The sequence below is a fragment of the Barbatula barbatula genome, assembly GCF_947034865.1.
Source record: "Barbatula barbatula genome assembly, chromosome: 12".
Lineage (NCBI taxonomy): Eukaryota > Metazoa > Chordata > Actinopteri > Cypriniformes > Nemacheilidae > Barbatula > Barbatula barbatula.
Genome location: NC_136775.1, coordinates 8,282,989 through 8,550,225, shown reverse-complemented (window position 1 = coordinate 8,550,225; position 267,237 = coordinate 8,282,989). Strand labels below are relative to the sequence as shown.

The following is a 267,237-nucleotide window of genomic DNA, read 5'->3' as shown; positions in this document are numbered from 1 at the left end:
AATGCTCGCACGCACCTGGCTGAAAGTCAATGCTTCAAATGCCGAATAACTACAAGAGTGACACTTCACAGTTTCAGAGTCGATAAAATGTAAAAGTGCAGCATTTGCTTCTTTATAGTCTTGTATCAGCTCTAAGTCTGAAGATTGATTCTTGTTATAAGTTTGTGTTATGACGAGAAGCAGTGTAAACACTCGCTTTTATGAATCGGATGTGCTGTGACAAACACTGAAATTAAATCTCGGGTATAATATAACAACTAGTCTAGTGTAACAACAGGTAAGGGGGTGCTACAGGAACATCAGCTGAGATCTGTAAACATAAAAACAGATCCAGAAATGTATTTTGCAATAGGATTTAATACACGGCTCAATGGAATGCTTGATTCTGATTGGCCAATCGCGGCATTTGCAGGTTCATTTTTGACAATTTAAGTATATCTTTTAATAACATATGACATCATGTTTACAAATGATTCAACCGAATTGTCTGTTCGTGACATTTGAATGTCGATTCTGACCGTAAAATGTTGAAAGTAAACTGCTTTTCCACGCGGAAGGTCTGCATTCGGTAATAATGAGCTAATAAAATATTTCAAATTCACATTTCATGTCTATTTCTTTTCATATGGCAAGTAGACCCCGCGTCGGGTCCTGATCACACTGTCTGGGCTTATTTCTGCGATGACATCCGGCTGCCTGTACATCATTATCCCTTACTTGATCAGTTCTCATTAGTTGAACTTGATATAAGACAAAGAAAGGGGAATTAGATTTTCTGCATTTGCTCAAATGTTATACTGACTTCAATCTTCAAATGCGCAAGTCTGATGCGAGTCTGTTAACATGGTGAGAAACCACAGCAGGCTGACACGCCATCAGATTAACGACAGGGCCGTGCTGATGTGCATCAGTTCTTCTGACAGCACGTGAAATAATGCACTTAAAAATAACATACCGCTTGTTTTCAGGGTAAAACTCCAGCAAATTGAGTTTCAATTCAATCAATTCAATGAGATTGTTTTCACCATCTACAAAAACCAACAACAATTGAATTTGAATTGAGCAGAATTCAATTGATTTGAAGCTATTTCAAGTGTTTCTTCAGTCTGAATATGTGCTGGGTTTAGGTTTTTAGTTGTAACTTTTGATATTCCCTTGGCTTTCTTATTGCCCTTCTATGAATGTTTTTGTAAGAATCTTACAAGTCTTACGGGTACAATATCATTACATCTACATCGATTAACTTTTTAGCTCAGTTGTGACCTTTTTCAACAGTGGACAGTTCATTACAGAGAATCTGGTCCAGGATTAGCACGTCATACTGTAACTTTAATTTAATTGCTTCATCTTCATGTTAAAACACCATAAATATTTACAAATATAGCGAAGTTTTAAAGACGTTTTCGAAATCAACACGTAGAAACATTAATATTCAATGAATATATGCTCACATTAATTAATTTAGTCAGACATCTTATGGCCTAAGACATTTTTCTTCTTCATGGGACATTAGGTCAAAGGAGCTTATAGATGAGTCAGAAGGTCAATTGTTTATCCTGATCATTTATTGTCCCCAAGTGGACAATATAGTATAAATTCTTGAATGTCATATGAATGCAGCCTTATTTCTTTGTCCTTAACGTGTGGCACTGCAGCTTTTCATGTGGAGAGGTCGCTTTAAATGTCCCTTATTTTTCTTCCGTCTTTATATGGTTCTGTCCACTTGCCTTGTTCTTTTTAACATCACCGCGCACATCTCTTCTGTTCAGCACCAGAAATGCATCAGTGCTTCAGGTGCGTACCCCCAAACACATTCACACGTACACTATGCACACCCTTCTGCTTAAAGTAGATCAGTCACCATGGTGATGGGGGGTTGGGGGAATATAGCTCACCAATCCTGACAGGGGGTGTTGCACTGCAGCTTCCACCGCAAAATTCACTCCCACCTACATCCCATGATATTCTCATGAAGATCAAAAGAATGTTGACTCTGCAGACCTAGTTTAAGGCATCATGCGTGCCTGCGTGTGCTAGTAAAAGGCAAAGATTGTTTCAGGTGATAAACCATCCAACCAGCACACACAAACCTCACCTTATCCTTATCCAATTAGCATAAGGACATCCAGTGGTGAGGATGGACGGGACAAGTAAACTACAGCACTCACAAACAAAAAGTCACATAAATAAGCACACAAACAATGATAGACTGAATATGTGTAAGGGTGGTGGGTGATTTGGTTGGAGGGCTGTCGATGCGATCCCATAATATCCCCTCAGTGTCCGTAAGTAGTTCAGCATTCCAGAATGAGGTCAACAAGCCATCCAATAATAATCAGTGTGTGCCATCTTGTTGTGCTCATGCATGTTTTACCAGTGTGCTTTCTGAGATGCACAGATTTTGACATCGGAAAGTATACATATGATAATAGATAAATATTTGGTTTCATTACACATTTATAGTATTTGTACACACATTTGACCCCATTAGAAAAATCTTCCTGTATTTTCCTGTATTTATATATTTTTGCCTCCTTGATAGGAAGAAAAAACAATATTACATCTATTAGTTTAAAAACTACAGTTCATTTGACATTTTTGTCTTTTCTTTCTATTTTTACAAATTATATTATTAGATTGACAATCAGTAATGAATTTAAATACATCTTGTGTACCTTTAAGGACAGCATGTGCCTGTACTGGCATAATATCCACATAATCCCATGATTTAATAATGTCCTAATTAACATCTTGTGTTTAGTGGTCTAGAAGTAGTTTTGAATGACATAATCTTTTCTGTTTTTATTAGTTTTTCCTGCATCCTATAATGTATTTTGAGGGTCACAGACACAATCTAGCACAGGTGTCCATCTAAACGCCCCTGTTGAATCACATAAAATGACCACAATTGGCCACTGTGACATCTCAGATGAGAGCGTAAAACAGATTCTGACAGACGGGACACTGGATGTACAAAGAAGAGATTTTATTTACGGGTGCGGGGTGAGCAGATCGAGGTGAGGAGAAGAGAGGCGCCGGACGTGACATGGGGTGCGGGTCGCCATGGTGTTGCCGGGGGAGATGGCGCAAGTCGTCACTGTGAACGACGGCGGACACAAAGAGAGAATACGATGAGAAGTGAAAAAGTGCAAGAGGGAGATATGGGGCACTGCGAAAGGCCTTGAATCTGTAAGGGGCCACAATTATTTATATGCCTGCTGAGGTCCAGAAAGGTTCAGTTGTGAAGGGGTCAATGACAAATAGGGATGATAGAAAGGACAAATTTGTTAAAATCTAATGTAGTGCGAAATACATTTGTCAAGTTCTTCTAAATTTAGTTTTGGACTACCCGCCTGCGTGTTGGTTACATCTTGTTGACTATGATCTGGCAGACAAACATTTTGTTCTTGAGAAAAATACATTTAGGTATATTCATGTAGTTTTGGCAAAAAAAATTTAGTCGTATTTTGAGTCTTTTCGGGTATAACGGATACCTGCTTGTTATAAAAATACTACTACTAATACAGTTGTTTCCACAAAATGTATTTCTTGCCTTAAACGCTTATTAAAATAAAAAAGGTTATATTATAAAGTCACAAATCCTGTATATAGATCGGTGAACTCAGTGATCTTGTCCCTCTCTCTGGTGATTTATCTGCCTCAGTTCTAATATTTGTCAGCACTGTGTTTTCTCCTCCTTGTCTAAATGTCATCCCTTCTTCGAAGACAATATAGAGAGAGAGAAAGAGAGAGCAGAGCAGAGGGAGTAAAAAGGGGGGAGGATACTCGTAAAAAAAGCAACAAAAGTTTGGGAAAATTAAACATTAGGTAAGACACGTTCACACAGGGCCTGTGTCAGGACAGGTTCGTGCACCCTTCCACTGCTGTGTTCTATCTATCAGGTTATTTATTGTTAAGGCACATATTTCTTTTTCAATTTCCGATGGCTTTAAAGCGAAATGCTTTTGTGAGGGTCTCAAGATTTAAAGGCAACATTTTCTAATGCACCCTTCACTGATACTAGGTAACAGATGCTAAAGTCCCATACATTCAGAAAAGGAATTCCTTCCCTCTAACTCTCTCTTTCTCTCTCTCTCTCTCTCACTCACGTACACACTTATTTGCAGATCTACAGATGTAATTTGGCACTTGTCTTTTGGTTGCTTGTCCTCTTGCACACACAAATACAACAGAGTCAAGGGTGTTAGAATTTGCATAGTCCCACGAGTTGAAGCACTTGTCATTAACCAGAGGTCACATATTACGTACTGAGTAAATTGAACAATGAGTCCAAGCTCATCCCTCAATTCTAATGTACTATGGTAAAAACCTTTCTCCCTCCCCTCTAGGATGTCTCCAACCCTCCCACCCTTTATTCATCCTTCCTTTATAACCCCACAACCATCACTTCATCTACACTTTTTTAACCTTGGAGTGCATTCATTTGGAGGACAAATTGGATTACAGAATTCTGAAACTTTTTCCACACAAACTGATGCTGCCCTAAGCAGAGGAAAGGGCTTTGTCAGATTTATTCATTTAATTGTTTTGTTTTTAACAGAACCAGAGAAGATCATATATTTTAATGCAAATTTTAATTTATTAGCTTTATAACTACTTTCTGGGTCACTTTACTCAAACCAATCTTCAAACAAAACCAGACTCTTTTTTTATGAAAAAAAATCTCTCTCTCTGTAACAATAAGATTCCAGCTTAGAGGAAGTTTATCTTTAAAACAAAAGTGGAAATAGTTAGAGAAGATAAATTTGAATGATAAATTTGGAATAGGATATACTGTAAATATACGAATGGTTCTTCTCCTGGAATATTTTGGATCGGTGTGGACTTCAGAGTGGTAAACATTTATACTTTTCTGACATTTGTAATGACTAATAATAATTTATTAGATAAGAAATATTAGCTTTAAAACTTGCGTGATTTATTTATGCTTATACAAATATTTAAATAAATGTTTAGTTTAATTTGCTGTGATTTACTGTGCATACACATAAAATTGGGCTTGACTGATTAGTTTTATTTGATGTGTAGGAATAAAATATTTATTGTATCATATCAATAATTCAGTAAAAGAAAGAGCATTTCCTATCTGTTGATTGTGACAGATATGAGGGGAACAACCCCAACATCACAGGTACAGTAAAGGAAACAGACAGATAAACAGTAAATCAGACACAGACAGCAAGACAGACAGACAGACAATCTGATGCCCACTGACTCCTCTGTGACTCTTACGGGACGACTCCTGCTGTTGCTATGGGCAACCCACCTCACCATGGCAACCAACTGGCTGTAAGTTGGCCTGTGTGAACGCACTTATTTGTTATGCCATAACTTGTAAAAGATGCCATCTTTATTTATTTTCAACTTATCCTTTTAATTGGCTTTCTTATATACTGCGATTTATTGTAGATCTCAACGTCTATTACAACATTATCTTTTAATACACGTTATTTTTCTGAGCTATTGTCCTATTTTCTATAGTATTTCTTTTTAATTTGTCTTTCTATCCCTTCTTTCATTATCATCTTCTCTCTGCAGCTCTCTGGCACGTCTGCCACGCTCACGTCCTGTATCTGGTACAGAACCATGTGGCCGTCTGAGGGGTTTAACACCAGGCCAAGTTGGGGTATGCCGGGCACGGGGGGAGGTCATGGAGTCTGTTCGAAGGGCTGCAGAGATGGTCATTGAGGAGGTAAAAAGCCAATATATAATAATAAAAAATGTGGAGCGCATTCTGGTATTTATTTGTGGATTTCTGATTTTTATGCACAAATAAATGCACCATTTCAGCATAAAAGTTATTTCAAGTTTTCGGGTAGTTTCATTTAGTTAAATTACATATTTCCTGTTAAAACAGGAAGTTTGGGCTGGGCAGTACAAGACGATTTCTCTTCATTTTAGAATAGCTAAAAAGATTTAAATCACAATCACTATTGATGTGAAACTCAAGAAATATAAAATAAAAGCCCCCAAACTTCACTTTCCATCTAATTATATCATTAACATTTTTTAGGTCTAAAGTATTAAAATTCCCCTTTTCTTGTGTTTCCATCACCACAGTGCCAACATCAGTATCGAAACCGGCGCTGGAATTGTTCCACCACGCAACGCGGGATTAATGTGTTTGGACGAGTCATGAATCAAGGTTACAATAACATTACAACTGGACACATACTTCATACTGCTGTAATCCTTCAATTCTGATTGATCTCAATTCTTATCCATCAGTGTATGTGCTCTCTTTAGGCACCCGTGAGGCGGCTTTTGTCCACGCTCTTGCATCGGCCGCAGTAGCCGTGGCCGTGACTCGAGGCTGTAGCAGGGGAGAGCTGGAAAGGTGTGGCTGTGACCGTAAGGTCAGAGGGGTCAGCCCAGAGGGTTAGTACAAAAACTATGTAATAACAAATCCACATAAGGAAAAGAAACGTGTATGCCAAACACATACCTGTCTCTGCTCCCATCCAGGCTTCCAGTGGTCAGGCTGTTCCGATAACCTGTCTTACGGCGTTGCATTCTCCCAGAACTTCGTGGACGAGCCAGAGAGAGCAAAAGGCATGTCATCGGGACGGCCACTAATGAACATCCACAATAATGAAGCGGGACGGAAGGCAAGATGTTTTTCACTGGCTGAAATCAAACAATCAGTGTTGATTTGGTTTTCACGGTTTTCTTGTTCCTCGTTCAGGCGATTCTTCATAACATGCAGGTGGAGTGCAAGTGTCACGGTGTTTCTGGATCATGTGAGCTCAAAACCTGTTGGAAGGTCATGCCTCCATTTCGCCGGGTTGGTGCTGTGTTGAAAGAACGCTTTGATGGAGCCACAGAGGTAGGGAGTGTCCCAATCGAGGTGGGACCTCATAATTGTGAGGGACAGTAACTTATTGATGATGTGATTTCCACTCAGGTACGACTCACGCGCGTGGGCTCTCGCACAGCTCTTCTTCCACGGGACCCCCAGGTGAAGCCACCAGCCACACGGGATCTGGTTTACTTGGCTCCCTCACCAGATTTTTGCCGTCTAGATCCAGATAATGGCATCCCTGGTACTGCAGGGCGACGCTGTAATGGTAAAAATATACAACAGAATCACACAAATAAACATATCACTTTGATATGATATTTCACACTTTGTACTTTTCCTTACCTTTCTTTCAAAATTCTTATCGTTTCACATCTCTTGCTGTCTGAAGGAACCTCAAGGTTGGCACCAGATGGATGTGAGCTGTTATGCTGTGGCCCAGGGTTCCGTGCAGGCCGAGCAGAGGTGGTACAGCGTTGCTCGTGTAAGTTCTCCTGGTGCTGTTCGGTTCGCTGTCAGCAGTGTAAAAACACAGTGCTAATACACACATGCCGAGAATGAAGCACTCCTGACAACCAAATACCTATTCCACAAACCCCATGTGAAGATAACAAACCAACTCAATCATTATCTCCTGTTTGTTGATGAAAGGGAACCGAGCCAGCTAGCAAAAAAGATTTCTCCCCTTTCTTTGAAAATAATAGAATGTGTGGGTCAAAGACGAAAAACAGTTTAGGCATAAAAACAATAAGTGTAATACTGCTTTAAATTGTTGTTGTTAAAAAAAATAAAAAGGTTTTCTGTTTAATTTAATTGCATTTTTGTTTTTATTTTTATGAGCAAAAAATAAATATCATAAATGTTTCCCTGATTTACAGAATACGCCCACTAATATGTCATTCAGTGTAACAATCTTGTCAGGTATATTTACGACAAAAATCTATTTACAATTGAATGATATATTAAAAGACTAATTTCACCCCAAATGCTATTTAGTTGTAATTTTACATTTTGTAAAATTTGCTACTATCCTATAGATTTTGCCCATTTATGTTTTTAACTACTTTTACTTTGACCCGGCTGTATACTAAATGGTGATTATTGAGAGTATGTTCCTGATATAGACGGTTTCAGACAACAACAAACAAACGTTATGAGGCTCAAACTTAATTTCCGGCAAACTTCCGCAATGAATCAATAGGCTAACTGTTTAGCAGTTATAATATAACATAATAAATTAATATACAATAATACATAAATATGAATCAATATGGATATAAATTAAATATAAAATAAATAGGGCAGTTGCGATTAATTGTACACAGAATAAGTTTTGTGTTTACATCTGTGTATTGTCTGTGCATATTCATTTGTATCTATATACACATATACATATATTTATTTATATTTACCAATCATCAAAATTATATATAAATGGTTATTAATGTTTATATATTTTTTCCCTAAATATATGCATGTGTGCAAAGTACACAGACATATATTATGTAAACACAAACAAAAACGTATTCTAAATATGATTAATCATGATTAATTGTTTGACAGCCCTAAAAATAAATTGTTATATTATAACCAAACACAAGACTGGAAGTTAACTTCGGACCAGGCGTGTGATGAAACCATCTATATGATCAGTGTCATTATTCTCCATGTGCAAAATTGTTTTGATGGGTGCGAACAACAGCCAAATGTTTATGCCAGATGATTGTTAAGTTTTGTTGTTAAAAATGTATGTTCCTTCTTTTAGTCCAGCAAAGCCTTTTTTTGTTTCTTTAAATTCTCAAAACACATGAAAAGCAAACCATTAACTTGCTCAGACTTGCTCTTAAAGCTGACACTAACTCCAGAATAACAGCAGGAAAATAATGTTAGTATTGTTTATATAGCCTTCAGATGATACCACTTAATCCTAGTCTAGAGTTCCATTTACTGCATGATTTCTTTACGGTTTGACTGTTTGTGTTTATTTATTTGAGTTTATCTTGCCTGGATGTAAACATCCACCTGCGTATCTGTAGCCATCCATCAGGTGTGTTTGTTTTTGCTTGCCGGTTGCATAGAAGTCCTACTGTTTTCTATAGTCTACTGTCTTGTAGAATAAAAGTTTGTTAATTATTATTTGTAGCCTACTACTTCCATGTTTGTCTGTTGTTACAGGTTACACATATGCAAATACAAAAATGGCTTAATAAGCAGGGTACGAAAACCAGTTGCGTGTCAGTCAAACCACTTTTATTACAAATATAGTGAGATTCCAAACACCGCAGAACTTGACTAAGAAAAGGCCTCATTTTCAACCATTATCATCCTCCTTTTATTCGCATGACTGTTAAGATCGGTTATTCAAAATATTACATTTTAAACTGTTATTTTATTAATAAATCACAATCAAATGGTACTCTAGCGGAAAAAAATAAAAAGTCATTAAAAACTCAAGTTTCAAAATGCATCACCACTAAATTCATTCACCCAAGAGAAAAACAGTAATACATTTAATACATCATACTCCAGGTTGAAAGAAAAAATAAATTCAGTTTTCTAAACGGCCAGCAGAAGGCACTGCATAGCTCGAGAGTAAATGCACTTAAGAGAGATTCTAGGAGTATGAACCACAGAAGAAAACAGCCTGGCTCATATAGGAAGAAACAAATGCTTTAAACTAAGACTCCATTGGCTCCCACATAAGGTCCCAAACTCTCTTAACCATTTCTTAAAAATCTAATACAGGACACTCGGGAAGGGATTTGGCTACAGAGAGTTTGGTTTATATGGGTATAACACTCTGATCCATCAAAAACTGTATAACAAGCTTGTTTTCAAACAATTGTTAAAATATTTAAAATCGTTATTGGTTATGTTGATCTCAATGCCATTGTCAGTAATAAGAGCTAATCGAATGCCCAAACCAATCACATACGCTTGCTTTTGTGCCAGATCCAGCTCAGTAATTACTAAAACTTGAGGTCTAAACAGTATGACCACATACTAGACAGAACCTAGTATGTGGTGTTGGTGCAACATTTCTAGAATGCCAAAACTTGACAATGAAATCCCCATAAAGTAGCTTTGTGCCAGTTTTATGCTCAACTGAACAGATCCAAGAAAGCTGAGATACAGCTTACTGCACAAAGACACTATCCACTGGTTAAAGAACAAATAGCCTGCAGAAGCACAAATGAAAGCAGTCAGCACGTTTTGCTTTACTCATTTTAAAATGTGCTGTTTGCAGACGTTGTGTGTTAACCACTCGTATGCAGCTCTGAGCAAAGCTTGTCTGTCCAATGTTCCTAAATGTTAAGCCTATCAAATCATTCATCTTTGACAGCGTTCAGAATTTGGAAGGATTTAAAAATCAAATTGTATGTGCCGTCACACTTTTTTCAGACAGATCACATAAAACTGCAGTGTAAATAACATTTAAAGCATTTAAGTGGATTTATATACGTTGTTCTCGAAGACATGTGCATAAAGCTTGCCTGTATATTTTCATCGTTCTATTCTTTGTTTTTAGGGGCGCTATTGATTTCAAATTGCAGTCATTTCCTCTGTTGTTCTAGAAAGATTTAGAAAGGCACGGTGCGCATTTGTTTGTTTGTTTACAATACCATTTCGTTGCCCAATATCTCCAGTTCATTTTCCCCATAATTTTTTTCAATTAAACTCTATTCCAAAACCAACCCCCCCCCCCCCCAAAACCCCACCAGAACATTTAGTTTTCTCCACCCCCTCATGTTGAAGTGAGTATCACTCGCTACTGATCTTCCTTACAAGAGAATGCAGCGTTTCTTCGGTTTCGTCTCGGGAGGTTCAAGCGCGGCAAGAATCGCCTCGTCGAATACATTCTTCAAACCTCTCTGCAGGGAACAAAGAAAACGTAAAGTGAAATAGCATTCGCTGTACGTCACATGTCTGACAATAAGTTATGACAGCTGTTGTGTCATCAAAGGCGTGTGTGGATTGTCTTTTAACCTGTGTGAGGGCGGAGCACTCTACATATTTCACAGCTCTGAGGTCTCTGGCCAGCTTCTCCCCACTTTCGGGCGATATGGGGCGCTGCTTGTTTTTGGCAAGTTTTTCCACAGTGTTACTGTCGTCCCTCAGGTCGACTTGAGTGCCCACCAGAAGGAATGGAGTGCGTGGACAGTGGTGAGAGATCTCTGGTACCCACTGAGGAAGAGAAAGATATGCTATGTAGGAAGTCTGTTTTCAAGGTCAAAAGTCTTTTTTACAGTTTAGCAATCATTATACAATTCTTTAGTATATTTAAATCATGACATAAAAGCAAACAAAAAATTATGACTTTATTACACTGGGATTTTAATTGGTCATCAATAAACGTTTAATGCCAAATCATATAAGTTTGATAAAAACTATTGTCATTAACAAAGGTGGGCTCTTCTATGCTTTGATCCCACAGAAAAGCAGGAAAACAGGTAGCAGAGAGTGCTGGGAAAAGACCCACCTTCTCTTTCACGTTCTCAAAGGAGGAAGGAGAAACGACAGAGAAGCAAACCAGGAAGACGTCTGTCTGCGGATAGCTGAGAGGCCGAAGTCTGTCGTAGTCTTCCTGACCTGAGAGAACAGAAACAGTTCGAGTTCATTTAAACCTTTCTTCTGCTCTGAGAGTTATTGTAGATAGGGTTTTCAAACAAAGGAGCAAACATCTTGTTGGACATGATGCGTCCACATGTGCGCAAGGGTAAGCACACAAACAAATTGAATAAAGATCATATAAATGTAAGTAATTGTATGCAAGTAACTGTCTGTTACATATTGGTACACTGTTTGATTATTCCACTTGTATTGTTTAAATGTTTTTTTCAATGTAAATCTCTGGTTTATGTATTACCATGTAAAAGATAGAAATGTAAGTTCATAAAATTGTTGTCAAAAATGTATGTCATTGCTCTGACTAAGCTTTAAATATTAAGATTTGAACTGGTTATAGATAAATGTAACATTTACTAAATAATAATTCAGTAATGCTTTGGATTACGGCCCGCAATGTACCTCATAATTAAACAGGATTTGCAACGTAACTAATTGTGACAATAATGTACCTCTACAGAACATATCTGTAGATATAGGGGAACAATATTTGCTAAGCTTTGAGAGTAAGGGGTAAGAGTAACGAAAATGTGAAAAAATATTTTTGCCATATAAGCATCCAAATCAGACCTCTCTTGAACTACTTGATGTCTCAAAAGACAGATTTTACACCTTAAAACTTATCAAAATAACTCATAATTGAAAGAAATTATTTGTGACCAACAATCCTAAAATCTATCAAATAAAAATGTATCCTAGGGTCAAATTTACTGTTGACAGTCTGCATGCTTCATTGGTTCTGTTTTGCTTGGGAAAAAACTGAACGCATAATTTCAGTTTTAAAATACTTATAATTTCCTGACATCTTCATTCCCCAAACTTTAAATATTGTTCCTCTTTACCTACAGATATGTGCTGTAGAGGCACATTATTGATACTATTAGTTATGCTGTACATTCTGTTTAATAATGCGGTACATTGCAGGCCGTAATCTAAAGCGTTACCAAATTATTTTCGCTGTATTTTTTACTGTGGTTTTCTTTTCTGTAAACAATTACATTTATGCATTTGGCAGATGGTTTTATCTAAAGCGACTAACATTGCATTATCCTATACATTTGTTTCTAAGTATGTGCAATCCCCTGGGATCCAACCCACAACCTTGGCGTTGTTAATGCCATGCTCTTACCACTGAGCTACAGGGATCCATCTTAATCCATTTTAAATAGTTTACTCTGAAAAACTCAATTTAAAGAGACTGAGGAGCTAAAGTTGACTAAGTTGAACTGAAACCTAGTCTAAAGTCAACGGCGCAATATTTTTTTGTTATTTAAAGAGCGTGTTAGTAATACGTGGCAATAAGCTGGTGCATAGCGCACAAACATTATGCTTATTAAACACAAAGGGATGCCCAGCAGCACACAATAATAGCAATTACTACAAATAAAAAATCCGACTTGTCCTGTAGATAGTTTCACGTGTATTCACCCCGCGCACGAGCAGACACATTTCTCTGGAGAAGCGCGCAGTTGCTCTTGCAAATTCCACCATGTAAACTGCGAATCCGCCATGAAACGAGCGCGACTGGCTCAAAGGGAATGGGAAATGATACTCTGATTGGTTTACAGCACATAATGCCAAAAATACACCCATGACTCATTAAGAGAATAGAGACAATCCTTCTAGATCCTGTGCCGGGCATGCTGACCATTTCTTTCGTCGTTTAACTAGCAAAAATGGAGATAACATCTCATTATCTAATTTATTACTATAACAAGCATCAAAGATTAATTTCAAGCATTGATTTCCCTAAGATTTTGGTATCATTCACTCAACATTGAAGATATTGTTATATTTTTACAGAATATTCTGTAGGATGATTTTATAAAGGACTTTTGCTGGGTTTTCACAAGCAGGTTCGCATTGTAATAAAGTTTTAATTGGAAAATAATATAGAGATAGTAGTTCTGGAATGAAAGTGAAAAGGTGACAATGGCATGGAAAGGCTGATTTAGATAGTCGTTTTCTGTTTTTTATTTTAATTGTTATATAGCATTTGAATTCCCCTTGAACCACAGAGCCTACACATAGACTACATATATAGAAATATTAAATAAATGGATCACATCTTTTATACAGAATATAAAACTGGGCTAAATGTATTAAATATTTATTTATTTTCAAAAAACATTGTCCGTAACTCCTTTTAGAAGAAAATATAAAGACCGGACCTCTTGGAACTTTAATTGAATAGCCCTGATGTAGGGCAAACAGATGGAAAAATAAAAATCATAATTTTCACTTTTCATTACTTCTTTCATCTATGTTGCCAGAACTTTTCTACTTTTATATAATTTAATATATTGCCTAATATTATTTGAGACAACATTTACATTATTTCGTTAGGCCTAATCCTGCAATAGACAGGTTTGTTACAGTTGACTTTGATATTTTGAAGAATAAGGATTTGTATATGCTGTTCGGGAACAGCTCAATATAGTGGTATTAAATTCTAAAATGAAGTTTGTTTCGTGTGGTTATTTCATTATGTTTGTGTCTGTATATTAACTCCATTATTTGGAGAAAAATGTCAGATTTGCAGACTGTGGAGAAGGTTACTCGAGGATTTGGTCTTGGTTTTTTAGCCATTCATTGTATTTCGTTTTCAAACCTCCAATGTTGTCTGTTCCATATGAGGAGTTCAGATGCAAAACCCTCTAAATGCGTCAGAAGACTTTTCGTCAAGCATTTTTTATCAGGCTTTTCTGTTTCTGTTAGTTTCTGTTAGTGTGTTCGAGCGTGTGTCTGCACGGCCAGGTTCTTGCAATGGATCTTGTTGTGAAATTAACCGATAAATAAAATAAAAACTAGATACAGACCGCTTGCGCGTGCGTGAGCAGACATTTATTAATTTGCACTCTGAGCACATCTTATGAATGTGCATTTAGTGCAGCTGTACACATCTGTAACCCTTGTGGTTAATTTGTCCGTTACCACCGTGGTGGTAAAATTCTGCCTCCGTCACAGCCGTAGGTTTTGAAGCAAAATTATTTATGTAACATACTGTATGGGTGGAGAGCACTCACTTAACATCATAATCTCATTTTTGACGGAGGTTACTTTTAGAGGGTTTTGCATCTGAACTCTTCATATGTAGCCACATGCGAAGACTTACGGCAAGCAAAGCTATAGCAGAATATATAAAGGGAGTGGCAAAAGCAATAAGAACTTTTGTCACATACTAATTTCAAGCAGTTTCAAGCCCTTTCTCCCAAATCCAAGCATTTTTATAAACCTTGAAAAAAATTGGGATTTCATTTGCCTGTACAAACCCTATCTTTAGAAAGCAATCTAGACTGCATTACCTGCTGTGTCAAAAAGCCCCAATGTATATGGTTCGCCTCCGATCATCACTGTTACAGCATAGTTATCAAACACCTGCAAATAAAACAAACAACAGATCTTGTTATGAAAGTGAACATAAGAGTTTCTTTATACACATTTCTCACACAAACAACGTAAATTGGCTGACAACAGCATAATACACTACCAGAAACCAACCAACAATACATAACATTTAAACAAAATCAGATGATAACACCATAATCCATTCAAATAACCTAACACATACCTCAAAGATCCTTACTTTACACAATGCATGCAAGACAACAGTAATAACTGGCATTTCTATTGATATATATATTATATATTGATTCCATCACTGCCCCCCGAATCTGGAAGCCTGAGCCCTGCACCCTTACCGTGGGAACATATTCAGAGGGGAATTTGTTGGTCGTGTAGGAGATGAGGAGGCAGGTCTTTCCAACAGCTCCATCTCCAACCACCACACACTTTATGGTCTGCATCTATATGGTGAGAGAGAGAGATAATCGCGTTAACATTGATATCTCACGAGATTCCAGATACCTTAACGTGAATCATTTCCTTCTTTCGCGTGTTCACAAGCATGTCGTGCAGGCTTAATGCATTTACTAAAATTGACAATAAGGTGTTGTGATTTGATTTTAGACAAAGGGAGACACAGAGAAAGACATCTGCAAGAATCTGTCCTTGCTTCCGCATATTATGCTGCTGAGAGGAAGACGTCGCTGCTTTCGCATTCTCGCGCTATTCATCGCCCGTTCCCTACTTTCACTCACTTTATCGCAATCTTCTATCATTTATTTGTCATAAGACCTTTTTTAATCCGTTTATTCTTAGTAATGACTAACGTTACATTAGGCCTACTATACATAAACTTGAGACAACAACACACAATAAAAAGTAGGTGTCAAGTCAAACGCCGATTGACTGGGATTTTCATCGATTCGAGGTTAAACGAATCCTTTTCATTTGTATTAATCATAAAAGTTAGCTTTAAACACCACAAAATGTAACTTTTCCTAAACACTTCGCCCCTAACGTTACCAATGAAGTTGAACATTGAACAGACGTTAACGTAAATAAATCTAGCCGATAACTAACGTTACATTAAATGACGACTACCAAAAACAAAATGTTGTCAAACAAAGTTTGTGGTCAAGAAAATTTGTTATTAATATTATACATTTGTCAGAAGTAAAGTAAATCAGAGTTGCGAGTAATGAAGGCGACAGGATGCTGTGAAGCTAAGCTAACGCGCTAACACTCAGAGCGTCACACATCATGCTAAATCGAAATTACTCAACGGGAAACACGCCAACAAACACATAAATAATTAAACTATAATCTATTCGGTAAAATACCACAGGATTGTTGCTATAAATTGCAAACTGCTTACCGTTTCTCTCCGGCGACTAGGCGTTGGTTACGTCCGGGTTTGAGAGTATCAATCTGACGTGAATGAAAGCGAAAAACGTCTAGTCGTAGATGCAGCGTTCACTCAGCCTGCCCACTCTGAACACACCCAAACAAACTGCAGTTCGTGAACGGCCCCGCTCGAGGCGCAATGTTTTTCATATGAATGACATGGTAGTTTAGTCAAGAGTGGGCATTTCTTGTGAGGAACATGCGAATGAAAAAGTAAGATTCTTTAAAATCATCATAAAATAGTCAATGCGACTGTTGGAACAAAATGAGTAAATAATGGCAGATGTTTGGCAAAAGTTAGGCTTTACCGTTTTCCTGCAACTGCACATGATTCAGGGATAGCTTGTTTTATTTAAAGTTGTATGCGCTCTGTAAATAACAACATGGCATAATTAAATCTATTCATATTGTAATCCAAAACAAGTGCTACGTTTCAAAGCACAGCAAAAGGCCGCTTTTGGCTATTCCTTGGACTACCAATTGACTCCCTCTGGAATTGAGTAAGATGGGTCTGAGTGGAAGAGTGGAAAGGTGGCGTTCCTGTCCGCGAGAGAAGTTCTCTGCACCCTGTGCAGTCTGCACAGCCATCTAGCGATTCTACAAAAAAAATGTATAATAATTTTAGATGCTCTGCATGAGAATGCACAGCTCTAGAAATCATCCGTGTTTAATGTTAAATAAGGTTAATTTTGTACGTTCAAATTCTCATTCTTATACATTTTCTTCGTTTGATGAAATATCTGAACACTATGAACAATTGGTGCCTGGGCAAAAGCGAGGAGAAAAAAAGCCTTTTTCTTTATTTAAGTTCTTTCTTTGCGTGGACCAAACAGTCATATAAATGAAAAATGTACATACTTATGAAAAATAACATTTAAAGTAAAAATCAACAGCATCATTTCAAATGACCTACCCAAATATAGATATATATTTTCAAACAAACGTCAGTATTATATACATACCACAGTATATTATTAACGTGTTTGTATTTATTGTTTTCCAATATTATTGCTCTCCAATATGAATGTTCACGATCGCCGCTTAAACTTTTATATTTATTCACCGGAATGTGCGCAGTGCTGTTCCCCTCCTCTTCCTCCTCCTCCCATCTCGTTTTTCTGTTGACGTTTGGCTTTTGTGCCTGTTTTACTAAGTGTGCGTAATCTTCCCATCAAAGCCATCTCTTCATAACGGGACTTTATTTTTCGTGCAAGCGTGCGACCCGGTATCGACTTTGACCTAAAGCTTTCCGAAAAAGCGCGTGTGTCTATCAGAAACACACGATATTCGCCCAGGATCTTCAAGGTTTTGTTTCCTTTGTCATACTGTCTTCCTGTGCTCATCTGCGGAGGTTACAGCCGTCGGTCCGTCTGCTCTGCATGCTGCTATTTTTGGGCCACCCTGACAAAATTCAGCTTAAGCAAAGCTGACGTTTATATTCAAGGCTTGATAGGGATTTAACATTCGTCGTGTATGTTATTATGCTAGGCTAATCATCTGTAATAGCTCGTAGGCTGCTTTAGATCAGCACCTGCCTGGAATGTTCGAACGTGTTCGCATAGGTATAAATGTTCTGCAGAACTGATTCAGTACAGTTGTTTTGTCCGTCTAGCTGGCTAAATTGATGGTTTGTATTGTTGTTAGGTAATACAGCCCGAAAGCCCCACTAGATACTGTTTTCCATATCTGGCAGGGGGAGCTTGATGATTGGTTGACCAATCATTGGTTGGCCTGAGGCGCTGCTGGGTTTCGATTTTAGAGAATTGAAAAGTTCGGGTTCTGACAACCAATTAGCAACGAAAATGTTTCGCTACCTAAATGATGTGGATGACAACCCATATATGATGTAAGTATACGTTTACTTAAATAATACGTTCCTGTAGCCCCGCTATTAGAGCATTGCGTTAGCTGCATGCGCAAAGGTCATAGGTTTGAATACTAGAAACACGTTGAGGTATAAGGTATACCTTAAATGTAGTGGAAGACTGTTTTCATTAAAGAATCTACCAATTCTGTACATGTAAATAATAAGTATAATATCATTTTGACCTCTTATTATTAGAGGATACTATGAGTGATTGTAAATTGTATGCACCTGGTGCTGTGATAGGGATCCATTTGCGGCACACAGGCATCAGATGAGGAGTCTCTTCGGGTCATTTGGCATGGACCCGTTTCCTATGACCCCTCAGATCCAGCATCCACGTACACGCATACAGGTACCCATCAGAACCTTTAAAACCATAGAAAAGTATGATTGAGATGTCTTTCCATTCAATATTGAACTTGGCACACTTTCCACTGCAAGTTGTATTAACACTTATGTTATGTGGAAATGATTGATGTTGTCTATTGAAGATTCAATTGTTGTGTCATCCTTTTGTAGCCACAGGCTGGTGCCCTGACTCCATTCGGCATGATGGGAATGGTATGGCCTTGTCATCTTTCTCATTTTATACATTATAGATTTGTAAATATTTGTCTGCTTTATTCCCTTTCTAGCACGTATTTAAAACCAGTTATGAAGTAATTTATGAGATAGATTTTAAATATTATGTTTTGTCTCAGGGTGGAGGGTTCATGGACATGTTCAGCATGATGAGTGGAATGATGGAGAACATGGTGAGTCTCACGGTGGCCTGCCAGAAACATTTAAAAATGACTGAACTCACACCATGGTTTACAGCACAGGTGTAATAACAAGGCTTCAGTTTGTATATGTTGGTGGATCAAGTCATGACGTGATAAAGTGTGTATTTTTTAGAAGGTGTAGATTTGATGTTCTTGTAATGAATTAGGTTTTGATGCAAATTTAATCTCCTGGCACCTCTGATCACCTGTCCACTGGTTCTGTCACCTAATCAAAAGTGTCCCGTGTCCTTTTATAACAGTTCTTTTTTTCTCTGTAGGAACGTATGTCTGGTGCTCCAAGCTGCCAGACCTATTCCTCCTCAACAGTCATCTCGTACTCCTCCACAGACGCAGGAGCACCTCAAGTTTATCAGCAGACCAGTGAACTACGCACCGCTCCTGGGGGTGTAAGACATGCATGCACACGTAAACACACACAACACATGTTAAATACATACTCAAATCATGCAGTGGTGTAAATTCCATAGATATTAAGGAGTTTTATTTTTGCACATCCTGCATTGTTTTATAACCTGACTCAATGGAATGATGTAAATCAGGTAATGGTGCAAACATGGCCAAACAATCAGTACTGAACACAATATATTTGTGTTCTTAAGTGGATTTATGCTTAGTTATAAAGGTAATTCTTTGTCACTTAAAGGAAGAGTTCAGCCAAAAAGAGAATTCTGTCTTAATCTACTCACCCTTAAATTGTTCCAAATCTGTATAAATCTATTTTGTATTTTGTATTTGTATTTGTATTTATTAAACACCAATAAACACAACAGAAGTTGACCATAGTGCTGTACAAATTAAAATTAAAAACAAGGAATAAAAAAAGAATACTAATAAAATTAAACTATAATTTCACATGCAAGATTTAGAAGGCCAAAGAAAGAAAATATGTTTAAACTGGGAAAAGCTTGACCTCACTACTGTATTAATGTTGATCAAATTTAGGGAGGAATCTAAGAGGACTCTATTTCTCACAGTTGGTTTGATGAAGAAGTTCAGATACCCAAGACTAAGGTTTACATTAGCCTTACTTACCTGAGGTCCAAACACAACAACTTCGGTTCTATTACAATTTAGACCTTAAATATTTTGAGACTGCCAAGTTATAATGTCCTCTAGACATGCAAACAGATTTCCTAACCCTTTTGTGTCATTTTGCTTCAGAGGCAGATATATTTGTGCATCATCTGAATAAAAGTGAAACGATACTCCATGCTTCCTAAGGATATTTCCTTATAAGAGCATATACAGAGAAAAAAAGGGTTGGGGCAAAGATGGACCCTTGGGGAACGCCACAAGGGGACGACTGATGAAACAAAATTTCCAATGCCCACAGAGAAGGTTCTATCACACAAACAATATTTTAACCAGCTTAGGCCAAGGCCTTCAATGCCCACACACTGTTCAAGATGTAAAATGAAAAGAGTCCAGGGATGTGATTTTTTTCCTTATAAATAAGGATTTGACCGCTGGGATCACCCGTGTAAATCGCAAAAATTTGATTTATTTTAATTTGTGATGGGATTGGGGTTTTGGGGACGTGTGCATAGTCATCATACAACCGGCCAACAGGATCCTTTCTATGCTCTCTACATCATGCACACACTTGTTATAAATGCAGAGTGAAAGCTTCATTCAGAACATAATTTTGCAAGTTATTTTTATGTATCCAGAGTTCTTGGACGATAGACCTCAAACACAGCCTTTTTTAGTACTCAAATCCAGAGTCTGGAAGTTGAGACGTCTGTATGATATGCTTTAGCATTATAACATTATCTATAAACAGGTCTGAGCTAGCTAACTGTAAATGGCATCGCTGTTAAAGGCGTTTGATCTGACAGCAAGATAGCAGTTAGGAGTAAGTTAGTAGATGTTTTTCCGGACTGCGTACCACAGGGGAGAGGGAGAAGACACGCGCTTTGTAGAGTTGTTTGTCCTTTTAGGGGTACTATACATAACATGGCTGCTAATTCAGTGTATGTAGGTCTGCTCTGTATGGTAAGGTATTACAAACAACGGTTCATTACGTTGCATTTCTGACAATAAATCCACATTGCTCCTTTAATTAGTAAAGTTAAAGCAGATTTTTTTGGGGGGTGGTTGGATGAGGGTTTGTGCCGTCATCTTTCTTTTTTGTCCTTGGCCTGATAGTGTGATCAACTGATCAAATGCAGAAGTCATGTCTAGTAAAACTATAATTAAATTGAATTAACCGTTAACAGGATATCGTTTAAAGAGTAAAAAATTCCTTGATTTTTAAGGTCCAATTTTGGTTAATGTCGTGTCCAACAACAAGTTTATGTACATACAAGGTGTAAAAACACTACTATTTTGTTATAATAGGCAGTTATTCTTAAATTACTTCTTAACTGGCTCACAAATGATTCGTTCGGCGAATCATCCGTCTAATCCCCTACTCTGATCTGATTGGTCAGATGGTCTAGTCTGCTGTGATGGGTCTACCGCAAACGAGGCTCACGAGCTACAGTGTTTGGGGGAGAAAAGTGGCGTTGTCGCGGGCAGTGCTAGCAAAATGTAGGAGGGGACCAAATGTAGTGTTCTAGGGCACGACTGTTTCAGAGTCGACTCCCTTTTTTCCAAGCCGATAACATTTTTATTTATTCACCTTCGGCTTTACAATTTTGCAAACAGCATAGATTCACACACGGCAACATTACACACTGATTGAAATGAAAATTTACATGATTGTAATATGCACTCTTTAGAACTCTCAGAAGGGCTGACTACGTACTGCGATTTCTCCTTAAACTAGACTGAAACGTCTCAAAAACACTGTTTGTGTCAAGAAATCTTTGTAGTTCCACCAATACTGATTTCTCTAAGATATTTGCTATAAAAGGTCAATTAGAAATGTGTCTCAATTTTGATCAAACTGTAGTGTCCAAATTGGACTCATACAAGACCTGCCTAACGAAAGCATGTTTACAGTAAGTTGGAAAGACCATGTAAGAAAACTCTTAATTTACAATTTCCCAAAACAGTAAAACATTTTTTTTTCAAATGTGTAGGAACAATATCTAATGAGGAAGTTGTTGCCTTCAATTTAGTGACTATATCAATTAAACAGATAGATTTTAAGATGGATGTTATTTGTAGGATTAGTCATAAAGTTCACTATATTGAATAGTGCCATTGAACTACTTGAGTTTTTAATCATTTGCTCCGAGAAATACTTGCACCTGGTAGTTTCACAGCTTTTTGATATATATATATATATATATATATATATATATATATATATATATATCGCGCATTATTTCATAAGTCGCCTGCAGCTTGTCCTTTTTACATTGTCTCTCTGCTCTTCTGCAGAGTTGTCTGGTTCTGTTAAACACAGAGAAAGATGTTTGCGGTTACACAGATCTTGGCCTACATTGACTACTAAAGTAGGAAAAATGTCTTTGTAAATATCTTTGTTCTGTTAAGTAAAAAAATGTGATATTTTGAAGAATGCAGGAAAGCAAACAGTTCTAGAGCACTTTTGACTAGCATTCTAATTGTTCTACTTTGGAGGTCAACGGTGGTCAAGCACTATTTGGTTACATGCATTCTTCCAAATATCATTCTCTGTGTTCATCAGAACAAATAAATTTATATAGATTTGAAATGAAAAATTAGTAAATGATGACAGAAATTTTATTTTTGAGTGAACTATCCGTTTAAGTAATTGTTAGAAAATGAACATGATTACTAGCTAGACACAAGTGGCACAAATGTTAAGTGTCATCATCCCTAAGTGTTTGCTTAACTGTGTTTGTATAGATCAGGGAGACACGTCAAACAATGCGTGACAGTGAAAGTGGGCTGGAGCGCATGGCTATAGGGCATCACATTGGTGAAAGGGGTCATGTGATGGAACGTTCAAGAAACCGACTCACGGGTGATCGTGAAGAGAGACAGGACTACTTTAACCTGGAGGAGAGTGAGTCAAAAACCTCTTTCTCAGTTTTTTTAACTGTGATCATCTGCCTAAAACTCTTTAATTCACTATAAAAACGTTCTCTTCTAGATGAGGCAGCTGCCTTTGATGAAGAGTGGAGGAGAGAGCTGGGGCGGTACCGCCCACCAACTGCCCGTAGTTTAGATTATGGGCGGGACCGGAATGTGGGACAGCAGCTGGCCCTAACAGCGCCGCCAAGCTCGTCCTCTCCCTCGCCCCGCCACGAGTCTCCACGACATCATCCTCCCCAATCGCGTCCGCGTTACGACTGGTGAGAGGTAAGGCCGATACTTAGTTGGATACTTAAAGTACACATATGTTATACTGCTAGGCTTCCATGTTTACTAGCTCTGGCTGCATTGCTTTACAGGTGGAGTGGATTAGTCTGTGTGGAGTGATCTACCTGATGCTGTGAAAAAAAAGAGAACGAGAAGGGATAGTGAAGAATATTATAACCGATGAGTCAAATGTTTGATAGTTCTGAACTGTTTCAATATGTGTAGTCAGCTCCTTACAGGGCAGTGTTCTGGCATGGGGTATCATAACACAGGCTGAAATTCTTACATGGCATCTCTGTTGTGTTGAATTTCGCCTGCCTGGGTACTTCATACCAAGTTACTACTCCCAAAGCATACACACCAGCATTCATCATCCAACAGCAACCTTGTGATTATACAATACACACACACACACACACACAAAATCTTTGTATTTAAATTCATTGTCATGTTTCCAATATCCAAATATTTAAGTACACACACGCACATACACATTCACTGTAAAGTCCATATATGTTTGTGTTGACACTAGGGTATCTGTGGGTTTAACTGTACAATGCTGACTAATTAAACTTATTAACAAATAAAAAGATCTTGTTACATCATTTGCTGTTCTGTCTATAAATAAGTTTTTTTATCTTTGTGTAAAGCTATAGTGTTGTTGATATTGTTAGTGACATTTTCTTATATTGCTTAGTATGGTATCCTTCTATGCATTGTGTGCTATCCTTTTATGCAAGTTTCCATTTTGTTGACTTAACAAGGTAATGACAGGACCTGAAAGACTGAACACGGCTTTACACAGATTGGTAAGACTTTACATTTGTCTCATAATTTTTTGTCTTGTTGGTCTGCTTAAGTGTTTAATTGTTTATTCCATTGAAATGCTTTGCCCCCTACTAAGCAATGGGCAAGTGGAAAGTTGTTTTGAGGGTAATAGAAAAGAGCTTGCATTGAATCCTGGGATAGTCCTGACATAATTTAGTTGTTTTATTATAGAGTCAGAAGTGAGGATGAGATTCATCATATCTTTTTTTGCCAAAGGGGTCAATGAATGCATGTAGTTAATGTAACCTCATTTCTGAGTGATATTTATGGGATGCCTTGAAGAGCTCTGTTTGGAATCAGCTTTTAACATGCAGTGCAAAAAGTGATTATGATCGCTCTCTCTGTACCTTTTTTTCTCAACGGTAGCATCTCCTCTGCTATTTCTTCTAAAAATGTAATGTTTATTTGCTGCCTTTTATCAGACAGACACTAGATTCATAACACACTTTTCTACAACACAAATGTATGTTTTTATTTTATATTTGTATCTTCTTTAATGTTATGTTGTTCTGAATCTTTTAATGATTTTTTTATTTTCAGAAGGATTATTATTATTTGCTATAAACACTTAATTAGGATTAAAAACAAGCACATTCATTTCAGCGGCTATGAAAATCGTTAATATGTTTTGTAGCTTTTCTAATCTTTTTCTTTCCCTCCCTCCTCTCTCAACTACTGTGGTGATCATTTCTTTCCCTGCCTCCTCCATCATAGTTTTTAGCTGTCTTACATTTGTCTCTGTCACCTATCTTTTTTTTTGTTCCTGCTCATCTCATATCAATGTGAGTTTTGTCATACTTCCTAATTATTGCTATTATATCACCTTTTCCACATCCTCTCTCTCGGTTGACTTGCGTCTCTATTTTCATGTTCATACTTAATAAGTGGTATTGTGGTAAGAGAACTTGACCATGTATTTCTTTCACTTCTTCACACTTATCCATCCTTTGACCTGCAACTGTTTTAATGCAACTGCTAATTGCCCAGGTAATTGTACCTGCAAGGGATATGCGCTATTTAAGGATACAAGCAGAAAATAAAAAATAGACATGAAATGTGAATTTTATTAGATCATTTTTACCGAATGCAGACCTTCTGTGAGGAAAAGTCGTTTACTTTAGGTTTTAAGGTAAGAAACGACGTTCAAATGTCATGAACAGGCAATTTGGTTTAATCATTTGTAAATATAATAGCATTTGTTATTAAAAGACATTTATATTTAAATTGTCAAAACAACCTGTCAATATGGTTTGCTGCATCCGGGTTACCACGTGGCCTATTTGTTTTGAGAGGTTGTTATCTGGGAATAACGAATCTGCAAATGTCACGACTGGCCAATCAGAATCAAGCATTCCAACGAGCCGTGTAATAAGTTGCAGCCTACATAACATATTTTTATGTCAATGTAGAGGGTCAGATAAATCTGAGTATATATAACAGAGACCACCTTTACCTATTTATTAAGCTTGAGGAATCATACATTTTAAAATGTTTCTTGGGCCACAGTCGCAGGTTCATCTGTTCGCTATGCCCTTATGATAAACATAATTTAAAAAAATCCAATTGGCTCCAAAAATTGAGGGGATGTGTGCATATGCATTAATATAAAAGGAAAGAACCAAATGGACAGACCAGTTTTCGTAAGTTTGAAATGCGGGTTGAGGGTGAAAATTATAGGCTACATATTTTTATTTGGAGAAAAGGTTTAGATATAAAGTGGCAAAAGGTGTTAAGAAATATTACAACAATATAATTTACTATAATTTACTGCGTTGATGTATTATATTTACATCAAACATTAGACAGAGCGTTACTTAAATAAATGAAAAAGGGAGATTTTACCAATTTGGATATTTTTATTTCAAAATTGTTTTGTTGCGGTTCCTGCATTACACCACTTACGAACAAGTAAAAGTGTAGTTAACCATGTTTTGGAGAAGTGATTGCAGCTGGCAAACTGTGTTTTTTATATTGTACACCAGCAGTTACAAATCACCCTCTGCAGCCGCTCCGACAACCGTTTCACGGTTCAGTCGGTAGATGGCGCGCTTACATTTCGAGGGAAGACGTGATAACGCACGCGCACTGCTGTGGGGTTGGTTACTATGGTTACAACACAATGGGAGTCGGGACAGAGGTCCATTCGAAAGCAAAGAAAAATGCAGGAGAGAGTGAGAGAGACTGAAGGAGATAGATCGAGAGAGTGTGTATGTGTGTGAGAGACCGCTTGACTGGTCACTCCAGTGCAGCCTCAAATTGCAAATATAGTGTCTAGGCAAAGGGAGTATTTACTATTGGACTGAATGGGCCTCTTGGAACGCATGGGTAATATTGCCTATTTAAAAATAATAATTGGGACATTATAGCTCATTAAGGTAGCACAATTAAGCCTAATTACAACCCCTTAACTAATCAAGGAGTTCTAGGTTAATTTCCTTAATCAAGTGCCTGTAATCGACAATAAAATAAGTGGTAATTTTCATAATGAAGTAAACCCTTATCTGCACATTTTAATTCTTTTTCTTTGCGTCTTCCATTTGCTTTGCGTTCCTCACCTTTCTCTCCCCCCTTAAAGAATAAGCGAAATCACGCCCCTTCGCACCCTCGACTTGCACGAGTGGTCGTGCGTCTCTTACTCGCCCCTCCGTTTGGAGATTTGTGCCCTTACTGACTGCAAAAAAAGAGTGCAAGTCGTCTTGACGGAGGAACGGGAGAGGGGCAGAAAGAAAAGGGGGTGGGGAAGAATCAAACGTACGCATCAATTTGTACAGTCTTGAGCTGCACCCCGTTTTCTGCGCCGATTTCAGGGGGAGCGGCTGGGAAGCGAGAAAACGCTACGATATTTGCGGAGCCGCAACAATGTAAATCCGCGCGTCGCGTAACGTTACCCTGTATGTTTGAACGCGCGTAGGTCAATGTACAGTACAAACGGCAGAAGAGAGAGAGAAAGAACGGGAGATACGCATCGCTGGATATTATAGGTAAGAAGGGGAGAAAATGGATGCGTGTATGTTAGTCATTCTTCTTGGCCACGGTCAGATTGTTGACTTCGCATTCCCGTCTTTGTGCTTAAATGTGCGTTCGTTGGGTTTAAACCCGATTGTAAATCGGGGTGCATAACAGCGCAGGTCTCGAGTGCACGCATTCCACGGAGCAACGCGATCCGGCGAGCTCGACAAGAATGCCATTCGCCATTCTGGTCCCAAATCTTCCTCATATGTGAAGAAAACACTGAAAGGGGGGTAGACAGCGGAGTACATGCGACCCTGTGCGCTCGTCTCGTCAGGATTGAATGTACAGTGCATTGTCTCAGAATTGTAATCCAGAGGTCGCTCATTTAGTACAGTACAGCACAGCCTCTGCATGCGTATCAATAACAAGCAGCAGAAGAATGGAAGAAAGGAACGTTGCAGTGCGTGGCCGTCGGGACTGACGGAGGAGAGGCACGGAGTTAACGGCGTGATGCACGTTCGCTTGTCTAAACTCACCCCACTTTTGGGCATTATTCATTTGCATGCTTAGAGGATTCGTGTTTCTCATGTGTGCTCATGCATACTTGTCCATGCCAGGGCATAGTGAATGATTTGGCATATGCCTGTATGCTGTGTGAGTCAAAGTATTGCTGAATGCTTATATGCAAGTGTTTGCAGTAGGAGAGTGGAAGGTTTTTTGGTATGCATGGAGCCGGGCCAAGATTTTGGTAATGGACTCCTGATGAATGAAGGTTCACCTGTAGACAGACTGTTGGCAGCCTGTATTGTTGGTCGTTTAGATATATTACCTTGTTTACGCTGTAATTGGATCGCAAATATGCTGATTTTACATTTATGAGAAATGCACAATGTGATGCTTGTGTTTATGTGGGACTAGCATTAATTCTTGTTTTATTCATTGTGGTCAGGATTGAGTAGTCTCTGTGTGCTGGCTGTCTGCAGTCTGTAAATCTGTTAGCATGTCATATTTTTTTTAGCGCCATGGTTTTTCTCTTGATCTGTGGTTGGGGTGTAAATGTACATTTTGTAGCTTTGAAAGGCGCGCTAAATACACTCACTCATTTTACCCAGTCTGTTAGTGTGCTATATATAGCCTCATTCACAATAAATGAAGTGTGTGCGGGAGTGTGTCTGTGTCAGAGAGAGAGAGAGAGAGAGAGAGAGAGAGAGAGAGAGAGAGAGAGAGAGAGAGAGAGAGAGAGAGAGAGAACAGGAGAGACAGCAGGGACTGGTTTGGAATCCAGGAATGACTTTTAACCTTTTAGCCACACTATTGATGGCATAGCAGGAGTTGTGTTTCTTTAAATCTTTTTTCTCTCCTATCTCTATACAATTGTTTGCCTTTTTTCTGTTATGCAGGTTGGAGTAAAAGGTCCAGCCTCTCATGTTTAAGATAAAAATTTGAAGATTGTGTGTAAAAAGGGTATCAATGAGGTTGTGGGTCACGTTTATTAGCAAGGTTAATTTGTGCACTTGTGGTCTGTTACATTGACTACACATGGCTGATTGTGTTTACATTAGCCCATTATTGTCATTTTTATATTTAGCTTCATTGACGAACAATAGGTCTGTCTTCAAAATGAAATATGCATTGTTTTCAGCAAGCCTTGAAACAAGAGACGGGTTTCAACATGAGATATTGCAAAAAAAACACTAAAATGGTCTTTACATTTTGTGTCTGAGTATGCTTAGATATTGTGAAGCATGTATTTTTGTATATGCAGAGATGCATGTGCATGTAGATCTTTTGGTGTAAGCAGTGCCTCTCTCGCTGAGTTGGCTGCAGTGGATGATTTTTGCAGAGCTCCATTCAACATTGATGACTGAAGCTCAGCTTCAGAGTACCACAAACCCTCTGAAGTACCATGCAGTCCATACAAATATATTTCTGATACTGTACAATAATACTGTTGTCCACTGAAAATATTGTAAACTATATATATAAATTATTATTTCATCACTAATCATTTAATAACAGCATTATATACATTATGATAAAACACTGGATTTATCAAATAAAAACATTTGATGGCTTTGTGAATTTAGATTTTTTTAATTTTCAATTGACTCCTTTTAGTAAGCTTAGCTTACCAGATTTGTAAGGCTCTGAAAGCAAATAGAAATAAGTTTGGGTAGTAGACAAATAAACTGCACCATTACAAACTGTTGATAATGTATTATTTTATATTAATAACATTTATGCTTTTAACATAAAAGAGAGATTTATCTTCATTGTTTTTTTTCAACATTTTAGCTGTCACACATGTGCAGTTTATTTGTCAACTACCCATGGTAGTTTATTATACTACTATAGCGATATTTTCCTACACTGTGATTTTAATTCAACTTTAGTGGTGTTTACTCTATTCCCCTCAGGATTCAAAGTTTCAGTGCAATGGTAGACAGCCTGTAGGCCAACCATCCCAATTGTGGTCACTTTCCAGCTTTATGTAATGGCTGACAGAAAGGAATGGACCACATAGAGAGCTAGTTATGAAGACCCGAACCCACAAAGAATCGGTGAGAGCAACACTGCATATTAATACTAGTGTCGAATGTGGCCCGCGTTCAGACAGTGGCTTGTTTTGACATTCATTTATAAGGGCACTGATATGTGACAAATAAATAACTGGATATCAAACTTATAAAAGATAAAAATCTATATATATTTTGATTTTATTTTTTGTTTTGTTTTGGCCTCAGAAGTACTGATTTGTCTTGCTTCATTCATAATTTTTTCCCTTCTTTGGTCATGCTGGGCATGGTCACAGATGCCCGCACGAAGTGGACGCAGGAGGGGGGGCAGCGAGGAAAGGAGGGGTAGACGTCCGCACCCCAGTCCCTCACAAGCAGAGCGCAATGAAAGGCCAACAGTAAGATTTGCTTGTTTTTTCCTCCTCTTTATTTTCTTTCACTTGTGTATCTCATCACTGGTTTAGCTCATCTTTACTGTATATTATAATCTCTTTATCTATATGGATATCTATGATTGTTTTTATAGTCATTTGTGATTCCGAAAATAAACTGCCTCACAGTATGATTGATATTGTACAATTAAGCAAAGAACTGCTGGTGAGGAATTGGCCGCTGGCCGTTTCAGTCGTCGATCTCAAGGCCATGATTCATCAGAAAGTGAAGGAGAAGAGATTGTACCCCCACCAAAAAGACAGAAAGTCCAGGTACAGATTAATATTAGAAATTGTCAAAATAATATCGTAAATAAAAAAGATGTAGATTACCTTTATCTGCATATTTGATTCTCCCATCAGGACTCCTCTTCCAATCCCCCAGCTCCACCCCTTTCAACTAACACTCAAACTTCAGCTCCACCCCCAACGTCAAGTAATAGTCAGTCTAGAGAGAGTGACAATGAAGATGGCCAATCACAAGGCAGCAGGAGCTCGGTTGGAGGCAGCTTAGCCAATAGTAGCAGCAGCATAAGCAGTGGTCGGGACATTGACCAGGACAATCGATCCTCTTCTCCGAGTCTCTCTGCTTCCCCATTGGCCAGTTTGGATTCTGAATCAGACTCTCCAGATTCCCCAAAGCAGAATGATAAAAACAAAGATGGAGGCACATCTAAATGTGTGCGGGAGGATCGGAGAGGATCAGGGAGAGTTGAGGAGGGCAGTGCTGCGGACCAGAGAGACAGTGAAGCAGCAATGGAGGGAGATTTGTCTCCGCTAAAATCCCCATCATCTCTCTATCCATCCCATCGTGGAATGGTGGACACTACCAGCGATACAAGTAGCAACAGGAAGTCATACTTCCCCCTAGATTCCAAACTTGCAAGTAAATTAGAGTTCACAGGGCCTGGTGGTACTGAGACACTGCAAACCTGCAGCCGCATCACTTCCAAAGCAGGCACTCAGTGTGGGAAACCTGGTGTGGGAGGGGTTGAGTATTCCCATGGGAATTCAAATGTGAGCCATGCTTCAACTCTCCCACCTCCACCTGCTCTGAAACCTCTAGAGGTGGGGCAGAACCCTCCAGGTGTGGAAAGTAAAACAGACAAACCAGAGAAAGGTGATAAATCTGCTCCACCCTCCTTGCTTCCACAAGCTAGTAGTATTCCCCAACAACCTCCCCCTCCGAGCACTCACCACTACACCCCCACCAGCTGGTCAGGGGGACCTCCTGGCAACTGTCCTGGCAACTGGGGATACGTACGTTACCCAGGTAACCACCACACACATCCAAACCAGCAGCCCCCGGTGCAGCAACAGCTTCCCTCTGTGTACAATTCTCCTTCATCCACGCGGCACTCCTCTCACCCACCTTACCTGACTCACCCTCATCCCCACCCACATAAAGACTACCTGCCTAGGTATGGCACTGCAGCTGATCGGGAAAGGGCCGGGAGGGAATTTGTTAACAGAGACTTCCCGGCTAATAATAGCAGTAGCGGTGCAAACAGCAGCGGTGGTAGCACTTCTAGTGGCGGAGGACCCAACTCTAATGCTGGCCGGGATTTTGGGAACCCTTTAGCTGCACAGGGCAGAGAATTTAGTTCAAATCGAGATGGGTCTGCAGGTCCACCAAGTGGTCGGGAATATGGACCTGGATTTAGAGAGCGTGAACGGGGGAGGGAGTTTCCTTTGCAGAACCAGCAGCTTCAAGCTCAGGGTAGAGAGTTTGGACCTGAAAGCACAGGAGGTGGAGGACCTCTTTCAAGAGACAAGGATGGCAGGTGGGGAGAGTTAACAGGTCAGGTTAGAGAGGCAGGAAGTAACAGTTACCCTGGTAATGCCAACCAGACACCTGTAGGTGCCCCATCTTCTGGTGTACTTTCAACAGTGAACCGTGACCCATCCAGTTCACCACAAAACGCCTCCGGTCATCCTCCATTTTCTTCTTCAAATTCAAATCCTCCCAGTAGAGATTATCCACCTCCTATGGATGCAAATGTACAGCAGACACTGCAAGGACAGACTCCCCAAGCACCTTCCAACTCTGCAGACCTCCCTCCCCCTCCACACTATTTGAGAGAGTACCCCCCTCCAGGGGCAAAGGACTACCCAACCTCTGGAGCATCCTCTGTCCCACATTCTGGTGTGCCCAGGGATTACCCAAGCCCACCTGGATTGGCCCCAAATCTTGCAAGGGAATATCCTGGTGGACCTCCACTTCCGCATCACTCCCACTACCCTGGCCAGACTGCCTTACCTATGCAGCACAGAGACAGAGAAAAAGAAAGCACTGCATCCGCTCATCTTTCAAATCGCAGTCACCCACCATCTCTTTCTCCTTCAACAGGTGGCTCAGGACACGGACATCCAACTTCTACTTCTTACCCTCCTCCACCACCACCCCCTCCCCCTACTAGTTCACATGGTCCGCCACCACCCATCACATCCCTTCCAGGCAGTCATGTTCGACAGGGATCATATCCTTCATCCAATCAAACTCCACCAACACCACTGTCTCCTCTTTCCAGCCCCTCAACCAATCAGATGGGAGGCTTTGCTCCTTTTTCATCCACCTCTGCTCCCGCTGTACAACTGCCTGCATCAGGTGTGCCCAGCTCCTGTCCATCGAGTTGCAGACCCACTTCCTACCACAGCACTTTAAGCAGTCATACCCCTTTCAGTAGCTCTTACCATGGCAACAGTAACCATGGAAATGCTATGGCAAATAGCAATGCTCCCAACAACAGCAATAGCACCAACACTCAATTGCACTCCCCTCAAAACTCTAAAGTACCACCACATCTCAATAACCAAGGCCATAACAACACTGGTCCAACCCCTGGCACATCTGTTGGAGGAAATGGTCACTCCGATTCAACCTCTGCTCTTGTGCCAACACCTGTCATCAAGGAGGAACCAGTAGAGGAGAGAGAGGAGATAGAGAGCCCTCCTCCAGTTATCCGAAGCCCATCTCCAGAACCAAAACCAGTTGATATTCCAATCCATGCTAGTCAATCAGCCCGGTAAGTCCCCCTTAAATAAAAAGAGGCGCACAATATAATTAACAAAAGAGCTCTTACTTATTATGATTCTTATTTTTCTATGGTAAATATTTTTCAATGGCATCACTGTGATATCAAACTACACAGTAAAAATGCTGGATTTAAAATGTAATTTGTTCCACATTGTAACTTTGGTAGGTGGTTTTAGACATACCTTATTAAAATGTACTCAGTAAATTGAAATTTAACATATAATAGTTGTGTTATAGTAATGTAGGTGGGTTTTTTGTGCGTGTAGATGGTCTTGAAATACTGTGTGATGCATAAATGTGTAACCTGAGAGATGATCACTGCCATACCTATTCCATACAACATGGCTCATCCAGGGTACCTGAAATTTAATCACTGCTGCACATTGTCAAATTACTGACAATCAGGCCAGCCAATAATCAATTGTCAAAGAAACACAAGGGATCTGGAGATCATCTGATGTCCTACCTGATATAAAGATTCATTTCAGCTTAGTATTGTCTGCAGGATTGTTTCTATGAAATGAGGAATGCTTATCTTTTGAGATCCCTGCGTGAGGAAAGCCCTTTCTGGCCCTGGTCTTCCTATGACAAAAGTAAACTGAGAAGAAAGAAAAGAGGAAATAATGTCTAAATAATGTAGATCCATCATAATGCTGTTTTTTTAAATAATACTCTGCATTTAGGTTTCACAGAGTTCTTGACCGGGGGAGTGGGAACTCATGCGCCCGCAGTGACGTGTTATTTGTTCCACTTGATGGTTCTAAGCTTTGGAAGAAGAGAAATGAGGCCATAGAACGTGCCCGTAGAGAGGTAGAACAGCGTGCAAGAGATCTGCGAGAGAAAGAGAGGGAACGAGAGAGAGAAAAGGAGAGAGAAAGAGATCTGGACAGACATCTACAGGTAAGGAATAATAGTTTTACATTTTCTGAAGAAAATAAGTGTTGCTTGTTTGTGTAAAACCTGCCGTCACACTACTAGAGGGTTGTGGGTGGTTGCCAGAGGCTTTCTATGCGGTTTCTCAATTGAGTGTGATTTAAGTCTCATGACGTTCAAAACCAGTATGACTCTGTGGAACGCAAAAGAAGCTATTTTTAGAAATGTCTTTGTGATTTTGTTCATTCAGTGAAAGTCAATGAGGTACTGTGTAGTTTAGTTAATCAAAATATCTTATTTTGTGCGTCACATAAGAAAGTCCAACAGTTATGGAATGACAAGAAGGGGAGTAAATGATAAGATAATACAATTTTTGGTTTGAACTACGCCTTTAAGTTGATATCACAATCATGGTAATTATTTTAAATATAAAAAATTTCTTTCTGTTTTCAGCAGAAGGAGAGTGGTACCAGTACAGGGTTGGGAGCTGCAGGCGCACGCCAGGGCTCTTCACTTTTCTTTCCTTCTTCGTCCTCCATCCTTCTAGACTCTTCATCATCATCTTGCTCCCACCCCGGAGCCCATCCACAGCACCACCCCTCCCATCATCCCTCCCACCACCACCCCCACCCCCACTCCCTTCACCACTCACATCCTCTGCATCCATCTCTCTCTCACTCCATACCTCATTCCCTGCTCCTCCCCTCCATGGCAGGGGGATCTGGAGTCGTTGGAGGCCCTCAAGGTGCTCTTGGAATCGGGCTTGGGGGTCCTTATTTGGGCCCCGATACCCCAGCCTTGAGAACCCTGAGTGAATATGCTCGTCCCCATGCCATGTCTCCATTAGGCGCTGCCAGCAGAGCGCAGGCACATCACCCCCACCTCCACCACCACCACCCTCATCCACATGCACATCCCCATATGCACCCCTCATTTTTCCTTTCCCAGTTCCAAAACCCAGCCCTTGCACACCCTCATCACCTTCCAGCCGATGCTGCCACAGCGGCTGCCATCCTGGGCTTTTTGTATGGGGGTGGGCTGGAGGGAGGCCCCACCCACCCAGGGCATGGACCGGGGCATGGTGGGCTGACTGGGGCAGGACTTGGAGGAGTGGGATTTCCTCATGCTGTAGTGGCTCATCGAGACAGAGTGAAGCCCGGATTTGAGTTTAAGAGTGAGGAGCGTGTCTACACAGCTGGAGGCTTAGCCGACCCGGCGCTAGCTTTGTCACACGCGCACGCACACTCACACTCCCTGCTGCTGGGGGGTGGAGCTGGAGGCGGAGCATCAAGTAGCGAGGTGACGCTTTATGGTACAACTCCACCTCCTGCTCCACCCTCTCAAGCTTTAGCCACAGCAACTCGGAATCCCAACCCAGCCCCTCAGCCTCTGTCAGTCCCACCCACCCCCTCTATTCTCCCAGCCACACTCCCCAGCCACCAGGTTCCTGCTGGAGCCCCAGTGACACTGGCAGCCCCTGCAGCTCCTTCTCAACCTCCTCCCCCACCTCCTACATCATCCTCTATTCATCACCCATCTCCACACTCCAACTTTCCAAGTACACACACTTCTTGTCAACCCCCGTCCCTGCCAACTCAGGCCCCACCCTCTGAACGATATCCCACCCCTGTGCGCACTCCTCCCAGCACAGAGCGTGCAAGGAGCGTGGAGAGGGAGAGAGAGAGAGTGATACCAGCCACAGAGCGGGAGAGAGAAAGGGCAGGGACAGGTGGAGGAGGAACAGTAGGCGGCACAGCCGCTGCGGGAGGTACAGGAGGAGGAGATTCTCTTGGACGACTACAGATGCTGAACGTGACTCCTCATCATCACCAGCATTCACATATTCACTCTCACCTTCATCTGCACCAGCAAGAGACAGGTATCCACCATACACACACGATATTCTGCATTATAAGATTAAAATTCAGACTTCATTCAGACAATCACACTAAACCCCAACATGTGCTACCCTTATTAAATTTCCCACTTTTGTTTTGTTACGTATTTGGGTGGCAGCCGCGGGAGGGGTACACCCCCTAATGGATCCGCTGGCATCAGGGTCTCCCCTGGCCCGTCTGCCGTACCCCGGGGCTGCTCTTGGGCCACCTATCCTGGCTCACTCCCTAACTGACAGTGAGGTGCTTCGGCAGCAGCTCTTTGGTAAGAGTTATATTTTTTTGGTTATATTGCATTTAATTGTTTTTATGTTAAACAGTTGCTGCATTTACTTGAATGTCGCCTATAGGTGGTCCTTTTCGTGATATGCCCCAGTCCTCGTCTCTGGGTGGGTCCATGTCTGCAGCTCACCAGCTCCAGGCGATGCAGCAAGCTCAGAGCGCTGAGATTCAGTTCCAGAGACTCGCCCTGGAACAGCAGTGGATCCACCACCACCACCATCACTCCCTAACACAGGACGAGTACTATAGGTGAGCATATATGCCATATAAGTCAGCCTTATGTTTAGTATCAAAAAATTTAATAATTTAAAGGGATAGTTCACTAATTAAAATAGTGTCATCATTTATTCACCCCTGACTGTGGAATACAGAAGAAGATATTTTAAGAAATGTCTCAGTGGTTTTGAGTCCTTACAATCGAAGTCATTGGGGGCCAGTGTTGTGTGGTTACCAAAATTCTTCAAAATTATATTTAATTATTTTGTGTTCTGGAGTAGAAAGAAAGTCAAGAAGGTTTACAATGACATGAGAGTGCGTAAATGAAGTGAAGGTGAACTATCCCTTTAAAATTAATCTTCACATAGACACAAAATTGCAGACTTTCAGTCCAAAGTGCTAGTATTTATATGTTCCTTCTATTGCAGCCACCTGAAAAAAGAGAGTGACAAAACTCTGTGAGAAAGACAAAGGAGAGGAAGAAAATGAAGATAGGATGAAGTGCAAATAAAAAACAATCATTCAAAACGCAGCGCTGATTGACTGAACGGAACCAGATGGATGGAGACACCGGAATACATATCATTCAATGTGAATTAAACTAAACAGAGGTGCAACAAAAAAGGTGTATATTGCAAAAAGGTGAAATGTATAACTCTCGCACAGCCTACATAGTGTGGCACTAAATGAATATTCCCAAACGCCCCAGGGAATTGATTCTTCATTGTTTTTAGTACCAGACAGAGAAGCTTAGGCTATGGTTCAGTCTATGTACATTAAGTCATGCCAGAAAGAATGTTTAAAAATGAAGTCTCCTTTTATGTATTTGCATGTAGCTAGATACAAAAGCCCAGTGGGCTAAAACTCTTGTTCTGTTTTTGTTTTTGAACTCGAACACTCTAAAAGAGTGTGTTTATGAGAGGGTGCATGAGATGACCGGCTTTCCTTCATAAATTGTTTCTTTTTCGTGTTATTAAAATGATTGATGTCGTTTGTTAATAATTATATGATTATATAAACATTATTTTTTATTATTTTTTTACATTTTCATGGTACCACTGTTTATTTTTTATGTTGAATTGACCTTGTGGGAAAAATGCAAGATAAAAAGAAAAACCTGGAAATAAAATACCATCTTTTTCTAGATGTCTGCATATTGTGTGTTTAATTTAGTCTTCTGTCTTTCCAGTTCAATGATGAGTGCATTGTTCTTAGTCACTAGGCAGATCTTTAGTGTAAGATCATTTATTTTATCATATTTATTAACAATGACAATATTTATTTTCCTCCTACAGACACCTTAGTTATGACCTGACACTTAAGTTTACAAGTAAAGCTTTTGTTAATGTTTTTTATGTATACTTAGTACTGCTTATGGACATTGATATAGTTTCTTCCTTCTGTTTAGTACATATGTATGGAGTTAAACTACAGAGGGCCACCAGATTCTCACCAGGTCCTTTTCGGAGCACCCACGTGCAGAATATACTGTAGAACAAATATTGCAAATCCCTTTTTTCTCTCTATTCTCCTTTTTCTCTCTCTGTATACACATGAAGAATTGCACAAATGCAGCTAATAAGAGACATATGCAGAGAGAATTGTAGCACTGCAGTGAGCAGCAGTCAGTGTGGGAGGTGAAGAGTAGAAAAGAAAAATAGATCAATGAAGAAAGACAGAGAAGGAATGTGATTTTAAATTATGTGGCTCTGGGCTTTACTCGCCCCCCTTCCAACCTAACTAGGAATGACCTACAGTATTCCAGGAAAAGCATGCATAAACAGACATGTAAAGTATACTTTGTGAACCCTTTCTGGTATTTTGTTCTGTATAGCCTGAATTCACAGAGAAAGATTTTCAGCTGTTCAAACTGTGTGTGTGTGTGTGTGTGTGTGTGTGTGTGTGTGTGTGCGTGTGTATGTGTGTGTGGTTATATGTGGTTTAGTGCAGCTACTCTGTTTCTACCCTGGAAGGTCACCACAATGGAGAGGAGTGCGAGAATTATCTACCTGGTGTGCTCTATTTCAGTCAACTTATTAACCACGTTGTTTTAAAACTGCAAACTATACTAAGGCAAAACAAGTCATTTACATGAAATAAACAGCTGTTTATTTAACTTTTATACTATACTGAGGATACCATAAGATGAGTACCACAAAATAATAATGAACTAAATTTGCATCCAGGACTTAACCAGTTTGCAGTGGCTGAGACTAAAACGTACGTGGAGTATCTGATCCTTCAATTCATGAAAAAGCCAGTTATGCATGAGCCTCTTTTAAGACAAAGGGGGGGTGTTTAGATTCCAGTAAAAATCAATAGTATTGTATTTTTAAAACTGCATAGATGGGAAGAAAGTCATTTGAGCATCAGTGAGAAAATAGTGGAACAATGGTCACAGTCTATAGGCATATGAACACAATGATGACATTTATTTATCTCAGGATTTTTTCTGTCCTCTACTGAAAAGTGGGCCAATCAGTGCACAGTCACCTTGAATAAATGTGTCAGAAAGTCCTACATATAAATCATCTGCTGTCGACACCTTGTAAGAGACTGAGCCTTTGGTTCAGTTTTAGTGCTCATTAGTTAAGAATTTACTCTAAATTTACAATTTTAACAAATCCTAGCAATCTTAAGTCTAGGAAAATTACGCAACCAGAAAACAACCTGCACTTTTATAAACACAGACGCGCACACAGAAAAACACTATGGATGTATGATCTGTGACTGTGTGTATGTACGGTAAAACTCATGCACCGGTGAACAGTAATATGGTAAGGTCAAGTATCCGCATTCTCTATTTACCCACAAGATGGCACCAATGTCTCGTTATTTAGATGCAGTGACTGCCAATGATTTTCCTTTTCGATGAACAACTGCATTTTTGCGTCAGTATTAACGTTGATGTCGTGTTGAACATGAACTACTTCACGAGGTGACCAAATTGTATCAATGGGTTAGCAAATGAAGTGTTTGGTTCCAAAATGGAGATAACAAAAACATCTATCAAACTGCCGTTGGTTGGTTTTGATTCAAGCCAAAATAACTAACAAAACACAACAAAACAAAAACATGAAAACATAATAAAAAACATGATTTTAATGCATTCTTGAAAATTATTAATTGTCATGAACTTTTCCTTGTCACATCACCGACCTGCTTAACTGCAAAAGTGTTGAAACCCAAAACAGCTGTCAGGTTGCAAAGTGCCAGTTAGACCATTTTATTTGACAAGATACTCACAGAAGCTGGTAAAAGTATGTCCCAAAAGCGTTCTTCAGCTGTCTTGTGTCCTCATGTTTTTAACTGGTTTTATAGATGAATGTTTAATCAATTTTCTTGGTAATTTATATATAGTTTTTTTCCTAGAGATTAAGCATTGTGCAACGTAAAGGGCATATATTCATGTCTATCTGAGTAGGCCTACGCTTTGGCTCAAAACATAACAGGCACAAAGAGCTTAACTGGTATGAACCTGAATGTCGAATGAATGTCCAACGTCAAACTAACTTTACCGCGGTCCATTGCCATTGACTGTAGTAAGACCATGGTTTATTTTCGTGAGGGTATGTGCGAGTGTTTCATAGGTGTGAATGTACGCAGTTTATATGCATGTGCGAGGGTATGTTTGCACGCATCGAGTTTTTATGTATGCGCGAAAAAGTGTACATGCATGCATTACTAACATAAGATGTGTTGGTATGGATTTCACATAAGCGCGCACATGTTTTTCATATGTGTTTGCTTGAACATCCAATACTATACATGTATATGTGAGCAATGTATATGCACGCTTTTATATATGTAGCCTATTCATAAGCGCAGTTTGATTTAAACCCTAAACGGCGCCTTGTAGTGACTCATAGTTTCAGTCACGTCTGAAACACTTAATGCAAGTTTATGTCACATGTAACTTAATAGCAAAAGAGGGGAAATGTCTTCAATTTATTAAGTAATTAAAATCTAAATATTGTATAGGTATATATATAATACAAAACATGCATAGAAAAAGATTGCATTGGTGTAAAAACAAGTGAAAATGACAAAGGTTTGTAATCCTCCTTCCATCTTCTCCATTAACACAAAATAAAACATCAATGCAAACTAAAAGATCAAACTATGGCTACCAAAAAATATAAGATCCTTACTAGATCTGAAACTGATTCTACAGGTGCACTGTACATTAACCAATTCACAACATTTCCAGTACAAACCTTAGAACATTCCCTTAGCTTAAAAACATTAAACAACAATAATAGAACTACTGTAGAATTGTAAATTTGTGAAATAAATGAACATATAAAAAAAGATATAAATGAGTAAATACACAAGCATAAGGAAATACAACACATATGTAAAATCTCAGACAATAGACACACATGTTAAGTATTATCAATTTTTGTGATATATTAAATACAAAACAATAGTGATGAATTAGGGTAATATTATTCTATAATATTATAATATTTTTTCTATACAATAACAATAATAATATTCATTATTATTACTATTATTATACTATGATAATTTATTAGGGCAATATAGTTTATATAATTTATAATTATAGTATAACACATAATTATAGTTTGTTTTTATATAACAATTATTATATTATTATTATTGTGCATAATATATAATGATTTAATAAACTAATTATCAATAATATAACAAAATGTTAGCACTATATTATATAATATTAAGAGAACTTCCACAGCCCTCACTATATTCAGCGCCAAACACAAGTTTGGGAGAAGCCTGATCATTGATCATAACGTCACTTGTTGTTCTTCTTTCAAGCACTGATTTAAGCAAAGTTAATATCTTCTGTTACACCAGATGGGTACTAATCTAAGCATTGGCATAGTGACTGTATTTACTGCATGTACTGCTTGAGTTTGAGGTGAAGTTCTTCACAATACCCTGAAAACATTCAAGATAACAGAATTAAATGCATTATATGTAGTATTTCATCACACAGTACACAACAGACTCTGGGTGTAACGCTACGTGTATTCGTACTGAACCGTCACAGGGCACATTTTTAAAAGTTCTATATATAGTATTTATATATTATATAGCATTTTTTATATTTAATGTATGTTTATTTGCAACAGTAACGCTTTATGTGTAAGTCATTGCATTAAAACAGCAGCATCTGCTGACGGACACCATGCTGCTATGTCACAGGAACATGCCAGCTCCCCTTGCTAAGTGCATTCCAAGTGTCTACATAATACCAAGCACATGCCCTTCTCACTCCGAAGTAGTGTTGGGTCTGCTAAAGTCAAAGTCTTTTTTAGGTGAGTCCAAAGGGGGGCTGAGTTGGACTTAAGTCCAAATCCTCAACCTCCAAGTCTGAGTCGAGTCCAGAAGGTTTAGGCGAGTTTGCGCCTAACCGAAGGTGGACCGAGTGGGAGTGAGAAGTGGGGAGTGTAGCCCAGTACCTCTGCTGAAACGTGAAATCGTGGAATCCAATAATTCTTCCATCGTATAAGTAATAATTGTATTTACTTTGTAATCACCAGTATCCAAACTGCAAGAAAGAGCTTATTTAAGTTAGTAAAACATCCCATAAAATATTATTTAGCTTATCTTACTTTAAAATTATTTAACTTGTTTTCTGCAAAATGCACTAAATTTATATCCCCCCCTTGAAAAAATTGCATCTTGATTTAAAAATGTATATACATTTTGAAAAATACAGAATTACTAAGTAAGATAAGCTCTTATTTTGCCGTGCATGAACCAACATTTTATGTACAATATACTGTATATATATATATATATATATATATACACTGTATATATATATATATATATATATATATATATATAAAACTCGTTATAGGTGAATCGGTTGCCCCAAGCAAATAGATGTTGTCAATTGAAAGGGAAGTTATCCTGGGACCATGCTCCGAGGCATTTTTTGAGGGTCTGGCAGCATTGTTTGAAAACCTGGCTTATCAGAAGGAAGCTGCATGCACACTTGAATTTATTCAGAGATAAGTCAGAGCATAAACTCCAGAATTTATTGTATACTTTTCCAGAATGCTTTAACAGGATTAGATATAGGGCTGGAGCAACACATTACGCGCTGTTTATCCATATTTTCCTGTCATGTTTTACACCAAACTCTAGAGTAAATGCTGATAACTAATAAAGTGTCAGTGCTGCTACAAGCCTGTAAATTCCAGGCTATACAGCTGCATTTTTTATAAACCCAGGCTGAATAAAAGTAGGCAGAACTAGCCCTTAAAAATGAAACCTCTTTATCAAGCTAATTTTGTATTTTATTGACTTAGTATATGCTGCTCTTTGGTAACTACATGTTCTGGTTGTTTTTACAGAGGAATTGTGGGCATCAATCCGGAAACCGGATCAAAAGATGCTGCTGGAAAGCGAGACAAAAAAATGGATGGAATGAACCCAAATTTATGCACACTGCTACGAAAACTGATGGACTTTGAATGGCTCGCCATTAAAAAACGTTATTTCCAATGGAATTGAAATAGAGACTGACCAGATTTTCTAGTTTGTAGTTTATGTAGAAGTTGGTGTATATGCAACGTCTGCCCTTTTCGTATAGTCAAGCAATTGAAAGGGAACAGTTCAAACCATTTCTTATGTGTTTGTTTAAACTAAGTTTATGACTGAAGTTCAGTCACAATGTCGTAATGTGTTTTTTTTTACTTTGTTGTTAACTAAATGCTGCTGTTCTTAGTGGTACTTGTTGAATTTCCAAGGCTTAAGCTTTATTTTGCAATCTGCATTGTTGCAGGTTTTTTTATATTTCTGAGGCTAAAGCCTTTCCATTTATCGTGTAGTATCCACTGTTGTGGAAGGAAGTATTTTGAAGGCTAAAGCCTTATACTTGTGCAATCTCTCTTTCTTCTCTTTTTCACCAAGTTTTGGAAGCTAGTGTTTAACGTTTGCTAATTGTACAATAAATACATTTGGTTATATCTATGAAATCCTGTTATTTTGCATACAGTTGTATGAAGTTGGAAGGAGGCGAAGTTTGACGATTTGAATTAAATTAAATTGACTTGTGATATTTTATTTTTACGCAGTTGGCATTCAGCCATATTATGTAACAATATTATGTTAAATAAAATTAAATATTATTAAATATGGAATAAACAATGGTGGATGCCAATTACTTTAGACAGTTTCAAGTTATTTCAGAAAAAACTTCTTCAAGGAACATTCTTCGTTTTTTTGTGGCGAGGTACCAACAAATTTGAGCATGTCTGTAAATGTCAGTGATTTCCTATGCTCAATGCTGCGACAATACAATGTAACTAAGTTTAGTTATTTCGGTTTTACTCATTCAGTGTCTGGACTTGAGTGTACTCAGAAAAATTTCAGAGTCCAAAATGTCCAAGTGTCCAAGTTCGTGACCTGTTCAAATACACGTACCGTTACACCCCTACAACAGACCACAGTGCACAATAAAAATGTACATGCTCCACATAAGTAACTGTATGTTTTCAATCATTTACCTGGAACTAATGCAGACTGATGGAGAGGAGTGATTTCTTTTACAACAGATAATGGTGCCAATGATAATGATGATGATGATGCCTATGATGCCCGTAGGTATGATGATGATGGATATTATTTGTGAACTGTGTGTGGCTAGAGAGACAACATTTTTTAATTAAGTTTAAAAGGTCATGTTCTCTGCATGTCATTATAGTCTTTCAATAAACCAAAATAAGTGTTTTACATAAATATTGTTATCATAAAAACAATACTGCATTGATCAGCACTGGTATCTCACCTTCAGTAGGAACATCTACAGCAGCACAGGTATCTGTGGGTATGAGATATTGAGCTTGTTTTTATATGTATTGATCACTCAGATATCCAACCAAATCCTTTCAATTGTTAAGAATATATTTTTTAGATCTGATAATCTTTTTATCTGTTATGAAATGCTTTTTACAGTAAATCTACTATATGCAGGTGTTGTCAGGAATAACCACAGAGCATCTTACCATTACATGTCCCTTTATAGGAATGCTGTTGAATCAGAGGAGAGAAACAGAGATTCAGATTCTTAAGACTAGATTCCTGATATACAGAATTTGCATCTATGTTTAGCATCATAACTGTGTGTTCACACCGAGCGCGAATGAGGCGTCAAGCGCGAGTGATTTACATGTTAAGTCAATGTAAAGACGCGATAGACGCGCTTGCGGCGCGAATAGCGCGAATGAGGCGGCGCGAATGACGCGAATTGCGCGAATGACGCGAATGACGCGAATGAAGCGAATGACGCGAATGAAGCGAATGACGCGAATGACGCGAATGAAGCGAATGACGCGAATTGCGCGAGTTGAAAAATCTGAACTTTGGCGGAAATTCGCGCCGCGTTAACCAATCAGGAGCCTGCTTGAGTAGTGACGTAGACGACGTAGCGAACAGAGGCAGAAAAAAAAAATGGAGGACACGCTCATCTCAGTGTGTGGACACCCGGAGCTATATGATACGTGTTCATAAAAATAGGAATAAAAAGGATCTTGCTTGGAAGAAAGTGAGTGAGGAGGTCGGAGAATCCGGTAAATTGTAAAAACATTTTCGTGAAGCGAATTTCACTCGCGAATGACGCGAATAGCGCGAATGAAGCGAGTAAACACAAAATGTTCAAGCGTCAAACTACTCGCGAATAGCGCGTTTTTGACGCCTCATTCGCGCTCTATGTGAACACACAGTAAGTCTGGGACCCCTGTAAAAATATTTACCCCAGAGGATAGACAGTCCTGGCGGTACATGGCATGCCCACCCATGTTTCCCTTCAGGATTAATTTCTGGAGTTCGTGATATGCAACAGTTTTCTGGTCCACATCTCCATTTTCATCCACCACAACCACACCCTACAAACAAAACCACCATTTCATTTTATTGTCTGTGTTTTCTCTTGTATTGCAGAATCACTGCTGATAATATCAGATACTGTGCAACCACACTAATAGTATTTATGTTAAACATGCACTTTATCTAAGGTCTGAAGACATGCTGCTTTCTGATTTGACTCATTTTACAGTTTTTTTCAATTGCTAACATCCCTTTGACCAATCTGTAGTCACTTTTTCAAAACTCTAAACACAATTAGCACAACATCTGTCGTTTGTGACTATACGCCAATGTAGTTTTCACACAATTCTCAGTTGATAAACACATCTTTTAAATAAAACCCCATGCACCCTTGCAGGGAGGCGTATGTCATGCCTGGAAACCTTTCCGAGCAGAACCCCCGCTCGGAGAAAGGTCAAATCTGACCAGGGCTTCAAAGTGTGAAGGCACTGAGGTGTTACTGTAATCAGAGAGGAATTACCCCTGTCGAGGATGCCATGTGTCCCAGGAGTGTCCGAAAGTTTTTTCAGCGGAGTCGAGGGATTCTGCCTGATCAACCTCAGACAGTTCAGCACTGACTGTGCACGCTCGTTGGTGAGACTTGCTGACAAACGGACAGAGTCTAGTTCCACACCGAGATGCGTGGGGGAGAGCATGCTCTTTTCTCAGTTGACGCGAAGGCCCAGATGATCCAGGTGCGGGAGCACAAGGTGCCTGTGCGTACACAACACATCGCGCGAATGTGCTAAAAGAGCTGGTGCTCTGCCAAGCACCCAAGAACCACGACAGCGGACCAGAGGGACGATCTGTTTCACCATGCCTGGGGAGGCTGGTTCGGTGGCTGACAGTGCGGACACCTCGCACAGGGGGGACCCCAGGGAGGTTGATGGCTCTGTTGACTTACCTGCTTTTGGCTGCCCGACGTAACGTCCGGCGGAGATTGCGGTCGGCAGCTCGGTCCATCCAAGACACCCTCGGGACGAGAGTGCTGTGGAGGAAAACCCAGGGGAAACTTGTCTCTTTGTGAGAATGTGGGCGGCGGGCCCTGAAAAGGTTCGTATGAATACTTCTTATATAGATTGTTAATAAACCATTGAAAACCACTTTGAGTATATATGTGGTTAATAACAGTGTGTAAAAGTACTGAAAGTACTGAAAATGTCCCGCTGCGGGGGGTCAGGGCTGCTGGGAAGCAGACTGCGCTCAGGACCATGACAACCTATGGGCAGCCACGTCACGGCGCTGCAGGCTATCCGATAGCCTTACTGCCGTCCTCCGCAATTCCACCAAACAGCCCAGCTTGCGAGACGGGCGCATTCAGAAGGTGGGCCTCCCGGGTGTCACCCATCTGCGCAAGGTTGACCCACAGAGGCCCTCTTGGACCACCGTAGTGGACACCGACTGACCCAAGGCACGTGCAGTGGCCTTCATCCCCGGAGTGCAAGGTCAGTGGCAGTGTGTAACACGCTCATTCAAGTTGGGTCAGACCTCTTGTTAGCAATTGAAAAAAACTGTAAACTGAGACAGATAATCTGATCATCAAAGTGCACTAAAGACAGTGTCAGCCTTTTGGCAGGCAAAGGCTTCATTTTTGTGACATTATTTTGAGGATACTTACATTTATTGACCATGATGTGCTGCAGGAAGCTCCAGGTGGCTCACTGAACTGATAGGAAACTGAATCGTTTTTCAAAACTTGAAAGCAACACTTAAGGGGAAAACCATGTCCCTTCAAATTCAAGATCCAGAAAACAAAGCCTGTTTATGAAGAAGAGGTAAACAGTCATCACATCTTTAAAATGATAAAATATGTCCCCAACTTAAGTCCAGGAAATAAGTTGTACGCTATTATTTTCACAAAAGCACATGTGTCGCCCGATCCACAAATGTACATTTTCTATTAGACATGCACAAATTATGATATTTTTATACAAAAGAGAAAATTTACATCGGCAAATATATATCCGCTTGTACCAAGTGATCAACGTTAATTTAGTTCCGAATTTCACAAACACGACATGAGACTAGATGTTAGCTTATTTATTGATACTTGTTTGTCTGTGGGTCGTGTAATGCTGAAAACAGCGAAACGTAAGTATCAAAATTCAATGCCCAGAAACAACGTGTGCTTGGTGTGCGCAAAATGTTTATTTACTGACACAAAATACAACATTTTTATTCAAAAATCTGTCTCTATTTGTACAATCGTCTCATGTGTATAAAAATCTAAATTTCATAGATTCAAATCATAAGGCATTTGTTTATGAGTAAAATACACACGTAACATGTCACGTTTGTTCACAGATGACTGCGCATGCTTTTGTTAATAGGAAATTCATCCTATAATTAATTATGTAGCAAGCAAAAAAAAATGACCGTCGTGAGACAGGTTAGTTTTACCAAGCCGTTGTTGCGACAGTAATCCTGCTCAGTACGAGAGGAACAGCAGGTTCGTATGTAAAGCCGTTTGGATCACATTTCGCCATCAACCAGACCCCTGGTGTTCAGAAGACGCCTGGTTTTTATGGCGTTTTAGACACACAGACGCTGTTAAGTACGGCGTTTTGTAGCCCATGCGCCGTACATTTCGCCGTAGAAATGGCGTTAATAGCGGTGTTTTAAATGCAATGCGAAACGCCGTTTATTTCACCGTTTGGACTTCCATACAGCGCTTCCGTGTAACAAAGACGCCGTTAAAAGCGGCATTTATTTTTGTATAATATTAAAATAAGCCAAGCATTTTCTACACAGTGCATATCTCTAACATATCTGGTCGCACGCAGTCTGAACTTTCATAAACCAATATAAGCCATCAATAAATAATAATAATAAAACAAGCTTCACACATCAAGAGAAAAAGAAAAAAAAGAAGGTAAAACCAAAAAATCCAAAATATTCAGATTATTTACAGAGGTCTTGAAAATACTTAAAAAATTAAGATATAAAAATAGAATGAGAGGGAAATCTTTGAAGTACTTCCCCTGAATCCCCATTTGGCTCTTTGGGAGAGTTAATCTATGTCGCCGCACTTTGAGGGTGGCGAACCTGTCAATGAACCTTTGGTGTTCAATTTTTTCAAGCAACTCCTTCGCAATAGACATCACAGGTGCTGGAGTCTGCTTAGGCCTGTGGTCCTCCTGAGCCATGTATGGAGCCGACTCAAGGCTGAGTTTTTACTGAATTTACTGAGTTTTGCCCTCAATCCAACTGCTGTAGGTGTCTTGATTGTGGAGAGGCACTCAATGATAGCAGGGAAATTATCAATCACTGCAGTCACTGAATGAAGCTTGCATGCCCAGCGTGTAGTTGACAACTGCACAAGTTCTCTTGGCTGTAACCCTAACTTCTTTTTAGTGTCCACAAACTTATGGTGGTTTACAAGGGAGACACTAAAGAATTTCCAGCATGTTAAAGAACACTCTGGCTTCAGAGACAGCTTTGCATGTGTGACATAAAACAAGATTTAACTCATGTGCATAGCAATGCACATAAATTGCCTTCAGGGTGCATATTTTTATTAAATGGGCTTGTACACCCCCGACATCCCCACTCATGACAGCTACCCCATCGTAGGTCTGTGCCACACTTTTCAACTGATCAATTCCCTTCTTTTCCAACTGATTTTCAATTGCAGCTGTTATCGAAGTAGGATCAAACTATGACGGCACACTCAGCAGACACGTATCTAACACAGAGTGTCAACTCTTTTGTCTTTCCATCCCTGGTCACACCAGCCATAATGGCATACATATTTGCTCCCTTTATCTCACTGATGATATTTTCTCTTAGTTCTTGTGAACAGCACTCTATTATCTCATTTTGGATGAGAGGTACATGGTGTTTGAAGGGGCTGTGTATCTCTGAAGGAAAGGATCAAATTTGGTCAAAAGTGACATACACTCTAGGAAATTGCTTTTGTTGTGACTCTCATCCGTTTCATCATGACCTCTGAATGCTATGCCTTGCTTCCCCAAGAAGCAGGTTACTGCCATAATACACTCTAGGTACTGCCTTTTTCACTAATTTCAGTGGTACTTGCTGCCTCTATCTGCTCTCCAACATTCCCTTTTGACAGGCTTGCTTTGTAGCTGTTCCAACAAACCACACTTTACTTATGTCACGGTGTTGTTTCATGTTTTTGAAACTTGCTAAGTGCCTTTTGTCTGTTATTAACTCCATCATTAACAAGTGCATCCTTTCTGACATTTTTGCCAAATACCCTACAAGGAAAGCAAAAGCAGCATTTTGTCTAGCTGAGTATTCCAGCCATCTGAAACTTTTGAACCACTGTTCTTGAAAGGCTCTTTTTTTGTGTGCCGCACGGAGTATGAGGGTATTGAGACAGCTTCAACTGTTTAGGACCAGTGTCCTTATCCCCGAAGTCTGAACAGCTCTCTTATGTCTCTGCTGCTTTAGCTTGGTGGTCTCTATGTTGCACTCCCTCTGTCTCTTCATTTCTTTCACTATTCAATTCCCTCTCATCCCTTATGGAGTCTCCCTGTTGTTTTCCTCCTCCTTTATTATGAAAAAATGTGGTGTAAAATAATGTTATAAAAAGTAAATGCCAATAAGTTAGTATAGGAGTAGTTACTGTTTTGCTTGCCCCTATTCACTATATGTCAATTTATTGTTGTTGTTTGTCACCTGGTTCTTCCTGCATGCTCTCCTTTTCCCATTCTCCATCTCCCTCTCTTTCCCTTGGCACTGACAATCATACACAAATATATTGTAGGCAGGAGAGTCGAGGTTATTTTGTCATGTCACAAATATGTTATGGAGACCATTTACAGATTCTAAGGATATGATCAAAAGGCACACAGAGGCGTGTCATTTTAAATGTCTTTATTATTATTGTTATTATTATTGGGCTTATAAAAACATTAAACTTTATTTTATTATCTATTTAGTCAGCCACAACTGAAAAATAACTGATATATATCTAGGAATGAATAACAATTAATTTAAAAAGCCACTGTGAGTGTTTTCACGCATACTGGTGGTATACAGAATTATGTCGTTTGGTTTCACTCTGGTCCAAACGCCAAGGCTTCATATTTCCATGACGACTGACCAGAAAAGACGCACGTGACTTTGTGTTTACATGACTCCAGATTGTTAAAATGAGTATCAAATGTCTGAGAACAAAAAGCCTTAAAACATTATCTGTTTGTATTTCTTTTCCTTTTTTCAGTGGTATGTAATTCTCATAATTTATCAATATGTTTAAGTTACATGATTCCCCCCTTATTTTTATCTGTTTTAGTTCTGTTGTTGACTGTTATTATCTGTATATTGTTTTAAGCAACAATTAAATAAATAAATGGGTATCAAATTAACGATAAACTTTAACAACAGAGACACGCGTACCCACTACACAGATACGCAGTTTATTTGTCAGAATCCGAGAGGTCCTCTCTTCAAAACATATTTAGTCTTTACATCTTATCTTGTATAAATTTGTCAGCATCATTACTCCAGTCTTTAGTTTCACATGATCCTTTCTTCACATGAGAAATAATTTTGATATGCTGATTTCATGCTCAGTTATTAATAATCATATTCAATACAATACAATATGCTCATATAATCAATTTTGGAAAGAAAAGTTTAATATTTCTGTGCAAATCAGCATATTATAATGATTTCTAGAAAATCGTGTGACACCGAAGACCTAAATAAAGACGCTGAAAATTCAGCTTTGATAATTGATCAAATACAAACATAGATAACAGCTGTTTCAATTGTTATAATATAACGTTACGTCCTCAATTAGCAGAATACATTTACACATAACATTTATACCTCAATTGGCATCGTGTAACAAAACATAAGTCTCAAAATAAAACTGAGATAAGTGAATGCGGCCTCGTCTGCTTCTATGTCATCACAATAACCATCCCAAAATACAAAACGTTTTAACAACTCTACTTGTAGGCAGTATATGTGGTCTAGGCTATACTCGATGACTGAGAAACAAACTTTCATTTCGATATGATTTATTTTACTCTACGAAGCATGTATTTTTTCTATAAAGAAGCTCAGCTCGATGTGGATGGAGCTATAATAACCTAAATATTCAGTGCTTTTGTGTTGCAGATGGTTTACGTTCTGCCCGTATCCGACTGTATGTGAACATTTATTTTCATTTCATTTCGAGTTTTGTTGTAATCGAGAATCCTAGTCTAATCAATTGGCTTTTATTTTTTTCGTTTGACAATTTAGCTTTAGATGGCTATGCGTAGGCTACCCTTTTATCATGAAGGGAAAACGTTTCGTTCTAATTGCACCTTTGCTGCTTGTTGTTCTGTATTTACCAATAAATAAGTAATAAAAACAGGCCTATATTTTCCTTTTAAAACATTTCCCCTAAAATATATATAATAATATCGCAACAGTGTTTTTTTTCCTACATACAGTCTCCATCATTTAATATATTTTCCCTGTTAAATTAATTTGTGTGTGTGCCTGTGTGTAGTGTATTTGAGTATTTAAGTGTTCTGTATTTGTTTATTGTTAATATATGCTCAGATTACAATGTATTTTCTTCATTTTTAGCAAACATGGTCATGTTTTTGTTTAAGGTGTTCATATTGGACAGTGTTAAATTTTAATAAAAGTAATTTTTCTTTTTACACAGTTGAATTTGTGTTTTCCTATAAAAAGAAGTACATTTGCCTGTTTCTGGGCCACTTCTGGCCTGGGGACTGAGCTGATGCTGGCAAAACAAAGGGTCACTTTACACTGTGCTGGACAGATCTGGGCCATAGCAGTATGTAAGAGTAGTTTTACATTGTGTGGGCCGTATCTGTCCCAGAGAAAATGTTTTGTGTCCATCTTCAGTGGTTGGGCCAGTTTAGGGCTGGGGACCCAGCCAGAATGAGGCAAGGATGCGGCCCAGTGGTGGGCCAGACAAATTTTGCTAGCTTGGTTTGTAGCAGTCTATATGTAAATAGAAAAACAAACGCATTCTATGTGAAATCATTTTACACTGGTTGGCTTGTTAATAAGCGTTTCTTGTCAATTAATCAGTTGTCAGCAACCGGGGAGTGTATTCTAACATGTAATAACCCAATAAAACAATTCAAAAGTAACCGAGAATTTTGACGGACCGCGCGATAGAACTCCTGTACTTAAAAGCGTTAGTACTATATTACTGCAAGCACCTGTCCACTACGCTACCGAGACTACACTTGCGAAATTTAAGTTAATGCATTTTAAAAACATAAACGAGCACAGACTCATGAACGTACACACTCACACTGGAAAAATATCACATAGTGAAAGTTTCCTGTGAAAGAAAAACAGGAATCGACGTTCTACAACACAGGTCTTTCTGTTCATTGGAGGGGCTGCACTGTTTAGAAAAGGCGGGGTTGATTTTAATATTGTAGAAAACGCCGCGTTTTACGGCGTAGGCTACTATGGAAGTCCAAACGTACTTCGCATCCGTAACGCTGTTTCTACGGCGAAAACTCCACAATTTGCGATACAAAACGGCGTACTTTGCGGCGTCTGTATGGCTTAAACGCAGTAAACCCAGCAGTCTTCTGAACACCAGGCGTCTGGTTGATGGCGAAATATGACCCAAACGGCTTTCCATACGAGGGTACCGTCTGCGGGATTACGACCCAACGCCTTCAAGTCGGAATCCCTCCTGAAGGCAGCGATACCGCATCGCCGCGGGAAGCTCGATAGGCCATGGCGGAGAGCCTGACGCGATGGGACCGGGGAGTGGCCCGACAGGCAACCTGTCTCTTCCGAAACGCATCGCAAGTTAGTGAGAGATCCGGTGCCAAATGACTCGTAGACGACTTAACGCAAAGTAAAAGGCTATGTTTCAAGCTACATGTGCGCTTAACGTGATGTTTTAGCAGGGAAATGACTTGCAAAGCTACTTTCACTTTTACTTTTAGTAAAATATTTTACTTTTGAAAAAAGAGTGTTGCCCGCAAATGTTACAATTACATTACATTTCCACCAACATAATTAAATAAAGAATAGTAGCATACTCACATGTGATGCGAAATGTCAAATCCTTTGAAGGCATCGTGTTGAAGTGAACTCGACCGGAACGCACGCTGAGTAAAGTCAAGGGCTGTCGATCCAAGCTATTCACACATATTATGTGCCTATTTGATGTGGGTGGACAGGACAGGGCACACCCATCTGAGACTGCAGTCAGGGCAGCCTCCACTTTGAAAATGACGGTCAAGCCAGCCCTCACGTTGTTTATGTGCGCGCATACATGAGAGATTGCGGTAAGAGCACAGTAGGACAAATTTCAAAATAAAAGCGGTTTCGCACTATATCACTTGATGGTGTCTTACAGGTTGCAAGTGATGTTGCTAGTGATGCTGTTGCACCAAGCGATGTTAAAGGGTTGATATGCAGTTTTTATAATCTTCTGGGTGATTTCTAGTTCGTTGTTAAGGTATTTTGGTGATTACAAGGGTGTTGCTATGCAGTTTGTGTGGCGTTCTGGGTGGTTGCTAGGCCGTTCCTAAGGCATTCCGGTGGTTGGTTTTGTTATTTTTTGTTATATATACTGTTTATCTTATGTTTTTTTATTCTATTTATTTTATCCTTTATGTTCAGATAGGTGTTTAAAGAAAACTACCTGTTTTGGGAAAATTATTTCACTTCAGAATCATAGTACAATATCTCAGATTGTCCATCATGCAATATCAGGACATTCTGATGTGGAGTTTTTAAATAAAAGTCCCCTGAATATCCTATATACACAGTTTTTTCTATATGTTCAGATAGGTGATTAAAGAAAACTACCTGTTTTGGGAAAATGATTTCACTTCAGAACCATAGTACAATATCTCAGATTGTCCATCATGCAATATCAGGACATTCTGATGTGGAGTTTTTAAATAAAAGTCCCCTGAATATCCTATATACACAGTTTTTTCTATATGTTCAGATAGGTGATTAAAGAAAACTACCTGTTTTGGGAAAATGATTTCACTTCAGAATCATAGTACAATATCTCAGATTGTCCATCATGCAATATCAGGACATTCTGATGTGGAGTTTTTAAATAAAAGTCCCCTGAATATCCTATATACACAGTTTTTTCTATATGTTCAGATAGGTGATTAAAGAAAACTACCTGTTTTGGGGAAATGATTTCACTTCAGAATCATAGTATAACATCTCAGATTGTCCATCATGCAATATCAGGACATTCTGATGTGGAGTTTCTAAATAAAAGTCCCCTGAATATCCTATATACACAGTTTTTTCTATATGTTCAGATTGGTGATTAAAGAAAACTACCTGTTTTGGGGAAATGATTTTACCTCAGAATCATAGTACAATATCTCAGATTGTCCATCATGCAATATCAGGACATTCTGATGTGGAGTTTTTAAATAAAAGTCCCCTGAATATCCTATATACACAGTTTTTTCTATATGTTCAGATAGGTGATTAAAGAAAACTACCTGTTTTGGGGAAATGATTTCACTTTAGAATCATAGTATAACATCTCAGATTGTCCATCATGCAATATCAGGACATTCTGATGTGGAGTTTCTAAATAAAAGTCCCCTGAATATCCTATATACACAGTTTTTTCTATATGTTCAGATAGGTGATTAAAGAAAACTACCTGTTTTGGGGAAATGATTTTACCTCAGAATCATAGTACAATATCTCAGATTGTCCATCATGCAATATCAGGACATTCTGATGTGGAGTTTTTAAATAAAAGTCCCCTGAATATCCTATATACACAGTTTTTTCTATATGTTCAGATAGGTGATTAAAGAAAACTACCTGTTTTGGGGAAATGATTTCACTTTAGAATCATAGTATAACATCTCAGATTGTCCATCATGCAATATCAGGACATTCTGATGTGGAGTTTCTAAATAAAAGTCCCCTGAATATCCTATATACACAGTTTTTTCTATATGTTCAGATAGGTGATTAAAGAAAACTACCTGTTTTGGGAAAATGATTTTATCTCAGAATCATAGTACAACATCTCAGATTGTCCATCATGCAATATCAGGACATTCTGATGCGGAGTTTTTAAATAAAAGTCCCCTGAATATCCTATTTACACAGTTTTTTACACATGTTACAAAAAAATAGATACTTAAATAATGAAAGCAAACATAAGAACAGCAAGCGGTTCAACAATGACAATTGTACAACAATGACCTCAAAATCGCATAACTGCAGCCTATAAATATGAGGATAGCCCTGCTACAACATTCGCCACCATATTAATAAAATTGAAGTCTATTTTCATCACAGAAGTCTCCCCACGGTATAGGTATATTTTCTAACGTTCACTTCAACACACACAGCAATGCTAGCTGGCATCGCTTTCACCGAGAAGGTTAAGTTCCCCTTCGGCTGTTTTCACCAACTTAAACTGATATTTATATAAAATCAATACGTGAACTACACCTAGATAAATGTATATTAATAATGTGAGACATTTTACTTTTGATGGCGGTGACGTTTACGTTAGCTCTGGTGATGGCTTATAAAAGATCATGGTACCTGAAGTGACGTGAGCAAACTTTGTGCTACCGCTAATCTTGCTCATTTTTCTCATTTTCTGTCCTTTTCTTCTTTCTCTTTTCGGCAGAGGATACATCCTTTTTTGTTACATGGCTTACCATTTATTACAGTGACGCGCACTTGCGCACCGGCGCTAATTGTCAACGCACGCGAGATGACTCAAACGCTAGCAGACACAGCAGCAGTTGTCGGGAAATCTGAATTTTCTTGTCTTGAATTATTCATTTATTTATTCATTCATATTCATTCGTTCATTCATTTATATCACTTGTTTAAGTTATTTAATTGTAAAAATAAATAAATAAAATAAACGATTGAGGGGCCCCCCAGTTCGCTTATAACTCGGGCCGGCCCTGAGGCTATGAATATAAAAAGTATTTTTTATACAGACTGTAATGCAGTTTAATGTACAGTAATACTGAGTAAGTAAGTGTAGAAAACAAATAAAACTATTTAAGTATTGTTAAATTATTATATAATTGTTTAAATAAGTCAAGTAAACTGCGCTAAACTTTAGTCACAATGAGGCTCTGCAGACACATTTGATTTACTGTATGTCCCCACCAATGTCAAAATCTAATTTACGCCAATGTCTTACTCCATATACTGATTATTAACTAATTATCTTAGTCCATTATAGCATTTTTGTGGGGGGGACAAATATGTAAAACAAACAGTGCAAATCCCATAAAGCACAATGAACACCATTTCAGAGTATATAAACGTGAAATACAGTGAATTTACCATTTATACACAGTCTGGAACTGGAGTGCATATCCACTTAATGGGCAAAAAAAAAGCAAAATATGGGGAACCCACATTTAAAAAACTAAATAAACTTCCATTAATTATGTTTTAAGCTCAAATAACTCCTTATTTAAAAACCAAGGTGAGTGTGAAAGTCTGGCATAATTAACGTTTAAATCTACCATTATTTAGGCTTATAATTTCAAAATCAACTTGTTCATGCTTAAGTAGAGATCACACACAAATTTCAGAGAATTCAACGAATTTAATTTACAATTAAAACTGTATATTCTACAGTACTGGAAAAAAACATTGTATAGGTAATACAGCAATGACACCATGACGACAAAGGGTCCTGTGGTTGCAGGATAGCTGTATAGATGTAAGAATCTTAGTGAGAGTGAGAGAGCAGGAAAGCAGTGAAGTGTAGTTAAAGTTAACTAAAGAATTACACTGTTAATAAGAAAAATGAAGGAAAGTTTAGTGGAGCAGACAGAGTAAATGCAGTGAATGCATGAATAAACAAATAAGGAAAAGTAACAGACAACATAGATAGATGTGTGGAAAAGACATGAAACTGTGAAATGAAAATAAAACAGAAAATATACATAAAAATCAGACAAGGTCAAAGAAATAAACGCTGCCAAGAGTTTAGTTTTGTGTCAAACAGAAAATAATGCTAAGCCTTTTAGAAATAATAAGTGGCAGAAGGATGCAAAATAGGTTACATTAAAAGCGCACAGGAATACATTCTATACATACAAATACTAAAAAAAGCATGAAGGAAGGATAAAAAAGAAAGAAAGAATATGAGAGGACGGAAAGGAAATTAATCAAGGAGGAAAGAGGCAAGGTAAGACAGAAAGATAGACGGACAGAAAGAAGAAAGAAAAAGAGAAGAGCGTAAGGAAAGGAAACGGTGAGAGGAAAGGAAACAGGGAAGGAAAGAAAGAAAGACATGAAAGACAGACATACAAGCAAAGAAAACTTAAGAAAGGAGAGAAACAAAAGAAAGATTACATTTAAAACTTATTTAAAAGCTGGAACTCTATTCAGATCAATGTTTTCAATACTACAACTTAAAATAGAAATAACTTCATAAAAGTTTAATATTATTTATCATTTCAGAACTAGAATATTAGAATAAATGTAGTCTTTCTTTATTAAACTTAAAAGTTTTTAGTTTAGATCTGGTAAATAGAATCATTACAAAGAATTTCTGTGAAAACAGAGTGAGAAGAAGTAAAGCACAAGAGGACAAGAAGTGTGAATATTTTTAAAGAATAATGAAAAGGTTTTATTATTCAAACAAAAACAGCATTTGAAATAGAGCAGGAAAGAAGCAAAGCAAGGAGACTACAGAGGAAGCATACATGTCACAAATGAGGAAGAAAAAAAAAGAGGAAAGAAGATTTTCTTCAAGAAAATAAAGCAAGAGAGTCATTTCAAGCAAGGCATCCACATTAATAAAGGTATAGAAATGTCTCAGCATGAAAAACATTTCTGAGAATTAGAAGAGATAAAAAGATGCTGGCTCAGAGGTAGGTTATATTGAGAAAGAGAACATGTATCACACAGGTCAGTGCCATTGCTGTCTCCATTGCATCTCACAGTATTGCTTTTGAATACTCAAAATACACTCCAACACACACAAACACACATCAACATGAACACAGATCTATACACACTGGACAGGTTTGGTGTTATCCATCTGTCACTCTGGCAAAAGTTCCACCAGGGGTTTCTATATTTGGATATTATATATTGTATAATTTCACAGTGCAAACTTTACCAAAAGGTTTCAAGATTTAGTAATAAAATATTTTGAAGTGGTAACAAAAAGGGCTGTACTTGATTTTCCATTTTGTGGGTAGTTAACTCCTACTTCCTTTCAGACTTGCAAATGTTTAGACTGATTTATCTTTTTGCCCCAATAAATAAAAAAATGAGTCACAGTATTTACAATCTCAAACAGTTCCTCAGCAATCAAGAGTTCACACAGGAAGGAGGCGTCTAAGGGTTAGTGGTTTGCCTGAGAAGTTGTTCTCAGGTCGTTTCAGTACGGAGTAAATCGGTTGTAGCCTCCGCGGTACAAACTTGCCTGTGTTCAAACAAAAAGAAAAAATTTAGTCGTTTTGTGTGGTAAACAAAATGTATACAGGTAAAATAAAGAACACACTTCAGTAGGAAAACCGATAAAAAGTCCCCGATATACTGAAATCGAAAAACGATGATTGTAAATATACCATGATAATTCATTTGCATGAGCGAACTAAGGTCTACTGTGACGGGGTAGAGAATGAAACGATTGGTCCACAGTTACATGTCCAATATGTCATGTAACATATGAATTTTCAAATTTCTGGTTTGATTTTGTTAGCTAAAAGGCTATTGCTTTCCAAATGTTAAAAGAGGTGGAAACGGCCTATCCTGAAAGGCTAATTGTAATTTGGAGAAAGGACTTTCAATACTAAACTGTAAAGAGGAGGCTGAGGATCAGAAAGACATTTAAGGTTTTTTATTCTGACTGTATTCCTTAGTCTAAGTTTTTAGATGCATTTTTTATGTAAATGGACTTAGTTATAATTAGAATTTAAATATGTGAATAGTATGCCATAGTTCCCATTGGGCGTCACCTATAATAAAGCCTTCGAAACCTGCCAGCCTGGGAATGGAACTTGCAACCTTTGAGCTTTAAGTCTGGCTCTTTAACCATTAGCTTAACTATCTTTGACCCTGTGAATCAAATATTGCATAATAAGTGGACAATGATATGCAATTGCTCTGCAGTTGATATACTTCACTATAAACATCCTGTAACTGAGGCTTTAAATTGTAAGGTGTGCATATTCATCCAGTGATATTTGGATATGTTTAAATAAACCAAATTCTAAGTATATGTATTTATATTGAATACTGTATAAAGTTTAATAATAACAGCTTACATTATTTTATTTAAAGATTAGTTCATTTTAAAAGGTTAAAAAATAAAGTTACTAATACAATTAGTTTTGAATGCTGAATTGCGATGGGTTAGATCGGAAATGTAATTATAATATTGCTGTAAAATAATAATTTTATTTGATCATGTATTTTATACGTAATCTGTGCTTCCACTCCCCCTTTCGTAAGCTTGCCTTAAAGGGTATAATGCACCCAAAAAAATTAATTCTGTCATCATTTACTCGGCCTCTTGTCATTTCAAACCTGTATGACATTCTTTCTTCCACAGAACACAAAATTAGATATTTTAAAGAAAGTTGGTAATCGAACAGCGACAATACCCATTGACTTCTATTGCATGGACACAAAACCAATGCAAGTCAATGGGAACTGTAGCTGAAAATTCGTCAACATTTATTCATCCTCATGTAATTTCAAATCTGTATAAATGTCTTTGTTCTGATGAACACAGAGAAATATATTTGAAACAATATTAGCAATTTCAGTTCTAACTGAAGATAGTAAAATGGTAGTCAAAGGTGCCCGAGTTCGATTTGCTTTCCTAATTTCAAATTATCAAATTTTGTTTTTAACAGAACAAAAAATATACAATATTGTTTTCTACTATGGTCATGGCAAAATTGCTTACATTATTCCAAATATCTTTCTCTGTGTTCATCAGAACAAAGACAGGTTTGAAACAACCTAAAAGTGAGTAAATGAATACAGAGTAATTTTGGGGTGAACTATCTCTTTAACGCTGTATTTCATCTGCTGCACTGTCTCTCACCATTGTTCCAACTCCATAAGTGGTGGTAGGTCCTACTGAATGATGGTAGGGGTCCGTTGCTGTTGTGTAGACTCTTCCATATCTTAACGTAAAATAATATGTAAATAAATACAGCAGTTTATTTATATACATATATGAATATATAGATGTAAATATATATATAATGTTTCGATATATATCTCTATCCATAAAATCCAGTATGCTACCAACAGTTTTATTCATTTGAAGCAAAAACTCCCTAATGTTACTGCACAGTTTCATGAATTTCGTAACACTGATGAGTCTACCGGAGGTGATATGTTGATGAGGTTTTTTGCTTACCCGTCACTGTATGTGGTTGCTGCAGTGGCTGAGGCAGACTGAGCTACTCTGTATGTGGCTGGATATCCTCCCTAAAAACAGGGGATTTAAAAAAAAGAACAATCATTTAGTATGTTTGTAAGCAGTTTTGTTACGGCGACCAAAAAATGCCCCCACAGGTTCAGAAATAACTGGTATTATCTTGCACAATGTAGGGTTTGCCAAGACCACACACAACAGTGGTTAGGCCTATGCCAAAAAAAAACTGCAGCACTTCACTGGTTTTGATGTACCCACAAGTATTGAAATCCTTTCTTGTAGTTTATGGCGTAATCAATTTGGCAAAAATATTTAAAGTAAAATATGAGGAATTTGTATGCTATGAACAGTAGAATTTTTTGCAGATTCTGCTGAACTTCCTCTAGCGCTCTTCAAGCACAGTTTTCTCAGGTAAACCAAAAACATTTTCATGTTGAGCAATAACATTTCTAAGTATACAGTCTCTAAAACCAGTAAAGTTGATAGGTATACCGCAAGCAGATTTTTAATACTTACATAGACCTCTGCACTGTACAATCCATCCTGATACACAACTCTGTTGAAAGAGGAAAACAGAAGCAGAAGCATTTGATCTATTAACCGTGTCTTTCTTATTAGGCCCCGCAAAAAGAGCTAATAAGAGAGTTGGGAAGGAGAATTATTCACATAATTAAAGATTATTTAATCTGTTTACATAAACCCCAATAGTGTGAATAAGAAATAACTGATAATTATGTAGTTGAAAGAGATACTGACCCTGGATACGCTTGAACAGCAGCGGGTGCGGCCGCTGCAGCTGAACGGATGGTATTGTAAACAGCTCGACCGCGCCCTCGGAGGGCAGAGCCTCTGTAGGCCAAGGTTGGCGTGGCCACAGGATAGGGGAAGCTGGCGACTAATGAACCAAAACAATATCATCACCATTTTAACTGTTACACAATTGGGTTTTTTGTCTTTTCACAATTTTATTTCAATTATGAGATTAAGAATAAAAAATAAAATGACCCCACCTGTGTAAAGTTCAGGAGCATACATGGCACCCATTACTGGATTGATCTTCCAGCCAGCGGCTAGAGCAACAGACAAAATACAGGTGAGGATCATATAAACACTTGGTGGTGCAGCACAAAGGATATCGTTTTCAGTTTTATGTTAAATGCTCTCCCCTGCACACAATGGAGTCTGTGGGCAATGATTTTGGCAGTCACTCACCATTTACTAAAGGTGTCTGAGGCTTTTTTGTCACCACCCTGGCTGTGGCATTGTTCACCTGAGAATGAGTGTAATTTAGTTATTATTATTATAAACATTATGCATTTAGCAAAGCTTTTATTCATGCAGTTTACATGGTAAACACTTCAAACTAGTTGATGAACCAGGAACAGCTGAGCCACCATACCTCAATCTTTCTTCCCTCGACGATGGTTCCGTTGAGCTTCTCTCTAGCCTGGTCTGCTTCCACCGCACTCTCGAATGTCACAAATCCAAAACCCTAGTAAGGAAACAGACTCCATCTATTTATCAGAAAAAGAAAGTAACTCTGCAAGCATCAACAATGACTGACCTTTGACCCTCTCTCGTTGAAAATGATCTCCACATCTAGAATCTTGCCAAATTGCTGAGAAATGAAAACAGATATGATTCAACGGATCTGTCAGGTAACAGTTTGGGTTTGACAGAGGGTCTGCCCCAAATGCCAGGACAAATGTTTATTAAATAATGTATTACATTTGGTATAAATGAGAATCCTCTTACCCCAAACATTTGCCTTAGGTCTGGGTCACGAAACCTAAACGGAATGTTGGACACATGGAGTCTTTTGGGTTGGGCTTTACCAGCACCTTCCTCATCACCTGATGCTCCACCTCCACTTGCCACAGAAGCACTAAGAGACTGTGGGTCAGATGTTATTGGGGCCAACGAATTGTCCTGTGAGCAGGAATTGAATGATAGAGAAGGAAGTGTATGGGTAAAAATAAAAGCAGGAGGTAAGAAATGTTTGGACAGAAAGTGAGAAAGAAAGGGGAAGAGAAAATTACAGAGAGAGAGAGAGAAAGCAAAAAGAAACGTTAGCACACATTTTATAGCTACAGATTAAGTAGTTTTGTCTGACGCAAGATTTGTTGTCAAACTTATTTGAAAACAGTTTTCTCCAAATACACATACGTAATTTAAAGTGTACACAACAAAACGCAAATGAGCATTCCTCATCCAGTGACTCATCTCAAGCAAAAGTGAGGACATGTGATAAAGTTTCCGTTTTAGTGAGCTGTCTAAATACATGCCTGTTAGAAATAGAACTGTAAAACAACCCAATTTGCATTGAAAATAGAGCATAAACACATTTTACTTCAGTGAAGTCAATAAATCAGCCGCTGAAAGTAATTAAAGATTTTAAAGTAGCATACTCAACATGTGACACTTTTTGAGAGCTGCAACTGAAATACCACAATCATTTGTGATGCATGGTTACACAGCACTTCCTAGACCGCATCGTTTTAACAAGGCTGTAAATAAAATTACCCCATGCAGATCAATACATAGTGTTTGTGCCGCAAACCCAACACGTCCACTATCCCACAATGCAACACGATGCCAATGGGTGTCTGCACAGCCTACCTTACTAAATGCCACAAAATGGTTACAATTTAAAGATGGATTAAAAAGTCAAGACGTGTAGTAAAAATGTTCAAAAAGCCAAGAAGAAAATAGTAGGCATGACGTGACAAAGACAAATAGAGAACAGGGATAAATGCTGAAAAGGCGAAAAGCTTTCAGAATTGTTTTTTTATGGCAGTGGGAAAAATGTTAAGCAGATGATAAAGGAATAGCCTAGTTCACCCATTTGCTCACCCTCCAGTTGTTACAACCATGTATGCAATTCTTTGTTGGGCTGAACACAAATAAAGGTCATTTAACAAGAAGTTTTTAACCAAGCTGTTTTGGGTCACCATTGACTCCCATAGTAGTCTTTAGCCCGTTGGTGACCCAAAAAGTTAAACGTTCATTAAAATATGATATATATTAAAATCTTCATATGTGTTCAGCACAACAACAAAAATGTGTACAGGCTTGTAACACTGGAGGGTGAGCAAATGATGATAACATTTTCCACTTAACAAAACTGTAATTTATGGGCGAACTATTCTTATAAGAATGGTCATTAGAACAAGCAGAGGATAAACAGAAAGAGACCTGTCCAACACAGACCTGTTCTATAATTTAATAACTGGGCAAAGGTAAAGCTGTAAGGCAGAATGACTGTATGTTTCTCTACTTCTGTAACTCATCCAGTACCACAGTATTACCGTAAAAGGCTAGGCAACCAAAATGCTTGAATCTGAACAGAGGGCGATAAGATGGTGCATTCGGTTCGTCCACTTTTTATTCAACAGTTTTCATTGTATATTTTTTACACGTAGACTGCAGTGTATACTTGAACACATTAAATAAATTAGATTTCTCATATACATGTAAATAATTTGTTTCTTTGTCTAACAAAACTGAGTGAACCCTAAAGAAAAAGTAAAACACAGATTAAATCAAAGTGGGAATTCAGAAAAGTCTATGCGCTTTAAAAGGTCAACAAAAACCTGAAGCAAACTGCTATTTTTAGCAATAGTCACCCAATATTGCGCAATTAATAAGGAAGTAAGACAAGACACATAAACATAGCTTCACACACATACACACGCAAACAGATTGTTGTTATGGTTACTTCTGAGCGTTGCCGGGCTGCTTGCTAGCAGTAATAACTACGACAGCAGGTATCACACAGAAAATACTTCAGTAATAAATCATCATCATTTTCATCGCATTCTTCCAGGCCAGGGAGGGTGCTGGGTAAAAAGTACAGGTGGGGAAAGTGTGATGGGAAGGTGTGATAATATCACTACACGATGCAGAAAGCTTGTCTGACTGGACCTGATAAACATAGTTGAGGGGGGAGGGGTCTTCCCGTCTGACTCCCCCCCTGACCCCTCCCTCCACGGTGACGTCTCATAGTTCCAATTTTCGGACCTTGAAACTCTGGTGCTATCTAGTGGTAAGCAATGTGGCCACAACAAGAGAAACATTTCAGTAAAATGGTGTGAAAAATAAAATCAACTCATTGTATTCAGTAGTTAAAATACTACTCTCAATACTTTCCACAATTCCCTCAGCACACGGGTTGTTCATTTGTAATGTGCTGGTATTTTATATTTAAGGCATACGATGAGCCATTAGTGAACCAAAACAACAACATCATTATATTCGTCTTTAGTGAAACCCTAAATATAAATGTGTGTATATATATATAGCATGCATCCCAAAATATTACAGCTTGATATTTTAAGAAAATAATTATTTCTGCTTTGTAAATTATGCAACATTTTATGAGTGGTGCCTTGGTGATCCTGCTAAGTCAGCTTCTTAAGTGCAGATATAAATTTCGTAACATCTGTTGCATTGACCAGACTGTAAAACCCAACAGACTGAATTTCTCAACCGTAATATGATATGATAATATAAAATCTATTAAATAATATTCTTAATTTGTCTACTTCATCAAAAAAAAATGCATGGTAAGTACCTTTAATGGGAAAACTCAAATCAATAAATAAACTATAGAAGAATAAAATATATAGAAGAATTGGAATGCATTATCCATATTCATAATAAACATAAGTGTGTTTCCATCATTCAAAATCTTTAATTCTTTAACACTAAATATTTACTTCAAGACTAAAGATAATCTTTTCAAAAACAGAACTAGAGAACAGAAGAGAAACCAGAAGAGGGAACATTAAATTGATCTTTCACAACAAAGCACATTTGTATATGTAATGCCCCAAGTTGAATTTCCATACATGGACAAGGCAAACAGGGGCATGACCAGGACATGGAGTTATTTTTAGGCCGGCCAGGAGATCCCAATGCATGAGATTGAATTTCTTCATAATATTCTTGACATACTTTTCTTATGCAAAAGCACAGAATACAAAATAAATCAAATTTTTTATTAAAGGATCACTGCACAACTAGCTTCTTGAATTGAGATATGATGATGGGGTTGGATAGATTTATACTTCTGTTCTCATGTGTTAACTGATATGACCCTGAATTTCGCAACTGTATTATGTAGTTCTCATCAACAGATCTTTATCATCAGACTATCCTGTATTTACTATGAAATTCAGTTATTTAATGATGAAGTAATTAATCACTTTTTCTTACTGTGTTATTGGTAGTTACAGACTCCGTCCCATCATGTTGAGATGTCTGGTAAACTCTTAATTGATGGTGATCGGCATATTCTGGGCTGGTGAGAGTGCCGCTGAAATCAAGGGGTGGCAGCCTGGCAGCAGGTGTGGGTTGGGCTTGTCCAGGTGGAGGATATGAAGGGGGTGGGGCATAGACCTGAGGAAGGGACGGGTCACCATTGCCTGGCCCCGCCTCTTGGGCGGCAGCCCCCTATGATGAGACAGAGATGTTGTTTAGTATGTATAATACGATAGTTCTAAAGTTTCCATGTAAACATTATAATTCATAAAATAAGGCATACCGTATGTATTTTTCTGATTAACTTACATGAAGTAACAGTTCTAGTATATATTAAAAACAGTTTTGTCCACAAAACAATGTGGAAGATCAGAAAGATGAAACGAAATTGAATAAAATGTTGTATAAGAACATATGTTCAATCATTCAAAGTATTGGACTAAAGAAGGCAAAATATTAGAAAAGCTTTGCTTACCGAAACACATACTGTACATAAATCACAGATCAGAAATATTAAATACCCAAACCCTGAAAGAACCAGACAAAATTTATAAAAACATTTATAAAATAAGTAGGCTCGTTGAAAAGTCTCACCCCTTCAGCGCATTCCGCAGGCAGCCCAATACTCACCAACAACTGATGCATGCTTTACTGCAGGGCTTTCACCCGCCCACCTCACCATAAACCTCTCAAACCAACCAATCACAGACCACCAAATGTGTCTCCAGGGGGGGTCGTTACACCAGCTGTGTTCATTTGGCAATGTCAATCACCTACCCATTCCCCCCTTGTACTTAACAGACGAGCCAAACTGGATACAAGTTTATTTTAACACTATTTGATGTTTCTGAACAGTTTCAACAAAGTAAAAACATGACCCAACAAGGTTTTGATGATTTCAGGATGATTTTTGATCATCCTCAAAGGTTTTGATGATTTTAATTTCAGGAAGACTGACTCAAATTGATATGAACCCAAACCGTTGGGTTCAAATAAACCACATTTTGGGTCAAATATGTACCTTTTATAGATTAATTCAAATCGACAGTTGTGTTTGTCCATATTTTACCCAACTATAGGTTGAAACAACCCAGCATTTTTAAAGTGTATGTAGAGTTTAGATCTCATAAGCAGTGTCCACATCTCATCATTTTATAATTTTGTATTAAGACAAATTACCCTAAATACAACCTTTAAACCTTTTAAAGATTTTAATTATACTGATAGAAACATTTCTTTTGTTTTATTTGGTGTTCAATGTCATGTTTAATTATATGATGTGTCAAAGTTTTATATTGCATTATTGTGTACAACATGTGTAAAGAAATAACACAACTCAAATACAAATCTTTTTCAGTCTTACACACACAGTCACTCATCTCTCTGTCCATGTTTACTCTTATCAGCTCTTTAACCCAACAGAGTAGACAGAGTAAATTTAGACTTCACTGATAAAGCGTGACACACAGAGAAACAGCTCTGATTAAATATCACCACCGCATTGAAATTCCTCAGCAGTAACAGAAGCATCATCTTACAGGAGGGTTTATTTCAAAGCTATATTCACCGCTGTGATATAAAACCGCAATATTTTGACATTAACTACCATTTTACTATTAAAGAACATGATAGCTTACTTTCATTTTTCATCTCACAGGAGTAACCTGACACCCCGCTGATGTTTTAAAACAGGTGCGGTCAGACCTGCGACCTGAAAAACAACAGTCTGCTGACAAAATGTCACCCCGCAGACAATTGCTGCTGTGAACCACCTCATCAAAAGTCGCATGTTTGATTTTAACCATAAATTTCACTATGATTAAATTCTTTGACATGGCTTTTACTCAGTCAATATTAAAGATATCAAGGTAAGAATGTTCTTTACAGTACGCAGGATGGCTTTTTGAACCGTAAATAAAAAAATGTGCTGGGTTTTCACAGGCAGGGGGGTCACCTGGTCTGAGCAGTATGCCAGAGGATGTAAAGTATTCAAACATGATACATTTGTTAATGTTTCCTAACGGTTTCCCCTCTATGAAAGGATTTAAATGAGGCTTCTGTGATTACCTTTCACCCCCAACAGACACACACAGGCCCCTTCAGCTGTCAGGTTTGGGGTTAAAGATCAGAGTCAGAATGCCAGGTGCCTGATCTGACAGCTGGATATCCTTTAAACACATACACACACACACACATTTACCCCAATGACAAGAACTGCTCATTGGATATTGTATCGATCATACATAATGACCACTAAGCAGTATATAACCCTGTTTTATTTATATATTACTATATTAATTTGCTAGCAGTGGTTAATATTGTCACTTGAAATTCCTTTGGTTCAAGTCGGGCATATGAGGGGTATTTTCTTGATAATGATCAACTAACTGTAGATTATTCCTATAATTTTCACTATCCCATGAATAAACAAGCATATAGAAATCAACATACAGTGCAAACATACAAGCCAAAATTAAACTTTGTTTGTTGTCTTGAAGGGATAGTTCACCCAAAAATGAATATTCTGTCATCATATATTCAGCCTCTTGTCATTTTAAGTCTGTATGACTTTCTCTCTTCTGCAGTACACAAAATAAGATCTTTTTAAGAAAGATTGCAGAAAAACTCAATGGAGACCAGTGTTTCTTCAAAATATCTTCTTTTGTGTTCTATGGAAGAAAGATAGTCATACATGTGAACTAATCCTTTAACTTTGAAAAAAAACATCTCTTAAAACAAACTCTTGAATACTCCCAGAGATCACCTTCAATTGCAGAGCTATTCCTCCATTTTAGATCTTTATTTACTCTTTAAAAGACATAATCTGTCACCGTCCATCACTTGAGATAAAGTCAAGAGGATATCCGAGACTCCATATCTGTTTCTACGTCTGTAATCTGTGTGTATGTGTGTGAGGGAATTTCAAGTAAGAACAGGCTAAAAATACAGCTAGTGTGACAGAGAGAAAGAACACACACACACACACACACATCGCTTATCAGCTGTCATGATATTCTTTCTCTCGCTCACTTGCTCTCACGTACACACAAATATACATTGAACCTGTTTAGGCTACCTCCCAGAGACAAATATAACTAAAAGTGGGACACAGTGTCCTTCCTTGACAGAGAGAAACACATTAGACATCCTCTCTTTAGACCTGATGAAGGGCCAACTTTTATGACACACAGAAGCCTTATGATCGGTTAAGTTATTCACCATTTTATAAATGTTTTCAAGATTCGGATCAAGTATAAAATAGAAACTTACAGGAACAACACTTTACGCATATTAAGATGCAAATTGTAATTTGTGTATTGAAATGATAATCTCAATATCTGACAATGTCAAGTGTCAACTGGATAGTGTTATGTGTACAGACTGGATTGTCAGAAGTTAAAACATGTCACATTTGACACTAACAATGACAAGGCCGACACACAGAGGAAAGATGGATAAGATATAAACACACTATTCCACAGAGCATACAAAACTGTGATAAAGGGACACGTTTACCTGTACTAGGCTGGGGTAGCAGGAAGCTGACTGGGGGTAAACAGGGAGTCCGTAGGGCTGAAGGATCACAGTAGGGGAGGACAGCATGGTGCATAGCCAGAAAAAGGAACAGCTAGAAGGGACGGGAAAGAGACAGGGGAAGGATAGTTCTCTCTATCAAGAAAGTACCAGATTGAGAAAGTTTGGTGTCCCAGTGAAGAAAGAAAGAAAAAGATCCAGTGGTAAGAAAAGAAGAGTGGGTTGCACTTATGGCTGGCGTCACCACTTCCAGACGATAAACAAAATGACAAATGAATTAAGAAAGACAAAAATAAGACCCTCCACAAGAGTGAAGTGTCTCACAAACTGCAGAAGAGATCAGGACTGAAAGATCTCTGGGGGTACACGGCAAGTGTGTGTGAAAAGAGAGAGAGTCTGTCTGTTTGATAGACAGAAACACATGCTCGGAGTTGTGTTACAGACTCTTTTATAAATAGTCCCTTCCTCCTTTAGTTGCATTTTATCGCCAATAGAAATCAAACAGAGTTAATAAATAAATTAATACTTAAATTAACGTAAACTGCGAATTTCCTTAATTTTGAACGGTTGCTTAATTTTCTTATGTTTTGCCGCAAAAGACCCTATTCAGTTACTTAAGACTTTAAAATTAAAACATACTAATATAAGAAAACGCTATTGTCAGTACCAAATCAAAAGTCGTCGGTGTTTTCACTTCATACCAACATTATGCGACTGTACTTATATTTTCAAGAATAGCAATACTGTTCGATAACTTTAATATGCTAATACTACATTTACCGATAATGCTTAACAATGGGCAAGTCTTCAAACACTCTCGTTCCGCTTACATTATATCGAAAACATAATGCAGAATCTTTACAAGTACAAATTATTCACGTTATTATCGTTAAGGTGTTTGACCAGCATTGACTGGAACCGTTTCTCCATGTTTTACGTTTAGAGCTGGTGTGCCTCCAACCAGTAGATGGCACTCACAACTTCGTATACTTTCCTTCCATCGGAACACATGGTTAACACGCAATGATATCTGGGTAATGTAGTATAGAAGGAACATATAAATAACCGGAAATCCCGCCTGTACGTTCTCTTTACTTGCGAGCCTGACAAAGACAGGTAATGACTCCTCAGTTCTTCTTCTTTCGTATCAGTTTGGCGTGAATGGTACATTAACCTAACTTAATGTGATTGTAATCGACATATAACATAATAAACGAATCTTGTAGGTTGCCAGTATAGCATGTTTGTTTATTTAAATATTGACAGACTAGTTTTGTCGCCGCGTAGCACAACGTGGTCACGTAAGGCGGTTTCTGGCCTAGTCCATATGCACCTCAGCTCTTAATTATTTTGATTCATATGGTCATATAATGTTCCTACACACAAATTAATTGTGGTTTTAAACGGGTTACTGTTATATTTGTGTTCCGTATGTTGCCATTTTCCTAGAGTCGTATCGGATCATATGGTTTGCGTTACACCGTTTAGAGAAACGTTATTCTCATACTTTGCAATGATCAACACCATGGATGCAATTTTAACCGTTTTTATTTTTTAGGCGTCTAAGTCGCCATGCCCGTTGCAAGGAGTTGGGTTTGTAGCAAGACTTATGTCACCCCCAGACGTCCCTTCGAGAAGTCACGTCTCGACCAGGAGTTGAAACTCATTGGTAAAAAAACAAATCAATGCTAAGAGGATTTAATTCTGAACTGAACGTATCGAATTTAATAGTGTTTGCTTAACAGGCGAGTATGGACTCAGGAATAAGAGAGAAGTCTGGAGGGTGAAGTTTACTTTGGCCAAGATCCGCAAGGCTGCCAGAGAGCTTCTGACTCTGGATGAGAAAGATGCTAGGCGTCTCTTTGAGGGTATGTATTTGAGATTTTGCTGTGTTCAAGTGCTGTGAGTGGCCAGTGATTTAAAATATGTAGTTCAGATTGTCAGTGTTGCCAAGAATTCCTCGTAAATGAGGCCATGCTACCTCCTAGAACTATCTGGTAAAGTCCTTTGCTGGTTTTCTGCATTTTAATTTCTTATCTCATGGTATCTCATAGGTAATGCCTTGCTTAGGCGTCTGGTGCGTATTGGAGTGTTGGATGAGGGAAAGATGAAGCTCGATTACGTTCTGGGCTTGAAAGTGGAGGATTTCTTGGAGAGGAGGCTGCAGACTCAGGTCTTCAAGCTTGGCCTGGCCAAGAGCATCCACCATGCCCGTGTGCTCATCCGTCAGAGGCACATCCGGTGAGTAAGAGTTTGTAAAATGTGTGTTAGAGATCATGAACACTGGATGCAGTGTAAATTTGTGTCTTAAGGTTTTCTTCCTGTTTCATTAGCTGACCATATTTAAAATCCTCCTGGTGAGTGGGAATGAAATTTCTGCAAGGTCAATTCGGTGATTAAGCCGTATACCTTTGCTTGTATTAAATCCAAAGCGTCCAATGATGGCTGGGTGCTTTGCACTAAACCATGTCTTAACAGGTAATGTATGTGGGTACTTTGTTAGATTGTACTGTTGTAGTGGCATTCTGTTGGCCGATGATTTAACTTAAAACACTCAGATTGTCAGTGGTGTCAAGAATTCCTCGTGAATGAGGCCTTCAGAGATTGAGCAACCAAAAGTTGTAAATCACCCTCACATGCACAGATAGATTTATGTGTTTGTCACTCCACAGGGTGCGCAAGCAGGTTGTGAACATCCCATCTTTCGTGGTGAGGCTGGACAGCCAAAAGCACATTGACTTCTCTCTCCGCTCTCCATACGGTGGTGGTCGCCCTGGCCGTGTAAAGAGAAAGAACGCCAAGAAGGCCCAGGGTGGTGGTGGAGGTGGTGATGATGAAGAGGAGGACTAAACTAATTCCTCTATAGGGCTGAAGGGACTGCAATATTTGCTTTTCTATTCTCCCTGAATTTTCAATAAAAAGGTTTATTCCAAATTATTAGTCTTGTCTTTGGCCTTCATTTCCTAATGTTATGAGATCATCATAGATGTGTTAGCAGGGCTATTGAGTTGGGACAGGGTGAAAACAATTGTCATGGTACTGTACAATCTTTACTATTTACTGCACACCTATGAAGGAAAATGCCAATGGTTTTGGATTGTGGCTTTAATGCTATTAAATTGCATTTTGACGCTAGTAAATTGTTATTAAAAGATTGTAATATGAACTGGCTTGATGTTGCTTCTGGTTTTCCTTTTAATAATATAGATATTAATTGCTAAAACAGATTTGATTAACTGCATTAGACAATTAAACCAGTAGTAAAATGTTCAGTGTTGACGGGTGAGTGTTTACCCTACTTTAAATGACTTTACACATGGAAAGAAATAGATCAGCAGATTTATTGGTTCAGCATTTGCACATTTAGGTGTAGGATATTAAGAGTACATTAAAATACTTGTGACAATTCAAAGAATAATGTGGAGTAAATATTTCGCTTTTCAATCCAAAAAAAAAATCCCTCAGCTGGGTAGACCTCTAGATTGCCTTTAAAACAGAACTATGACACTAAAAATATTTAAATATTACTGCTTTTAGAGCTTTTCACAACTTGGTACACAAACCGTTCTAGTTAAATGTGCTATTTTATTGTGCTTTGAACTTTCTCTTCCAAAACAGCAAGTGCTCATGTATTCAGTCCTCAAAATAGATCACACTCTTACAGGTCATCTTGTGGACTCGTTTGACCTTTCACCTCAGTGCCATCATCAGGTCTGTTTGTCTGGTCACTGTAAAGTTAAATATAAAGCCATATATTTACTTTTACAAAATTAAAGTCCAGTTCTTGGCACAATTGCAATTTGGATAATATTTAGTTCTCACCTTTCACCGTCCTTTTGCCAGAGTAGCATTAGCAGTTAGAAAGAAATTGAAAAATGAAGGTCATACTTAAATCACCATAATCACAGATGTATATTTTTCTAAAGATTTCAAGGGACATCTCACTGAATTAAAAATGTGTAATGTAAAAACTGTGTTTTATTATTAAGTGTTTGTTATTACCTTTGGTCTCTGTCCTGCCACACCACCTGATTTCTTTGGTACTCCCAAGGTATCGAATGAGTGGCTACGCACCCTAATAGCTCTCTAAGACAGAAAGAGATACTGACTTATTATTTTATGCTATTTATAATGTAAAAAAACATTTCAAACAAAGTGCAATCTGGTAAAAACTTTTGCTACTTGTTTTTTGCTCACACTAAAACGTTGAATTTGTCTACCTTAAAGTTTTCAATGAATCCCCCACCACCCTCTGGAACACCCTTCCCTCCTTCAGCCAGGGGGATGCTGGATTGTGTCAACTCTCCCAGCATGCATTGAGAGCGAGAAGACAGTTCAGACCGGAGTGCTTCCAACAGAGATGTACGTGTGCGTAACTAATATCATAAAAATCGAGAAATAAAAGCAAAATGGATTTAAAGAGAGGAGAAAATTTGCACTGACTAATAGAATAGGTAGCTTTCAGGGTGCTTTGGTTACCTCCAGTCGACTGAATTCCTCAGCTTTGTAGCAAGAGATTTCAGCATTTATAAGTTTGGTTAGGAGGAACTCTCTCAAAACAGAACCCTGTTAGTCAAAGTCCAGAGATTCATCAGGCACTTATCGATAAGCCACACTTCAAAATGTATGAATGTCATTGCATTAAAAACAAACAAGTGGCATCCACAAAGAAATATTGAAGAGACAAACTGGCAAATAATTAGATTAATGCAATCCGACAGCTGCCTTACTTTAACCCTCTGAATCATTTAAAGTTTCAAAAGTCATGTGTTCTCACCTCTGTAAAAATAGGTGGCAAAGGAAGAGCAGGGCCAAATGGGGGCACATCCTCCCTGGCAGTGATAGACACCTGTCGATCAAACAAGAGGCTTTGAAAGGATGTGAAATGTTTAAAGGGACAATTCACCCGAATATAAAAATTCTGTCATCATTTATACACCCTCAGGTCGTTCCAAACCTATATACTGTAGATGTCTTTGTTCTGGTGAACACAAAGGAAACTATTTGGAAGAATGTCAGTAACAGATTTCATCCTCCATTTACTGCCTTAAAAACTATGGGATGAGATCTGTTTGTTTATTGACATTTTTGTAAACATTTTTACATAGAAATGTATAGAGGTTTGGAAGAATCTGAGGGTCAGTAAATGATGAGAGAATTTTCATTTTTGGGTGAACTATCCATTTAACTCTGCTTATCAAAATAAATCATTATATTTACCTGAAATGATCCTCCGTCCCCTCCCTCACTTTCTCTCTTTATCCTCCTCACAGCAATAAAACAATGCAAGAAGTGGGATCTGATCACATCCGAGATAAAGGGGGTGTGACCCTCCTGGTAAACCAAGGCAACAATATCATTGCCAATGTGTCTCTTTCTCTGTAGCTGTGAGTATAAAACAAGGAAAAAGATTTGTTTTTGTAAACAATGAAAATTACATGATTATTGGTTCCTTACATCCAGCCTTTTGTCCAGATACAATCATTCTAACCTGTTGTGTATCACCTTCAGTGAAGGGGAGTTTAGTGGCAACATGGAACATAATCTCTCTACCGTGGAAAGAGGTGAAAACTGCCTCATCTCCTGTCTGGCCATGGGACACGTCCAGACCTCCCCTAAATCTAGAGTAGGAACATTTTAATAATATCGTTTAAACAGTTGAAAGAACAGTTTTAAAGGGACCATTCACCCAAGAATTCTCTCATCATTTATGATCCTAGAGTTGTTCCAAATCTGTGTAAATTTCTATTTTGATGAACACAGATATTTGGAAGAATGCTTGTAACCACACAGTTCTTGGCCACCATTGACTACCATAGGAAAAATTATAATGGTAATCAAAAGTACCCCAGACTATTTGCTTTCCTACATTCTTCAGAATATCTTCTTTTGTGTTGAGCAGAACAAAGAAATGTATACAGATTTGAAACCATTTGAGGGTAAGTAAATGATAACAGAACTTTAATTTCCGGGGGAACTGTTCCTTTAAGTATATTGTGTGAATTCTCTCTTTTTGAGTTCTTTACATCTTACCCAGTAAATCCTTGCAGTTTGATCGTCTGGCCCAGTATTGATAGAAATTCCAAGAACTCCTCACTTTCCTCATTGTTACTGAGAATATCTTTCTCTGTCAACTACAAAAATATGATAAAGAATAAGTTTAGAGTAACATAGTAGTAACATCAATTTAAGTTAAGTGCATGCATATACCTGTCCTTCACGCTGGTATAAAATACCAAATTTAAAGTTTTGTGACACCCTGTGTTCATCAAATGCCATTATGAGCTCAGGGGCCTTGAAAAACACAGAAAGAAAAATTATTATTATCTTACAGTGTTTGCCTGGCTTTGTATTTAAAAGCTCAGCTTGAAGTCTTTGACAGATTTGACAATAGAAAGATGTACCTTTATGTAACTGACAGGCTCAAAACATGACACGCTGACACTTGAGCACAACATCTAAAATGAAACAAATCATATCTCTGTCAATATCTGTTTCTATATCAATCAAGTACAACTGAATGTGTAGTACCTTAGCCAGCTCTACAGCTGTGGGGAAGTGTTGAAAGAGAGAAACTGAGAATATGCCATGAAGAGAGCACTCCTTCATCCTGATTTAACAAAATAAATAAACATAATTTATCTATGATTTACATCCAATGAATTAAATGTAAGGTGGGACAATCACTTGCATTGTTTTAATAGTCCATAATTCAGAGGCTTTGATGAAAACACCACAGGAGATATTTGTTGGGTTTCACAGTCAACACCTCAAGATTATAACAAATTGATGTCTACAAATGAAACACACACCTCAGAATGACTCGTAGGCGATTTTCTTCTTCTTCAAGGCAAACAGACAAAACTAGAGACCCAAGGGAGGGGTCCGAGGCTGTGAACGAATGATGATACTGCAACAGAAATGATGGAAAGGTGCATTAACATCTAGGTGAACGTAAATATTCAACCTATGTGAATTCCCAGTGGAAATTATCAATCTGTATGCTTCAACTTTCCAATTTCTTTATAAAACTAAATGGAGTTTTTGAAGATAAAAATATTACTCTGTGGCGGAAGAATTCCTGGTACATTTTAGCCTCACTGTCTCGTTCCATTATATCGTAGCTCTCTAGGCCAAACCCCCCTTGTGAGAAAGTTGGGCTGATATCCACGTGTCGGTCCAAGGGAGGGTCGATCCAATAGCCTCCAGATTTTGGGGGAAGGATGAGAGGTAAACCATCTCCAATCTTTAAGAGCCGTGTCTGGGTGATCAATTGTAACTACGTAAGAGGAAAATGTGAACTAATGGTTCTATATTTCTGTAGCTTAAACAATTTTGAAATTTGATATTGAAAAGTATGTTAAAATTTTCCCTAACAGAACAGATCTAAAAATTTTAGTAACCCCAATTCATTTATATTTAGTACAGTCTGTACCTTAAAAGGTGGTGGGAATTCACAGCGCTGTTCATCCAATCTGCTACCCTGCAGACAAACCCAGAAAAATCACTTCAATAGAGCTGTTCAATTTCTCAGTTGATTCTTATAGACATCACAGGTAAAATCGAGTCTTGTTTTTGGAAAATGTTATAAGCGTATGACACCAAATTTAAATCAGACTATAAATAAATGTCCATAGCTAGTAAAATGCAACCAAATGTGTTTATGCACTGACTGAGAATGTGGAGAAAGAGAGATGACATTACCTGTAGCTTTTCAATTATGGCAAACAATTCTGTCACCTGTAGGAAAATGAGCAGAAAATGTACATTTATTGTATCACTAAATGTATCTGTAAAACATGAAACACACATTATGCAACCAACGAAGAATTTAAATGATACAGTTTCTTCCAGATTTTTCGAAATGTATTAAATTGTAAGAATATTATTTTCTATTTTATATATGTATGACAAATTCAGAAGATCTAATAAAGTATATTTCAGATTATTTCTTACCTTCTGGCTTGATGTTGCAGAGGTGAGAGGCTTAGCCTCACTGGAGGGAGAATCTAAAATGTCCAGTATGCTGTGCCCCACAGAATCAGCACAGCTGTAAAAACACACACACAACACTACAGCCCCGCAAGAGACCAGGATCTGTATGCAATGTCAATGAAATAAAGCTGTATCTGACCTGCTCTCAGTTCCAGTGATGAATTTGTCAATCCTCCACGGAGATTAAAAATGACACAAAATACTTCAATACTGCATTGTAGATAAGCGTGTTCATTTTCTGTATTGAAAGTGCAGTAAAGTGTCGTTTCTCACCCTCCGTAAGCTCCGAATGTGAAACTTCTTTTTCTAGAGAATAACTTCTCATTTCTTCTCTCCATGACAGATTGTATTACAAACAGCCCCCAAACTATGCTAACCAGGCCATCACTGCTGATAGTGAATTAACTGCCTCTCTCTCTCTTTCTCTGCCCCCTGCCACTCTTTCATTTAATCTCTCTCTGAATCCGTCCTTCTCTCCTGCTGCCTGTTGACTGACAGCAGTAACTCTTGCGTGCCCATTCTGCCACCCACATCAAAGGTAGGTGAACTGCTGCACATATACTATTCAAAGAAGCTAAAAGCCTGCAAATAGATACAATAGTGAATATTAACTGGCTGGAATTGTTTAAAAGTGTTTGTGTGGTGTTTATACAGCGTCTCTAAAAACCTGCACTGGAGAGGTACATGTGAATGGGCAATAGACTATTGATATAGACCTGTTACCCTTTCAGTAAGCTAGATTCATTAATTATTCACCAAACTCTCTAAGAGAGAGGAGGTAAGACAGCAGGGGAGAGATGGGTGAGAAAGGGAGGCAGCAGGGAAAGCGGAAGAGAGAGGGGTCAAGAGACTAAGCAGATAATAGAATAGAGAAATGAAACCGCCATTAGGAAAAAATACTTGGTGTTAAGAGAACCCTTGTTTGTTTATGCTTTTGAATAATGGAGGCGGTACATGTTTAATATTATAAATTATAATATTTTTTAAACAGTACACTACTTAATCTCACTTTTAAAGGATTTACATTCACATGTTACAATATCAAATGAGTACTGCTTCACTAAATATAAGCTTCAGAGTAACAATAAATAGGCGTACAATGTTTTATGTAGTCCATAACCGTCTGGAAAAAATCTGCTAAAAATGTTTTCAAGGCGATGCACATGAACCATTTTTGGCTCCCCAAAGAACTCAAAGAGTAAGAACCAATTGAACCTTTTCATCTACATGGTTCAAATCTTCTGAACATGAGAAAACTTTTAGAGAACAAATCATTGCATACATAAAATTATGACCAACCCCTTTGTGATGTAATATTAAATATTCACCATTATTATTTTGTGGCATTTTCTTTTTATTTACAATCAATTTCTTTATTAAATATTTATCATACATAACATCCATGATTTGTTTTGATGGGTATGTAGGTGCATATGGGCCCGGGGGATTGGGAGCCACATCCAAGTTTGATTCATGGCTGTCTAATACTGTAGAAAATTACTAGATGACTGTTCTCAGATCTGGTCTACCCGTGGGCAGATGTGAGTGGGTCCTCCCCCAGAAAAATTCAGGTGTAAAAACAACATTATCTGTAGTTTAAATAGCTTTCCCCCAGAAAAAATTCAGGTGTAAAAACAACGTTATCTATAGATTAAGTAGCTTAGATAATAAGACGCATGGCAATAGCTATGACGCTAGGCCTACATATGAACACAAAATGGATATCTCCTTTTCCTGAACCACATTTTCACATCACAATTCAGATACATGCATGTATTTTAGCTAACAGGTGTTTAATAATAAAATACATTGTAAGGTTAGGGGTAGTAGAAATGTCTTAGCTATATTGTCCTCATTAGTTGGAATCTATTTAATACATGGATAATCTATTTAATACATACAGTATAATCATATACACTTTTATTATTGTATAATGTGCATCATTACTTTGGTGGGTCGAAACGGAATTCAGTTTAATTTATATAGACTCAGAATGAGCCCGTCAATGTCAGTTGGTCTGAGGTGGCCACTGGCCAAACATATGAAGGAAGGTGATGATTACTGTCCAATCAAATGAAAGAAGGCGGGATTTGTTGTATTGTCAAAAGCCGAGGTTGGAAGAGGGTCAGATGTAAGCAGCTGAATGTTAAATTTTTGACAACTGTAATATCATATAAATGTTAGGGCCGTTCACATGTGGCGTGCAAAAACACATGCAAAGCGCTAGCTGCGTCGGTTTTTCCCTCTTTCTGGCGTTTGGGAGTTTGTGCTCCCTTGGGGTCTGCCGTTACTATTTGAGTCTACGTTAAAAAAACAAACCTGAGTAAACAACCGATGTCAAGTAATGCGCAACGCAGTCGCGAACAGACGGAAGGGGTCCCATTAAAAGTTTTTGCATATGGGTTGCTATGCCACTGGCTGGTTTAAAATAAACTGACCCAAGGTCAAATAAAACAAATCTATACATTACATTTTCACTATTCAATTTTCTAATATTATGCTACGGCACAAACATTTCGTAATTTTTTAACAGTTTAGTGTTGTCATTTGATTTCAAATAAACTTCATACCCAGCCAAATTCTCTTAAAATTAATAATTTAAGTATTCAAGGTTTCTACATTCATTGGTTCAACCTTGAGACAGTCTCTTAAGTCTCAAGCTGGAATATCAGATTGAGAACAGCCAGAAAACAGGCCAGAACCTCCTCCCGACAGAAAGAACAGAGTTCATCTATCTGTTGCTGTACTGTTTCATTCTTCTCCAGAAAATTCCAGTAGAAATCTCTGGGATTTTGTCCATTCTTGTGATAGTGTCTGATCACCATGACAGCCCTATCTGAGGTGAAGCCTTGTGTTTGTTTTGCTGACTTATTCAAGATGTACATGTAGGACTGAACCTGATAACAGTACTCATGTTTTTCATCCAGCTGTGCACGACGGCTATCATTTTTTGGTTTAGTGAAGAGTTTACCTACCATATCCCCAGTTGTTCCTTTACATTCAATCAAAATTTTATCTCTTTCTGCCCCCTTTGCATTGGCATTAACTTTCGAGTCGGTTATGTCTGCTAAGAAGTCCAGCCTTCCACTAAGAAAGCCAAAGTCTACTTTAGTATTTCTGGTATACCTCACTTTCTGGTTATTGCCTATTTCACCCATCTCGTGAATGAATTTGAGGCATTCCATTTCATCTGCTTGGTTCTGAAAGAATTTGCCAAATCTTTCAGGAGAAGGGGAGATTGTACAGAGAGCTGACTCATCACGATACTGTCTGTTCTCAATATCATGAATATTTACTGTCACGCCCTCCGAAACATTTGCGAGATTGTCTCCAACTTTTAAATGTTTCCAGCTCCTTGTTTGTGTTGTTGCATACATAGCAGGTGTGGAAATGGCTGTTGTCTTGTATTTGTGTCTGAAACTGAATCCACAGACTGTGTTTGATGTATTCTCACTCCACTTTGCTCTAAGTGTTTTCTCAGAATCTTTACATTTTTCAAAGAAAATCTTCATTGTCATTTCAAGAACTTTGCTGTTGTTTTTTAGTGCCAGTGAGTTCTTAACTTCTCTGCAGCCAAGACGTGGAATGCTGTTAAACTGGAGTTTGAAGCTTTCGAGGTATTTTATTATATCCTGGGCTTTTTGTATGATATCTGCATTGTGTGAGAGCATGATGACTTGAGGGTTTAAAACACCTTTCGGCAAATTTATGTGTAGTGCCTTTAAAAGTACCAGGTATTCACTGACATCCAGTTGACTTACAATTTCTTCTTTAGTGGGTAGCTTCATAATCACGTTCAAACCAGATTTCACCTTCAAACCATCTGTTATTCTGCTTTGTCCCTTAGTATAATTTCCTACTATGTTAAAATTCTGTTTCTCTCTCTCTTTTCTCTTCTCCTTATTTCCAGTTAATCCAACCTCCATCCTTATTTTCAGTTCCAGCTCACATAAGCCGGCACCATTCCATCCATCCTTGTTATCCAACCGCTTTCCCTTTTTCCAACTTTCATCTATCCATTCACCAGCCTTTGCTGCTTCATCCTGTGTTTTGTGTTTTATGTGTTCCATGTTTTATCTTGTAAGTTTCTTCCACCTAGAAAACACAAGAGCGGAGAGTAGGGTACAGTGATAGAATGGCATGGGGAATTACACAGGGATGATTCAATCATTCCATGTTGTGTCACACTCTGTCATGTGCCCTGGGGCTCATTATAAGCCTATTGTTGTTCTTTAATGTTTATCTGTCAGAAGATTAAAACTTATTTTCAAAGGATAACATTTCACTTTTGTTGAATAATGTGTTTAAATATTTTTTGTGTGTGGTTTACTTTACTTCTGTCATACTGATGTAAACGGGTGGGCTACATATCAACCCCAAACAACTTCCTTTAACACAAAATTAATTATTGTTGTCCTATAGAGTACCCATTCTACATACATATATACACACAAACACAGATTTAACATGTGTTTCCTTTATATATATAATTTTTTTTTAAAGGCTACTTACGGATCACGTTGAGACTTATGTGGACTCCTGACTATTTGTGAATGTCATTATGGGTGGCTCAGGTGCAGTGTCATATGAATAACAGGTCTGGCCAGAATGTAAATAAGCCACTCCCCTTTAGGAGTCTGTCAATCATCACTTTGTATTCTTTCTTTCTTTCTTTCTTTCTTTCTTTCTTTCTTTCTTTCTTTCTTTCTTTCTTTCTTTCTTTCTTTCTTTCTTTCTATAGATAGATAGATAGATAGATAGATAGATAGATAGATAGATAGATATATAGATAGATAAGACTTTTATTATGTAAATTATAGGGACGTCATTTTTGGCGCCGGAAAAAGAATTGTAAACAGCATGGGGGCGGGGCTTTATCGCCTTTTGAGCCTCATCACAATCACCGTTGTTTGAAGAATTTCAACAGGAACGTTACTTGTAAAGATAGAAAATACACAGCGGACCTTTATTTGATCGTTAACATAAGCGCCGTGGGCTCGAAATTTCCAGGTGCTTGTTTTCATTAAGGGACGAGAAGGATAAAACCGTGCCGGTCGCAAAGAGGTAAAATTTTGTCTGTTTTGCACTTTAGGAGTCGTCAGTTCGCCAACATTTTTGCAGCACTAGCGGATGAGATGGGGGGTGGACTTGGGTTTCTCTTCTTCACCCAGTACATTGCTTCTGCATATAAAATTAATGTTTCTGAAAATAGTTATTTTGTCAAGTATGTAACGTAGTTCAATCGTGTATCGCTGGTTCGTGAATATTGCACAGAAGTAATGCAGCAGATATCCGCAGCTGGCAGTTAACGGCTTTGTTTTCATTACAAATACTAACTGTTTTAAGACAATTTGATAATGCAGCACCGTATTATCCTTTGTTATGATGCTTACTAAACTTATTACAAGGTTAGTTGCTCCAACAAGTGTGTCTGCATAAAAGTGTTCAAACTACGTAACTGTTTTAACAGCACCTAACTATTTTATTCCGTACATTGTATTAAACGAATCATCACAAAGTATGTTCTTAATCGTTGGTACATGCATGTTTTCTGGTATTCTGTTACAAAGTTTGACTGACTGGTCGACCATCCAGTGAGCATGGAGACAGGAGAGGACCAGACCAACTCCAGCTCAGCCAATAGCAGCACTGCTTCGGGGGGAAACTCCCGCCCCCCTCAGATAGCTCAAATGTCTCTTTATGAAAGGCAAGCTGTGCAGGTGGGTCACAAAGCTTCTGGAAATCCCTCTTAAAACCTGATTGAGAAGTATAATCTAAAGCACTTCTTCACATCAGAGTTTCTGTGGGTTTTTAAATGTGTTCACAGGCACTGCAGGCACTACAGAGGCAGCCCAATGCAGCGCAGTACTTCCAGCAGCTAATGCTGCAGCAACAGATCAACAACGCTCAACTCCACAACCTGGCTGCTGTGCAACAGGTTAGACTCAATCAGTCAACTGTCACAGATCAAGCATAAACAATGAAACAGGATTTTAGCCAAGCAGCAAAATCAAGATTGCCTATATGATTTTGGTTCCAAAATGAAAAACATGATTTTTTTTTAAACGGAGATATCCCATTTTGAAACTCAACTCTTCATATGAAATCAGATTTCTGATGAAAGTTAGGAATAGTATGAAAATGTTTAGCTTAATCAGATCAAGGTCTTTATCCAGAGGATTAAATGGTTGAGTTACTGTCTACTGCAAGACAATATGTTCACATTGAATATATATATATATATATATATATATATTATTTTTATAATATTTATTATGTCTTACACCTTTAATAAAAGTCTTTTTGTGTGTTTACAGAGTATTTTGTTGAAATCATTTGCGTTTTGCACCTTTACACACCTACGAAGCGTGAACGTTCTTTACTTGATCCTTATGGTGTCGTTCTGCTAGAATTATGTATAGACTTACAATTTGTTTTTAATATTTTCAGGCAACTCTTGCAGCCAGTCGTCAGTCCAGCTCTCCCAGTAACAGTGTATCTCAAGCTACAAGCTCAGCACAATGCACAGTGAGTATCTCTCTATCTGTAAAAAATGGAAACCAAATCAATAGTCATCCCTTTAAAGAACAGCTTTCCTGTAGCTCAGTGGTTAGAGCATTTCATTAACAACGCAAGGTTTTGGGTTCGATTGCAGATACCTATGTAAAATGTATAGGATAATGCTATGTAACTCGCTTTGGATAAAAGGGTCTGCCAAATGCCTAAGTGTAAATCTAATGTAACAACACAATAAGAATGCAAAAGGTGCCCTTCCTCAGACTTCTTGATTGATAGACTTTCGATTGTTGTGGACTTTTATTTCAAAATTACACTGTGTCACTACCTTTAATGCTTAATGATGGTATCAACGTGTATGAGATGTTTTATAAACTAAACTGTTTCTATGGTTTGCGTCTAATAGGTCAACTTAAGTACCACCTCTGGGGGAGGGACTATGACAAACCCTCGTCCAATGGGACCCGCCACCTCTGCGACCTCATCAGCCCTTAACCAGTCAGTGTTACTGGGCGGAAACTCAGGGGGACAGGGTCAGATGTACCTAAGAGTAAGTGTCTTTCGTATGTGCATTTTATTGAAAGTAGAGGGGGGTTCGTGATTTGTTGTATATGTAATGTTCGTCCAAGCTCACCCTATTCTTGAGGCTGTAATTTTACTTTGCTTTCCACCCACAGGTAAACCGCTCTCTCAGGGCACCTCTCACTCCTCAGCTTATTTTTATGCCTGGTGGTACAGCAACAGCTGCTGTGGCAACGGTTGCCCAACAGCAACCACAACAACAGGAAACGACTCCCACATCCACAAGTAACCAGTCAGATAATGATCAGGTGACATTTAGCTTCCTGACTAATACTTTCACACTTTGTCCTTATCATGTGTGTGATGCATCTAATAAATCTCTTTCCTCCCCATGAAATCAGAATTATTGTTTTTGGCCTTTATTATGAATATGTTCATTCAATATTCTTTCAATATTCACAGTTTCTTCTGCCAAAAAGGGGTTAATAATATTTATGACTTAATTCTGCACTTCAGTTTTTTTCATCATTCCACTCAATGTCCCGCCCTCAATTCTTTTTTATTTGGAAATTACGTCAACACATCGATCAAAACTGTGCATTTGAAGTCTCTTGTGTGGGTCTTTAAAACTTGAGTTTTTGGTCTAAACAGCCTTAGCTGTTACAGCAACAAAACATTGTCAGGCCCTTGGTTTCTGTTTCTTTAAACCTCAGAATCTGGTATTGTTCCAAATCTGCTAGAAACTTGTTTCATCACATCTAGTTGGAGCATGATCACCTGTTTGTGACCTTTTTTTTAACTTGTATTACTTTGTCTTTCTTTAGGTGCAGAACTTGGCAATGCGTTGCGTGTCCACTCCACGGGTGGCTACTGTGAAGACAGAGTTTGCAGACAGGAAGGAGACAGGTGGTAAGCATGCATAATCTCTTTACACCTCTCTACTCGCTTCATAACTCTTCAACTGTGAAATGAACACAGTGTATATGTCTTTGAAGGATCATACCCACTAAACCAGCACACACAGCAACAGCAGTTTGGTCAATCAGCCCAGCAGATCCAACCCCAGGCTCAACCGCTCCCCAACGCCAAACTGCAAAACTTCTCCAACAACGCCAACCCCAGCATGTCGGGCCTCAACATGAAGGGCACTAATCAAACCACTGTCACTCAACAACAATCTGGAGTTCCTTCTAACCCGCCTTCATCCCCTTCGCACCCCCTCTCCCAGCTCCTCCTTTCTCAATGTCAGGCTCGAGGCGTTCCTGCTGCGACGGCCACAGTTACCCACATTCTGGTGCCCACCTCCAATGTTCCCACTTCATCCCAAGGTTATCCAATGGGCACAGTGGCAGGCAAATCAAACATGGCTGCCCAGACCTTAGTGGTGCAGCCTCTCCAGCAGACCGGGGCTATCCTGAGCACAGAGAAACTGGGTCACGGTACTGGGCATGTACCCATCCAACCAAAAACGTCTCAAGGCCATCGGCTGCCAGTGCAAATGCCCCCTCGACAGCCACCTCCTATCCTTCCGGCACCACCCAATAACAGCCAAGTGACCGGAGGCCATCACCCTCCTCATATCCCAGTTCAGCTGGTTGGAGCAAGGCAAAACACCCAGGCTCTAGCGATCGCCCAGGCTAGGCCATGTTGCGGCCAGCAGGATACCGCAGCTGCAGTGGCCGTCAATAACTCCACTAGTAATGTTGTTGCTATGGTAACGGGAATGGAAGCCGGCGGAGCAGGCACGTGCCTTAAAACAGCCCAAAGTCTCCTTCCCGTTTCTCAGTTGCAGATCAATCAGAGCAGAGGAATGAATCAGGGGAATCCTGCTTCAGTCTCACACATCGTGGATGGACAGAAAAACTCTGGAGCACCACAAAGTGGAGATGCTGTGTTTGTTCCGTCTGGGCCAACTCAGGTTAGTAGATAACAGATTTGTCCATGCAGTGTGTAAAAGTTTGTTCTGTACTCTTAAATGCAGCCCACTCATGGGCTCTTTCTTCCTTCCTTCATAGACAAAATCTCTAGTTGGTCCTTTAAAACGGAAATCAGAATCAGATGCGACCCATGAGATGACAGCAGAGAACATCAATGCAAGTCAAGCACTACAAGACTCTGCCCCTCCCCTCTCACCAGCTCCCTCGCTAGACACAGGTGAGCCCTACACATGGGACAGTATCACTGAAACTTTGCCAAACACTGAAACAATCAAACACCTCTAATGTTTCTATTATCATTTTATTTCTCTTAACCTATTTCTTTCTTATTTAGTTCCAGAAAGGGCTTTTTCCACTCCTCCAACTCTCTCGCTTTCTCTCCCTCTTCCTCGTGGAGGAGGGCAGGGCGACCGAGCCCCCGTCCCACAGGCTGTGGTCAAACCTCAAGTTCTCACTCACCTCATTGAAGGTTTTGTGATCCAGGAGGGAGCCGAACCTTTCCCTGTGAGTCCACTGCTTGATTCTTATCGTCAAATGTTTGATGCAAAAGCATAATCTGTTTTCAGACTATTGTAAGCAGGTAATCCTCTAAATACATCAGAATTATAGTATAAAGGGAAATTGTGTAGATGTAGATTTTCATATCTCAGCCTAATAAAGCCAATGTATTGGTAGCTTGATTTTACTAAAGACTCTATAGAGGTGCTATCAAAACAATGTTTGTTTGAGCATCACAACTAGCCTAGCATGGAAGTCACTATTTGTGCAATTGTGTTTGGGACCACTTGCTTTTCTGAAATGACACACTTTACTTTTAATTTAAGCTTTACTTTTAAAGGTCCGATGTGTAATTTTTTTGGAGGATCTATTGACAGAAATGCAATATAATATAGGTGACTATGTCTTCCAGTGGTGTATTAAGACCTTACATAATGTGGGGATATGTTTTTATTATCTATAGTCTATCTATTTCGATCTTTTATCTTTCTAAGCTATTTTTATCTACATATGTGCGGAGTCTTCTCCGGCCAAGAAGCGAAAATGTGACGACACGTTTGTCCTGTGTCAGCCACTGTAGTGCTTCAAAAGGGCGGGGCAGGGTGAGCCATTGGTTGCAATTCGAAAACTCACCGCTAGTTGCCGCTAAATTTCCTACACTGGATCTTTAATATAATATTTTCACGTGTTAAAATGATTTAAGTGGAACACTCAGCTTTTCTTTGCGATTGACAGGTGACTGGTCCAGTGAAAGAGCGAGCAGAGGGCATTCTTCCTGTGGCTGTTCCACCCATTCTACATCCAGGGCACCACAACTCTAACTGTAAGTGTGTTGTTGTGGTTGATGAAATTAACAAAAAGCAACAATCAAAACTTCATGTGATCTCTTAAATCGTTCACTTTTTTCTTTTTCACTGTCCCTCTCTATATTTGAACAGTGTTGAAGTGTGAATACTGTCAGAATTTTGCACCAGCGAGCCAGTTCAGACGCTCCAAACGCTTCTGTTCCAAAACCTGTGCTAAGAGGTATTTAACCAACAACAGAAAACCAAGACTAGTAATGGAATAAAACCTGGCTATTGGTATTGTTACTTCCCAGAGTTTCCACAAGAATAACTTCTTTGCAAATCATGTGCTAAGAGATGCCTTGAGAAGAAAACAGGACATTCTAAATAAAACTAATAATTAAAAGTATGTATTAACAAAATCTATACTGTACTTGTCCAATGTTAACTTCTAGACTTGTCTTAGGTACAATGTCAGCTGCAGTCACCACTACCGCATTAGTCGGGGTATTGAGGCTGGAGAACGGCCACCAGGGAGCCCCGCGATCCAGGATATTATTGCAAGACGCAGGGGTCCTCGCAGGAGCAGTTCTGAGATTGCCTGTGCTAAACTTGCAGGCAGGCATCTTCCCATGAAGGTCAGTTTGGAAAGATAGTGATAAACCTCATGACCCTACATCTCATGTATGATTGTGTGTAAACTCACATTCTCCTGTTCCTTCCTCCTGGTTCTGTTATATAAATGTAATAATTGAATTTATTGTCATTTCAGTGTCAATCAGAATCCAGTCATTCTGAAGATAACTTCAGCTGTGATGGCGAGGAAGAGGAAGACTTCCTGTCACTGTCTCCCAGCTCATCCTTCTCCTGCCCAAGACAGGCACACTGTGGTCCACAGTTGGATGATACAGCACCAGGTGGCCTCCAAGTGGATGGGGAACACTTCCTGTCTGGCAACCCTGCTCACTGGAGTGTGGAGGAAGTGTGTCGGTTTATCTCTTCTCTCCAAGGTAGGTGCTCTGATCCTCCATGCTGAAGTTGAAGTTAGTCATCGTTTCTGCAATTTGATTAATTTATAAAAATGTGTAAACCATATCTCAAGGACTAAGGCCTCAGCTTCATAAAACATTGCAACAATTTAGAGCATTTACATTTTGATCCTGTTTACCATTAATCCTGGAACGCTTTATTTTCTGATTTAATTACCTCCTTCATCGTGACATCTCTTCTTGTTAGGTTGTGAGGACCTGGCAGCCCAGTTCCTGTCTCAGGAGATTGATGGGCAGGCACTGCTTCTACTAAAGGAAGAACATCTCATGTCCACCATGAACATCAAACTCGGCCCTGCCCTCAAAATCTGTGCGTCGATCAACAGTCTGAGGGACTGAACAAGGGAAGCGGGATTAGAGCTTTATTTTTTCCATCACCAGCCTGAGAAACTGGAAAAAAACAGATGTAGATGATTTGAAATCCTGACGTGGAGCGATAATCAAAAGAAGGACTAGAAAAGATCACACCTGAAGATACAAGCCAGAAAGATTTTAGAGACAAGTGATGCCTTATTAAAAGCAAGGTGATTTACAAACCAATCATTTACCTTAGTATTCATCTTTAGCTTTGTAGGACTGTTATTAATAGTATTAATTAGAATATTTGTTTCTTATGAAGCTAGATTTGCTAAATGACGGATAGTTTACTCACACATGAAAAAATAGTTCTGAATGACCTTTGTGTTGTTCTAAGCTTGTATGCCTTTTCATACAATGGTGACCACAGTTGTCTTTCATTTCTTTATATGAAAAAGAGCTGCTTATATAAACATCCGGTGCTCCCTGCAAGAATTAAGTCATGTGGGTTTGGTTATATATTAGGGAACACCGTAACGTATAGCCTTTAAGAAAGGACAATGCATGATCCTAAAACAGAAGGGAGGAAAGAGGTGATGATGAAGATACTTTAAATGATGAACGCAATTCTCCCATATTTTGAATTTGCTACATATTTTATATTTTTCATAAAGTGTTCTTAATGCACGTTTAGATGAGGCAATTGGATATGTGTAGTCCTAAAGTCAGTATGTTTGTGTCTTTTTTTGTGTTAGTAATGTTAAATCCTTGCAATTGAAGTACAAATGAGATTACAGACCGTAATCAATGTTACTTTATTAGTGCATTTGACAGTTAGAGTCAAGGATGTAAATAAGTTGCCTTTCTCACAGTGACAGTACAGATGACTGTAATTGGTGTTTGCCTTTGACATATGTCTCTTTCAACAGGGCTTTCATTTCTCTTTTCAAACAAAACAACTCATCTTTTACCTATATGTGAACTCTGTACTTTATTTTATCTTGTTCTCGGGAGGCCTTTAGATCCCTTCTGTCTGGGGGACCGTATATTTGGGAAAACCAGTATTTCTTCTGTCCGTCAGAACGTGGCTAAGAAAATGCCAGCTTTTTAGAAATTTATAATGACTAGAATCCTATACATTAAATAATAGTATGATTGTCATGCGATCGCCACAGGAACAAATGGAACCATTGCGGTTATTACAGCAGCCATTAGTGATCTCATAGTGCAGCTATCTCTATTTCCGTTCAGCCTGTTGTAAGGTCATTGAAGGTCCGGAGACTGCAAGAGAAGGATGGCTTTGTCCATTTGTCATCTCCCTTTGATAGTTAGAGTACTAAAAGCGCTTGTGCTCTTAACTTGTGGCTGAAATAATATGTATGCATAAATATAAATAAAAAAGGTGCCGTTACATGTAAATCCAATCTCTCAAGATGGACTGGTATTTTTGAGAAAATCATATAAATGTAGTTTATCAAACCCTATATTACAGTCGTGGGAACTGGAAACAGTGTTTGTAAGTGTTACACACTTTATTTTATATAAAAACCACTCCACAACAACAGAAATACTGTGTTTTTTTTTAATATAAATACTTCATTTATCCATCTGAAAAGCTTTATTGGACTAAAACAAACCATCCCTGTTTAGAAAGGGAGAATAGTAATAATGCTGTACTCCTTTGCGACAGGGCCCAGGTAAAATGTATACAGTTATTGTATTACATTAGTTATAGCAATACAAATGAGTTCACACTCTCAAGAAAAGAGTTTTGGCTCTTCGAAACAGCTTATCTTAAAAAAACCATGCACCTCTGTTTTGCCTGAATAAATCTGTAAAATAAGATCGAGAATCAATTCAGTTCATTCTTCTCTGTAAAGCTTTAAACTCCACCACAATTGTTTACATTATTTTAAGTTATTTCTATTTCAAGTTATTCCATTTTGATAGATTATATATATATAACATTCATGTCAAGTCACTTTAAGGATTTTGTTACATTTTCTGGTCTTTTGCATCTTGCATTATTATTAGTAGAACGTGGTTATATTATATCACAGCAAAAATGAAAATCAGATTAAAGTCTTCTTTTGTGTCTGTTTATCAGTGTCTTAAAGATTTTGCTCAGAATAATGTCAATAATGTTCCTGATCTTCTGGCAATTTACTCAAGGAAAATAATATGATATTTTTGAAGATCCGATGCCTTTTTTAACCCTTCTTGTAGTATTTCAGAAAATTGTGTAGTAGTTGGATTCTCCATATCCCGTCTCCCCCAGATATCGCTCAATATTGATTGGCTCAGCGACCCGGAGAACAACGCTATCATTGGCACTCTTCTCTCCTGATTGGAGTTTACGCCTGACCTCAGCCAATGTGGGGCGGTCATGCTCCTTCCACTGACAGCAAGATTTAATAATCGAATACCTGGAAGAAAACATAATTATTTTATAGACAGTTGGAATGAAAGAGGCAAAAAAAAACGTATGAAACAAACTCAGCAGATGCTTTTACAGTGAGTTGGAGCAGTTGTGTTGTTTCTTCAGGGTTTTTCCTCTTTGATGATACTGTAGAAGTTCAGTAACAGGGATTTCAGCAAAAGGGACCTCACCTGGCATAGACAAACATGTCACGAAAAAGTTAGTTTTTTATTAGTTCCTTCAACTTGAATCTCAGCTCTCAGAAAATAACTCACCAAGAGTCACCATTTCAAACAGCAGTAGTCCAAATGACCAACTGCAAAAATGCAAGAAAGACATTAAAAGTGAAAGAACAATTTAATGTAAAATGTGTATAACCTTCGTACTTACACATCACTCTTTGGAGTGGCAGGTCTCTTGGCCAATAATTCAGGAGCCTGCCACTTTTTTCTCCCCGGATCTTCCCTGAGCTTAGCATTTTCTGAAGTTCTTGCATATAAATCACCCAAACCCCAGAGCTTTGCTGTAAACATACTGCTGACCAATACACTGCGAGCCTTGATGTTACAGTGGAGAAGATCTTTGCTATGGAGATAATCCTAAAACAACATAAGAAAAACAACATCGTGTGAATTGTGCAATAATCCAGATGTCATGTATCCAAAAAATTGTTAAAATATAGATTTAAAGGATTCTTGTGATAGAAATATTACATCACACCATGAGTGGCCAACATTTTAATATGCTACAATCGATGATCATATATGCGGTCGTGATGCCTTGGTAAACTTGTCCATGAGATGATTAAACAGTTAAGTGCTCACCAGTGCAGTGGACACATGTAAGGCCATAGTGAAGATCTTTCTCTCTGTCATCTCGCAAATGCCTTCTGGTCCAACTTTATCCTGTATTCACAAATGGGAGGAATCTTTGACATTTATTTGTCTTTTCCAGTGCAGTTAATACTACATCAAAAACCTTCAGGCTTCTCTCCATTATTATGATTTTGTTACAAACACATCTATTTATTTGCAATGAGGTTTTCAATGTAACAGAACAGTGATGGATCATCTCAACAAAACAGTGGTTTTCAGTTGGTCAACCCTTTCAGAACAGACTGTTACTTGTTTTTGATTCATGACACATTAAATCCCAAACTGCAATAAAAGATCCCGGTCAAACGTCTCACCTCTCTACTCCTCCACAGGAGTCCAAGCAGATCTCGGTTCTCCATCTCTTCCATAACAGTAATGAGAGGAGCACGCAGGGACACAACTCCTAGAAGCTCCGGTATAAATGGGTTGGTCCCCAGTTGAGAAAGGAATGACGCAAAGCCCAGGAACGACTGACTTTCCTGTTTACTGGCTGAATCTGAAAAAAATCGCTACAATTAAAGATCCTAGTCAGAGATTATGAGAGTACATTATTATAATGAACACATCGTAAACCGCTCTGGCACCTTTAAGTACACGCAGCACCACATTTCTGTTCTCCATACGAGCCCTGTAGAGTGAGACGGAGTCTGTCTTTAAAGAGTATGTTGCTGGAAGAGGAGACACCCCGTTAAAGTTCTCCGGCAGCCGTTGACGTGGGAGTTCCTTGGGCTTTGTGAAGGCTGAAGCTGTGGCCCCGAAAGAGCCTCTTCCATCAGTGAAGGCCACATTGGTGGAGGCATGGTCAGACGGGTGTTCTTTAATTTGTGATAAGGGGCTGAAAGTCATGTACGAAGTGGTGTCCAATGCTATACGCTCACCCTCCAGAGCATTTAGACCATGAGGAGCTATGCAGAGGAAGACAGGTGGGATATGATGGAAAGAGGCGGCCATGAATAAAATAGAAAAACAATATATTAAGAGCGTGTATAAGCATTAAACCAGCATTATTCAGGCTTTGGATTTACTGTTATATTTTAGATGTAAAAATTATCATACACTATATTCTGGACTGGAAAATGTGAGCAACAATATATTTAAGTGAAGTCATGTATAAAAATGTATTATATTAAGTATAAATAAAGTATTAATACATGCAACTATTGTTGTGTATGACAGCCTGTGCATGTTTTTCATCTTACCATCAATGCCTTTCAAGTTTCTCCTGTTCCTAGTTGATCGTTTGGAATTTGGTTCCAGAGGGTCGACTTTCTCAGGACAGTACCTCAACAGCAGCAGCAACACCAGTACGATGAGGAACGTCATCATAAACAGCACAGGTACGATAATCACTTCCTGCTCATACACACGGATGACTGCAGGAACAGATGATCATAATGAATATGAAGTTATACAGTTTATCTACAGAGCTGGTCACAAATGTTATGATGCTATTAATCCTATCAAGTGTGTGTGTATAGAACAATTTGCAAGATATAAACACTCTCACACACACTCTTATAAAAATTATATTATATAAAATATGTCTAACTGGTTCCTTAAAGAACCTTTAACATCCTTAGAACCTTTCTGTTTCACAAAAAATGCTTCTTTTTGGAACCTTATATTACATCACTAAGAACCTTTTAAGCACATTTATTTTAAGAGTGCAATGGTCCAGAGGCACTTCTGGTTTAATCATTTTATCTTACATACAGTGGATAATTCAAATTTTAAAATATTAATTTAACATTTTGATTTGGTAATAAAAGTTCTGTTGGTTGTATTTTGTTCAAACGTTGGTAAAAACATAAACAATGTTTTTTTCTGGATCAGCGCTGCTTACATTTCCGAAGTGGTCAATACATTTGTGCTGGTGAAGGACCAGGGCATTTTTTGATTGAATGATATTCTATAAATATTTTGGTATTACATTTACTCACCACACATTGTGTCTCCATTTGCACATGCTGAATTTGCAGAGCTGGTAGTAGACGCCATGCTGCAGAGTATAGAGTTAAAAACACTATAACATTTCTTAAGCTGCTTTAAGACTTTTGGGTCTAGCTCACTGCATGAACTATGTAATGCTTTTGCATACTTTTTTTTCTCTGCTGTGTAAATATGTAATCTTTTTCTAAGTTGAGTTTCTTCATTGACACCTTAGAAGAAGATGTTTTCCTACTATGGTGGTCAATAGTGCCCCAGAACTATTTGATTACAAACATTCTTCCAAATATCTTTTTTGTGTTCAACATGAATAATGAAATTTAAACAGATTTTAACCCACCCTGACGGTGAGTAAATGATAACAGAATTGTCCTTTTTTGGGTGAACTATTCCTTTAATCATTTCAAAGGGGAATGGGGACCAAATGATCATGAATTCATTACCTTGCATCTGCCTCACATGGCAAAGTGTCCACCATTTGACAATATCTTACAAAATGTGTAAAATGACCCTTTTAGGATCTCATTCAATGGTAATTGAAGACAGAGGATTTCTGGGTCAGTGTTACACAATCAGTTTTATCCGCTATAAAATGCTCTGAGCAACTGAGACTCGAGCAGAAACATCTTGCTCATCATCAATGTCCTTTTAAAAATACAGAGATTAATAAAATAATGAGAGACAGGGAGGACACTAGGAAATAAACCGCATTTGTCAATGTTTAAGTACATAAGTAAACTGTACGTGTTAATAATGATGTTGTTTATCTGGGAATCAAAATGACTAAACATACTTGCTCTAAGTGCAACATGAGACCTTATTTGTGTCACTACAGTGAACACACCCTCTCTTACAGTAGGAGTTCTTATTGTCAGGTCAACAGTCAGTTTACCATGGGTTGTGTCTGTCCATAGGCGTAGTTGTAATCGGTGTTACTATAAATGTTTTATGTACCTTGTGTTTTGGATTATTACAATAATAAAGACACAGTTGAAAAATTAAGCTCCATCTTTAAAGATGGAATCTTTATGGAATATCCGATGCCTCCTTTGTTTGGATTATGATGCTCAACCTGTCTGTCCACATTTTTTTTTTATCATCAAAAACATGCAGGCTACAATGACACACGGAAATCCGCATAGGCAAATAGGATGGATTTACTATAGGATGATTTTTACATTATTAGATTTTTTCCAATCGAATTACCCTTTGCAACAATCCTATATAGATTAAATTGTAGCTTTTTTGTTTTGTTTTCACAATCAAGAAAAAATGCATTTAAACTCATTCTATACTCTTAAACTCCACCACAAGTCATGTCTGCCTAATTTATCAGTACTTTTGACCTACCTGCTGAACACTGTGAAAGTTGAAGCCCTAGTCCTCGATCAATCTTGCTTCAGATGTTCTAACATGATGGAAATAATGTCCCATTGAGAACTACATCACTCAGGAATTGTCCAGCGTCATCTCTTCAGTCGGTTTCTCAATTAATGTGCTTTTCCGCCCTTCGTCCTGTGCTCACAATTTCTTTACGGTATATTGTACGCTAACTCTGATGTTAGTCTAGGTCACACCTTTGTTGGTTACTTAGTTCCACCCTCTTCACCTGAGCTCTGTCTCTAAACTTTCTGTTGTCCACACCCTCCTTTCAACTAGCCTAGATAAAAATCATTTTCTTACCCACATAGGTTTTGACAGCAGTTCAGAACTACATAGTATCATTTCTGTTAATCCCTTTGAAAAATCTCTCGCCTTCTTTAATTATTGACGTCCTGTCAAACCCCCTGAAATGTCGTCTCTAAATGCTTAGATCATACCTTAATCACTTTTCTTTGTTGACATTTTCTCCCTCGAATATCTAACCAAACCAAAACCTGATTATCCAGCTCCTCAAGTCTCTCTAGGATGTTTTGAGACTTTACAACTGCAGGACTGCTGGCCACTAAACACATACAGTTTCAGGCAAAATATTCACGTTTATTCAGCTTTTATTATTTGGAAAAAGATCACTAAACTTTACTTGTTTTTTTATAGATGATGGCTTGAAGTAGGCCTTAACTAAAAAAATGACATTACCCGCATATTAGCATTTGCATTAGTTTTAACATTTTAAACAGAATTTGTTGAAATACACAAAATATAGGCAAGCTGTGATCACATTTTGGCTGTGAGCTTGGTAGGCTGAGGCCCCAGCCACTTCTCACCTGCAGAAAAAAAGTGCAGAAAAAAAGATTGGACAATGAGAAGTCTATGCACAAAGTAAGTATATGGAAACTTAGTAAATTGTGATTATATATTAAATATAAAAACGTATAGTATAAAAAAAGAATGGTTACCAATGCAATGTGCCATAAGCTCAAATCTGTCAGACCCAAAGAAAACTTCAGGCTTTCCATTCACATGACACACTGTCAGCGGGAAACCAAAAGCCTGCAAAAAAAGTTTATTTATATTTGACTCACTAAAATCTTCACTAAGAAAGATCATATATGCACAGTAAAACGCACAGTAAAACGCACTCACGTTGTGGTCCAGTGCTTGCTTTGTAACATTCTTCAGCTTGTCTTTGACTGTCTGAGATGTGGCCATGTGAAGTAATTCCTCCACTTCACTGCCTGAGAGGCCTGCCTTTAATCCTGCCTGTGTAGAACAGAAAGGAAAGACTATTCTGTGTTGTGAGACTGGAACAACATGACAACATAAATTATGACAAGGTTTTCATTTTTGGTTTGAGTATCGCTTTAAGTGCAGGATACCTCAGTGAGTGAGGCAGGCTGGGTAATGTCTTGATCAGTGCTCCAGATCCTTTTCCAAAGTTCTCTAGACACTCTCTCCACAAGTGCATCATTATCTTTATGTTTCTCTGCCACAGCTGTCACAAAACGCATTGCAGGCAGAGACCCTGAGATGAAGAAAGCAATGGAGAAACGTAGAAATAGATATGAATCCATTTGCTTCAATAAGTTAATGAGAATTGTTTTGGTTCATTTTATGATTCATTAAGAGGAAATTGTTACCATTCATGTCTATAGAACAGTATGGGATAGTTTACACTCTTTAAGAGATAGTTCACCCAAAAATGAAAATTCTTTCATCATTTCCTCAGCATCAATTAAATGTTTTTGTTTTTAGAATGTTCGTAAATTAACAGTTCTGGGGCACCACTGACTACCATAGTACGAAAGAAACTGCTATGGTAGTTAATAGTGCCGCAGAGCTGTTGGATTTCCCACATGCTTTAGAATATCTTGAAGATTAGAAAATGATGACAGAATTGTCATTTTTGGGTGAACTTTACCTCAAAGTCTTATGCTTTAGATTATAGTTTCTTAACATTCAGAGCTCTAACCCTAGATTCCCTTAAATGGGCCTCCGCTGTCTTTTCTGTAAAGCAATATGACAGTTAAAACACAACTAGATTTTTGTCTATACTCAAGGTAGTAGAAGAGCAAGCAGCTTCAACACCTTTCTCAAACATGGCCTCAGCAGGGTTAGATGGTTGAGACAAAGGCACTCCAAAGTACTCAGTCAGTCGATGCAGATCTGTCACCATGTACAGAAACTTATTGGGGACCAGTCCAGGGGGGCGGTTCCCTATACAGTACAAAATAATAATGGAAGGCATTAAAATCCCAGTTAAACCTGATTCCCATCTGGTATATGTGTAAATGCACTACAGTATTGAAAAACTTACATCTGCCTCAAAAGCAGTGGCGGTTCTACATTGAATTGCAACCCGGGCGAGACCACCTTTGAGCTTTTTCAACTCGCAAGAATCACGCCAACGCTCAATCGCTCGAATCGCACCGCAAGTAGGTCATCGCGTCTTTGCATTGTCTTAACATGTAAATCACTCGCGCTTAACGCTTCATTCGTGTTCGGTGTGAACGCCCAGAGATGAACTATCCCCTATCACAATGAATGACTGATAGATAATAGAAAACCGCTTCGCGTTCGCGGCGGCCCTGGGTTTTCTTTTACTGCTCGTGCCGCTGCCGCCCCCCATGCGACATGAAAAAATGCCGCCCGTGCCTAAAACCGCTACTGCTCAAAAGCTATGATTATTGTAACAAAACCCTTTTAGCAATGAGAGTTTGCAGATTGTTTTCATTAACGTTACCTGATGAATGCATGACTCCCCCTAAATAAGCAGGTTTCAATTTGAGGTCGATGTTCCACACATTTCTGTAGCGACACAGCACCTGAAATCAACGGCATCTTTACCGAGGTTGAGTTTGCAACAACATTCGTATTTCGGAAAGAACTGACGATGGCGATGATGATCAAAACATTACACACCTCAAATCCCAGCCAGGAATAGGGGGACACAACATCATAAAACAATTCCACAACTTTTCTGGACATCTGTAATGATCATAAGCAGGCTAAAACGTTCACAAAACACTTCAAACGGATGCAAGAGCGATTTTATTTAAATGCATGTGCGAACTTTACCCTTCAGTAGATTGTGGAGAGACAAACTGTGTCAAAGGTGACAACTGTCTGAATTGAGCGACAGATCTAACGTACTATGTAATTGAATCCTTCTTCTTGGCCACGCCCGTTTTTATTATAATTGATCAAATTTCGTTAAACTATAACAAAATGTATTTGTATTTGCTCGACACGCGTCTCGAGTTTTTCACAAATTAGTGTTTAGAAACAGTTCCTATTATGGAAAGCCAAGAGGGTCAAAAACGCGCAAATTTTAACACGTCAACAACGTATGGAAAGCCAAGAGGGTCAAAAACGCGCGAATTTTAACACTACAACAACACGTTAAGTACACGTAGAATAGACGTAAACAACGCGTGATTAAGACGCCAGTTTCCAGTTTAAACGAGTCAACATCATTGGCTGCCTAAGAATTGGGTCAAACCATTTCTGAACACCTGGGCGGTCCTATAGACTCTGTGCTACCAACATTAAACATGCTATGGATACTTCTATTTATTTGTCTTTTCTTGTCTTTCATTTATTATTGTTATGTAGATAAACTAATATTATTGCTGTACAAAAGAAAAATTACATATAGGTCTTTGTAAAACAATGTGAGCTTTTTGTGCTAACAATTATAACCAGCAGGTGGTGCTTGTTAAAACATTTCTGTTTCAGAGATTTTGCACTTAAACACATGTGATATAATTTAAAATTAATTAAAAGACTTTCAGGATTAGGATGAGCGCTTGTACCTAACTTTATCAAACACTTATTTGTGAAATGGGTGAACATGAAAGAGTGACATCTGCGCCTAACAACCAAATCATATAGTGGTACTAGCAGATTATCAAGACAAAATATAATTAAAAGTTTTTTTAAACTTTATAAGAAAAGAAAAGACACTTTCTGAGTGCATTGATAGAAACGTAGAACTTAGAAATTTAGCACGGAGGTAAATGCACAGAGCTATTCTTTATTGCACATATTTGAATGTGAACATAAATTACTGTCCCCTTCTTGAGGAAACTGAAGCCTCTACATTCAGTTGCTACAAGAGAAATATAAACAAAAAATATTTAATTGCTGTATATAAATTAAAGTCAGTCCTATGCTACGTACGAATGCCATGTTCTCAGATTTAAGTACACGTACTTAACGTGTTGTTGACGTGTTAAAATTTGCACATCCAGAACAGATGCCCAAGCCACCTCAGCTGACCCCTCTCGATGTGGAGGAGCAGCGGCTCCACTCATCGCCCAGCCACCCTGCGGAGGAAGCTCATTTCGGCCGCCTGTATCCGGGATCTTGTCCTTTCGGTCATTACCCAAAGCTCATGACCATAGGTGAGAGTAGGAATGTAGATTGACCGGTAAATCGAGATTGATCTTTCTTCACCACGACAGATCGATACATCGCCCGCATTACTGCAGAAACTGCAGCGATCCGTCTGTCAATCTCCCGTTCCATCCTTCCCTCACTCGTGAACAAGATCCCACGATACTTAAACTCCTCCAATTCAGACAGGAACTCTCCACCGACCTGAAGTGGCCAAGCCGCCCTTTTCCGACTGAGGATCATGGCCTCGGATTTGGAGGTACTGATTTTCATTCCGGCTGTTAACCGTCCCAGTGCATGCTGAAGGTCCTGGTATGAAGGGGACAACACAACAACATCATCCGCAAAGAGCAGAGACGAGATTGTGTGGTCCCCAAACCTGACACCCTCCGACCCCTGGCTGCGCCTAGAAATTCTGTCCATAAAAATAATGAACAGAACCGGTGACAAAGGACAGCCCTGTCAGAGTCCAACATGCACTGGTAACAAGTCCGACCTACTGCCGGCAATGCGAACCAAGCTCCTGTTTTGGTTGTACATGGACCTGACAGCCCTTAGCAAAGGACCCCAGACCCCATACTCCGGAAGCACCCTCCACAGGACGCCGCGAGGGACACAGTCAAATGCCTTCTCCAAATCCACAAAACACATGTGGATTGGTTGGGCAAACTCCCATGAACCCTCCAGCACCCTGTAGAGGGTGTAGAGCTGGTCCAGCGTTCTAAGGCCCGGACAAAAAACACACTATTCCTCCTGAATCCGAGGTTCTACTATCGGTCGTATTGCCTTGCCACCGAGGAGTTTCTTGACTACCTCAGTGACTTCGGCTTGGGTGATGGACGAGTCCACCTCTGAGCCCTCAGCCTCTACTTCCTCAATGGAAGACATGACGTGGGATTGAGGAGATCCTCGAAGTACTCCTTCCACCATCCGACGACATCCCCAGTTGAGGTCAACAGCTGCCCACCTCCACTATAAACAGCGTTGGTTTCCCTTTCCTGAGGCGCCGGACGGTTTGCCAGAATCTCTTCGTGCCCAGTCGATAGTCCTTCTCCATGGCCTCAACAAACTCCTCCCAGGCCCAAGTTTTTGCCTCCACAACCACCCGGTTGTGTTCTCCACCTCCATTGTCGAAGCGGCCGCTCGGAACTGTGGCCGTAAGGTCTCCGGTGCCTGTCGAGGCGGCAATCCCCGAACCCGGTGGTGGACACCGGAAGTAAGGGAAGCCGTCAAGCTGAAGAAGGAGTCCTATCGCGCCTGGTTGGCTTGTGGGACTCCTGAGGCAGCTGACGGTACCGGCAGGCCAAGCGAACTGCTGCCTGGCATAATTTATTGGTTTATTAAATATAATATTTAGAAGGTGAAATGACAAGAGTGTACTGCAAGTAATAATGAAAAACAGTGTCTGCTGAATAAAAATTGGATAGTCGCTCCACACACACGTGCTGAAATCTTTCTAATGCTATATATGATTATTAAATATACAAATAAACCTAATAATAACATCCCAATGAACAAAACATGTGACACGGTTGGTGTAGGAATCTTTATTGACCACCGGATGCGAAGTACCACTGTGTCAAGAGCTTCGAAGCAAGTTTGCTATGGTGGATGAAAAGCTGTTAAAATGTATGGTAATATTTTTTTCTGTTGTTTTATTATACATATTCTTTTTTATTTTCGATAATTTGTTTTATTTATTTAGTTTGTTTGTGTATGTGTACTTATAATTTTGTCCATAAGGAAGAATAAGGATTTCTTTTTTATTTTTCTCTCTTTGTTGAATGTGTTTATTTATTATCATAATATTGCATTCAAGTTATATCAATAAAAAAGTTTCTTATGGTTGAAAAAGCCTCACTGAAACATCTCCGATGTCAGTTCGGTCTGATACAAACAATCGCGGGGGCGTGAGCATCATTTAGATTTTAAAGTGATATAAGACTTAAGTTCATTTAATTCACTGAAATGTTAGAAATTATTTCATGACGGGGGTGTGCACACTGATTTGTCATGAAAACGATCGATCAGTTATTTAAGTTCTGAATAAAGGGACTGTACTGTCTTGAGCTCATCAATGATTTTGGGATCTCCTGAATTTGTGACTGGTGTCCTGCCTGCCCCCTAGCGGCCGGTCAGTGTGCTTCACCGTGATAATGTAGGCTGTTTAGAAGGTTGCCAGATATTACTTGAAACTATATTTAGCTTTGTCTTGTGTATTTAGTACAGATATAAAAAATAATAAATGTATTTAGTCAATAATAACATCACTCTCATTTTAAATAATAAACATCGTATCATAAACTGTTGTTATTACAACCATAAAGCATTGTTATGTATTGCAGCGAATATCTGGCAACCTGTAGACCGTACCACAAACATATGCGGTAGTAGGAAGTGGGGATTGAAGAGAAAATACATTAGAATCAATGCGAGTCTGGGAAATATCTGGCGGAATAGAGTATCGTTGATTACAAACCATCATATCTATCTACGTATTGTAAGTATTGTTTCAGAAACATAATGGTAGAGACAATATATTGTGCGCTTTTTACACACATAGTCCAGTCGAACGCGCCAGTGTCAGTTTGCAAGGAGGCCAGTGTTCATATTCTCCACATGTTTTACAAAGCTTGGTCTTCATAGGATGTGATTCCTTAGTTATATGAAAAACCCTTAACTTATTATGTCTATCTTTTCAATAGATACACTGCTGACGACATTTCAACCTCTGTTAAAACATCAATAAACACTAAGCAAACGTACATACACTATAAAATAACAATTACAGCTTTGGCAGTAAAATATTTATGGCAGTAAAAGATAACTGGTTGAACGTTTGTCGTTATTTTTTCCATTGATTTGAGTTTCAGATGGACACCTTTGCATATCACATGTGAGGTCGTAAATAATAAGAGAACTGTTCACTTATGTCTTCTTATTTCTGTATACAGAAAGATGTCACCAGAGGAAATTGTTTATCTAGAAATTCTTGCTGCCTCAATACTTGTGGGATTTCTTTTCCGCTACCTGAGTGAGTATGACCGTATGTCCTTTTAGCTTTAAATTATTTCAGTTTTTAAATAAAAATGTTTGGCATAACTAAGCATAGTTTTATTTGTATTTTTCCAGGCCCATCAGTAAAGCGGGTGGCAGCATTGCTTGTGGGTTTGACCATCACCATAGCAACCTGTGGGATCCACACTTTACACTCTCTTATTACAGTGTTAGGAACATGGCTACTTATCAAAATCAACTGGAGGTAAGTGTGATATTTACCAGTCATGTTTATCACCCTGACATCATTTAATGGATTTCTGTGAATATGTGTCTTTTGGTTTGTATTTATCTGTATCTAGAAGTGCACCTTCCCTGTCTTTGGCCTGGACATTTCTTTACCTCCTGTTTTTCCGTCTGGTGACCTGGTTTGGCCTTCCTCAACCCACACCTTTTGCCAACGCCATTCAGCTTCTTTTAACCTTAAAGGTACTATATTACTGAGATGCTGCATTTTATGGTTTAATGATTTATTATAATTAAATGTTTCTTACTGTTTTTCTAATATACAGATGGTCAGTTTAGCTAATGAGGTTCATAGTTATCACTCGGAGAAGAAAAAGGAAGTGAGCTCCTTCACAAAGTCAACAGTGGTCAGAAGTCTTTCCCATGAGCCATCACTCTATGACATTATAGCTTATAGCTACTGCTATGTGGGCATAATGACAGGTATTGTCTTGTGTTGTTCTGAATGTGTGCAAATGCTCATTTACATATTATGCTGTTTGTTTTGCATGTTTCCTAACATGTCTCTCTTTGTTCCTCTCTGCTACTAATTCAGTAATGTGTGAGTCTGTTTTCTTTTTATAACTGTGCTGATGATTATTTCCCTTCTTGTAATCACAAACCAACCGTCCATGTTTCAACATCATCCCTGTGACACCTTTGGTCCATTCTCTCTTTCAACATCCCATTCTATTCTATTCCATTATTCCATATCATTTCATACCCATTCTATTCCATTTCATTTCATACCATTTTATTTCATGCTTTTCTATGGTATATGTCAATGTCATTTATCTCATTGAATGCCATTTGTTTCATTGATAACGCTCTCTTCATGTTCCTTCATTTTCCATTTTCCACCCATTTTTGCTGTTTTTTGCAGGACCCTTCTTTCGTTATCAGACGTATATGGACTGGTTGCACCAGTCTAGTCCACTTTCTCTGCCGGGTATAGCTCCCTGCATTCAGAGACTGCAGATGGTGCCTGTTTATGGAGCTCTCTTTCTTGCCGTCAACTATGTCTTCCCCTTGTCCTATGTTCGTACTGAGGAATTCTTGGAGCACAACTATTTTTACAGGTTGGCTTTGCTATTCGAAAGTATTAATTCTGTCCTAATCTGAAATCAACAGGAGATAATTTGTATTTATGAATCTGTTTTATTCCTTTGTAACTCATAGTCATTCTTTTCTTTTGTTTTTAGATTTGTCTACATGATAGCGATATTTTTCGTGTTCCGGATGCGATTCTACGCGGCTTGGTGTGGAGCTGAGGCAGGTTGTATCAGCGCAGGTCTTGGCTGTTACCCCAAGGAGGCACTGTCCAAACCTGGAGGAGGCCCAACTGTGAACTATAAGTAATGTGTTTTCTTTAAATCTTTTTGATATGCTTTTTAAGTTTATTATGAGTTTCAAGTTGGCATCCTGATATCTAATCAAAAGATATATGAGCAAATAACATTGTATGTACCTTGATAGACCAGAAATGTATTGATCCCACTGGGCAAATTTGCCTTTTTACACTAGCAGACATTTAACAGACAGCAGGATCCATTAAAATTCCAACTAATCTTCAAATCTTCAAACTAATTTGATTTAGTTTATGTGTCAGTCCTGATCCAGACACGGCCGTGGAATATGACTTCAAGACAATCCAAAACATTGACTGCTATAACGCAGATTTCTGTGTGAAAGTGCGACACGGCATGCGTTACTGGAATATGACGGTGCAGTGGTGGCTTCACAATTACATTTACCCCAATGCCCCTTTCAGAACATATGCTCTCAGGTACAGACATAATCTTTTCACTTCAGTTGCATTATAATAAAAAAGTGCCGTGCTGGTGTATTTAACCTTTTTCTTCTAACTTTCTGAAACTATTCCAGGGCGGGATGGACTATGTTAATCAGCGCATACTGGCACGGCCTCCATGCTGGGTACTACCTCTCTTTTCTTACCATCCCACTGTGTATCGCTGCAGAAACTGCCATGGAGGCCTCCGTCAGAGCCCGTTTGGGACCCAAAGGCCAGAGTATCTTTGACTGGATCCACTGGTTCCTCAAGATGAGGGCTTATGACTACATGTGCATGGGATTTGTTCTGCTGAAGGCCAGTGACACCATCAACTACTGGAGTTCCATTTACTTCATCATTCACATCGTTGCGTTTGTTTGCATAGGTGTTGGACAAATAATAAAAGGAGGGAGGAAAGATCGAAGTACGGGAGAGAAAGAGAATGTAACGAGAGGGAAGGCAGAGTAACATTAATGTGTTTTGATTGTGCAATTGAAGGTATATTTACAAACAAGCACTGCACTCATAATAGCCATGAACTGCCATTTAGGTGTTGAGTTTATGAAAAATACAATGAGTATTCTGTTGCAAATCCAACTCAGTGTGATGAACCCGTTGTACTATTATTAACCCTTGTGCGCTGATTTGGACATTTTTGTCCATTTCAATTTTTTTTCTTTGTCGTTTTGGCTGTTTATGCAAAGATCATACATTTTGCAAAAGGTGTGTATTTTTATTGGAATTTTAATATTATGCTCTATTTTGCTTTCATAAATGTTTTTTAAACTAGGTACATACAATTGTAACACTCAGGTCCATTTGGACAAAAATGTCCTCATTGAAACCCATTAAAACTAAAACATGTTATCTGTTTGCCATGCCAGCATAAATCATACATTCCATATAAAAATCCATTGATTATGTTGAAAAGGGTTCAAAATGATGAAAAACAAATACATTTAAAAAATGTCAACATTTTCAAATGTGTAGGCCTACTATTTACTTTTTGCTTATGCTATTTTCTCCATTTTAGTCTATGGACCATCTCAGTCTTTTGTTTCTGCTGAATTGTACAAATCTGCAGTCAAACCGAACAAAAGATACAGCTATAACTGGGTTTATGTGTTAATAGTATAGATGTCAAAGGGTGGTCTGTGTGTGTATTATACTGAAAAAAGTGTGTGTGTGTGTGTGTGTGTGTGTGTGTGTGTGTGTGTACACAGTTTGAAAGAAAGACGTCATACTTTACAGCAAATAACAATGCCAACTCCTTATATTCTAATCACTGTACTTTTATCCCTTGTTTGTATTATTATTCATTTTTAGCTTGATTTTGATTTAGAAGTTCAAAAGCCCCTTCACCATAAAGGCATACTAGATGTGGCATTATGTAAACAAAAAAGGTTAAACATTTTGAAAATGAAAAACATTTTGGTGGTTATGATCTGGCAAGGGTCTGGTAAAAGTAGACAGAATATTGAATATTTAATAATTTTATGAGGGTTTTTAGCATTTAGCAGATATTTGAAAATCTGATACTCCTTAAAAATAATAATGCAATAAAAAACATGTTGTTGTTAATTATTAACATATCCAAGACTGTAATAAGAAAAATAAAAAATGGATTCACATCTAGAATATAGAAAATATTTAGAATTATAAATTTTTTCATTTAGAAACAATAGGATCACCATGTGAATAAACGGGTATTTTAAGGCTTAGAAATTAAAAAATTAATGAATGTTTGGAAGATATGATAACTTATGATATGCCCCCTTGTTTCCTTATTCATTAATTCATTTTTAATGCCCTTGTGTTTCCTGTCCTGTGCTGGATCGTTTGTCTTTATCTCCGTCTCGTCCTGTTGCCCCTGGTCTCTATAAGTTAAGTTTTAAGTATAAGTTTAAGTTTTCTTAAGTAAAAATATTTTGTTCTTGTTTTCCCCTCGAGGGATGTTTGAGTTATGTTTTGCCCTGACAATAAAATGTCTTTTGTTGAGAACTGTTTGCACTTGGGGTCTGCACTCTCTGTATTTGTGTCATTGTGGTAATGCAAACTTTGTCACAAAAGCATTAAGACAAAAATGTATAGGACATGAATACATTCTAGTAGAGTTGCTTTGCTTTGTTTTTGTCGAATCTGAAAAGCAAAATTAGTATTTATAAGTGGTTGTGTATTATGAGAGTAGTAGTTGTTTGTATTTTCGAAAGAATGTGAATGTGGTATTGCAGGAGGTGAATGTTTTGGTTTTGTTTGCTACTCGTCATTCATTTCAGTTGGAAACTTCATGAAGTAAAATACACATTTTCTGCCTTGCCGAATCAAATTTTAATTTCCTTAACTTTCTATTCCTGAACAGTTTTGGCTTTGGAACACTGGATGGTAGTGCTGGTGTTTATAGGTTATCGATCAATTCATGTTGTATCCTGGTTACTGCAATGTCTTCATGCTACAATGTATCACGCAGATGTTTCATTTTGTTCGCAAGTGTGATTCTGTTAAGTATTCCAGCCAGAAAAATAAACATTAATTTATAATTTGTGACATCTTTGCTGCCATAATGACACTCTGCTTTGTAAAGGGTTTGCAGTATTACCAAGAAATTATACTGTTTGTAAAATATACTGGAACTGTATTCATAAACAATCTGCCTGCTTTTAAACTATGCTCTTAGCCCTTTCAGCCCTGTGTCCACTGGAATACATACTCAATGTCAGGTCTGAACATGTTAGAGAGTAAAGATTTTATTATTTGCTATCTGTGGGAGTTTAATAGTAGCATTTGAGAGCCTGTAAACAAGGTTAGACTGTCAGAAGTCAAGACTTTGGCCAATGCAACAAACAGGTTGTGTTTGTCACTCTTGTCTCCATGACGGCATTCTTGAACGGGTAACCAACCATACACATTACAATGGCCAAATAATATACAGTTACAAGCAAGACTCTTAAGAAACACTCTTTGACAGTTGCTTGGTTAATGTGGTTCATTGTATATCTAAATTTTCTCAGATATTAAGGTGCACTGTAAAATGTAAAAAAATGTTCAAAACCTGTAAAAAACATGGTGAACGTGTAGTTTTACAGGGAAACCCCATTATTTTACATTTTATTTCTGGTGCCCCAGCTGCGAAAAATTTAGGTTTTTTTAAAAAGATTTATTTTTGAAATACAGTCAAAAACCATACAGTTACAGAACAAGCCAACACATTTACATGAAAAATGGGGAAAACTATTGAATACATATCCTAATTATTGAATACATATCCTAATTATACAGAAACATTTTTTACAGTATATTTCAGTTTTCCAGTTTACAGAAAATTTCAGATGCCTGGTAATGGGATCTGCGAAAATGCCACCTTTGTGTTTAAGGAGTAAACATACCGAGGGGGTTGTGTAAAAGTACAAGGAAGTGTTTATGAAGTATATTTCCCTGAGATTCAAAGTCCAAGTGACAGAAATACCTAGATACACCGACACACCAGTGATCTTCTACGGGAATGGGATTTCGACAAATTACAGCTATGCTTTAATATGTCCTATTGACGTCTGTAAACGAAGCCGTTTGCCTTGTTTAAATGTAAAATCCATGTTGATAGTACCTGATTTCTGATGGAGCTGAGAGAAATCCACAATCAAGTTCATCCACCACCAGGTAAGACGGAACAAGAGTGTAGCTTATGTGTATGTTTATGATAATGGACAATATGTTTATCCATGATGAAGTTAGATGGCAGTCAGTTCAAATGAGAGTCGATGTTTATCTACTTCTTTGAACTGCAGATGTGATCCATTTATGTTAGCCTGAAAAGATCTGTAGACGTTTAACAGGACAATTGTGTTGTAATATGGATTGTACAACAGTGAAAATCTATCAGTGATGGTATACCTGTTTTTAGCTTGTGTAAATGTGTTGTGTAAATCTGACATGAATAGAAAATAAGAGTTCATTTAGTTTAGAGCTACTGGGAAAATGTTGCCCAATTTTGTTCTATTTTTAACATTTATTTGAATAATAATCATTTTAATTTCTAAATCCTGTTTAAACAGTATTTTTATAATTTCATTTTCAAGACTTTTCTATGTGTTTAACACCAACAGACTATAATATTAGTCCTTACGGTTCCCAGCGGTCACTGCGGTTACGGACAGTTCCAGCTGAGGATACCAGTGCGGTTCATTTTGATTGGGCCTCCACACCTGAGAATGCAGAAGAACCCGATGAACCTCGAAACCTTCGTGAGCTGCCACTGCACATGGGTCTGAAGAGAGCAGTATGGTATACAGATGATTTATAAATTTTTTGTTAAAGGCAAAAGTGTTTCATGCATTGTGTTCGTACAGGTTTCTGAAAGTTTTTTTCGAACATGAAAAATCGTTACGTAACAACTGTTCTTAGTCCCTTATTGGACAATTCTCCCGGAAAAGCACACGGCACGCCCACGCATCAACCGAGGAGAAAGGGAGAAGGAGCATGCACACAAGTCCCTTTCACTTGTGTGCAGGAGAGAGAGAACTAAGTTTCCAAAGTTCAGCTGTGTTTGTCTGTTCACTGCATTTGGGTGATGAATGTTATATAAACGGTGGATATAACGCTGGATTTGGAGATCGTTTGAAACTGATAGATGGAGCAGCCGCCCTAAACGATGCCGGACATGAACCGCACGCATTTAGTAAAACTGTCTGTTTCGTTGGTTATGTGTGCACGTGCTTTAGTTCCACCTCCTCCTGCCCCCCCCACACGCCTCGCATGTTTTCAGAAGTAATCGTACAGCTGTATCTGTCTTTTATAAATGTGATCAAACTAAAGAGTCTACTGATATTTGTAGGGTACGATACCATTATGTAAGTACTCAGGATTAACATGAGATATGCAGAAACTGTCTGAGTTATGGCCGTTTTAAACATCATGTATGTTTTCATCTTCCTACATTCAATTATTCAATTCCTGCCCATTAAAATGAAAAAGAAAGTAGTTTAAATAAGGCTTGAAGAATAAAAATTTGATTTTGAAGAAGTATCAAAAGTATAAAACTGAACAACATTCATTGGTAATAGGGCCGTTTCCACCTCTCTCTTTCTAAGGCAGGTGCAAAAGATGAGAGTTCCAGTGGTTTCCAGATGGGGATCTTGGAGAATCAAGCAGTCAAAGACATTTCACCATTTATTTGAGATTGCCAAAGAGGTTTTCAGCTACGTGGTTCCGTGGAAGAGAGGAATCCAAAAAATAGGAGGTGACAAAAACAGCATGAGCATCCATGAGAAAATCATTGTTGGTTCCAAACCGACCTGGTCATCTGAATATTGGATAGTGTGCTTTATTGTAAAAGAGATTCATGGTTATTTTTTGTAGGTCACTTTGGTGGAGGAGTCCAATCCTACTTCCTGTTCCTGAGATTTCTTGTGATTCTCAACTTCCTGTCGTTCCTGTTAATTGCAGCATTTGTCCTCAGTCCCAGCATTGTGTTTCGTTCCACTGGCTTCAACTCCAGCATCCCTCTCTCAGTCAATCTAACCAGTAAAAGCACGAACACCATCAGTTTGTTTAGTTTTAACACGATTTCTTTATTCAGAGTCTCGAATAAAAACATAAATGACTGGAAACTTAACCATTCATACTTATCTGAGATAATCTTTAAATCCATTTATTATCAAACATAAGCATAATTAATGACATTTAGCATTATTTTAGGCCTTAAAAACTAAAAATGCTAGATTTAAAGGGAGTGTGGAATGAACACTTGATTTAAATTGGTCTCCTTTTTATTATTTTTGGATTCAGGAAAAACACTACCTGGAAAGAAATCCCTTCCTGTTGCACACACACACTTATTTAAATAAAGAACAATTCTTCCTGGTGATGTTTAAGAGTTGTACAACCAGTTTGGATGAAGAATTAACAGTGAAATTGAATTCATTTTACTTAGTTGTTCCAAATCTGAATACATTTCTATGTCTTGATGAACACAGAGAAAGATATTTGCTAGAATGGTTGTAACCAAACAGTTCTTGGCCACCATTGACTACCATAGGAAAGATTGCTTTATAAATGTCTTTGTTCTGTTAAACACAAAATAAGATATTTAGAAAAATGTAGAAAAGCATTCTTCCAAATCTATGTGTTCATCGGAACAAAGAAATTTGATTTGGAACAATTCGAATCTGAGTAAATGGAACAAATTTTTTACTTTCCCTTTAACTTTAGAATCATTTTTGTATCCCTGTCAATTATGATTTCTTCATCCACAGGTGTGGATAAATGTTTACAGTATGATCCAAAGCCTGATCCCCTGGCTGTGTTCTACACATACTTTCTGGACCTGGTCTCAGGAACGGTATTGACAAACAGTTGTTATATATTAAGATGTAGTATAAATAAGAAGGCATTTTTATACTTGTACTTCCAGGCTTGCTGCTTTCCTATACCTAAAGTCAAGTCAGCTTTATATATAGCGCTTTTTACAATTTTCATTATGAAAACTAATCATGAAAAATAAAGAATAATCTGTTTAATTAATCACATATGAGGTCAAGCCTGGAGCTAGCAACAGCAGGTTCTTGGGTTCATATCCTGAGGAACACAATATGTTTATCGCAGATACTCCTCACAGCCATGATATTCTTTTTTTAGGGTTTTATGGAATATTCCTATCTGTTTTACGGCTATTATAATAATACAATGGTTGAGAGTAAAGGCTTCTCTTACAACATCCCTCTGGCATATCTATCGACTGCAGCCTTCTACTTCCTCTTCTGCCTCATTTGTATGATTATAAGGTGAGTTTCACTACACATGCACATGCACAACATGCAAATGTTTGTAACTTTCTTATTTGTTATTTGTACACTGATTGAAAGGACATGACAACAAAATGACTCTTTCGATGGGTCAATAGAATGGGTAGCGTGGCCTGTGCTGTTGTAGCGACTGGTGGAGGAGCAGTCGGGCGTTACAGTATGCTGGTGTTTACAGGATGGGACCATGGTCTCCAGGGAGACCGTTCCGCTAAACTTAAACAAAATAATATTCGATATCAGTTACAGGTATGAGATGACTGACTTTAAAAGCCTTCCCGGCACAGAAAGATTAAAATTTTTAAATGGAAATCCATTTTTTAAATGGAAGTTAAGTAATTCAATATATAGCCTTATCTCTCTATTCATCTGTCTCTCTGTCCCAGGTGGACTTGGAAGAAGAAAGACTGCAACGAAAAGCTGCCTCGCTGACACTGGGTCAAGCGATCGCTCTCTATGCATTACGCTTTTTCCTCAATCTTGTGGTCTTGGCACTCATTGGTGGAACTTTCTATGGGATTGCTGAAGTAACCCAATTCAGCCAGGTACAAAATGCTGCAATAAAAAAGGATAAAATAAGTGACTGTAACTACCAAATACTGAACATTTTTGATTTTTAAATCTCTCTATTTCTCAGTCCGAGAAAACAACAGGCTTCAATGGGTTGCTGTTGCAGTACTTACCTTCCATTGTCATAACAACGAGCAATTTTGTGGTGCCACTTCTGTGTGACAAGATTGCTTTACTGGAAAAGCATTCTCCCAGTACCACCGTCATTTTGGCCTTGCTGCGGTTAGATCAACACTCGCATGCACATAAAATAAAGATATCAAACATAAAGGAAACAAAGAGCCTGAAGATGAAGAGCTGATGTACCGCTGTTGTTTATCATTGTTTTGCCTTGGTTGGAGTGTTGTTAAGAGCTCTTACTCCTTTTGTGACCCTCAGTAAATGGCTAAATTAATCATTTCAAATAAAGCACAATTATGTGTCTAAATATACACACTTTGTCATCATCCACTCGCCCTTTGATGTAGTCTTGGTCATTGTTTTGTATTAGTTGTTTCTCCCAGTTTTAATAATTTCTTTATTCTTATAGTGCAGTGTTCTTGCGATTGGTGAGTTTGGGTGTTTTGCTGTACACTCTTTGGGCGCAGATTACCTGCATTGGAGAGACATCTAGTCTAGACTGTACCCCCTGCGGTTATAATTATGAAAATTATAAGGTAATATATATAATATATATAGGCCTATACTGTACATTGAAAGGAATTAACATATACACTACTCCAAAGCATGATCAAATGAGGTTTGATGTTATATATTTATAATAATTTATATTTATATAATTAAAGAAGTTTTCTGTTTCTGGCCTTTAACAGTGTTGGGAGACACGAGTTGGACAAGAAATGTATAAACTGACTCTTTTTGACTTTCTGATAACAATTGCCACATTGATCTTGGTGGAATTCCCACGCAGGTCTGTATTTTTAATTTGTCGTATATTGTTATGCATTTCTATATTATATATAAATTGTAAGTTGATGATATCTGAAACAGATTTTTTTTCCTTTCCCTAGAATCATAGTAGATCATTGCTCGTGTAAACTGGCTCAGTGGGTGGGACGGCAAGAGTTTCTGGTTCCCCCGAATGTTCTTGCTCTAGTTTACAGTCAAACAGTGGTTTGGTCTGGAGCTCTTTTCTCTCCGTTGTTACCTCTTATAAACACCATCAAATTCATCCTCTTCTTTTACTGCAAAAAGGTCAACACTGTTCTTCTCTTAGCACTGTCTGTGTGTCTTGTTCTACATTCATCATTGCTCTCTCAGCTTGCAGTCAAAAGCTTTAGTAAAATCTCATTATTGTATTTGTCTGTGTGTGCTTGTATCAGATAACTTTGTTTCAGAACTGTCAACCCGCTCTGAGAACATTTCGATCCACCAGCTCCAACTTCTTCTTCCTTTTGGTTCTCCTCTTCGGATGGATGTTGGCCAGCGTGGTTCTTATTTACAGTGTAGCTAAGTAAGATCTGTTTGTTGCTCTCTTGCCAAACCTCATTAGTTCCAAGCGACCGATTCACACTGTTGTGCTATCACATTGTTTCCAATGCCTGAAAAATAATATTCATAATGATGCATTTATCACATTGCCTCCTATTTCTGCTTTTTTTAAAGGATTCATCCATCTTATGGCTGCGGGCCTTTTAGATTTTCCCCATCAATGTGGCACATTGTACCAGAAGCTATCGATATGCTAACCAGCACCAGTAAAGACTTTTTATTCTACATTGGATCCCAGAAATTCTCTATACCACTCTTCATCATCTCATGGTCCGTGCATCTAACAGCTTTGATGATGGAGTTCATGGTTTCTTATTACTGTTTTTTTTTAAAACTCCTTATAAAATAAATGCATTAAGTTGTAACACTGGGAAAGTCTGGATATTCAAATGTTATGCAGCAAGATTAGGACTGACTGATTCTACATATATTTTTTATATTTAATATACAGCGTGCTCCTGTGCTATATGGGCGCTTTAACATCTGTTCATGGGAAAAGTGTAGCACTGCTGAAATCTCAGTGTAAACTGGTGAGTACTTGGTTATAAATGATTCACAAAATAGATAGTGTATTCTTTGAATTGTCACACTCTCAACTTTATTTATCTGGATGTAACAGGAACAGCGTGACAAGCAGTTCTTAGTGAGACAAATTGAAGAGCTGAATGCCACAATGCAGAAGGAGCTAAATGAACCGCAGCTGCCCCAGAGAGACACAGAACAATTCTACCAGACAGAACAGCAGTGGAATGGACAAAACAATTATGCATTTATTCCAGATGAAGACCAAAGACTTGATAGACTCACAGTTCACTAAACAAATTTATTATGGACTATACTCTGTAAACAGCAGATCTTAAATGAGAGTTACCGCTTCCACAATTTACATTTTAATGAGAAGATGATTATATGAGTAAATTGGTTTTAAGTGTTTAAGTTTCTTGAAAATTAAGAAATTAAATTAATGACTTCATTACATTTACATTTTTTCTTTGAGCACGAATTTATTTCTATTTATTTTCTTTATGATAATGTATTTCAGCATTTTTAATTTTTCACACTTAAAATATGTGAACACCAAATCTGAAAACACATTAACAAACCATAAAGCACAATTACAATTCTGGAAACAAAATAACAAATCAGAAAACACATCGACAAATCGGTCAAACCGGAAAAGGTAGGTCTTTTGTGTGACCGGAGTAGTTACGGCTGATTGGACGCCCTCATGTGGCATTTTACATGTAGCGCATCAGCGAACGTATACGTCTGACGTTTTTTACGTAACGTCAATATACTTCCGGTGTTTACAGATCGCTCTTGCGCTCGAGTGCTAAGGAAATATATGTATATTCCTTACTATGAAGGTTATAAGCATCGTGTTACAATACATCTGACTGAAAATGCGCGGCGTATATATAGGATTCAATTGGGGAGTCTGATTTGGGCACGTAGTTACTTGAGACTGAGGTAAAGCCAGACGAGACTGTTCGAATTCTCAAACTGAACTGTTACCTCGTTAACTGGACATTATACGTGCCCCGACGAACATACTACCGGTCAGTGGTTCTTTATTATATTTACGGTCGTCTCAAGCCGTTTACAATGAATATTTTGCCCAAGAAGAGCTGGCATGTGCGCAATAAGGACAACATTGCGCGCGTGCGCCGTGACGAGACTGGTGCAGCGGAGGAGGAACGTGAGATTAAACGGCGAGTAGAACGCGCTGAGCAAGAGGTAACCATCGCAACAGAGCATCCTTCCACTGTTTCTAGGTTTATTAACTGTAACCACAGCTTTTCAGTGCACTCGGTGACCCCCATGACCTATTTGCTCTACACAATTTAAAAACATGATTAATGTTTATATGTCAACATTACTTAATTGCAAGTGTAAATATGCTGAATGCTCTATTTATAATTAAAGTTAATATTTTCTAGTTGGATCCTGATCTAAATACGTGTTTCTCCTTTGTCTATCTGTCCCATAATCCCTCAGGCTCGAACTGATTTTTTGAGAAAGAAGGCTCGAGGAGCTCTCCCGCATGAAGAGGATGGAGAAACCACACAGACGAGCCGGGGAGCCAGAGAGATAGAACATCTCAATCTCTTTCCTATAGAAGATTCTGCTGAAAAGAAAGGCAATGCTGAATACCTCAAAGAGAAGAAAGAAGATAAGGTGTGTAAGAGGCTTACAGTCTTGATGTTATTGTTTGATGATGCTCGATTGATTAGGTTTCTGAGGCTGTTATTCATAAATCGGGACGTACACACCATAATCCATTTTACATTTACACTAATGTGCAGACATATTTATCCAAAGCGAATTACAGATCATTATAAAACATGCTCAATTGACATTTTCCTTATAATAATAAAACTTTTTCCTTTTCTGTTATAGGAGAAGCAGGAGCGTGCCATTGGTCTTTTAGTGTCTCTGGGCCCTGCTCCTGGAACAGAAGCCACCCCCTGGTACCTGAAAGATAGAAAAGACAGAGAGGAAGAGAGCAACAAAAAAGATAAACCCATATCAAGTCAAGACAAAAAACAGCAAAAGAGCTTAACTGAAGAGGAGAGGGAAAAGAAAGACAGGAAGCTGAAGGATAGTTTGGATCCACTCAAAGATATGAAGAAGGCTTTGGCAGTGAAGGACAGGAAGAAGAAATATAAGAAGAAAGACAGAGCGGAAAAGAGTGGAGATAGGTGCGAAATATCTGTCAACACAAATAAACACTCTTGCATGACCACACAACAGTTTAGTCATACTTCATATATCATTATGCTCACTGAGACATTTCTTGAATGTGAAAATATGACTGTGTTAAAAGACTTTTATTTGTGACTGATAACAATTTGTAATGCATGTAAATGCCTTTATTAGTAGCATTGATGTATTTTCATATTGTCGTGTTAAGAAAAAGAATAAGGATTTTTTTATCATGTGTATTGCAATCTGTAATTGCTGTATCCTCCCATGACAGTTCTATAGAGAGGTTACGGGCAGAACGACTGCAGAGAGAAGCGGAGGAGAGGAAAAGGACACAGGCCTTACTGGATCAGAGAAGTGGAGGCGGGAAAGAAAAACAAGAGAGAGTGATGGGTGATAGAGACAGACCATACAACAGTGCCTACTTTCCTGAATTGGCACGAAAAAGGCAAAGGAGAGACGGATATCAGTATGGCTTTTATTAGCTTGTAGCTGGATTGATTTACTACCAATGTCTAGAATTTGCTGAATAAAGTCCCTGTTTTGTGATTGGAATAGAAATTAGCCACAGGTAAAGTGTAAAGACCAGTTAAAATGAGTGATTGCTACATAAAAGCCATCGATCTGGCCTCTCCGACACATCCATCAGAAAGCTTTGTAAAATGGACAAACAGGAAAACGTACTTTTTGCATGTGTTTGCGCTCCTAGCACAGGAGCGATTCACTTTTATATAAATGTCATCATTTGGAGGATCTACATCAGAATTTATTTATGTACAGTTCTGTTGCGTCAGCATTAAATGTGGACATGCTTTTGTGAGAGTCTGAGAACATCCTTCCTTTGTGCCTTACATATTTTAATGTGTGAACATCTTGAAAACCTAAATCCTAAAATGTTTTTACTCCTTGTTCTCTGCCATTTATAATAACAATTATGAATGGCATTGATCAATAACAATGTTTTGCATTCTGATCTGCATTTTGTAGACACAAATAAACACAAAGACGTTGATTATATATTATACAACATGTATTATAAAATGTCGTTTAATTGTTATTTATGTATATGGTTATTTCCCCACTGGTGAAAATATTTGCCCCTTTCCAGACACAGACAGAGATTTGCATGTAATTAACTCGAAGGCTACAGAGAATTTCAATACCACGCTATGTGCACCTGTCCTCCCAAACGGATCATGTCACCGATTCGTGGAGGTGGTCCGATTTAGGGGATTTTGATGCAATGATACCCAAGTCTACGACACGGGGGCGTCGACGTTGCACAACAGCTCACCGATCTCATAAACAAACGCTTTTGTTGGCCACCTGAGCGAAGGCACCGCGTAATCACAACGGAGAATAACGTCTACCTACGAAATTTGCAGCGAGGCGCACACGGCTCGTAATAGCGCAAGCTCGCTCGAGTCTGACGTAGAGGGGTTTCGCTGTAAAAAAAAAACATTGGTCCTATACGCACACATGCAACGGAGACAATACATAGGGAAGGATATACGCGAGAATAACGCCAGCAGAATACTTCATTTCAGGTTATTTCCTTGCCGTTTTCGCCATTGAAAAGGGGATATTGATGAAGACGCAATAGCAAAAGAGCGCTGGTGCTGATGCTGATCGCAGGATTAGGCTGACACAAAAGAGCGCTCGCCGTGTTTAATTGCGGATTAAAGGAGCATCGGAGGGAGGAAGAGAGCGGGTTGGCACAACAAGGGGACGTTTCTTTATCAGGGGGGAGCTAACGGGGAGCCAGACGAGCGGCGTGGATCGTTGACAGCATCGCTCGAATGGTGGAGCCGTGGACCCCGCGACCATGTCACTACAGTGCTGGGTGATTGTTCTGGTGGGGGTGATGTCGTACTTCAACCCGGAGAGAGCACTGGGAGCCCCGCAGAAGGAAGGTGAGAGTGTTGCAAGGATGTTATTGATGCGCCGGAGGGGGGAGGAGATGATTCAGGGGATTTTACAGTGTGATGAGAGATGTCTTTACAGAGTATTTTAAACCTCTGGTTATGAGTGACTCATGAACGACAACGCCGTCGTTATGGTGTTTCTTACCAGTTTTAAATAATATAATATAATTGATGTTTTTACGCATATAATTGACAGCTGCCACCGCTAAATAAAATGAATGCGAGCATGTTATAGGTTGCATAGTGCCTTCACATGTATAGGCTTGAGGGTCTGTCTGTTCTTCTGTTATGCATGTATGATCTTCCATTGTAGGCCTTCAAAACAGCTCTCCCCTTTACGATACAATAGGCCTGAACTAAATCATGTTTACATAGCGTGTTTTCCCCTTGAATCATTTTAATGTTTGGCGTCATCATCTTTTAACCTGATATTTTCATAGGAATATTGGCACAAATGTGCCAACATTCATTCGTGTTTAGTTGTGCGCTTATGTATGCAGTATGTTGCCCACCATATGGTCAGAGAAAAAAAATGCGCACAGAACCGTGTCTGTCTACCAATGTCTGGTCAGCACCCCGAACAATACAAGGTTATCCTGAATAATACACCTTTACGCTGTAGTTCGGAACCCGAATATGTGCGAAATGTTTCTCTAATGCAAAATGTTATCATTAAACGTGGCATGTTTTTTTATATAAAAATATATATTTTACGTTACATTATATTGACATACATAATTTCCGAGGCATTTGTGTGTTCTGGTGTTGTGATAGCGATATCATCATGTGAGTTTTTTTTCATATTAATAACCCGACTGGTGAGCTCCAATAGCAAAATCAAAACGCGTTAGAGTATCAAGCTAAATTCATGTTAATAATCACAATTGAAGAATCGGTTGGTATTTGTTACCATATTAAACAAAAATTATATTTAATTATAGTTCATATGCTATAGATATTTATATTCAAAATATACAAATCACATAGTAACACAAAAATTTCCACTAATGAATGGCATTAAAATGAGCACATCTTAAAATGACCTATAAACAGTGTTCGTTAAGGATTTTTATTTGTAAATGCTTGCTTTTTGTGATTCTTTTTAAACAGCTATATTGAGAGCCTCATTTAAGATCCTGTTGCCTCCCCAGACCTGTCCAAAAAGTACTTGACACGGTCCTAAAGAATTCTACAATGTCTAATTTTGTCACTTATGTTTATTAACATGTTTTTAGTAGTTTTACATGCTTTTTGATGGTAACAGTCTTTCATACAACATATTTTTTAGTTTTGAGGGGACATTCTCCAACAATAGAATGTCTGCAAAAGTTGCTAAACAAATAGTAAACATAAGGTTTCATGTCAAAATGATAGTGATTTTAGTAATAAAGGAGATTCATTATTAGCCTCTGGTACCGTAGGTTCTTTTAACATCATGCCCTCCTCCCCACCTTTTCTCCTTTACAGATGGCTCTCCAAAAAACGACCAAATTGAGGTACAATATCAAGTATGGCACCTTTCCTTTTGACCCAGCAACCCTCCAAATACAAAAAAATATGTTTCAACGATCAAGTCCCCTTCCTTTAAAAGGCTCTTCCCCAAAACAAAACTCCAAACTCCTTTCCTTCTTCTTCAATGGTGACAAGTACAAGGAATGTCTTGTTTGATGATTCTCTGGTTTCTCTCCTTTGCTTTCTTCAAACCTAAACTCCCTTCACCCAATCTAAAAATGATATGTTCTGGTTTCCTCTGCTTTTCACTGTACTTTTACCCTTCGTGCAATGAAAATTCTTCATTGGATTCCTGTGCTATGTTCTGAATGTAACGCTGCCCTTTTCACTTTCTCCCTGTTAGGAATATATAAAATCTCTCTCTCTGTTTTTCTTCTGTTTTATCTTTTGATTTTCAGGATGGATATGTGAAACTCTATACATGCCATCTCTTATTCTTGTTTTCAATTTATTTTTTAGTCTCTCTGTCCCGGGACGACTCTCTCTCTCCTCCCCCTTATGTGATTATTCTCATCTCCTGCTCTGGACTCGTGTCTTTTGTTCTGTTGCTTCTCACCTGCCTTTGCTGCAAAAGAGGAGTGGGGTTCAATGTAAGTCTAACTTATTGTGAGTGTGTGTGAGTGTGTGTTGTGTATGGGATGTTAGTTTGATATATTGTGTAACTGATATACAGCCGCAGAAAAAATTAAGAGACCATTTCAGTTTTTCAGAATTTACTTTTCATGTGTTTAGGTAATTATTATTTTTGTTTCATTCTGTGAACTACCAACACTATTTCTACCAAATTAAAAATAAAAACATTGTTTCTATTTACATTTATTTGCAACTGTAGAAACAGGTAAAAATAACAGAAATATGCTCTGTATTATTTCAGACCTTAAATACGGCAAAGAAAACAAGTTCATATTATTCCCTTTTAAGCAATACAACAGTAATATTTGTACATGTTTTTGAGAAAAACTATTTTTTATGGGATAACCTGGATTTTAATCACAGTTTCCATGTGTCTTGTCTTTCACATTTGCTGACTTTATGTCCCTCACTTTAATTTTGATGAAACACTTCAGACACTGGACTAAAATGCATCCAGAAACGATGATTTGAAATGAAAATTTCAAATGGCCTCTTTTTTTTCCACGACTGTAAATAAGAATAGAATGATTTGAGACATCAATTTTCTTTGTATTTGAATCCTTGTTTGAATACAGAAATTAAAAAAAAAGTTATATAAACTTTTTAGTTGGCTAAACCAAAATTTCTCTCTTAGGAGTTTGATAATGCTGAAGGGGAAGAATGTTCTGGGGCATCCAGCCCTGTTCCAGAAGACAGTTTGTCCTCCTGTCCATCATTTCCAGAGGTCTACACCCTCCCGCTGCGGGATAAGACCTTCCCCACCCTACCTAACGGCACGGGTAAACACAAATACTCTCCAGTTTCCACAGGCAAACCACTAACTTGCCGTAAAAGGAATCATCTAATGTCTTTTCCTGTTGTATCCAACAGATGGTTCTCAATGTTTCCGAAGGCACACCCTCAACTACCTACAGGAGATTGGAAATGGCTGGTTTGGAAAGGTAGACACATTTACATTGAATTTCTAATATTATAAACAGGTTGAAATTTACAAAGACACATTATGGATGTCTAACACAGCGGTAACACTTCAGAATAGGGACCAATTCTCAGTATTAACTAGTTGCTATAAGCATGGCAATTATTGGCATATTGGCTGTTCATTAGTACTTAGAAAGCACATATTCTGCATGACCATATTCTACATCCCTAATCCTACCCAATACCTTACTTACTATTATTAACCAAGAAATTGGGAGTTTATTGAGGCAAAAGTCGTAGTTAATGGTTTGTTAATAACGAGAATTGGACCTTAAAACTGTCCAATTCTCATAGAGAGTAGTATTATGATTATATGTAGTAAATATAATGTTCTGTGTAATAGATTTTTATGACAAGCAAAAAATGGATTTGAATAAACATGTAACCTTTGATATAATGGGTCAATGTCTAAAAGTCTTGTTCTTACTTGGTGACCATCTAAAATTACACTGACCTGAATTTGTACTCTGTATTAGCGAGAGTGGGTCATGTTCTCGGTGCACACTTTCTTAAGGATGTTGATTTACCCTCCTTTCCTTTTCTTTCAGAATACTGTGGAGATGTAGTGTAGAAATTTATTTTGGTTTTCTCTTTTTCCTTTCTTGTTCTGTTAGGTAATCCTGGCTGAGGTGCTTAGTGACTGCAGTTCCTATCAAGCTGTGGTAAAGGAACTGAGGGTCAGTGCCAGTCCTTTGGAACAGCGGAAGTTCTTGGCAGAGTCAGAGCCATACAGGTCATACTGCCCTGCCATTTTTTCATGTTCATTGTTTTTCCTCCAACATGTGTTCCTTCATTTTCATTTATTTAATTATCTTATTTTTGTTTCTTTTTTAAATTTTTTGCTTTTGTGTATCAGCTGTATAATGGTCATAATGGTAACAATGCCAAGGTCATGTGTTGGCTTAGAGAAAAATGTGCCACATGTTGCTTTGGATAAAAGCATCTTTCAAATGCATAATTACGATTTTGAATGAATTATGTAGCTGCTTAACTGGTTGGCCCTGATCAAGTTGAAAATGATCTCTGGAATGCTACAAAAGAAAACATTATATTTATTGGAGCAAGGTTTTAGTTTAATTACATTTGCTATCTTTTTTCTTATTGCTCTATCTCTACCTTGAGTGTGTAACAACATTGACAAAACAATATACTCATTGATTTTGTTCTTGCATCACAGAAGCCTCCAGCATCCAAATATCCTGCAGTGTTTGGGCCAGTGCAATGAAACCATTCCTTACCTTCTGGTCATGGAGTTCTGTCAACTGGTGAGAACCTAATATTTGTTTTGAGATTAGTTTTAAAAACAATTACTGTCATGAGCAATGAATCGGATCAGCAGATCAGTAAAATACAGGTGTTGACAGGAAACAGTTTGTGTAAATAGTTAAAAATCATAAATCTGCACATTTCATTTAGCGTATTAAATATCTATATGAACAGATTGTGTATATAAAGAATTACAAGTTTGTCCCACTTTTGTTTCAGTTTGTACAGATTCTTCAGTAAACATTTATTTATATCACTGTAGTTTTATATTGTTTAGGTTTGTTAAATTGTTTAAGCTGTTATGCTTTCATAGTCCTTCTAATGCCTTTCACTAAGCTCCAAATAATTTTGCACTTTCTTCCTGTAAATATTTTACAGGGTGACCTGAAGAGATATTTAAGAGCTCAGAGAAAGGCTGATGGAATGACCCCTGACCTTTTAAATAGAGACCTTTTGACTTTGCAACGAATGGCATATGACATCACCTCGGGTCTCCTGCATCTCCATGAGAATAATTACATTCACAGGTCAGAATGATGTAGACTACTGTAACTTATAAAATCTGACTAAAAAATACATTCTATTATTTGTAATTATGAGAACTGCGGACTGATGATTCAGTCTTTGTTCTGTCTTATTTTCTCCAGTGATTTGGCCTTGAGGAACTGCCTCCTTACCTCAGATCTTACTGTTCGGATTGGAGACTATGGCCTCTCGCACAATCAATACAAGGTTATAATTATAAAACTTATGAGCAATAAATCTTTATAGAGACATTATAAAGCATGCCTGTGGTTCACACTGATCAGTGTTTTGTGTTGTTTTGTGTACAGGGCTTTTGCAATGTAAAACACTTTCTGTTTTTCTATTCCTAAATATTGTATACTTATAAACATTGTACGTAATCACTGTTTTGAAACTTTTTTTTCATATTTTTGTTTTCCTTACACAAAAAGGAGGATTACTATCTAACCCCAGAAAAACTGTGGATCCCTCTTCGCTGGATCGCCCCTGAACTTCTGGAGGAGTTTCGTGGGAATTTGATTGTAACCGATCAGACCAAGACCAGCAATGTGTGGTGTGTGAAAAGAGATAAAGAGATAAGAGATAAACATGAAGAATTAATCGATCATTAATTACATAAGCTTCTAGTGCTTAGTTGCTTCTAAACCTCATCTGCTTTGCCTTTTTTATATTTTTGACTGACAGGTCTCTGGGTGTGGTGATATGGGAGCTGTTTGAATTTGGTGCCCAGCCGCACAGACACCTGAGTGATGAAGAAGTACTCACCTTTGTCATCAGGGAACTGCAGATTACTCTGGCTCAACCTCGCCTCAAACTCACGCATGCAGACTATTGGTCAGCATTTTTATTGGTCTACTGGTTAGACTATTTTCATTCATGAATTATGAAAACCTCACTTGGGGTGTTAATGTTGTGTTTTAATTGCTCTTAGAGCATTGAAAACAAGATTAAATTTTTTTTATAACATTTTTCATTTTTCACATCTGATGTACTGTACTGTGTGTAGGATGATGCACAATTGCACGTCTGAATGGTTTATACATTTCAAATTCATATTTAACACAAATAAGACGAGTAATAAGTATGTTGCATATTTTCTTAGGTATGAGGTCATGCAGTCATGCTGGTTACCTCCATCCCAACGGCCAACCGTCAACAAAGTCTTCCTCCTTCTCTCTTCTCTCCTTGCTGAAGAACAAGGACGTCGGAAAAGTGCTAGAATAGATGAGGATGAGGAAGATTACGAGGAACACAATGGACACAGAAGGAGAGGGGAGAGTGAGGAGTCATTTGAAAGACGATGGGATGCACTTCGGCCCCCTGCTTTCCAGTCAGCTGCAAACAAACTGCTGAGAGTGAGAGAGTATGGAAGGGAGGATTGCTGCCTCAGGGGGAATGGAAACTCTTTCCCTCTTTTGGACCCTGTGGACAATATGATCACTCCTACTTCTGAGCTTGATGACATCCTTACAGTAACAGAGACAAGCAAAGGGTTAAACTTTGAATACTTTTGGGAAAAGACCCACGGAAGGAGGGGTTATAAACCCCTTCCTCCTCCTCAACCCATTCCAACGCCCAATTCTGCCCACAGGCAAATGTTGGACACACCCACTGTTGTCCCTGTGATAAGTGCTCGCAGCCCTTCATTGGCCAGTGAGTATTACATTCGTCTAGAAGAGCATACTCCCCAGGATAAGTCTCCTAGTCTACAAGCAAAAGGGCATTCATTGAAAACAAATTCAAAGTGTCCTGGGGATTTGGAGCTGGTTGAGCTTCAGATAGGGACTAGATCAACTTTTGGTCCGCAAGATAGCTTTGTAAGAGGCACCTCTCAGACAGTAAGATCCAGCGAAGTACAGATTTTGGTTACAAACACTGGTTTAGTTGAGTTTAGTAGGGAGAGCTGTAACAGGGTGACAGATTATGCTGTTATAGACATTAGTGAGACCCCTGGGGAAGTAAAAGAAAAAGAAAAGCAAAGGTGCTCAGGGTCTGTTGGATCTCAAGCACCTGTCCTTCTGCCCAAACCTCGTTCAATGTCCGAATCCTCTGGTAGCCATCTAAACTCGCGTCCGCTGCCTGCTCCTCCAATAGGATACACCAGATCATATGGGTTAGATGTCTACTCTGGAACATCATACCCAAAAGGCAAAGTTGAAACATCTGATTCTTTATTAATGAGCAGCAGTTCACTGTCAAAAGCCAACTTTGACCATTTGGGCTTTAATCGCACTCACCAGACACTGCCTCCATCTCCTTCTCTATCTCCTTCTATTCCACCTTCCTCTGGAGGCCACCCGCTGTTCCCCCCACCACAAACCTGCCCTCCCCCTCTCCCTCATCACTACAGACCTCCAAATTACTCCTCAGAGACATACTCCAGATATAATGCAATGCACTTACAAAGAGACCCGCTAAGCTGTGACAACACTAATGTAAGAAATGCTGACAGAGGCATTACTAGATCTCAGTCTCTGTACAATTCGAAAGATGACCCAGATAGTTACACTAAAGATGATTACTTTTCCAAAACGACCCGTTCACAATCAACAATTCCAAAAATTGAGAGAACATTATCCTCTAGCCCAGAGTATTTACAGGATTATGAGGATGATGATTCACCTTTCATGTCTCCAGACAGACCCAACAGTGGCACAACCATTCAGCACACCAGCTTGGCCAATGAGCGAGACCCTGCTACAGCCGAGCTTTTCTCAAGGGGTATGAAACGTACCCAGTCCCGCCTTGCCACTATACTTCCTGCCATATGGAGAGAAGATGCAGTAATGCAAAGGGAGCGAGTGGCAGCTGCTTGGAAATCCCCCATACACCTGTTTCTGACAGAGATCTCCAATGACTCGGTGGACCTGAAAGTAGGAGAAGCCTCATGGGCAAAAGAAGGTATTGGAAGAAAAAACTGTGGATTCAAAGGAATGCGCAGATCTCAGTCCCTTGTGACAGAATTTGACTCATCATCGCAGGCTTGGGGGCCAGACAAAGATTTTCTGACTGGATATGAAGGAAGAGCCAAAAAGAGAGATTTGTTTCTCACAGAGATTGAGACATCTGTGTCGGATTGTGAGGATGCATATGATGGGGATGGTGGGACCCCAGTTTCCCGATATGGAACCACACCTCATCCTTTTGCACATCCAGGGGATCTGCCAGCATATGCCGAAGCTGAGGAGGCTTTCTCAAATGGGATGAAGAAGGCCCATTCCAATATATCTATGGAGAGTGACGAAACTGAGCCTAAGAAAGGGGAAATGACTAGAGAGGAATTCTTAAAGGAGATCCAGTCTGCCGAAACATTTCTAACTGAAATTATTACCAGACAACAAAAAAAGGAGGAGAGTGTCTCACCTATTCCATTATCTCCTGAGTATGAGTCAATATGCCTTGACCCAGAGTCATCACAGACAATACAGTTTGAAAAAGAAAGAGTGCAAACTGGAAAATCACAGAGTGAGACAAAAGAAGCAATTTATGCTCAAGTCACTAAACGGGCTAAAAGGAGTGAAATAAAGGTTGCCGTCCGTCCAGAAATTCCAGTACTTCAAATAGCATCTGAGCTACAAAATCTTGATTCAGGACAGTCTGTACATCCAGTCAGTCACTTTTCACCTGGGTCAATCTCAAAGAATTCTGTTTATGACTTCACCCCTACAGAGGAAGTAGCCCAAAAGTTGGACCTTCTTTTGGACCACATATCTCCTGTTATGAAAGAGGAAGGAAATTCTGTCACAAAACATAATTCTGAAGATGGGTCGGTGTCTGGCATGCCACTTTGTGATCTACAATCTAAGAAGATTGAAGAGATAAACAAGCAATTCCATGATCAATGTTTGTCATGTGACTGTATAAGTGAAGGTCCAATAGAAACCAGGAGTTTGTGCAATCATAATGGTTCCCAACAAGGTAAAGATTACACACATCAAATCACTGGTGATGGCCAAATCCAAAGTGCAGCCGAAACAGATTTGAATAGCATACTTATTCAGGGAAAAGAGCAAACACAGAGAAAAGATAACAGTGTTTTACCAGGCCTAGAGGTGATGACATCAAATGTAACATTTAAAGAAGTAGATGCAAACAGTAAGGGACCGTCTGCATTTCCAAATCAAAGCCCAAATAAATTAACCCCTCTAAATCTTACAGAAAACCGAAATTCCGTATGTGATACAACCTCAGAGATGGAATATATTTCAGACATACCCCTTTCAGCAATTAGAAACATCATAAGTCAGGACTTCTTCACCGTGAACAAACAGATAACACTATTGGAAACAGCCCCTAAAGCAACCCTTGAGCAAACCACTCCAAATGACAGGGAACCCTGTTCATGGACAATGTTTCATGAAAAAGACCCAGACATTATAAACAAGAAAATTCTTCAGAGTGATTCTTCACTATCTTTAAATGAAACAAGCACAAATATAATACATTCACCAATGGTACATGAACCAAACTCAGATCAGTCACTGTCCACTATGACCCCCTCAGATTCTGTCTTGTCACCTTTGACCTCTGGTTCTCTAGACTGCCTCACACCTGGAGACTCCTGTTCAGGTGGAACTAGCAGTGGATGGAGAGTCCTGGGAACTGAAACACCTCATCGGGACTCTGCTTACTTCTCTGACAGTGACCTGGAAAGTGGTGAAGGTTCTGGCAGAAGAGGCACTGATGGATCTGGTCTTTCCCGTCCAGGTGGTATTCCTGTGGGAGAACGAGGAATACTGATGGGAATTGAGGAGAAGATGGAGATTGAGGATGAAGTACCACTGGAGCATGATCATTTTGATAAAGAGGTGAAAATAAAACAAAATATCCAGGAATTGTGGGATTCGAATGAAGCAGTCATTTGTAGAGTAGATATTGGGACAGATGATGTAAGAGTTCTGGAGAGTGTGATGGCAGAGAAGGGTCTCGTAGAAAGTGCTGATAAAACCGTTTCCTCAGGAGACTCTCTGAGTGAAGGCAGTGCTGAGTTTATCGCTAGGCTGTTTTCCAAAGGAGAGGATGAGACAGTAAAAACATTTCCATTTGCTGACAGCTCCAATAATTCTCTGGTACAAATTGAGGTCATGTCTCACACATTCTCGAAAGAGAGAATATTTCATGATTCAGGTGATGCAGATGCTGGACTGCTTTCTCCTACAGTCTCCGAGCCTCAAAGGGACACGTCAAGCTATCAGAAGGAACTTATTGAACCAACTCAATTCCCTATTTCTGAAATTGACAATGAACAGCCATCAGACAAATGTAAATCCAGGTTATCACGGTTTTATAGCCTACAGCCTGATCATTCTAAATGCAGCAACAATACTGAGATAAACACAAAAGATAGCAATGATGACACAGACTTCAGCACAACCCATTTCATCTGGTCTGAGACAAATGCTAAACCCACAGGAGAAAAGATAAATAAACCTGATATCCAAGACGCAGATGCAAATGAACTAGGTTTAAGAAACCTCTCTTATTTAGAGGAGAGTGAAGATGAGCAGACAAAAGAAAGGTCTGAAAGTCAGTTAGCTGTAGGGGAACTCTGCTTCAATATCAAGGAGACCTCACAAAATGTTGCAGAGGAGCAAATTAGCTGTACGGAGCCCCCCAAAGAAAACAGTTCTGATGAGTTTGGCAAAGGTGCTGCGATGGGACTTGAACTGAAGGAGAAGGAGTTATGGAGTGCACTAGAGGAAGATTATGGAACCGAGGAGACTGTGAAAGGAGAATTCAATTGCCACAAGTTTCAGCAGGGAGAGCTACACCTTTGGCCTGTGGAAAATGACCAGTGGGCTGCAGCTGAAACTCGGAAACCTGAAGTGGGGCTCGGATCAGAGCTTTACCCAAGTTTTGGAAAAAAGGCATGGGAGGAGGAAGAAAACTTAGAGGTGAGCCATGAATTCTGGGAATCTGAAGCAAATGATGAACTAGCAGATAGTGAGTCTCATCCCTCTGCTGAGGGAATATTTGAGGATACCTTTAATGACGAAAGGATAGGACAGGCTGATTATCCACCATCTGAAAAACAAAATATGGTAAATTCTAGTGGGGGAAAGGAAACTCTTACATCTGAGCAGATACCTGAAGAAGGTCTAGAGTTTCAACAAGAGGAGAACATCGAAAATCTAGACATGGACAATGATAAACCACAGCATTGTAGTAGACATATCGAGTTGGAAGTTGAAAATTTGGAGAACCCAGAGTTGGAGGCACTTGAAGTGCACAGACCCATTGAGATGGTGAATCATGAAACTCGAAATTCTAAGACTCGCTCGCAAAATGATGTTGGAGAAGAATTATTCGGGGATGAATGTAGAGAATTTAACAGGCAACAGGATAGACTCTCTGTGACATCTTCAAATAACTCTCCCTCATCGTCAGTTACAAAGCATGACCGTACTAATGAGCTTAAACATCTACAAAACCAAAAAGAAAGTTTTTCTAGTCCCTGCAACAATGTACCAAGGGACCAAATTGAAGCCACAAGGGCACCCAAGACTGAAGCAAGAGATTTAGTCACAGACCTTGAAAAACATCAATCTTGCACAGTAGATGTGCCAAACTCAACTGATTGTTCTCACTTCATATTAGTACATCAAGAGGATCTCGATACTAAGAGTTGTCAGCATGAGGTTGAAAACGATTACTGTCCTCTCATAAACATGAAAGCACAAGATGATGTCGTTTTTGTAAAAGAAAGACCTGATTCTCCATCTTTCCCAAGTCTCACCACTAGCACTGATCCAGATTTATGCCAGCTTCACAGTAGCAATGTCCAATGTTCAGCCCCTGAACTGATTTCAATGGAGCTAACAGAATTTGCTGTTTCCCCACATGCAGAAGTAGAGAAGTTCCAAAGCCCAAGAAGTTTCCCAAATACAGTACACCACATTGAAATCAAGACTGGTTCAAATCTGTTCTGTGCCACAGATAAAATGTCTACTAAGGGACACAAGGAGCAGTCAGAGAGTTGTGATGACACTAATTGTAATGATTGTCTTGAAGAGATTGATAGCAGTACCACCACTCATAACAAAGGTATCACTGCAAACTTGGGCAAAAAAACGCATACATCTCTCATGGAAGAAAATCACATTCACCTGGAATCATACAGTGTACAGGTGAATGAGAGAAATGTCCGGTCCCAGAAAGTGTTGCATCCACCTCTCTCGCAATGTTCTCTGAACTCCATCCCTGAGTTGTTGATCTCCGAGTGGAAGGATTTGGATGAAGAACCTCTGGAGGATTTTGAAAAACTGGAGCAATTGTGCTGCATTTCTGGGGATGAAGAAACCCTTGGAGATCTGTTTTTGGGGAACTTGGATCTGCTGGAATCTTTGAAGAGAACCCCAGAGCAAAGCACGAGTGATGCTAGTGGCAAAAAAATGCAAGATTACTCAGCCTCAGTTTCAGAGGGGCAGTCAAAAATAGAGCAAAAAGAGGAAGTCGGTGGTATATCAAGAAGTTCCACAACTGTCTTAGAAAACTCAGAGCAGTATAAAAGTATTTCTCCAAATGTCCAGGGAGAGGCTCATGTATCTCTGGATAAGAGAACAGGGCAGCATGTGGCAACGGCTCTCTCGCCGTGCCATTCTACAGATGGTTCTAAAGGGCAGAGGTCACTTTCAAAAATGCAGACAAAAAATGGACTGATGATGCAGGTGAGTTAAGAAATATCTTTTTTAATGGTATGAAGTTTCCTCTTTGGTATATGTTCGGAAACTAACAAAGCTTTTTGCACTTTTATGTTTTTGTTTAGGTTTGTGAGGAGCGGCTTCAGTATTCTCTCAGTGAAAATGTTCAAACCAATGTTCTGTGGGGGTCTACAGTAAGTGACAGCGTCATTCTACACCCTTGGGGAGCTTCTTCCACTGCTTCCACTGAAGAAAGTGTTGCGAGCAAAGACTCTGAAGATGAAGAGAGGTATGTTATAAAAACTGAAAAATATTTAAAAAGAAAAACATGAATCAGCTTACAAGACATTTACAGTTAAAGGGTCATCAAAAAAAATACATTTCTGTCATGCTTTATTCATTCTTTCTTCTGTGGAATGCTAAATATAATCATACATACTCATAATGTCAATATTTATTCTTGACATGATATTAGCATTTTAAAGCTCAGCTAAACTAAAAATCATCCATGGTGTGAGATGTCTTTATTTGATGGTGATCAATATAAACTGCAGAGAATTATCTGGTTTGCATTTCCTGAAACCTTCTTAACGCCACTTCATACTTAAGTTATACCTTAAACTATACCTTATCGTTCATACGTGTTTCCCGAAACCTTCTTAGTTAAGTATACCTTCTGTAAGTCATACTTTTGTAAGGTTGGTCTGGAGCGCTCTTAGGTATACCTTATCGCCTTTGATGGTTCATACCGCTAAGCGTTTTTAATTTCACATATAAAATTGTATATAATTATTTAATATAAAATTCTATTTAGTATTAAATTGACATTTTACAAATAAAATACTCAGGTTTAATACACTCAGTGTAGGCTATTGAAGTGTTTTCATGAATAAAATGGTCATACACTGATGGTTGTTAGCGTTTTTAATTACAGCCTATTATCCCAAGGCACATCAGCTGGCAAACCATTTGATAGGAAAGGCGTAGTCTATTTAAAGGGAATGACTGTTATGGGGAGCTATAAACTATGGCAGAGAGACAGTGAATAGTTGTCTTAAATCAGAGACGGCACCAGTTAATTGGTGTATTTGCACAATTTCATTAGAGAACATGTTAGTCCCCTGGCTAGCATGTCAGAGGGGAAAATTCTACATAAATTTAGCCTGCCACAGGAGCAAATTCGTTTTTATGCCATGGGGAGTTTCTGGGGGTGTTTGGGGATGAATATGGGCTGAGAAAGACCTCAGTGTGACGGTCCGTTCACTCAGTGACAAACAACGATTACATATGCATGCCTTTCGCCAGGCACGACGTGATGGAGGCACATCAAGGCTTCCATTCCATTGCAGGTTTCCCGCCAGTGATTGGCATTCTGGATGGGACACTTATATTATATTATTAATAATAATGTGAATCAACACAGATCGCTGAGAACATTAACACACGATAGCAAACTATGAGAATATAATTGACCCTTTCAAGAATAAGCGAAACCAAGCAGCCAGTTAATGTAGCTGGTTAACGCAGCTATATACACACACATATTTCTTTCTTTCTTTATACTATTTCAGTGAGCCCTGATAAATGCAATTTCTACTATTTCTAAAACATTTCTTTATAATAAACATTGTTTTCTCAATACTTTTACCACTCTATAACGCAAGGTATAGAGCGAACAATCGATTCTCGAGGCATCGATATCAACCAAACATCGCACTTAAGAAGGTTTACCTTAAGTAACCTCAAAAGTTAAAGTTTGGGGACACTCCTAGAAAATGCATAACTTGAGTTAAGGTAGTAGTGCTAAGAGACATTGTTATCAGGAAACTCAGCCCTGAGCTTTATCTTCTTATGATATTCAATATAACATCAGGCTCTGGTTGCATCTCTTGCTGCTTCATCTTAGTATAAATGATTTATTTTAGCATTTATTCCAGCAAAGAGGAAAGCCTGCCCTCCTCTCCATCTGTGTGTATGAGTGAACTCGCTGAAACACAGACAGAAGAACTGACTGTGCTTGAACAGCCCGAAGTTACTCCCTCACTGCCAGCTGCAAACCAAGCAATGAAAGGTAAAATGGCTACAATTTTATTTTAATTCATTCTATGACATATGTGGTACCTAATGCTCATAATTTTTTATTAACATCTCTCCACCTTTAGCTAAGCTGGCCCGCCTCTCTCTAACCCTCCCACCGCTCGCCCTCTCTCTTCCTCTCTCACCTAACCCCAAAGGAGGATTCTGGGAGGGAGGCGAGCACAGAGGGGGGAGGAGGAGGGTTGCATCAACAGGCAGTGATCCAGATGAAGACGAAGAAGAGGAACAGGAGGAGGAGTCTCCCAGGCGCGTCATTGTTGTCACAGAAACCGACGTAGACAAGAGAGTAGGTTTGCGTAGCTTGCTGAAATCGCCCAAAGAGCCAGTGGACAAAGAAAACCATGACCGTGGGAGGAATGTGTCATTTTTTGATGATGTCACAGTGTATCTTTTCGATCAGGTATGAATAATTTCAGCTGAGAGGTTCCACTTTGTTATGCCTTTACATAACAACAATCCATAGAAAGTGTCAGGAAACTAATATATTTTCTGGTCTCTTTTTTATATTTCTAACTGTTTATGGCAGGAAACTCCAACCAATGAACTGAGTTCTGGATCTGCAGCTTCATCCCCCAGTGGAAGATCCCCACACACTGATAGTTTTGGTGAGTGTGCCGGGCAGAACATAATAGGATAAGAGTCTGCATAATGAATGCATCATAAATGAAAAAAATTTATTATGTCAATCAAAGGCATGTGACTTTAATTTGATTGGATTTTTTAAAATACAATGAGTATTTAGACCGGTTAATTCTGCATACATACATAAATCAGCTTTTATAATCATCCATCCTGTTTTTACTTTTGTATTTATTTTCAGGAGCAAGCAGCCACAAGGCAGCAAAAAGTAAGGACCACATGGTGAAGTCAAGATCTCCAACTGGAGTTACTTCTGGCTCATCATCAAGGTTTACAGTGAGCCCTGCCGCTGACCCACATTTAGTGTGACCTACTACTGCTCCCCAAACACTTGGACAAAAATTATCCCCCTGGAGTGAATGAGTGGCCCCGTTGTCATCGGTAACTATGACGACTCCTGGAGGTTATTTTTTTAACTATGAGAAAAAGAAAGGACTCCCGTTTCAAAAGGCTGGAGGCAGTCAAGGTTTTACTAACTGCAGCAGCAGCTGGAGGGGTGAATCCACGCCACACTTAGAAAATACCTTCAGCCAAAAACATTGGAGTTATGTAAAATCTGACATGTACTTTTCGGCTATGCAATGGGAGTCTTATTATGTACCAGCTTAACTGTTCTATTTTCATGGCTTCTTGAAGTACATTTGTATTTGATTCCCCTTAAATGAAGGGTCGCACTTTCTCTGACCAGTACCTGCTTATTTGTGAGCTTAGAAATATTGACATTGTAAATTTGTTCCCATTTCAGTCAGACTTTGTAATAGTTTGTGGTTGATGGGGAAGTCCCTTAAAATCACTGCGCAGCAGTTCGCGTTTAGCATTTGTACAAACTAAAAATCCATATCACGACAGAATACAAACTCATTTTAAAACCATTCGTTTTAAATGTATTAGAGTGCACGAAAAATAAAACTGCAACTGTTATGATTTATACAGTATTTTTTATTGCAAGATGTTATTTATTATGTATGTAATTATTTATTTAAAATGTTTTATTTTGTGTGTTTGTTGGCAGAATTTACGTTCAGGTAAATTGCATATTTACTTTGCATCAAATTATTTTGGGTTTATGGCATTTGCCAAGTAATCCTATTAACACCCGCATCAACAAACGTATGTTCCTGCATAGGTACAAACACTTAAAATAGTTTCTCTAATTTAGATATTTCTAGATGTCAATCTGTATCTAATTGTCCTATGATGTGTCTCTCCGCAGGTGTTTTTTTTCTATAATGTATTTGACAATAGCTTTTCCTTTACTCATTTTCAAAGCAGTCATTGTTGCTTGGCATGAAAAAAGAGAAATGAGCAGACATGACTATTAGTTGACTCATTAATTGATTCATGAAATTTTTTCGATCTTCTCATTCATGCAAATGTCTGAGGTAAACACCATAAATTTGTTACATCACTTTCAGCATATGTTTCATTTAGAGGTTTCATTTTCTGTAAGAAGGAGGAGTAAAAATAACATGGAAACTGTGAAACATTTATTGAACTGTTTGATGATAATAAATTGTTCTGTCTTATAATATATTTTTTCTGTGATTTATATTGTATGGTTTCATTAGATATTAACGCATTTACTATAGTTGTTTTCTATAAATAATTGAAAAAGCCTGGTTTGCGTGTTTCTGAGAAAAGACTACATTTCCCAGAAGCCTTTGCTGCCAGAGAAGTGACGTCATTAGTCAGCGACTACACTACAACGATATTAGTGCGTTGCTTGGTGGACGCACGTTTGTTGTTTTACATGTGAATGTCTGTTGTGGCGTTGAGAAAAGAGACTCTTTGAAAATGTAAGCTTTATCTCCGTCTCTATTTTTGTCTACAAAATTGTTTTTGATATGAAAATGTTTTGCTCTGATGTTTAAATTATTCATTTACTGCACGTAAACATGGCCGTGTGTTAGACATAACGTTACCTAAATACTGTTTGTGTTTGGTTTTCATCTATGACGCTTTATATTGTCATTTATTATTACACGTTCGGTTGTAAGCGTGTTTGGCCGCAGTGTGAAACGACGCAATCTTTTCGCTTTATCCAAAGCTGTTTATAGTACGTTATTTGAGTACGTGCTTTGAAGCTGTGCTCCTTGGGATCGACCCCATGATAATCGTTTTGCTAGCACAAGCTAAACTAACATTACAGGGACTGATTCAAAAAGTCTTTCTCCGCTTTCTCAGATGTCTTTAGCAGACGAGCTGCTCGCCGACTTAGAGGAGGCAGGAGAAGAAGATGGATTGTATCCTGGTGAGGAGGGCGGTGAGAGTGATGGGGAGGCCGGGGAGACACAAGCCGATGGGGGCCTGGAAGACATACCAGAGGAGATGGAGGTCGATTACAGTGGGACGGAGAGTGTCACGTCCATAGCAAAACTTAGACACAGCAAACAAGTGAGGTTTTGCCTGCTTTGTGTTTTAATCATGTTGAACTCTGTTATACTGGATAATTAAAAGGAAAGCCGCATACTTTGTTCCTGAATGGTTGCACTAACTTATTGAGCACATCTTGATGTCTTTCAGTTTGCTGATATTATAGATAAAATTGGTCAGTATGTTGGAAATCAACGCAAGAATTCAGATGGTGAGTAGAACAGCCTTCTCTGAAAGACATGCTTTGAATAAATCGAAGAATATTTGTATATTCTAATAAACATAAATGTTGATTATTGGGTTTCAATTTTCTTCTCTTGTCAGTGGCTGGACCTGTTGAAGCTGACCCGGAGTACAGACTCATTGTTGCCGCCAACAACCTGACAGTGGAAATAGACAATGAGCTTAGTGAGTTTTCTATATCCACAAAGCCTTAAGTTATTTTAATTCGAACAGTTTTGTGTATTAGACGTACAACCTTTATCAAACATTGTGACATCTGTTGCGTTTTATTTCCTTCCTAGATATCATTCACAAATTTGTTCGTGACAAATACTCCAAAAGGTTTCCAGAACTGGAGTCTCTTGTGCCAAACGCACTAGATTATATCAGAACTGTAAAGGTACGTAGAAATGGCAACAGTTTATAAAATACATATGCATCTCCGGACAAAGAGCCCTTTTTTCGGGACTTGTGAGATGTAGTGTAATAAACAACTTTGTGTCTTGTGTTGTGGGCTTTTTGTGTCTTTAGGAGCTGGGCAACAACCTTGAGAAATGCAAAAACAACGAGACTCTCCAGCAGATCCTGACCAATGCCACTATCATGGTTGTCAGTGTCACAGCCTCAACTACACAAGGGTAAATGAGCACTTGTATAAATGTATGAGACAATAATATTTCTCCACTAGACTGTCTTCTATATCCGAATGATTATGATATTAATTTAAAGAGTTGATCGTAATGTATGATTTTTGTAGTGTTTCTGATGGAGTGATTAAATATTGGCAGGATTATGCTCACCGATGATGAGCTCCAGCGATTGGAGGAGGCGTGTGACATGGCCCTTGAGCTCAACCAATCCAAACACAGGATCTATGAATATGTGGAATCCAAGATGTCATTCATCGCTCCTAATCTTTCAATCATAGTTGGCGCATCAACTGCTGCCAAGATCATGGGTAAGAACACAAAATGGATGTATTACATTGAATCAAATTTTAGTTAGCCATATTTGTTGTTGGATTATGATAGAATGTGTTCAAGTTTGTTTCTTTTTTCTGCAACTCTTTGCAAAATCCCCTCTCTGTCATTTCAGGTGTTGCTGGTGGATTGACTAATCTGTCAAAGATGCCTGCATGCAATCTAATGCTGCTAGGAGCCCAGCGGAGAACTCTGTCTGGATTCAGCAGCACTTCCCTGCTGCCTCACACGGGTCACATCTACCACTGTGATGTAGTGCAGACTCTGCCTCCGGTGAGCAACAGATTTTTTATTTTGTAGTTATTTTTTATTTGATTTAAGAATTATTCAGAATAACATTCAAACGTGCTCCCAGGATCTAAGGAGGAAAGCGGCGCGCCTGGTCTCAGCTAAATGCACTCTCGCATCTCGTGTGGACAGTTTCCATGAGAGTGTAGATGGCAAGGTGATCATCTCATTACAGAGAAAGACTTATAAAAAATGGCTGTGTGGAAGTTGCTCTGGATTTCGTTTGTCGGTGTTGTTTTTGTGCAGGTTGGCTATGATCTGAAGGAGGAGATCGAGAGAAAGTTTGATAAATGGCAGGAGCCCCCACCAGTCAAGCAGGTGAAGCCTCTTCCTGCACCCCTGGATGGACAGAGAAAAAAGAGAGGAGGGAGGAGGTGAGTGTTTGTCTCTAGTAGTTTGTGAATCTAGAGATGCCTGTTAGGAACACATCTTACCCCAAAGAGAACAAATATTAAAATAAATAGACATACCTTTGGGCCATTTAAGTTTTTTTTTCATTATATTTTGGTATTGTAGAGATGCATCAATACTAAATGTCGCTACCTTTACTGGCACATGCAGATTCTGAGGATTAAGTTAATATTTCTCAACTTTCTAAATGTTATTAATTCATATAATGACTATTTGATTGATCGACAGGATATATTATCGGTCCTGTTCTTAGGCTATTTTTAAACTATCGGCCTATAGCCGAAAGTGTGAAAAATAGCTGTTTTCGACCGAGACAGATTATAAATTTCTGATATATCGGTGTACATCTAATTTTATTGATTTTTTTTACTTTGTCTGCTCTGTGTTCACCTGCATGAGTGTGATGTGACCAAATCATCCATTGGTGTTTCTCAGGTATCGTAAGATGAAGGAAAGGCTGGGTCTGACAGAGATCAGGAAACACGCCAACAGAATGACATTTGCAGAGGTTAGTTGTCACCAGTTAGTTGTTTTGTCAAACTCCATGGCTTTGTTCAGCAATGGCTAATTATACACTTGTCATCCCTCTCTTTGTAAGATTGAGGATGATGCCTATCAAGAGGATCTTGGCTTCAGTCTCGGTCAGCTGGGAAAATCTGGCAGCGGCAGGGTGAGACAAGCTCAGGTCAATGACTCGACCAAAGCCAGAATATCCAAATCCATGCAGGTATGTCAGTGGGAATTCTACGAGTTGTGGTCTTGTGTTCATTTCTTAAAAGTTAAATTCATTTGGAATGTTGTGTTGTTACAGCGGACATTGCAGAAACAGAGCATGACGTATGGAGGCAAATCCACCGTCAGAGACCGATCGTCTGGAATCAGTTCCAGTGTGGCATTCACTCCTTTGCAGGTACCCACAAACGCTTTAGTCAAAACTCCTATTTCTGCACCACCTGTCCAGATCACACTTAACCAGTGTTGAGTGTAACTAGCTACTAAGTAATTAGTTACTGTAATTTAATTACTTTTCACTTGAAAACAAAGTAAGCGATTACTCTATATTTTCAATATATTCAATAGTGGAAATTACATCAACATTATAAGTCTAACTTTAAAATGTATGTTTAATTTATCCTTCTCACATTTGTATACTTTGGTCTGTTAATAAGAATAATTGAGGTTGTTATTTTTTATTTATTTGTTGAATTAAATAAGCCGTTTCATGTCTATCCTTGAATACATTTTAATCCAGGTTGATGTAGGCTATAGAAAGTAATAAGTAATTAAATACTTTTTGGAGAGAGTAATTTGTACAGTAATCTAATTACGCTATTGAATATGTAATTCGTAACTAGTAATTAATTACTTTTTCAGAGAGACTTACCCAACACTGCACATAGCATAGACAAAACCAATGGCGTGAGGTTGGGACAATATAACCTGCTCAAACTCCTTCCCCTACTGCCTGTTTGAAACTTTTTAAAAGTTGTGATTTTTGCAACTGCACTAGTGGCTCAAGTTTACTTGCTTTACTTTGTAGTTGTTCACACATTTATTTCTAGTCACTTTTTGTGTTGGCCCACTGAACCCCTACACAGTCAACGAATGACAGCTTTAGGTTTGTGAAGTTGACTGTCTGTGCGCTCTACTGTTTGTCAGGGGCTGGAGATTGTGAATCCACAGGCTGCAGAGAAGAAGGTGGCTGAAGCCAATCAGAAATATTTCTCAAACATGGCTGAGTTCGTCAAGGTCAAGAGAGAGAAAGATGACAAGGTGTGAGGCGGCATGTCAGACATAGGAAAGCACATACTTCAACATCCGTGGACAGTGTCACACTTCAACTGCAAATTTATACTCCGTCACACACCCACTCAGTAGGACATCCGTGGGCAGATTGAGGACAGCGTAAGGAAGGGTGATAGAAATCCTTTTTTGTGCACAGTAACAGAAGTCATTGTGTTGTGTGTTTCATTTTGTCAATCATATTTTATTTAGACATTTTTTTAAACATGAACAAAAGGTATGATGTCCATGTTTTCATCTTTGTCAGTTATGTTCCCTGTTTCTTACAAAATGTTTAAATTGATTAAAGATGGTCATCCAGAATATTCTCATGGTCTTGATGTAGACAACGTTTTTCACGTCCTATATAATCTGTCATACCTGTGTTAGGCCGGTGCCAAGGTGTCCACACACCAAAAGGGCACCACATCCTAAAAAAAAAGGCAGAGCTTCATCCAATACAATGAACTCCCCACAGGGCTTGCATCTCCATGTTAGACAGCATACAACAATGAATGATGATTGCCAACTCACACCTTTACAACTGTTCCCTTTTCCCCCTCTCCATTTTCTCTCCAACTCAACTTTGAGCACTTCACAGCTCACCATGGTTTACCATAAACTGGATTTGGCAAAACCATATCTTATAAAAACAAAGAACGTTCATGTTTGGTATCATTTGAAATGTCTCCGATTGGTACAATGGTCTCTTTTCCACAGCAGTAGAGCAGATCATAACATTTTAAGTTTGAAGATACTCTGCTCACTGTTGAGGTTCTGTCATTTTGGTCTGGGTTTTTAAGGGACGCTAGCAAAATGCTCAGGGAGATTCTTACCAAGATGTGCCTTTGGAAAAAATGCGCTTTGTTGTTTTCAATCACATCTTTTTCTACCTCTAAGGTATGTAGATTAATCTTCGAGTATTTGTGTTTTGTCAGTTAGTTTTGTTTTGTATTCTTTGGGTTGATTGTGTAATTGTCATGAAACATATACAGGTACATCTTAATTAGAATATCATGAAAAAGGTAATATTTTTGTCACTCATTTCAGAAATTGAAACCCATATGTTATATTATATATAAATAATTCAAGCCTATATTTCTTGAAATGTTGATGATTATGGCTAACAGAAAACCCCAAATTCAGTGTCTCAGAAAATTAGAAAATAACACAAGATCAATAAAAAAAATATTTTAAACGGAAATGTCAGGCTTCTGAAAAGTATGTTCATTTCTATGCACTCAATACTTTGTTGGGCCTCCTTTCGCATGAACTACTTTATCAATGCGGCATGGCATGGAGGCAATCAGCCTGTGGCACTGCTCAGGTGTAATGGAAGCCCATTGCTTTGATAGCGGCCTTCAGGTCATTTGCATTACTGGGTCTGGTGACTCTCAATGGGGTTCAGGTCAGGCGAGTTTGCTGGCCAAATCAAGCACAGTAACATCGTGGGTCTTTGAACCAGCTTTTGGTACCTTTGGCAAAGTCCTACTGGAAAATGATGAAAATTTGCTTTCATCTGAAAAGAGGACTTTGTTCCACCTTGTTTTCTGAAGTCCACAGTCAACGAGAATCTATGTGAGACACCAGACCCAACAATGCAGATCACCTGAAGGCCGCTATCAAAGCAACCTGGGCTTCCATTACACCCGAGTAGTGCCACAGACTGATTGCCTCCATCCCAAGCCGCATTCATGCAGTAATTCATGCAAAAGCAGGCCAAACCAAGTATTGAGTGCATAGAATGGAACATACTTTTCAGAAGCCTGACATTTCTGTTTAAAATATCATTTTTTTATTGATCTTGTGTAATATTAAAAATTTCTGATACGTTGAATATATGGTTTTCATTATCTGTAAGCCATAATCATCAAAATTTCAAGAAATTAAGAATTTTTAATCCTAATTCACAGCATACTGTGTTTGTTGGTTCAGTGTAAATTAGCCTTTAAATGCCAATTTGTTTGGAATTTTCCTAAATGTAGTTTCCAATTTGTTTGGAATTTTCCTAAATGTAGTTTCTTCTCGTCTAGTCTTTTTCAAGCAGAATGGAACACATGCGCATAAAAGGTTTAATATTTTTTCACCCGGTTAGTCTACCTGTTAGCCACTCTTATGTACTACATTGTATAAGGGTTCATTGTTATGAAACTCTTAAATACATAAAGATAACTTTAAAAACTAGTTTTTTTGTGTGTGTGGTTCACAGAGTGGAAAAACTGACTTAGAATTAGATTAATTTGTGGTTCTGCATTCTTAATCAGAACATATAATAATAGTTTTGTTTGTGGAAACAACAAACACGCTGACACTGCATCACAAAAGTATTTTATTGAAATTGTACAACTCTGTATTTTTGTTTCCTCTCAACCTATTAAGCGACATTGCAATCGCATACTGTCCTGTCCATGTCAAAAAAGGCAAGAATGACTTTTAACTGTGAGATAAATCCACAAATGCAATCAGCTGCCCTTCTGTTCATCAAAAAAAAATCCCATCTTTTCACAATTATATCACTGTGTATGCTGTCCCAAGACGAGAGGAAACTGAAATGTATCAAATCTCACAAGGGGTCGTGTAGGGATGTTTCAAATAGCTTTGCCAAATAATGGAGTAACAGAACAACAAATCTCTTTCGAGGGACACTGTCCAGCAGAATACGCAGGGATTTTCGAGACGTAACAAAAAAACTGGGAACGTTTGGGCAAGTTTATTTTTGTACATGCAAAACTCCACACAGCAAAAATATTCAGCCATGAACAACCTAAATGAAAAAAGGACAAAGGATAATAGTTTTACCTTGTACTTACTTGTAATCTTGGTTTTTATTAGATACTTTTGAAGTGAGATCACTCATGCCATGTTTAACAGACACATAAATCACACGCCAGTCTTCTGGCTGACAGCTTAACCCACCTTGCTTGTGAACATTTGTAAGATAGATGCTACAGAACGTTACCCTATCAACGCCAACTTTGTTGCGGTATAGTAAAACCGCATTTTGGCCATGATAAAGGTAGGAAGGTCGAGAAGAGTTCAATTGCATAGCAATTTAATGGTCGACACGTTATCTCGCAAGGCAAAGTCACAGTGCCTAAACACTCATGGAGGGGCTGGATGAACTAAAAACAACCAATCGAAGACACGCCATCTAGCTTAGTGCCCGTACATCATAGTCAGTAATGTGTCATCTAAGAGTATAGGACCTGCTAATGCAACACTGCACCAAACACAATCTACGAGCAAAATGTTTTGTCTGTGGCATCCTAACCAAATTGTTCCTTTTATTTCTGTTGCTCGGCTAGATGAGGGTTTTGGGTCGAACAGAAATTAAGCGGGACAAAGACTCAAGGTTATAGGAGGTTCAAATGTTTGCATGTAAACAGGCACTCGACCCCCTTCAATCTCACATTCTCTCTCTCTCTCTTTTAAAGAAAAAGGCCAACTTCACATCCAACTTTAACCACGACATGGAGTTCATCTCGGAATGTCAACAGCAGAGTTTTCTCTGTCGTAGTAATCGGTCTCTCCATCTGTCACTGTAGATCTCTGTCCTCTAGGTATCTGTATTCGAAAGTGAATCCTTCCTTTTTTCTCTGGCCCCATTTTTCATAGTCAAAGTAAATGTACGTGCCCTACAGGTAAAAACAAAACAAGAACATCGCAATGTGCCACACGTTTATCTTTGTGGAGGTCATGATAACAATGATGGGTGCCTACCTGTTCAAATTCATCAGTGATGGTCTTGGGTTCCTCGTGCCTCTGAAACCACATCATGTACTTTGTGTGGAACCTCCATGATTGCTTCTTCAGTGCTTTAGCTGACAGATACTGTGCCTTTGTGCCCTTAAAAATAACAAGAGCACCAAGAGTTAGATTCCTCAAATATCCAAGAGATGATTTATTTTACCACATACACACCTCAAGGTAGTAGAATATGAAAAAGAGAGTCTCGGTGGACAACCTCTGGTAGAACTCAATAGAGTCTGAATGGTGTGGGGGAACCTGGTGATGGAATGGTGGTGTAGGGCAAGGATTTCTCATCAGGTATTGCCTATAAATGAAGGATACAGTATTAGATTGAGATCATATCCACATTTTCATGTACACAAATTCTGCTGAGTAGTGTGTGTACCTTATTCTCTCTGAGTCTGACGGATGGGGCATGTGTGTCCATGCTGCCTCCTGCATAGCCTGTTGGTACAGCTGCTCTTTACTGAGAGGGGTGGGGCCTAACGGACACGCCCCTAAAGATGGCGGAAGGTTGACTTCTGAAACAGCAGGCTGGGGGGCCGTTGTGGGAACAGGTGGGGCTGAGGATCCCGAGAACAAATCTAAAGAAAATACTTTTTAGAATTCAAGCTTTTCCAAAGTTTATGCTTTTATGCACAGCATCTTTGGATATAACTACATTTATCAGTTTGTGTGTTCCCAAAGAATTAAAGGTGCAACATTTAGAACTATCTACTGACAGAAATATATATACTGTAACCATGTCTTTAGAGGTGTATAAAGTCCTTACATAATGAAGTGTTATGTTTTTATTATCTTAGAATGAGCTAATTCTAGCTACATAGAAGTATTAGGTGTATGAAAAAGAGCAGTGTGTGACGATACCTCGATCTGTGAGGTGTAATGATGGGATTTCTCCATCCAGTGCCAATCCTAGTGCTGCTCTCTCTGCCATTGCTTTCAAAGAGCTTGGTGGTTCAGGAGCCTGCAAGAGACCAACAAATTTTCCGGTCACAGCTGTCAGAACTACAGCTTGTCACTTCATATTACTTGAATAGGACACGGTGTAATGTGAACAAAGGTGAAACAGATTTTAGTGTAACCAGGATGAGAAACACACCTTGATGGCTTCTGTATTGGGTGTGTAGGAGTGTGGGCCATTTAGCAGACTCCCACCACCAGGTGAGCTGTCAGTGAAACCAGGTGATGGGGAGGAGGGGGGTAGAGTGATAGAACTCAATAAACTGGGACCATTATCCAGACTATAATACAGAGCAAGTTGGAGAGAAAAAGACGATCTAGATCAATAAATCACAATGCTTGTTTTTTTGTGGTGGTTAAAGAAAGGGAAACCTTACGTTTGATTTGATGACGAGCTTGAGGAGGAGGAGGAATGGCTGTTTTGTGATTGGCTGCCACTGCTGAGGGAGGAGTCTGGTGTGTTTTCTGCAACCACCGCACTGTAACCTGAAGACAGGCATAGAAGAAATCATAAAAAATAAGTTTTATTTGGTAATCAAGTCAACATTAACATTTAGTAATAATCATAAAATCTGAAGAAAAACTGGAGATGTTCCATTTTTTTAATCCCTAGACAAACTTACTGGTGGCTCCATTTTGTTTCAGGCTGCTTGGAGGTCTTGCAGGTGCAACGTTCGTCCCCACTCCTCCACTTCCCACCACGCTGCCTCCATTACCGCCCAGCCCACCCTCGCTGGTTCCTCCTCCAGGTGTTGCGCCCACCGGGCTTACCGGTACCTGCGCAGACCCCTGAAGCGACGTCTGCCCTTGTACCAGGTTCAAAATCCCTCCGCTTAGAGTTCCATGACCAGGATTGGACCCTAACAGGCACAAAGTTCCCACTGAACCTGTACCGTTACTGGTCGCACCCGAGCTCCCTCCTCCTCCGCTTATTGCAGATATGCTAGTAATACCGCTGCTATTCCCGACTGGACCACTGGAGGCACTACTTGCCGTTCCACCCGCAGCCGCCTGGGCATACGGGGCCGGGGTAGAGCCTGAGAGAAGTCCTGCCATGGTGTTGAGCGAACCAGACAACCCTGTCATACCCAAACCTGGCATCTGACTGTTGCTGGTCACAGTCACACCGCCTTTTCCAAGGCCTAACCCTAATCCGTGACTGGAGCCCCCTGAACCTGCCGAAGGCTGGGAGCTGGAAGTAATCAGGCCAGGTGTGCTGGAACTGGTTAGTGAGGAAGAAGTAGAGGTGGGTAGTGTGGGGTAGCTGGGCGGGCTGGGCGTGTTGTTTGAAGGTGTGGATGACGAGGAGAGTTTGACTTGTGCTTGCTGTTGAGGAGGATGCTGCTGTACTGCACTGCTAAAGCTTCCCATCAGGCTGCTGCCCCCGGAGAGCGCTGTGCAGCCACCGACAACAGTAGCCATGGAGACCAGAGAAGAAGAGGAGGAGGAGGACCCCGAGGAGGCGGACGAGGAGAAGGACGAGAGAGATGGGTTGCCATTCTTCACAGGAGACTGAGAGGAGCAAGAAAGCCATGAGGGGTTTGTGGAAACAGAGATATTCTTGAAAGGAATGGTTCAATCAAATTAGAACATTTTAATAATTCTCACTGTGTTCCAAACCTCTATGACTTGCTTTATTTCCCCGTTAAACACAAATTAATGCTTTATAATACCTTTCATAGTACTACAGTGGTCTCACCTGACTGACTTCACTGTCTGTAGATCGACCTCTTTTATCTTCCAAATTCTCCTGAACAAAATGTAATCACACACAATATCCAATAAGACAAATATTCAGGCAAAAAGGTTGAATAAAAAAAATTAAAGAGGAAACAATTGAATAACAACTTTTTAAGACAATAAATTAAGGAAATGGAGTAAGAAGCATAAATTACTGCAACAAGGCAAAACGTGAAACAAGCATCTTACCGTGGTGCCTGTGGCTGGAGATGGAGGGATGGGAGAAGAGGAAGTGGTGGAGGTCGGGGTGCTGCTGGACTGAAGGAACATGTCATCTTCATTATTGCCCTGAGGTGACGTTGCCATCAAGGTTGCCGCTACAGAACAAGACAATGAAAAATATGCTTGGGTCCACTTCTGACGTGAAAACTGTCGAGTAAGCTTATATACCCAGTAACATGCTTTGCCAGCTATCTTGAGGAAAACCAGACAAAGATATAGTAAGAGATGTAAAGATTTAAAACGTTAATATTATTTTTAAATCAGTCGGTAATACATTTTTTTTACAAAATCATTTCTGGGTAAAGCATTACACAAGTGTCTACTTGCTCATTTCCTGAAATCTTCATAAGAACTGAAAATATTTAATTGAGTGATGTCACATAGACAAGTATGAATTGATATGATAACCCATCAAATATGCAACTAATTTATACTCCTACCCTTACATCATGAATGATTAACACCTTTCACAGAATCCACCCACATGCTCTTTGGTCAAACTCACGTATATCTTCCAAGTCTAAGTCATCATAGAGGAACTCGTTCTCCTCAAAGTCCGGGTCTTGTGAAGAGTCAATGTAGTACTCCACATCATCTTTGATCTTTTGAATAGAGTCCACCTGAATCGAATCATTGTCCAACATCCTCAAGATGGTCTCCAGCATTCTAATGTGATACCGGTGCCTCTCAATTAACCTCTTTAGCTCCTCGATCCGATCTTGCTTCTGAAGACCAACCGTTATATGGCAAGAATTAAATACGATTATATAAAATGAATTTAAAATCAGGACTGGTTACTGCTTAACAAATATAGTGAAATTCATTAGTGTCATTGAAACATTGGAATTATTTTGGATTTGCTGACATCACAGAGACAGAATACATAAAAGCAGTTGTCAAAGCAGGTTTGTTGACTTTAAAGGGAGTTTTGGTGACCGTCCAGATCTGTGAGCTCACGCTGAGCTGCAGGGTTCAAACAGATGTGCGAAACAGTGACAACGTCCTTCATTAATAATGAGATGGGACTGTCAAAATACCACTTAAAGTACATATTCCTATATATTACTGATCATTGATGATTTTACAATAACAAGGGAAATATATTTAGCCATGATCATACATTTGTCATAATCATGCAGCCTTATTTTAACATCTTAACAACGACAGTATTAATACATTGTGAATAAGAGAATAAAATGGGAAGATATGGGAGAAAGATTAAAACACTGACCTCCTTGTCTCCTTTCTTCTTTCGAGTTTGGACAGACAGCGACTCGACTTCACTCTCAAACTGGTCCACCTGCATGTTTAAAGTGTCTATTGTATTCTGCAAGGGAACAAATCATCTCATTACTGCAATGCTTATAGGGTGTTAAAATTTTCAACCCCCTCCCTTTAATCTGTGAGCCTTTTGGTACCGTGAGCCACAGTTCCGTTTCCTCCTTTTCCTTCTGTGCTGGGTCCACTTTCTGGGCCAAGCCCAGCCCCTCTTTAGAATAGGCCTTTGTCTTGGTTTCTCTTTCAACCACCTTGAAACGTTCCATTTGCTGAAGAGAAAGAGACAGCCAGGCAGACATAAACTGATGGACCAGACTTGGGCATTACATATTGTACAAATGGATGATGGACCAAGACATAAGCATCTAGTCAATACATCCATATTTTTACAAACAAGCTAGGAGATAAACTGTTGTTTATTGGGAGGTAGGTGACTTAAAATAAGAGTGTCACAAGGAATCTGGCAACACGCTCTGACCGTTTCAATAAGCTTGCGGTTCTCCACTAGCTGTCGTTTGTCTTTGATCTCATTGGATGCCACCCACGTTTTAATCTGGTCTCGTAGCCGCTGAGAATAAAAAACAATTGGAGGAAAGAATTAGATTCACACATTTTATCCCCTAAAATTTTAAGAACGTATATTTAAGGTAATTTAAAAGTATCATTAAAAAGAAATGGTGACCTTTATTAAACACTTTCCAATAATTATGCATTTTACCCTAAAATCTTGATGTTATTAAAAAGCTACTATAAGCTTGAGACTGCATTAAAGCCTAATATTATAACATGACATTAAATGAGAATGTGTTAACTCATTAAGGCAAAATTGTGTAATGGATCTCACCTGGAGCTTTTTAATCTCTTTCTTGAGATCTGCCTCATACTTCTCCTTCTGATTGGCATTCGCTGCATTGTGAAGCTGCGAATAAAATGTTCAACCAATTATTTAAATATATATCTCCAATGCACACCTAATTTTTCATTTAATTCCCAGATGTAAACATACCACCTTTTTCCAAATGTCTTCAAACTGTTCCACGCCTTCAGTGACTTTTTTCAAACATCGATCTATTTCACCTGGTTGTACAAGAATATGCACAAGTTAAAATACTATATAATAATCAAAGAAATGGGCAGAATGTACGGTCCTGTAGCAGCTGTACCAGTCTATAATGTCTATGTCTTTCTAATAACTGGGAGTGTTAGAGAATTATGATCATCATAATCCAACTTTACCTTGAAGTTTCCTCTTATCAGCCATGGCTTCGCTATGATAATGTCTTCATACCTTCTGTCACTGCATACGTAAAAAGATCAGATATTGTTAACTTTGACTACATCCTGTGTAAAACGCGATCAATGCTTAGATTACACCTGATAGGTAGATTTCGTCTTATTGTTTATCACAGCATCCAACTACATGCTTGATTGACGTAATGTCTTATTTGTGTCAATAAAGAACCCAGACTCTGATCAAAAAGGCTTACACTCTTGCCTTCATTGTCAACAGTTAAAAAAGCAATTATATATATGAATACATATGATGACAGCGCACTGTGATCTTTACAGGAGATCAGATCACTTATAATGTAACGCTAGCACAACCTCACTGTTTACGCAGATTTACGCAGCCTCTGATCACTGAGCACTAGCCACCAAGCTGCTAACGTGCTAGATCAGCATCAATTAATCGCCATCTCTTCACTGCACTGATCAGATATCATCCCGGCAGCGCATATAAAACATATACTGTGTATTTCTGCAGTTTACATAGATTAAGATGCTGCTGTTTTGATGTCGAGCAGCGCTGACGGCTAACGCTCTGCTAGCAGACACATAGTTTTTCCAATTCACGGTGTGGGGGGTTGTAAACGCTTATATTTAATGCACATTCTTCATATACCTTTTTCAAACGTATGTAATATTCGTCTGTGTCTCTGTATGACAGCCACGATCAAAATATCCGACAATTCCTTATTGCAAAAATTTGGTAATGTTTTCAGTCTCGTCAATCCCCCTTCAATCCAGTACATTAAAGATGGACGGTAGACTCCGCCCCTTCTCGCTGGCGATAGCCCCGCCTCTGTTCTTTTTTCGTCCTTGTGATTCATTCAAAATGCCTGTCAATCATTTCTCAAATTGCGAGCGCTTCCGCTGAATCTTTCATCCCATTGGCTGAAATATTAGGTGAAAGGTAATATTTATGGAAAAATACATTTCTCTTTACAAAACTAATCTCTTTTGCTCTTAATCTATATATATAAAAAAAACTCTGTGCCCCTAAACATGATATCCGAGAGAACAACACAAGTGTGCTTATCGCATTATTTTCCAATGACATGGGTTGGCCAGATGGCGGTTTGAACGAATGATTGGAAGTTTGTCGTGTCAATCATTTACTTGCCTCCGCCCGCTGCGTCAACAGACTTCCTGAAAACGCTCGTGCCTCCCCTACAGCTCGGGAAAGCTGGTTGAACTCTCTATGTATGGGGACAAAAATTAGGTAAGTCTGTCAGTTTTTCTTTCGCGTTGTCGTCTTTTATTATTTTCTGATTTTCGACGGACCAAAAACCACCTGGAATTTACAGATTGGCCCACTTTATTAAGAATTTAAATAGAAACCGTTCTGTTTCGCAGGTTGGTGTATATGCTCCCACCGTCTACGCTCATTTAAATGACACAAATAATGTTTGCTCAACACATTATTTCATTCAAGGATAAAACCTTATTTTTTTATAATAACTCTGAGGTTTTAACCGCCACCGTCAATTATAAACGAGTCCATTCATAGTAGTTTCTTGTGTGGCCTGTCATCATCAGCTAGCTGTTTATCTACGAGTTTGTTTCCGAGTTGCTAAGAAACTGCAGCTGTGCTTATTCATTATTTTGGCGTTAGTTTGTCTGACGTTAAAAACTCACGTTTTGCTAACCAAGCCCAGCTATTAGTTTTACACACAGTTTGGTAGATTTGCGCGATAGCAATAAAAGCTAATTGTGGATGACAGCGTTTTCTTCCAGCCCTGATCCTGCGGCAGACTACTCAAAAATAACCATTCATTCCAACTATTCCTGTTGACACTATTTTATTACCCGATTCAGACTAAGGCGCCTTTCACAACACTTAAAACGAACGTGTGACAACTGACAGACCACCTGTCACATTCAGAGACGCTAAGTAAATTGTGTCTCTATTGGCTTTTTAATGCGATCTGAAATGCCATAAGATCGATTTTGCCCATTACCCATGTCGTCCTAAATTCCTTTGCAAAAGTGCAACATTCCAGTGTAAATATTTCCGCGTTGCTCAAATTCTTATCAATCCGTCGTTAGAGATATGCGCAGCAAACAAGGGTCATGTCTGTTTTATTGTATGATCTGTAAGTCCACCCTTTTGAAACGCCTTTTTATATGTTAAATATTAAGACTATCATATCAACGATGCAGTAAAACTGTGGATGATTAAAAGTACAAAGTGTGCATTTATGCGAGAGAAACCTAGACAGACTATTCTTTGTGGCCGTATAAGGTATCGTCTAATCCAGGTTAGTGAATGCCAACTTTGCAATGGAATGCCCTCTTGGGCTTTTGTGGGTTTTGTTAAAGAACTGCTTTCTTGACGGTGTCCCCGCCCAATCTTTTAAGGGGTAGACCTGTTCATCAAATTTTTGTGTTATATTTTTAAACAATTATGGAAATCTGCCGGGTATTAATTTAGTGTGAGTCTGACCACACAGCACCGGAAGAAATGTAACTAGCATGATAAGAGTTGCATTACTCGGGACCTCAAGATCAAATTCCAAAACAGAGTCTGCAGATATTGAAGCGTCTACAGACAGATGCTGAAACGCAGTAGCCCGTCTCGTCTCAGATGTTTATAGACTGTTTATATTAAGCATCTCAGTGGGCAGCAGTTTCCTGTCTGCTATAAACTTGCACTTATCTAATTGTTTTGAATTTTAAATAGAAATTTGTTTCAGGGGACTGATTTACATCTGCTCATGTTAAATCCCAATAGACACTAGTCTATTGAGTTGAACTATCGCACGTTTTTTTCATCTAGCGTTTGGTGTTGCCTTTCAGCTGGAATTTCACAAAGATTGATGTCTGCCAGGAGTTTTTTCCCTCAGTCCAGTTTTCTGCGCCACGTTCCGTAATGCTTTCAAACCACGACCACTTTTGAACAATGACCTTTGTATTAAGTCTGCAGATCCATGCTTTCACATTTCCCCAACCAATGGTTGCCACACACTCTTCGTTGAGAAACAAAGTATTCTTCAGCATGTTTTTCTTTTCTGCTCATGTCAGACTTTGAAGATATTGCATCTTTAATTTATCTGATGACTTGTGTGTTAGGACATCAATTTAATATCACAGTAAATTTGGCTTATATTTATTTTACATAACAGGTCTTCTATAACTTCAACACAGATTCATATTGTTAGTATTCTAAGCGTTAATATTATTGGACTTTCTTCAGCATTGTAGGAAGAAGTGAAACATTGTATATATTGTTGCAAAGGTGACCTTTTTGACTCTTCAACTTTCCTTTTCTCTATTCAAAAAGGCACCTATAACGGCGTGAATACAAGAGTGCTCAAAGCAGCAAAGACAACTATGGCCTGACCTTATTCCAGCACTCTTCTTTTCTTTGGCGTTTTCCTTATCTGCCATTTTTGAAAGAATCCCTTGCATGGATGGACAAGTAGGATTCAAGGTTCATGGATGTCGAATGTTGGATTTTCTGGCATTTATTTATTGGATGAGCTAGAACAAAACAAGTTTCCTTCCCCACCACAATCTCTGACGCTATTTTTGACCAAGACCAGACATTGACATCCCTGTTCATCTTTATGAAGAGATCCTGTTTTTATAGTTCTCTCTTTAACTCTTGTCATGCACTATTGTTGTATGTATAATTACTTATACCCTCAATGCTTATTTGTCATAAATGTTTTTGTAGCATTTGTAGGGTTATCATAGTCTTACTCTGTGTTTGTTAATAGTAATTTAAGATTTTTCATGTAGACACACACAGAAACTTTGTTTTATGTTGATAAGAGACATTCACTTTTTCTCATATTGTAATATTTTCAAGTCAGACATAGATAGCTGAAAAAAGCTAATAACCTAAAATGTAGTTGTTTATAAGGATATTCTAATGCAGCACTAAACTGGAAGTCTGTTTTGAAAAAAGGAGTGGGAAAAGGTTAAACCTCATCAGGGATGAAAAAGCCTACTAAAGTTTTTTTTCCTTTGGACAGACACCGCCGAAGCACTGTCAACTGATTTAACATTTAGTTTACACATAACCCATGATGTGAGAGTAAAATGGTTGACTCCTAAATAAGAACAATCAACCACCATCCACAACAACTACAAACGTCCAGTGTGTCCGTCCAGAAAAATCATCTCACTACGAACAAAAGAGACCAAAAACTGAACTCTGAATGAGGCACTTGCATTGTCTATTTAACACATTCTCTCCATTCCACTGTTGCACTTCATCTGAGCCCAGAAGCTGAACATGCGCTCAACAGGCCCAGATAGCCCGTCCATAACCGAGGAGGCGCTGCTGCATGGCCAGTTTGGTGGATGGAGCACCGGAGGGGGAAGTGGCAGCGGAAGTAGCAGTAGCAGCTGCCCCAATAGCCCTGGAGGTGTGTCTGTGCCATCCAGTCCTGTGTCCATAAGCTATGCCCTGACCCTTACACCCACTCACATCCACGTCCAGCGGTTGACTCCACGCACTGGGAAGCAATCCAGGCTACTGTTGCCCCTGGCTGAGCTCACTGGATGCAGCTGTCCGCGGTCACCGGCCCCACCATTGCTGGTGCTTTACTGGTACCCTCCGGGTCGACGAAGGAAGGGGGTGTCCAGACACAGACAGGTGAGGGCCTATCTGGCGGAGAGCACAGCCGAGGCTGAAATATGGTACACTGCTATACAGTGCCTGCTGAGGGGGATGGATGTCAGCTCCATTACAGGTGGGTGTGTCGGATTTCTCTGTTGCTGTTAATGATTTATTTGGTGCTTAAGTGTTTTTCCATAATGAATGTTGTGTTATTGTCAATGTTTAACACTTGATAGATTTTATATGTGATGTGGTCACACAGTGTGTGTTTTATTTTCAGGCACAGAGGTGGGTTTGTATTGTAGATAATTCATGTTCTGAAGTTTGCCATCTAGACAACAGGAGTGTCGAAGCATGTGTACATGGGACATTTGTTTAATTTGACTTCTCATTGTTTAAAAATGATTTTTTTGTGCTGATCGCAAACTGATCCCAGATCGCTATGACTATGATCAGATGTTATTTTTGAAACTAGGTCATTATCTTAAGGATAGGTCATGATGGTCAGCATGTCATCCAACACCGATTAGCGGTTTTTATCTAGCTCTTTTTAATATGCTAGAGTCTAGACAAAGCATAAACTTTGTTGTCTAATTCTGTTGTGCTGCATCCAGGTCCTATCCGGGTCAGGTTAACCAGAAACCGGAAAAAACAGAGAGTATTAGGAAACCCCAATCATTTTTAAAACATGTATTGTATATCGGCCATGTGTAGTCTTAAAGAACATCGGTTTGTGTAGGTTGTTTTGTTTGCAGACATAACGTCTTTAATAAATGAAAGAACATGTTCCTAATTCTATAAGACATCCGAATGCTTTTCCATTCATGTCATGTCTTTAGTACATGTCTTGTAAATGGGATGCCACTATAATTTCCTTTATGGGAAGCTAAATTTACGGGGTTATGAATCATGTCTGCGTGCATATATTTGTTTAAGAGTTTAACTCTTCATTTGGCTCTCTTTTTCCTCTCTCTATTTCTGGTTTGTGCACATAATTTGTACCGCACACGGTCATTTGCAGTCAGTAAATGGGTGGGTCTGCGGTAGGGAAAACACAGCTTGTTTTGAGTAGCGCAGATCATTCAGTAGCAGCAATACACCAGACTTTGACTTTAACAGATGTTGTGTGCTGTCGAGTTGTTCCTGTACATTGCTGTGTTGTAGTTAATTTGAGTATTTTTTTAATGCTCGTCAGTGCAGCTTTTAATGTATCATTAACCCAAACCCTGGATGCAATTATTACAATTTAATGCAGAGTTGGTTTCTGGGCCTTTCTCTGTAGAGCTTTTAATGTGTCAGATTACCGTCCCTACACTGTGTCATAATGTGAAAAATTCCGCACACACTTATATTAAAACGTTTTTTTGTATAACCTATTTTATTCTTTATTAATAAAAGCAAGTTTAAAGGTCCAGTGTATGAAATGTATGAATTCTAGCGGCGAGTTTGCGAATTCACTCAACCCCTACCTTTCGGAGGACTACGGTGTCTAACACATAATTAAGTTGTTCTCACATTTTCGCTTCTTTGCCGAAGGAGATAACGTATTAACAAAACATGCTCTGTAGAGTAGTTTGTGTGTTTAGGGTAACTGCAGAAACAACATGCCAAATTCCATGCAAGGGGACACACGGTCTATGTAGATAGAAATAGCTTATTCTATGTACTAAAAACATAACGCTTCATTATAAGTGTTTTATACACTTCTTTATACACATGGCCATATGTAACGAAAAATATTATTTTTGGCAGCGATTAACACAAGATTGGTACACACAGGGATGAAAAAGTGCCCCATATCCACAGTTAAATATACCACCAGATCTTCATTGTTGTGGATATACTAGAGGTTCTGGACATTTTGATCAGATACATGGCATCATGTATTATATCAAATACCAACAGATATAACTTGCTCTTATAGAAATATTATAATGGGATGTGGTTAGATCTTCCATCAGCACATTGGTTCAAAACAAACATCCAAATCAACAAGAAAATGGATCGCTGAACACAAAATCAAGATCCTGCCGTAGGCATCCCAGTTCCCTGATCTGAACCCTATAGAAAATAAGTGGGATGAACTGAAGAAGAGACAGCACCAACATTTGAAGGATCTTGAGAAATTCATTATGTAGGAATGGATTTGGAGGACTCTCAATGTATTCTCAAACCTCATCAGACTGAAAAGAAAACACTCAGAGCTGTTTTTCTTATAAATTTATTGTATTAAATACAAGGGTGCCAATAATTGTTGCCAACATGTATGGAAGGAAAAAAAATTACAATATGATATTCCACCTACTTCAAATTGTTTTCCTCCAATGAAATGTTGGGATTTTGTAGATTTTTTTAAATAAAACATAAAAACGAGAACCCGATTACAGCCGCCTTTGCTCATATTTACCAAGGGTGCCAATAATAGTTGAGGGTACTGTATATTAAAATTGACATTTCTGTCAATAGATCCTCCAAAAAAATGACACATTGGACCTTTAATTGTGTAAAAAATTCTAAATTTAAGCAACCTTGACACATCCAGTTAGCTATTTAAAGCAAGAGAATGGTGTTTTTCAAGTAAGTTAACATTGTGCAGATGGCACACAAGTTTTGCCTCAGGTAGTTTTTAACTTAGGAGTCACGTGTGCGAATGAGATTGCACAACCATTCCATTTTCAGTAGCTTTGTAAGGAAGAATCTTTTCATCTTTAGCCGTGGTCACACTTGACTCGAAGGAATCGCACCCGCCCATTTTCGTACCACCCATCAAATCTGACCATGGCATTACACCTATAGAAATTAATAACTTGTGGCACCAGTGGTACGGTGGACGGTGCCCTGAAATGTTGCACAGTGATGCTTCCGAGTTTGAGTCCTGGCTTGTGGTCCACTCTCTCTCATTTGGCAGGTTCCAGTTTGTCTTCCCTGTGTTATCAAAATAGCAACAAATAAAACGATTGAGGTTTGCTATATGTTGTAGAAGAACTTGGATGAAGGTAGCTTGAGAATGTAGACATGGTATGCTAAGACAATTTCTTTGTCAGTAAAGGCTGTTTTCTGTCAGTACATTTGAAGCAAAGATTACATATTCATCATCTTAAGGTGTACTTGTTTTCTTACAGCAAGAATAAGTTTGCCCAAAAATGAAGTCCTTATCACTGATTTCTTTTCAACCAGAATTCAGCAAAAGCATGTTGCCTCGTCCCCGTCGACTGTTGCTGCTGGTCAATCCATACAGTGGACGGGGTCAAGCAATGCAGTGGTGTCAAACGCACATACTTCCCATGATAAGAGAAGCCAATATCAGCTACAACCTCATACAGACAGGTATAAACAATACAGAGTACATGTTGCATCATGTATAAACTGGGACCTGAATAATTCATACCCATATAATGAAGAATTCTAAATAAGTTCTGAAAGACACACCAACACTGCTGCACTGGCCAGAATCTGTTTGGCATTTTGTACATGGTGCACTTTTCTTTTGTACAGAGCGTCAGAATCATGCACGAGAGCTGATCAGAGAGATCTCACTACCAGAATGGGATGGAATCGTCATTGTATCTGGAGATGGACTTTTGCATGAGGTGAATATCATAACATTAGTATTCCAGTACTTGGTAGAGTATTGTGCTAGCGGTGCAAAGGTCATTTCCAGGGAACAAACAAACTGTACAACTTGAATGCACTTTGGTGTCTGCAAAATGCCTTTATATCAATGCATATTAATATTAAATGCAATATGTCTGTCACCTAAAGTGATAGATAGTTCACCCAAAAGTGAAAATTCTATCATCATTTACTCCCTCTTGGCATTTCAAACCCGTGTGACTTTGTTCCTTCTTCAGAATACAAAAGAAGATATTTTGAAGAATGTTGTTAACTGACCCCCATTCACTTGCATTGGTTTTGTGCTCATACAATACAAGGGAATGGGGGCCAATGCTGTTCGGTTACCAACTTTCTTAAAAAATTAAAGCAAGAAGCAGTGGCTAACAGTGCATTTTATAAAAGCTCAGGGCGTTGTGGCACAACACGATGCGGATTACCTAAAACAGATTTTTATTTATTTATAAATCAGGGTATTTTATAACGGCTTATAACTCTGCTCAACCAATCAGAATCAAGGACCACAACTGACTGTTTTATAAATCTTCTATGTTCTGCAGAAGAAGAAAGTCATAAAGGTTTGAAATGACAAGAGGGTGATTAAATGATGACAGAATGTACATTTTTGGATGAATTATCACTTTAACTTGTGTTTATGTACGTTACCAAATTCATAGGATTGTCTCTAGAAACTATCCCACTGTGATTTTTACACACTACCTGACTACCTCAATATTACCAGTCAAAATAGACAAGACAGTCAAAATAAAACGATTATATCATTTCATTTGCAATTTAAATAAATCCACGCATGTTTTCTGCAGGTGATAAATGGCCTCATGGAAAGGCCAGATTGGGAACAAGCAATAAAAATACCTGTAGGAATTCTGCCTTGTGGATCTGGAAATGCCCTGGCTGGTTCCATCAACCACTGTGCAGGGTATGAGTCACATGTCACGTGTAATGTTTTCAATTTAACACAATTGATTGTCATCTGTTTTCCATCTTTATAATCTCCTCTACACTTTCTCTCTGTCTATCAGATACGACATGTGCCTTCGGGAGCCTCTCTTGCTCAACTGCTGTTTCCTGCTATGCCGGGGTGGAGTTAAACCAATGGACCTGGTGTCTGTTACAACAAGCCCATATTCTGCGTCGTCCACGTCCAATCAGAACGGGCACCCACCGGCTCCCAGAAGACTTTTCTCTTTCCTGTCTGTGGCATGGGGGTTTGTGTCCGACGTGGATATAGAGAGTGAGCGCTATAGAGGACTGGGCTCTGCAAGGTTTACACTGGGAACTCTGGTGAGGTTGGCCTCACTGCGCTCCTATAAGGGCCGTCTTTCGTACCTGCCACCTGCTGTAGTGAACCCATCCCCGGATGCTACACCCCAGCCCCCACGCAGACCTCTTTCTCGCAGCATTACGGAGGGTTTGGAGGGGGTTTGTCGCACGCCCATCCATCGGACATGCTCTGACATGGGTCTGAGTGAGCAAAGAAGCCTTCGTAAGGGAGACGGAGAGAGGGAGAGGGAGAGGGAAAGAGAGAGGGAGAGGCAGGAGAGAGAGGGGGAGAGGGAGAGAAGGAGAGATAGGGCAAAGGGTGTTGGGGTAGTAAGAGCCTCCAGTCTAGCAGAGGACAGAGAGAGAGAGATAGAAGCGGAAGAGAAGATGGAGCAGACATCAGGGACGAGGTCGGAATCAAACATAGGGCAAGAGTGTGACAACATAGACAAGAACAATGGAAACGGACAGGAGGAAGAGAATACAAGGAAAAGGGAGGAGATAAATGATGAAGTGATGAGAGTGAGAGATTTGAGCGACAGCGATGGGCTTGATGAAGAAAAAGAGCAGACCACACCGCCAGACCTGCAAAACAAACTGCGTAAAAACTCAGCCCCCTCCAGCCAGATCATCAACGCCTTCTTTAGCCAGCCAATCAGCGCAGACTCTGACCAAGACTTGGAGGTGGCAGCCTATGGGAAGGAGGATGAAGATTTAAATGGAACATACTTTCAGAGAGAAGCCTATCCACTGGACAAAGCTCGAGAACGAGCTCTTACCATTTCCTCCTCTCCATTCCGTCAGTCTCCTTTTAAATCCTTTAAAACCAAAACTTTGGACCAGAACCAGAACACCTCACGACCACGCCCCCTCTCCCTTCTCCACCAATCGCATTCAAACTCCCTCCCTCCAAAATTTCCATCTCTCTCTCTGTCCCTTTCCCCAACCCCTCCTTCATCCCCGTCTTGTGCCTCTCCGCATTCTTCTTATCTTGCCCCGCGTCCCAACACTCCTAGCTCCTCTTCCCCATCACCGTCCTTTCATTCACCAAGCCCTTCCTTCAACTTTGACCTTTCCGAGCCTGCCGGATCCCTAAAGAACCGCCCTCATACGACATCCTCCATCAACCTGCCAGAGGATGACCTGCTACCTCCTCTGGAACAGCCTCTGCCGACAAGAGACTGGGTCACCATTGAGGGCGATTTCGTTCTGGTGCTAGCGATCTACCAGTCTCATCTGGGGGCAGATCTGTTTGCTGCCCCTCAGGCTCGGTTTGATGATGGTTTAATACATCTGACATTTGTGCGGGCTGGTATCTCCCGTGCAACGCTGCTTAGACTGTTCCTGGCGATGGAGAGAGGAGCCCATTTGTCTGTTAGTTCTCCCTATGTTAGTCACGTTTCAGCTCGGGCGTTCCGTCTTCAACCTCTTTCGTCACGAGGAACACTTACTGTGGATGGAGAGCTGGTGCCCTATGGGCCTTTGCAGGCACAGGTACGGAATATGAAAGGAATAGTTCACCTCAAAATGAAAATTCTCTTATTTACACACCCTCTTGTCGTTTCAGACCTCTGTGACTTTCTTTCTTCTGCAGAACACAAAAGAAGATATTTTGAAGAATGCTTATAAGAGAAAACTGTTGGTCCCCATTGACTTGCATTGGTTTTGTCTTCATACAATAGAAGTCAATGGGGACCAACGTTTTCTGTTGACCAACATTTTTTAAATATCACACAGGTTTAAAATGACAACAGAGTAAATCATGACAGATTTTCATTTTGAAGGGGAACTATACAAGAGATTGGCAAGTGATCCTTGTGTACTACACCACAGTAGTTTGTTTGAAGTTTGTCTCCTCCCAATTACAATTTGTTTTTTTGAAGCCTAAGCATGCTTTGCATATACATTTCCTTACCTTTTTGTGTTTTCCTAGGTTCATCCCTCCATGGCGCGTTTGATTGTTGGGGACTCAGGAGTAAATATAACAAGATTCTGACCTGGTTGGATTTGAACCGGCAGGGATTAACATCAGGCTCTGGATTATGTAACAGCGTATTGGGGAGAGAGAAACAGAGATCCAACAGTTACTCTGCCATCACTGCTTTTACTGGGATTAAGTAAAGGATTGCTGATTAAATCTGCATATGCAAAGAGTGTTTTGGACAAAAAATTTAGTTCTGTTGGATTACTTACTACAGCCGTAGACAGAAAGCAGCAGTGTAAACGGTCAAACTGAGTGTGTCTTGTGTATACATTTTAGTATGCATTAGTGCATAGATCCTCAGCAGTGCTACTGCCTTACTTCAGAGGGGGACAACATCACAGAACACGTAAATAAATGCTTTTAGGTTGCCACGTCCACATCAAAATATCCCTCCACATATGTTGTATGATGGGTACCCCCGGAATGCCGTATCTGTCTCTGAATTTTACAGGCAATCCACTCTTAATCTACCTACTCACTTAGTCCTACTACTACAACACTCAATCCTGATAACTCACGATTGATCTACATTAAACAAAGGCTCCGTCCAGCTCTTTAAAAACCTTCTACTGTTTCACGGGACTGATCAGAAATATCAGTCTTGCGACCTTAGGGTATTTTTAGAATACAATCAACGTGTTTATTGAGTGGAACTCATGGCGACTCATGCCGGTGTGTATTGCGTTGCTAGTTTGTGTAGGAAAAGCATGCAATGGTAATGATATTGTTAGGAAACTAGCTATATATGCATTGCAGTGAATAATGAAAACTTGTAGAAAATTGGTCAGGGCTTTCTTTTTCTCAATCATATATGTGCTCTTCAATATCAGACTGTAGTGTCTTAAATAGTTTTTCAGTCAATCCCAGTTTAAAGAAAACGCAGGGGTCCTCGTAGCTTTTGCCAATCCCTTAGTAATATCAAAGACATCACATTTTCCATGACTTGAGGCATGTTTGCATAAACAAGTTTGTTAACTTGCATGCAAATGATGAAAACACTGCATCTCTCTACTTTTCCTTCGAACTGCATCATGCTATGTCGTCGCACAATGAGGAACTGGAATCACGCAATAAACACTTTTCGTCTCAGCCCAGTCTGCTGAATTTATGTTTTTTGTAGTACTGTGATCAGTAACTTTTCCTAGAACCTCATTTGAAGATTGAGTCACTATAGAAGGACTTACTTTTCAGCTTTTTAAAGAAAACAAACCTGTGCAGTGTCTAGCTGTGAATCTGATTATGATTGTAAGAGCTCTAGCTTGGTGGCCTTTCCAGTACTGTTGAATTTTACCTAAATATAAGAAAACTGGCAGAAATCATTTTTTTCTATTGGTTTTATTTTGTCTGAGGACCACAATCGGACAGTTGCATACCCTTTTGCTTTAATTTATACATTTAAAATGATTAACATCTTTAAACTTAACTTTCGGCTGGAATTTCCGAACAGCTGTCCTGTCTTGTGCAATCACGTCTGTGTCTCTCGATCTGCGCTTTACTTAGCAATTGATATTTAATGCTGTTTGTTTAGTCTGTGCACTAGAAAGGGAATTTGAGCTGCAATCAGATGGCCAGTTATTTGTTTTTGGTTTTACATTTTCCCCCCATGTTTCCTTCCTTCTTTTGTTGTACCATATTTTAGAATGATCTAATAAATTTGGTATTGAGCTGCTGTCCACCTTGAAAATGCCAGTTAAAGATCTCTCTGTCTTTGATGCTTGTAATATGATTGTAATTACTATTAAAAATATTATATTAAACACGTATACATTATTTACAGTTCCTTGGTCTGTATGGGTTCAAATGTTTTGGATGAAATGTAACTATAAAATAGTTTATCTCCAGTTTTTTAATCTTGTGCCAATGAGGAAAAACAATTGTATGGTTGAGGTATCACAGGCTCGTGAGTGAGGATAAATGTTAGCTTCCGGTTTAATTGAATAAATGTCAGCTCAGGAATGTTTTTCCTGTTCAATTACCACATTCCCAAGACGAGGAAAAAAGAGAACTGGAACTTAGAAAACACAATGGTCACAATTACCACAGCGATTGTGCAACTTTGAAACTGGGCTGGAAAACAAAACCTGTTCCTCCTGGGCAAGATGAGTAAGGCAGTATTAGTCAGTACAGTGTGTTTCACCTCTGCTGGTTATCAGGATTTCATGAACTGGTAAACAAGGAAGCCGTCATCTCAGACCCTTTTCCTTTCATTCTTTTGGCTCTTCATCTCTGCTGTTTCTCTACTAATCTTTACTTGGCACTGATGCTATCTTGCTTTTTTGTGGTGTCTTGGCCTTCATATCAGTGTCTTGAGTTGTTATTTTCCTCTTGTTTTCTCACTTGTATCTCGGTATCCATTCGATTACAAACAACTGCATTGCCTTTTGCTCCTTTAGATTACAGTCTTCTTGCTTTCTCCCTCCCTCCACCTGCCATCCCTTCTTTCCTCTAGAAGCAAGACATTGTTTTTGTCCTAAGCAGTTGCTCAATATATTTGGTTATTCTGAGAGTTGAAGGTCACAATTCCAGTTTGCATTACCAAATAAAGCCCTGCAGTTTTTATGCCATTATTCTTGATGTCAAGTAAGAGCGACTGAGTAGTATCATCCCAAAGGGGTTTGTGTTGTGACAATGACCTAAACAAATAACTAAACATTATCCTGTTTATTAGACAATTACACTAGTGAAGTTAAGGATTACTTGAGGGAAATGTTTCTCTTGAGCATACAAACCTATTGTTATAAAGGTGTATGCATTGGCTAAATGTTTGAGTTTTGAAGACCAAAATATCATAATGCAGACACATGTAGTCTTTTAAATCAAAGGGAGGTCTTCACTGAAGGTGCTTAAATTTGTTTTTATTTATTTTGTAATTTCTTCCATTGCAACGTAATTCCCATTTATTTCATAGTTTTGATGTGATTTAATAAGTATAAACGGTTGTGGCCAAACGTGATGTCCAGAGAGCAAATTTGGTAAATAATTAGCTTTTAATGCCCCTATCAGATAGATTATCTGCAGCAATCTACACTTTCAATCCCCAGATACTGCTAGCAACCCTGTCATCACTCAGAATCTCAGGCACTACTCTCCGGTGATCCAAATCCTACCTCTCCGGCAGATCCAGGGGCTCGCTGTCCACTGTTCACCACAAGATCACTGGGGTCCCTTAGTGATCGGTGCCTGGACCGCTCCTTTACTCAATCTACACAACATCCCTGGGACCCATCATACGGGCACATGGCTTCTCCTATCACTCTTATGCTGACGACACCCAGATATACATCTCATTTCACCCAGATGATACCACTGTAGTAGCTCGCATTACAGCTTTCCTAGAACCAGTGTACATACAAATTGTTTCCATTACTTTGAAAAAATTAAACAGCAAAGAAATGTTTAGAAATAACAATAGTCATTTGTTTCAAACCTGTATACATTTCTTTGTTCTGCTGAACACAAAGTATGATATTTGGAATAATGTCAGTAACCAAACATTCCCCATTTACTGCCATATATAAGGAAAATAAATACTATGAGGGGCAATGGGGGATGAGATCTGTTTGGCTACTGAAATTACTCCAAATATCTTTCTTTGTGTTTAGCAGAACAAAAAAATGTATAGCCTACACGTTTGGAACAATCTGAGGGTGAGTAAATATAACAGAATGTTCTTTTTTCTTTTGTGAATTGTCCCTTTAAAATTTTGTCAAACCTCCCACCACCCACACATTTTCAATGCATCTGTTATACTTTATTTGAATAGACCACCTATGTCAAGGCCTACATTACATTTGGCTATTATTGTAAATCAATAAACTTAGACATTAATAAAGTTGAAATTGTATAAGCTGTAAAATACTCTGTCTTTCGGATTACATAGGTTTAGGCTACATAGATTTGATGTAGCCAAATTAAAATGTTAGTTGGCTTAATTTTTCCTAGTTCGCTTATATAAAATGTCTTTATCGGATCTCTTTTACTTTTCTCGAGTAACGTTAACATTTTGGCAGACGCTTTTATCCAAAGTGACTTTCAGTTCATTTTTCCTATACATTTGTTTCTAAATATGTGCAATCCCCTGGGATTGAACCCATGACCTTGGCGTGGTTAATACCATGCTCTTACTACTGAGCTAAAGAAAAGCTGTGTGTCTATATTATGAGTGTAGACCCTCCTGGCTTAAGAGTGCTGTTTTCTTGTTTTTACTGAGGTCTACCAGACATCTACCAACAGTTTAGGAATGGCCTTGTTTTTGTCCTCTATAGAAACTTATTCAGTCGCAAGATGGCGCCAATGAGCTTTTGATTTGCGTTTATGAAATGAGCCAAAGTGATATGACACATTAAAGGGACAGTTCACCCAAAAATGGCAATTCTGTCATGAATTAATCTCTATAGTTGTTCCAAACCTGTATTAGTTTATTTGTTAGGTTCGACACAGAGAAAGATATTTGGAGGAATACTTGTGAAAAAGGCAGAAAATACAAACATTTTTCCTTTCCTAAATTTTTCAAAATCGCTACCGTACATTTTTCAAAAACTATAAAGTATATATTCCTACTACGGTCAAAGGGTCCATGAACTGTTTGGTTATAAGAATTCTTCCAAATATCTTTCTTTGTGTTCAATTGTGACAGAATTGTTCTTTTTGGTTGAATTTTCGCTTTAACACAGGTATGAATTAAACATTTGCAAACATAGTCTAGCGTACACAATATCCAACCACAATTTCAGTTTATTTAAAAACAAATATTGTATAATACATAGACTAAAAAGATAGATTCTCTGTCTGATGCTTTCGATCAGTGTTTTGTATCTGGATGGACCAAATTCTCATTACTCAAGACAAAATGCCAACCAACACAATTTTATAATACAATTTTATCTTTAAAATTAAAAAATAAAATATTAATTTATCTATAATTTTTTTAACAAACAGTTATCCATAAATTGTTACTCTAGCTCAATAGGTAGAGCATTAAAATAAGCGCAAAGGTAAGTATCAAATATTATTGTAAAAACATAAAAAACTAAAGAATTAGTTAAACCTATTATTTTCCCTTCAATGCACTTCAAGTGAAGCAAACTGTAAACTGAGCAATGAGTGGCACAGAGTAGTGTTAAGGCCATTGTTACAGCATTCTTTAATTTCACCTGTTTTACAGGAACATACTTGCTTTAAATTGTGAGGTACGGGATAGGGGAGGGATTAAGAGAAGTGGTGGGAGGTGTTGTGTGTATGTTTTTTAATGTTCCATTCCAGCTTGCTTGAGGGAAGCAACGTATTTGTATTATAAACAAAGATGTGTGTGAGAACCTGTCAGTCAGTCAGTCAGTCAGGTGAAGTCAGGCTGTGATAGACTAAAGCAAGGATGCCTCTCTTGGTTTTGATGAGCCTCATTCTGGTGACAGAAACCATCCTTATAAAACCGAACCGTCAGGGAGCAACGGTTCCAGGAGACATCATCATAGGAGGGCTTTTTGCCATTCATGAGAAGGTGAAGAACTACACAGACTTATACAGCATCTCTCCACCGCAGTTTCCTAACTGCAGCGGGTGAGTCCTCATTGAGGTCAAACTTATTTTTGATTAGTTGCTATGAGATCTGTATCTATATGGATTTTATTGGACTTTATGATTTGATTGTAATCTGAAGGATCTTGAGTCACCTTTGTGTGATTCTGTTTCTAGATTTTACACAAGCGGTTTAACTCAGGCCCTCGCCATGATTCATGCTGTTGAAATGGCTAACAGATCCCCCATGCTAACTAGTTTGAACATTACTCTTGGATACCGCCTTCGTGACACATGTTACGATGTCACCACAGCGCTCTGGGCCGTTCAAGATTTCACGCAATCGTACGTGGCCTGCGATTCATCAACAAACTCTTCTGAACCTGACAAACCCACAATGGCGGTTATTGGGGCGTCCTCCTCTGAGATCTCCATCGCAATTGCCAGGGAACTCAACCTTTTTTTAATCCCACAGGTCAGTGTTTTCTTAACACTCCCAGTCCTAGCATTGTGATGAAAATGAAAAGCACTGAAATGTTATCTGTGAACCCGTTGCAGATTAGCTACGCATCAACAGCCACCATTCTGAGCGACAAAAGTCGTTTCCCTGCTTTCATGAGGACCGTCCCTAATGATAAGCACCAAACAAGGGCCATGGTCAAGTTCTTAAAGGACCGGAGCTGGAACTGGGTTGGCGCTATCATTACTGATGGAGACTATGGGCGATCCGCCCTGGAAAGCTTTGTTTCTCAGGCTGCGGAGGAAGGTATTTGTGTGGCCTTCAAGGAAGTTCTACCTGACTCGCTAACGGACCAAGAAAAATTGAAATTGTCGATCAACCGCACCGTGAACACCATCGTAAAAAACCCTAAAGTTAAAGTGGTGGTTTCGTTTGCTAAATCCATTCAGATGCAAATGATATTTATGGGTCTGAATGGAGAAGTCTCAAATAAGAAGGTGTGGGTGGCCAGCGATAATTGGTCGACAACTAAAGATATTCTTAAAAAGGTAAACCTCACAGATATTGGAGATATACTGGGCTTCACCTTCAAGAGTGGCAATGTTTCAGTCTTCGCTCAATACCTGAGGGATCTACAGCACAACAGTGAGGATGAGATCAATCCATTTCTGAAGGAGTTCATAAAACAGCCGGATGTAGGGAATATTACGGTAGCAGTGGATAAACTCTTAAAACAGGATAATTCGGACATGTTCTTCAGCGTTCAGTTGGCTGTTGGTGCTGTCGCAAAGGCTGTGGCCGAACTTTGCGTAAAAAAACAATGCAAGAACCAAACAACTATTCAACCTTGGGAGGTAGACCTATTTCCCCACATAGCTACTGTCTAACTTTTTTAACAAATATCCACAAAAAAAATCAATAGCCTAAAAGTGACACATTGTTTGTTTCAGCTCCTTGCACAGCTGAGAAAAGTCACTATTGAGAAGGAGGGTGTGAATTACAACTTTGATTCGGACGGCGACATTAATTTGGGATATGATGTCTCTATATGGCAAGAAACAGAAAATGAAGTATATAAATCAGACAAAATAGCTGAATATGATCTATTCTATGCCAATTTCACTTATACCAAAAAGGATCAATATGCTTTTGAGGTGATGTATTTTTATAATATATTCTACAAATAATGCTTTTTCTAAAAAGAGTTGTATGTACTCTTTATGTATTGCTTTAATCATTTGTACTCATTTTCTTCTCAGAGTGTGATATCGAAGTGCTCAAACACCTGTGAGCCAGGTGAGTTTAAGAAGACAGCAGATGGCCAGCACACTTGCTGTTACGAATGCAGCAAATGTCCAGAAAACCAGTACTCCAATGGCACAGGCAAGTTCTGTATTGCCTGCACATTTGTAGAATATGGAAATCTCAGTCTGAATGCATCACTTAAATGTTGTAATATATGTAACAAAATGTTAACCCTCTCTGAGCAGCATTCAATCATGTTTACAGTCTGATTATGTAAACAATTTCAGTCCATGTTCATAAATGTACACTGCAAAAATACATTGTTAATATTACATTTTTATTTCTGTTAATACTATATATGCTGACTTGCAATAGTTAAAAACTGTGAAGTAGAGAAATATATTTTAATTGGATTAATTTTCAATGTTGAGCCTATTTTGTAAGTGCATCGCTTTTCTTTTGCATTCCAGACATGGGGCAGTGTTACATGTGCGACAAGGACAAGGAGTGGTCAGACTCTGGAAGCACAAGGTGTAATTCTAAGACCCAGGAGTACTTTGAGTGGAATAGTGGGTTTGCAATAGTCCTCTTGACCCTGTCTGCGCTTGGCATCATCTTCCTCTTCATGATCTCTGCACTGTTCATCTGGAAGAGGAACTCTCCTGTGGTAAAGGCTGCAGGCGGGCCACTCTGTCATCTAATCCTCGCCTCCCTGCTGGGCAGTTTCGTCAGTGTTGTCTTCTTTGTGGGCGAGCCGACCGGCATGACGTGTAAGGTGAGGCAGGTCATGTTCGGTTTGAGCTTCACACTGTGCGTCTCGTGTATCTTGGTCAAGTCCTTGAAGATCCTCCTGGCATTTCAGATGAACTTCGAGCTGAATGAGCTGCTATGCAAATTGTACAAGCCGTACATGATTGTCTGCATCTCCATGGCGGTACAGGTCATCATTTGCGCCCTTTGGCTGAACTTGTGCAGCCCTTTTAAAGACAAAAAGTCTCTGCTCAAATCCAATTTGATGGAGTGCAATGAGTGTTCCGATGTGGCATTTGGGGTGATGCTGGGCTACATCGTTTTTTTGGCTCTTGTGTGTTTCACGTTCGCTTACATAGGCAGAAAACTTCCGCAGAAATACAACGACGCAAAGTTCATCACGTTTGGTATGCTCATCTACCTCATGGCCTGGGTCATCTTTATACCCGTGCACCTTACCACTAGTGGCATATACGTGCCAGCTGTGGAGATGGTTGTTATCCTCATCTCCAACTATGGAATCCTGAGCTGCCACTTCTTGCCGAAATGTTACATAATCCTTTTCAAAAAGGAGCACAATACCAAAGATGCGTTTTTGAAGAATGTTTACGAATATGCCAGAAAAAGTGCTGAGAACATCAGGAGCTCGAGTGAAGCTGAGCCAGAGAGTAAGATGAGTAATTCAGTCTATACCATATCCAACCCCCAACTCGTATCTCCACTTGAGAATGTTTCTGCACCAAAACCTGATTTAAAAGTGTACAATGCTAGGGATGCGATGATGCCAGATATTAGTGCCACCATATGATGGATATGATGGAAGATCATGAAGAGGGACTGAACTTCAGCATACTATATATACTGCTTTCCTGTGGCTCAGTGATTATAGCATGACGCTAGCAACACCAAGGTCATCGGAACGATCCCAAGGGATTGCACATAGTCAGAAACAAATGTAATGTATAATGCAATGTAAGCACAAATGCGTAAATGTAAATAAAAACCCATTATTTATAATTGTTTTATGAGTTGGTAGATTGGTACACAAATAAATGTGTGAAATGACAGAATCCAGTTCTGATTCCTATTTTTAAGAAAATCAAACAGGAAACTATCAACAATCAAACGTCAACTATTCAATCTCATAAGATTTAAATCATTCTTATTATGCTCTACTAATCTGTAAATAATATAATGTATATATTTTTACAATCCATCACACTTGTTACATTTTTTTAACCTAACTTAATCATTTAAAATAAAACAAAAATGAGTCTGATAAACCATTTCTTTAAAGGTCCACAGAATGAAATTTAGTGGAATGTTAACCAACGGCTCACTTCACCCGAAGCACTACAGCAGCTGACACAGAACTAAGATGTTGTCACATTTTTCCTTCTTTGCTGAAGGAGATAACGTATTTAATGTTAATGCGCTCTGTAGAGCAGTTTGTCCATTTAGGGCTACTGTATAAACAACATGGCGAATTCCATGCAAGGGGACCCGCAGAGTATGCATATATAGAAATAGCTCATTCTAAACTAATAAAAACATAACGCTTCATTATGTAGATCTTTATACCTCGCTGAAGACATAGTTAGGTATATTATATTGCATTTCTCTCAATAGATCCTTCACAAAATACACATTGGACCTTTAATAGCTATGGTAAGGAAGAAGAATAAACATACTTTGTTTACATATTTCTCCACTTCTTTAATATTGGAGTTTTGGTTCCTTGTTACGGCTTGAGGAAAAAGAAAAATGATGTCATACTTAATTTACCATCATGATGCTCAAAACCATTTAGCTTTTCTTTTGTGTTCATAAATAAAAGCCAATGGGTGTCATTGTTGTTCGGTTACTAACGTTCTTTAAAATATCTTGTGTTCTGCAAAAGGAAGTCATAGAGGTTTGGAAAGATGTGAGGGTGAATAAATGATGGAAGACTTCATTTTTTGGTGAGCTAACTTAGCAATGGATATGATTACAATCTTTGTAACAGTCTTATCGTATTAATCTTTCATGGAACATTACTTTTACAGGTTATACAGAAATTATATTCACACTGGTTAAAGAGGAGTGCGTCATCAAACTGAGCAACACTCATTTTCTTTAACACTCTTTGCCAATTGGATTTCCTATAACATGACATCTGTCATCTATTTAGCTATTTCTATATAATTATTTAAATATTTTTCTGTTACACTTGTTCTGTAAACCTGCTCCGCCATGATGCACATGATGAAAATCACTTAATATACACTTGTTTTGAATATCCACAATCAAGTTCAACAATATCTTCGGTAATGTAATGTTTACTCTATTCAAATGAATTCTCAGAAATGTAGATCCATTTCCTCACCTGCCCAGATTTAAATTTCCCTTCTCCGTTTCTGTTTGCTCTTTTTTCGTCATATAACTCAAGCCTCTTTGCTGCAGGCCTAATACTATGAGAGGAAGAGTGAAAGTCCCAGTGGCCATTTTTCTACATATATCAGCTTTTTTATGGGCTAAATGCTTGTGACAGTCTGTGTAGTATAGAGAACTTGCCCCAAACCCTTTTCCCAGACAGAAAAATATGCCACACTCTTTTTTACCTCGATCCCCGGACAAAATGCTGTTTTAGCAAGTGGAGTGTTATATTAATGCATCTTTTTAACTGAAGAAATTATTATGCTGTTTTGAATGAGCTAATAATATTAAAATGAGGTTTGAATGTTTTGGATTGAATGTTTTTTATCTCTCAGCCTGAGCACATTACAGACCTCGGTATCGAATGTCACAGAGTGTGAGAAAAATCTTACTTGAAATGTGAGAAGTTGGTTGAGTTACAGCAATTTTTGCAGTGGTTCTAAAAAAGTCTGGTGACAGATGATGAGTCAATTCTTCATTGTTCTTTGTGTGAAACGTCATCTTTGACAAGTGCAGACAGTGTGCGATTGTTGCCTGTGGCTATCTTTCAGTTTTACAGTTTCCATGGTTTTCCCCTTTCTAGACCTGCATGTCCAGTTTTATTAATCTGAATGGACTAAATCGGGTTTAACACAAAGCTGGGTAACACTTCAGTATAGGGGGCATTTCTCAGTTGTTGTTTTGACATATTGGCTGTTTATTAGTAGGCCTACTTATAAGCACATATTCTGCATGACAATGCTCTAAATCTCTAATCCTACCCAATACCTTAACCAAACAACTACCTTACTAACTATTAATAAGCGGGGAAAGGAGTTTATTGGGTAAAAATTCGTAGTTAATGGTTTGTTAATATAGCAAGAATTGCCCCCTATACTGAAGCGTGACCAAGTACGGTACTCAATTATGTTGTGTAATGTTATCCCGGAGTACATGAATACAGATTTGCATAACGTCTAGCATTGTTTGCCAATTAAATTATGTTGTTTGAGGTTGTTGCTCCCATAGTCAAATATTTGCCCAGAGTACATTTAGATTTAGTCATTTAGCAGACGCTTTTATCAAGCGACTTACAGATGAGGAAACATTGGAAGTAATTATAACAACATAGGCCACAAAATACATAAGTGCATCAAACTAGTCCATTAAAGCCTAGTATAAAAAAAGCTAAGAATAGTGAGGTTAGTAAGGTTTTTTTTTTTTTTAAGGAAAGAGAATTAGGAAAAATCAATCAGCGACGTGTTGACGGAAGAGATGCGCTGAAACAAAAAAATACTGTAATTTGAACTACGCTCGTATCTATGTCGCATAATGTAAATATATATAGAGTATTTTGACAATCAAACACACAATCCCCAAGACAAAGAAAAGTGTATTGTGTAGCTCTCAAGAACTATATCTATTTATATTTACATTATGCGACATAGATACGAGCGTAGTTCAAATTACAGTATTTTTTTGTTTTAGGTTTTGTTGAGAAGATTATTTTATTATATGTATAGACACAACACTATCCAGCAGCACTAGCTTCCTAATACCTGTGTCTACATAGACTCTTATAATGCAGTTAATGCCAAAGTCAAGAGTCTTGATCACAAAAATAAATATTTTTATGTTTTTTCAGCTCATCTCTAAAACGTAATTTGATAAAATATTGATACAACAATTAGCAAAGCCGTTTATGCTTAACTTGAACAAGAAAACAAGCATCCTAAAAATGCAATAGGTGTCATTAAAACCAAATGAACCTTTTTTACACATTATAATACACTAATTTCATGATTTCACAAAAGCTATAAGTAAATTTTTGTGTTGCTTAAAATTGGATTCCTTTAACGAATGTTTTGCAAATAGAACCATATTTCTTAACCGAAAAGGATTTTTTACCTATTCCAAAAAAAACCTTTTCATGCATAAGAGAGATTCGTTCCTCATATCATTTTTGCTATGAAATGTAAAAACTTTAAAGCTCAATATCTCAAAAAGACGAACTGATAAAAAAACATTTCGAGCATATATTTAATATTTTAAAATCTTTCTGAATCTTAAAAATGACTGTGAGTTGTCGCGATAACAACTTTTAGTTTGGCGCTTAATTGCATCAGAAATAATTATATTAGGCCTATTGTCATTTTATAAATATTTTATGGCACCGATTAAGTAATGACATTATATTGCAAGTACACCCTTTTACAGAACAAAGTACTTTTAATATAATATTTGACCATTGTAATGTAAATAATAACTGGAGTGTAAATATTTAAAATCAATAAAGCCGACACTTCCAGTCCTCAATCATTATTAGTTGAATTACGTTATGCTGTTTTAGCAAGGTAAGCAGAGCCCTTGATATGTGAACCATGAAGAGGTCAACACGACTGTATGTCATCATGTGGCCGTTTAAAAATACACTTGTCCAAATGAACAATGAAAAACAATGTCTCTGAAACGACTTTTCCATTCGTGAAGTGCCCCTCAAAGGAACAAAAACGCTGCATGAAATTCGTCTAAGGTGTTTTCATACATATGACATGTCATAACTTAACTGTCTGTAAGACCTCTCTCGAGCTCCAAATGCGTCTTTTGTTTTAATCAGTTGTGTTGTCGTTTTCGTCACCTCCCTATTTAAAGTGCAATAGAGCGTCTTGTTCAAGCGCTCCTTTGTTTTCATATCGGAGTGGGAGGTTTTCTGCTTTGACACCAGTCGATTATTACTGTCTATTCCGAACTGCCTTTATTCATCAGGATAACAAAGTTGAACTTCTCGAGTCTTTTCACCTGCCGTTGTCCGCCCCGTGTGTGCGCGCTTGTGATTGTGTGTGAAAACCCGGGCACACGCGCACACACTGACACATGGCAGCGCTAACAGAGACAGCGCAATCGGATACAATGTTGAAATGTTTTTATGTAAAAAATGCATATATAAACACAATGGCGATATATTGCATCTCCAAAAACTACCAACGTCACGTTTATATATCGCGCGATAAGTCGATAAATTGACTATCGCGACTGGCCTGTGCGTGCATTGAGTTCATCATTCGAGTCATATTTAAATACAGTAAACATTTGAACTAGACAGGATGTTTGGCTATTATACGATGTGGCATTCAAAGGAAGCGACCAAGATATACTGTAAATGACAAGCCTGTTGTCTCAACGTTTGTCTTTGTCGCGTGACGATCAGACTTGCTTATTAATTCCAAAAGGAGGTGATTCAAATGACACGAATGAGAAAACAGTGCATGCTGACGTCTGCCTTTTAACCGCAACTATTAGTCACAACTAATGTCTTTGAACTTAACGTCATACCGAGAAATGGAAGTCAAACCACTTTTAAATCACAGTACACCTGATATTTCAATGCGTAAGAACACGCTGTTTATTTGTCTACATGATATCACACAATATCAACATTGCCTCTGAAGAAAGCGATGACCTCATCTATACTGTAAATCTGTACAAATAATAACTTAAAACAGATATTTTTCTAATGCAAAAAAGCAACCCAAACTTAGAAAACATTGTACCAACATGTATGAGAAATATTACAAAACTATACACAACTGAATGTGCTTGATAAAGTTTAATTTTACAATTATGTTTTCATAAATGCTTCCCATGATTAAATCCTTATAAGGATCCATCAAACTTGTTTTCAGTGAAACACAGGCGCATGTAATGCATGGGCAACAAATAAAAGGAAGTAAATTCTAATCGCTACAAAAAATAAATGGAGAGAAACTTTCTGTTGGATAGGTGTATGATTACAAAATTTCATCTGGGATGAAAAGAAATATACAAGAATTAGGCAACAAGTTCCTTAAAGGACATTTAAGAGGGGCAATTTGAGGAAAAGCTCACATTGTTCAACAGAAAGCAGCATTTTATGGCATATCAAACCTTGCCAGACCACATTATCAAAAACGCGTCTTTCCTTCTATCATCATTGTATATGTAATATACACGTATTTACTTAATCTGAGTTTTTCGATAATGTCAAACATTGAATAAATCAAATAAAAAAACCTTAAGAGATGAGAAACAAGTTACTGAAAAGAAAACATCAAAACAAACTTACACAACAACAACGATATGCAAACATAAAAACAAATGCATTTCGGTGGTCTGGTGACCACAAATAACTGCATGCAACGTGGTAATTGTGACCATAATACTCCTCTTTATCTCTCAGATACAAGTTTGGCCATTCTAGTAAACGAAAATGAAAATAAATAGTGTACTGGGCTCGATGTGCCCTCAGGAGTCATATTTGTTTTTTAACAAACACGGCATGACATTAGCGGTAGGTGTGATGGCACGCAGTCAAGAGAATTTATCCGATGCAACCATATATCCAAACACATTCTTTCCAACTCTGTCTTTCCAAATAGCACCTTGTAGACTCTCCAAACACATCCTTTGCATAGAACCCCACTTACTCCACAAGAGAACTGTCAAACTCTGGATGCTTGTCCCACACTTATGATATTACGAGGTAGCTTCCTATTTCTGAAGGGACATGAAGAATTCAGAATAGGACACCAGTGCCAAAGTCAAATAATACGACAATAACAATAAAAAGCTTTTCAAAACCACCTACTAGACTTAAACTACAGTCTATGAGCTTTGGCATCCTAAACCTCGCATCCTCTCTCGCAACAAGGGAGCTTGGAAGATGGGCGCGTTGGACATGGAAAATCTATTGGACTGGGGTGAGGTTGGGGAGACATCATCTCTGGTGGGAGCGGCTGCCGAGCTCCCATAGCTGAAGCAATGCTGCAGCCGAAGCAACTCCAGGCAGGATGGATGGAGGAAACAAGGCCTGTAATCCTGGCCGGCAACACAGGATGAGGGTTAGAGTTGGAATCCCTCCATTGGCGCCTCAGGCTGCTGGAAAATGTACTGCGCCTGATCTTGATCCACCTGCGGGGCGATGCTGGCATCTTCCTCCTCCGCCCCAAAGTAGTGCTCAATCAGGTCAAAAGCCTTCTGGTAAATCTCCTGGTTTTCGTGGCTCTGCAGGAACTCAATCTTGTCCAAGCCTGAGGATGGACGTAACCGTGAGTCACATTTATAAAGTGCTGGAGTCACCGCTCCTTTAATTTTTATTTAATGAATTATTTATTGGACAGAAAAGAAACAACTTTTGCCACAAAACTATAAAAAATAGTTTTATGCCATGTACGTCATTTGATGTATTATATACAGTCAAACAAACAGAAACTGTGGTCACTAGAGATTAAACATCACATTGACTGACTTCCTAAAACACATAGTTTAGCCCTACTGCCATCTTGTGGATGGCCGTTTAGTGCAGTGGGCTGAGAACAAAACTAACTTGAAATTATGGCAACCAAAATAAATAAAGGATTTTGTGGTTGGCCAACTATGTATAATAACATTTGTATAAAGTGAGACTAGCCTACCGTAAGCTTCTTCAATTAGGGCACAGTATGGGTTGAGCCCGGTTCCATTCTGTTTAGACTCCTGTTCTCCAAGTCTGAGGATGTTCTCCAGGCCGTTCAGAGCCACCTGCACAATCTTGGAGTCCATCACCGTCAGCAAGTCGCACATGGGCTTTATGGTGTTAAGAGATACCAGGTACCTGTATGTAAAGCATGTTTTGATATGAGTATGACATCCTTATTCCAACCAAAATGCTTAAATATAAGCCTGTATAAAACAGATTATAGGTAAATAACCATGGACATCAACCACATATAGTAATAAATAAACAAACCGAGATGAACATTCTGAGAACAGTCCAACATTTTACTCAAACGAACGGTGATGCAATCAGTCCGTCTCATACAGAAAGTCTGTAAATTTAACGGATTCTGTTGAAAGATGCTACCTGATCTGTTCTGGCGTGCCTCCAGATGTGGCGTTGGTAATTGCCCACGCCGCCTCCTTTCTGGTACGGAACTCTGCCTTTTGCAAAATATCAATAAGCACTGGGAAGATGTTAGCATCAATCACCACCTGCAACAGAGATGATGTCTATAAGCCACCGGACAAACTGACGACCAATCTCAAGACCTGTCTAAGCATCAGATGACTTTACCTGGATTTGTGCTCGGTTCCCAGCTGTGATGTTAGAGACGGTCCAGCAGGCTTCTTTTTTGATGGACTCCTTTGGAGTGCTGAGTAAGTGGAGCAGGCAGGGGAGAGCGGAACAGTTCAGGATTACCTTGAAAGTACAAAACAGGCATCATTCAGGATCACCCCATCACAAAACATTTGGAGATCATCACATGCATTCAGCAGTAATAACAGTGTCCAAAGACCTCAATGGCAGATTTCAATCTTTCCAGGCACGAATGTGCATGAAGGAAAATGCTGTACCTGGGTCTGAATATCATCTCCTGTTACAATGTTTCCCACTGCTCTCAGTGCAGGGGACACAACCTTATAGTCACTGTGCCTGAGATCAGACAACATTAAAAGTTAGATTTTGCACATTAATTGACAATATTGAATTTACTGATCTGATCCTTAACAAGTCAGAACTTGCACTTTTACACTTAAGTTTGTTTGTTTTAGAATATTTTCTCCTCACATGAGCAGCTCCACCAGCCTTCGACAAACGCCTGAATCAATGACTGTCTGGATTTTGTCGTTGGGCCCATCTGATAGGTATGAAAGTGCCCAGCAGGCATCTGCGAGAACATCAGGATCACTGCTGAAGAGCAATCTGGACAACACACTCAGACAGGGCGACACCTGTAAAAAACAAAAGCTGCTTGCTGGGTTTGTCAGGTTTACATGGTAAACAAGCCTCACAGCCCCACACGAAAAAGATTATCTAACATTAAAATCAGATGACTAAGTATTTCTGAAGAGTTTGAAATGTGGTTTATCCTGAACTGGTTTCACCCACCTTTGCAAATTCTGGAGGGGGATTTTTCCCTCTGCACAGGTTAGACAGGGCCCACACTGCATTACGGTTGGTGGTGAGCCGATTTGATTTTGCAAGCAACCTATCAAGGGGAGGAAAATATGTAACAGTTGCACTATAAAATCAGACCCCTAGATGGCCGTCTCGTACGTATTCAGAATATAATGGAGATTAAAGTGGCAATCCGTATTTTTTTTTTATTAAAAATAAAATAGTTTTTTGTAATTTTCCTTATCGGGTCTGAAATCTTTATTTGGTGTCTTTCGGCTTTACGTCATTTCGTCACATTCGAACCAAGAGGATCGGACTGCTAGCCTGCGTGTGGATGTTGCGAGTGGAACATGGTTTGTAGCATGTCCTCACAACTGCTGGGTAGGATTGTATACAGAAAATGTTTCTCGGAAACTTTTAGTATCATTTATGGCAGCATTTAGTACTTTTGCTTTTAAACGCCAAGCAACACTTACATCTGGGGATTCATCAGTTGTGAAAACCAAGAAAGCACAAACTGATGAGAGTTCACAAAGAAAAAGGGAATGTGATAGGACTCGTGCTCTGTGATTTCACTCAAATGTATTGTTTCCCAAATATTATGGCAAGGCTTTGCATATAGTTTATGTATATATACAGCATCTCAAAGAAGTGAGTACACCCCTAACATTTTAGTAAATATTCTATTATATCTTTTCATGTGACAACACTGAAGAAATGACAATTTGCTAAAATGTAAAAGTAGTGTGAGTATAACAGTATAATAAATTCACACTTGTATAACAGTGAAAATTTGCTGTCCCCTCAAAATAACTCAACACACAGCCATTAATGTCTAAACCGCTAGCAACAAAAAGGGAGTACACCCCTAAGCGAAAATGTCCAAATTAGTCCCAAAGTTCAATATTTTGTGTGACTACCATTATTTTCCAGCACTGCCTTAACCCTCTTGGGCATGGAGTTCACCAGAGCTTCACAGGTCCAGAATATAAAGTCCTGATATTGTTTGAGCTACACACTGAGGTGGGATAGTCTCAATTAAAAGTGAAATGAGTCTGTGCACTTATAAAAAAAATTACTGATAGAGAAAATGCGTTCGCCATAAATCGCTTTTATTTTGAAATCCATAAATAAGCTTTTACCATAATGTGCAGTATGTGCACGTATAACAAAACAGCGTGGGGGCTCCCGGCCAAAACGGCAGTGTTGGCAGGTATAAATATGACCCAGCACCCAAAATAATATTAAAACACAGCAACACAGCCTCTGTTTGCGCTATTTGGGTCTGTTTATGTTCTCATTTGTTTCGTGTTATATCATCTGTCATGTTCTCCGTCATGTATTTTACATGCGCTACTGATGTACAGGAAAGATTCTCACCTGTGCACCGTGACAGGCCACACGTGACATACGACTCAAAACATCAGACTCATCAGCACAGTTGAGCAGTGCCGAATCACAAAGAAAATACCTCCGTTCATCACCTGCAGTAGCAACTACAAACTGAGACAGCAACAAAGAGGCCATTCTTACGGATTGCCACTTTAAGGACTGTTCTGGAAATTTCCCACTACGGCACATGCTTAAAAAACTTCAGTGCACACCTCAGTAAAGACAACGCAACAAAAATAATCAACCACATGAATGAGATCAGTACAGGACACTCACTGCTGAAGAGACGGTAAGATGCCACAGTTAAGGACGTAGTCTCTGCATTCTGAATTATCCCCGGCAATATTCCCTAATGCCCACACCGCCTGCAACAACAATCATACACACCGGATCAATGTCAAGTCCTCTTGGATTTAAGTCCTGCTTGATAAAGTATACTAACACCTATAAAATCACCTGCTCTTGTACATCCTCATTTTCTGAGTTGAGCAGCTCTATGAAGATGGGCACAGCTCCTGTCTCAATGACAACCTTGGTGTGTAAAAAGGTCCCAGATGCAATGTTGGTCAGGGCCCAGGCTGCTTCAAACTGGTTAAAACAAGCAACAACACATCATGTCAAAATCACAATGCCCAACTCACGGTCTGATAAGGCCAGTGCTGACATGCTCTTACCTGCAGGGTGCAGTTATCGTTTCTTCTTAGAAATTCTACAAATCTGTTTACAACACCAGGTGTGTGGATGACCTCATCGATGGGAGGATTGGGCTCTGAGGGACAATAACAGGCAACAGATGTTATTATGGTATTCTTTCAATGGCTTTAAACGCTTATCATCGGAGTCTATGAGATACTGAACATACAGACCTTTAGAGAGCAACTTTCTGAACCTTTGAGTGGCTATTAACTGCTGGTCTGGATCATCTGAGAAGATCATCTGGATCACATCTTGGGTTATAACTCCTTCCTGTACACATTCAGATTGACATGTTGTTAGATGTACTGACTTCATTTCTATTTATACACTGTGCAAATATAAACATGCCTAATAAAAACAGGGCATATTTTATTGCAACATCGTCATAAATTCTGTCATTTGCAAAAATAAGCATGTATAAATTGCCAAGTAGTTTAGCTAGTGTTCAGGAATACTTACACCTGATACAGGTACAGTGGAGCTGATGCCAGGGTCCTGAATGGGACATTCCAGCATGGACTCATCACCAGGTGGTAGACATACATTTCTCTTTTTAAACAGCTAAAACAGAGAAAGTGTAAAATGAACATTTAAAGCAACCTCTACCCGCATTACTTTATATTGTGTAGAAGTTCACCTAGTACACATAAAAACATTTAAGAAGGCCTTAGGCAAACCTGCTCCTCCCTCTTCTGTTTGCGAAGCTGTATTCCCTCCTCCTCTCTCCGTCTCCGCATTTCTTGGGGGTTCAGGGCTTTATTCTTGTAGCTCTTCATTCGATAGTTTACATTGCCTGGACTTGCCATTGCGTCTGAGGATCAAAGTAGGAAATATTCAGGTTATACTGTAGCTCACATTTTTGTCAATAAGGATTTAGGACTACAACTGGTTGAACCAGCAAGCATCTAATATGAATTAAGAATTTGAGATTACATAAGAGGTGGTTTATTTCAAACGTATTGTAGCTGTCAATTGTTGTATCATCTGTGCAACATAACAAACAAGTGAAGCAGAAACCCTGTTAAACTTGCTTTATTATTTGGTTATTTGATTCATGTTCCAGTTGTTTAGCTTCTTTTGCTCCCACCCTTTAAAACTGAACCGTTTATTTCAATAGGCTGGGGGTTTAATATAATTTATTACCAATGTCTCATTTACATTTACAACAAGATATTTACATTCCAATACATCATACATTTTCTTTAAGTTCAGTGACTTACCATCACAGTCACAATTTAAAAAAAGAGATAAAATGTGTTTACATGATAAAGGAAAACCTCAAAAGATATCTTTAAATCCTTCATGCTGGGTTAAGATAAATACATAGTTTTTAATTGTGCTGTTGTAATCCGATCAGAAGAAGAAAGGTATGTATGAGTGGAATGGCAGTGAAGGACAGCAATAATATTTCCAAGCCATTTACACAAACACAGCTCTAAAGTTTCCCAAACTCACAACTAAAATAGAACAGTTCAATTTAATTACGCTTAGCATAAAAGAAAACATTTGTGTTGCTGCCGTTCCCCAGTGAAACAGAAACACATTTCCAATGTTTACAACTGCCGACCTGTCACAGCCAGACGATACGATCATAAATCAGTGTATTTATAAGAAAAAGCTAACGAGAGACAAATAACACTTTAGAATGTTACTTTTATTATCAAAAATCCTGCATGCTTAACTTTAACAGCTCATGTTAGCTACCGTGCTAACCGTGTTTTGCTAGCAATGACTAGATGTCAAAGTGATCTGTCAACGTACTGCTTCCTTCCTGAACAAAAACGACATTCACACCATAAACGCTAGATAACTCTCACCCATTCGCGGTAGATCTGAGAGGGAAATGCTGTCCGTGTGTTTTAATATTCCTCTCAAGAACCCTCCCGAGTTTCAGCTGATAGCAATATGGCGTCGAAGAGCGGGGGACGTCACATCCCGTGTTGCTTCCGGTTTTTACGAGCTGCCCGATTCAATAATAACAGAGGAAAGTGAAACGGAGGACTGTGAGAGTTACGGTATCTACCTCGTTTAAATGAGTAAGTAGCGCAACGGTCCAATTTTTGAGAGAAAGTTGCAATTTGTGTGGTTAAAGCTCATTATCTACGGTGTCACGTATGATGTTTAGCTGTGTGGCTGTTACACAATGTATTTGTGTGCAGAAGTGATACATAATAACGACCTTTGCCGTATAGAGACGAATAATCAAGATCTTAGTTTAATTCAGCGCAGTTAGCGTAAATCTGGGCTGACGTTGTTTTGCTATTAGTATGAAATTAATATATTGAGTTAAGTTATTACATTTTAATACCAAAACAAATTATTATATCTTTATCAATCATTTGGTTTACTCGACGGCGCACGAGGGTAAGCTAAAGTAGCATTTAGCATTGCGTTATTTAACTGTCACAAAGCATAGGTCTAACACCGCGGTCAAGCCAGCCGCAGTTCGAAAATACACGGTCAAGCCAGCCGCCGTTTAGATTCATTATGCGCGCATACTTCGTAAACTACGGTACTTTCTAGAAACGCCGCTTTAAAAGCTTTATTTAAATGCGGATCGTCTGTGTGTCTCCTCCATATTATATATTGCGTTTTACGTTTAGAATATGTCGTTTTTGTAGTAATTAATGTATTTTTTTCGGAATGTTTGCATTATAATTTCTGTAGGCTAAAGTAGGCCTACTTTATTGTAAAAACAATGTCTCCGTCTAAAACTAGCCTATTATTATAGACCTTGGTCCTGCATATAAAACAGTTTATCCAATTCAATTATTTGTTTAATATCTATACTCCTACGACAATTAACATGATTTTTATTTGTTCAAAACAAGTTTAGTGGTTTTAATACACGATTTCTAATAAGTTTCAAAAACGGATGGTCGGACTCTGTAGGGGGCATCCCTGACTACATGCACACCATATATGGTCTCATTTTACTGTAGCATTTGAGAGAAATTGTAATTTCTCCACTTTAAATGCCTATAGAAACATGATTTCTAATAAGTTTCAAAAACGGATGGTCGGTTCCTGTAGGGGGCATCCCACACTATATGCACACCATATATGGCCTCATTTTACTGTAGCATTTGAGAGAAATTGTAATTTCTCCACTTTAAATGCCTATAGAAACATGATTTCTAATAAGTTTAAAAAACGGATGGTCGGTTCCTGTAGGGGGCATCCCACAGTATATGCACAACATATATGGACTTATTTTACTGTAGCATTTGGGAGAAATTGTCAGTTTTCCAATTTAAATGCCTATAGAAACATGATTTCTAATAAGTTTCACAAACGGATGGTCTCTTCCTGTAGGGGGCATCCCACACTATGTGGACACCATATATGGACTCATTTTACTGTAGCATTTGGGAGAAATTGTAATTTTTCCAATTTAAATGCCTATAGAAACATGATTTCTAATAAGTTTCACAAACGTATGGTCGGACTCTGTAGGGGGCATCCCACACTATATGCACACCATATATGGCCTCATTTTACTGTAGCATTTGGGAGAAATTGTCATTTTTCCAATTTAAATGCTTATAGAAACACGATTTCTAATAAGTTTCAAAAACGGATGGTCGGTTCCTGTAGGGGGCATCCCATACTATATGCACACCATATATGGACACATTTTACTGTAGCATTTGGGAGAAATTGTAATTTTTCCAATTTAAATGCCTATAGAAACATGATTTCTAATAAGTTTCACAAACGGATGGCCTCTTCCTGTAGGGGGCATCCCACACTATATGCACACCATATATGGACTCATTTTACTGTAGCATTTGGGAGAAATGGCGATTTTCCCAATTTAAATGCCTATAGAAACATGATTTCTAATAAGTTTCAAAAACGGATGGCCAAAATTGTCATTTTTCTGCTTCAAAAGTTATAGACACATTAATTATAAATTGAAAGGTACATTCTCTGAAGAAATTGTAAAGTGGTGCTAATGTGGCAAAATGCTGGTGTTGGGCTAGGGGGATGACCCTTCAAACCACTAGTGAAACAGCCAACCCCCATGTCTCTACGATGTTCTGATGCAAAGATGAAGGTTTTGCTATTGGCCCTAACGGTTGCTAAGCTAAGCTGTTTGGTTGCCATGGGCGTGGCTTGGCATTAAACAATTTATAAAACTCTGAGGTATAAGTGAAATGAACCAACTCCCATGTATCTACGATGTTCTGATGCAGAGATATACATCTTGTAAAATAAGTAAACCTATTTGGTTGCAATGGGCGTGGCTTAAAAGCTTCACAATGATCCTGTGACCGACTAATTGAATGCCTGAGTCAAATGAGACCACCCCCTTGTCTCTACGACACTGTGTGGACAAGATATCAATGTGGGCCATTTATAATGGAAGTCTATAGGATCGGTTGCTAAGTCCATGTAAATGGTTGCTATGGGCGTGGCTTCATATCTTTTTGAAGTTCCTGGGATGCTGATTCGTTGCCTGGTACTGCTAAGTTATATCATGCGGGACATTTTAACTCCTTATATGGGCATCCATTATAGTCAGTGGGGCTTTTTGGGGGGGCTCCTACGCCCCAGGGGTGCAACTTACACCCCATTGTGAGGTATGTTCTTACAGGGCCTGCCAGCCTCTTCAAATGTCGTTACCAGCATGTATCTCAACGCAATTCTCGCTCGGAGCTACGACCCGCCGAAATTTGTCGTAAAATTAAGTCAATGGGATTTTTGGGGCGAGTTTTTGCCCCCCATCATACCCCCTACGCCTGATCGCTTATAAAAGTCATAGCTCACCATTCCTCAATAAGCCAGACGATTTGTTACGACTGGTTACGGGCCGAAAAAAAATGTCACAATAATAATTGTTTGTGCATATAGTGTGGAATGCCCCCTACAGGAACCGACCATCCGTTTGTGAAACTTATTAGAAATCGTGTTTCTATAGGCATTTAAATTGGATAAATTACAATTTCTCCCAAATGCTACAGTAAAATAAGTTCATATATTGTGTGCATATAGTATGGGATGCCCCCTACAGGAAGAGACCATCTGTTTGTGAAACTTATTAGAAATCATGTTTCTATAGGCATTTAAATCGGGAAAATCGCCATTTCTCCCAAATGCTACAGTAAAATGAGTCCATATATGGTGTGCATATAGTGTGGGATGCCCCCTACAGGAAGAGGCCATCCGTTTGTGAAACTTATTAGAAATCATGTTTCTATAGGCATTTAAATTGGAAAAATTACAATTTCTCCCAAATGCTACAGTAAAATGTGTCCATATATTGTGTGCATATAGTATGGGATGCCCCCTACAGGAAGAGACCATCCGTTTGTGAAACTTATTAGAAATCATGTTTCTATAGGCATTTAAATTGGAAAAATTACAATTTCTCCCAAATGCTACAGTAAAATGTGTCCATATATTGTGTGCATATAGTATGGGATGCCCCCTACAGGAACCGACCATCCGTTTTTGAAACTTATTAGAAATCGTGTTTCTATAGGCATTTAAATTGGAAAAATTACAATTTCTCCCAAATGCTACAGTAAAATAAGTCCATATATGGTGTGCATATACTGTGGGATGCCCCCTACAGGAACCGACCATCCGTTTTTGAAACTTATTAGAAATCATGTTTCTATAGGGATTTAAATTGGAAAAATTACAATTTCTCCCAAATGCTACAGTAAAATAAGTCCATATATTGTGTGCATATAGTGTGGGATGCCCCCTACAGAGTCCAACCATACGTTTGTGAAACTTATTAGAAATCATGTTTCTATGGGCATTTAAATTGGAAAAATGACAATTTCTCCCAAATGCTACAGTAAAATGAGGCCATATATGGTGTGCATATAGTGTGGGATGCCCCCTACAGAGTCCGACCATCCGTTTGTGAAACTTATTAGAAATCATGTTTCTATAGGTATTTAAATTGGAAAACTGACAATTTCTCCCAAATGCTACAGTAAAATAAGTCCATATATGTTGTGCATATACTGTGGGATGCCCCCTACAGAGTCCGACCATGCGTTTGTGAAACTTATTAGAAATCATGTTTCTATAGGCATTTAAATTGGAAAACTGACAATTTCTCCCAAATGCTACAGTAAAATAAGTCCATATATGTTGTGCATATACTGTGGGATGCCCCCTACAGGAACCGACCATCCGTTTTTGAAACTTATTAGAAATCTTGTTTCTATAGGCATTTAAATTGGATAAATTACAATTTCTCCCAAATGCTATAGTAAACCATTACCATTAGTTATAAGTCATTATAGTAGGAAAGCATGGTTTTTCAAAACGCTATAATACGCTTTCAAAAGCCATTCCACAGTTAAACTTGTACAAATTTATGTTACTGTATTAAAATCATGTATTTGCATTTTGTAGCTAATCATTTAGACACTAACAACACATTTACTATAGGATACACATTAAAAAAATAATTTCACAGGAGTAGGCTACAGGTAAAACAATTTTAACCCGTTTTATTTGATGGAAATATCAGTAACAGTAACTGTTAAACAAAAGTTGCAGACGGAGACATTGCTTTCACAACATGCATAATGCAAACATTCTGACAAAAATGTTCTTCAATTACGGAAATTCTAAACGTAAAACGCAATATATAATATTGAGGAGACACACAGACGATCCGCATTTAAATAAAGCTTTTAAAGCGGTGTTTCTAGAAATTACCGTAGTTTACGAAGTATGCGCGCATAATGAATCAAACGGCGGCTGGCTTGACCGTGTATTTTCGAACTGCGGCTGGCTTGACCGCGGTAAACTACCGGCCAATACGTATTCATGTTGTGCAATTCTCTCTGTCCAATCAGTGAGCTGTGTGTAAACTACTCACATTTTGGTATCGGTACAGCACGCTTGGAACCTCATCCGAGGGGGTGCTAAAAAAAGTATCAGGTACTTGGTACTGGACCCAGTGGAAAAACTTTCCAAAAGTGAGCTGTACCGTGCGGTACTATGCGGTGGAAAAGCGCCATAAGACTATACTCAACTCAAAGTTTATTCATAAAGCACTTTCAAAGCCATTTAAATGGACCAAAGTGCTGTCTATAGATAGTAAATAACAAAAAATCCATAGAAACATAAAAACATAGGACTAAAAGAATCAATCATCGAATCACTAACAATTCTCAGACCTAATCAAACACCAAAAGCTTGATAGAACCCAATACATTACCAGTAGAGACCCAAATAAACTATTATAGTTGTTAGTTGGTTTACATTATTATGTAAAACACCATATATTAGTAAATCAAAGTAATTTCCATTTGTCCAGACAATGCCTGTGTGTGACATCTGCTGTGAAGAGTTTATGTCGGAGGCCGACCTGAAGACGCATCTCCTCCTCAGTCATCTGGAGGATGAGATGGCCTGCCCTTTCTGCTCACTGTCAGGGATCTCATACGACGAGCTGAGCTTCCACATAAACACCGCACACATAGAAAATGACTGCCAGGTCATGCGTACAACTGCGTCTGATAGTAGCCAAAGAACCTCAAAGGACAGGATTCTGCAAAGTCCAATAGATGAAATCAATTTTGCAAGGACTAAGGGAACTGGTATGCGTACGGTTTCTCAAGCATCAACTCACTCACCTAAACACTGTCAGGTAAACGGAATGCCCACTCCGAATACAGGGGCCACTCTTTCTAAGGGGATGTCATCTAGACCGAACAGTTCACCCCCTGCAGCTGCCACAGCAAGTGGTGCATTCAAACTGGTCAGAACTACACAACCACTCAGCAACTGTCGTGAGAAAAGCTGGGAAGGTGAACAAGGGCATCGAAAATCAAAGGAAATGCGCTTGTCCTCGCCAAATAAAGGTGATCCTGACTTTTCAACTTCAAAGTCTAAAGTAAAGTTTTTCGCTAAGACACTTAATATGGTTTTATTTATGTGTTGCAGAGGGTCACTTTCTATGTCCCATGTGCAGTCTTGTCTTTAGCGACTGCTTTATTCTGCAGGAACATGTCGAGTCACATCTAAAGGACCAGGACATGGCCAAAGGTTTCTTATCCCAAAATATAAATCTGAAACTGCACAATATTTCTAGTTGCAACAAGTTATTTACAAGTGTAACCAGTAATGTAGCTAAAGCAACTCTAGTATGGTCTGCAGTAATAAAACGTGCATTTTTTTATTGTCCTTTAAGGGGCAATTTCTGGTGTTGGTACATCAACTGAAGAATGTTCTAGAGGCAACTATAGTTTAGGTGAGTTTTCATTTTGCAGTAATTCCTTCAAAAATGAAAAGCAGTTCTACTCACTCACAGAAGTAAATGACCACACTAAACTGCAGCTTCATGACTTTCAGATTCAACAGGTTATTTGTGTCCACTGTGTTCTCTGAGCTGTTCCGACAGCGGCTCGCTACAGGAGCATGTTGATCTACACATGGAGTATGACTCAACCTCTACAGCAGGTACAGTATTCAGCTTTAAGTTTTAAAAGGGTCAAACACCTTGGTATTCCTGCAATGTTTCTGCCATACTGTTGTGCATCAGTAAATACTTTGAGGTCATTGCGAATCAGTATGGATTTGATTTGGATGTTTTCATTAAACATGATTTTACTGTAATGTTTAGGAAATGCTGATCTGAATCTGGCCAGAAGACTTCAGGAGGAGGAAGAGCTTAAGTGGAAGGAGGCAGAGACAAAGCGGGAATCTGAAGAGTTTAAAAAGCTCCAGGTTAGCTAAAGCAAAGGTTGCTATAAGAATTAATCTAAACAAAGTGTGTAATTTATAATGAATAAACATTAAAACATTTCACACTGTAAAACTTGACCGAACTGAAGCGTTTTGATATGTTTTGATGGTCTCTTCTCATAACTACATTGGAACCCCGATCTGAATACTACCCAGTCAGCTGGGTTACGTGATGTGTTTTTAATTCCCCTCTGATTTTTCAGAGGCAGTTTGGGCTTGATTGCAGTGGTGGTTATAGGAAGCAGATGGAGAGGAATATGGAGAGGGCTGTGTCTCGAGGTCAAATGGTTCCAGCAGAGTTCCACAGGAAGAAGGTGGAGATGCTGGAGTCTCTGGCCTCTGGAGTGGATGATGGACGAAGCAAAACATCAGGTCTTTAGGGAATATTGTTACACTACACTACAAGTCAAGTCATCTTTGTAATGTTACGTTTGCATTAGGGATGCCCGATAAATTATCGGCCAATAAATGGTCATTTAATAATAAAATTTAGCCAGAGATAATGTAGCTGATAAATCATAAATAATTTCCTCTGGTTAAACTTCTTCAGCTGCACGCTGATCACAGTATTGTACTGTATTTTAACTGTCTTTCTGTCATGATCATTCTCTTGCCGCTACTGGCAAAAGATTGTTGATGTAGGTACAGTATGTAGATACAGTATTTATTCATGTGTAAATTATAGGAACAAAAGCATATTGTTTGAACTGCTGTCTGAATGCTTTTCTGTCTTGAGACCTGTTAGACATGTGGCTATTAAGATATTTTTTCGGGGTTGCTCTGGAAAAACATCTACAATTTGTTTATTAAATAAAAAATATACCAGAAAAGTTTGAGGGTTAAAGAATCATAAACTAGTTTAAAGTAGGCATGGTACATGATTTTCAGGGGGGGAAAAGAGAACTAATGGTTACCATGTTTTCTGCAGTGACTGTTGTAAAATAAAAGCAGTTGTCAACTTTTTGCCTTTTGTTTTAGTCTTAGGATATTTTATAATAATATGTAGATACGGTATATCGGCCAATATATCGCTTATCGGCTTCCATTGTTTAAGAATTATCGGTTATCAGCCAAAATTTACATATCGAAGCATAATGTTGTTCCTGCATATTTTCTGTCTAGTTCTATGTCATTCTTTTATGATCAATTTGTTTTAATTATTAATGAAGCAGTAGAAACACCTAAAAAAGCTAAACATGCTTTGACCGTTCTGTTTCAGGACTCATGGCAGCTCTGTATAAACACTACCAGAGGGAAGTCTCTGACTGTGCTCATGTCTGGCTCTGTGCTGAGACCGATCACTACTCCTCTTCAGAAGGTGACAAAGGATGGGGATGTGGCTACAGAAACTTCCAGATGCTGCTTTCATCACTACATAGAATGGAGCAGTATAAATCTTTACCTGGTAAAATACCTGTGTTTCTTGTGACTAATGTCTTTATACTGCTGAGAGTGCATTATATTACTTAGTTACATTATATGTATATATTTTTTAAATTGTGATCCTAATTTTCCACCACAGGAGCAATTCCCAGCATTCCGAGGGTGCAAGCCGTAATCGAGGAAGCATGGAGCCAAGGTGCAGATCCTCAGGGAGCTTCACACTTCAACCATCGGCTGCAGGGGACACGAGCTTGGATAGGGGCCACAGAAATCTATGCTGTTCTCACCTCCCTTAATGTCAAGTATGCTTCATGATAAAAAGATTTAAATATCTTAAGTTTAAATATGATTGTAATTGTTTTAACGGATTTTCAGAGCTCGAATTGTGGATTTTCACAAGCCCACTGGCCCGGGAGACACGCATCCCAGACTGTTTGAGTGGATGAAATTGTATTTCTCGCACTCAGCCAGTAGGGGAGCAAGACTACCACCCAGAATCATGCAGACGTCATTACCACCCCTATACCTCCAGCACCAAGGTATTGAAAAAGCGTTAACGATGGTTCAAAGTCTAATTATAGAACTTTATTCAAACAATATTTACCAATATTTGTATAGGACAATATTTATTTTATTACATCACTTTTACATTTATGCATTTGGCAAACATTGTTATCCAGTGCAACGTAAAGTGTATTAAATCAGTATGTTTGGTGTGTGCATGTCTATTTTTAATCAGGGCTTTCAGTACTCAGCTGTTACTGCATGGCACTAGCAACGCAAACGTGACTTTTTGTGTTTTTGATCAGGCCACAGTCGTTCCATTGTAGGAGTGGAACAGAAAGCTAATGGCACCCTGTGTTTGCTGATCTTTGATCCATCATTTGCACCTGAGGAAATGAGGCGTGCATTGTCGCAGGATACAGCAGCCGCATTGGTACGCCGCATGCGCAAGTTCCCCAGTGCCCTCAAACACAGACAGTATCAGGTGGTGGCTGTGGAGGGGGAACTTACACCTGAAGAGAAACAGGTAATGTAGACAAGTGTAATAAAGTTTAGATACTCCAAATACATTTGGAATTTGCTAATGGGTTGTGGTTTACCATATTTTTGGGTGATGTTCTGTTCATTGATTTGCAAGTATAATTAGTGTTACAGTTTTTAACACTCTACAAGTCTGTTGTGTGTGTGTTTGTTTTACAGAGCCGCATTCTTAATTCAAGAAAACTATGTGCTGAGAAAATTCCTTGATGCCATTGTGGTGATCTGCTGACTGCCTGTCAATTCTATCTTCTAGTCCCTGGTGCTTTTATCTAAACTGTGAACACTTTTTTGTACAAATGTTCATAATAAATTATGTTTTTATCTTGCTAAAAGCTTGGAATTTGTTTTTGTAATAATTGTTTCAACTTTTGTTCAGCTTACGAAGTATCATACCAAGAATATCCATTAAGTAACTTTGTACGTGATTGGTGTAGTCTGTTTATTAAATTAGTAGTTGGTAGAACTTACCCAGCAGTTACGTTGGGACGACGTTCCTGGACAGGACCATATTCGTTGCCACAACGTTCCAGCGACACAACTTTGCGATTCCCATATTCGTTGTGACGACGTAACATTGGACGTTGTAGGCACATATGGTGATTACCTCCTGAAGACTATGGCGTTCCAAGGGGGTCAAATATATGACTTTTCAGCACACACTCATCTCACTCCACGTCTTAACTGTTTTTGTATTCTGCTATTTATTGCATTGAATTCAAGACGAGCCGTTGACGTCACGTAAATCATGCGCGGCAGTGAAGTGTTCAGGCAGGCGTCACACGTCATTCGTGTGTATCAGTGAAGTTATGGCTAGTTCTGGCACAAAGTTTCAGATCTTTCGTTGTCAGGAAATTACTAAATTAGTACTCAAAATATGAACTCTGTTGTGAGTTAACTCTTCAGACTAACCACGATACAGCAATGAAGGGGAAGAACAGCAGGCAGGAGACAAAGTGATGGTAGAATAAAATTAGCTGTTTTCAATGCTCAGTCTAGTTAAGTATGACTAGAAACAGATTCATTGGGTTTTATTATACCACCACAGAAAGTGGAAAATGAATTGCATTGTCTTGTTACATTTTTAGAACCTTTGGAATGAGATGCTGTATTTGTATTGTTTTCACAAGTAGATCATATGTGGATCTACTTGTAAAAACAACACAAATACAGCATCCAACATGCACATGATAAAACAACATTAAAATGTAACAGAATAGAATAATTTGCGAGGGTTTGAGTTGTGGCCTAAGCACCAAGCGCTGTGTAAAAAATGGCTGCCCACTGCTCTGCAGTTTCTTCACGGTGTGTGTGTTCAGTACTCAATGCAGGGTGTCGGTACACTTGGAGTATGGGAGACTACTTGGATGTTATCATCAGTCCCATCCCCGATCACTAGAATTCCCAAGTACTGAACTTAGAATTCCATTTCGAATCATCCGGATTATAAAGTCTTGTTAGCCCTAGCTGCAATCCTGCATATCCTGCAAAGTTGCATATTCTTAAATTTCCTCAGTATCAAAAACGACTACATTTATGGATTTTGCATGTCTGCCAACGTTCTTCAAGTAATTGATCTTCAGGATTTTGTTGACTAATTATCCTGCTATTATTCTAAAACGACACAATGTGCACAAGAGTTGTGTTTGAAACTCATTTTACAATGTAATATTTAGTAAACGTCTTGTTCATGATATAGGGATCGGCAAACCCTTTAATGTTGCATTTCTGCCAACTACTGGAAAGAGAGGGAAACCAGAAATCCTTGCAAGCATTTCATTTTTTTTACAAAGCACTAATAAAGTTTGTACAGCAGTGATAACCACATTTTAACGTGGTGTGTATTTGGTATTTTATGTTACAATCACCGAAACATACAGCTCATTGTACGCTCACAAATAAATGATCATAGACCAAGTATAATGATTCTAGAATAAAATCATCCGTATAATCTTGTTTTTATATGATTCTGACATTAAATCAACTGCATAGTCTCATTCGTACACAATCATCTTTGGTTAAATGTGGTTTCAGATCACTCAGATCCTATCACAATACATAATATCTCTTAAATGCTTTCCCAGCCATTGTGTCATTTGTATTGTGAACTAAAACTTTAGATTAGAAAATATTATTTAAATGAATCACTAATGATACAAGAAAGTTCCTAATCTCTTCAATCAAGTATTTCTATTTCTAACACCGTTTTGGTCTTGCTGCTCCGCACAAGAACCATCGGTGACTGGAAGAACTATTTCACTGTGGCACAGAATGAGAGGTTTGACAAAGTGTACCAGCAAGAGATGAAAGATGTTCCACTTTCTTTCATCTGGGAAGAATTATTGTTTTGATTTGTTTTTATTCGCAACATGGATGGGCTCTGGATGACATTCACTAAGGGCGAACCAAGTGTATAACATGAATATGGAACCTTTTTATGACATAAATCAATATGCTTCAGTAGAGAGGAAGCATGGTTTGTTAGTACTTGTTATAGACAAGATGAATGTATGAAGCTGATGTAAATATCTCTTAATCTTGTTTAACTGTCAGCTATACTAAATGTGTTTGCTTCAGATGGAGTTCAGTGTTCACAAGATGAGTCACTGCTGACATCTTGTGGAATAACAATTGTGTGTTTTAGAAATGAATTTGTCTTATTGTACTATTGCTCTTTGTATGACATATCGCTTATTGCTCCCCGAACTCTTTGTAAGTCACTTTGGATAAAAGCGTATGCTAAATGACAATGTAAATGTAAACGTAAAATTAAAGGAACAGTTCACGCAAAAATTTGAATTCTGTCATAATTTACTCACATTCAAATCAGAAAGATATTTTGAACAGTGTGTGTAACTAAACAGTTCTTGGTAACCATTGACTACCATATTTGTTCTGTTGAACACAAATCTTTGAAAGAATGTAGGAAAGCAAACAGTTCTGGGGCGCTTTTGACTACCATTGTACTTTTTCCTACTATGGTAGTAGTCAATAGTGCCCCAGAACAGTTTGGTTACAAGCATAATATATTTCTCTGTGTTCATTGGAACAAAGCAATGTATGCAGATTTGGAGCAACTCAAAGGTGAATAAAATTATGTACTTTTAGGTAAACTGTCCTTTTAAGGTGAAATGTACAATAAAGGGTCACTGAAGACATAACTATACCATAAATTATGTTTATATCACCCAAAATAAGGCACATGGCTTTACTTAAATACACAGACATTTTATTTGCCTTTTGTACCATAAATAAAAGTTCTCGAAAAATTATTTGTTTATAAGTGATGCCGACAAATGAGGAACAGGATCACCTTATCACATGTATACGAAGCCAAGAACAGGAGAACAAGTCAATGGATCAACACATTTTAATGGCATATTAGTATAAATTGTGATATGTTTGACAGATACTGTAAAATATGCATCATCTTGTGTTGTAGTGACTGAAAAGTTTATGTTCAGAATGTTTGAGCTTAAGCCATGCTCCACGAGACAGAGGTTGTTGGTATTTTCTATTCATGTTAAAAGGGAAAACACTTCAGTCTTCATCACTGCCCAGATCTAGCGGGTTGAAATCTGGATCGTCCAAGTCCAAATCATCCATGTCCTGAAATAGTGACTCATCCACTTCCACACTGTTTCCACCTATGAGTAAATACATGTTTTATAACTTGTAAGGACAGTCAAGGTTAAGTTTTCACCTGGCTTAGCTAGTTTTTGAGTTTTAGCTTTGATTATTCATTTCCCATAACCACAGTTTATGCTTACATTGCTACTCAGCTATGTAGCATACAAAATAGCTAGTAAAGAAATCATTCAGACATTCCTTACCATCCTCCAGGAACTGGATATCTGATGTGTCAAGATTATGGTCTCTCTCAAAGAGCTGTTTTCCTATAATGCAGGCAAAATAAATATGCAAATGATGACACGATGAGTCCCTGTTTACACTCACCCGGCATTACCTTTAATCTAACAGTTGCATGCTAATTAAAATAGTGCACAAAAAATCTAGAATGTTTCTCCAATGTTTACTTAATGTAGTTAAAGATATATAAATACATTGAATAAGCGATAATGCATTTATGTGATCAGATGGCATTATAGAGATGTACATTCAAAAAATCCTATACAAATTTTAGTCTCAACACAATTGTTTTTTAAATCTCTTAGTAACTCACCTGTGAGTTTTCCCTTTCCTGACAGCTCTTCATCTTTCTGCTTTTTGCTCTTTAGTTCTGCCATGTCTTGCTCAAAAATGGCTTTCCATGATAAGAAGTTCTCTATTGTGACCACAGTGCCTTGGAATGCAACCTGTGGGAAAAAAACAAGGATCAGGTCAAGAGCAAGACTTTAATACAAATGATGCTATGCAATGCAGCTGCCAACACATCTTCCATGCTAGACTGAGCCTTTCTTTACAAAACACAAAAGCAATATCCCAGTACAGTTTGGCTGTTTCATGTTATTAATGTTACTCTTCATTAAGAATCCATGTGCTCAGAACAAACCTTCTCAGCTTCTTCAGCCTCCGCTTCTTCTCTTAGTTTCTCCTCTTCTCGTCGGCTCTTAATCTGGTCAACTATTTCATTGAGTTTCTCTTGCACGGCTGTCACTAATGTGAATATCATAACCATTCCTAGGTTTTCTTCAGCCTATAAAAGAATGGACATCATTGGGAGAACATAAAGAAAAAAAATTCTCAATTCTTAATTGATGGGTAAGGTGTCAGACAACCTGCTGCTCTAAAAGAATTAGGATATCTTCAGTATCTGAAGCGTCCAGGTTCTCATATGAGGTGATCTCCCAGAGAGGTGACTCATCCGGATAGTTCTCCACATATGTAAACTTAAGGGTCACCTCCGACGCTAATACAAATAGCAAACACACGATGTATGGCTTTTGTAGGTGTTATTAAGTTAAGTTGTTATGTGCTACACAAAATAAACTGCATCACATTTAGCAAGTGAACATTACTGAGAATCTTGTGAAGTCATATCACTTACTCTCATCATTTTCTCCTGCATCTGAAGTAACTGTGATGGTGAAGCTTGTGGGGTTTTCAGAAAGCACTGTGCAAACATTGAAAATAAACATTATCTGAGGTATGAATGTTGATCTACAGTGCGTATAATGGTCACTCTATACTACAAACAAACAGATTTGAGTCACCATCAGAGACTAAACCCAAATAACCTATTTAGGAGCAGATATACTTGGATAAAGCAGCACGAAAACATTCTGACGTTCTATTATTATCATCAACAATTGACCTAGACAACTTACTGTCTGGTATCGTTCATTGTTTTAATTTATACATAACCTGTATATGACAAACTAAAGCATGATATCGATAAGATCGCCGTTTCGCTCATATGTTTAAAAAACTTGATCTTATTTAAGGCTAGTCAGCTAACAGAAGCATGGCTAGTCTATAGACGCGAAAATATATAATTAGCCGTTAATCTCACCCGTGAATGAGTCTGGATAAATGGACTCGATTGCTTCTAGTTCATTTCTTTGCTCCTCGCCGTAGTCTGTCATTTTATGTCAGAAACGTCCATATATTCCTGACTGCATGGAAGTAACGTGTGTATGGGCCCGGCCGGCATCGATGTGATCTTCGATCACAAGTAACGTCTGAAATGTATTTTCAAATGATAGCTCATTTTGACTTCTGTTTTCGTTGCAGTATTTTATACTTTTGAACTCTTGGTTGTACGTTAAATATGTTTTGTACGCATGTAAGCATAATAAACAACGAATAAACAAACAAACATATGAACACAAGCGTAATCTGGCATAGATTATAAAGCCTGGCTGGTGTCCAGCCGCTATTTTTCATTCAATACTGTAAGTGTAGAGCCATGGTTTCTGTAACGTTAGCCTTATATGACCATATTTTTACAGCGAAGAAGTTGTAAAATAATGCATGTGAGAATGTCACTGTCAGATAAGGTTCTCTAATAGAGGGTATGCGTTTGACGTCACTTTCCCACGTGAACACGGCGGGACACGCCCCATTGAGCGCCAGGACACGTGCCCGAGTTGAAAAGACATTTATATATAATTGTTTATAATAATAATAAAAACTAGTGGTAAAACACGGAGCAAAATGGCTGAGGAGAATAGGAGAAACAAAGAAACCGGGACTAAATTATTTGCTGAAATCACAAGCAGTTGGACTCGTCTGTGATCTTTATGACTTCCCTATGACTTACAAAGGAATCAAGTGTTCCTGGACACTGAAATGTTGCACGGCATTGTAAGCAGTTATTTTGCTGAATGTTTTACCCCTCACGGAGGCAGGCTCTGCTCACAGGGCGCTCATGTGGTAAATTGACAGCACATCCATACCCTCTATTCAACATAGGAAAAGGTTGATGAGGTTGGATTCAAAGTAGGCCTACTACCAATGATCTACAATCTAGAAGTCAACAGTACTTGGACCACCATATTTGTCTTTGCAAAACACTTAACTTTGTATTCTTCAACTGCACAATTTGTCCATTATAGGATGGGGGAATGGTATGTGACGGCTGAGATTCTTCATGTCACATACAGTTCCCCCTGTGTTCCACAAGATAGAAAGTTTATACGTACGTGTCTCTGAATTTTTAGTTTTTTACAAGAGATTTTAGGCCTGACATGGCCACATTGTGCCATCAAAGAAGGGGTCAAATAATGCTTGCAGCTGAGATGTCACTGTCAGATAAGATTCCCCAGTGTAGGGGAAAAATTTATGGAGTTGGGTTCAAACCAACCAACTCCAGGCCATAAGTCAACCACTGGTCCACCATATTTGTCTTATAGTTGTTTAGAGTTTGTATGCTTCAACTGCATCATTTGTCCAACATAGAAGGTGGGACACATCCTAAAAATGGCAATATTCCTGTTATAATGTTCCCCCTATTTCTAAAACTTTGATCATTAATGATTCTTTTTGGAATGCAGGTCACAGAGCTTTTCTTCATTCAGGTTTTGGGTATGTTTGAATTGAATGTACAGTTTAATTAATGATGTTATGCTTTTAGCCAAGGAACAGGATCCATAATTTATTAGTATAGAAAAAAGCATGCACAATAGTAATAGCAAATATTCAAATGATAAGTATAATACAAAACATACTATAGAAATAAAACAGACAAACAACTATTATATTGGTACAAAATACAAAACAATACATAATTGAAAAAATTGTATGTGAAAAATAAATGTACAGACAGTATGTGCTTCTTGCAGATAGGCTTTATAAAAAACTTGGTTTATTCAGCCAATGACTGAGATAGGTGAACTCTCTTTTTGTCATTGCAGTTCCCAATTTCACAACTGTAATAGTTTTGTTTCAGGCTTTTGTACTCCTTCTGTTTAATTGCATGTACATATTTAAATTGTCTTTGAAACCATTTGGTCACACTCATTATTTAACAAGCTTGAGACCGAAGTCCATATGAATAAATGTTGCCTAATTGTTTTTAGGCATGAGTTGGTCTGATCATTCTTTCACAACAATGCAGGAAATGGACACCACAAACTGAACCACAAAGCTGAAAGCCACTTGCAAAGTTTTAAAAATATTAAAAAATACTTCCTCAATTAATTCATTTTTGTTTTTGATAAAGTATTCTAGGAGTGCCATGCTTTAATTGCAGAGTTAATTTACTTGAAAACTCAAGTCTCTTTACTAATGTTGGATGTTGTGCATTCAGTATGTGGATTTCCTGTCTGTCACCGAAAAAAGCCACAGGTAGCAAAACCTTGCCCTGAGAACTGGTTCCCCTACTTCCTTCTATGCAAAACCAACTATCAAACCAACATACTCAAGCACTGCAATAAAAAACATGAAAGTATTAATCTATTGCAGGAACATCCTTCAAAAAGCAGGCTCAGATTTCTGTCAGTATCTCTTTAGGCCCGAGATCTGTTTCCCTATTCATGTCTGAAAAATTGTAGATGTTACTGATACGTTTCATCATTTAAATGGACAAAATATCCAGTTCCTTAATTTATAAAACAACAGAAAACAAACTTTAAACTCTAATGCTATACTGAAATACAGTATACATGACTTGAGATGCAATGGTTATAGCATTGCTCATATTGTTTTAAACAAGAGCTTTGTGCATCTATGCCATCTCTATTCCATCTTCGCACTCTAAAACAGGACGCTTCTCAGGGGTGAAGTCCCGGTCCGCACGCTCCACGTATCTCTGTAGGGTGCTGTAGTACTGTTCACTTTGGTTAAAGGTGTACATAGAAGAGATCTCCTCCCAGGCCTTGTGGTTCGGAAAGGGAAACTCTTCAGGATGTTTGTTGTCAAAGAAGCTCTTGAGGTTCCTTTCTGCCAGTTTGGTGGCATATTCTTCTACGAAAGTCTCAAATTTTTCCTGCTCCTTCACTACATAGATCTTCCAGAAACTTAACTGCAGGTAGCTCACCTGAGAGCGACAGTTCTTGTAGCATGTCCCGATCAGAGTCACTACTGCCGAGATGATAATGATGGACCAGCCGAGGATCTGAAAATGATGAGGTAAAGCTTTTACTTGAGGTAATATTAAATATATTCTAATATTTCATTTCAAAGTATTAATCCTATTTCTCACTATTATGTACTGATAATTGATGAGTTTTGGTCAAACACATGTGGCTCAAGATTGTGTTAGCAGTGCAAAAATCATGGGTTCACTCCGCAGTGGAGACACCGGCTTCTTAAATGTATACAATTTCCATAAATGTAAAATTCAAATGCAGTTTTCACCTGTGACTGAGCACGTAGCATTAGCAGCAGTTCTTTGTTCTCATCCGGAGAGAGCCGAGTCTTCCCACAAGGCACACGCGCTAGCTCGTCTCGGCATGAAGGTGTCTTGTTATTGCAGAAAAGGTCCACCACCACATTTTCATCCAAGCCGCTGACAGCACACTCATAAAATGTTCCATTGAGCAGTGCTACACAAAGCCACATTATAGGGGCAATACAGGCAGTACTTAGTATTTTTATAAGCGCTGACAAGCAACCTACAAAGTTACCCCTGGGGCATAGTTTGAATGGGTTGAGACAGCACCCAGTATACAACCGCCAAAGACGTGAACAAATAAAGAGTCCAAGGGCTAGCAGGACGATGGCTGGGCCGAGCAGAAAAGTTATTCCATAGGCAAAATTCTGTCCATGGTTGCACGGACACTGGAAAGACACCATGGAGAAAATTCTTTCACTGCCTATAGTCAAAAGGGCCATGAAGCTATAGCCAATAGTACTCTTCTGATTGGTGAGGAAACGCAGGACAGTCTTAAAAGAATCCATGGTCACTCCAGACATAACTCCAAGTAAGTTGATGGACAGGAAACAGAAGATGGTATAAATCGAAACAGAAAATCAGCACACAAAAAATCTGAACACAGCAGGGCACTCCCAGTTCCAGATTGACTTGCACTTTGTTTTCCACACCCTCCTGTATCTCCTCCTTTTCTTTCTCTTGCTTTCATAGCTACTCATCAGACCCCTCCTCTGCTTATTCGATTAACCTCCTCCCACTCCCATTGGGCTGTTAAGAAAACCAGCTTTCCTGGTTCTGTTGGAATTCAAAACAGACTACAGCTGTGCATTGAACAAAAATGTCATATACAGCAGCAGTTAAACAAATTATAGCTGAATAGTGGATATATATAAATGTATGTATAATGTTGGATTGTGGTTTAAATAGAGAAAAAAATAAAGCTATCCAGTCTTCACTGTGGAAATGACAATGTGCTTTTTATTATTGAAATGTTGGAATTTAGAGATTGGTGGCATTGGAATGTTAATCTTGAAGCTGGTGGCGTTAACTCAACATCTTCACAAGACTTGCGTGTGTTGTATTACAATGAGGTTTATTGCAACAATATTTGACAAGGGAAATGTTTTGTTCTATGTATGAGTAGACACTTTCTGTTCTGCTCATCTTGCTCCGGCCATTTGGATAAGCTTTCATGTTAATGTCTTATGGGAAATATTGATTTTGTTGTGAGCTTTTAGCAAGTGAGCTTTTAGCAAGTGAGCTATTAAAGTGAGTTTTTAGCAAGTGAGCTATTAAAGTGAGCTTTTAGCAGTGTGGTTTTTACAAGTTTATGATTATTCAATAGAAAGGCATAAACTGTTGTATGTTGAAATATAATATACTAGAACCAAACTGGTAAAAGTCAAACTTGCTTGTTTGCTGTAGTTACAGTTAAAATAGACAAAGTGCATTTGGTAAGAATAGTATTTGTTCTTGGAGATATTTGAAGAAGAAAAAAGTAACAATACAATGCCGCACAAACTCAAAACAAAAGGAACTAAGAAGTTTTAGTTATTTGTCATGATTCTGCCGCATCATGTCATGTTTCTCTTGGTTTAGTGGCAGGATCATGACAGAACCTCATGTTAAATGTGGAGAGAGGCAATTATTGTTGTTATTGCCTTCCATACGCTCTCTCCGGTCTCGTCTCTGTTCCCATCCTCTTGTTACCTCATTATTGATTAATGCCCTACACATGTCCCTATCTTGATTATTCCCTTATTTACTGCCCTTGTGTCTTCTGTCTTGTGTTGGTTCATTGTGGTTTGTGTGGTGTCTAGTCTAGTCTAGTCTAGTCTAGTCTAGTCTAGTCTAGTCTAGTCTAGTCTAGTCTAGTCGTTGTTCTTGTTTTGAGTTTATTTTAAGTCTTTGTATAGCATAGTGTAGCTAGTCCTGTTTTGTCATGTTATTGTATTCATGTTTTGTTCTGTTACCCCCTCGTGGGTCTTTGTTTTATTTATTAATTATGTTAACCCCTTAACCGCTGTCTGCACCTGGGTCCTCTGTCCGTGTCTCACCACCCGAGTTCATGACAGTTATTTCTTTAAAAAACGTAAAATAAAAACTGAACCCCCCCATAATTCCGTGTCGCTTTATTGTATAAAATTAAAACAATAAAGTGGTACATTGACAAAATGATCTGCAGAATTAACTTGAAAAAATAATAAAAAAAAATTTTTGTTAATATACTTTGACCAAAATGACACGGTAGAGGAACCAAGTTGTCATTGAAAGGACCACTGCTAAAGCAGATTTGCTCTTTAATCAATCACAGGGCCAATTTGCCATCGTCCAAAAATGCAAGTGCTGCAGGACTTGAGAATTCATTTTCAGACTTGACCGAAGCCCTTCCTGTTGGATTTTCCAGGTCCTCACAAGTGGACACATACTTGTGCAGGATGCTGTAGTATTCAACCATGCTTCTATACTTGTAGAAGGAGGAAATCTTCGCCCAGGCTTGTTTGGGAGGACTTTTCATAGGAACGGGTTTGATTAACTCAAAGAAACTTGTCAAGTTTCTTTTGGCAAGCTTTTCGGCATGCTGGGCTGTAAAGATGTCCAAATAATCACTCTCCTTCTGGGAATACATCCTCCAAAACTTCAGCTGCATGTAGCTGATTGGAGAATAGCATCTGGCCATGCATGTGAGCAGAAAGGTGAACATCATGACAGATGCTATCAGCATCCAACCAAGTACCTATATTTAATTATATTTATATTATAGTATTTAAGAATGATAACATGTAAATTAGTAAATATTTTAAATGTCCTGTGTGGATATTGTAATATGTGCCAATTAACAGAGTTAAAATGTGTAAGAACAACGCTGAATGTGTTCATAGCTCACCTGCGACTCTGCGCGTATAATGGAAAGGACAGCGATTCTCTCGCTCAGTGGAATAGCGGTCCCATCACAAGGAAACTTCTCCAACTCCTTCCAACAGTGTGTAAACTTTTCATCACAAAGGTGACGTCTAAACAGTGTAATATTGGCACCAGTCATTGAACACTCGAAGTAAACCCCTCGAAGTAACGCAACTGCTATCCAGCTCAGAGGTGCGATCATTGCGGTCGTGGTAATTTGCAGAAAAACACACAAAAAACCAAACGCGTAACTAAAACGACACAGTTTAGACCTCCTAAGGCACAGTCCTGTGAATAATTTCCACGTTTTATTGCTCATCATGTAACCTAGGATGAGCAGCGCAAGTGCGGGCACGAGGAGGCAGACGTTGCCATAAATGAAATTCCAGTCATTGCACGGACACTTAAAAGCGAAAACCGAGAAGATGTGCTCGCTACCCGCGGTTAAAAGAGCGATCAAGCCAAACCCCAAGTTAGTTTGTTGTTTCTCCGTGAAGGCGAGCAAAGGTTTAAATTTATCCATGCCTGAAAGCGGACGAGCTCTTTAACAAGAAACAGTGTAATGACAAAGTGTTCAGTTCCGTTATTCTGCAGTATTACATTCAGTGCGCGCGCTAAGAGTTAATGCTGTAAAATGTCATTTCCTTGCTGCAACAGCGAATGCTCTTATTAACATATTGACGAGAACTTTCTTTGTCTGCACTCAAGCTTGCACAAATTACCTTTAAAAACACACGGGGTGTGTCTGAAGCAATGACATGAGATGTAGGCCTATAAAGGCTATATGTGAAACACAAAGCATGCAGAGAAGTCACACTTTACAGTATTAACAAAAATAATATATCATTATTTAAACAAATACTAATACTACAAATATATGCTGCACCAAAACTGTAAGTCATTGCATATTCGTCATTCGGACCCCATTTGCAGTGTAAATAACAGCTTTTTAAAGTACGCCATTCTTTGAAATGTTATATATATTATATTCTTTGATGTTTATGTGTGTGGCTTGACCTTGTTGTTTTTAGCTATGCGTTAATTATTTATGAAGTATACCAAACAAACCATAAAAAAATATTATAATAAAAAATGCAAAAATAAGTAAAAGAAACGTTTTTTAGTGCAGCTTTGCGCTTCAAATCCGGCGCCTGATGGAAACACATGATCCTGCGCATGTGACCGCAGTAGGCGGGATTTAGATAAGACCCTGGCGTCTACTGTAGCTCAGCTGTATCAGGCACAGTACAGTATAGCGAGTGACCCTGACTCTCTGGACAACGTTTCTTCTGCGGGTCGTTCCCGTTATTTCGCTTGGGTCAGTCAGACTTGATAAGTGACTCGACGTCGGATATATTCGGATGGATTGAGAGAAGAGGACGCTGTAAGCGAGATAGAGCGCGTGCTGTTTTTTTAGATTGCGAGGGTTTGGAAATTGAGATAACTTGTAGCATTGCGAACGTTTTGTGGATGCTTGAAGGAATACATTGTATGAGTTTATATATGAACGTCACGAGGATGAAGTTGGGCGGGTCTTCATTGAGGATTAGATTTATCGTTGCCCAATGTTCTTGGTTCTGCCCTGTTGCTAGGAGACCATTGACAGCTGAGATTTAAAAGAGATTCGACCCAAAAGATTCCCGCGGCCGATATTTTAAACATGGACCGGAATAAGATGTAATGTTTAAATGTGAAGAGAAAATAATCGAGTATACTTAAATACGCAACTTTCTATTAAATAAAAGAATACATTTAAAATGAAGGTACCGTTCTTCAGTCACCTGTGTTTAAGTAGGTCAATAAAGATAATGGAAGAGACAATTAACTGGCATCCAACCAAGCTATAGTGAAGGAAAACATCTTTATGCTAATTTATGTCATTAATATAAGTTATGTTGCTTTCTCCCTTTTCTTCTCAATGTGTACTGGACCACAGACGGATGACTGAAGGTAATTTTTCTTCTAATAGGTCAGTATCTGCTGGTATGGCTCAGACATGATGACCCATTAGGGTGCAATGAGCCCTGCATCAATTTGCCCGCATTCTGGCCTCTTGACCATCACATGAGGATCTGTGAGGAGTGATTTTGGATCAGAATGAACTTTGCCTGTAGCTGTTTTGTTTCCAAACAGACTGTACATCAATAGGGTAAGTGCTGTTTTTTTTGCTTTAACTGCGTATTCATACGTGTGAATCTCATATAATGTGCAGTTATGAGAGATAATGTGCAGTTACATGTCCCTAAGATAAGAATTAAGAAGTAAAAATGTTTTATTCCTAAAGGTATAGACTATATAGAGATTAAGAAGCGTATATTTAGGGCAATTAAGTTTAAGCACCCATTAAGAGATTAAGCACAACACATTATGATTACATTAACGTAGTGTATCAGACTGTTTTTATTGATGATTCTCATTAGTAATGTAATACAGTAATTAAAGAGTTGTATGAGAAAATGTCCTTCATTGTCACAAAAATAATGTCTCAATTGAAACGCCAGGATGCTTTTCATCTCAGTTGCTGTTTAGAGATGCTCAGATGTCCTGTTCTCCCACTGTAGAGTGTTGCACATGCTCAGTCGGGCCTGTCTGGTGTTTTGTAGCATCAACAGGAAACACCTTCTCTCTCCTCCAGGAGCATGCCCTCTGAGCCTCCTCACAGGTACAATCTTCACACCTCAGGCTACATTGAGAGGAAGCTAGCGAGTTTAGAATTGGGTTTTGATGTAAGGTGATGTGACACGGTCAGTGTTAGTCAAGCTGTTTTTGCTCTGGAGGCCAGAGACTTTTATCTCCCAGCAAGCTCTACTGCTGCCTGTCTGTTTTACTACAGACAAGGACTGAGAGCTTAATGTGAACCTGTTGTGCTGAAAAGAGCTATACAGGGCCAAGGGGGCAAAGAGAATCAATGACATCTCACTTTTGAATAGATGTATTGATAGACATCTACACATCTAGTGGACAACAGACAGACAGACACACACACACACACACACACACACACACACACACACACGTACACACACACATACACACACACAATTGATTATATCTAGCCGCAAGCTAGCATGATGATGATGATCACATATCCAAGCACGAGCTTGTCTTTGAGTGTTGTTCTTGTGTCTCAGCTCTCAGGATATGCTGACAGGACAGAGGCTGTGTCAATCCAAATCCCACCAGGACTCTGTCCTCTCTGCCCTTAATCAGCAGCGCAAGGACGGACTGCTCTGTGATGTCACCCTTGTTGCTGGGGAACAGAAGTTCCACGCTCACAAGGCGGTTTTGGCAGCGTGCAGCGATTATTTCCGGGTAAGATTTTACAGGGTGGACGAGTTATTGTTTAGCTTTTCCCGTGCATCGTAAACAAGCCACTAGGTTCCCTTTACCTGTCGCACTTCAGCTGGGGGTTGTTAAAAAATTGTTTACCCAAAAACAGAAATTCTGTTTCTATAATAATTCTATAATGTTGTTGCAAATCTGGACTTTCTTCTTTAGAACACGCAAGTTACTGTTTTCTAAGCTATTTAAAAAAATGGACAAAAACAAGCACCATAAAAGTTGTTCATATTGCTACCATATTCCAAGTTGTCTGACGTCATGTAACAGTTTTTGTGCACAAATAAAAATTGTTATACACATAAAAGCTTTTAAAAAGCTTTTCTTAAAAAAATATCATTTGTATGCACATGCATGCATTCAAATGTGCCATGCCAGCATACATTACATCATATTTGATTTTCAGAATGCATTTGTTCTTGCATGTGTTTGCAGTCACCACATTCTCAAACGCCTTTTGAGAGTCATATGAACTATTTTTATGGTGTTTTGTAGTTTTTAGCACTGACCACATTCAGTCTTAAAGAAAGCCTTATGGGTTTAGAACAACACGAGGATGAATATAATTTTTTTGTTTGAGTGACTGACATGTATCTGCAAACTGGTACAGTACACACGGGACACATGAACGGCAGACAGGAAATGAGAAGTTGGTGGCGGTCTGGAAACCGTATATGTGAGATTTGATTATGGCTCGTTCAGAAGATGTGTCTAGTGTCTAGGTCTGGAACAGAGGGAAGGATAATGTGCTCAATCCAAAGAAGAGAATTAAATAGGACACATATATTTATTTCTGCCGACTGGGAAGCACTTCACCTGCGGTGGGATGGAATGATAGGATTTGATCTATTTGTTTTATTTCAGTGCAAGCTTTCAGTTGATGTCAACTTCTCACACTTTTATCAAACAGCCGGTATACGCAGATGCAAAAGATCGCCTGATCTAAAGCTTTATTCGGTATAGTCTTTTCTTAAAGCCGTCTTTGTCTTTGTACGGCAGCGAGCATCTGACCAAGTACACCTGCAAGATTATATGATTTATATGATTTTGAACAGTTAAGGAGATTAAAACAGAAATGTATTTGCATTTGTGTGAGTATGCGTATGTGTGTGTCTGTAATGTTCAGGGTGGGAACAAGACAGATTAAATTAATACACACCAGTTTACCAAGCGGCACCTGTTTTATTCTACAGCATATTCAACCTAGACCTCTCTGAGAAATGGCAGGATATTGCATTCATTATAGCTTTAACAACTCATTGCCACTAATGAATGAATGAATGTGAACTGTGTTATCTCAGCTGCCTCTGCCATTGGCTGTACAGTCTAACACTAGAATAGCTTGTATAGAAAAGCTCTGTGTATTGTAAACAGAAATTGGTCACAAATATTAAGGGTTGGCAGGGAATCGCTGTGTTTTGTAATCATATAGTCCCTCATATGACTGGGTAAGATTTGAAAGGTTTAACGGAAGAATGGAAACAGTACAAGAAACACATTCATTGCATTTAGGAGTACATGTCAATTCTCAAATCAGATTTTATCTGCACTGATTTAGAATGAATTGAAATAAATCATACTCTTTAAATTGAACTTTTCTTAGTTTTTTACCAAAACTATTGCAAAATAACATGCATTTTCTGAGGCAATTATATTACCCAGAAAGCACTTTCATTTAGCAGTGAAATAATTGAATTAGTGCCCAGAACAGTTTTCTGTCCAGCCAACCTTGCTTTTCCAAGGTCAGAAGTCATGCAGCTAGGCATGTGACTCAGAAATGCTCATTAAACCCACAAAACCCCTAAGACTTGCTTGTGGCCAGTGGTGACCCAGTATGGAGATCTTCAAGTAGTCATCAACACACCAACAGCTCTAATGAAACTCTTATTCCTTTTCAAAGTTTGAGTGTGAGCTGAGGTCAGGCCATTAAAAATGTGTCCCTCTTAATATAGAAACAGTATACTTGCACCAGATACTTCAAATGTGTCGTACTACAGAGGGAGTTTCTGAAGGTGAGGTGACATACAATGGCAGATAAAAGGTGATAAACACTTCGCCGTCTATTTTCAGCACTCAGAAGCTAAGGTCTGGATTGTTTTTCTATTGATCCTTACGACTCGATAGATCATAGATACAGTATATTCCACTGGATTCTAGTTTTAGTCCAGATGGATAAATAGATTAGTATAGGATAGATTTGATCACATTGATCAGTGTTCGATAGATGATCTAATGTCCTCCAACTTCCTCTTCTCCTCAGGCTCTGATCAATGTTCATCTCATACAGCCGCTCTCTGACAGCGATCAATGTCTTTGATTAGTGTACTGCTGCTAGAGAACATGGCAGGACAGAGATGGCCACTTGGTCTCTTTATGTTGTGTGTGTGTGAAAGTACAGTATGTCCTTATTGATGGTCATAGACACTCACTGGCCACATACATTGTGTCAAGAGATGTCTTCTTGAGACTCTTTAGAGATGCACATCTGTTTGAATAACAATAGTTGTTTCCTAGTAAGCACAGGAAGCATAGAAAGTGTCACGCTGTTAATAGAATTTAATAGTATAGGATAGAAAAGAAAAGAATAGAATAGAATAAAATAGAATGGTATTGTTACAGAGGGATGGACACGTCCAAAAATATTCCTTATAAGTAATTACTATAATAATCTACTTTACGTTTGTAGTGGTGTTGTGTCTACGGAAACATTGTTCTATGTCTGTATTTGTATTGTTTTGGTGTGCTTTTCACTTCCAAGCCAGCCAAATAGAGGGTATGCATGGACGTCCCTTTCCCACGTGGACACGCCGGGACACGTTCCCCTAGGTGGTAAAAACACGCAGCAAAATGGCTGAGGAGAATGTGAGAAACCGGGACTAAAACACAATTATTTGCTGGAATTACAAGCAGCTGGACTCGACGGTGATCCTTACCGCTTCCCTGTGACTTACAAAGGAATCAGGTTTTCCTAGACAGTGAAATGTTGCACGGAACTGCGTTTCCTGATATTGTAGTCGTTTTGCTAAAAAGGTTTTGCCCCTCACAGGGGCGTGCTCTGGCGTGCTCATGTGGTGTTCACGTCGTAAAGTGAAAACATGTCACTAAACATGTGTTTAGTGGCTAATAATAGAAATACATTTTTATTAATATTTTATTGTATAATAATTGTATTAAATAAACAATTTGTTGAATTTGTTTGAATGAACAATTTGTTTGAATGGCTTATTTAACTTTTTCACATTTAAAGTTTTTTTTTAACGTGGACAGTTTTAGTAACAAAAAGCTCAAGACTTAACTGTAGTTAATGGTCTGAAGACAAAAATTAAAGTTGCCTATATGAAAGTTGGATGTTTCAAATGCTTCACAATACTTCAGTAATGTAGTTCTAAGTGTGCTGATGGGAGTTTGTGTGATTTTCTTCAGGCTATGTTCAGTCTTTGCATGGTGGAGAGTGAGGCAGATGAGGTAACTCTACAAGGCGTGACTAGTGTGGGATTGAAGCATGCACTAGATTTCGCCTACACGGGCCAGGTAAAGTAGCCCACACAGCTCAAAATGAAACCCAAAACATACAAATTTGCTCTGCCTCAAGATGAAACAGTATTTCAATATTTCTAAACAATCCTAGACTAGACAAAAATGTTTGTGAATAATTTTAGTTTTGGAGACTCCAGAGATTGATGACACAGATCTTTCTAGGCCAGCACTGCTTAGTTCACATTCACTGAACACATTCAGCACTGCTTAGAGTTCAGTGTTTTTTCTATCTTTTATTACTCTATGTTCTGTGTGATGGTGGTTTTGTTAGGCAAACATCTTTTAAAATTCAGATTTTGTGAAAGGCTGTGCTCTTGGATTATGGTTCACGTTCAGTGCCCATTCAGTCTTACTAGATAATGGGAAACAAACTTGGCTTGCTGTCCCCGAAGGGTGTTCAAACCCGAGGCTTGGCTCGAGCTTAACCCCCCCCTGAAATAGAACTTCACAGAGGAAGACTAAGAGCAAACTAGGAGTCTTACTCGTATACTCTGATCTGTAGATCTTGCTGGAGCCAGGAGTGATACAGGATGTCCTGTCTGCAGGAAGCCACCTTCAGCTGCTGGAGCTGCTTAGCCTCTGTTCACATTATCTCATTCAGGTATTTTTTACTGCTGTCTTGACCGCATTAATGATTTTAGTGATTTTCGTGTGATGTTGTGACAGCTTATACTTTTGCAAAAGGCATACCACTTGCTGCAGGGATTAGCTCACATTTTGACATGAACATCAGTGAGGTCAGGCGCTAATCCCAAAGGGATTCAAGCGTGGACCCTTTTTACGGGCTGATCAAGATCCATTTTACTGCTAGACTCATAGCAGTGCCACATTAAAAGTCACGGAACTTTCTGGTACATCACATTTTATAGACAATGAATGTCTAAGGAATATTTCCTGAAGCTGTGCTTGTGGTCCTTTAGTTTTGCTTGTACTGGTTATTCATTTTGCCAGTAGATGGCAGTGTGACGCTGTCTTTCTTCATCTTGTAGTATCTCTGATGCCTTAATTTCTTCCCTTTCTTTTTTTCTCTTACTACCTGTTATAACTATATTCACAATTTTTAATTTCATTTTGATGATGATATACTATGTGTATATACTATATGATTTAACTGTATAGATGGACGTTTATCGTGGTATGTGTGTTTGTGTCTACAATGTGCATGTTCATGAACACAAGCATGAACAAAAACAGCACCTGTGATGTTCACTCTGTACCTGCAGGAGCTGAACATTTTTAACTACCTGGACCTGTACCGACTAGCAGACCTTTTCCATTTGCCGGCCCTGGAGGAAGCTGTTGTGGGCTTTCTGGTGGATCATCTCTCTGAGCTGCAGCAGAGCAGACAAGATGATGTGCTGCTTTTACCTTATCGGCTCCTCAGGGAGGTGCTAAAAAGCGACCGCCTCACCTCTCTCAGCGAGGAGGAGATATGGCAGGTGTGTGGGATGCAAATTTACACATTTTAACTGTTAAAACTGCATCGGTAGATATAGTTTCAAATGTTATGAAACAGTTTCGAGGTTACATATCAGATGCAAGCAAATTTACCATGTTAACTGTTTTGGTACAAACATTTTATTGCTAGCATTTAAGCTAGCATACTTTGGAGTGGAATACTTGTCCAGTGCATGCTGTCATGCATGGGCACCACATAAAAAATCATGGCATTTTTTATTTAAATTTTTATGTTAAAAAAATTTTATGAAGTAAAATGAAGTTGTAATCAAAAAGTTTGTATTACTTTGGAAAATAATACATTTCTAATAATGGTCTCAAAGTTTGGACCCCGCTGTATGCTCTGCCAAACATTTACATTTAGTCATTTAGCAGATGCTTTTATCCAAAGCGACTTACAAAGAGTTCGGGAGCAATAAGCGATATGTCATACAAAGAGCAATAGTACAATAGGTACTAATACAAAGTTAGTAAACGTGTTTTTAATTTAAAAAAGGTAATATTCACAAAAATGGCTAACTCCAGCCTTTTAATTTTTGGCCTTTTAAAAGGCGTGTGTACGTCGTGAGTGTACGTGCATGTGTGTATACGTTCACGCGGATGGATGGGGCAGCGTGGTGCGACTACTTATTTGCACCAATCAGGCGTCCCCCCGCACCCCTCCCCCCACTCAGCCTCTCTCTGATTAGGCCCACCGCGGCTCCATCAGCGCCTCAATCCCCCAGCTGTCACTCCGGCCGCCCTCCTGATTGAAAACAATCAGGCCTCTGATGGCACAATTACTCTGACCCTTTAACCAGTCGCTGCTGCCATAATCAGGCCCTGATTAGGCTGCTTTGGGCCTCCTTCAGTTTGCAGAGAAGGTTAATTTGGGCATCAGACGGATGCATGATGGCACGGGGGCCGGTGCCGCCATCTGACAGTCCGAACGTGCGCCTGCCAGTGCTAGCCTCGATATAGTTTGCCTGTCAATCATCGTCATGTAGAGTTGTCTGAATCTCACGCTCTGGAAATCACATTTTCTTCCTTTTTTTGAGCTTTTTTCTCCTCTCGCACCCACTCCGCCCATCTCTCTCCGTGCGGGTGTGGGTGGGGGAGTTCATTTATTCTCTACCCTGAGGAAGTTCTCTGATCCAGTGTGACCTTCACAGTCAACAGACGCTGCTTCGCTCACACCTCACTCACTCTCTCCGTCACTCTTGTTCTCTGTTTTTCTGCTCGCACTCATTCTCTTTCTTTTCTTCTCCTGACTGTGAAAAGGAGGAGGGTGAAAAAAACTGAAATTCAGAGAAAGGAAAAAAGACAGAGCCCCAGTAGAGCGTTACAGAGTTTTCACAGCATACTGTGATGGAAGAGAGTTTTGCCGAACCCGTTTAAAATGCTTTCAAAGCTGCTGAATGTAATTATTTAAAGTAAAGTTTTTACTTTTACTTAAAGGCATAGTTCACCCAAATAAATTTAATGATTTCATAATTTATTTGCCCTAATATCATTTCCAAAGCTGTATCTGTCTTTTGGCGAAGACAATATTCAGAAAAATGTGAGTGACAAAATTTTTTTACACCATTGATTTCCATTGTATGGTTATAAAACCATATAGCCAGAAGAAAAGGAATGTACAGCTTCTGAATGAAATTAGGGTGAATAAATGATAACAAAATGTTTATTTTGTGTGAACTTGGGGTGTCCTCGACAAAGGATTTACATAGTCAAATCAGAATTGTCACGTCTTGCCTATAGTCGAATCACACGTGTGTGCGTGCGCGTTTGTGTCCATCTGGGGACGACACCAGGTGCAACATTGATGCACCAAAAAAACAATCAAACATTCATTTACAGAATTTGTTTAGAACAGAATATACCTTTATAATAATAATAATAATAAAAAACTAAATAAGCCAGATTCAAGTCACATTGTGCAAAATAAAAGTGTTAATGCAAAATGTCTGAAATGCAGTTCATTTTCCTTAAACATCGCGTAACAATGTTGTGCCACTTACTAGACCAGATCTCCCCTCAAAACTATTTTCAAAACTACTGGATAATAATAAATCATTTTTACAAACGGGAATACAGCACGTTCATTACCAATGCTATATGCACTGATTTTAGTTATATTACTTTATTCATATTTTTTGTATGATGCAGAGCATGTGTTAATTCCTATTTATACGGCCAAAGATACAGTAAGTGAAAAATGTTTGGAAACGTTGTACACATTCATTTGCGAGTCATCTGCAGGTGCGTGCGGAACGAGCTGCTTCTCTTTACCGGTCTCACAGCACAGAAGACGTGAAGAGACGTGATCCTGCGCTGGGTCATAGCCAGACCTCATGCTCATATGCGCTGGGGGTTTCGGTACCCAACTCTATAAATGTCCCATTCCTTTACATCACAAATAATATTTATGGCGGTGCAGTGCGTGCCCGTCTGCCTTGCCACTGAACATATAACCAAAAATGCAGTGATCCCCATTGCATAACACCTCTGCGAAGAATGACTGTGAGATTTGTAGCCGAATCAGGCTCCTCCTATCGAAGCATCAAATCTTCCACTATTTGGGGTCACCCAAGTGTGAACTATCCCTTTAATGCTATAGTTGTCTTCAAATGTACAAAACCTGAAGGTTAATTTGACAAAAATAATATGAATTATTGCAACCAATTATCACAGTTTGGGGCGGAGCTACTTATTTTCTGTCCAACTATCAAAATTCTTGATGCACACTGCACCTTTACCTCCATGTAACTCTGCTCTGATTAGCTTTGTTAAAAATGTCTTAACTATGCTTGGAGTGCGCGCAATTAGATTTAACCATTTACATCTTACCATTAAAACGTTTAAATGACAAAATACTCCATCTAATGTGTATTGCTAGCATTTATGTTTGCCATTTCCTTGTAAAACAAAGCTGTGGAACATCTAGGGGTTGTGCCCCGTGGTCTCTGGATGCTATAATAAGTTCTGTGTCTCAGGGCTGATTGTGTTAAAAGCCACTTTGTTTTCATGAAAGTGGCATCGCTTATCTCCATCCATCTCCGCCATACTCGCATGCCTCTGCAGCTAAACAGTCTAGATTGCTCTCAAGTACAATTAACTCCCCTTTGTCTAACTCCCCTGGCTGTGCTGGAATAGTGTGTTAGTGTATACGCTTCATACACACACGCCATGACTCTGTGTGTGTGTGTGTGTGTGTGTGCGTGCTCACCCCTATCTCGTCTGCAGCTGCCTTCTCATCACTGTATAGAGACACAATATCTTAAGCATTAGCATGCAATGATACAAAGCATCGCTCCCACATAGACAGACGTTATTGTGTGGATAGTGTGTGCGTCAGCCTGTAATATGAGCAGTGTGATCTTCTGAACCTGAATCGCTGCTGAATACTGATGAGAATACTCTGCCCCGCTGTAGTTGCTGGTGCGTTGGCTGGAGCATGACTGTAAATACCAATACATGGAGGAACTGCTGCAACACGTGCGCTACGGGCTGATGGAGGTCTCCGCTCTGCACCGCGTGGCCGAGAGTCACCCCCTCCTCAACTCCAGCAGCACTGTCGCCGCCCTGGTGGAGGAAGCCTTGGATTACCACCGGTCTGTATTCGCGCAGCCCCTTCGCCAGACGCCCCGCACCATCCCTCGGTTCCGGTCTCTGACGCTGTATATTGTCGGCGGGCGGAAACGAGAGGTCAGCCGCGTACGGGAGCTGAGGTTCTTCAACCCCGCCACACAGGAACACGTGCGCATCGCCGGGGGTTCGAACTGGAGCGAGCTGGCACCCATGCCTGCCGGGCGAAGTCATCACTGTGTGGCCGTCATGGGAAACTTCCTGTTCGTGGCTGGCGGGGAGGTGGAACACGCCACCGGGAGGACGTGTGCGGTGAGGACGGCATGTCGGTACGATCCGAGGGTGAATCGATGGACTGATATCGCACCCATGAAGGCGTGTAGGGAGCATTTTGTGCTGGGTGCTCTCGGACAGTATCTCTATGCCGTTGGGGGCAGGAATGAATTGAGACAGGTTCTGCCCAGTGTGGAACGCTACTGCCCAAAGAGGAACAAGTGGACTTATGTGCAACCGTTTGACCGATCGTTATCCTGCCATGCGGGTTGTGTGGCGGATGGACTGCTTTGGGTCTCAGGTACCTTTACATTCATGCAGTTAAACATAAATTACATGATAGCATCTCCAAATGCGATCAAATTGTTTCAAAGGTTCTAGGCCGAAGATTCAAAGCTATGTCCAGTTTAACACATGATCATGGTTCTTTCTTCTGCAGGTGGAGTCACAAACACAGCTCAGTACCAAAATCGACTTATGGTCTATGACCCAGAACAGGTAACTATCAAGATTTATTCATCTGTGGTATGACATATTGTATTTGTGTATTGGTGTGTGACTAATTGAGTTACATTGCAATAAAGCTCATCTAGAGATTCACAATTCACACATGTATGACATTTTTCCTCCATGGAACACCAATGGAATCATTTATAGCGTAATGTGCAACCTACAACCTATGCAATACTTCTTATTTAAAGGGACAGCTCACCCCAAAATTTAAATTCTGTCATCATTTACTCACCCTCTTGTCATATTAAACCTATAAGACTTTCTTCTGCAGAACACAAAAGAAGATATTTTGAAGAATGTTGGTAACCAAACAATGGCAGTATCCATCGACTTGCATTCGTTTTTTGTCCATACAATGGAAGTGACCAACATTCCTCAAAATATCTGAATGGATGGAGTTTTGAATGGACAAGATGGTGAGTTAATAACAATAGATTTTTCATTTCAGAGAGATTTAATAGGGTCTTTTTATGGTGCTTTTGTGCCGTTTCAGAGAATGTTGAACATCTGTTCTAAGGTCTGTGTAACGACACAAGGGTGAATTAATGATGACAGCATTTTCATTTTTGGCTGAACTATCCCTTTAAGAATGAAGTGTTGCAGAAGTTCTGCGGTCACTGCAAACCACTGTGCATTTCAAAGAGAGAGATATAAAGAAAGAAGAGGGAAGAGATTGAAGGCAGGAAGGAACAGGAGGCAGAACCTCATTGGTATTCAAAGTGGCTTTGCATTCACCTGCCAGGAACACCAACCCCCCACCCACACTACCCTCAACAGATGGTCTCAAACACACACACCAACACACACGCATGCTTGTTCACACTCTCACTCACCACTAGTCATGCAGTCTCTGTGCGTACACACAGACCTCTCACAAATAAATGTACGCTCCCAGATGCACTGCAATATGCAAGTGTTACAAATGTTAAATGTTGGCTTTGAGGAAAAAAACATAATTTTTTTATTTGTCCAATCATATTAAAGGGGCATACCATTAAACAAAGATAAGTATTAGGTGTGTAACATGTACATTTAATTTATGGGCAAATCGTTTCGGTTGGGCAATTAAAAATGTTTATGCTTAAATCATTGTTGTCCTTCTGAAAATTTTCAAAAAATTGAAAAAACACTGTGTAATGATTCAACACTGTTGTCAAAGTTGACAAGTACTTTTAATACTTTTTATTGGTTAAATATGTGCAAAACCCAGTGACAACCAAAGGGTGACTAATAATAATGATCTATTAAAAATCACAAAATATGGAGATTCAGAAGGACAGCGAAATGATAATTCAAACAAAATCATTATTAAATCGTTTTCATTAGTTTTTAAAACAATATACCGGTTTGGATAATAACCATGAAATCAAGAATCATGATGATTAATATTGTTTTATTCATTTATTTATATTATTTAATGCAGCAGTGGTTAAAATAGTTATTTAGAAGCCACAAACTATCCCTCTGCCTCCCTACACGTGTTTTGAGCTTGACTTGTTGGCCTAAAACTCAATAAAATGAATGACGAGTGAGTGCTGAATTTGACCCATAGCATTATTTATTATAATATTTTCAATATCAAATCATTTCAGTACTAAATAGTTCAATAGATATTACAAGATAGGGATTTTGAATTATTTCGGCCACGATAATCATGTATTGAAAATCTGAATAACTATTTATGTTATTGTGTTATTGAATTATCAATGAGCTTTCATCCTAATTTAATCTTGTTTGCTTGTTGTTGTGACATCATGTCATTCTCTCTCAGAATCAGTGGCTAACCCGCAGTCCAATGTTGCAGCGCAGGGTGTATCATGTGATGGCAGCAGTAAGAAGGCATCTGTATGTGCTGGGCGGCAATGATTTGGACTACAACAATGACCGAATCTTGGTTAGACACATCGACTCGTACGATATTGACATGGACCAGTGGACACGCTGCACCTTTAGTCTTCTCACAGGTCACAACACATACAGTTTGCGTAATAGATATGATCACTCAGAAGCCTTCTCATTGGAGACCTGAATAGACATTCTGTGTATGCATACAGTAGTACCATGACCAACATTTTAAAATAACGTTTTCTCTCCATTTCCCTCGTAGGTCAAAATGAAGCAGGAGTGTCGGTCCATGATGACAGAATCTATGTGGTTGGCGGATATTCTATCTGGACAAATGAACCGCTCGCCTGCATTCAGGTGGGTTGGCTTGAAAGGTGTACATATGCAGAAACAATATGTTGGAAAATTGTGACCTTGCCTTTGAAAACCAGGCTTAAGCCGTAATCGAATTACGAAACAGGCATCGCCGTTTGATTACTATTTAATCTTTGACTTGACATTACTTAACAAAATTTTTTATTATCAACATTATAAAAAAAAATATTTTCACAGAATGTTCTTCACATTATGATTTTATGCAATTAGTCTCCTATGCATTGAGATGCCATTATTTGTCTGTTTGGCAGGTGCTAGACATAAGCACCAAAGGGAAAGAGGAGGTTTTTTACGGGCCGACGCTCCCGTTCGCATCAAATGGAGTAGCGACATGCTTCTTGCCCGCCCCGTACTTCACCTGCCCTAACCTCCAGACTTTACAAGTGCCACATCACAGGATAGGAGCTCTCTAACCCGCACCGTCCAACTCATCCTGGATGTTTACTGTTGCACAAATGGACTATAATCCAGTGGACATCATGTTTAAAGCCTATTCTACTCGCACTCCTCTTTCAGCTCAGACTGGGGACATGATGGATGTAGAATTCCTTTTGGAAACCTTCACAAAGTGATGAATGGAGAATATATTGATGAACTTCGCAGGCTTTCCTTTTCGCCTGATGCATTTCTGAACTAGATGCTATGGTGCTGCACCACAGCCCGTGTAAAAAGATGCTCTCTGTAAATCTGTAAGAATGATTAAGAGCCGTCTGCTCGACTCGATCCCAAAAGGTACACTCTTAAAAATAAAGATGCTTAAAAGGTTCTTCACAGCGGTGCCATAGAAGAACCACTTTTGGTTCCACAAAGAACCATTCAGTCAAAGGTTCTTTAAAGATCCATCTGTTTTCTTACATTTCATAATATGAAGAAGTGAAACAGAAAGGTTCTTCGTGGAACCAAAAAGTTCTTCTATGGCATCGAAGAACCTTTTGAAGCACCTTTTTTTAAGAGTTTATGCTTGATGTGGATCATGTCCACAAGACTGAAGGATGTCCCTTTTATCATTTGATGGGTGCTTATAATCTCTTCATTGCTGTAAGCACACTTTTACAGTGGACTGCTATACAACACTCATGCAAGAACTGTAAAGACACTATTTAGAAAGTTCCACAGCTTTGTGCTTAGAGGGACCTGTTTTCACAAATTATGCGGCACTAGTTGGACGTCTTCAGCACGGAGACTGACTTGGAATGTCTTCATTCTGACCCAAATGTTCTGTAGTTTAATTCAATAGCCTTTTTTAACTCACCAAGACGACACGTCAAGTAATTTTTCATCCCATGTCATTCCTCAGCCTGTGACACCCTGAAAACGACTTTTTCAAATCTCAGGATATAGTTGTTTACTAAATGTGTTGGCTGACAACGAACGCACAAATACAACATTTTAACAACCCGACTCAACGCTTGACTATTGAGGTTCTGCAGCGTTCTTCATCCTGCCATGAAAACTGCCCATTCCATCACAAAACATAGACAGACACTTTTTTTACACAAATATTTACACAAATTTTACCTGTAATAAAGACAACAATTTTACAGTTGTGTGAAAGATTGACATCCTTGAATCTTTGATCAGCTGGATATAAAATAAAGCTAGCACACAGCTTACCTACACCGCATTTTAAAGGGATACAATAAAAACTTGATCTTTTATTCACCCTCATGTCCTCAAACTCTGTATGAGTATGTCTTCTGTGGAATACAAAAGATATTTGGAGAAATGTCTCAGTGGTATAGTCAATGGGAACAAATGTTTGGATTATTCAAAATATCTTATGTGTTCTAAAGAAAGTCTGGTTTGGAATGACACGAGGGTGAATAAATGATAGAATTTTCATTTTTGTGTGAACTCTCACAGGAGAGTGTCTGGCAATCCCAGAATGCCAAATGAATCAGTTAATATAATCATATCATGTCAGATGAGTTGAAAGAAATGTGTTTGTCAAAAGTGAATGAAAAATACTGATGGTGGCACACAGCTCACTGGGTTTAGGAAATAGTTTGCTATTGTGTTTACGTTTAATTATTTAACACCTGCTTTGATCCAAAGCGATGATGAGAAGTGTTCTAGTTCAAAGATGTACAGACTGAAATACAGATGACCAAAACAATTATGAAAAGATAATATATATATGCAATGACAATTATTCTGTTTACATGTACTTACCTCATATGGTATGTATAACCGTATAGAATAGTTGCACTGAAATTGACTGCTGATTAGCTCTGAGAATGAACAAGTGACATGACGGAAAGCGAGGTGAAAGCGACGGCGCGGCTCATTTGATGGCTCTGCTCTAATGAAGTGTGATGCCTGTGCCACACTGCGGGCGAGGTGCAAGCGTAAAAAGTGAAACCAGAGCTGAGATGGAGGTGGGGGGGGGGCGTGGGGGGTTGAGCTGCAGATGGAAATGAAAGGAATGATTGGGATGGAGAAGAGGGAGAGACGGAAGGGTAGGAGTGATGAGAGGCTCTAGGCAATTTGTGGCCAGAATTGCATGGAGATTGCAAACAGTATGAATAGTTAAAGGAAAGGTTTGGTGGTAGTGGGTGAACGCGGGGGTCATTGGTGTCATATTTGTGGTTTCATGGCCTGTTTTGATTGCTAGTTGGTTGAGAAAAGTGTGAAGCCAGAAATTCATATAGATAATGTGGCATAGGAAAACGACAACTAGGAGGCAAGGTCATATTATAGCACACTTTAGCCTCTGGTCAGATGGGTCTTGTGTAGGTTAGTCATTGACCACAGTGTTAAAATGATTTGACAACACATCTCAAGTAATGTAAATCAAAGAACAGATGGGAACTTAATGTTACAAGTTTAATGCACAAAATACACAGATACACTGGCTACTCTACACATCATGTACATCATTTACAGTGGAGGTTTGAGAGATAATGCAGGAATTGGAGTCGCTCTGGATGTAAAATCAGTCTTCCTCTAAACTGATCATCTCAGCCTGGCCACTGTCTCCAAGCTGGGCCAACAGCTTTTTATAGCTGTTCCTAAAACAGATATAAATTTGATAAATCACTTTTTGTAATGTTGTTCCAAAGTTTATACAGATTTAGACTTGAGGGTGAGTCACTTAACTGTTCCTTTAACCATGGTTTTATACAACCATTGTATTTGTATTAAAACTATGCTAATAAATGCATGGGCACTTTAAATAAGAGAACAGTATTTGTTTTAAAATAAGGGTTGTGCATTTAAATTAAGAAGTAAAATGACACTCTTCATGTATCTGTTCTTTAAAGAAACAAACCAGCATTCAGCGTCGTTTATTCTTCTGTTTCTTTTGAGCTCTAAGCGGACATGTGTGGCTACGGTTGCTGTACCTGAGAGAGGAGTTTTTTCCCAGACCTCTCTTGCTCTCTGTCTTTCTAAGGCTCAGTGACAGAAAGGGAATAAGAGCAGTCACTGTGGAGGGGTGAAAAACGGCCACGACCTCCAGAACATTATACACTTGCTGGTCATATACACCCTCATTCTCTTCCACAAAGGCCCTGGGAAAGAGGAAAACGCACACAGTCAGTCACTAGGTTGCGCTGGTTGAGTAAGTACAGTTTTTAAAGTAGTGCGGAGGTAACTTACCGTAGTATAGTAATGGTGTGTTCGCACGGCTGCTCTCCAGCCGAAGCGGTGCATCTCACCACAATAAGCTGTGTAACCTCTGTACTCAGTCTCTTGACTGAAAGAAACATTAACAGAGATGTAATTCTTATACAAACAACATAACTGTCAAAATGCATAAACGTTTCAATTTCCAGTCGAAAACTTAACTTGCTATGATAGAATATATTTTATGACAATTTAAAGTAAATAGGAAAAGACACATTTTCTCCACACTCAGAATCTGGATTGAGTGAGTTTTTTCCTCAGTCCCATTCCACCTCGTCTCCCCACCATTTCTTGTTGACTATCCTGTCAATGTAAACAACCCAAAACAAAACAAGTGGATTATACGTCATGTTCGTGCCTACCCTGTGGTTCGTTGACCAGCATTAGACAGCGCAGAACCAAAGGGAGGGGTGTAGCGAGTAAAGAGGGGTCTGTGTCATTGTTTCTTTTCAAGAGCTCCAACAGGAAAGACAAAACGGCAGCCAATCGAGGCGGAGGGGCGTGGCCTTTAAACTGGAGGAAGTTATCTCTGCAGAGATGGAAAATTCATTCTAGAACTGATGCTTACTACTGAACATCTTTATCTACCAAATCCTATACAATTTTTTATTGCTATTATGCAGAGGTATAATTCCATAAAAAAAAAAAATATATATAGGAAAGAACAATACCTCAGCACATGCAGAATGCTTCTCCTCAGTCTTTCCCCCTGAGGGGTGATGTTTGATTCGCATGCCGCCAGCAGGACGGGATGATTGACCACCAACCCAATAGAGGGTGTGGCTGGGAGGAAGCGGCTCAGATATTGGTTGATTACACTGTGTAGTTGCTGCTTAACATACGCCCCCTGAGACTGGGAAACGCCTACAGCCACTGACAAACCCTGAAAGCACAAAGATGATCTTGGTCACTTGATACAAATCTATCCGCATTGAGGAAATATGTTAGGTTTGCACAGACTCTTTGTGGGTGTTATCTCACCTGCAGGAAGAAAGGCAGACTGTCTTTGAGGGCCGACAACATTTGAGTGTGTGCACCACTGTCCTGTTGGAGGAGAGCGTGGGGCAGTAGCAGCACATCTACAATGCGGAACAGCAGCTGTTGAGCTTTCGTGGTGGCCAACAGGTGGCTCCAGTGCTTGACCAAGAAGCCTAGGAAAAACCTCTCTTATTATAAATCAACACTCTAAAGTTAAGAATCCTTTCGCATGTAAAAGATTGTAAAAAGTGTCAAGTGACTGGACATTGGCACATGTTCAATGGCACTGACCGACAACCCAATAGGAAAGCTGTAGACCCTCTCGGCTCTTGTTCAGAAGATAAGGCTTGATGTATTTGAGAATGTCTCCAACATACTCCAGGGCTCGTGACACCATTGAAGAGCGCTCTGCGAGAACCTGGAGCTCACAGTACGATCGGCCTACAGCCTGGTTAACCACAATCAAACAGATCTAAAAATTCAATACGGATTACATATTTGATCTTCAAGAATAAAGTGTGTTGAAGTGTGCTTACCTTGATGAACAAAGCTAATGCAGGCTTAGGTTCTCTGACAGCAGCAGAATGCAGGCCCGCTTTCTGGAGCACAGATTCAACTTCTGGAAGCCGGAATACCTGTCTAGTTAACTCAGCCAGCTGTTCGTCCAGATTTCTTCCTGTACATAGAAACACCACAGCTGCTCGGTTTGATCTAACCAAAATGTAAAAAACTAATTCTGAAGTGTGCGCAACAAAGAGTAGTTCACATAAAAATGAAAGGGCAAACCCATTTCATTTTATCAAGGTGTGGTCAAGCTCAATTTAAATTGAGGGATGTGGCATTTTTCGTAAATGTTCATATTTGGGGAACTATCCTTCAATATTAGTGCCTTAGGTCAAGAACACTCGGCTTGTTTCCTGTGGTGAATAAACCAGCAACCGGCCAATTACCTGCTCTTGAGTCTGGGGCATCTTGGCTTTTATGGAGGTATTGTTGTAGAACACAGCGGATCCAGGCACGCACACACAAAGCCTGGGCTGAACCTGAGCCTGGTCCGGAACTGACCCAACTGACCAGCTCTCTGTGGAAAAACAGAACTAAGTCCAGGAAAAACCAAGCCAAAAATGACAAACCATACAAGGGTTAGTAGATGCTCACCCATTTTGAAGCAGGTGATTTAGATAGTGGGTAACCAGCAAGGGGTGGAGCATTTCATCCCAGCCGAAGCTATGCATTATGGACTGGATGGGGTGGGGCTGGAGCTTTTGAGGGGCGGAGCCAGGCATGTCTAATGCCAACAGTGTGAAGCCTAAAAACAAAAATGTACATTTTTGCATTTGACAGACACTTTTAACATTTCACAGTGCATTCCGTAAGAATCATAATCTTGGTGTTGTTAGCCGTAGCTGTGCTACTACTACATTTTGTCCACACATCCTGTCCTTGAAAAGCATTGTAATTTTAACAATAAAGTGGGACTGTGTGAGAATAAGAAAATTAGGCAATGTCCTTATTGAAAAATATCAGTGACAAAATTGAGGGTTTTTTTGTGAATTTTTCCGGCTGTGTGCAGCCGAACAGCTGCACATGCGCGCAATCCGCCTCTATTCAGCTCTTTTAGAGCAGAGCCCACAAAGAAAAAGCAGCGATGCAAAGAGAGTTCCCGAGAGAACAAGAGTTCATTTTCTCCATTTCCCTGACCTGCTGCGGCGTCCGCAAGCTGTGGAGGGGGGGTCTGGGAGAGCCTCATGCTGCACAGAAAAGGGAAGAAGTGAGACCACAGTGTCAACGCCACCGCTTGGTGGCGCTCTTTAGCCACGCTGGGGAGTGGAGCCCAACCGGGAGATTCTGTGGTGGTGTGAGGCGGCTGGTTGCAGCGCTGTTGAACTCTCCTATAAAAAAGAAACGGAGGAAGAGATTAAAGGCAAACCTTAAGCTCGTCACTTTTGTTGCTTGTTTTCAGTGCACTTATGTCAGTTACAAAATCATTGTACTCAGCAGTAGTTACAACCTCATTCTCACAAAAGGCGCATAGAAATGTGAGATCATTCTTTAAAGAAAGGAACTATTGACCGAATTGCAATATAAAACACGTTTCCATAGTCGAAAGATAGCTTTATGAATTTTGATGTTCAGTTGAACACAAAAGAAGATATTTTAAAGAATGTAGGCAAGTAGTTCCGATGCACTTTTGACTATCAATGTAATTTATCCTACTATGGTTATCAATGGTGGCCCTGAACTGTTTGGTTACAAGAATTCTTCCAAATATCTTTCTCTGTGTTCATCAGAACAACTACATTTATATAGATTTGAAACAACTCTATGGCGAGTACGTGATGACAGACTTTAAATTTTTTGGTGCACTGCCCCTTTATATTTTACGTCAGGTGATTTCAAATATCATCCCTTTTCTTTTAAAAGGTTCTGTTTTATTCCTTCCAGGTTGATCTTCCCATTTCCTTTTCTTCTGTTAAAATCATACCACCCCATCTGTATATTATCTCCAGCCCGCTGGCCTCTCTTTTTCTGTGAATTCTCTTCATCTCTCTGGACAGAGGGATTAGACCATGCCTGTTGGTCTGGGGCAAGCGGGTTCCTCAGCGGCCTGGCGCTGCTGTATGGTTGGGGCTGAGATCGTGAGTCTAGCTCCGCAGCGGCTGGCATTAGCGCAGATAAGCAGCTGAAAGGGCTGTAATCTCATTTAGACTGGAGATGATCCTCCTGTCCCATCATTCTCAGCGATGAAAGTGAGAACGCTGAGGCGAGCGTCGCGTGCACACGCGCCCTCGCTTGCACCTTCCAGCAAGGTTTCGTCTAATCCACGGAGAGCTGAGACAATCGATTAGAGAGTGAATTCATTAGCTTCGTTACCGCTGCGGAATGGGCCTTTCACACCCATCAACCCTCATTGTATGAGACGTTGTCAGAGACCCCACTTAATCCCCTCGCTGCAGCGTTTTACACACACACAACGTACGTACACAAGCCATACCGTCTGAACACTGGTTTAATCTCTCCCCGGACCGCAGTACAGATTTTAAACACACACCAATGGAACATACACGCGGATTTACACAATCACACCATGCACCCTGGTGTAACTTGACACATGGAATCACACACTCAGATAAGCATCGTAAGAACACCATCTGACACAAAACAGCAAATTGGTTATATATGGTTGTGCCAGGGTGGATAAGAGTACATTAACATTTAGTCATTTAGCAGACGCTTTTATCTAAAGTGACTTACAGAGAGTTCAGGGAGCAAAAGAAGACTTAAAAGACTTATTTAAATTTCTCTGACATGTTAAATCTCAAACTACTTTTTCAATAGTAAAGACATTACATTTAGGGACTAGCAGATGCTCTCATTCAAAGCAACTTGCAGTGCATTCAAGGTTTTGTCTTCCTGAGGATCGAACGCAAGTGTAACCCGTGAACTGAAAAAAATTAATTCTTATCAGTGAGAGATTCCTTTCTGCTCCAGGGGAAATGTCCATGCAATTAATGTAGTACAAGTGATCTAAATATTAAATTAAAGAGTTAAATTAATCCCAGCTAAGTGTAGTTTACAATGCAATATAGTTAATAAGAGTTAAAGACAAATCACTGCTCAGCTCTTATTTTACTCTTCAGCTCATTTATAAACATTTAGTCTTCACAAGAACACATGCCGCCCTTAAAAGGTCCAGTGTATGAAATCTAGCGGCATCTAGTGGTAAGGTTGTGTATTGAAACCAACTACTCACTCCTCCCCCCCTTTCGAAGCACTGCGGTGGCTGACACAAAACTAAAATGTTGTCACGTTTTTGCTTCTTTGCCGAAGGAGATAACCTATTTATGAAACGCGCTCTGGGACTTTAGGACTACTGTATAAACAACATGGCGAATTCCATGCAAGCGTGGTGTATGTAGATATAAATAGCTAATTCCTAAGGTAAAAAAGCTTCATTATGTAATGTCTTAATACACATCTGAAAATATAGTTATGTATGCTATTTCAGAAAAAATAGCAGAGAAGTTTGATTTCCGAGTAAGCTTTTCCTATTAATCTCCTTTTTTCTAACAGTGTCCTGCCAAACATACTACTTAAATGGCTTGTCAAAACCCCATACTACCCTGAAAATTATAAACAGAGACATAATAATGCCCACCACCTCCTTCTAGGGCCTGTCAACACGCTTTCTGTTGCCCTGCAGGCAAACAGGTCACACAGCAAAAGCGCTGCAGGCAGGAACCGATTAATCGATTGGCGAGAACTCGATTAGTTGCTCGGTGAGGTGCCATCATGCTGCCGGGGTCACCACTGCGATCCCGCCTCCCACACACACACATCCAGGATCATGGCTGGGAATGCAATGAGGCGAATTAGAGCGTGACTGGAGATTGGCCGGTGTTATCTGCGTGAATCATCCGTCAGTTACAGTCTGCCTTACATCGCCCTGTAGCCGCGATCTGGCTAATTCTCGCAAAGCTTGCATCCGCCACCTTCAGCCTAACAGCCGTAATGAAGCCAGGGTTCAATTTACGGGCCCACATAATAATGCATTAATTATGTCTGTGGAAACGCATTAATATGCCATACAACAAAACTGAGGACAAATTAGAAGAAATTTGTGTGGACCCGTCTGCAAGCACCCCGTCTCTTTAAACTGGGTCAGCACGATTTTGGCTGCAACGTTAGCTTGTTCGGGATGCTCGCTCACCTAGGTTTACAGCCCATTAAAGTGCAAATGAGCGGCCTCCAACCTCGACATTCTGGCCAGGAATTGTGGTAATTAAAGTGATTCAGAGTAAGAAAGGTAAAATGAGAGGAGTGGACACCCAAGAAGTGGTTTCTCTACCTTGGTGGACCATGTGTGTGCACATTTATTGTTTGATACAAGGGTGTCACCGGTAACAGTCTTTCTCAGCTGCTATGCACACACAAAGTCAGACACCTTACACGATTGGACCAGGCTAGTGAAGTAAGGCACACCAATGTCCCTTCCCTGAACTCTTACCTCATGCTACCCCTACCCTCAGTGGTCTCCAGCCAGCACCAGACCCTTGGGCCGAAACTCAACACAGCTTTCGTCCAGCACCTGTACGGGCTGACCCGAGTGCCGGGGGCCCCGAGAGATGGACGGGGGGGCCTGATGGGGGCTCTGGACACAATGGATAAGCTTATCTCCATGCTTTGCAGTAACTACTACACAATCAAGTTTTTGTTAACTTACAAAGGATGCAGGGAGAAATTTGAGCTGCGCAAGGGTCAGGGTGCCATATCTATAAGCATCCAAGATCACTGGGGGGCCCCTGTGTGTTTGTTTATATATCCGTGAAGTGAAGGTGTGTGTGCGCACTCTAACCGTAACTGCGCTAACACGGTCTGCAGAAAGCCCAAAGCAGAGCTGAGCTCAGACTGGCGGCAGGCAGGCAGCAACAGTCCAAAGCCTTCGTTTAAAAGCCTCTCCTCTGAAAGCATAAGACTAGGGCTGGTTTCAAACACCTCGCTCACCCCCTCCAGGTACGAGCTAAGTGGTACCCAGAGAGCAAGCTTGCGAGAAGGCTCGGTGGTCTTCAGGTAGAACTCGCGGGCCGTTTGGCTGAAGTAGGCAGCCAACTGCTCCGCCAACGCGCCAACATCTAATCCTTTCTCCAAATACAGCAGCACAAGAGCCAGCTGGCCTCTCCACTGCAGGGAGCGCATGGCTGGGGGTGTGGAATCAGCAGGCAGCATGGCAAGCAAGTCACACGCTCGGCTGGCCACGTCCTCAAGCTCCGCACACTGCGCCAGGACCAGGAAGAGGAGCAGGAAGTGCAGCAGGCCCGTTTCAGAAAGCTCCGTCATCCGCCGCTGGTGGAACTTTGAGTAGAGTCTAAGGAGAAGAAAGGCGAGATACGGTCATACTGTGAAAAGAACAACAACAACACAACTCTCTAAAGTTCCCACTTGCTATTTTGCATTCTTTAATTTAATTCATTATTTTTCATACAAATGTTATTTCTGCATAGCAATTTTTGTCAAAGCTGACTGGAAAATTAATATGAATTTCTTCATATTTGCTATGTTCTTTTTGCTTTAATGACAGCATGCACTTGAGCTGGCACGGACACAATTTTGTGCAACTTAATGATCCATGTTATCCCAGCATGATTTGAGAATGTTCCAAATTTTCTTTAAATGGAAATCAGATTTTTCTACAAAATGTTAACATGATCAATGTCACAAATGTGTTTTGAACCTAATATCAAGAATATACTTTTTTTTCACATCTTTTTGAAGATGTTTCCACCTACTGTAATTTGATATAGCTGTAGTATGGACTGTAGTGTTATTCTCATAAAGGGATAGTTCAACCAAAAATACAGATTCTCTCATTTATTAATCCGCGTATTATTTGTAATCTGTACATGACTCATTCTTCTGTAGACCACAAAAGATAGATTGCGAGAAACGCCTCAGGGGTTTTCCATACATCCTAATGTTGTTTGGTCACAATTATTTTTTGTTCATCGGAACAAAGAAGTTTATACAGATTTAGAACAATTTGAGGGTGAGTAAATGAAGACTGGGTGAACCGTGCCTTCAAAGGTCCATTCAGTAAGCAAGGTTGCAAATTGTCCTTTTCGAAACACCAAGACGGCTGACAGAACATGCCGAATTACATGCAAGGGGATCCGCGGTCTATGTAGATAGAAATAGCTAATTCTAAGTTAATGAAAACGTAACACTTCCTTGTGTACGCTCTTTATGCACCTCTAAAGACATAGCTATGTATATTATATTGCATTTCTATCAATAGATCATCCCAAAATTAAACACTGGACCTTTAAGTCTTTTAGACCTCATTGTACTCAATCATGAAATACACATTGCACTGTGTATTCCCCGTTAAGTCGACAATCAACAACACATAAAAGTTTTGCCACAAGACTGATCAATATTTAATCCATTAAAGCGATATTTTTATAAACCACCACGCAAATGCCACCGTCCCTTTAATAAGCAGTGAAACAAGTGTTGGGGCCTATTAGGATCAAATGACACATCCACTTTAACCCAAGTACTCAACTCGACGCTCACCTAACACAGAAAGCTCCAGACGGTATGTCTTCCCAGAGAGCTGCGTGCCTGTGAGCAGCGTGTGCAAGTTTGTTTGCTCGTATGTGCGCGAGTGTTGTTTGATCCTCCGGGCACCACAGTGAAATGCCTTTAAAAGACCATGTTAAATGTCAGAAACACTCAAGCACACAGTGGTAGCAGCACTGTCGTGTGCGGCTCAATTTGCTGCAGCGCAGGAGGAGAAATCAATATTGACCCCCTCCGCTCCCCCACTTTCTACTGTTGACTGTTTGGTGGTCCCAAACAGAATCCTGCAGGTTTCATAACAAACATACTGCACAACACACAGTCCTTTGAGCATTCATCTAATGTTTGGACAAAAACACATCATGCAGGCCTGCGGGGAGTCCGGCCACAGATAGAAAATGGTGTGGCACACTCTCTCGGACATTGATATGAGGTAGAGAATGAGCCAAAGACTAGCGGAAGTCTGTCTAGATATTGTTTACATTTTTTCGCCTGTCTGTCGCTTGTTTGTTTGTTTATCACGGACAGCTTTTTTTCGCCTGCCACAAGCAGATGCTGCTCATTCTCGGAGTACGAGCTTGAACGCACTCCCTGCCGATCTCATTAATGCGCCGCGCGCCTTGCCTCCCACCAAGCCGGAGCACCATCAACGCAGCCCACACCTCCCTGTGTGTGTATTCGTGTGTGTTGTCGCAGAGGGGGAGGTGGTCTCGAAGCCAGCCAAGTTAGCCCCCTCACGTCATCGCTGGAAGCCCGAACGCCTGCGTTAAGGTGAATTAACCAATATGCTAGTTAGCTAATTAGCCTTCGTGCCTGCCGCGCAGCTGAGCCTGGTCCAGATGGAAAAATGCATTATCCGGATTGTGTCCGTTTCAGCTGTTCTCTGGCACGCTGCTGAGCTGAACCAGATTGACAATGGATCTGTGCGTTTCTGATACGCCTGTGTTTTTGGTAGTTTCTGAAAAAGGCACGTGTCTATGGTTTCAAACTGAGAACCGATAAACAATTGCGAAACACATCCTCACGACTCTCACCTGCCCTTGATCTGTCTCCAAGGGGCGCCGCCGGCATGTTCCTGACTCAGGTGAAGGGCCAAGATGTGCAGGAACATATGAAAGGAGTTGGCGGAGCGGTAGAGTTGTGTGTGAATGCTGGAGCTGACAGACGCAGGGCTACAGCAGCTCTTGGCCTGTTGCAACAGACACAGGGGAGTCCTGCTGATGCTGCCCAGCCCCGACACACCTAACCAGGGCACGGTGAAAGATCCATTCTGTATACAGATAAAGAAAGAGATAGAGAAGCATTAGTAATATCGTAAAATGAAAGAGCAGCTCTAAAATCTTAGCCTGTGCTCCAATATTTAATTAGAAAAAAAAATATGTTAAACACAAATAATTAGTATTAGGGTTGAATTCTCAAATTTAATTGATCGAATGGTGTGACAATATACGGTCTAGATGTTTTCGCTAATATAAAAGGCCAAAAGATAAATGAATAGACATCTTGGCTTCCGTAATGAATATAAAAGTTACATTTCTAACTAGATTTTCTGTAATGACATACTAGATTCTTATTGTAATATTCCCAGAGCGTTGTCACGGCACTGACGTTCGAGCCCCATATTAAACTGAGACTGAGGCAGCAATGGACGACCATTCGAACCTGCTCTTCTTGCGTAGCTCTCTGAAACACAATCACATTGATGTTGTGCACATACCGAGACAGGTTTACTAACAAAGTTGTTCTAAAACGTACACATCAGATGGGAGGAGAAACAAGCACATTAAGCAAATAAACACCCGACACATGCTAGCATTCGGCAGAAGCAATGAACCTGCAATTATGTTACACCCAGCCACCACCAATCATCACCTTTGGATCACAGCTCGATTTCAGGAGCTCGATCGCAAAAGCCCAATTATCCTCAAGTTGCTTCTGAAAGAACAACAAACAGACGACTTATCAAACAAACACACTTTTTATATTAAACCTAACCGATTTGATTATATAGTATTAATAACATTTACAAAGCTGCAACCACATACAGTACAACTGGTTAGTTAGTGTCAAACTACCTCCTGTTGAATGACGCCGTTCCGGTTGTGCATCCCAAGCTGGGCCAGGTGTGTAAGCAACCACCAAGTGAACCCTTCAGGTTCTTTACAGTGTCCGGGGAGCCCCGGGTCACGATCTCCGGAAGGCACCCCCTTCAGAACAGTCTGGAGCAGGGTATTTACATAACTCCAAAAAGGCTGGCAGAAATGATAGAAAATTATAATCAGGCCATCTAAAGCAAGCAAAGTTTGTGTGTGTGTGTGTGTGTGTGCACTGACTTGAGTGTGCAGGGTTTTACTCCTGTGCTCCAGGAAATGAATGAGAAGAACCCATAGTTCCTTAGTGCAGAGGCAGTGATAGTGATGGGTTTTCAAAATCTCTGTTGGTCTCACCTAGAAAGACAAAACAAAAGACTGCATGACATTTTTATTTGTTTACTTTGTTTAATGAATACTCAAATGAATGCAAGCAAAAACCGGTACCTTATTGTATTTGTTCATGGCCAAACCAATGAGATCACAGAGCAGGTTGTTGACTTGATCCTCAAGCAGACTGATGTTTGTGAGCGTCTCTCCAGTCAAATTCACAAACTGGTGCGCATAAACTATCTGACCTGTTTGAGCCACCAAGTCAACAGAATTGTGTTAGTCTGATGGAGGGTTCAGGGCAACTCCCGTCATCTAGAATGTTAAATTCATCTAATCCAAAATACCAGTCATCCTTTGTTCCAACAGGTGCAGGATCTCCAGAACAGACCAGTGGATGTCCAGATGCAGATGTAACAATTGCCAGGATGGAGGAAAGAGCTGTAATGAGGGTGACACTGTTACAGTCTTTTGCTACCAGGGCTGGACAAGATATTAAATATATTGCAAATATTCCTTATAATTGTGATGTGTATTTGAAATTAACCAATAACATATATTGTATCAGAGAAACAAAATATGATGTCATACCTTTCCCTGATGCTGAATCGTAAAAGCACTCTGGACATTGGCCGGCAGATTTTTGAGTCGTCCAATAAGCAGCGTGATACTGAAGAGCTCCTCCACCAGGACAGACGGCAGCTGAGACTCCAGGTCTTTATAGGGATGAACAGGACCTTCCTCGAAGGACTGTGAAGGCTCCAAAAACCTGGAAATCAACACAACACATTCCGACTATTAATAATGAAGGCTACAGTATCTCTGACATTATTACACATAACATGTCTTTGTATACTGTTAAATGCTCTCTTATTTCTAAGTCGTTTTGGATAAAAGCATATGCTTAATACATTTAAACCTCGTCACTACCATAGTTTGGAGATTACGAAAATCATGGAGTTTACCTATAAAGAAAGACCTTCACGTAATTGAGGAATAACACACACTGCTGTCTCAGTTCTTCTGCCTCATAGTGAAGACTGCTCGCTTGACCTAAAAATATCAAAATATAGGTATTCGTACACAAACACCCTTCCTATATTCTGATGCATTTAATGGGACACTTATACAACATTCATGCAAGAATCTTCACAGTAAAGTACAACAACAACAAAATGACGGCATGGAAAAAGCATTCGATGCATTTAGAATCCAGATGCTCACCAAAATCATGCGAGCTGGACTGCACCAGCGTCTCCAGCTTTAACACATTTTGTCTGAGAGGAAAGACAGATTGTCAAATTAGCGCCCTTCCTGTTTCAGCAGACAGTGTGGCCCTCCTCCAGAACAAACACACCTGCACTCCTACCTCAACAAGCCAAACAGAAGTTTAGTAGATTCAACCAGCGCTGTTTCCGTCACCCAAGGGAAGTCGAAAATATCAACGGTGTCCCCCTCGAAATCTGCTGGAGCTGGATCGAGCTTTAGCAGAAGCCTGAAGCATGGAGAATAATGTAATGGACAGGTTAACACAAACCATTACAAAAGAACTAAACAATTATACAAATTATATAGGACTATTTTAGCACACTAAAGCAATGAAGTACCTCTTGAGGGCCCCTCTACTTATGTAGCCATGTGAGGAGAGTCTTCCAGCCTCTTCTCTGCCCGGCTCGTATGCACAGGTGAAGCATGAGGGCAGACTGGGGGCAGAATCACAGTAATGATCCAGAGCAGAGGGGGACACTGGCGGGGTAAGAGACTGCGAGAACTCACCCTCCATATTAACGGTGTGGGACGGGCCGTCCACTGGGAGAAACACGGAGTACAGACAATAAAAAACAAGAATTCGAATCGGTAATAACTTATTATAACCCACTAATATATTAAACATTTCTTGATCCAACAACGCAAGGAATAACCGATCAGTCACGAACTAAAAACAGTAATGTTAAGTGCGTTCAAGTCTCGCGTTTCAGATCCAAAAGCACTAAACTGTCAGCGATCGGCCCGCAAACATACGCAAAACGTATTATTTTGTTACAAGTACATACTTTGCAGTTGTTTACTCGAAACAGTATGAATATGATACTTCACCAGTGTTGTCAACTCCTGCGTCTATGTATGTCCTCTTCTCATGTTATCAATGAAATCCCGCGCTCCGGCGACGTGGTTGCACTGCGCATGCTCAGGAAGGCGTCTGTCATACGATCCTACACTTTCATTGGCCAGAAGTTCCTAAGGGGCGTGAAAAAGACTATACCGTTACCGCGATTTAAAAACAACCCGTATTATGAAACCTGTGTTTGTGAAAACGCTGTTGGTTCTTTTGAATACGCGTTTGACACTATGCTTTAACTAATAAGAAATGTCCGTCATCTTAGAAAAGAATCGCTTCGTGTTGGCAGCGAGAAATAAAAGCAAAATAATGCACTAAAACGCTGTATGAAACCGATGCGTTGCACGTGTAATCGGTCTAATTAAAAACCAGTACATCGCTGTTAAATACATTTGGACCCGGGGTTATCCTGATTTCCATATGCAGATCTACCTCTGCCGACTGCTGCAGGTTTGTCCTCATCGTGCATACATTTAAAAGCACATTTTCAGCCCCAGCAAAATGCCCTCTTGCAGCGATGTCGGGTTGATATCTTTTATTCGAAGCGTATCTCCACATTGTTAAAGTATGGGGGGGATTTACCGTATACCAGTCGTCGGAGGACTCACATTGCAGCCTATTTCGTTTACTGGGTGATATGTTTTTGGAAGAGTGGAAAATACGAGGAAAAAGGCGTTGAATGCATCTAGGAACTATCATTTTCAAGCCGATTCTATTGCTGCATTTTGCCGTGGAGCGCTCACAAGGTAAGACAAGTTGTGCTTGACACTAACCATTGTTTTCACTGACCGAGAAGGAGGAGAGAGCTGAAGAACACAAAATGCACTGTGATTTCGCTGTATACCTAAGAAAAAATAGGACGCAGATGTGATGATGACATTTGCATTTTTTCTGAGATATTAAATTCGCCTAAAATATGGCACGCACACAGGCAAGAGTGAAAATGGTAACGATATGTATACAGAGAGTATCTCAAAGCCCCGCGAGCTCCCTACCTAGACAGCACCTTTGAGCACGTGGATAAATGCTGGACGTTTAGGCAGCTCATAGGATTTTTCTTTATTTTGAAGACAAAGTCAAAATGTATCTATTTCTTAGTGATGAGGTTATCCTAGACTGTCTCAATCTATTAGCTCTGAATAATTTACATCCTTAATTTGTGAAAGAAATTGTGTTCCCGTGTAATCAGAGCACGAGGACGTCTGGCAATATGCTGATTATCGTGCATGAGAGATAGATGTGATGTATGTCCATTATGGAAATCATCTATGACTTAATTATAGTGAAAGGAGCCTTGACTTTGGGAGAGTGATAACGTTTGTATGAATTTTATTTAAATACGATGGTTAAACTATGATTTTATAGGGAGGCAATAGTTTTTGTGGTTACTATTAGTTAAGTTATGGTTACAGTAATAAAGCCATGTGACAGACTCATTTATATTAAATTTTGAATGATCAACAGGTGTGACAATTAGAACATTGAGAAATTGTTTAAAAGAAAAGGGTATGGACCAAAATAGACAGGTAGATAAAGTACGCCACCTGCACACACAAAATGGCACTATTTACTATATCCGTAATGTATATAACAATCAATTGCTTTATTGGGACAGTTCACCCAAAAATTTACTCGCCCTCAAACCTGTATACATTTCTTTGTTCTGTTGAACAAACAGACAGATATTTGGGAGAATGTGAGCAACTTTCAGCTCTGGGATATCATTCACTACCATAGAAGAAAATATTTAATTTTTTCGTTGAACGCAAAATGAGATATTTTGAAAAGCAAACAGTTCAAGGGGAACTTTGACTATCCTTTTAATTTGTCCTACTATGGAAGTCAATGATGTTCCAGAACTGAACATGGTTAACGTTCTTCCAAATATCTTTCTCTGTGTTCATCAGAACAAAGAAATGTATACAGGTTTGGAACAACTCGAGAGTGGGTAAACGATGACAGAATTGTCATTTTTGTACTCAAGTACTCAACCCTTTAACCTTTTGATTCTAATAGTGAGGTCTATAATTAGCGTTCTTTAAAAAGTGATATACAGTACAGATATGTCCCACAATGGGTCAGAGTAATGACTCATATTTGAGTCTTTATTGGGTTTCCTCCAAAAAGATTCCTCCCATTGTGCTGCAAAACGCTCTGGTCCTCTTTATCTGAAGTTGCCCCCCATGGCTTCGCCGTGATCAATTAAACTGTTGAAAGGTCCTCTCCCTTATAGCCTTTTCAGCGCACAGCTTTAGAGAAATATAAAGTTATCAGTCGTCCTAAGCGATATGAGGACAGAAATAAGTAGTTTGTCTATAAAAATGTCCAGGTGCTTTATCAGAATCCCTGTAGGCCCCGGGGCCCCTGCGCTCGATGTTCATTCTCTAGAATGGATCATCTATATGGCAGAACCTCAGCCAGCCCCCCACTTTACTATATCCTCAAGCCTAGCAGCTTAGTGAGAATATATCCTGGCTTTACTGAACAATTGACTGCAATGTCATCTTTTGTTGAACACTGCATTTTCCACAAGCAGAAAGTCCATCAATAAAAAAATCATAACTTCGAGGTGGAACAGAAATACTGGTAACAATACTTTTTCATATCGTGTCAAGACCGATGGTAGCCTATACGTTCCAACAGCAATGAATTATAACAACATTATCTTTATATAGCTCCGTTAAAACATTTGAGTCAGACCGTTGGAGGATAGAGCTAAATATATTCTAAACTTACTAACCTCGTTCTTTCTGTGCCTCCTGACTCAATGCAAAGAATATAGTGGAGCCCAGATGGTAAGTGAAAGTAAAGTTCGATAAATGCATCGTACGCATTTATGTGTCTTATGTCGAAGACATTTGCATTGAAGCCAGTAGATAGACTGTGTAGGAAGAGGTAGTGTGGGCGGTGTTATTCATTTTTGACCTGAGGTGATGGACGTTTGGATTTTTCTGCTGTGGCAGACATGTAATGTTTATATGGACATATTATTGCAGGGAAGCTTATTGTTTTGCTTAATTGCGATGAAGAACGATCTCTTATTATTTGTAGAATATATTGTTGTTCATGTTATCAACTTCAGAATGTTAAAGGTTTTTTTTGGATATATATATATATATCAAATACAAGGTGTGTTGTAAGGTGTGAGCATCCCTAAATGAAATGAAAACATTTTTGGTTTAAGTATAAAAATGTACTAAACGAAATCCAGTAAACAATGTTGTCACTTTAGGTATGAATTGAAACACATATTAACTTCTCCAGAAGTGATTTTGTTTTCAGTCTGAGCATATCATGTCTGTTTGCATGGTTAATGACATACAATTTTTGCTTTGTCATCGTTTTACTGGGCTGTATCATCCTCTCATTGCATAATAATGCTGCTTCTCTGTCCTGTCTGTTTATTATTCAACTGTTTATATGAAATATGCATGACACATAAATAGACTCTTCAGTTCGTAAGCATTTTTAGAAGTGAATACACCTCATGCATATATTCAGTTTAACCTTAGCCTTTTCGATACCATCATTGTTTTGTTTGTGTTGTCTGTTATCGCAAGAGTCTTTAAACCTGAGAAGACTATAACCATAGGTCTAAATCACTTTGTTTTAGTATTCCTTTGTCTGTCTAAAACCCGTTATCTGCTTGACTGCTTGGGTGCTTTAAATTAAGCTTTTTGGTGATATCTTTGTTTTGTGATGGCATCGTAAAATATCTTCCTCTTGAATTCCTTCATAAAGCCTGTCCAACCATTAGTTGAAAAGGTGTTTTCTGTCCATTTGGAAAAGGGCTGTTAAAGTGTCATGTTAAGCTCAATACTGTATGTTCTTGACATAATGCTATTCGATTTCAGTGGTTGAACCTGAAGGACTGTATTTTTTGTTCTGACCCAGCGGTGATACCCCTCCAACCACTAAATGCAATTCAACCAGTCATCAGTCCTTTTGAACTTTTGAAAAGGCTTCAGCAAATGTATGTATTTTAGAAAGAGTGCCCACAGCTCTTAATTGTTGCCATTATGAATGACAGGGCATGGATCGGAGAGGCCTGCTGTGCTGCTGCCCCCACACTGCTGCAGTAGCGCTGCCTGACCACTGGAGGACAGCGCGGGACCGAAACCTTTGCACCCGCACTGACTGGCCATGCAACACAGCAGTTCATCTCACGGGTCAGCGCATATTTTAAGCAGCCTTTATTACCTTAACCCAGACCCCTGGTTTCTCTCTCCCCCTCGTTTCTAAATCCGTTTACTGAGGGTCTTTTATAAGCAGAATGTGAAAAGTGCTGACTGCTGTTCCCATTTTGAGGATATCTGGCTTTCATCAAATTACAGTTGGGATTTTGAATATTTCATATTTGATCAAAAGCCCTTTACAAGCTACACACACACACACACACACACACACACACACACACACACACACTCACTCCCACATGGTGCATTATCAATTTTTTTAATTCAATCATTATGCCCACATTGACCCACAGATCTCTCTTGAATTCAGCTGTTTATTAAGAAACCTTAGCACCTTTCATTGTTTCCATCGCCTATAAAGCATCTTAAATGAAAGCGTAGTTATACAGCGCATACCATAAAACTATTGTGATATTAAGTTTGGGGCTCTCGTGTATGTGATCAAATTTATGCACCGTGGTTGCTATCGAATCGAGCGGTCCTGTCATTGCCATTCTCTCCCCTTTTAACCCCATCTGAAACACTTTAAAATGGCCAGCCTAGGACACAGGCCAATATTGGCCTTGGCTGTACCTTGACTAATGAATTATTCATCTGTTTGACCTTTAGCTGAAGTTTATTGGAGGGTGAAGGCGTCATGCTGGCCCGCCTGCTGCCTGGCCCAGCTTGAGCTCTGTTCCCCTCTTAGTCATGTCCCCTTCTATATCCTCCCCTCCCTGTCGCCAAGTGAGGTGTGAGGATACAAAATGTCTTGACCATCAAAGTTCCTCACCGTGACTCAGTCTCCTGTTTTGACTCAGTTTGAAGGTCAGGTTTGTTACGTCTGCCCACGTTAAATGTAACCCCTGGCGCACCGTGAGCTCGGTATCGTGGGATCTACCTCCAGCTGTACGTCCACCTCATCTGCGACATGCCTACAGCACAAAGCATATTGTGCGTAATCGTAGCTCGTGTGAGAAGTGACAGTGAGTGATTGCTCTGAGATTGTCGAGCGTTTGTAGAACAGCGTTCGTTTTCAATTAATCCTCCATCCCAGCCTGCCGTCAGTCCCGTGAGCTTCAAAAATGGCTGACTGCAGTGTTTTACCCGTCGCCTTAGGCTGGTGCTAAATGTCATTGACATTAAATTCTCTTTAAGTTGGATTTAATTGTGTCACTGGTGAGATTTGTCATCAACTGGCCAAATATGTTGAGCTGTGGTTGCTGTATCCTTTCAGTTTTGGGATAGCTGATGTTCTCCAAAACCTTGATATTGAATGGAAATCATATGTATGCTGATAATTTGATGAAAACTTGCAAAATCGTCATCTTGGAATTATAAGGTTCTGTCTGCATTCTGAGCAGTTTTAGATATTAAGCTCATTTACACTCTTAAAAATAAAGGTGCTTAAAAGGTTCTTCTCAGCGATGCCATAGAAGAACCAATTTTTGTAATATCTAAATAAATTTTTTGACAAAAACATCAAATAGAATCTTATAATTCCTGTCGAAATGCAAAAAAGTACTCCTCAAAAATCCTTTTTGTGGCAATCAAGAATAATTTTGTTTTTCTGTTATATAAAATGTATATATGTTCTAAAAAACCGACCTTCCACATTTTCAAGCACAGCGTTTCTGATGGAGGATTTATCCGAGTTGGAATAGGTTTCATATGTGCCATTGAGTGCCATGTAGATTGGACGAATTGTAGCTTTTCTTGACATTTACTCTATTACATATGCTGTGAATCTCTTCCCACATTCTCATGGGATTGACCAGCTGTGCCACAGGTAGAAAGATCATTTCTTGTTCTAATAGAGGGATTTGGCTGAAAGCGTCCATAGCATATATATTCTGTACAGAGGAGTTGCCACCCTCTGTGAAGCGAATCTTCACCATATCTTGCTAACATCTTCTCATCATGTGGTCCGCCAAACACTTTGCACTTAGCATCTCGTTTACACTTTTCAACAACCGTTTGAAGGTCATTGCAAAATGGTTGTGATTGCACCAACAGGATTGAGATACCGTCAAAATGTGCCTGTCTTTATTTTATTTGCTTGTTCATATTTTTTCTTGTGTCATCGTTTTTGTCCTCTTTAGTCCCATCAAAGAACATCACTGATGAATGTTTTCATCAGTTAGAATGATATGAAATGTCCCAACACAGCAGCTTGCGTACATGTTGAGACCTTCAGATGCAAGGTTGAAATAAACAGGTGAAGACAGAAGAGAGTTTGTTTTCTGTGTAGTCCGAGACATGTGCCGTAAAGCTGTACCTATGTGTACCATAATTGTAGCTGTAATGCAATCCGTTCTTGTGTGTGTGTTATTGGAGAAGGGCCAGTGTGTAGCCCTTTTGTGCGTGTTATGAGTCTCTAATCGTCATACAGTGTGTTAATGAGCGTCCAGACACGTGTCAGGGTTTGTTCCAAAGGTTGTTTGTGCATTGTTGGGTTGAAATGGGATCTGTGTGTTGTGTGAGAAGTGTGGGCACATGCACGCAGTCACACGTCGGGCAGATAATGGTGGCTATTATGGGTTGAGGTTTCATGGCAAGTGCCAGAGAAATATCCAACACCTTTGCCGCACACGCTCGTGCACGCACTGCGGCTTCTGCTGAATAATGTGTCACACACACTCGGATTTATGAATTGATGATTCATGTGTCGATCAGTTTAGGTTTCTAAATTAAAAGCAACATGCAACACTGGTGTATAGAACTTTGACTTCACCAAAATCCTATTAACTCATGATCCAAGTATGTATTTGTGAATCAGATCCACTAGTTACATTCATAATTAGAAGTTTATTCATAACAATAATCCAACCATTTGACAACTCATAATTATTTTAAGTGCTTTAACCAAAATTCAAGCTTCGCATTTCTCCATATAAATTCTCCAGAATGCCTTCCCCCATGGTTTTTAATTGTAGGAACATTACCGTTAATGTGATTTTGTTTTTTTGTTTGTTTTTCCAAATTGATTGACAGGTTGAAGTTATTATTTGTTGTAATCGACACCATTAACATATCGTTCCTTTTAAGATCAAAAAGTTTTATCCTGTTTATTTCTGATAAAGCACAAACAATTTGCGTTTCATGTATGACAAGGAAAGATAAAGAGTTAGTGACAGCAAGGAAATTAATAATATCTGTTTTTGTAATTTTTTGCGAGGTTATCCTAAAATTGTCAAACGTGTGTACAAAGAGGGACAGAGGTCTCTCCTTTCCACATTGGTGAAGGGTCTCACTAAAATCCTGTCACACCACTGATATGTAACAGTGTGTCTGGATTAGCATATCATTAGCATGTAATTATCATGTCATTAGCATACGATTACCTAAGGGCGGTTTGTTGGCGTGAATGGACCTATGTGGTGTGTAGGCAATAGGGTTGTGAAAAGATCTCGTGGAGCCAGATCTCGCGAGAACACAATATCCTTGCGCAATTGGCATGATGGAGTGCCGGGCTTGAAATCGCGACAATGGTAGTGCTCTCTAAATTAAACCTGTCCGGAGAATTTGTGTAACTGCACATTTTGTTGTGGTGCGACCTGTTTTCATTACTGTACAGAACACGCCATTAACTGCACAAAGTATGTGCGTGCTGTGAGCTACAGTGGCCAGCTGGCCATTCATACTGTAGAACACCTGATTTTCCATCCCGTGGCGCTACTTTCCCACCATTATTTAAATACGTGCTGGGTTTCAACGTTCGCACGCGTCTCTTGCGTCTGCAGTGCTAGTGTTTATGGCTGTTCGCACTGCCAACAGCACTTTGCTGAACAGCAACTGACTGTACCACAAGTACAGTATAGCAACTTCAAGTTCACATTACGTTATTTCAAATACATTCACAGGCAAACCTCTATACAAACTACAAACGCATATAGAGAAAACAACCACAGCTCTTTACCAAAAGCTGTTATGAAAACCAAGCATACATTTTGTGCAATTACTCAGATTAAATTAGATGTTATGAAAACCAAGCATACATTTTGTGCAATTACTCAGATTAAATTAGATGAGTTTGTGTCAAAACATTTTGCAGTGTTTACATATTGTTTATTACTTTATAATATAATTCATTATAATAGAAGTTAAATTTGTTTCAGGAACATGTTGATTTTATATGACTACATTTTGTGTTTTTAAGGTGAATAAAAGACAATTGTCCACTATATATTTCATCATTGAGGATTTCTAAAGTCTAATCTCGTATCGTTCTCATGAACCCAGTCTTGTGTCTCGTGTTCTCACCTCTAGTAGGCAAGGTATCACCTCATCAGAGAGTCTCCATACATTTAGCTTTGATCTTTGAAGATCCCGTGAAATCAATAATTTTGGGAGTTCAATTCCATGTCAGTTAGATTAGAAAGCATCTAATCTTTTGTAATTTTGTAATTCATACATTTCTAAAAAAAAATAAAGATTATCCAGCCATTCTGTCCACATTGTCAGGTCCAAAATGTAATGCTCGGATTGTTGCAAAGGAAAAGGCTATTGACTATTAAGTCAAGTCCGCTTAATTTATATAGCGCATTTTACAATTTTCATTGTTACAAAGCAGCTTAACAGTGGGTGTGGCTTGAATTTTTTGATTTGGTGTATAAAAACAGCTGTTGCATTTTGAAGAACTAGCAGCAGACTGACAGCTGAAGGGGAGGAGTTAACGGATGCTCCACCAAAGATGTCTAATTTACGTCATTTAAAATAGATTATCACTAGATTGAATTTGATCTTAATATTATGAGGGTAAATTAATTTAAAAAAAAGAATTGAGCTATTTACATTAAGCGCCGCAATATTTCATGAAAAAATTGTAATTTTGATTTTCACTGGGATTTAAAAGGTACAAGAATCTCCTCAGTCTCCACTATGCGTCATTCCTTATTTTTTATAGTTCACTTCAGTGAGTGGTTTAAGATATGATCTCCCAATCTATATTTCTATTCTCATATCTGTTATCACAATTTCCATTCACGCGTTTACCTATTCATGTGCCTGTCCTCTTTATCTGATGTTAAGTGTTGATGTCTGCGTTTGAAGCTATTTGTCTCCTTATTTTCTTTTACCTAGTAAATTTCAATCAATAGGACACAAAGCAGACATGTGTGAGGATTTCCGTTCACCTGTTTGCATTATATCCCATCAAATGTATACAGTACATCAGTATTGTTGGATCTTATGTGAATGCCCGGCTGGATGTCAGATGCTCTAAGTATATATGTCATGGAGAATCTCCCAAGTGTGTCTGTTTGTAATGTGGGCATACAGCAGTGCTATAATGGCCACGGTCAAGCTTGTATTCTATTATCTGGACTCGTGGGATAGATATATACCATTTGCGGTGGAGATGGAGGCAGGTTTAGGCCGGGGCAGAAAGGGAGTTGAGCAATCCACACACACACACAGACACGACATGGTGTTTAGCTCTCTGTGTTATTTCCTCTATTCTTTTTCTCTCATAGATGTACTTGCTGTTTCTTCCCGTCGAGTTCTTTGAGAGAAGAATTGGGATGAAAAAATGCTGAGGGCAACGCTTCGACTGAGGCTGGAGAAAGACAGAAACGAGAATACATATCTGTAGGCAGGAGAGATAGAGGGAATGAGTGAATGAGAGAGAGTGGAGGAGTGATGCTGTATGCTCTGCAGGGTGAGATGATGTATTACTGGAAAGGCCACATGTTGGCCGCGTGATGGATTAAAGCACTTTGTAAGAAAATTACAGAGTGCGCCTCACCACCCCCAAGTCCTGTCTTTAATAAAACTCCACGCACACACACGTGCGCATATATATGCGAAATAAAACTGCGAGTGTGTAGCCCCAATAAACAAATCTGGACTCAGGTAATGCATGTTAATCTACATAAATTTACAGTCATTTGTTCAACATTTAATTCAATACACCTGAGCACCAAAGAACAGGACCCACATAATATAGTAGAGATGAAAAATAGACTGGTGTTGAGATGATATGAACATTTAACAGTACGTGGGCACAAAAGTGAACATGAAACGCCATGCTTCCTCACTTCACTTCTGGAATATGACATACATTCATATATTTTATAGAAGACGATACTTTAAAATTTGAATATTTATTTGAATATAAACAAGTACTTAATATTACAGTATTTAATCATAGTATGACTCCATCAGCTTCTATAGAGGACAGGCCTAATATCCGACCCTGGAACAAGCCCTGGTGGGCATTTCAGACCTGAATGTCAATTGTGGACATCTCTCCTTTCATGTTCTGCTCCTCTGCTTCTATGGCGCATGAATATTCAGTGAATAGAACAGAAACTAACTGACAAACAGAAAGAAGCAAGGGGAAAGAAAAAAGCAGGAAGTCCTTCTTCATTAACCTCCTCTCATGCCAGTGCTTTTCAGCTTATTCTAGAATCAAGGTATGCTCTCTACCTCTACCACTTTTCCTCCTCTCATCTGTCCAGACCAGTGTTGGGTAAGTTACTCTGAAAAGTAATTAATTACTAGTTACTAATTACATATTCAATAATGTAATTAGATTACTGTTCAAATAACTCTCTTCAAAAAGTATTGAATTACTTATTACTTTCTTATTACTAGCCTACATCAACCTTGATTTGTTAAGTGATAGACATGAAACGACTCTTAATCATTGAAATAAATAATTTAGAACTAGGGCTGTAGTCAACCAAAGAAATGCTTAGTCGACCAAAGTCCTGTCCTGCGCAGCGATCAGTCGACTAAAAAAAAAAAAAAAAAAAAAAAAAAAAAAAAAAAAAAGACGCGATGTTGCACAGTCTTGTCATCTTGTTTTGTAAAATGCAGCCAGACAAAAGATTTAGATTTCTTGGACATTTTGTCCACTAAAGCCAAAACAACTAGCGTTCTAACTGAATGAATACAGCAAAACTACCTATATTCCTTACTGAGCGCGAAGCAGCAGTGCAGCCATGCAGCCACACGTGGTTCCCGAGTGTTCAACGTGGTGCACTAAACTGTGGCGCTGTTACAAAATAGCCGAAATTAAAGTATTTAAAGTTGGGGATGAAACATAGGCTAATTAAATTTAGAATACAGTAGTATATAACTGCTTATAAAAGGAATAAATATCAAGGAGTAAATCAATGAAAATGTCTTCATAAGTAAAAAAAAAAAAAAAAAAAAAAAAAAAAAAATAGGCAACTGGTCGACCAATGAGAATGTCAGTCGACCAAGACGGCATCGACCGATTAGTCGACTAAACGACTAAAGTTGACAGCCCTATTTAGAACTACATAAAGTACTCTTATTAACTGATTAAAGTATTACAAATGTGAGAGATACATTAATGCATACATTTTAAAGTTATACTTTGAATTTTAATGTTAATTCCATATTTATTATTATTATTAACCCAGTATTTAGTTAAATTATATCCAAAGTAACTGTAAATTAAATTAAAAAAGTAAAGTAAGGGATTACTCAGATTTTTTCTGTAAAGGAAAAGTAATTAAATTACAGTAACGAATACTAAGTAACTAGTTACACTCAAGACTGGTCAAGACCCATCCCAACCCAATCTCCTTCACCCCAATCTCTACTACCTTCACTCATCTCATCCCCCTACCCCACCCTGTTCCTCTGCGCCCCCGTATGCCTCCACCTTTGCCTGCCTTAAAAGCTCTGCAACCTTTTTTGCTAACCTCTGGATTTCTTGTTTTCCCTCTGCTCCATCTCTCCTCACACACGCACACCCTCCTTCCCCTGTTCCTACAGTAATACAAACTGCATCATCACCTCCAGATTGCAGGTCCAAAAGTAGCATTAGTTCTGCTCCTGTGTGTGTTTACAGCATGCATGTGTATTTGTCACCACACAGGGCCATGCCATCGCAGTGTGTGTCTGCACCCCCCCGAGGGGACATGTGTTCCGCATAGTTTACAATCATGGTTTCTGTGAGAGGGAACGAGACACTGCAAACTTACATGCGAGAGCTACGGACGCATGGGCCCGTCTTCTGCCTCTCCCTTTCGTGAGCTCTGATGTCTTTGTTTATTTTGTTGTTTTTTCTCGCCCGGTTCTTCTCTCCTGTCATCTTTTAGATCTGACAGCCTGAGCAGCCCCTGGCAGCAGGTGATAGACATGTCAGGAGAGTAAAATACCTGTGCGGTACAAAGCACGCACACACAGTTCAGCTGTGTCGGGTTAGAATTATTCATCACAACCTGATCCCTGTTGGTCTTTGAGCCACAGGATACCTCAAGCATTAACGCAACTTGACTTGCTTTATGTAGGTGTCAATTAACCGGCGGGATTTTGAAATCAAAATAGCATTTTTGGAAAGAAAACATGTCATCGTCTGTGAGCCCGTTACTAATTTCGATTGTTTTCTTTCCTGATACACTTTACATGGTGTTAAGCACATCTTTGGCAAAGTCTACCATGAGTTTATTCTTTCCCAAAAGCAGAGGAAGAACTCTATAAAAGTTTTTGTGTCCCTAAATGAAGATTTGTTAATTCAATAAGGAAACGGGGAGAATGAGGAAAAACAAGTAGGTATTGTTCAATTGATGTCATTTTCAGATTGTATTGCCTATTGTTTAGTTCCAGGCTTGTTTCCTCCAACAAATAACTAAACACTTTTGTAATGAATGTTGTAGATTTGCATTGTGTTACACTGATGCGCTCATGAAATGTGATTATCACATTAAACCCAGATGTGATTAGAGTGTGTGACATACAGGAGCTGATGGAGATGATCTGGGTTTTGATGGCCTTCTGAGGCCTGATCCTGGTCGAGGAGCAGAGAGTGAAGGCGTGTGTAATTGATAGTGACAGTTCTTTCCCGTGTTTAATTGCTGACCATAAATCAGATTACTTTCTCAAACCGAACTCATTAAATCTGAGAGGTCTGTGGAATCTTGTTGGCTTTAGGTTGTGGATCTGTATATGTGTGTGTGCTTGTAAATTTTATTTTTTAATAGATGATGATGTTTTTGTGAAGAATTTGTACCAGACGTTTACTAAGTTCAGCTTTCCTGTAGCTCAGTTGTAAGAGCATGGCATTAGCAAGGCCAAGGTCGTGGGTTCGATCCCAGGGGATTGCACATACTTCGAAACAGATGTATAGGATAATGCAATGTAAGTCTATTTAGTCTGCCAAATGCATAAATGTAAATGAGTGATAGTTAAAGGCATAGCTCACAAAAAATGGAAAGTCTCTCTCATGATGACATAACAACCCTTACTATGAATTACTTTCTTCTGCAGAGCATAGAAGAATCTATTTTGGTAACCAAAGAATTCTGCCCCCATTGACTTGTATTGAATGGACACAAAATCACGAAGACATTTCTAAAAATATACTACCTTTAAGGCCCATTCACACCATTTGCATAAATTTGAGAGCATTTTTTAAATTTATTTTTATAAATTGGGTCAAATATGGTCTCATTAAAGATGCAGCAATATTTCCTGAGCCGTAAGTAAAACCCTGTTGGTCTCTGTGTGGTGCTTCATGCGATCACCTGTGAAGTATTGTTACTTATCTTTGTGACATACTTTTATAGCCATTTTTGAGGTACTTTTGTCATTCATGCTAAAATAATACAATATACTCTGAGGATGACAGGCATGTATTGGAGTTGACATTTGAGCAGAAACACTGTGAAAGGAAGCCTCTGCTTTTATAATAACTCTCACATTGGGGTTTATTGACTCTGAGTTCATACTAAAGTCATCTTTACTGTCAAATGAACCGGTTTCTCTTTATGGTCTGGCTAATTTGAAGAGTAATTATAATTAATTTAAGCTAAATGAAACCTAAAAAGTAAATGAAATACTTATCCATTACTCCAACTTTAAAAGTAGAGTGTCTGAAATTTAGCGGCATCTAGTGGTGAGGTTGCGAATTGCAACCAACGGTTCACTCCACCCCTCCGTTTGGAGGCTTACACAGGACTAAGATGTTTTTTAAGTCTAAGTCTCTAAGTCTTTGCTGAGGGAGATAAAAATGTTTACGAAATGTGCTATGTAGAGAAGTTTGACTGTTAAGGGCTTCGGTAGAAACAACATGCCAAATGTCATGTATGGAGTGGTGCATGTAGATAGGAATAACTCATTCTAAGGTAATAAAAACACTTCATTATGTACAGTCGTTATACGCATCTCAATACATAGTTATGTATATTAAATGCATTTCTGTCAATAGATCCTCCAAAAAATAACACAGCTACTTTCACTATTATGCAATGTACTTTTTGATGCACCGCATTAATTTATAAAAAATTAGTTATAAAAAAGTTTTTTTTCATTCACTTTGTAAAGTAAAGCATGTTTAATAATAATTTTTGGACAAACAGCAGAAGCTAAACAGCATCAGTACAGCTTGTATGGAGACAGCCATGGTTCAGTCCAGTAGTGTTAGCATTGGGGACACATGTGACCAGACGTGGACCCAATCCACGCAGCATGGGGCAGAGCTCTCCCCTGCCTCAATACATCAGGACAGATCCCAGGCTGATCTCAGCTCCCACTGAGCGTAATGGGGTGTGGGAGAGCCCAGGGAACAGTGTGCACTGCACTAGACTCTGCCCTGGCAGCATTATAAACTTACTATGTGATTATTGTCAGAGCGGGACTCTACCGCCTGGGGGTCCACTGTGATGGGTAGTGTGTCAGAGAGGAGAGCGAGCGAGCGAGCGAGAAAACACATACTGAAGGAGAACGAGCGGGAGAGAGAGAGAAAGAGTGGGGGAGGTGGAAGACAGATAGCGCAGAAGACAAAGGAAGCGACAGGAGAGAAATACGAGGGAATGGAATGGATAGAGACGGACAAGCAATGGAGAATCAGTTAGAAGGAACACTATGCTGGGGTGGGGGAGAAATTAGAGAAAATTGTTAAGGGCCGAGATTGTTTTTACCTTTTTTCTGCACCTCTAAACGGCGGAGATGTGGCCTGTCTCTGGCGACGAGAGGGAACTCAATTTGGGACAATTTACTCTGCAGTCTTCTCGCTGATATACCTTCGGGACAGAGAATAGGGAGAGAATGAAACTGAAGGTAGATAAAATCAGCGAGATACTGACACACACAAACAGACACCACACACGATGTGCACGCACACAGATTTCACTTAGTTAGCCTGAACTCTCCCAGGTGGTCGATATGATTCCGTCTCTATGGCAATGAAAATGAAAAACCTTTGAAAGGGTCAAAGGAAAGCCACTGGATTTGATTTTGCTCCACCCTAAAGATTGATGTAGCTCGATGGTACGTGTGCGCGTGTGCCCTCTGTCTGTTCGTTCCTCTATTCTTATCCCTCCCTTTGACCTTTAACCTCACATTTAATCATAGCTGACCAAAGTCTGGAATACCTGGAGAAAGCTTGTGGGTGCTTATTTCTATAACCTATTCTATTATTATTTCAGCCAATAGCCTAAATCGGAATTGGCATGTAACTTGTCCCTATAGAGCTGCAGGAAAAACAAGATAGAGTCCAACATTTTCCACTTGCAACTATCCTGAACTGTGGTGTGACAGGCAGGGTTTAATAAGTCATAAACAGCCTCCAACTGAAGGAATGGGTAAAACGTAGGCCTACACTGTAAAAATTAAGTTACCCTGCTGCCTCAAAATTTAACAATTTAACAAAAATTTAACAAAAATATTAGTTAACATTAGTAAAAATATTCTAGGTTAAAATAATTTTTTTTTGGAATTTTAAGTGAACTATATGAATATAATGAAATATATACAGTTGAAATGTTGTTTGCAGAAAGAAATGTTTACTAAAGAAAGCATTTCAATTGCTGTCAATGGAGAAAAGATGCTTTTTGAAAGCAGATGGTGCAGTTACAATATCTACCAGCAGGCGCAGCACTAGGGAAGGATCCTGCAGACGCTGAAAACAGCCCAGCACTGGACAGTATGCTAGAGGTGAGAATGTGGATACATTTGTGTGATATCTTGAAGTTAAAAGTTAACATTGTTTTTTATATTAAATTCATGTTGTTTTGTAGTCTTTAAATTTGCTGTGTGTAATATTAGGTGGATCTATTGATAGAAATGCAATATAATATGCAAAACTTTAGAAGATGTTTTATTACATCAGAATGAGCTATTTCTATCTACATACATGGAGGGTCCCCTTGTATGGACTTTGCCAGGTTGTTTCTACAGTAGCCCTAACAAACTGCTCTTTGGCAAAGAAGGGTTAAAAAGTGTAAAAATAACACATAATGTGGTAAAAAGCACAAAACTAATAATGAATGCATGCTTTTGAGACGATATTGATGGTTTCTCCCAAACTGAATGTCTTATAAAAATTATGGTGTAAAATGTTTGTAGTCTACTGTTCATTCACTTGATTGTACAGCAAGTTCACTAAATATTCTACCAGTGGATGGGCTTGAAAGTTAGACAGTATGCTTTTAAAGCCAGAGTCTGTTTTAGTATGCAGAGCAGACCCTATTGATGAGCTATCTCACGGCACCCAGCTACCTCAGACTGCTGACATAGCGCTTCCTCTTTATCAGTTCTCAGAGTGTCTCTCCTGAGCATAAAGATCTGCCTCCTTTCGTCTATAGTGTGCGTGAGAGGAGGAGAATGAACAAGTGTGCGTTTGATCTTGAAAGGGAAAGACAGAGAGAGAGACAGGTCAGTATCATAGGAGTGTCTACGTGATATTAAGGAAAAATCGGTAAACCCACTCATTAGTTTACGTGTCTGGGAGTGTCATATAAAAAACAAATATGAGTTGAAGTAAAATATTAGCTTTTTAGGGACAGCTGTGCTTGGTTATAGTGTAAATTAAGATTAAAGAGTGAAACACAAATTAAAAGTAGAAATAAAGCTCAAATGGTTGAATGATTTGGAACGCTCCAATAAATCAAATCTTGACACATCGACACAACTTTACACAGAGGTGTGATTTTTAATTTTAGACGGTGTGTTTACAAACTAGGGATGTTGGGAAAGGAGCCAAAGATTGACATGTGTTTAGTGTGTGTGGTGCTTCATCCTTCAGCATCCCGGGTGTGTGTGTTTGTATGCACACGTGCACACACTGAACCCCCAAAAGCACCCCAGCCCGCTACACTGCTGCACTGAGAAGGGTTTCCAAGGAAACTGTCACCCATGGAGAGGTCCAGTGAGGGTGAACCTCCTCTTGCATGCATACCTAAAATCAGACCTCTAAAACCAACACCATACCACCGCAGAGCAAGAACCCCAATGTGAGTTTCAGAAAAATCACCCCCTGATTAATAACACCAATTTACTGCATCCTTCAAGCATTATTGTGTTTTTAGGCTTTTTATACGTTCAGAAATTTAAAGGATTCAGCTATTTTAACACTGTAATTTCCTTAGTTGCAAATCTTTTTTCTTGTGGTAATGTGCTGTATTTTTGTATACTGCTGCCTTTTTAGTCCTTTTTTATATATGAATGGAAGAGTCTTTCTCAGCAGGTTACTTCTTGTTCTTACAATTACAGTATATGTGTTATTGTACATGATTAATCTATAAATGCTATCAGAAAAATACATTTTATTCATATGTATTGGGAAATTGGTAGAGTTTACCAAATAGAGTGTCACTTTTTTGGCTACTGCTGTAGGTCTTAAAGTCTGTATAAAATAGTTTTTGTAGTTAATGGAGTAATGAATTGCCGGGTAATGTGAATTTTTCATAAGGGTTTTAGCAACAATGGCAAATAGTAAAAAAAATGTATAAAGAGAAAAACTTTTACTTCTAATAGTTTAAAGGTGGATTAGTAAAATTTGCAAAGTTGCTTTTTTTTAACCGTGATGTCATAAACTACGATTATTGGGTTAATTCTCATATCATCATCAATCATAATATTGCAAAATATTCAGCAACCATTTAAAGTGGTCCGATGACAAGGCTAAAACGAATATTGTTTGTTTTAGATGTAATGCAATGTGTATACACGATTCAAGGTTAAATAACAGTATTTTCCATATACCGTGTATCTTTGTATTTCCTTTTCGCCCTGCCTCTCTGAAAGGTTCAGATTTCTTTACAAAGCTCATCGCTCTGAAAAGCGAGGTCTGCTATGATTGGCCAGTTAACCAGTGTGTAGTGATTGGTCAAATACTGCAAGCGTGTGTTGGAAATGTAACACCTCTTACCGTATTTGGAACATCAGGTTCCAAAGCAATTGTACTGACAGGTACGCCCACCCACCCACTTGCGTATACATTTGGGCGGACTTAGTCAAATCATACCACAAACTGACGTAGATTTGTATGTGTGGTTCGAGGTGTTTCAGACAGGTCTGTTGTTTCGTCAGATTGTAAACATTTTGTAAATGTACAACCTTTTTCAAAGGAACAGTTCAACCAAAAATTTACATTTTGTCATAATTTACTCGCCCTCAAGTTGTTCCAAATCTATAAAAATGTCTTCGTTCTGATGAACACAGTGAAAGATATTGGGATGAATGCTTGTAAACAAAGAGTTCTAGGCCACCATTGACTTCCATAGTAGAAATAATTGCTTTATTCATTTCTTTTTTCTGTTGAACACAAATGAAAATATTTAGAAAAATGTAGGAAAGCAAACAGTTCTGAGGCACTTTGGACTATCATTGTCATTTTTCCTACTATGGTAGTCAATGGTGGCCAAGAACTCTTTGGTTTCAAGCATTCTTCCAAATATCTTTCAATGTGTTCATTAGAACTAATATATTTATATAGATTTGGGACCACTCGAGTGTGATACACACGGTTCCTAATGAGGAAAGGTGTTCTTTACCAAATAAGGCATTGGAAGAAAGAATAAAAGTATTTTGTTCTCAAAAAAAGAGTTGAAAATGTTGATTTCACGACTTTGCCACGACCTCATACTGTGCTGTTTGCTGGGGATATGTAGACGTAACGCTGCACAGCGCACAGTAATTCCTCATTGAAACCCCACAGCTGTGATCCTAATTCTGACTGGAGAGAGTGGGGTTTGTTTGTTTGTATATACAATTCATTTAATTGTGTTTTTCTATACAGTCAGTCAATATTGTAATAGGGTTAGGGAGCACTTTTTCTTGGCTGTCGCTGTGTAGGGGGCAAACACAATTAGTGTGTTACCTGGCTAGCAGCCAAAGCCCAGCAATGGCAGAGTTAGACTTCCTCAATATGTGGCAATATTTCTCTGCAGGTGATGGTGGCCAGTATAGGATGCCTTTTGGTGTCTGTTGGCGTACTGAATACTGCAGTGTATGTTCTGGAAATTAGTATGTAGTATGCAGTGAGTCGCATCTAGTTTGGAAACAAATAGTGTAATGCTTTAAATTTCGCCAGTCCAATTAAACAGCGAGTCATTATAGAGCTATCTAAGTCATGTGTCAATTGTGGTTGACAGTGCGTTTAAAAGTATACATGCTGTATATGAATTTCTTTCAAAAGTTATTAGTTAGCGTACCGTTCCGAACAGAACCCTTTGACGCACAAACTGCTTAAACAGGCAATGCAATTACTTAGAGTAACAATATAATCCTCCTGCCTAGCAAGTTTAAGGGTCAAAGGTAATTTTACTTTACACATCCAAATGGTTGCGATATGAAAGCAATACTGTTCGCAGGATATATGGCAAGTTGCCACACACATTTCTGACAGAAGGTTTGCTAATGAGCTGTCAATAGCATAGACCTCGTTGCTGTAAACTTGGCGTCGGAGACGCCTATTCGCTGGGATGTAAAACGCCTCCACAGCGAAGTTTTGCTCGTTTAGCTTCTCAACCACATTAGCAGCGAGCTTGGCTGAGGTTGAGCTATTATACCGAGGAGCTCTCCCATATGTTTTCCTACAGCTTTGAACCCGCCTCCACGTGTTAGCGTAAACAGCCATTATCAGAACAAGCGAGTGAGATGTGCAGCGACACTGTGTGGGAATGCTGTCGGTCAGGTGTAGGCATGAAGCCATGTTAAGTTGACCTGCGGCGACCACCCACGAGCTCTTTCCCAATCAAGCACAGTGCTAATTACAGCAGTAATTATGTAATTACCATGCATCTGAAACGCATCCAACACAAGCTGAGAGAAGTCAAAGGTAACATTGAGGCTTGAAACGGACCGGCTAACACAAACACTCTCTCGCTCTCAAACACTTTCTTTTAAAAGAAAAGTATTTATTGAAATGTCCTTTTTTATATTTGTCGCTTTACTAGTAAGAACTAAAAGGTGTGAACTAAATTGAGAATGGACACAATGTTTAAACATACGTTTCCCAAGTGAGCACCATTAGGCAAAGTGTGAGGGCATTCATACTAACCACTAGACCACATCTATGAGCTACAAAACTTAAAGCGGCAATCTGTTATTTTCTTCCTTTTTAAAATGATAAAAAAACGTATTAAGCAAGTTAAAATACATTAGTAAACTGGAAATCTCAAATTGTAAGTCTTCGTTATAAGTTTTATTTTATGGGTCATGTCAGTTTGTTTCAAACAGAGATGGCAATATAAAGGCAATTGTTACAGAAAGGTTTGGAAGTCTTGAAATATTTCATTCTTTAGACGTTTGTCACTCTATTACTATGGATTTGGAAATAACACAGGAAATAACACAGAGAAAAGGCGCAAATCAGACTCGAACATGCATTTCCCATGTGAGCTCCTAGACCCACCCGAGATCTTAAGACCCATCAAAATATTTCGAAATAGAAATATGGAGAAAAATGTACATAAGATTTTTTATTGTATGAATGCAATATACAGTAAGTTTACTTGCAAAAAATGGTTTCTATGCAACAACTTAAATGTAACTGCGCATGCTTTTGTGGTCCAAATTTAACTTCTGGTACACATCTACAAAAGAAGAGTCCCTGTAAATTACATCAGCTAGCAAGTTTGAAGTATGTCCAAACAGTATTATTTTGGGTTACCAATTGAAGAAGGGTTGCTAGGGTTACTCGACCCATTCAACAAATGTTTTGTTTGAAAACAAAATGTGTATACAATAAAAGTCAACAAATTGTTTCTTTAATACAATTATTTTACAATAAAATGTTAATATAAATATAATAAAATAAATAAAAACTATTATATTATTAGCCAATAGCCCGTATGTCAGAAGCAAAAATAGCAGGATAGAAAACCATGAATTTAATGAAATTGTCTTTGTTCACCACAGCTAAGTGACTTCATGCGACCCACCTTATACCACTGTACGACCCACAAGAAGCTACAGACCCACACTTTCTAACCCCCGCACTACACCGTATTTAAGAACAATGTTTTGTTAAAAATCATTTAAATATGGCTTATGTGTTGTTGTTTTGGTTATTTCCTGACTGTGACGTCTGAAGTGGATGCAGTGGGTCTCTGACGTATGGTCGCTGTCTTACCTGCATCACACCCCCTGCAGGCACAGCAGAACCTCTCCCTGACCTTTTCCTTTAAAACATAGTGAAATAGACCCCCCACCAGTCTCTCACTTAGAGACAGTTCAACTCCAGAGCAGGACACACACACACACGTATGTTTGTTTGTTTGTCTATCGTGTTGGGTACTTTCTATTGACTGCTGTTGTTTTTAAACTGAATTTATGATATTTTCTGTCCCCTTAATCCAAAGCCTCACATTACCATTTGCATTTTTAAAGGAAAAAAATCTAAAGTTTGTCTATTACTAAATGGTCCCAGAAGTTTTAGTATTTTTTTTCTGTATGAGCAGATTTGCATTCCAAACCATGTATTATTAGTTTATATTTTAGTATTTTTTGTCTGTTTATTGCAACTCTAATATAAGGGTTCAGTTTTGTACTTTTGTTGTCGTCTTTATGATATTTAAATGATGGATTTTATATTTTTTAATGTACAGTACACAATTGTCCACAATAATAATATCCCTGATTCACCCATTGCTTTAGGTATAATATACTACTACATTTTGGGTTGTTTTTACTTATTCTGTCATTCTTTCTATTTTTAAGATCCCAGGCACATCCGCAATCCGGAGGCCCTATAAGGAGCTTTCACGCTTTTTGGTTTGCTTTAGATGTTTAATACCCCTCTCTTTTGTGTCAGGGAGCTAGAGAGGCGTTAAGAGGCGCTGATAAACCCACTTAGATCCCTTCCTGGCCCGTCACCCCGGCCTGCCAGGATGCTTTAGCGGGGAGCTGATCTGTGACGGCCTGCCACTCAAACTGAGCACTTCTGAAAGCTAGCACAATAGAGCGCGCACCACAACACAGAGCACGGGGAACACGCCTGAAGGAGGAGGGTGCACCGGAGGGCACGTTGGATCTCCTTCCTTTCTTTTTTCTTTCTTTCTCTCGCGTTCCTTCGTCCGTACACTTAGGGGGTGAGAATACCTTCGACCTTTGCTTCTCTTTCCTTGTATTCCTCACTTTCGCTGCCCTCTGACCTTTCTGTCCATTCCTTCGTTCGTTCGCTCGCTCTCTCTCGCCTCCCGCTGTCTCTTGTGGGTGACAGTGGGCTACTGAAGAATGAGGACAGAAAGGGTGATATGGATCAACGGTCTGTCCAGATGAAGGGACGCACGCTGCTCAGCAGATAATAGGAAGAAAGAGAGAGAGAGAGCGAGTGAGTGAGTTGAGAAAGAGTGACAGGCAGGCGGAGATTGACAGGGAGGGCTGTGGCGCGCTTGCTGTGATCCCAGGAGGCTGTTGGGGGTAGCAGAGCCCGAAATGTCACCGGCGATATCTGCTCCTCTCGCGGTGTCTGTCGGAGTCCTATCACAGCACTGCAGCTGGCTGTCCTCGCCCTCTCTGTCTGTCTGAAGGTGTCTCTCTTTCTGGCTGTCTCACTGTTGCCACATTTTCTTGTTTCTGTCTCTGCGCCTGCGTACTCGTTCAGAAGTCCTTTGCATCTCTCAGTAATCTTTCTTGTCTACGTTCACCTTTAAGCCTACACATGAGTGTATAGTTCTGGATGATACAAAGCCAGTAACACATTTGAAATATCTGGGATAAAAAAAACAATGAAAACGAAAGATATAAATATTTTATATTGTGGTGGTGTTTTCTGGGCAGTACGGACACTGAATGTATCAAAGGTCAGACTTATTTTCATTGATACCTACAAGATGCTCTTTGGAACATCACGCTTTGCATAAACGTACCACTCCATACCAGCTCGAGTAATTAAAGCAAAAGGAGGGCATAATCTTATATTCAAATGTATGAAATTAGAAATTCTATAATAATGGTGTGAGACTTTTGTTGGGCTGTTAAATGATTAATCATGATAAATCGCATCCATAGAAAAAGTTTGTGTTTACATAATATATGTCTGTGTACTGTGCATATTAATTTTGTTTAGTAGGAAATATGTACGTGTATTTATTACCAATCATTTATGTTTACATTTTTATATGATATTGTTTTTGTGTGTTTTTATAAATACTAAGTTAATATGCACATTACACAGACATTTATTAAGTAGACTGGTCAAAGATGTTAAGATGTCCCCATCAAAAGAAAGTTACATTAACATTCCATAGAAAGCACATTAAATGAAAGTAAAATGTCTACTTGGTGGTTTTTGGAGAATAAAAGGTCAAAAAATTTTTGAAATTATTTTTCATTGTCATTCAGTGTAAAACAATATTTGTGTACAAATTCAAACAACATCCTTTTTCTGACTTGTAAATATCGTCATTAAATGAGTAAAAGATTCTTATTGACAAATGGGCAAAACCTAGGATAGTGGCAAATAAAAAAAGTTAAATAACAGCTTATTAGCATTTGGGGTGTAATTAGACTTTTAATATGTCGTAAATATGCCTGACAAGTTTGTTACACTGAATGACGTCTTCTGTAAATCTGAAGAATTTATGAGATTTGTTTTGAACTAAAACACTCATGCAGTTAAATTAAACAGAAAACTTTTTTTTTAACAACAACAATTACACTTACTGTTTTTATGCTTAAACCCTTTTTTGGCTTTGACCTAAATGGAAACTTAAATTCTGGCTGCGTATCCAGACTCTGGATTTCTGTCTATATTATCAGAAATTTTAGACACACGCACACACACAGCCTTTATTTTCCTTAATCCAGTATCGGGCCCGATAGCAAGCTCATGTACTTGTACTCAAAAAGATACACTGATACCAAGGACCAATACCTCAAGTGACATCCCTGACAGAACTGACTGAAATTTGTGCTTTGAAAGTTTGTGACAAGCGCATAGAATTGTCTTTTTTCATAATGTATGTTGAGGGGGAGTTGTTCATAATAAAGAAGGTATTCCATTTTTATTGGTTTAAGTGTATTATGCTTGAAAAATTGCCACCTCACAAAAACAATCTAGGTACAGGCATCAGCGTAGTATCGGTATAGGTGAGTACCAGAAAAAAAATCTGTACTCGTACTTGATCTTTAAAAAATAGTATCGGATTATCCCTACCTTTATCTCTTAAAAATATTTTCGTTTGTATGGGTCTTTCTTGCCATTTTTCTGAATGCATCTTTTGGACATGGTGAACCATGGTGCAGGGTCAACTGTGCAACACGTTTTTTTTCGCCATTGGTCTCAACTGTAAAGAAAAAGGTAAAAGGAAAAAAGTGAATGTCATTCTGGGCAATATTTGTAGGTATCCTCAAAGCCATGGCCTAATGCAGTTTACTTGACATGTTGACCTGTAGTGCTCATTTGGACAGTGCATGTTTGATTCTGGCTCATGTCATTTCCTGGTTCTGTTTCTACCTCCTCCCTCCATCATTTCCTGTTTGCTACTGTACTGTCGCTTTCAAGAAAAAAAAAACTGAAATATATAATCTGCAGAGTTGACAGTGATAAATTGAATGGGGCCCTCACAGCCCTTCATTCACATCTCAACATACACAACAACAAAGTGCACAACCTTATTCTTATGCCTTATAGAAATAAGGCTAAAAATTTGTCTTATCTGGTTACCACTCACTGCCAGACACATGCTGATTTTATTCCCATCTGTAAATGTGTGTCTTAGTCGCTCTTGCATGACCGCGTGCGTATGTGTGACTGCATGCGTCTGTCACCTCTTAATGATGTATGCCTGGCCAGTGGAGAGGTCACTGTCATAGACAGCATGGTCAATTGCCCTTGTTCCACGGGCAGTGTGCTGAACAGTCTCCCTGTAGACCTGGCCATTAAACAGCGCTGTGGCCCGGCCCAGACAGAGACGTATTAGCTCTCTATCATTCTTATTGATCACGCTGATGTGTATGCGCGTACCAGCCGGAGCCCGTCGAGGGCTCGGGCGCAAGAAACGGTCTTCTGTCTAATCAAATGGCCATTAGTCTGCTTGTGTGCAGAACACTGCTCTTGTAGCCAGGCAGACAGTGAGATCATGTTATTCTACAGGTATGTGTGTGTGCGTTTTAGAGATATAAAGAGTGTGCCTCAGTGAAGGAGATTTAGTGCATGAAATTTAGCGACATATAGCGGTGAGTTGGTGAATTGCAACCAACGGCTAACTCCACCTCTCACCCCTCCCTTTCGAAGCACTACAGTGGCTGACACTGGACAAAGATGTTGACGGTTTTGCTTCTTTGCCGAAGTAGATAAAACGTATTTACAAAACACGCCCTGTAGAGCAGTTTGAACGTTTAGGGCTAATATAGAAGCAACATGGCAAATTTGGTTGTCGCGGTGTATGTTGACGGAAATACTGTAGCTCATTCTAAGCTAATAAACACACAACGCTTTATTGTGTTAGGTCTTTTTACACCTCTAAAGACTTTATTATGTTTGTTATATTACATTTCTGTCAGAAGATCCTCCAAAAAATTACACACAGCACCTAATTACCTAACTTTACCAAAGCAACACACTGACATGGCACCCTTCTTTAGTAATACGCCATCACGTTCACATTTATATTTTTGTATTGGCAATGCTTTAATCCAAAATGTTCTTTTTTTTGCATCTGTTGCTTAGGAAATAAACTTAATGACGTTGCATTCCTAGTGGTTAAGATAGGAACCACATCCTTATTCTGTTTTGCATTCTGGAGAGAATTTTTTTATTGTCGGATTTGTTTGGTTGTGATGTGAGTGAGTATCGTCTTCTCTGCTGTTTGGCCTAAATTGTGTTTATTGCTGGAATTTGCTAATGGGTTACTGTGGGATCTTAGCCAAATGTCCACGGTGTTACAAGCATCGCGGACCAATCCAATGGCCCTTCACTTGAATTATCATGTCCTAATTAAAAATATAAACAAGCTTTCGGGCCTTTTGGGAGCCTTTCATGCGTACAAGTTCAAACCCAAGAGTTGTTGAACACGCTAGTCTAGTGCTTTTGTTTTTTAGATGGAAAATCTGTAACTATGTGTATGTTGCATTAGCCAGCACAACAAAACACTTGACATAATCTGATGCATCGAAGCTGTTATTATTGTCATTTGTAATTTAAAAAATATATAGTAAGTCTCTGTCGGTTACAAACAATATAATAGATTCCATGCAATGTGCACAAACAAATAGAAATGCACAGGCAGCGAGCTTTTACGTCCGGGTTTTCAATGCATGCTTTTAGCTATGAACTTTGAAGTATAGCTTTTCCCGAACCCTGTTGAGCTGCCGTGGTGTCTACTGCCTACAAATTGAACGTGATAAGTAAGCGTTGTGGAAGCGTGTGAATAGTGCTCTTCAAATAAATGCCCACGGGAGACTTTACTCAAATGGTTTCAATAGTTTGTGTGGTGCAGAGGAAGAATGTAACTTTTTGTAATGGGTAGTGGTCAGTGTCACCAATTTGCTGAATAGTGTCAGAATATTGGTCTGATTATTGATTTGAATTATATTTAGAATCCCAGATTTTTAAGACTTTTTTAACGGGTCCCACTTGTCAGATGTACAGCTGTAGAAAAAAACATTTCTTATTTTTTTCTTTCTAGCTATGTATTAGGTAAAATTATTTTTATTTTATTCTGTGAACTGCTAACAATATTTCTCCCAAATTTCAAATCAAAATATTGTTTCTGTGTTTGCATTTATTTATAGAAAACGAAAACTGGGGAAAATAACAGAAAATATGCTCAATATTTGCAGTATTTGAGATCTGAAAAAATATCTCATTCACTTTTAAGCAATACAACAGTGATATTTGTTTCTTAATTGTTATAGATTACGGTCCTTATTTTGTACATTAGAATGATAATGTCAGACTTTTTGGGACATTTTAACATCCATGTCTCTCATCTATGGGCCTAAATATAGAAGTAAAATGCAAGTTCATGTGTTATTGAACTCTGACTATATGCACAAGCAAAATCCGGTTGTCCAGAAAAGGTCACACAGTCTCGCCAAATTAGGAGAACTTGTAGGAGAATGGTGCACAGAACTGTGAGGAATACGTAAGACGGGACGACCCAATGGGGGAGTCAGTACGTGTGGAGCATCAGCTCAAGTAACAGGGGTTCACCTCGAGGGGGAAACTCACCTCTGCCGAGCTTTGTTATATGAGCGGCTCCACCCGGATCGTAACCAGGATCGTACGCAAGGTGCATACTGAACACAACACTGTAGGGGTTGGGTATTCCTGCCCAACGCCTGCAAGTTCACCACCTGGTCCCGAAGGGGAGTGGTGGGAACTTTGGGCGCATAGCCAGGCCGGGGTCTCATGTCCACGTTGGTGTTGCCCGGCCCGAACTCTAGGTACTCGTTGGACAGAGAAATGCATGTAGACCCCCTACCCTCGAGCGCCCGCAGGAGAGCCGTGTTTATCATAGCTGAGAGAGAGCGGCCTCTCCCCGGGGCTCTACAGGGCCAACAAGAACCACATAGAGTCTCGGGTCCACGTGGGAGTCGCCCGGCCCGAACTCTAGGCACTCTTTGGACAGAGAGAGGGCATGTAGACCCCCTACCCTCGAGCGCCCGCAGGAAAGCCGTCTTTATCATAGATAAGATACCGATACAGGGCTCTACAGCGCCCACAAGCACCAAATAGAGGTCCTAAGAGGGTACAGAGGGCCTCCACGCGCCCCTCCGGAATCTGATGATCTGATACCGATATTTATCTGTGACCAGTACGTGATGTGCATGACACTGACCGCACAACTCTACGGGTCTTCCCAGCAGGAAGCGCACAGGGACGAGAAGAGGCGCCACTTGTAGGCATAGAGATGCCTAGTGGCGGAAGCTCTGGCCTGAGTGATAGTAATCCCGACCTAGGAGCTGGTCACTCAGGATCTCCTCGTCCTGTCCAGGAGCCAGATGTGGAGGCTGCACGTTTCAGAGAGGCGGGGCAAAGAGGAGAAACAAACATGCACGGTATGTGGAAAATACAGCTTTTTCTAACCTTACATTTTCAAAATTATGAATGTACACATACACCATTAAGAATTTCCCATTTTTTACTGATGTAGCCATGAAAATATCTGCAAGTTTTCAACCTGTCCCAAATTTTACTCCTGTGTGGATGGTTTTATGTGATGCAGGAGGACAAAAAAATATATCTTACCTTACTCCTAGCATGTGAAATTTAAATTGCTCGTTTAATTTATTTACATAAATTATTTACATTCTCCATTTACATGACATCCCTCGGCTCGGTCATTCAGAAGCATGGCTTCTCCTATCACTGCTATGCGGACGACACACAACTCTACTTGTCATTTCAACCGGACGATCCGACGGTCGCTGCTCGCATCGCGGCATGCCTTAGTGACATCTCGCTTTGGATGAAGGATCATCACCTGCAGCTAAACCTTGCAAAAACGTAACTGCTTGTGATCCCGGGCAACCCAAAGATTCACCACAACCTTGCCATTCAACTAGGCTCATCAACGATTACACCGTCCAGCACAGCCAGAAACCTGGGAGTGGTAATCGATGATCGTCTTAACCTCACAAGTCATGTTGCCAGCACCACCCGGTCCTGTAGATTCATCCTCTACAACATTAGGAAAATTAGACCATTCCTATCGGAGCACTCTACGCAAGTCCTAGTCCAGGCTCTTGTCCTGTCCAAACTGGATTATTGCAATGCGCTTCTGGCTGGACTTCCTGCTTGCACAATCAAACCTCTCCAGATGATCCAGAATGCGGCGGCAAGAGTGGTCTTCAATGAACCGAAGAGAGCGCATGTAACTCCGCTCTTCATCAGGTTACACTGGCTCCCTGTTGCCGCCCGCATAAAGTTCAAGGCTTTGCTCCTGGCCTACAAGACCAACACCGGATCTGCACCATCGTATCTCCACTCGCTAATGCAGATCTATGTTCCTGCCAGATCACTGCGGTCTGCAAAGGAACAACGACTAGTGGTACCATCCCAAAAAGGAAAAAAGTCACTCTCCCGTACCTTCACTGGATCTGTTCCACATTGGTGGAATGATCTACCAGCTGCTACAAGATCAGCAGACTCGGTTGCCATCTTTAAAAAACACCTAAAAACGCATCTCTTCCGTCAACACGTTGCTGATTGAGTTTTTCCTTATTCTCTTCCCTTTCCTTCTTAAAAAAAAAAAAAAAAAAAAACTTACTAACCTCACTATTCTTAGCTTTTATACTGTGCTAGGCTTTAATGGACTAGTTTGATGCACTTATGTATTTTCGTTGCCTATGTTGTTATAATTGCTTCCAATGTTTCCTCATCTGTAAGTCGCTTTGGATAAAAGCGTCTGCTAAATGACTAAATGTAAAATGTAAATGTACATTCCAGGAGGTGTGTGTGTGTGTGTGTGTGTGTGTACAGTGCTGTGCATTTAGAGAAGACAAACCTACAGTGGCCCAGTACGTGTGTTATAAATAGTGGGGACTTAATACAAGAGGCAAAATCTCGGTCTCACCTTAATACCAACTGGATTATTTTTATTGAATACTTGTTTATTTACTGGTACATAAATGTACATGCATGAGTGCATCGCTTCTCCGCCACCAGACCGTTTTATCAAGACAGGCTTTAGTGTGCGAGTGTACCTTGTGTGCATATTTCGAGATATTTTGCAGAGAATTTTGAACCACATTAAGCTTTGGGTAAAGTTATAAGCACCTGGGAGGGAATGTGCTTGTTTGTTTTTGATGTGTGTGTGTGTGTGTGTTAGTGTACTTTGTGTATTTTAGAGCATGTGATTACTCACGCAGCACTGCGGCGAACTTCCAGTCTCTGTGCAGATGAGAACCTGCCCATATCACCATATCACGTCTTTAGTTCTGCTTCTGCTGGTGAGGTTCTGTCTGTCTGTGTGTGTGTGTGTGTGTGTGTGTGTGTGTGTGAGAGAGCGAGAGAGAGAGCGAGAGAGAGATGAAAGCAGAATAAAAGATAGGTGTGTGGAGAGGTGACTCTTGATGAGGTGATACCTTGTCCATACGCACCAACACAAACTGAGGTAATAGTATGGTAATGATATGCTAATGATATGCTAATCCAGCAGCAGTATTCCATATCGGCAGTGTGAGGAGATTTCTGCAAGGCCCTTTACCAGTGGGTGTAAAGAAGAGACCTCCTGATCTCACTGTACACACAGTCATTTCCTTCTGCATGTTGAGTTTGTCGAATCTAGGAGTGAAGGTTTGGGTAAGAGCTAACTAACCAACCAGTCTTGTGTCACACACACACACACACACTTCTGAATGTTTTTTCCTTTTACCATTTTATACTCACTATTTATAGTCATCAACTGCAGTTTTGCTAAATCATCATGTAGTTGCCAAGAATGTGACTGTGCCATAAAGTACAATACAAAATGCACATGTCCAGACAGTGGTTGATTTCGAGGTTGTGCAGTTTTAACACCTGGTTAACTCTCTTCTCTCTTTGTCACTCTGTACTTTGTCAGTTGTTCAGTCTTCACACACACAGACACACATTTGCTGACAGATTAGCAGTGTGATGGGGAGACTGTGAGAAGGAGGATGATGAACTGATTTAGAGCTGTCTGTTTTTATCTATTGCATTATTAGAAGTTGTGTTGCACTCTCTCAGGTGGCTTCAGTCTGCAGCTTTTCACAAGTGATGATGCTTGAGTCATTACCGACTGCCAAATGCTATTGACAAATGACAGAAAAATGTGCTGTGAATCCTTTCAGGGCTTGAGTACAAATACCAGGCTGTGTTCTGATACTGACTTAAATGTGAGTTGCCATCCGTTCCCATTGTTCCAAATCTATATTTTTCATTTCTGCTAGACATTCTGGAATAGCATTTATTTATCACTGCTGTTTTTTCCTGTAGCTATACAAAAGGTTTCAGGAATAGGTTGAATTATCATTTTTTTTTCACTCTGTGAAGTAATAACACTATTTCTCTATAATTAAAAAAATATTCTATTAGCATTTATTTGTATAAAATAAAAGTTCATAATTCACATTTAAGCAATAGAACACTAATATTTGTACATGTATTGTTTTTTATGTGATGACCTCGATTTATATCACAGTTTCATGTGTCTTGTCACGCTGTCAGTCTTTCACAATGCTGTTGGAGGACTTTTGAGGTTGGATTTTGCTAATTGCCTGAAAATTTGAAATGGTCTCATTTTTTTCAGCCGCTGTATATGTCATGACGAAGTCTTTTCTTCCATGTTTTATTAAAAATAACTTATTTTGAATACTTAACTGAACCTACATGGCAATGTTTTCAAAAGTTTAAATATCTCCAGCAGGAAGGCATAGTTGCATTATGTCAGCTTGTCTGTGGGGTGTTGCCTCTGCAGTGAGCTTGAATCCGAACCATCTGAGATCAGCTCCATTGAGAGAGCGAGAGAGCGAGAGATCCCGCTGGCCTGCAGCTATAGTCCGTCTCTAAAAGCTGATGTTCTGCAGAAATTTTTGATTGACAGTTCCTTCTCACATACACACACGTATACAAAAGTACACACACATGCGATTATTCTTATTGGCACAGTGGGAGCTTTCCTCCTGGAAGTGAATGGACTTGCTTTGAAATATTTGATGGGGATGTATCATGTGTTTGTGATTGGTGTCAGTTTTTGGAAATCTCTTTAAAGAAAGTGTTTTACACTGCGTGGCACTCATTCACATTAGTAAAATGAAGAAAAGACTTCTACTCCAGTCCATCTCTTTACTGTGAATGTCTAATAAATCTAATAAAACATTTTCTTTTTTAATATATTTAGTCATCCATTTGATACATTTTCAAACTCATTTTTGGCCAGGACAGTGCAGAAGATTGGGAACGAAATCAGGAAATTACCTTGAGCTACGTCTCTGTCTGTTTGAGCAGTCCATTACAATAACATCGGACGCGTTGCTTATTCATATAAACAATGGAAGACTGGGAAAGTGTTTGGGCAACCTGTTATTAAAGTCATTATTTTGCAATTCCAAAATAGAAATTCTTCTTTTCTGCTTCTAGAATGCAAAAGCAACACACCTGCCTTCTCCGCGTTCGCCCTCCACGGGGTTACTCATTGTTTTGATGTGCTTGTTAGCTTTCATGTGAATTTGCTAATTTCTGGTTGCATATACATTGCATCGGTGTGTGTATGTGAGGAAAAATTTTTACAAAGGTGGGGAGTGCTCTCAGCTCATGCCTCCCCTAGTGTGAGCCCCCTCAGTGGGTGGGTGAGGCTACGTATTCCCCTGGGTCAGTTCCACTGCTGGACGCTGGATCCATTCATCTGCCAGAAATCTTTTCTTCTCTACTACAAAGCAGCGCTGCTCCCCTGACAGTAGCTCTCCTGCCGCGCCATATTTATCTATTGTGTTAAGTTAGGCTCATCTGTGCTCTCTCACTCTTGTTCTCTCTCTCTCATTCTCTCTCTCTCCTTCCACTTCATCTGATCAACAACAGCGCACAAAAACAAAACAAAATCTCCAAATGCTCGTGTTAAATATCAGATTGGCTGGGTGCATATTGAAGGCTGGCATTTAGAGCAAGGTCCCTTTTGTGCCTCTGTGTTGTGGAGCTATTGTATTAGTTCTGAGAATAGATGCGGACTAATGTCTCTCTCTTTCTGTCAGTCTCTGCATGGGGTTTATTTTGGAGCTCTGTACAGGAGTGCAGATACACAGCCCTCCCCCTACCTTAAATGCACTGTTTATTAGTGAAGAGTAACTCTGAAGTGGAGTTTACTTTTCTACTTTGGCCAAAGCTGAATGACACACTCTTTTACTCCATTAATCTTTTCTTTATTCCCTATAGTTCTTGTGAAGCAATCGGAAGAGACATCAAGTTGAAAATTTGAAAGTTAAGGAATGTTTGTCATGTGTTGCTTGGTGAAAGAATTCAAGTGCTAAAGATGTTGTTAGAAAGAAGGTGAAAAATAAGGTGTTTCGAAGAGATGCAGACGCACACATGAGCACACGAGAGAAAGGGAGAGAGAGAGAGGAAAGGGAGGTAAATTAAGAAAAACAGGAAAGAAAAATGGATTATGATGCTGCAGGAGTGTGTTCAGTCATGTATAAATGATTAAACGAGTGTAGTGAACCAGTGGATGAATCTCTTTTACAGGTTCAGGCTATAGACCAAAACATTTTATGTTGATTTGAAA

At 39.1% G+C, this 267,237-nt stretch overlaps 27 protein-coding genes across 48 annotated transcripts; 15 read left to right on the top strand and 12 right to left on the bottom strand.

Moving 5' to 3' along the window:
* Nucleotides 1–5,224: 5,224 nt before the first annotated feature.
* Nucleotides 5,225–7,631, top strand: wnt4b (wingless-type MMTV integration site family, member 4b; the record flags this gene model as incomplete). The annotated part of the gene is made up of 8 exons (XM_079469497.1): nt 5,225–5,310; nt 5,560–5,713; nt 6,082–6,166; nt 6,268–6,399; nt 6,487–6,629; nt 6,707–6,847; nt 6,926–7,088; nt 7,212–7,631. 8 exons carry the CDS (start codon nt 5,225–5,227, stop codon nt 7,379–7,381), a joined length of 1,074 nt encoding a protein of 357 aa, XP_079325623.1. The 3' UTR covers nt 7,382–7,631.
* A 1,417-nt stretch (nt 7,632–9,048) lies between these two features.
* cdc42l (cell division cycle 42, like) lies at nt 9,049–17,601 on the bottom strand. Of its 6 annotated transcripts, none has more exons than XM_079469138.1 (9): nt 17,259–17,601; nt 16,673–16,792; nt 16,504–16,564; nt 16,167–16,382; nt 15,148–15,252; nt 14,752–14,824; nt 11,301–11,410; nt 10,808–11,005; nt 9,049–10,692 (listed from the first exon to the last, which is right to left on the bottom strand). In XM_079469138.1, the coding sequence occupies exons 5-9, from the start codon at nt 15,250–15,252 to the stop codon at nt 10,603–10,605; spliced, it is 576 nt and encodes a 191-aa protein (XP_079325264.1). In that variant the 5' UTR covers nt 16,167–16,382; nt 16,504–16,564; nt 16,673–16,792; nt 17,259–17,601; the 3' UTR covers nt 9,049–10,602. The 6 variants fall into 6 exon arrangements, with proteins under 6 accessions (XP_079325264.1, XP_079325265.1, XP_079325263.1 ...); XM_079469139.1 differs by having other exon boundaries at nt 16,167–16,282; nt 17,158–17,305; XM_079469137.1 differs by having other exon boundaries at nt 17,158–17,285.
* On the top strand, nt 17,279–23,688 carry mlf2 (myeloid leukemia factor 2). 2 transcript variants are annotated; one of them, XM_079469132.1, is made up of 9 exons: nt 17,279–17,757; nt 17,840–18,041; nt 18,306–18,414; nt 18,582–18,623; nt 18,764–18,817; nt 19,105–19,233; nt 22,628–22,787; nt 22,875–23,083; nt 23,176–23,688. In XM_079469132.1, the coding sequence occupies exons 2-8, from the start codon at nt 17,998–18,000 to the stop codon at nt 23,078–23,080; spliced, it is 744 nt and encodes a 247-aa protein (XP_079325258.1). In that variant the 5' UTR covers nt 17,279–17,757; nt 17,840–17,997; the 3' UTR covers nt 23,081–23,083; nt 23,176–23,688. The 2 variants fall into 2 exon arrangements, with proteins under 2 accessions (XP_079325258.1, XP_079325259.1); XM_079469133.1 differs by having other exon boundaries at nt 17,292–17,500; nt 17,889–18,041.
* A 5,685-nt stretch (nt 23,689–29,373) lies between these two features.
* Nucleotides 29,374–37,256, top strand: atn1 (atrophin 1). Its single transcript, XM_079468779.1, has 9 exons — nt 29,374–29,424; nt 29,676–29,777; nt 29,964–30,083; nt 30,174–32,836; nt 33,531–33,747; nt 34,174–35,599; nt 35,737–35,880; nt 35,966–36,146; nt 36,542–37,256. The coding sequence occupies exons 1-9, from the start codon at nt 29,398–29,400 to the stop codon at nt 36,573–36,575; spliced, it is 4,914 nt and encodes a 1,637-aa protein (XP_079324905.1). The 5' UTR covers nt 29,374–29,397; the 3' UTR covers nt 36,576–37,256.
* A 3,349-nt stretch (nt 37,257–40,605) lies between these two features.
* Nucleotides 40,606–53,129, bottom strand: LOC306901285 (uncharacterized protein). The gene is made up of 7 exons (XM_079468963.1): nt 52,989–53,129; nt 46,594–46,733; nt 44,864–44,995; nt 44,117–44,141; nt 43,900–43,932; nt 43,619–43,754; nt 40,606–41,036 (listed from the first exon to the last, which is right to left on the bottom strand). The coding sequence occupies exons 1-7, from the start codon at nt 53,020–53,022 to the stop codon at nt 41,027–41,029; spliced, it is 510 nt and encodes a 169-aa protein (XP_079325089.1). The 5' UTR covers nt 53,023–53,129; the 3' UTR covers nt 40,606–41,026.
* Nucleotides 53,130–56,515: 3,386 nt separating this feature from the next.
* rbfox1l (RNA binding fox-1 homolog 1, like) lies at nt 56,516–70,102 on the bottom strand. 2 transcript variants are annotated; one of them, XM_079469195.1, is made up of 12 exons: nt 69,118–70,102; nt 65,557–65,793; nt 62,095–62,268; nt 61,904–61,957; nt 61,739–61,831; nt 61,552–61,609; nt 61,350–61,409; nt 61,096–61,234; nt 60,856–60,895; nt 60,322–60,392; nt 60,001–60,082; nt 56,516–58,368 (listed from the first exon to the last, which is right to left on the bottom strand). In XM_079469195.1, exons 1-12 carry the CDS (start codon nt 69,202–69,204, stop codon nt 58,324–58,326), a joined length of 1,140 nt encoding a protein of 379 aa, XP_079325321.1. In that variant the 5' UTR covers nt 69,205–70,102; the 3' UTR covers nt 56,516–58,323. The 2 variants fall into 2 exon arrangements, with proteins under 2 accessions (XP_079325321.1, XP_079325322.1); XM_079469196.1 differs by lacking the exon at nt 69,118–70,102 and adding an exon at nt 66,196–66,256.
* A 74-nt stretch (nt 70,103–70,176) lies between these two features.
* rps9 (ribosomal protein S9) lies at nt 70,177–72,072 on the top strand. The gene is made up of 5 exons (XM_079469292.1): nt 70,177–70,251; nt 70,694–70,804; nt 70,881–71,003; nt 71,190–71,376; nt 71,808–72,072. Exons 2-5 carry the CDS (start codon nt 70,708–70,710, stop codon nt 71,983–71,985), a joined length of 585 nt encoding a protein of 194 aa, XP_079325418.1. The 5' UTR covers nt 70,177–70,251; nt 70,694–70,707; the 3' UTR covers nt 71,986–72,072.
* A 602-nt stretch (nt 72,073–72,674) lies between these two features.
* Nucleotides 72,675–77,468, bottom strand: rap1gapl (RAP1 GTPase activating protein-like; the record flags this gene model as incomplete). Its single annotated transcript, XM_079468999.1, has 19 exons — nt 72,675–72,863; nt 72,958–72,968; nt 73,138–73,221; nt 73,356–73,511; nt 73,615–73,701; nt 73,913–73,984; nt 74,356–74,520; nt 74,627–74,756; nt 75,169–75,269; nt 75,346–75,429; nt 75,540–75,593; nt 75,667–75,745; nt 75,948–76,045; nt 76,199–76,414; nt 76,571–76,618; nt 76,840–76,875; nt 77,092–77,185; nt 77,270–77,302; nt 77,404–77,468. The coding sequence occupies 19 exons, from the start codon at nt 77,466–77,468 to the stop codon at nt 72,794–72,796; spliced, it is 1,683 nt and encodes a 560-aa protein (XP_079325125.1). The 3' UTR covers nt 72,675–72,793.
* A 4,498-nt stretch (nt 77,469–81,966) lies between these two features.
* On the top strand, nt 81,967–90,835 carry phc1 (polyhomeotic homolog 1). The gene is made up of 15 exons (XM_079470600.1): nt 81,967–82,194; nt 82,701–82,850; nt 82,958–83,068; nt 83,581–83,658; nt 84,053–84,196; nt 84,324–84,476; nt 84,993–85,077; nt 85,164–86,086; nt 86,184–86,322; nt 86,440–86,609; nt 87,339–87,426; nt 87,542–87,629; nt 87,855–88,026; nt 88,161–88,398; nt 88,625–90,835. The coding sequence occupies exons 2-15, from the start codon at nt 82,731–82,733 to the stop codon at nt 88,774–88,776; spliced, it is 2,661 nt and encodes an 886-aa protein (XP_079326726.1). The 5' UTR covers nt 81,967–82,194; nt 82,701–82,730; the 3' UTR covers nt 88,777–90,835.
* On the bottom strand, nt 90,251–95,828 carry styk1b (serine/threonine/tyrosine kinase 1b). Of its 2 annotated transcripts, none has more exons than XM_079470602.1 (10): nt 95,326–95,828; nt 93,969–94,027; nt 93,228–93,401; nt 92,613–92,933; nt 92,343–92,524; nt 91,978–92,058; nt 91,544–91,752; nt 91,429–91,469; nt 91,248–91,344; nt 90,251–91,160 (listed from the first exon to the last, which is right to left on the bottom strand). In XM_079470602.1, exons 2-10 carry the CDS (start codon nt 94,024–94,026, stop codon nt 90,965–90,967), a joined length of 1,359 nt encoding a protein of 452 aa, XP_079326728.1. In that variant the 5' UTR covers nt 94,027; nt 95,326–95,828; the 3' UTR covers nt 90,251–90,964. The 2 variants fall into 2 exon arrangements, with proteins under 2 accessions (XP_079326728.1, XP_079326729.1); XM_079470603.1 differs by having other exon boundaries at nt 90,319–91,160; nt 93,969–94,051; nt 95,326–95,532.
* On the bottom strand, nt 95,773–98,810 carry LOC306902218 (glutathione S-transferase kappa 1-like). Of its 2 annotated transcripts, none has more exons than XM_079470604.1 (8): nt 98,434–98,810; nt 98,278–98,343; nt 98,099–98,180; nt 97,444–97,572; nt 96,735–96,880; nt 96,502–96,618; nt 96,315–96,408; nt 95,773–96,182 (listed from the first exon to the last, which is right to left on the bottom strand). In XM_079470604.1, the coding sequence occupies exons 2-8, from the start codon at nt 98,341–98,343 to the stop codon at nt 96,133–96,135; spliced, it is 684 nt and encodes a 227-aa protein (XP_079326730.1). In that variant the 5' UTR covers nt 98,434–98,810; the 3' UTR covers nt 95,773–96,132. The 2 variants fall into 2 exon arrangements, with proteins under 2 accessions (XP_079326730.1, XP_079326731.1); XM_079470605.1 differs by having other exon boundaries at nt 95,938–96,182; nt 98,099–98,196; nt 98,434–98,662.
* A 3,300-nt stretch (nt 98,811–102,110) lies between these two features.
* mboat7 (membrane bound O-acyltransferase domain containing 7) lies at nt 102,111–107,508 on the top strand. 2 transcript variants are annotated; one of them, XM_079469284.1, is made up of 9 exons: nt 102,111–102,253; nt 102,708–102,787; nt 102,886–103,015; nt 103,113–103,239; nt 103,323–103,479; nt 103,919–104,114; nt 104,238–104,390; nt 104,645–104,821; nt 104,920–107,508. In XM_079469284.1, the coding sequence occupies exons 2-9, from the start codon at nt 102,712–102,714 to the stop codon at nt 105,293–105,295; spliced, it is 1,392 nt and encodes a 463-aa protein (XP_079325410.1). In that variant the 5' UTR covers nt 102,111–102,253; nt 102,708–102,711; the 3' UTR covers nt 105,296–107,508. The 2 variants fall into 2 exon arrangements, with proteins under 2 accessions (XP_079325410.1, XP_079325409.1); XM_079469283.1 differs by having other exon boundaries at nt 102,116–102,253; nt 104,633–104,821; nt 104,920–107,361.
* A 755-nt stretch (nt 107,509–108,263) lies between these two features.
* tmc4 (transmembrane channel-like 4) lies at nt 108,264–114,664 on the top strand. 2 transcript variants are annotated; one of them, XM_079470192.1, is made up of 16 exons: nt 108,264–108,481; nt 108,928–109,105; nt 109,912–110,060; nt 110,180–110,344; nt 111,076–111,161; nt 111,458–111,603; nt 111,723–111,870; nt 112,008–112,166; nt 112,259–112,413; nt 112,721–112,847; nt 113,004–113,101; nt 113,202–113,385; nt 113,514–113,644; nt 113,797–113,952; nt 114,134–114,212; nt 114,302–114,664. In XM_079470192.1, the coding sequence occupies exons 1-16, from the start codon at nt 108,439–108,441 to the stop codon at nt 114,497–114,499; spliced, it is 2,202 nt and encodes a 733-aa protein (XP_079326318.1). In that variant the 5' UTR covers nt 108,264–108,438; the 3' UTR covers nt 114,500–114,664. The 2 variants fall into 2 exon arrangements, with proteins under 2 accessions (XP_079326318.1, XP_079326319.1); XM_079470193.1 differs by having other exon boundaries at nt 108,269–108,481; nt 108,957–109,105.
* A 283-nt stretch (nt 114,665–114,947) lies between these two features.
* leng1 (leukocyte receptor cluster (LRC) member 1) lies at nt 114,948–117,613 on the top strand. The gene is made up of 4 exons (XM_079468915.1): nt 114,948–115,419; nt 115,681–115,860; nt 116,083–116,384; nt 116,663–117,613. The coding sequence occupies exons 1-4, from the start codon at nt 115,288–115,290 to the stop codon at nt 116,871–116,873; spliced, it is 825 nt and encodes a 274-aa protein (XP_079325041.1). The 5' UTR covers nt 114,948–115,287; the 3' UTR covers nt 116,874–117,613.
* Nucleotides 117,614–117,785: 172 nt separating this feature from the next.
* Nucleotides 117,786–127,970, top strand: LOC306901319 (uncharacterized protein; the record flags this gene model as incomplete). Its single annotated transcript, XM_079468998.1, has 13 exons — nt 117,786–118,301; nt 119,781–119,809; nt 120,285–120,415; nt 121,093–121,237; nt 121,329–121,399; nt 122,054–122,172; nt 122,617–122,704; nt 123,084–123,232; nt 123,353–123,437; nt 123,662–123,783; nt 123,915–124,064; nt 124,333–126,586; nt 127,770–127,970. The coding sequence occupies exons 7-13, from the start codon at nt 122,687–122,689 to the stop codon at nt 127,968–127,970; spliced, it is 2,979 nt and encodes a 992-aa protein (XP_079325124.1). The 5' UTR covers nt 117,786–118,301; nt 119,781–119,809; nt 120,285–120,415; nt 121,093–121,237; nt 121,329–121,399; nt 122,054–122,172; nt 122,617–122,686.
* On the top strand, nt 127,970–135,133 carry LOC306901318 (uncharacterized protein; the record flags this gene model as incomplete). Its single annotated transcript, XM_079468997.1, has 6 exons — nt 127,970–130,897; nt 130,996–131,159; nt 132,808–132,941; nt 133,033–133,367; nt 133,494–133,572; nt 133,788–135,133. 6 exons carry the CDS (start codon nt 127,970–127,972, stop codon nt 133,913–133,915), a joined length of 3,768 nt encoding a protein of 1,255 aa, XP_079325123.1. The 3' UTR covers nt 133,916–135,133.
* Nucleotides 135,134–135,269: 136 nt separating this feature from the next.
* prpf31 (PRP31 pre-mRNA processing factor 31 homolog (yeast)) lies at nt 135,270–140,864 on the top strand. The gene is made up of 14 exons (XM_079469670.1): nt 135,270–135,402; nt 135,791–136,000; nt 136,130–136,190; nt 136,304–136,387; nt 136,504–136,601; nt 136,733–136,839; nt 136,990–137,159; nt 137,297–137,454; nt 137,537–137,626; nt 137,716–137,843; nt 138,316–138,388; nt 138,479–138,607; nt 138,692–138,790; nt 139,540–140,864. The coding sequence occupies exons 2-14, from the start codon at nt 135,791–135,793 to the stop codon at nt 139,657–139,659; spliced, it is 1,527 nt and encodes a 508-aa protein (XP_079325796.1). The 5' UTR covers nt 135,270–135,402; the 3' UTR covers nt 139,660–140,864.
* A 1,110-nt stretch (nt 140,865–141,974) lies between these two features.
* Nucleotides 141,975–149,669, bottom strand: cnot3a (CCR4-NOT transcription complex, subunit 3a). 4 transcript variants are annotated; one of them, XM_079469667.1, is made up of 18 exons: nt 149,519–149,669; nt 148,852–148,912; nt 148,625–148,692; nt 148,460–148,534; nt 148,094–148,183; nt 147,756–147,884; nt 147,569–147,664; nt 146,843–147,062; nt 146,305–146,432; nt 146,075–146,125; nt 144,999–145,887; nt 144,753–144,861; nt 144,515–144,656; nt 144,280–144,379; nt 143,798–143,996; nt 143,584–143,716; nt 143,383–143,508; nt 141,975–143,297 (listed from the first exon to the last, which is right to left on the bottom strand). In XM_079469667.1, exons 2-18 carry the CDS (start codon nt 148,874–148,876, stop codon nt 143,199–143,201), a joined length of 2,679 nt encoding a protein of 892 aa, XP_079325793.1. In that variant the 5' UTR covers nt 148,877–148,912; nt 149,519–149,669; the 3' UTR covers nt 141,975–143,198. The 4 variants fall into 4 exon arrangements, with proteins under 4 accessions (XP_079325793.1, XP_079325792.1, XP_079325795.1 ...); XM_079469666.1 differs by having other exon boundaries at nt 148,622–148,692; nt 149,519–149,649; XM_079469669.1 differs by lacking the exons at nt 148,460–148,534; nt 148,625–148,692; nt 148,852–148,912; nt 149,519–149,669 and adding an exon at nt 148,334–148,408.
* Nucleotides 149,670–149,969: 300 nt separating this feature from the next.
* On the top strand, nt 149,970–162,122 carry sphk2 (sphingosine kinase 2). Of its 2 annotated transcripts, XM_079468672.1 has the most exons (8): nt 149,970–150,118; nt 152,180–152,521; nt 152,877–153,599; nt 156,644–156,793; nt 156,962–157,056; nt 157,903–158,018; nt 158,122–159,856; nt 160,296–162,122. In XM_079468672.1, exons 3-8 carry the CDS (start codon nt 153,140–153,142, stop codon nt 160,356–160,358), a joined length of 2,619 nt encoding a protein of 872 aa, XP_079324798.1. In that variant the 5' UTR covers nt 149,970–150,118; nt 152,180–152,521; nt 152,877–153,139; the 3' UTR covers nt 160,359–162,122. The 2 variants fall into 2 exon arrangements, with proteins under 2 accessions (XP_079324798.1, XP_079324799.1); XM_079468673.1 differs by lacking the exon at nt 152,180–152,521 and having other exon boundaries at nt 150,039–150,118.
* A 3,595-nt stretch (nt 162,123–165,717) lies between these two features.
* Nucleotides 165,718–169,373, top strand: gprc6a (G protein-coupled receptor, class C, group 6, member A; the record flags this gene model as incomplete). The annotated part of the gene is made up of 6 exons (XM_079468996.1): nt 165,718–165,902; nt 166,038–166,335; nt 166,419–167,129; nt 167,271–167,474; nt 167,580–167,712; nt 168,036–169,373. 6 exons carry the CDS (start codon nt 165,718–165,720, stop codon nt 169,121–169,123), a joined length of 2,619 nt encoding a protein of 872 aa, XP_079325122.1. The 3' UTR covers nt 169,124–169,373.
* Nucleotides 169,374–174,084: 4,711 nt separating this feature from the next.
* kpna5 (karyopherin alpha 5 (importin alpha 6)) lies at nt 174,085–182,221 on the bottom strand. 2 transcript variants are annotated; one of them, XR_013787380.1, is made up of 15 exons: nt 181,528–181,649; nt 180,388–180,521; nt 180,170–180,271; nt 179,881–179,980; nt 179,689–179,783; nt 179,471–179,602; nt 179,291–179,379; nt 177,614–177,713; nt 177,293–177,456; nt 177,079–177,157; nt 176,798–176,923; nt 176,588–176,715; nt 176,160–176,338; nt 175,334–175,775; nt 174,092–175,242 (listed from the first exon to the last, which is right to left on the bottom strand). XR_013787380.1 is itself a non-coding variant. In XM_079469252.1 (14 exons), the coding sequence occupies exons 1-14, from the start codon at nt 181,529–181,531 to the stop codon at nt 175,588–175,590; spliced, it is 1,620 nt and encodes a 539-aa protein (XP_079325378.1). In that variant the 5' UTR covers nt 181,532–182,221; the 3' UTR covers nt 174,085–175,587. The 2 variants fall into 2 exon arrangements, 1 of the variants encoding a protein (XP_079325378.1); XM_079469252.1 differs by having other exon boundaries at nt 174,085–175,775; nt 181,528–182,221.
* zufsp (zinc finger containing ubiquitin peptidase 1) lies at nt 181,599–191,199 on the top strand. Its single transcript, XM_079469251.1, has 12 exons — nt 181,599–181,746; nt 187,005–187,551; nt 187,634–187,735; nt 187,881–187,940; nt 188,042–188,149; nt 188,313–188,416; nt 188,638–188,806; nt 189,654–189,839; nt 189,957–190,119; nt 190,193–190,356; nt 190,627–190,847; nt 191,021–191,199. The coding sequence occupies exons 2-12, from the start codon at nt 187,008–187,010 to the stop codon at nt 191,066–191,068; spliced, it is 1,869 nt and encodes a 622-aa protein (XP_079325377.1). The 5' UTR covers nt 181,599–181,746; nt 187,005–187,007; the 3' UTR covers nt 191,069–191,199.
* A 2,823-nt stretch (nt 191,200–194,022) lies between these two features.
* Nucleotides 194,023–196,825, bottom strand: rwdd1 (RWD domain containing 1). The gene is made up of 7 exons (XM_079468778.1): nt 196,332–196,825; nt 195,867–195,932; nt 195,598–195,728; nt 195,372–195,515; nt 195,042–195,174; nt 194,692–194,754; nt 194,023–194,505 (listed from the first exon to the last, which is right to left on the bottom strand). The coding sequence occupies exons 1-7, from the start codon at nt 196,402–196,404 to the stop codon at nt 194,399–194,401; spliced, it is 717 nt and encodes a 238-aa protein (XP_079324904.1). The 5' UTR covers nt 196,405–196,825; the 3' UTR covers nt 194,023–194,398.
* Nucleotides 196,826–197,892: 1,067 nt separating this feature from the next.
* On the bottom strand, nt 197,893–200,313 carry calhm5.1 (calcium homeostasis modulator family member 5, tandem duplicate 1). Its single transcript, XM_079469090.1, has 2 exons — nt 199,619–200,313; nt 197,893–199,376 (listed from the first exon to the last, which is right to left on the bottom strand). Exons 1-2 carry the CDS (start codon nt 200,174–200,176, stop codon nt 198,987–198,989), a joined length of 948 nt encoding a protein of 315 aa, XP_079325216.1. The 5' UTR covers nt 200,177–200,313; the 3' UTR covers nt 197,893–198,986.
* A 1,532-nt stretch (nt 200,314–201,845) lies between these two features.
* Nucleotides 201,846–203,061, bottom strand: calhm6 (calcium homeostasis modulator family member 6; the record flags this gene model as incomplete). Its single annotated transcript, XM_079469087.1, has 2 exons — nt 201,846–202,371; nt 202,522–203,061. 2 exons carry the CDS (start codon nt 203,059–203,061, stop codon nt 201,943–201,945), a joined length of 969 nt encoding a protein of 322 aa, XP_079325213.1. The 3' UTR covers nt 201,846–201,942.
* Nucleotides 203,062–203,757: 696 nt separating this feature from the next.
* On the top strand, nt 203,758–219,003 carry klhl32 (kelch-like family member 32). 5 transcript variants are annotated; one of them, XM_079468705.1, is made up of 12 exons: nt 203,758–203,922; nt 204,475–204,687; nt 205,057–205,200; nt 205,670–205,850; nt 209,301–209,408; nt 209,917–210,015; nt 210,638–210,853; nt 214,287–215,013; nt 215,152–215,210; nt 216,997–217,189; nt 217,333–217,427; nt 217,697–219,003. In XM_079468705.1, exons 3-12 carry the CDS (start codon nt 205,178–205,180, stop codon nt 217,856–217,858), a joined length of 1,863 nt encoding a protein of 620 aa, XP_079324831.1. In that variant the 5' UTR covers nt 203,758–203,922; nt 204,475–204,687; nt 205,057–205,177; the 3' UTR covers nt 217,859–219,003. The 5 variants fall into 5 exon arrangements, with proteins under 5 accessions (XP_079324831.1, XP_079324832.1, XP_079324834.1 ...); XM_079468706.1 differs by having other exon boundaries at nt 203,761–203,922; nt 205,100–205,200; XM_079468708.1 differs by having other exon boundaries at nt 203,783–203,922; nt 204,508–204,687; nt 205,100–205,200.
* A 1,248-nt stretch (nt 219,004–220,251) lies between these two features.
* mms22l (MMS22-like, DNA repair protein) lies at nt 220,252–234,028 on the bottom strand. Of its 2 annotated transcripts, none has more exons than XM_079470316.1 (25): nt 233,648–234,028; nt 233,158–233,359; nt 232,920–233,045; nt 232,775–232,827; nt 232,516–232,603; nt 232,142–232,319; nt 231,898–231,991; nt 231,668–231,798; nt 231,464–231,577; nt 231,206–231,382; nt 231,003–231,065; nt 230,694–230,813; nt 230,165–230,400; nt 227,407–227,916; nt 223,752–223,942; nt 223,209–223,359; nt 223,001–223,131; nt 222,587–222,726; nt 222,342–222,498; nt 222,054–222,223; nt 221,744–221,955; nt 221,435–221,601; nt 221,046–221,142; nt 220,790–220,957; nt 220,252–220,456 (listed from the first exon to the last, which is right to left on the bottom strand). In XM_079470316.1, exons 2-25 carry the CDS (start codon nt 233,331–233,333, stop codon nt 220,381–220,383), a joined length of 3,726 nt encoding a protein of 1,241 aa, XP_079326442.1. In that variant the 5' UTR covers nt 233,334–233,359; nt 233,648–234,028; the 3' UTR covers nt 220,252–220,380. The 2 variants fall into 2 exon arrangements, with proteins under 2 accessions (XP_079326442.1, XP_079326441.1); XM_079470315.1 differs by having other exon boundaries at nt 233,605–233,660.
* Nucleotides 234,029–267,237: the final 33,209 nt, after the last annotated feature.

Excerpts from the sequence above, each read along its gene's own strand:
- cdc42l (XM_079469138.1), bottom strand. The coding sequence starts at position 15,252 with ATGCAGACCATAAAGTGTGTGGTGGTTGGAGATGGAGCTGTTGGAAAG. Across the intron at positions 14,825-15,147 it reads CCTCTGAATATGTTCCCACG|GTGTTTGATAACTATGCTGT; the intron begins GTAAGGGTGCAG and ends TTTTATTTGCAG. Across the intron at positions 11,411-14,751 it reads GGGGCTTTTTGACACAGCAG|GTCAGGAAGACTACGACAGA; the intron begins GTAATGCAGTCT and ends CTGTTCTCTCAG.
- mboat7 (XM_079469283.1), top strand. The coding sequence starts at position 102,712 with ATGTCACCAGAGGAAATTGTTTATCTAGAAATTCTTGCTGCCTCAATA. Across the intron at positions 104,391-104,632 it reads GGCCCAACTGTGAACTATAA|TTTATGTGTCAGTCCTGATC; the intron begins GTAATGTGTTTT and ends AATTTGATTTAG. Across the intron at positions 104,822-104,919 it reads TTCAGAACATATGCTCTCAG|GGCGGGATGGACTATGTTAA; the intron begins GTACAGACATAA and ends AAACTATTCCAG.
- klhl32 (XM_079468705.1), top strand. The coding sequence starts at position 205,178 with ATGCCCTCTGAGCCTCCTCACAG. Across the intron at positions 205,851-209,300 it reads CGTGCAGCGATTATTTCCGG|GCTATGTTCAGTCTTTGCAT; the intron begins GTAAGATTTTAC and ends GATTTTCTTCAG. Across the intron at positions 210,016-210,637 it reads GTTCACATTATCTCATTCAG|GAGCTGAACATTTTTAACTA; the intron begins GTATTTTTTACT and ends CTGTACCTGCAG.
- rbfox1l (XM_079469195.1), bottom strand. The coding sequence starts at position 69,204 with ATGCTGTCCTCCCCTACTGTGATCCTTCAGCCCTACGGACTCCCTGTT. Across the intron at positions 61,235-61,349 it reads TGCTCCTGAACTTTACACAG|TCGCCAGCTTCCCCTATCCT; the intron begins GTGGGGTCATTT and ends TTGGTTCATTAG. Across the intron at positions 60,083-60,321 it reads GCAACCACATACAGTGACGG|ATATGGAAGAGTCTACACAA; the intron begins GTAAGCAAAAAA and ends TTTTACGTTAAG.
- sphk2 (XM_079468672.1), top strand. The coding sequence starts at position 153,140 with ATGCGCTCAACAGGCCCAGATAGCCCGTCCATAACCGAGGAGGCGCTG. Across the intron at positions 153,600-156,643 it reads GGATGTCAGCTCCATTACAG|AATTCAGCAAAAGCATGTTG; the intron begins GTGGGTGTGTCG and ends CTTTTCAACCAG. Across the intron at positions 156,794-156,961 it reads CTACAACCTCATACAGACAG|AGCGTCAGAATCATGCACGA; the intron begins GTATAAACAATA and ends TCTTTTGTACAG.
- mlf2 (XM_079469132.1), top strand. The coding sequence starts at position 17,998 with ATGTTTCGCTACCTAAATGATGTGGATGACAACCCATATATGAT. Across the intron at positions 18,415-18,581 it reads ATCCACGTACACGCATACAG|CCACAGGCTGGTGCCCTGAC; the intron begins GTACCCATCAGA and ends ATCCTTTTGTAG. Across the intron at positions 18,624-18,763 it reads CATTCGGCATGATGGGAATG|GGTGGAGGGTTCATGGACAT; the intron begins GTATGGCCTTGT and ends GTTTTGTCTCAG.
- kpna5 (XM_079469252.1), bottom strand. Across the intron at positions 180,272-180,387 it reads AACAGAAGAGGGAGGAGCAG|CTGTTTAAAAAGAGAAATGT; the intron begins GTTTGCCTAAGG and ends TCTCTGTTTTAG. Across the intron at positions 179,380-179,470 it reads ATGAGGATGTACAAGAGCAG|GCGGTGTGGGCATTAGGGAA; the intron begins GTGATTTTATAG and ends TTGTTGTTGCAG.
- tmc4 (XM_079470192.1), top strand. The coding sequence starts at position 108,439 with ATGGAGCTGAGAGAAATCCACAATCAAGTTCATCCACCACCAG. Across the intron at positions 110,061-110,179 it reads AGGAATCCAAAAAATAGGAG|GTCACTTTGGTGGAGGAGTC; the intron begins GTGACAAAAACA and ends TATTTTTTGTAG. Across the intron at positions 112,167-112,258 it reads AAGTAACCCAATTCAGCCAG|TCCGAGAAAACAACAGGCTT; the intron begins GTACAAAATGCT and ends TCTATTTCTCAG.
- atn1 (XM_079468779.1), top strand. The coding sequence starts at position 29,398 with ATGAAGACCCGAACCCACAAAGAATCG. Across the intron at positions 29,425-29,675 it reads CCCGAACCCACAAAGAATCG|ATGCCCGCACGAAGTGGACG; the intron begins GTGAGAGCAACA and ends GCATGGTCACAG. Across the intron at positions 32,837-33,530 it reads CATGCTAGTCAATCAGCCCG|GTTTCACAGAGTTCTTGACC; the intron begins GTAAGTCCCCCT and ends CTCTGCATTTAG.
- rps9 (XM_079469292.1), top strand. The coding sequence starts at position 70,708 with ATGCCCGTTGCAAGGAGTTGGGTTTGTAGCAAGACTTATGTCACCCCC. Across the intron at positions 71,004-71,189 it reads TGCTAGGCGTCTCTTTGAGG|GTAATGCCTTGCTTAGGCGT; the intron begins GTATGTATTTGA and ends GGTATCTCATAG. Across the intron at positions 71,377-71,807 it reads ATCCGTCAGAGGCACATCCG|GGTGCGCAAGCAGGTTGTGA; the intron begins GTGAGTAAGAGT and ends GTCACTCCACAG.
- LOC306901285 (XM_079468963.1), bottom strand. The coding sequence starts at position 53,022 with ATGCCTTCAAAGGATTTGACATTTCGCATCACAT. Across the intron at positions 44,996-46,593 it reads GCACATCATGGTCAATAAAT|GGTGTGGTTGTGGTGGATGA; the intron begins GTAAGTATCCTC and ends TTTTGTTTGTAG. Across the intron at positions 43,755-43,899 it reads TGTAGATGTTCCTACTGAAG|CCACACACAGTTCACAAATA; the intron begins GTGAGATACCAG and ends TTGTCTCTCTAG.
- leng1 (XM_079468915.1), top strand. The coding sequence starts at position 115,288 with ATGAATATTTTGCCCAAGAAGAGCTGGCATGTGCGCAATAAGGACAAC. Across the intron at positions 115,861-116,082 it reads AAGAGAAGAAAGAAGATAAG|GAGAAGCAGGAGCGTGCCAT; the intron begins GTGTGTAAGAGG and ends TTTCTGTTATAG. Across the intron at positions 116,385-116,662 it reads GCGGAAAAGAGTGGAGATAG|TTCTATAGAGAGGTTACGGG; the intron begins GTGCGAAATATC and ends CTCCCATGACAG.
- rwdd1 (XM_079468778.1), bottom strand. The coding sequence starts at position 196,404 with ATGACAGACTACGGCGAGGAGCAAAGAAATGAACTAGAAGCAATCGAG. Across the intron at positions 195,933-196,331 it reads TTATCCAGACTCATTCACGG|TGCTTTCTGAAAACCCCACA; the intron begins GTGAGATTAACG and ends ATGTTTGCACAG. Across the intron at positions 195,729-195,866 it reads TGCAGGAGAAAATGATGAGA|CGTCGGAGGTGACCCTTAAG; the intron begins GTAAGTGATATG and ends TATTTGTATTAG.
- LOC306902218 (XM_079470604.1), bottom strand. The coding sequence starts at position 98,343 with ATGTCCAGAAAAGTTGTGGAATTGTTTTATGATGTTGTGTCCCCCTAT. Across the intron at positions 97,573-98,098 it reads GGGAGTCATGCATTCATCAG|GGAACCGCCCCCCTGGACTG; the intron begins GTAACGTTAATG and ends TGTACTGTATAG. Across the intron at positions 96,409-96,501 it reads AGCAAGCACTGGACCACAAC|GCTTTTGGTTTCCCGCTGAC; the intron begins GTGAGTGCGTTT and ends CTTTTTTTGCAG.
- styk1b (XM_079470602.1), bottom strand. The coding sequence starts at position 94,026 with ATGGCGTCTACTACCAGCTCTGCAAATTCAGCATGTGCAAATGGAGAC. Across the intron at positions 93,402-93,968 it reads AAATGGAGACACAATGTGTG|TCATCCGTGTGTATGAGCAG; the intron begins GTGAGTAAATGT and ends CTGTTCCTGCAG. Across the intron at positions 91,753-91,977 it reads TACATGTGTCCACTGCACTG|GATTATCTCCATAGCAAAGA; the intron begins GTGAGCACTTAA and ends ATGTTGTTTTAG.
- zufsp (XM_079469251.1), top strand. The coding sequence starts at position 187,008 with ATGCCTGTGTGTGACATCTGCTGTGAAGAGTTTATGTCGGAGGCCGAC. Across the intron at positions 187,736-187,880 it reads GGACCAGGACATGGCCAAAG|GGGCAATTTCTGGTGTTGGT; the intron begins GTTTCTTATCCC and ends TTGTCCTTTAAG. Across the intron at positions 190,120-190,192 it reads CTCACCTCCCTTAATGTCAA|AGCTCGAATTGTGGATTTTC; the intron begins GTATGCTTCATG and ends ACGGATTTTCAG.
- mms22l (XM_079470315.1), bottom strand. Across the intron at positions 223,360-223,751 it reads GCTTGCGGACGCCGCAGCAG|GCTTCACACTGTTGGCATTA; the intron begins GTCAGGGAAATG and ends TTTTGTTTTTAG. Across the intron at positions 220,457-220,789 it reads GGAAAAAACTCCTCTCTCAG|GAACAGCTATAAAAAGCTGT; the intron begins GTACAGCAACCG and ends TATCTGTTTTAG.
- cnot3a (XM_079469666.1), bottom strand. The coding sequence starts at position 148,876 with ATGGCTGATAAGAGGAAACTTCAAG. Across the intron at positions 147,063-147,568 it reads AGAAGAAAGGAGACAAGGAG|AAGCAAGATCGGATCGAGGA; the intron begins GTCAGTGTTTTA and ends GTTGGTCTTCAG. Across the intron at positions 143,997-144,279 it reads ATTACACCTCACAGATCGAG|ATTTGTTCTCGGGATCCTCA; the intron begins GTATCGTCACAC and ends TATTTTCTTTAG.
- prpf31 (XM_079469670.1), top strand. The coding sequence starts at position 135,791 with ATGTCTTTAGCAGACGAGCTGCTCGCCGACTTAGAGGAGGCAGGAGAA. Across the intron at positions 137,844-138,315 it reads AAAAAGAGAGGAGGGAGGAG|GTATCGTAAGATGAAGGAAA; the intron begins GTGAGTGTTTGT and ends GGTGTTTCTCAG. Across the intron at positions 138,791-139,539 it reads TGGCATTCACTCCTTTGCAG|GGGCTGGAGATTGTGAATCC; the intron begins GTACCCACAAAC and ends ACTGTTTGTCAG.
- phc1 (XM_079470600.1), top strand. The coding sequence starts at position 82,731 with ATGGAGACAGGAGAGGACCAGACCAACTCCAGCTCAGCCAATAGCAGC. Across the intron at positions 82,851-82,957 it reads ATGAAAGGCAAGCTGTGCAG|GCACTGCAGGCACTACAGAG; the intron begins GTGGGTCACAAA and ends ATGTGTTCACAG. Across the intron at positions 83,069-83,580 it reads ACCTGGCTGCTGTGCAACAG|GCAACTCTTGCAGCCAGTCG; the intron begins GTTAGACTCAAT and ends TAATATTTTCAG.
- calhm5.1 (XM_079469090.1), bottom strand. The coding sequence starts at position 200,176 with ATGTCTGGAGTGACCATGGATTCTTTTAAGACTGTCCTGCGTTTCCTC. Across the intron at positions 199,377-199,618 it reads TGCTACGTGCTCAGTCACAG|ATCCTCGGCTGGTCCATCAT; the intron begins GTGAAAACTGCA and ends CATCATTTTCAG.